We start from the raw sequence: 224,195 nt of genomic DNA, 5'->3' as shown, positions 1-224,195 counted from the left end.
CTGGAGGTCCGTCCACCCCACTCCTGGGCCCCTGCTTTGTCGTGACTCAGATGTTTCCCAAAGTGGCTGAGAAGTCTCTGCAGGGCCTCGCAGGACGGGCGAGTGCGGCTTGGAGAGGCCCGCGTCCCCCCAGGTCCCCGCCATGGGCAGAGGAGTTTTTCCTTCCACGGAGGAGCCCCGAGGAGCCAGCCTGCCTGGTGCCTGGGCCTGCAGAGGCTACCTTGCCTGGTGGGACGCCGGGGTCCCCAGTCACCCCACGGGGCCCAGACTAAATAAACTCCAGCCCCAGCCCACCCCCGCCAGCCTCAGTCAGAAAGCAGACGCTGGGTCTGGGGCCAAAAGGAAGGGGAGCAGGCAGGGCTGTGGGGGCTTTGTGGGGGCCAGAGCCACAGGAACGGGCCAGGTCGGAGGTCAGGGCCACACGCCATACTACAGCATCCAGAAAGCAAAGAAGATACTCAGACAGCGCGTCAGCTGCCGTCTCTGCTCCCAGAAACGAAGGTGGTTTCAAGGCTCGCATTCCTGCCCCCCTCCTGCATTTCAGGTGCAAAGTCCCAACTCGCCCCGTCTGACACAGGCAGGCACACTCGCAGGTCTGGGCAGGAGGCAGGCGGGTGGGCGGCCTGTCTCCAGAGCCCCACACAGACACGTTCACAACAAGGTGTGCAGAGAACTTTCGGGGGGGTGGGGCACAGGTGGGCCTTTCCGCTGCCCCCAGGAGCCTCCCTGCCCTGAGGCTGTGTCCCTGGAGGGGCTACTGCCTGGAGGAGGCCCCTTGAGGGAGGGCCCAGGCCGATGCAGACCCAGGCCCTGAGTGGAGGTGAGTGGAGGCGTCTCCAGCAGGGAGGCACACGTGGCCTGGCCAGTCAAGCACCTTCCCCAGCAAGCTCCGCCTGGAAGGAGACACAGGGTCTGGGGGGGCAGGCGTCACACCGCAGCTGCGAAGATCAAGGATGACAGGCCTGCGGCCCTTCAGGTCAGGTGGCAGCCCCACCATGACTGCAGGACTCCATGTGCCTCTGTTCTTCCACCCTCCCCCTTGTGTTTTGTGTGTTTTTTTTTAATATTTTAGTTTAGTTTTTTTGGGCCACACCGCGGAGCTTGCGGGATCTCAGCTCCCTAACCTGGGACTGAACCTGGGCCACAGCACTGAAAGCTCGAAATGCTAACCACTAGGCACCCAGGGAACGCCCTCCCTCGGCGGTTTTTGTGTAACAGCTCAGACTCCTGGGACAGCCACTGCCTGCCCTTTCCTTTGCACCCTTGGGAATCGCCACAGGGGCCCTGGTCTGAGCTCTGGTCAGCCAGACCTGTCCTGCCCAGTCTGGGATCCAAGAGCGGGCGGGGGGATGGGGCTCTGGCCCTGAAGGGTGAGACCCCAGGCCAGGCGGGACTGTGGAATTGATTTCTGCCACCAGGTTTATGAAGGGCCGAGCTGCGACAGGTGTGCGGCAGACAGAACAGAATTCCTGTTCTCAGGTGCTTACAGTTTCACGTGAAGCAATGAAAAGCGACATTTCCGTACGCTCTGCAGTAGGTGGGAGTACATGCTCTTAAGGATAGACCCGGGTGAGGGGGTGGGGCACCCAGCAGAGGGGTGCTCCCCATGAGGTCCACTCCAGCAGGGCCTTGAGATGGCTCAGAGGCGAGAGCTGCGGGCAGCGCAGAGCATGTCCAAAGGCCCTGAGGCCGGGGCACGCTCCGGTCCCAGGGGGGTCCGTGCAGAGGGGTGGAGCAGGCAGTGAGAGGAGGGCGGGCCTGGTGTTTACGCTCAGCTTTGCCCCCGGGGATGGGGGCTTAGGGGACCCTGCTGCGAGCCAGCCCGGGAGGCCCCCAGAGCCGCACCGCGCCGGCAGGTGGGGCGGGGAGCAGCTGCCGGGTGAGCAGGTGGGTGCCTCCCCGGAGGAGGAAGCACGTCCAGCAGCAGCCCCGTGCCTCCACTTCACTGCTGGGACGACTGAGGGCGAGACCGGGGCGCTGACTCAGAAGAGACGGGCTACTTCTCTGAGCATTTTGTTTCCAGTGCCCCCCAGCCTGGGCGGGGCAGGAGCCGCCAGCCGGGGGGACAGCCCTCTCCCAGGCCAGCCCAAGCCCCTCTCGGCCCCCGTGGGCGGCCCCTCCCCACCCCGCCCAGGGACCTGCTGCCCGCTGTCCAGCCAGCGCGGGGCGCAGCTCAGGGCTCAAGGAAACAGGCCACTTCAAAGGGCGGGGCAGAGGCCACGGGCTCCCGGCTGCCACCCAGCCCCACCCCCAGAACCCACAGACGCCTCAGGCCTGGCACTGGCCTCCGCCCAGCACCTTCCCCAGACCCGTCCGCCTCCAGGCCAGCGCTGCCCAGCAGGCTCTCATCTCTGTGAGTAATATTTAACTTGGAAGGGCCGGCGGACAACTGCAGGGGAGAAGTTCACAACAAGTTTGGATTGCCGTCTGCTTGCCAGGAAGGAGTGGGGGAGGGGGAGGGAGGGAGGGCAAAGTTGAGAGGAAGAAAGGAGAGCAGGAGGCGGGCCTGAGAGACCAGCACCCCAGGGAGGCTCGAAGGACCGGGCCCAGCACCGCCCCGCACACCGGGCAGCCCGTCCAGCCACGTCCTCCCTCCAGGCAGGAAACACCCTGCTCAGGAGCAGCCTCGGAATTCAGCTCCGGGGCAGAGAACACAAGACGTACAAACGCACACACAGATACGCACAACACACACACGCACATGCACACATGCACAGGACTCCTGGTGGTGAGCAGAAAGACCCGCCTGCGGCTCTGAGGCTTCAGCACAAGGATGGAAAAACCCTGGGGCAGGAGTAGGGCTGAGGTCCAGACGGGTGGGGAGGGCAGGACAGCCGGCAGGCCGGGGCCCTCCCAGAGGTCTGCACCCACAGGGTTGACCACCCAGTGCCCAGCTGGCCAGGGCCTTGGCCAGCGTGCCCTCCTTCTCCGCGAGAAGCGCGGCCACTTCCAGGCAGCGGCTGCCCCAGAGGGTTTGGGACCACGGAACCTCTGCCGCCTCCCGGCCTCTCCCGGCTCCAGGTAACCACCAGCCCACACCTGAGAAGGCTGAGGGGACCCTGGGAGGGCCCCGCTCCAGGGGCCCAAGGGGAGAGGCACCAGCTCCTCCTGCCTTGTGGACAGCTCACCCTGGGTCTCCACGCCACAGGAGCCCGCCCACCCCCACCAGGACAGGGCCTTGTCAGCAGCCCCCGAGCCTGGGGCCAGGGAATAAGCTGCACCCACCCTTCACCGACTCTATTCTGGAATGTAGCAAATCTAAGTTGTCAAACAATTGATTTTCCACAAGCGTGCATTTTCCCAGGGAAAAATGCACCCTCTCCAACCTTGTAGTTTGTCCTGATTTGCTCTCGGGCAAAAAACGTCTACCCCCGGTATTAAAAAACATCTACTCCGTCTCCAGCCCTCGAGGATGGGCCACCAAAGCTGGCTGGGTGGGCACCCTGGCACCAGGTGGAGTGGGGCGCCTCGCCCAGGGGAGGGGATACTCACCGAGTCACACCATCTGGTGGAAGAGCTCAGTGCGAACCACTTCTGGTATCTGCGCTCCGCCCTGCAACTTTTCTTTCACTAGTGAAACTGTTTCATTTTGAACTTCCTCTTGGGACTCAGAGCCCCAGCCCTGACAGCAGCCGGGACAGTGGCGTCTCTGTCGGAGCTTGTGGAGGGGCCTATCTTGCGGGCTTGGCAAAGAGCCTGGACAGAGTAAGGATCTTCCCTCCAGAGTGTGTGTCTGATTGAGTGTGACGTGCGGGGCTGCAGGGGGCCCCCTGCGACCACGTCCTTCCTCGTCCTTTGCTTCCCTGGAGATACACCCGCCTTCCATACACAGGCCAGCAAGTGAACCCACAGGGGCCCCTGCTCCTCCGACCCCAGAGGGGGCCTGTGATGGAAGCACCTGGACCTGGGGGCACCCTCCCCCACCTGGCGCCGTGGTAGCTGCAGCGCACCTGGGGGCCACACAGGTTCTGTGGCCTGAACACCTGTGGCCCGCAAATTCATATGTTGAAAACTAATCCCAATTAGGGAAGTGGGGCCTTTGGAGGTAATTGGGTCACAAGGGTGGTGCCCTCACGAATAGGATTAGTGCCCTCATAAAAGGGACAGCACAGAGCTGGGTCCCACCGTGTGAGGGCACAGAACCCAGACGTGAGCCCCCACCAGACCTGACCACACTGGCACCCTGATCTCAGACTTCCAGCCTCCAGAACCATGAGAAAGAAATTCCTGCTGTTTACAGCTGCCACCTGTGGTATTTTGTTACAGTGTCCCGAACGGACGAAGACCCCAGGGTCCCCATCCCTGCCGGCGGGCACCGGCTCTCAGGCCAGGCTGAAAAGAAGCAGGGTAACTGAGGCCGAGGTCACTCATCTTCCCTACAGGAGGGTGTTTCCAGGGCTCAGGACCCAGGCCAGTCCACAGGCAAGGTGCAGCTGGCCGACCCAGGGTGTCCTGCTGCCCTTCTCGGCGCCCCCAGCACCCTGATGTGGGATTTGAGGGGCGGTCCGCAGAGCCTCCTTGGAGCCTGCAGCCTCGATGCAGCAGAAAGAGCCAGAGCACGACCATGGGCTCCCGTGGGCATGTGGCGGGGGCTCCCTGTGCTCCCAGCCCCTCCCCCCGGACGCTGCCACGCTGCCACCGCGCCGCCACCTGTGGCCCCAAGCTTCTGGAACGTGGCCAGCGGGAGCTGTACTTGGCTGCGGGCGAAGGCCTAGCCCGCAGAGAAGAATGTGCAGAAACGTGCTAATAATTTACATACGATTCCACATTGAAACGTAATATTTTAGATACATCGGGTTACAATGAAATACATTTTTATGAGTCATTTCACCCGCCTCCTTTCGCCTCTCCAGGGGTGGCTACCATACATCCTGAATGACCCGAGCAGAAGGGCAGGCGGGTGGACAAAGGCTGGGAGGTGAGGGCAGGTCGGGGTGAGTCAGGGACAACTGACTGCAGACCCCAGGCCACCCTGGAGGGTGAAAGTCGGGGGGGCTGGCGAGGGCCCCCGCTCAGGTCGGTCCCCAGGACCCCGGACTGCAGGCACCCATCGCCCACTGTTGCCTGGAGCCCTGGGTGCCCCGGGTCTCAGCAGAGTCCTCCCCGCCCAGCGGGCCAGGTGCTCTCATTACATGGGGAAGAGAAGCTGCTATTCGGGGGACAGGCCATGCCAGGGCACCCAGCAGAGGGCGGTGGTCCAGCAGATCTGGGGTGGTCTTTACTCATCGAGGGGCAGGCAACGTGCCCAGGCCGGAGGACACCAGAGGGACACCGCCCACAGTCACCAACCAGCAGACCCGGGCAGTTGGGGGGGCTAGGCGTGAGCACAGAGTTGGGGAGATAACCCTCCCCCAAGGGTCTTGGGGGGCCCTTCCACAGCCCAGGAGCAGCCCATGGGGTACACGGGCACCCAGGATGGGTGGAGTTGGCCTCACCGTCCGCCCAGCCTGGACCAGGGTCTCCCAGGCCAGAGCAGCGGCCCCTCGCCCCCCCCCGCAGTGCTCGGAGCACCAGCCCCTTCACTCCCTGACCCCGACTCCCCCCACAAGGCCACGCGGCGCCCGTACGTCAGGAAGGCCGCCCGCCAGGCAAGCGGGGTTAGGTCCCTGCTCGGAGCTCACTGTCGCATGGCGGATGACGGGCTGGGCGGCCCACCTGTCAGTGCGGCAGGCACGGCACCTCTGACACGGGGCTGGGGCCCCGAAGTGAGCCCACGGGCCGGGCGCGGGCAGCAGCTCAGGGAGCCCAGCCCGGCAGCTCCTCCGCCCCTGCCCAGTGCGGTTCTGCGTCCTAAAGGCCCTGCCCCACCGCAGCCCTGGGGCTGCCCACCCTCCCCTCCTGAACCAGCGGACGGTCAACGCGGGGCTGAGCAGAGCGGAGGACGGTGGGGGCTCAGCTGCCCCAGCGAGGGTGACCCACGTGCGCGGGGGCTGCCAGGAAGGCCGGCTCAGCTGCGCCCGGCCCCGGGGGGGTGACCAGCAACGTGGTCGGGAGGCCTTGGCCACGGAGGGGTCCCGGGGCTCCCGAGGGAGAGGAAGGAGGCGGGGGGGGGGGCTGCACGCCTCCTCCAGGGCCCCCGCGGAGCCACCGGGAGGCCCTCTCCTCGGGGGCTCAGTCATGTCGTCGGAGGCGGGGTGCCGCTCTCTCGGCAGGCGGGAGGTAGCGGCTCTGGGAGGTGCCCACTGCCCAAGAACAACCCCCAAACAAGTCCCAAGTCCCTGACCCCTGGTGCTCTTCCCGCCCCTCCCTCACCCTGCAGGGGGTTCCTAAACTCCTGCACCTCCCCCACCCTTCTTCTGAGCAGCCAGATGGGCTGAAGTTGCCTCGGGGACTGTGAGAGGCCAGCTCTGTCCCTGGGCTGCAGCCCCAGCCGGGGCCCTCGCGCCCTCCCGCCAGCCTCCCAGCCCGGGGCCTGCGGAGTGACCCGCGGAGTGGCCCGGGGGATGGAGCCCCGAGGAGGAGGAGGGGAGACGGAGGTGGCAGGGGCAGAGGGCAGGCTGGTCTCAGTGGCCCGAGGGGGCTCGGGCAGCAGCGTGGCTGGATACCCACCGGCCACCTGGCCTGCTCGGTCCCACCTCGGGCTCCAGGCAGGAATGAGGGCCAGTTCAGGGAACTGATTCCACAGGGAGGCAGGCCCCAGCTCCCAGTGGCCAGACAGTTCCCTGCAGGCCTCGCAGGGGACACTCGGGACCCCGGGCTGCCCTCTGGCCCGGGGGGGTTGCCAGGCCCCGGTGAGCGGTGTGGCAGCCAGGCAGGAGCAGCCCCGCGCCCAGGGCAATGCCGTGGGTGGGGCCTGGGGGGGGTGGCCCTGCTGCTCCTGCCTCCTGGATGGTGAGGCCACGGGGGTCTCGGGTCAGAGAGCTGGCCTGGCCCCCTCTTGCCCCCCTGGGCCAGACAACAGACAGCTGTGCCCTGGCCAGCTGCTGCCCCAAACCTGGCAGCGGAAACAGGAGACACAAGCCGTCTGCCAGGGGCCTGGTGGCCCTCACGGGGTGACCGGTGACCCTTGGTTGCTGCTGGGACCTCTGGAGGCCAAAGGCCTGGGTCCCAGTGAGACTCAGGTAACACACCTCCGGCGGTGGGGTTGGAGGGAGGGGGCAGCGTCCTGCCTGCGCCCACCACCGCTGCCCCAACAGACCCCTACCGTCAGTGCAGGAGGTCAAACCACCGTCTGCTGACCCCTGACCGGGCCTGTGTGTCCATGTGGGGCGGGGCTCAAGCCTTTGTGCCCTGTGAAGAGAGGAGGGGGCTGAAGGCGGAGGGAAAGGAGGAGGCGGGAGAGCAGCGGGGGAGGGGGGGGAGCAGGGGGGGAGGGGAAGGGCCCAGCCGAGGCTCAGCAGCACCTCTGAGGGGGACACCTGCCCCACAAGCCACGCCAGGACACCCAGGCCAGCCCGAGGACGGCCCCGGCCGCGGGGGCCCCAGGGAGGGGGTCGGAGCTCTCAGGCCTCCCCCCCAGCAGAGGTCGGCGACGGCTCACGCGGAAATGGGGGTGACACGGCGGGGCCTCGAAGGCCAGGCTCCAGCCAGCAGATCTGCCAGAAGCAGGTGAGAGGCCACTGGCACGGGGAGCTGGCTGGGTGGAGCCGGCCCACCAGCGGGCACAGGCCCACCCGCCCCACCTGGAGGAGGGGAGGGGGAGGGGAAGGGGAGGGGAGGGGGAGGGGAAGGGGAGGGGAGGGGGAGGGAGGGGGAGGGGGAGGGGAGGGGGGAGATGGAGGGGGGCCATCCATCCCGGGTGCTTCCCAGGACACACATGCAGCTAGCTCTCCTCAGGGCCACGGTCTCAGGCATGGTGGCAGCGTCTCCCACCCTGGAGACGGTGACAGGACCTGGAGGCGAGCAGAGGACACCCCGCTGCTCCCAAGCTAAGCCTGCTTGGGGTCTTCAAGCCACAGGTGGTGCGGACAGCTCGGAGAGGCCCGAGGCCCTGTGTCAGTGTCCCGTGGCTACTGCACGAATGACCCTCCCGGGGGCTTCAGACAACGGGCTCCACTCTCTCACAGCCTGCAGCCCAGAAGTGCGTGCTCGCGGTGTCGCAGGGCCCTGCCCCTCGCCCTCGGAGGCGCCGAGGGAGGCTCCTTCCCGCCTCCTCCAGCCTCCGGGGGCTCCACGTGTTCTGGGGCTCGTGGCCGTATCCCTCCAGTGGCTGCCTCCACTGTCACGTGGCTTGTCTCTGTGGCTGTGTCCAAGCATCCCTCCTCGGGAGGACACCGGTCACGCCGGACTCAGGGCCCTCCCTGACCCAGTACGGCATCATCTGAATTTCATTCCAGCTGCAAACATCCTATTTCCAAACCAGGTGACATCCACAGGTTCCCGGGGGACACTGTTCAGCCGCCCCATATCCTCAGAGCTTGGTCTTAGGTTCCCCACAGGAGAGCCCGAGGTGGCGCCCCTCCCCAACCCCACTCATCCGTGGGGCCCAGCACCCCCAAGGCTCGGGGGACACGGTGGGGGCAGAGACCAGGCTCGTCCTCCTGGGAAGGCACACAGCACCCTAGCCCTACACGTCTCACTTGGGGGCGGGAAAACCCAGCTGGGCAGCGGGGCCAGGGAGGGTCAGGAGGGCTTCTCCAGAGAGGACACCGCAGAGGAGAGCCTGAGGGTCAGCAGGCGTGGAGACACGGGCGCGGGCAGGGCTGGTGTGGCTGAGAGCAGGGCAGCCGCAGAGGAGGGAGGGAGCCAGGGACGGGAGCTGTGGGGACCTCAAAGGAGTGACAAGGTCCACTATGCGTGCTGGGAGAGGGCGGCTGTCCAGGGGAGAGGTGGCGGCCAGGATGGGCGCTTGGCCGCAGGCTGCTGTCTCTGCCACGCTGCACCCCAGCTGCCCTGTGGCTTTCAGCCTCTTGAAGTGGGGGCTGGAGGCTGAGCCGGCCCTCGGCTTTAGCCCGCTGACCGTAGCAGGTCCTGGCCATGGACACCCGCCCCTCTGCAGTGGGACAGTGTGACGAGGGGCCTTGAGGAGGCCGAGGGTGCCCTGGCCTCCACGCCGGTGAGTGGGCCCCACATGCCCGCTCTGCCGCCTGCACCACTGTCAGTCCAGCCTGTCTGCCGGGCGCTCTGCACACCCCCTCTCCACGGCCTGGCTGAAGGTAGGCTTGCCCACTTGGCACCCACAGGCCAGCAGGTGTGGCCACATCAGAAGGCCAGGCTCTGGGGAGAGGGTGGCCCAGCCCTTGAGGCCGTCCTGCTTGGCGCGGGCACCAGCAGCGCACCCACAGGGAGCACACGCCCCCGGCCCCACATCCCATTGGGAACCTGGAGGCCGCGTTGCTCTTTGGGGCTGGCTGTGTCCGCCAGCCTCAGGCCCTGTTCTACCCGCCCGCGCCAGCTCGACCCCACTCGCCGGGTACCCTGATGGCAGACCCGGCTCCCCAAAAAATCAGAGGAGGGTGTGGAGAAGCCAAATGGGGCTTGGACCGCGCCAGCCGGCCCCGGGCCGGGGTCCAGCTGACAGGCCTCGCCCGGCCGGCTCGCCTTGGAGAAGAGGCATGGGCACTGTCGGGCAGCGGTGAACCCCGCGCCGTTGGGGGGGCAGGGAGCATAGCCACCCTGGCTTCGAGGACGCCAGGAGCTGGGCACCTGTCGGTCCTGGGCACTGGATGGTGCTGGGGAAGTCTGGGCCCCTGAGCAGCTGGCCGCAGACGTCACTCCGATTCTGGGAAGGGAGGGGGTCCCTGGTCGGTCATCATCACGGATGAAGCCAGAGACAGCACGCGGGGTGGGGGGGAGGCGGCCTCGCCCCTGGGCCTTGCCTGTGGCTGCAGGGTGGGGCCGACACCCCCGCCCACCGGAGCCCTTTCTGCTTTGCTGGAGGGGTGCCTCCTCCGAAACGCTGAAATAGTCTCTGTAAAAGTGAATTTGGGTCGTAAAAATCTCGTTTCCGCAGTGCCGGCGTCAGTCCTGATCAGGAGTCATTTCCCAGGAAAGCCCGCGGCCTGTCACGGCGGCAGGCGGCTCAGAACACGGGAGCCTTTTACTCAAGGTCAACTTTGAAACTTCCTCCAGCCCCCCACCGCCACTACGTCTTGCTGGTAACGCTGGGACAGCTGGGACAAGGTGGGTCCCCTCCCACCTCCGCAGGTCCGGGCGGGCGGCGCGCAGCTGTCGGGAAAGCGGCAGCCAAGGGGACGGGGCTCCCGCTGGCGCCAGCGCCCGCCGCGTGCCTGGCGTGGGGTCCCCCCGCTCCGTGCCGGGTGGCAGTGTTCCCCAGGCTGTGGGTCCCGGTGCTGGTGACGGGGGTTAGTCGGGTTAGTCCCCAGCAGCGGGATGAAACCAGAGAGGAGGAGCCCCCGGGGGACAGCTCTGACACCACCTCTGGCTCTGCCATCCCCGAGCGTGGACCCCGAGGGCCTCCGTCCTGCCCGTGGGCGCTGGCCTGGCCTGGGGTTTGGGTCCCCCCAGCCGGCGGCCAAGGGTAAGTGAGGCCCACTGGGGTGGGTAAGGCCAAAAGGGAGTGCGTGCCCCCACCCCCTGTGCTAAAAGCCGGAGCCAGGCTCAGCCGGGCCCTGACAGCCCCCAGGGCACCTGCCCTCAGGCCGCCCCATCGTCCTGGGTCCACCCGAGCACTCCCTGCTCCTGCCTGGCGCTGCCCTTCTTGGGTGGGGCGTTGTCGTGTGAGGTCTGTAGAGGGAGGGGCCGGGATGCTGAAGACCCCAGGGCTGGGTTCCCGGGGCTCTGCTGGGAGGGGCAGCCACTCACACAGATGTCCCCACGCGGCCTCCCAGCTTGGCCCGAGAGCCGGGCACACGCTGGCCGTCCGAGGCCTGCCGGGGCCCCGTCTGCCTTGAGGAGGCCTGGCGCTCCTCCCGGAAGTCCCTACGGTGGGCTCTCAGAAGCGCGGTGACACGTCCAGGAAAGCCTCTAGAGCAGTGAGGGCTGAAGTCAGAGCCAGTGGGCATGTCTGGGAACTGCAGACACAAGCCGTTTGGGGGTCCTCAGTCAGCCGCCCCTGTGACGTGCCAAGCCCGCGAGGCCCCACACCTGGGCTCCTCTCCCCTGGGAGCCAGCCCAGCTGCAGGTCACCTCCCCCGGGGTCCGGAGACCACTGCCACTGCAGCTCCCTTCGTTCACACACGTGCAGTCTGTCTCCCCGCAGCTGGCAGGCTCCAGGGGTGAGGACCCTGTCTCCTTTGCCTCCCCGGGGGTCTCCAGCATCTGGAACAGCCCCTGGCACACGGAAGGAGCCTGCCCCTGCTCTGGAGGTCTGCCGTGGCAGCCGGGTCAGGACCACCAGTCACCTGGGTGGCCTCGACGTGGGGCCTGGGGCCTGGGGTGTGCCACAAGGGGGTGCGGGGGGCCCGGGGTTGGAGGAAGCAGGACTGTGACGTGAAGGGGGCGGCCGAGGGGAGGCTGTGGGAGCCCTGGCGGAAGGGGGTGCAGGGCAGAGCCCCGAAGCTGTGGGGCTGGGGGGAGCCAGGCATCTGCTTGTGGTCTGGACAGGAGCTGCCCGCCACCCGGCACCCCCCAGGCCCACCCCGGAGCCCCAGGACCCCAGCTCCGCCCCGGCAGGAGCGGCCGAGGGTGCCTGGGCGTCTGCTGCCACCACGTGGCCGATTGCAAGGTCGCTGGGCGCGGGCGCCTGGCACCCAGGGTGTCAGGAAAGCCCCGTTGTCGGGGCCCCCGGCCTGGCCAGGACCCCCGGGCCTGGACGCCCTCGCCTCCCTTCCCGATGTCTTAATTAAGGAAGCGGAGCTCCCCCCTTTTGTAAGGAAGCAGGGACGGATGGCCCGGGTCCTCAGAGCTGGAAACCGAGGCTCGGGGCTGTCTCCGCAGCGGAAGGTGGCAGAGCCGGCACGGGCCCGGGGGCGGCGGGCGGGGACGCCAGGACCCCCGGCCGCCCGCCCAGTCCGCCCTCCTCGGAGGCCTGCGGGGGAGGGCGGGCTCCGCCGGCGCCGCGGGGAAGCGGCTCCCTCGGGGCCGGACAGCCTCCCGACCTCCGTCCCGCCTCCGCGGTGGGGGGAGGGGCCCCGGCCTCCGTCCCCCGGAAGGTCGGGGTCAGGACGCCTCCCTCCGCTAGTGCCACAAAGGGGAGGTCGCCCCCCGGCCCGGGGAGCAGGCCGCGGGGTCCCCGGGGTTGGGTCCGGCGCCCAGGTGGGGGTCCACAGCGCACGTCGGGCGGCGGGGGGCTTGAGGAGGGGCTTGAGGAGGGGCTCCTGGGTGGGGTCCTGTCCGCGCGCGCCGGGCGGGCCCTGGGCGGGGTCTGTGCCGGGCGGGTGGGTGGAGCGGGACCCGTGTCGTCGGGGCGGGGCCTGTGCCGGGGCCCGTGTCGTCGGGGCGGGGTCTGTGCCGGGGGCGGGACCCGTGTCGTCGGGGCGGGGCCTGTGGCGGGGGCGGGGCCTGTGCCGGGGGCGGCGCGCGGGCCGCTCACTTCCGCGGGACTCGCGGGCTCCGGGCGTATGGAGGCGGCGCAGAGGCCGCGGCCGAGCCTGAGTCGCCGGAGGCCGCCCTCGGGAGTCCGGTGAGGCCAGGGGCTGGGGGGGGGCTGGGGAGCGGCCGGCGGGGGCCCGGTGTCCCCGGACGAGCGGTGGCTGGGTGTCGGGCCCCCACGTGCCTCCCCGAAGCCGCCCCGCGCGCCCCCGCCCGCGGAGTTCTCACCTCCCCGCGCCAGGCTGCGCCCCGCGTGCGCCCCCAGCCCCGCTCCCCGCTCCCCCCCGCGCTGAGCTCTCACCGCCCCCTCCTCCGCCGCCCCAGGCCCCCGAGCACGGCCCGCGGGCCCCCCCCGGACGGCGGCGAGCGTGCGCAGCTGTGGGCGGAGCTGCTGCGCTTGGCGAGCGCGGACCTGAACGTGGCCGGCGAGCCGCCGCCTCTGCCCGCGTTCCCCGGCCGGGTGCGTGTGCCGCGGCCCCCGCGTGGCCCCGGGTCTCGGGGTGGGGCGGGGCGGGCGCGGTCCGACGACCCCGTCTTGCAGGAGCCCAGGCGCAGCCCCGAGCGCGCGCCCCCGGAAACCTTCACCGTGGGAACCGAGACCTTCTCCTGGACGCCCTTCCCGCCGGCCCCGAGGCGAGGCGGGGACCCGGGCAGCTCCGACCAGGTGCTCCGCGGGGCCGGGGGCCGCACGGGGCTTCCGGCACGGTCCCCTCAGCGACACCCCGCGCCCGAGCCCCGTGGGACCTCCAGCGCCGAGGGGCAGCCGTCCGTGGAGGGGGCGCCGACCCTACAGAGCTGCCCCATGTGCCAGGCTGACTTCGCCCCCGGGTGAGTGCTGTGTCCCCGTCCCCGTCCCCCTTCCGCCACCCCGGCGCCCCTGACCTGTTTGGGAAACCACAGGCAGTTTTTGAAAGCTTGGGTGTCTGAGCTCGACTTTGGCATTTTCAGATGATATTTTGTGCATAGAAAGTTGGCAAAACACAGAGACGGTGCTGGTCAGCCAGAGGGCACAGGGGTGCAGGTCTGGGGGTCCACCGGCCTGGGGCCCTGCCGACAGGCTGCAGTGTCCCAGACGCGGCCCTTGGGCCTCTGCAGCGGGATGGCAGGGAGGCTGTCGCTCTAACCAGGTCGGCTCTGATGTCTGGGACCCTGGTGGTGACTGACATCCCCTCTTCTGTCACAGCTCCTCTGGCACCTTCCCCGGGGGTGGGTTGCCCGTTTTAAAAACAGGCTTCGTTTCTGTGTCTAGAGATGCTTTTTTCTTTTTAAAAATCCAATGTATGTTTTTATACCTTTTTAAAAGTAAGGGTGATGGAATTCGACTTTGCTAAGAAGTCCCAATGACTTGTCTTGTGGGCCACGTGTCACACAGTTGAGGACACAGGTGTGGGGGTCATGGGGTCATGATGACCGGAAGGAGCTTGGCTGGGAGAAGGGGGTGGGTGGCAGGTTTTGGTAGCTGGGTGTGCTCTGCGTGTCCTGTGGCCTGGAGACTGTGTGAAGTTATGTGCTTTGTCTCTGGTTTTGCAGAAACAAAACCAGCCCCAGGTGGAGGGGGTGGTGGTGAAGGGAGTGGCTTGTAGAACTAGCAGCTGATGACAGACAAAAAGTCATCAATCCAGTTATCAAAATGTGCAGCACAAAACCATACAGAAGAGAAGAAACCCGGTCTGCAGGCAGATATCCAGGCTTCTCCGGTGGTGACATTTCACTGGAGTCAAGCTTTTGAGAGCTTCAATGGCTCACGGTGGGGGCAGTGAGGGCGAAGAGATGGCTTCCCCCAGGGGGGCCTGTGGGCAAAGCCCCCCGGCTGGCACAGGTCTGGCGTGGCAAGAGAGTGGGTGCAGTGGCTGCGCTGAGATGCCAGTGCTCCTCGCAGCGGGAGAATTTTCCCAGATCCAGCGTCACTGAACACGCCTCTTGCCTGCACTGATGCTCCGGGCCGTTGTGGGCTGCAAACTCCTAAAATACGAAGTCCTCTTGATTCACACTGGTCAAAAGACACCCAGGGGCAGAAATGCCGTCGGAAGCCCTGGAGGGAAGGTCATTTTCTTGGCTGAAGCAGCCGTGAAGCTTCCTGACTGTCAGGGCAGCCCAGCTCCTCCGCCCGTTCTAGGGATGGCTTTTGTTCTTGGATTGCTTGCTTTTTTACACAGTCTGAAAAAGGACTCCCAGAGATGTTAGAAAGTTCTTGTCTGAGCTCCGTAAGCACTTAGATTAAGGCTGGGCAGACGGCTTGGGGATTTCAGAGCAGGTGTCAACGCAGCTGGGCCCAGGTCTCCGCGGGTCTGGAATGCTTCTAGCACATTCTTCCTTTTGACTAAGAGAGAGGGCACGCCCTTGCCAGGCCACACCCCGAAGCTGCAGGGTGTGGGGGGAGGGGGAGGCCCACGGGAGGCACGGGCGGCCCGGCTGCTTCGGGCGGCAGTGGGACATGGCGCTCGTCTTTCTCGAGGCCTAGCGCTTTCCGGGTCACTCAGAACCGTTTGTCCTCTGAGCTTCTCTGACCTGAGGGCCGTCACGTGGTGGTTTCAGCAGACCGTGTGTGAAAGCCCCTCCGGGTCCCCATGCTGTGAGCGCGGGGCTGCCTGGGGAGACTGGCTCCCACCCACCACCTGTCGTGAAGATGCGCGCCGTGTCCACACTCGGATGACCAGACGCAGGCCGGCCCAGTGCCGGGCAGCCCCCGGACAAGGTGACCTGGTCTGGATCTTAGGGTCTTCTGGGCGCCTCAGAGAAGGCACGTAGAGGAGCTGCTTCCCGGGATGGGCTGAAGGGCCTCCAGGGACTCGAGGTGCTGACCAGGGGCCTGTGAATCCTGCCGAGGCAGCAGAAGGCCGCCTGGACCGGCAGGGGCCGCCGTGGGGGTGCGTCGGGTGAGAGGCCGTGGCCCTCGGGTCCGCCGAGCCTCGAGGTGAAAGGTGGTCGTTTCAGGCTCAGCGCCGGGACAGTGGTGCAGGGAGGAGCCTGTCCACTCTGGCCAGGTGACCGGCTCGGTCTGCTGAGCGCTGGGCTTTGCCGCCCTCTGGGCACCACAGCCGCGAGCTGACCACCCACGGGCCACAAGCACATGGGGGACGGTCATTCCTGGCCTTCCCTCCTCGGTGCCATCAGATGAGGTCAGGGACGGGAGGCGCCCGCGGTGACCGTCGTCACCTCTCCCCTGCCCCACCAGACACTGAGGGGCTGACCCGCAGGCCTCGGGGCTCCCAGAACCGTGGTTGGCGGCCCTCATCGGCTAAGTCCTCTCCGCAGGGGGCCGAGCCCCTGAGTGAAGAAGACGAACTCTCAGGCCTGAGGCGCACGCCCGCCTCCGTAGTGACTGCTCTCCTGGGCACCAGCCTTCATGCCTTTTCTTTCCCGGTTGTCAAGTGGGTGGTGTTCAAAGAAGGGAAGGGATGCCTAGGGCACGTGCTGGTGCGGACACACCTGGTGGGTCTGTCTGACTGATGAGCTCTGACAGAGCTCCGGCCTCCAGTTGGGGGGCCCGAGTGTGCCCACGCCCGTTCCCCGCAGGTGGGCTCTCGGGGCTTGCAGACACAGGGCCCCTCAGCCTCAGGCGCCAGGCGGGCCTGGGAACAGGTGTCTGACAAGCCTTCCGGGTGCTTTGGGGACCTTGGGCCCAGGAGCAGGGATTGGAAAGGTCCTTTCTGGTTGGGGGGCCCCTCCCCTTGGTCCTGCCGGCTGAGGGCACCGTCCCCGGTTTCTCCCCGGCTTTGGTACGTGGTCAGCACCCAGGAAGGGCGTGAAGGTGGGAGACACGTGCTCTGGCCGGGGCACCCTGCCTGCCCGTGACCCTCTCCTCTTCTTGCAGGCTGATGCAGCTGGACGTCGACAGCCACCTGGCTCAGTGCCTGGCAGAGAGCACGGACGACATGGCGTGGTGAGCAGCCCGGCCGCGGCTTCCCCTCCACCGGCCGGGCCGCCTCTCCTGTGCGCACCCGAAAGCTACATATTAAAGGGTGATGGTGTGAAGGGCTCATGTCCCATCTCTTTGTGTTGAGACCAAAACATCGGGTCCTTTCCTTTTTGTCTGACACTGAGCAGCGTGATGACAGGGACAGGGCCACTCAGCAGCAGACCGGCCCCAGGTGGGTGACAGGTGTGACCGGCAGTTCGGGTGTTTGTACCCAAGTTGGCACAAGAACGGGCGTTTTGCTGACTCCACAGACTCGGCTCACATTTCACAACTGGGTTTTAACCCCCAGGTGAACCTGCTCTCGCAGCCACAGGTTCCTGCCAGCGAGGACGACACTGTCACTGGTGCCCTGGGACCTGCCACCACCCACAGGGGTTCAGAGCAGCTCCCCTCGAGTCGGGAACCCACGGGAAGGGGCCAGGCCCGCCCGCCGACCCCCTGTGTGAGCCGCGTCTTATACAGGTTCTCAGTGCCGTGGGGAGCAGGGCCAGAGCGCGTGTGCTGGCAGTTTCCCTTCCAGTGCTGCCGGCCCACGGGTTCTGGACGCACCTGGTCTCCAGCACAGCCACGGTGGCTGCAACACCAGCACAGGGGCGGGGGCAGGTTGTGAAAGGCCAAGGTTAACTCCCAGGAGTTGGTATTTTCCTTTCAAAAATGGCTTCAGGGCTTCCCTGGTGGCGCAGTGGTTAAGAACCCACCTGCCAATGTAGGATACACGGGTTCGAGCCCTGGTCCAGGAAGTTCCCACATGCCTCGGAGCAACTAAGCCCGTGTGCCTCAACTACTGAGCCTGCGCTCTAGGGCCCGTGAGCCACAACTAGAGCCCATGTGCCTAGAGCCCGTGCTCCGCAAGAGAAGCCCTCACACTGCAGTGAAGAGTAGCCCCCCTCCACTCTCTGCAACTAGAGAAAGCCCGCACACAGCAATGAAGACCCATCACAGCCAATAAAAATAAATTTATATATATAAAAAAAGGCTTCAGATGAGCCATGAAAAGACACGGAGGAAACCTCACTGCACGTTTCTCAGTGAAAGACGCCAGTGTGAAAAGGCTACACGCAGTGTGATTCTGGAAAAGGCAGAAACCATGGAGACAGTAAAAAGATCAGTGGTGGCAGGCTTAGCGGGCAGGGGAGGAGGGGGATAAATAGCCAGAGCACAGAGGGTTTTTAGAGCAGGAAATACTCCATGAACTACAAGGGTGGATACACAATACATGTTTCAAACATTGGTCCAAACCCACGGAAGGTTCGGCTCCCAGGTGACGGGTCAGGGCAGGTTCACTTGTAACAAATGCACCTCTACAGACGCTGACAGTGGGGGAGGCTGTGGGGGGTATATAGGAGCTCTGTACCTTCCCCTCACTTTGGCTTCGAACATAAAACTGCTCTGAAAAACAAAATCTGTTAAAAAAATGGTTTCAAGAAGCCTCTGCTCCTGGAGACACCTACTCTTAACGAAAATGACGACAGCACACGTTGCCATTAAAGACTTTAATGATGTGCAAGACACAAGCGGGCGTGGCCTCAGTGGGCATCCCCTCCACAGAAGGAAAGCCAAGGCCACGGGCTCCACCATTCACTGTACAAAACCACAGGGATGCGCTTACCGCTTTACAGTTACGACGGCACCAGTTTCTAAGAACCGTGTCAAAAGGACACACCGTTTTGTGACTGGAGCCGCTGGAGAATATTAGGATTTCTTCCCAAACCCCACCTCAGCACATCCTTCACCTTCTTTAATTTATAAAAACAGTGACTCTGCATGAAATCTCTCTTCGCCAGGAGCACAGGTTACGCACATGTCTTGTACACAAGCAACCACACTGGTGACCGGGAAGCTATTTGGCAACACTGCAACCTTGACATAAATGCCTTAAGTTTGAACAAATCCACGGCCCCTGTACTGTCTGAGCAAAGATGTCACCATACCCGATGCAGCATGTGGCCCCGTTGGGAGGAAGGGGGCTCCCGAGGCCACCTGCGACCCTGTCCTGGGCTCACCGGAGACTCCCTCCCCAGGCAACCACACAGCCCTCACACTTGGCTCCAGGACCACGTCCCCGGCGGGGCTGCCATGCCCGCCAGGCCCAGGCGGCTCTGACTCTGCTCTGTGGTCCCTCATTTCCATCTCTGGAGGTAGGTCCTGCTGGTCACAACTGGGGGGCTGGCTGGAACGAGTCTCCACATTGCATGGACACTGCTGTGCCCCAGGGGCCGGGCTGGGGCAGGAGGGGCGGGGGTGGGGCGCCCGGGGAGGCTGGTGCATGGCAGAGGGTCACGGCTTCTCTGTTCTCCTTTTCTTACCATGATCCGCCCAAGGCCACAGCCACACAGGGAGGAGTGAGGCCTGGGGGCGCGTGGTGATGTGGGACGTCCGAGGACCGCTGTCCCAAGGGTGGACAGGGCCCCTCCCCCATGCTCTGCCCAGCCCTGAGCCACACCTGACATGTCAGGGACTTAAAAACCCACATGATTTACCTCTGTCTAGAAAACCTCGAGTTTGGCTTTCCACCTAAGAAAGAGGGTGGCCCAGGGACACGTGCCCCCTTCGCAGATTACGGGAAGCAGGAGCTGAGCCCTGCCGGGAGATGCATGTTTGAGGGTATTCCAGATTTATTGTTTCACTTTAAGGCTAGGACCTTACATATAGCTTTTTAAAATTTCTAATTCTGAGTATCATTATTCCTGATAAAAATATTTTCCAAAAAATCTGATACATAACACAAGACATCATGTAGGCACTGCTTAGTGTTTCCAGATATATATTTTGTGCGGGTTTAGTTTTCAATTTTCTTTCCTTTTTTTTTTTTTTTTTTGGTCTACGGGTGCTTTGGTGAGCCGTGTTTCCGAACCTCTACGATCCAATGTTCCTCGTCCGTCTAACGCCCTGTGGGGACCAGCGGCGCCCACCTGGTGAAGGTGTGCCCTGGGCGTCAGCCCACAGGGGCTGCCGACATGCTCGGTGTGGAAAGACTTGTTAAATGTTAACAAGGGGAACTTACCGGGATTTAGAAAACGTTCCGAACTTGTGAAACTCCTCCGTGGCAGTGGGTCCCCGCGGGCACTTACACTCCCGCCTGGGGCCGCGCCTGCGACGCCGGGCAGGTGCCGCCCGCGGAAAAAAGGCATCAGAGGGCAGCGCCAGCATCATCGGGACACTTTATTCCTCAGGACATTACAGGCTCGCTCTCCCGGCGGAGCAGGTCCGTTCCGTTTCTGCGGAAAGTGTGCACCTTCGAAGTCGGGGGCAGGTTCTCCCTCGGGCGCGGCCCCCGCGGCGCAGGCACGAGAAGCACGTTCCTCCGGCGCCGGCGGCCGCGCCCGGCCCCGCATGCATGCGCGGCGCTCGGGGCGGGCCTCACACGGACTCCTCGGTGGACAGCAGCAGCGGGTTGATGTACTCGAAGCCTTCAAACTCCGACTGGTCAATCCTCTTGATGACGTCCCTGCGGGCACCGGACAGAGCGGGCTGGGCGGGCCCGCGCGACACCCGCGCCCCCTCCGCGGCTCAGGACGCCCCGCCCCCGCCCCGCCCCCAGGGACTCCGCCCCCTGCCCGCGGCCCCGCCCCCCCGCGGAACCCCGCCCCGCAGCACAGGACGCCCCGCCCCGCGGCCCCGCCCCCGCCCGCGGCCTCACTCGTCGTCGGGGGTCAGCTGCACCGGCTCGCTGGTGAACTGCGTGTCGAAGTTGTCCAGGCCGTAGTCGTCCGTGATCTGCGGCTGGAAGGGCGGCAGCGCCTGCTTCTTCCCCAGCTGCAAGGAGACCCGCGTCAGACCCGCGCGCGCCGGCCCGGCGCCGCGCGTGGACTTCGGGCCCACTCGAACCACGGGCCCGAGCAGGAAGGGAGCGCGCTTCAGCGCGCCTCAGGTTCTTCTCTTCACGCAGTCCAGGCGGAACATGTGCTGAAGTTAGAAGAGCCCTGCTTGGGCTGAGCGGCGCCGCAGCGCAGGCCGCAAGGGGCGCGCCGTGAGGTCCAGCGGGGCGGGACCCCGCGCCATCGGGGGGCTGCGCCCCGGCGCCCCTGCCCCGCCAGCCCCCCCACTTGAGCCCGACGAGGCGGGTTCGGGGAGTTTTTCCACCCCTCCTCCAGAAAAACCATAAGCAGGTATTTCCATGTATTTCTAATCCCAAAGGGATGCACCGCAGTGAAACGCTTGTCCGGCGGGAAACGGGCGCCTCGGGGCCCAGACTCCGCTTCCCGCCGGCCGTGCGGGAGGCGGAGACGCGCGCGGTGGGCAGCGGACGGCGCGGCAGGAGAGCGAGGATGGAGCGGACCGAGATCACCCACTCGGATACCCGCGGCCCCCCCGCCCAGGGCTGTGCTGCCGTGCGCTGGGCCGCGTGCGCTCCCGAGGACTCCGGTGGAGCCGCAAGTGAGGGACACGGGCCCTGCCCCAAGGGCCGTCCTGTGGGGTCTGCTCCCGCTCACACCACACCGGCCCTTCCACCCGGACCTCTCAGCTTTCAGGGCCCGGAGGAGCTTGACTCAGCAGAGGGATGACCCAGGCCGTTGGGGACTGGCTGCCACCTTCCCCTGGAGGGTCTGAGGGGGCTGAGCCTGGAAACCTCCCCCTGGGTGGGGCCTCCACGGACCCCGTCCAAGATACGGAACTGTCCCGAGGCCCCACGTGATGGCGAGAGCAGCAGCGGCGTCAGAGCTGCGCCCCCAGCCCACCTCAGCTCACAGCCCCTCTTGGCACTGTGGGGCCCAGAGCCGGCAGGAACGCCAGTTACAGCAACAGAAAGAAGCTGGGCCTGGAATGCTGGGACACATCCCCTAAGTTCTGGGGACTTGGGAAGGATGAACACAGGTCCTGCTAGGGAAGTTGGTACAGGAAACGAGGGTGCCACAGAAGCAGACAAACTTTCCCGTAACGCCTGGCAAGCGTCAGGGCTGCAGCCAGCACCCCACCAGGGCATCTGTGGCCGGGCTGCCCGGCGGAGGCACGCCTGTCTCTCTCACCCAGAGGATGCAGGAGGGGGCGCAGGGGCAGAGGCAACGGGCAGCCCACAGGCAGAGTGGGGTCACCAGCGCGTGTGCGTGCGCAGGTCTGCACCCCCGTGTGCACACGGCAACACCGGGCACAGGGGCTGGTGGGCACGGGCCACACCCGGGGCACTGCTGTGGGGACACAAGGCCATCCCTCCTTCCCCTCTCTCACGTCCCACCTTCTTCTGTCTGTACGAGATACACTCTGGTGAAAAGTGAAAAAGGGTGCATTTCTTACACAATTTTCCCTAACTCAGGTCCCAGCCTGCTTGAAAATAGCAGGATTTAAATAGCAAGAGTCGGAACACACCAGGAGGCAAGTGCAGCTGCGTGCTGGCCTGCGGTCCTCCCAGCCCACTCCCCCACCCCATCCCTGCTCTAGGGGCCAAGCTGCCCCAGCACCCCCACGCCGGAGTGCCCCCCCTCCCCCCGTCACCTATGCTTCCCTCAGTCCAAAGCAATGGACGAGACGGTGATGTCCTGTGCATCCCCTGCTTAGCCCTGCGGCGGGCCGGGGAAGAGGAGACCTCAAGGGGGCGGGGGTGAGGGGGGCGGGGGGTCCGGCTCTGAGGAGGTGAGGTGAGGCGGTGGAGGTCGGGGAGGGGCACAGCTGTGCAAAGGCGGGAGCGGGCCTGGTGCATCGGGAGGCCCATGAAGCTCCCGTGGAGGAGGCCGCGGCTGGCAGGGGCCAGGCAGGAAGCCGGGGACTGGCCAGGATGAGAGTGGCTGAGCCCCAGGTGGCAGCAGTGGGGTGGAGAAGGCCCAGATCCTGGAGGTTGGGTCCCTCGAGGACTGAGTGGGTCAAGGGCCTCTGCAGCTGGGGGGGGGGGGGGCGGTGTGGCACGGTGCACCTGGATGTCCTACGGGAAGCGTCTGTGTGCGGGTTCAGGGCGTGGACGTGCGGGTGGCTGTGGTCACAGACCAGGCGTCCCCCCCATGGGACCCCTGGCATGGCTGCTCCCTGGACCTTCAAGAAGCAGCCCCCCCAGGGGCTTGTCACAGCCCCTCCACCTGTTCTTAGTGAACGTGAGTTTCCAGATGCCCCCCATTTCCATCCATCCCACCCCCCCAGGCCCGCCCAACACGAGGGTGGGGGGGTGCAGTGTCGGACTCCGCGCTGCTTTACCAGGTCCCAGTCTATACTGCGGAAGAAGGCGTGAGACTTGATGTCAGAAAATCCAGTCTGTGGCCGGCAGCCGAGCCTCTCCTTAGGGTCCTGGGGGTCAGAGTTCAAATAAGCACGCGTCAGCACAGAGCAGGCAGCCCCCTGGGACTTAGGGACGTTTAGCAACACCACCCCCTGCCAGCCCAGCCCCCAGGGGAAGGTCAGATGTTCCCTCCCAGCAGGTCAAGCCCTTCAGGAGCTCCTCTTTGGCACCATTTCTCAGTTACATTTTGTCACCTGTGAAGAAGCATCTAGGACGTTGAAGGAAGGACACAGAGTCACACCCACAGCCCACAGCCCACAGCCAACACTGAACATGCCGGCCGGGTGGTGGGGCTGTGGCCCCAGGAACTGAGAAAGGGCTGTGGCCACGCCGGCCTGGCTGCCACGGCAGCCATGCGCATACCTTGTTTAAAAATCCTTTCAGCACGTGGGAGGCCTTGACCGAGAGGAACCGGGGGATCCGGATGGGCTTCTCCAGGATGACTGCAGCGACCAGGACCGGGAGGTGAGAGCTGGTTCCTTCTCCGTGGCCCCCCGAGCCCCACATCCCCCGCTCCCAGCCCCCTCACACTCCGTGTGTCAGCTCCGCCCAGCGCCCGGGCAGTCGGCTGCCTGAAGAACGCTGGGAACCCTTTCTGACGGGGAGGGTCAGGGCGCTTGCGGTGCCTGGGCCCCTCCTACACCCAGCAGGGGCTTGAGGCCTCAGAGGGCCCTGGTGCCCACAGTCACGTGTGCTCCTGATCACGTATGAACCAACGGCGGCTCAGCTGGCCCTGCCTCCCCACATCCACGGGCGCCAGAGGGCACCGTGGGGAAAGCCTCAGTCCGGAGCTGCAGCATCCCGGGGCCTGAGTTCTGGCCCAGGGGCGTGGCCGGCACGGAGGCGCGGCTGCAAGGGGGCAGCGCTGCGGCTGCACACAGCCCCCCACCCAGGACTCGGAGGTGCACACCTGCGGCCGGGAGGACGGATCCGGGGCTAAACCAGGGCAGACTCTCTCTCCTGCGGACGTGAAACAGCCGTGCCCCCCTCTGGCCCGACCACAGCCATCGCACTCCCACGGCCCAGGCTGTGCTCCCTGAGAGCCCGTCGTGGACGGGCGGCCCCGCCTGGTCGGTGGCAGCCGCGGGAACCGACTGGCCTGGGGACCCTTCCACTCCCACCTCTGAGAGGGGAAACCCCGCAGGGCACGGCGGGAGCGGGACGCGCGGCGCACGCACCTTGGAAAAGGTAGTCCTCGGTGTTCATGTCGGGGTTGTCGGTGATGATGTCAAAGGGGGAGCGGCCGGCCATCATCTCGAACATCAGGACGCCCAGCGCCCACCAGTCCACGCTGAACCCTGGGGGAGGGCGCGGGCCTGTCAGCTCAGGCCTCTGTGGTTGTGCCGTCCACTCACTGGCGCCCGTCGTGCCAGTCTGCGTTTCCAGGACCACAGCTGAGGGTGGGTGTCCCCAGCGTCCCCCGGGCGGCCCCGCCTCCCCTCTGTCCTCTGTCCCGGGGGCGCTCGGCCCATCCTTAACGGGCCGCGAGGCTGTCTTCACAGCAGGGCAGCCCGCGGACAGCCTGCTGCCCCCAGGGCCTGGAGCTGTCCGCCTCCATCACACACAGGATCCCCGTCCCAGGCCACGTTCTAGACTCTGCTCTGGTCCACAGCTGCCGTCTCGCCTCCTCCTCTGGCCACTAAGTGACTTCAGTCGTATCGGCCTCCTGGGGACCAGGTACCTGAGGGGCGAGCACCTGCCTGCCCTGCCTGGCCCCCAGTTTTTACGGCAGAAAAAATACTCGGAAATGTTTGATGGCGTGTTTGTGACATGAACGTAGCAGAACCTCAGAGAGAGTGCGTGTGTACACACGTATGCACGCACATTCTAATCTCATCTTCCTTTCACGCCCAGAGAGGGACGGGGTGGACACCCTCAGCAGGATGGCCCAGGGGCTGCGGCTGGTTCTGGAGGTTCCGGGGGACCCACCCCCGCGGGCGGCACCCGCTGGCTCGGCACACCCGCCCAGGGCCTGTCTTTGCTTTGTCTTCTTCCCAAGCCCTTCGGGCTCCTCGACCAGAGGGACCCTGCTCAGTAACCTCAGCAGGGGACACTCAGGTGGACGCACGGGACAACAGCTGGGACTGAGGCCAGGTGGTGACGTGGGGCTGGGATGAAGCGAGGGTGTGCATTTTAGGGTAATCTGGTCAAGAAAACCCCACTCCCTGGCTCCTGGGCCAGGGCCCCGGAGCCCCTGGTGAGGACCCCGGCAGCATGGGCCCCAGGCAGGCCCGCATCCCTCCCTCCCTGCTCCGTGGCCAGTCCCCAGGGAGAGGACGCCCCTGGGGCTCCTCTAGCCTAGCGCCCCGCCGCCCCGCCCCCCCGCCCGCGCTCACCGTACTCCTCTCCCCGCAGGATTTCCGGGGCGATGTAGTTCGGGGTTCCACAGAAAGTGCTCGTTGTGTCACCAGGGCCTAGGCCTTCCTGTGGGGACACCGCCGGTTACCAGGAGGGAGGGGCACCTCCAGACACGACCCCGCCGGTGGGAGACCCGCCGAAGGGCCGGTCATGCGGGGGTGCCTGGAGCTGGGCAGCCCTCGGCCGGCATCTCGGCCCGAGACCAGGCCCAGCGAGCCGGTGCGGGAGCCGCGGGGCTGGGTGCTCGCCTTGCACATGCCGTAGTCCGTCAGCTTGATGTGGCCGTCGGCGTCGAGGAGGACGTTGTCCAGCTTCAGGTCCCGGTAGATGATCCCCCTCTCGTGCAGGAAGTTGAGCGCGATGCAGATCTCGGCGGCGTAGAACCTGGGGGCGCGGCCGCGCGTCAGCAGAGAGCCCGCCAGCAACCAGGCAGGGCCACGTGCGGACGTCCGCGCCCTCCGCTGACGGGCGTGTGGCCCAGCACGGCCGGGAGAGACACGCAGCGTCCTGGTGGTCGGCGAGACGCAAACCAGACCCTCCTGGGACACCACCTCACGCCCACCTGGACGGCCGCTACCCAAAGCCCCCAGAACGGAAAACAACAAGTGCTGGTGAGCGCATGGGGAAACTGCACGCCCCTGCACTGCCGGAGGGGGTGTCGGGGGCAGCTGCCGTGGAGACGGTATGAGGCTCCTCAAAACGTTACAACTTACAATTACCACGTGACCCAGCAATTCCACTTCTGGGTCTATGCCCCAAAAGAACTGAAAACAGGGACTTGAGCAGGTATCTGCGCCCCCACGTTCACAGCAGCTAAAACACAGAAGCAGCCCAAGTGTCCATCGTCAGACGACGGATAAGTGAAAAGTGGTCCATCCACGCAACAGAAGATGATTCAGCCTCGAAAAGGGAGGCGGTCCTGACACCTGTGCCCGCGTGAATGGACCTTGCGGCCACGATGCTGAGTGAAATAAACCAGACACAAAAGGACACATCCTACATGATCCCACTTCCGTGAGGTCCCTGGAGGAGCCAGATTCACAGAGACAGAAAGCAGGAGGGTGGGGGCTGGGGGAGGGGGTGGGAGTGAGTGTTTAATGGAGACAGAGTGTCTGTTTGGGAAGATAAGTTCTGGAGAGGATGGGGATGGCTGCATGACAGCGTGAATGTGCCTAACGCCACTGAGCTGTGCACTTAAAAATGGTTGAGATGGTAAATTCTATGTTATGTGCATTTTACCACAATTAAAGCAGAGAACATGAGCGCCATTCTGGATTTATCACCTGCCTCTCCCCAAAAAGGACCGACAGTGACTCACGAAGCCGCATGGAATTATTTTCAAGTGAGGAAATGAGGAAAAGGGGAAAGTATGGAAAACAGGAAAGAGCTACGGATGGGGTGGGAATAAATGCTCCACCACCCCTGAGGCCGAGGCCGAGGCGGGGCGGGGGAGGGAGGCGGCGATGGGGTCAGTGTCCCTGAGAGTCATTTACAGAGAAGCGGCGGAGACCATCTTCCTCCTGCTGCCAGGCGGCCCCCACGTGCATCCGTGCCGGGGCGGGGGAGCGGCCCGACATCCAGGCAGCTGGGTTACGGTCGGGACGTTCAGCCCGTTTCGGAAACAGGGAAGAGGCTGAGGCAGGCCAGCATCGTCGCACACGCCGGGGGCTCAGGACCCAGGCCACTCCCAGGCCCCCCTGGCGCTGGCCTGGCCCCCCCGCCCGTCCCTCCTCCCGGCCCCTCAGCCGCACCCACCTGGCGTGCTCCTCGGGCAGCTTCCTCTGCCTCTGCATGTGGAACATGAGGTCACCCCCGTTGACGTACTCGATGACCAGGAACAACCTGCAGAACACGCGGCGGGGAGGCCGGGGTCATACAAGCAGGAGGGACGCGGCCGTCCTGCTGCCGACCCCTCCTCCCTCGCCGGCTGGTCCCCCTCCTCCTGAGAGGCCCAGGGAAGGCGGTGATCGGGGCCGCCCACCCCGCTCTGGGGCTGGGGGGGAGCCGCTCAGCTCTGACCCTGACGCAGCAAAACGCGGGAGAGAAACTCATTCACCACACGTTTCATCCAACACAGATTTCTGCTCCCTCAATGACACCAGGGCTGCCTTTGGGTAAAAAAAGGTGAAAATAAGGCAGGGCCAGTGGCCAGAGGCCCCCTGGGGCGGGGAGGGCGCTATGTGGCCAGTGGCCGTGGAAGGCTGCCCCAGGGAGCAGAGCCCCGGGGGGTGGGGGCGGGGCAGGGGAGGGCACAGAGCTAAGGGACTTTGCTGCAGGCTGAGGCATCCGCCTTGACAGGAGAAGCCACAAGGGCAGGTGCACGACCTGGGCGATGCCGGTGGCCCTCTGGTCACTGTCTGGATGGACCCCGGGGTGGGGATGGCCAGGGGGAGGGGGAGGGGGGTGCCCGGGTGAGAACACAGGTGCCCTGGCCAGGAGGGCCCGAGGCAGAGCCCACAAGGTCGCCAGGGGGCTGGGCGGCCAGGAGGGGAAGGAGTGGGGGGGACCCTCCCTGAGCAGCCGCAGGCCCTGAGGGGGAGGGTCCGGCTCGCTGACCTGGCCACAGGGAGTCTGGGACGTCAGCGCCCTCCGGGGCGGTGGCAGGGCAGCAGGGCCACAGGCAGGAGGGACCCGGTGACGGACAGCTCTGTCCTCTGGATGTCCCCTTCAAGTCTCCAAACAATTTACCATTTACCGTGTGGTTTCTTTCCTGATAAGGTCCTTCTCGCATTTAATAAGGTTCCCTTTTCAACATTAAATTCACACACGATTTTCCAGAAATACCTGCTGCAGGTGGCCTGGGGGTTTCAGGTCAGCAGCTCCCCTGGGGTGCTCTCGGGGAGTCGGGAGTGCAGAGGGAGGGGAGCAAGCCCGCCGGCCCCCAGCCCCTCCGAGCGCCCGGCGGCCCGTCTGCCCCGTGGGCCTGGCGGAGACGCCCTCCGCACGGAGCCGGGGAACGAGCTGCAGAGCCTGCTCACGTGTCTACAGCAGCGACAGCCCCGACACACACAGAGCAGGCACGGGGACGGAAGCCTGACCCCGACGTGAGCGGCCAGAGCCTTCCCTGTCGTCCTGGGGGAGGCCCGGCTCGCCTGTGGGGGTGGGGCGCCTCCCCTGCCTCCAAAGGATGCCCTTGGAAAGGGTCCCGGAACCCTGACCCCGACGTGCATCCGTCTGTTTTACAGATAAATGTTACCCACACACACTTTGCCTGCGGCAGCTTTCTCGCTACAACGGAGGTGAGTGACGGAAAAGGCTTGCCAACTGGGCACAAACAGTAAGGAGGAAGGACAGCGGTGAGCCCTCGCTGACCGCTGGGCAGGACTCCAACACGTGCGCACGTCTAACCCCGGCAGCCACCCTGAGGGGAGTGCTGTGCAGGTCCTGGACCCCTGGGGAGAGGCCCACGACCTCACGATTTCAACAAAAAGCATTTACTGAAAACTCTGTGACATCAAAGCACAGGATGACATTTGCCGCAATGGGCCAGGAAACACACTGTCCCGGGAGGTGTGTTCAGCCCAACGCGGGTGCTCCCCAGGAGGAGGATGGGCACTGCCCACAGGGACAGAAAGCAATGCCATTCCGGAGAGAAGAAAGAAATACAGCAATGCTGGAGCCAGACACCAGCACGACGCCCTAGGGAGCAGAAGAAACCCTAAGACGACATCGAGAAACCTAGACACGTAGAAGCAATGGTGGTTTCCTTTCTGTATCCACAGGAAAGCCTGTCAGAAGAGTCTCAAGAGGAGCCACATGTCTGCGGGTGGACACGGGGGCACCCTGAGCTGCTCCATGGCTGTCCCCTGGGGCCCCGGGGCTCAGCTAACTTCACTAAGCACAGAATTCGTTTAATTTGTGACACTAATCAGCTACAAGAACAGAAAAGGATGCTTTCTTTTTCTTTGTTTAAAGAGTCTTTTTTTTTTTTTTTTGATGTGGACCATTTTAAAAGTCTCTACTGAATTTGTTACAGTACTGCTTCTGTTTTGTTTTTGGTTTGTGGGATCTTAGCTCCCGAAGAGGGATGGAACTCACACCCCCTGCATGGTAAGGGGAAGTCTTAACCACTGGACCACCAGGGAGGTCCCAGGATGCTCTTTTTAAAGCAACTGTATATCTAAAAAAAGTTTTTTTCATTCTACAAATAAACCTTAATACTACTTTAGACATCTCTTTCTTTTTTTTTTATTGGAGTATAGTTGTTTACAATGTTGTATTAGTTTCAGGCGTACTACTTGCAACATTTCTTTAGCGCAAAACCTCACCAGAGCTGCCAGGGCTGATTCACTCTGATGACGACACTTTGTGTGACTCGGCCGAGCTGGCTGCTGTGACAAAACGCCCCAATGTCCATGGCCAAGTGCAGCCGAGGGCCCGTCTCTGGGCTCCACACCTGGGGCTCCGCCACCTCAGGCCTCCCACTTCCCTGCACACGAGCCCCGGGTCGCACGGCACTGTCAGCAGGTGTGTGACACCAGGACAGAGGACGGGGAAGAAGCCACCCCTGGGGCCGAGACAGCAGGTGAAGTTTCCTCAGTACTAACTAAATGTGCAAAATAGAGTAAAAACTCGCAAAACAGGATTTATCAAGAGCCGGAGACAGAAAGGGGCATGAACAGCACGGTCAGCCCGGAGGCTGGGGACCAGGGCAGGAGCAGGGCTGCAGTGGAGGCCAGAGTCCAGCCCTACCTGCCCGACCCCCACCACCTGAAGAAAACCTGGGGATCAGGCTCCTCCGACAGCTGAGGGCGCCGGGGGCAGAGGGAGGAGGGGACCATGGCCCCACCAGCCTGGGAGATGCTCTCCCTCAGGTCAGGGATGAGTCAGGCCAGGCCCCCACCTCCCCACACCCCCATGGGATAAAACACCAGCCCCACACCTCACTCACAGGGGACACCGATGGCACAGGACAGTGTGCTGAGATCAAGAGGTAATGCCACACGGACACCAGCAGCTGGCCACGTCCGGCCCTCCACTCGTGTCTGTCAATAAAGCTTTATCGGAACACTGCCTGCGTCTCTCTGCACCCCAGTGAGTGGTTGTCACAGAGACCATGTGGCCCTCAGAGGTGAAAATACTCGCTGTCTGGTCTTTTGAGAAAAAGTGCTGACCCCCAGGGTAAGAAATAACAAGAACAGCAGCTTTTACAGCCCTCACGCAATGTCAGGCACTATTTCAAGCACATCTGTGTGTGAAATTTAACCTGATAACCATGTGGTAGGTTCTAGGAGTTTCCCTGTCTTACAGACGGGGACACTGAGGCACTGGGAGGTGAAATGACTTTCCCAGGATCACACAGTTCCTGTCTGATAAGATCTGATGCTAGGAGACTTGGCTGAATCCAGAACCCACGCCTGGAGCCCCACCTCCAGTTGCCGAACCCCCATCACAGGGGTGGCCGCCCCCCGCTTCCCCTCACCCAGCAGAGCTCGGGGCAGAAGAAAGGAAAAGAGGAAGCAGACCAGCCCCCGGGCTCCCAGCTACGAGAGACACAAGGAAAGGAGGCTGAGGGCCTAAGGGCGCATCTCAGGATGGACCACCCTCACCCCCAGTGACGACGCGAATCAGAAACGCACGGTGAGCCGCAGGACAGACGTGGTCAGAACCGAATCCCTGCCTCACGGAGATCGCAGTGAGCACACGGACCCGGCGGAGACCACAGCTCTGGGACAGAGAAACCTCCCCGCAGGCGGGAGGGTGCACAGCCTGCCTCCATCTCCCCATGGAGGACGAGTGCCAGATACACCATCAAACAGCCGTCTGCGTGCGAGGGCCAGTGCGACCTGGCTAACCCCAGCTCAAACGCAGGTGTTCTCACGTGTGGAGGACGCACGGAACGTGAACTCCAGCCCTTCCCCAACTCAGCATTCATGCCTGATGATGAAATCGAGCAGGGTCGGAGAGACAAAACAGCAGAGCAACTACAGAAGGACCTGTAGTGTGAGGACAGCACATCTACAAAATGTAAAAATAATAGCAAGCAAAACGGGGCAGCAGAGGGAGAGAAGCTGCCCTCTGATACACCCTAGGCCCCCAAATTCAGGGAATTCTGCCAAGAGATCATTTCAATGCGATTTAGAATGTTCTAGAGAATAAAAAAATAAGAATATGCAAAAATCCAATAAGAATCCTATAAGGGAAACTACAGCTGGATCAGACATCTATAAAAAATTCTAAATAAGATCAGAAAACTGAATTCAAAAGCACATTAACAGAATCGTACACTAAGACCAAGCATGGTTTTCCCCAGGAATTCAAGGAGAGTTCAACCCTGGGAAATATGTTATGATGATACAATTCATCATTTCAGGAGGCCTTGGGAAGTAAAAATCAAAACAATCACCTCCATAAATGGTGCGAAGACCTCTGGGAAAATTCCATGTTCTTTCTTTCTTTCCTTCCTTTCTTAATATTTATTTATTTGGTTGTGCTGGGTCTTAGTTGCAGCAGGTGGGCTCCTTAGTTGTGTCTCACAGGCTCCAGTTGCGGCAGGCGGGCTCCTTGGTTGCATCTCATGAGGTCCTTAGTTGCAGCATGTGAACTCTTAGTTGCGATGTGAGGGATCTAGTTCCCTGACCAGGGATCGAACCCGGGCCCCCTGCATTGGGATCATGGAGTCTTAACCGCTGTGCCACCAGGGAAGTCCCTCCATGTTCTTTCTTGACAATAAAATAGAAACCGATGTAAACTTCCTTCAGACAAAGTGTAACTCCGTGCTGGTTACTGGCACATCTGTAACCTCCTCCCCACTGCTGGGTCTGGAAGTCTTCAGACAAAGTGTAACTCCGTGCTGGTTACTGGCACATCTGTAACCTCCTCCCCACTGCTGGGTCTGGAAGTCTTTGAGCTGCGTTTCCGAGGCTCTGGGGAAGACGGGATGACGGAGTCCAGGAGCCTGGAGGGGTCGGTCCCGTTCCTAACAAGTCAAGCAGGGGCAGCACCTCTGTAGCCTCCAGCCCGGGCAGACGGGGCACCTGTGGACCCAGAACCCAGGGCGACGGCCGCAGGTGGAGACCCTGGTCCCTGCTGTTCCCTTTCTCCCCCAACGCCCCCCCGCCCCTCACCCCCCGCCTTGCCACAGTGAACGCCAATGCTCTCCTCTAGAATGCCAGCATGGTTTCGTTCTGCTTTCCTGACATCCCACTGGCCCAACGGCAGCCGGCGCTGGGCTCTCAGTCCCAACACCAGATGCCTCCCCTCGGGGTCAGGAAGGGGACAGGTTTGCCCACTGCCACCAGTCCCCAAATGCAGTAGGTACTGGCCAATTAGAGGAAGAAGTGAACAGAGGCACAAAGTGGAAAGGAGAGGGTAACAGCATCCTCTGTAGACGTTATCACTGCACATCCGGAAACCCAAGAAAACCATCTGAAAGTTACTGGAGAGAGAGACTTGTGAGGCAATGGGCCCGAAATCAACATGCAGAAACCACGTTATGGCGTCGCTTGTTGCTGTAATGGAAGAAAAGACCTCACATATAACAGAAACAAAAGAGAGAAACACTCAGGACAAAAATTAAGCAAGGACCTGAAAAATCTGCATGAAGAAAACTTTAAGATCTCCCGAAAGAGCAGACGAGAAGGGAACCCGCGTGACTGAGGGGGACGCGTCCGTATCGTAAGGATGCCCGTCTTCCTTGTGGGAGCTGGACAGGTTGATTTCAAAGTCCACACGGAGAAATAAACAGCAGAAAGGAAAACAAGCCGCAAAAAGTGCCGACAGGACCAGGGAGTGCACACAGAAGTTCCTTCCTTCTTTCACTTTCCTGCGTTTTAAAATTGTTTAAAATCTTTTTTTTTTTTTTAAAGAAGCTACCCTTTTATGTGGTTTCTGATGTCATTTAATCGTTGGCAAAAGCACAATTTCAGGTCTGGTCCTGACAGTTACTTCAACAAAACGCGCCCCCACACCCAGCCCGAGCGAGGCCCTATCCTGGGGAGGGACGCAGCTGGACAGGGAGTCATCTGAGACAGGCAGTGGCTGCGTGGGGCGCTGAGGTCACTGCATCCTAACGGGATGGTCCAAGGACACCAGCTCACGGAGAGCACATCCCACGCCCATGCATGTCCGTCCCTGAGCACACGAAAATAACACACACCCGCCCCCCACTTGCCCTGGACCAAAAGTGGCCAGTCACCTCCAGATTAGGAAGAAACAAGAATCCACCCTCACGAAGGCTGTGTGCGGTCACAGCAGCAGGAGGACTCAGGCCCTGGGCTGGGTGGACAGGCTGCCCCCCGAGGGTCCCTCCCTGTCTGGGGCTGTGGGTGACCTGCCACAGCGCCCGTGGTCCACCCACGGGACAGAAAGATGCAGCAGAACCCCGGGTCCTCCCGAGTGCTCCAGGGAGTCTTGACTCACTTCCAGTGGAGGGGCCCTTCTCCCCACGTGTGCCCTCAAGCCAGGAAGTCTAGCCCGAGGGGTCCTGCTCAGGAGCTGGGGGGTCGGGGCTGCGTTTGGACCATTCTAGGGGACGTGAGTGACCGGGGTGAACAGGAGCTCCGCCCACGCCGCTGTCACTCAGCGACGCGCTTTCTATTCTGGGTTTAAATTCTGACGGGAACAAATTCACCGTCTTTTGAAAGTACAGTGACTCACGTTCCCAAGGAGGGGGCACCTGCCCCGCAAGGTCGCGGGTGACTCCTGCCGCGTTCACGGCCCTCTGAGTGCATCCTCCCACCGCGGTCGCAGGCGGGTCCCGTGGACACCCCTCCATCGCCAGCGCCCCGGGGACGGGTTCTCCCCGACCCGCATCGGGAGAGGGTGGAGGTCAGACCGGGCCCGGGGTCTGCTCCCTGCAGGCCCACCTGCTTCTCACCACGGCAACAGCACACCAAGCTCTGCCACAAACAAGGCGCAGCTGCTTTGTTCTTCTTTAAAGAGTGAGACGCAGCCATGTCCACAGATGAGCGCACGTCAACCACTGCGCCTACGGTTAGCAGGTTTTATTGTAGAACAGCAAGTCGACTGTGAGTATCTTCCCAGTGGTTTGTTCATCTGTGATGTGAGATCACGCGGAAGTGAGAAAAAGGTCCCCAAACTACGACCTAACATGGGGGGTGGGGGGAGAAATAGATTCTCAGCTACAGTCTCTCTATCATCCATTTTCCCCACAACAGCTTAAACGGAAGCAGTTTCCCCTGTTTGGGTGATGGTGTAGCTGATTTTGGCTATTGCTGAGAAAAGACGGGCTCTGTGGATATGAACAATGGTTTTTCTAAAACACAGGTGTTTATTTCACACTGAACCCCTGTACATCTGCACACGCCGCACACCGTGGTGCTCCGCGCCCTGTGCGTCCACCTGGCGACATCAGTGACGGCTGGGACGTTCGGGAGGCCCCGTCCACCCGTGAACACGGCTGACCCGACGGCACTGCTGGGTTTGAGGAGAAAAAAGAAACACCGACTTCCTCTCCATCCAGAGGCCCCTTCTGACACCCGCTCGTGAGACACTGCATCTTATTTACCAGACTTTCCTGGTGGCGGCCCCCACGCACAGCTCTGGAGTCGGGCAGGTGTCCTGTTTGGTGGCGCTGCAGGGGCTCCGCGGGCTCCTGGCTCCACAGCAGGCGCTTGGGCGACGGCGCGGCGAGGAGCCCAGAGGAAGAGACGCGGGGCCCGCGCCCACCCCGGCCACGGCCCCGCAGCCACCCTGACCCCCCGGGGTGCCCCGCTGCCCCCCCACCCCCGCAGTCCCCGACTCTGGTCCGCGTGGGGGTCCTGGTGGCCGAGCTTGTCAGACACCGGCGGCGGGGGCGGCCAGCACCCCAACGTGGGGTGGGGGGGGGATTCCTACCCCCTCAGGGGCTCGGACACGAGGTTCCGTCTGTTTCCTCCACGACCCGGCGCCCCCAGAGGAAAGGCCCTTTCGGCGGAAGCTCACGTGGCTCACGGTTCACCGGGAGCAGGGCCCTCCCGGCTGCACACGTCTCACTGACGGGCCCCACGGCAAGCCCCTGGCTGGGCATCCCTGCCATCCCCTGTCCCAGGGTGGAGATGGGCCCAGAGAAGGTGCCCCGTGCAAGGTCGCCCAGGTAGTAGGCGGGGGGCTGGCATTTGAAGCCCAGCTGTCAGCGCTGAGCCTCTGGCTGGTACCACAGTCAGGGAAACCGGGAAAGGCTTTGAAGACCGAAACGAGGATGGGGTCTCCGGGGGAACCAGGCTCTGCTGGCACCCCCTCCCAGGGCACGGCTTCCAGGGTCTCCCCCGGCCTCTGAGTCACTTTCCAACCATGCCGTCCACAGACGCACAAAGGAAGTCAGCCCGGCGGGGCCCCTCCCGCCCCCCAGCCAGCTTGGCACCAGGCTTCCGTCCACCCCAGGGCTCTCGCCACCCGGTGTGTGCGGGATCTAGAACTCTGCTCTCACTCGGCCCTCGTTAGTCAGTCACATAAACTCTGACACACGCTGACTTCATATCACCCGTACCAGGGACATGACTGTGCCTTAAAAACATCACCTTTTCCCAGAGCGACCGCCTACGAGGCGCCAGGCTGCCAACCAGCCACCTGGAGCACGAAACGCCCCCGCCCTGCTCCTGGCCCTGCTCTCAAGGGAGTTCACACCTTGGGGCGCGGTGAGGGGCAGGCATATGTGTAAACCTGGGCTCAAAGCAGACACACGAAGACAGCCCAGGAGAGACACCCTGTCCTGACCAACCCGACGTCAGGTGCTTCTCGAGGTCCTGACGGAGTCTGTAAGGGAAAGAGAGGCAAAGGACGTCGACGCGGATGTGAAGTCTTCTCACAGCAGCCTGGAAAGGCGGTACGGTGCGTGCCTGCGACGTGGGGCTCACACAGAAACACCTGCGGGGTGGTTTTTTCCCACCTCTAACGTTAACGCACCTGGGACACGTGAGCTGGCAGATTTCCAGGGCGTGAGCGCAGGAAGCACTGTGCTCCCGGCAACAGAGCTGGAAGTGAGGCTGAAATATCTGACCCTTGTACATCCACACCCTACAAGTTCATATTCTAAAGTTGACCAAGAAGCACCGTGAAACTCGTTTCGGAATCCATTTAGGAAGCATGGGGTCGGGGGCGGGGCGGCGGGGGGGGGGGGGGCAGGCACCCTCTCTCGGGCGTGTCCCGTAATCCCAAGGGACCGGTCAGGGCCAAAGAGAGGCGTGGAAAGTGCACCAGACACAGCTGCCGGGCCGTCCCGGTGCCCAGGCGGGGGACGAGGAGGTGAGGAAAGGGGCCCGGCAGCAGCGTGGCGAAGAGGGACAGGGACCCGGGGGCAGCCTGGCTGCACGGGCCTCGTCCACACGGCCAGGAGCCTGGACGGTCCCCCAGAAGCAACCGGGAAAGTGTTGGGGCGGGGGGGGGGGGTTCTGAAGCAGGGGGTGGACACATCAGATCTGTGTTCTCCGCGTGGCTCGTGTCCAGCGTGGGTCACTGGCCATCTGGCATCCCAGGGACCGGACACCCCAAGGAGGCTGTGGCTGGGGTTCGGGGGATAGAAAGGGAGGCGTCTGAGACCCACTCAGGAGGCAGAGCCACTGAGCTCTGGGGAGGGGGCACCTGCAGACCCGGGGGAAGGCCAGTTCTGGTAGGAACAGGGGCCTGGAGATGGGGAGCGGTGAGGGCGGGCGCGGGGGGAGGGGCAAATTGCTGGTCTGATCACAGCGAAGCCCCGAGCAGAGACAGCACAGCAAGGACCGAGACCGCCACGCAGAAAGGCCTGCTTGCCCCTGGGCCCCTAGCGGAGTCGGGCCCTCTCCCGTCTACGGCTCCACGCGCTGATGGGAAACGTCCGCAGGTGGCAGGCGTGCCTCTCCGTGACCACACAGCACGCGCCGCACGGGCCACGCTGAGCGCGTGCTGGGGGGGGGGGGGGGGTGCCTCCATGACCCGCCCCCAGGGAAGCCCGAGTACACGACGGCTTGTGGAGGAATTCAGGGTGTCCTGTGAGACTCCCCAGGGAGGGACCCTGTGCATCCCTTCCGTTGGCCAATTTTGCTTTACACCCTTTCACAGCCTCGAGCTCGACGACGTGCCGTGTCCCGCACGTTCTCCTAAGCCCCCGAACCTGCGGGTGGCCCTGAGGACCCCAACCCAGAACACAGTAACCTTTCAAGTAAACAAACGGTGTACATTCAAGTCATCTGGGCAAAAAGAATTCCAAACTGAGTATATGTTGAATATCCTAGACCAGTAGTTCCAAACCTTTTAAAGCAGAACGCGTCTACATGAAGCTGTTAGTGTTTATTAATTTATTCCACTAGCCGGTGAGAGCCACAAGCAGAGACAGACCTCGCGTTCGCAGCGGTATCCCAATGCCGGATCTGTGCGGGTGTCAGTGGGATGCGTTCAATAATTTGTAAATAGAATTAAAGAATTCAGCTTCATGTGTATGAAATTTACTTAATACGACACCAGCCAAGGAGAACAACAAAGCTAGTGTGATGAACCAAAAAGCCCCCACACCTGCAAATGGGAGAACCCTACAGAGGACAGCAGGAAACTCTCGCCCACTCAGCTTCCACACGATTCAGATCAGAGAGCAGCAGCATCCCCCGAACACCCCCTTTCTCTTACCGACTTGTCGTCTGGAAGCAGGAGTGTAAGCCAACCAGGAAAGGGCTGCTGGATGCCTGCTCGAACACGTGCTTCTCCGTCTGCACCCAGTCAATGTCCTGAAATAGAAGCCAGGCAGTGTGAACACCTCACAGGGGTCCTGGAGAAGTGGGGGCGAGAGAGGGACGCCAGCTCTGCTTGAGGGAAGACAATGCAGAGAGGAGAAGGAGATGCCCACTAAGAAACTCTCCCCACCATCGTCCCCCTCCCCACTGTCCCCATCCCCACCATCACCCACCCCCACCATCCCCACCTGCCACCTGCACCACCATCACCACCACCATCAGCATCACTACCCGTCATCTGTTACCATCATCATTTATCACCATTTCTACCACCATCACCAAAGCCACCACCAGCAGCTGTGCGCTGGCCTCTGGGCTACGTGCTTTCACCCCACCCCCCCCCCACCACGTGCTGCCCGTGGCAGCCTTAGAAGGTTTGTATTATCATCTGCACCTAAGACAGGAGGAAACAGAGTGGAGGTCTCCACAACACCACACTCCCATCTCCCAGCACCAGCTCCCACGGCAGGGCTGTGTCTCCCTCCCAATCCACGCTGCAACTTGGGGAAAAGTCTCAGCTCTGGTTCCACTCCAGTCTAGAAGGGAGAGCTGGACAAGACTCCCCAGATTCCCCAGGTTAAACTTCTTGTCTCAGGGGTTGGGAAAGTGAGAGGGAACGGGATGTGTCCAAGGTAGCCGGCCTTCCCCCGAAGGTTTTTGGAAAAAAAAGCAAACTCTCAGTGAGCATCCCTTTGGTGGGCCAAAGGCCACCTGGGTTCCTCGTCCTGGAGCTGGGTCCTGACCCCACTGCTCCTCCCTCCTGGGGATGCCCTGGGTGGGATGGCTCTGTCTGACCCGCCCCACTCGCTCATACAATGCCACCTGGCGTCTCCACTCAGAGTCCTACGTGCAAAGCAGCCCCTAATGGGGCTCTTGACGGTCCCTGCCGTCTGTTCTCTGAGGCACCAGGCCACCCAGCTGCTCAGCAAGGAAAACCCAGAGGACGCACGCCGTCGCCTCCCCCAGGCGGAGGCCACGCCCTGGGTCTGCCCCCCTCCCGCCTGCTGGACTCTCCAGGCTGTTTTAACAAAGCGTCACAGACCATGGGGCTTAAATCCTCCAAACTGCGCCCTCCCGCTGCTCCTGGGCTCAGGGTGTGGGCAGGGCTGCGTCCCCCAGGGCCGTGCGGAGGGGCCTCCCTGTGCCTCCAGGGTGTCTCTGGCTCTTCTCCGCCTCCCTCTTCCCAGCGACGTCTCTGTGTATGTTTTTTCATCTTTCTGTCTCAAACCTTCCCCTGCTTTTCTCTAAAAGGACCCTTGTCACTGGATTTAGGGACCCCAGCTGATCCGGAAGGACTGCCCCAGGATCCGTAATTACATCTCCCCAAATAAGGTCCTGTTCACACGTCCCAGGGACCAGGACAGGGGCCACCATCCAGCCCATCGACCACGGCCCAGGCCCGGGGCCACGGGCGGGCAGGGCCTCTCACAGTCGGCGGGCCCGCCAGCTCCTATGGTCTCGCTCCCCTGGGACCACCTCAAAGTCCAGGTTCCGGTCCCGGTGCACAGTGGCCACGTGAAGATCCTGAGACCAAGCACAGCAGGAACTCTCTCTGGAGGCCTCTCCTCTCAGCACTCCACTCACCAGCCCTCACACACCATCAACCCCCCAGCCGGCCACGTGCTCAGATGGGGCTTGGAATCCTCCTGCAGGACTGCGACCGGCAGTGAAGACGTTGGCAGGGTCCCCCACCTCCCAGGGCCTCTGTTTCCTTAGCTGTGGGGCACGGACACCCCAACTCACTTGTGAGCTCAGCACCCTGGGCTGAGAGCCAGTTGGGCAGTGTGTGCACTGCACAAATGCACTTGCCGGGAGGACACGTGGGGACCCTCCAAACGGCGAGCCTGGGCTGGGGAGCCCTCCCGTGGCCCCCGCACCACGTGCGCAAAGTCGCTGCCCGTGTCAGCAGTGGCTTCACAGGGACAGCATGACGACTCCCTCTGAAAGTCCTCAGCTTCTCAGGGAAGCAACCCCCATCCAGGGGTCAAAGAAACAGATGAAAAGTACATGAAGCCAAGAAGCCCGTGAAAAGGCGCTCAACGCATTGTCACTACGGGAATGCCAAAGCCACTTCCGACCCGCGAGGATGGAGACGGTCAAAAAACAGAAAACAGCAAACATCGGCGAGAACGCCCAGAAACAGGGACCCCTGCGCGCCGCTGGTGGGGACGCACCGGTAACACGGCCCAGCTGCCGTGCAACACAGTGTCGCTGCTCCTCGAAGAGTCAAAGGCAGAGTTAGCCTGTGACTCGGGTCAACACCCAGGCGCGGAAACGGGGCCTCAAACAAATAACCGCACGGACACGGAGACGGAGGCGGCAGCGCGACCACAGCAGCAACCACGGAGACATGCCCGGCCCGGCGGACGGACGGAGGGGCCGGGCAGGGCCTATCAGTAAAACGGGACACGGCTGCAGCCTAAAACGGAGGGACGCGCGGACGCCCGCCACGACGTGGGCGGACCTGAGAACACGATGCTCGGCGAGAGAAGCCGGACGCAAAGGTCCCGTCACGCGCGGCTGCGTGTCCACAGAGCATCCAGGACAGGCGAAGCCACGGGTCCACGGACACAGACGCGGGTGGGGGGGGGGCGGTCTCCCGGGGGATAGGGAGGGGGCGGGGGGCGGGCGCCACGCACGTGCGGAGCCGACCCCAGCTCGCGGCCTCACCTCCTCGTCGTGCACCAGCTCCTTCTTCACCACCTTCATGGCGTACACCTGGCCGTCCTTCTTCAGCCGCACCAGCAGCACCTTGGCGTAGCTCCCGCGCCCGATCACCCTGATCAGGTCGAAGTCCTGTAGCCCGAGCCCCTGAGAGATCGTGATCCCGTCCATCCCATCGATGACCGGCTTGAGGTCCTGGGGGCGGCAGGACAACACGGGAGCGAGCGGGAAGGGGACGCGTGCGTGCCCCGAGCCCCGTCCCGCTCACGGGTCCTGACCCCCCGACGGCAAGCCCGGCCCACCCGGGAGCAAACCCCGAGAGTTGCTGATGAGAGCGGCTGGTACCCGAGAGCCGCACCAGCCACGGGGGGCCCTCTGCGAGCGAGGAGGGGGCTGGGGCCGGCCCCGCCTGGACGGGCCGAGGAGGTGGCCGCGGGCTCACACGCCCCAGGACCATCAGCACCGGGACCAGGAGGCCACCCTCCTCCCTGGGGGGTTACAAAGCATAAGTTGCTAATGCCTGGAAAGACCCGCCAAAGCAAGTACTGCAGGAAGTAGCACGTGACGCGAGAGAAAGGCGACGTGATTAAGAGCACGAGCTCCCCTCCTGAGAATTACCTCTGGCGAGGATTCCGTGCTGGAGGGAGGACAGCGGAGTGCTCCTGACTCCTTCCAGACACAGAACCACCAGGCAGAAAGATCTAGATGCCCGGGCGGGGGGGGGGTTGACCTTGGGGAAGGCGTGGCCTTGCAAGGTGCCGCTGTTCCCTGAGGTTCTGTGCATGGAGGCTGAGCGTCAGCTGGAACTGTCCTTGCTCAGGACCACAACTTCTCGAGCCTCACTTATCACCCAGAGTCCAACTATGATGCTGTAACTTGCAACACGGGGTTCCTACTTGTTCTAGGGAGCCGGCAAGATGCCTTCTGTCATTTTAACGAGGCAACTCTAGGGAAGCCTCCAGGTCACCTAAGGACGCGGCCGGTTGCCAGGGGAACCAACCCCGGGACCAGAAGGTCAGTCCCATCCCCTGATCTCCCCCGACAGGAGGGGGCTGGTGGTTGAATCCATCACCAGCGGCCAACGATTTAATCACCACGCCTGTGTAACGAAGCCTCCGTAAAACCCCCGAAAGGATGGGTTTCGAGAGCTTCTGGGTTGTTGAACACACAGAGATTTGGGCGTGGCTGCGCTCAGAGACCATGGGAGCCCCTTCCCCATGCCCGCCCTGTGTGCGCCCTCCAGCTGGCCGTTCCTGAGTTACTACCCGTTATGATAACCCGGTGACCCTCTGAGTAAAATGTCTGAGCCTTGTGGGCCACCCTAACAAATTAACTAAACCCAAGGAGGGTGTCAGGGGACCCTCCGATCCACAGCTGATGGGTCAGAAGTACAGGTGACAACCTGGACTTGAGCCTGGCATCGAAAGTGGGAGGAGGGACCTCCCTAGGGGCCCAGTGGTAAAGAATCCACCTCCCGATACAGGGACGCGCGTTTGACCCCTGGTCAGGGAGCGAAGATTCCACATGCCGCGGGGCCACTAAGCCCGTGCGCCACAACGGCTGAGCTCGTGCACCTCAACCACAGAGAAGCCCGTGTACCGCAAACGGCAGAGCCCACGTGCCCTGGAGCCTGCACGCCACAACTAGAGAGAAGCCCACACACACCGCAACTAGAGAGAAGCCCGCAACTAGAGAGAAGCCCGCACACTGCGATGAACGATCCCACGTGCCGCCACGAAGACCCGACACAGCCAAAAAGGTACATTTAAAGTAAATAAATAAATAAAGTGGAGGCATCCGTCTGGCGGGACGGAGCCCGGCCCGCGGGATCTGACACGGCCCCCCGGCCACGGCGCAGAGCTGGCTTAAACTGCAGGACACTCAGTGTCTGCTGGGCATTGGAGGGCTGCTCGGAGTGTGGACAGCACACACGGGAAAATAAAGCACGGCTTTCGTGCGAATAAAATCTGACAGAAACCGCTGCTCAGGAGCCGGCCCTGGCCCCGTGGGGCTGTCTGGGTGTGGGGTGCTGGGGAGACCTCGCCCGCAGCAGCAGACGGCGCCCGGGCTCCCCCGCGAGCCTCTGGGGCTCCACAGCGGAGCTCCCCTGTGAGACCCCGCGGTGAGGGCGGTTCTGCTCCCTCCTGGAGCCAGGCCCCGCGCCGCGCACCCCTCCCCACTGCCCCCGACAGGCCGCCTCTGCCGCACTGGACACCCAATCCCCCTCCACCACAGAGCCCCTGAGAGGAGCCTGGGGGCGCTGACGTCTCTGCCACACGGGCACTGGTTCCCAGAGACAGGGACACCCGCCATGGGGAGGGAAGACGCCGTGGGAACTGTGAAAACCTGGACGCCGGGGTGGGCGGGAGAGGCACGCACCAGCGAGTCTGGTGTGCCTCCACCAGCCCCAGGCCCCCCCAGCCACAGACACGCCAGGAGTAGGTCAAGGGCAAAGCCAGTCACGGGCCATCCCTACGCCTGGGTCGCAGGGCCAGCCACGCGGGAGGACTGGGAGTGAGCCCACCCCTAGGGGCCAGCCTTCCCGCCTTCTCTCAAAGCACAAGAGCGTAGGGTTTCCTTTGTGGGGGTCACGTGTGCCCCTCTGGTCCACCGTGATGGCCCGAGCCATCTGTACTAATGTGGAAATGGCCACACCAAAGGTCAGTGCCGTGGAAAGCTTCCTGTGCGCCAAGCACAGGGCTAAGCATTTATACAAATGCCCTGTTTACCCTCACAGAAAGGGGCAATCATTATCCACACTTGACAGAAGAGGATCCTGAGGTCAGAGTGGTCCTCTGATCAGGCTCAGACCAGGCCTGGCACTTGGGCTCACAGAGACCCAGCCCTCACTCCCGGTTCCCATGGGGGAAAGAATCATACAATAAGCCCCAAATCCTCCCCTCTGAGATTCAGCAACGGCTCACATTCTGCCACGTTCCCTTGCCCTCTGCCCATTCATCTGTCCAGAGAGCACGTCTGTGCTAAGCGTCTGAAAGACGGCACAGAGCTCCGAGCTGGACGCCTCGGCGTGGGCGACCTCCGCCGTCCACAGGGCTGTGTCCTCCCGGAACACTCCTAGTCCATATTTAAGTTTCCGCGACTGCCCCAGAAATGAGCTCACGAACTTCTCAACGGAACACAGAAAACACCGATGAGCCGTTTTCTACACTCACCTCAGAATCATCTTTAAGGTTGTCATGTTTCCGGGTTGAAGAAATATACGCAACTAGTGAAGAGAGGAAGAAAAAAGGGGTGTTACAGGCGTTGTCAGGGATGTGGCCCGAGACCCAGGGACCCCCACGACCCCCGCCGCTCTGCGGAGACGCAGTGGCCCAGGCCAGGCCAGCCAGTGCTCAGAGTGAAGGCCTGGGGCAGCCACTACTGACTCAACTAGAGACCTAAGAAAATGCAGCTTCTGGGGCCCCAGCCAGACCTGCTGACTCTGAACTTCTAGGGCTGCGACCTGGGAACCTGCATTTCTGACAAGCTTCCCTCGTGCTTCTTCTAGAAGTGACCAGTCATGAGATTTTGGTGTCTAGCTTTCCAGTCTTTGTTCTTACGGGGTGCAGGAGGGTGGGGGGTGGATGGGTCCTTGCTAGGGGTCTCCTGTGCATGAGGTGCTGTGCTAAGTGCTTTATCCCGGGGGATGAAACTCATTTAGCAAACGAGGGCCGGAGCCCTCACGCACCCTTGTAAAAGCGCGCAGAACCGCAGAAGCCCAGTGCTGGGCCATCAGCCCAACTCGTATTCAAGACTGCACTCAGCAGGCGTTCAAAAGCCTCCCCAACCAAAGAAAAAGAAAAAAGGAAAAAGGAAAGGAATCCACTAAGACCCAAGAACTACACGACAGCCTGCCGTGCGCAGAGCAGGCCTTTTCAGACGTGGGCCTCATGGTGGCCACCGTGCTGCCTGCCTCCTGGGACGCCCAGAGTCAGCACAGAGAGCGACCCCCTCCCCGGGCTCCCAAGGCAGCGGCTCACAGAGACCTGGGCGCCCAGGGAAAGCCACCCCGCCCACCCCGCCCCGGACGAGCCCCCCCCAGCCCCGCAGCGAGCGGCCACGCTCACAGGGACTGGCCCCTGGGGAGAGAAGAGAATCTAGAATGGATTCCTGGGGGGGAAGGGGAGGCAGGCAGGCGTTCCTGGGCGGGGGGAGAGCGGCCCCTACTTCCATCCGTCTCCTCGGAAGGAAGGTCCACGTCGTCACCCTTGTCGTCCACTGCAGGCTCCTGGGAAGGCATGACAGAATCCTGCAGAGAGACGGCGACACAGTGACCTGGCGGGCGCCATGACGCAGCTTCTGGGTGACTCTCTAAGTCACCCGTCACATCACACACACTGGAACACGCATCATGACGTGTCACTCCACTGTGACGTCAGCCCACTGAACACGGGAAGAGGAGCACTGAAGTCACCTGTGATGCTGCAGGCAGAGGTGACCGCTCAGCCCCGCGGGCTGCGACCTTTCCAGCAGCTGCTTTATGAAACGCCTGTTTCTACGTAGTACGGCTTAGTCCTCGCCCCCCACCCCCCGCCCGCCTCGCGCCTCGGCTGCAGCCGCCCCGGCTCCGGGTCCCACGGCTGGCGTCACCATCGAGGCGGCTCCCTGTGGGTGGACCCTGCAGCCCCCAAGAGCGCCGCGGGCTCCCGGGGCTCGAGCAGAGGGCCCGACTCAGACCGCCAGCCCGGGCCGCCGCTCTGCGGCCGACAGGCAGCCCTCCTCTGGCGTCGGGGGCGGCAGGGACGTGGTCCGGGGGAGGCGGGTCCCCGGGGCGGCGTGCACCCCAGGCAGGCGGCCCCACTCACCATATGCCTGCTGCAGGTCGGCGGCACGAGCACGTGGCAGCGCTTATGCACCAGCAGTCTGCAGCGGACGCACCTGTAGCCCTGCCTGGCGAGGCCCCATATCCTCTCGCTGCACTGGCCGCAGTACGCTCTCTGCGCAGGACGAGAAGAGCCGCCGTCAGCGGGGCCCGGTACCCCCGCAGCTCCCCCCACGCCTAGGGCACGTGCTGCCCCGGCACGACACGCGGCTCGTCACGTCCGGCACCGGGCCCCGCCTAGGCCCGGCACCCCCACTTGGGTCCGTCCCGGGGCTGGGGGACCCAAGGGCCCCAAAGAGGCAGCTGGGTCCCTGCTCCTTGTGAGGGAAAAGGGGAGGCCCCGGCAGGCGGGGGTGACGAGGCTCCACGGGCAGGGCCCCCCTTGCCTGCAGGGCCTGGGCGGGTGGGTCGCAGGTCCTGCCGGGCTGCGCTCAGAACTGCCGAGGGGCCCACCGGGTGGAGAGACCCAGCTGAGCAGAGGGTGGGGGGCCCCCAGCCCGACCGCGTCTGAACACCTCCTGCACGACGACCACAGCAGCGATCCCGCCTGGCGTCTGGGCGCGTCCAGACTCTGAACGGCTCTGGGGCTCCATGCAGTTATCTTGGTGTTTTTCTCAGCGTTTTACAAGATTTTAAACGGTCAGTCTTTATTCTCCTTGGTTCTAAACATTTGAAATTCATGATTGTTACTGGCTTGCTTGGTGACGTTTTTCTAATTTTGGAATGTCACAAAATGCATGGAGGTAAGTGTGTCCAAAAGTCTGGTCACCCGGCTACCCCTCGGAGCCCAAAGTCACCTTCACAGTTACATGGTGTCCACATGTCGACAGGTTCCTCATTTGTTTTTTTTCCAGACATAACTCGTGTTCACGTTTTACCGTCCTTTGCCATTTTTAACAAACTTCTTTCTTTTGAGAGAGTCTCAAGTTACTGCTGGAGAACAGAAAGGATACACGGTACCAGCCACTGAGCAGAGCCTGGGGTGCTGGTGGCCAGCAGGCACTGCGAAGCCGATTTCCCACCAGGAACGGGCTCCTCCCCATACACAGGGCGCGCACGTCTCGGTCACGGCCATGTGGTCAGCACCTGGGACAGTGCCCAGCCAGCCATGGGGACCAGCAAAGGTCTGCTGAAGACACGTCCACGCACCCGCACACACGCCCCACTGCTTTCAACTTCAGGAACAGGAAAGGGAAGACTACATCCACGTCCTCTGTGCTGCCGGAGCCATCCCTTCCACAAGGAGGCAAACACGGGCTGTGGGGCTCCCTCTGGGAATGACCTGAGACGCAGCGGACGGCAGGCAGGGCCAGACAGGCCGGCCACAGGGCCACCCCCCCAAGACCTCCGACTCCGGCCAGTCCAGTTCAGCGCCGGCCTGGCATCCCCGCCCGAGGAGGGCGACTGCTGGTGAGAGTTCAGGACCCGGGGGAGGAGCTCCGAGGACCCTTTCACTCTGCCCGTCCAGTCGGCACCCGCAGAACCAGTAAGAACGCATGTGTTTCATACAACGTGCGAAACATGTTTAGCTTTCCCTGAGACACCACTTAACAACGCATGGATCATATTTAGGGGCAAATTCACAGCCGCCGGGTATCTTCACAAATTAACAAAGCTCCCCTTCCCTACAGAGCCACCCTCGCCAGGGCCCAGGCCGAGCGGGCGACCAAGCGCAGCGAGAGTCTGCCAGGTTCTAGCACCCGTCGCATCGAGGCCACGTGCAGAGGCGCCCAGGAAAGGCAGCCACGATGCTGCCCACGGCGCTTTATTTCACACCTGGATTTGAATGAACACTTCAGGAAACGTGCCACTAAAAGATAAAACTTAAACCCAAGCTCCACTCCTCAAGGGCTCACAGGAATTAATACATCAGTGGGTGGAAGTACCTTTCAGTCTCTCTTACATGCTGCCACAGTGCTTCCTTGCTCATGTTTTTAATCATCGATGCTGATTGTTGTTTTTCATACATTTATTTATTTTTGGCTGCATTGGGTCTTTGTTGCTGCATGTGGGTTTTCTCTAGGTGTGGCGCGTGGGGGCTACTCTTCATTGCAGTGCGTGGGCTTCTCAGTGCGGTGGCTTCTCTTGTTTCAGAGCACAGGTTCTAGGCATGTGGGCTTCAGTAGTTTTGGCCCTCAGGCTCAGTCGTTGTGGCACACGGGCTTCGTTGCTCTGCAGCCTGTGGGATCTGCCTGGACCAGGGCTCAAACCTGTGTCCCCTGCATTGGCAGGCGGATTCTTAACCACTGCGCCACCAGGAAAGTTCCAATGCTGATTTTTTAATCACACTAAACACTTAACTTCACAGTCGGTGTGAGCACTCGGTCTGCGTCCCTGACGGTTCTGCTCAGGACCCAGCTCCCACCGCGATCTGCGAGCTCCCACATTCTGTTCCTGGCTCTGCGGGGATTCGTCCAGGCTGGGCTGAAGGGAAGCCGCTCTGCAGCCACCTGGAGGCACTGCCGGGCTGTGTGGGTGTGGGGGGCAGTCGCGTGGGGTCCAGCTCGAGGCTGCACGTTCCCTGGAAGCACGCTCCTCCCTCCTTCACACACGGCATGAGGAGCCGTCTGCTGTCCCTGGCAGGCAGCCTCCTATCTCCTCCATTCCCTGGGCCTGGGTTCACGCCCGCGGGGTGGGGAGGGGTCTCCTCCTAGGCCCCACATTTGCGCCTCTCACGGCCCCCACCATTTCACAAGTGGCAACTCCAATGTCCAGTCTGGCTTGGCCAAGCACAGCCCACCACCTGCCTTTATAAATAAAGCTTTATTGCAACACAGCTGCCCTCATTTGTTTCCCTCTTGTCTGGGCCGCTTTCACACGGTAACAGAGACTGCACGGCTCACAAGCCTGAAATATCTGCTCTCTGGCCACCTGCAGGGGATGCTTGCTCAGCCCTGCTCCTGCTGCTCAGACCAAAAAGCTCAGGACAAACCCTCATGTAGCATTGCCAGCCCTGGTGGCGTCTTCAGAGCCGGTCTCCCGGCCCCACCCTCGCTCCCTGCACTCCCTGCCCCCAGGGACCCTCTGCTCCACGTCTGCTCATAATAAAGGCCGATGTCCCTGGACCGTCCACCCGGCCGGCCCTGCAGGATGAGTGGCCCACGTGCCACCAGCAGAGGCCCCTCCAGCCGCACCGAGACGTGGCGCCTCTTCCTCTGTGCCAGCCTCGGGGCGCGACTGCTTCTCTTGCACAGACATGCTGCCAGGGACAGCAGGACAGGGGCACCTCAGAGCCACCGAGCTCTTCCCCAGTTGCTTTCCAGAAAGTAGGGGTCCGCGTCTGCACCCCCAGGAGCGCGTGACCATCACTGCGCACACAGCATCCGGGGCGCTGGCCACTCCCAGGGGCGTGTTTCCCGGGCGGTTACCCACGAGGTCAGGCCGCCGGCACCTGGGAACAGTTACGGTTCTTGGGAACAGTTACGGTTCTGTTCTAACGGCCATTTATATCCTCGCCCGACATCAGACTCCGGGCATTTACCAGAGACCAGAGCTCTTCAGTCCTAAACACACACGTTGATTTGATCTCTCACTCTCGGCTGTGCTGCGAACATCTTTCCTGTGCGTTTTCTGAGCTGAATTTGTTTGGAGGCTGCAGAGGCCTGGGGTGCGCCCTGGCTGAGTCTGAAGACCTACCTCCCCCGGGCCCCCCGCCAGGTTTCTTTGGAGACCTGCGCGCGTCTCAGTTTTGACGTTGGGTTTTTTCCCTTTTTTGGAGGTGCTGTGCGGTTGTGGAATAATCTCAGTTCCCCAACCCGGGACTGAACCCGGGTCACGGCAGTGAAAACCTGGAATCCTAACCACCGGACGGCCAGGAAACTCCCTCCTGATGCGTTTTAATGTCAACCCACCCTGACTTCTCTACTGAGAACTCAGGACCCGTGCGGCCCCCTCCCCACGGCGCCAGTTAACCAGCTGTCTCGCTAGGGTTCACCCCTGTACAGGAAACACTCACGCCCTGGGGCCCCAGGCCAGGCTCCGACGGTCAGTTCCGTCCCCCAGACCGGGGCTCCCCGTCGCCCGCGCGTGCCGCCCGGGTCTGAGGACCTCAGCGCCTCCCGCCGCCCCCGCCCCCGCCCCCGTGGGCCCCCACCGGAGCCTCTCCCCCACCACCCCGAGATCAGTCACGTCCAGGGCAGGCAGCTCAGGCCAGTGAGGCCGACGTCCTCGCGTCTGTCCTTCGGTCACCAGCAAAGGACGAGAGAAGCGGCCTCCTGTGGGCTTTGTCCCTGTGAGTCCGGCTGATCCCTCAGAGCCAGGCGTGCAGCTCCCGAGACACGCGTGCAGCTCCCGAGACACGCGTGCAGCTCCCGAGACACGCGTGTAGCTCCCGAGACATGCAGGGTGACCGCACAGCCCCGTAATTAACACCGGTGGATGGTGCGGCCTCAGACGTGGGGCCCACGGACCCAGGTGGGAACTCAGCCTCGTGACAAACGGCTACACGCCCACCTCCCTAAGGGCCGGGGGTCTCGGGGTCGGCCCCCTCCTCAGCCTCCTGTCTGTGAGAGCCCGCTCGGCACTTGGGGGAGAGCGGGCGGGGTCGGCGCTGGCGTGGGTCTCCCCTCAGTTCCCACTGCTCCTCCTCGAGGAGGAAAGGCCTTTGCCCACAGATTTTGGGGAGGGGGCGGCAGGAGGCATGGCAGGCTCTGCCCCTGCGGTCAGGGAGATGGGTTCCTCCTGGAACCCGCAGGGCAGGGAAAGCCAGGCCCCGCCGGGCACCTTGCCGGGTGGTGGGCTTCACTTGGGCCAGGGAGACAGTCCGTCATGAAGGAGATGAGCGGTTCTCTGATGTCCTGAAGGCGGCCCGCCCTGCCTGCCTGAGACCCTCTCTGGCCAGAACCAAGCCGGTGCCCAGATGCACAGGAAGAGAAGCCGCCCGGCCACAAGCTGGTCAGTCGTCCGTTTTTTAAATAAACATTGGAGAGTCGGCAGTGGTGCCTGGCGTCATGGGGGCTGGAAGTTTCCACTTCTCCAGGTTCCATCCTGTCCGTCTGGGTATCCACCGCAAAGCCTCACGTCCACACCCAGCTGGCCCGGCCCATCCCTCGTGCACCTCTGCCCTCTGTCCCTGCTCGGTGACGCCCAATGTCCCGAGGACCCTGTGCCCTCCCATCATCTCGGGGGCTCCCAGGGCCTGTCTCGCTCCCAACCGCCCCCCCCTTCCTTTCTCCTCCCAGCACAGCACCCCAGGGTGTCCCCAGCGGGCTCTTCTCCAACCGTTCATCACCATAAATGATAAACCACCGCGTCGTGTGCACCTACTGTGTGCCAGGGGCGGGGACACAGCTGTCGGGGCGAAGCGCTGTGCCTGGCGGGGAGATGCGGGGCCGTGAGGGGCACGGAGAAGGGGCGCCACACAGGGAGGGCGGGCAGGCAGGGCGCTCAGCTTGTGCAGGGCCCCCAGGTCAGCAGGTGCTCGGCTGCTGTACTGGACGCTGTGGTGCCCCCCAAATTCATGCCCACCCATAACCTTAACTGGAAAAAGCACCTTTGCAGGAGCAGTTAGTGAAGTTAAAACAAGGTCAGACTGGGTCCTGATCATGACGTGTCCTTGGGGAGAGAGGCAGCAGCGAGGAGGCGCCAGAGGCTGCCGGGCTGTGCTCCCAGCCCAGGAGCTCTGAGCACCGCCAGCAACCCCGGAAGCTACACAGAGGCAGGAAGGACCCTCCCCTGTTGCATCGGGAGGTGGGGCGGCCACGCCCCACCTTGGTTTGGACTCCAGACCCCAGACTGAGAGAAAACGAACATCTAAGCTCCCAGCTTGTGGCGCTTCGTGCCGGCAGCCCCAGGGCACGGCCCGTGGGGGCACCTGCGGGCGCCTCCCCTCCCACCTGGCAATGGGACCACCGCAAAGCCCCGCGAACCCCCTGGTTTCTACAGGACACAGGGCAGCACGAGGAGAAACACAGGCGCTCAGCGAACGTGCCTTCGCAGCCGGCCGGGCAGCGGTGCCAGCGGGCCAGGGGCTGGAGAGCCTCCTCGGGCTCTGGGTTTCACAGGACACCCTCGGGACCCGTCGGGGACACTGTGCGGAAACACACGCATCCTAGTCATGGGACAAACCCGCGGTCCCTTCTGAGCACAGGCAGGCGGGCGGGTCCACGGAGCCAGCACCTGGATGGGGCCACGTCACAGGCACACACAGCCCAGGCGCATCCGAGAGGACCCGGGCTGGCACCTCCTGGCCCAGGGAGCCTCGGAAAGGGCTCGTCATTGTTGTCCAGGGCAAAAAGCGACTCAGAGGCTGGCCTGGGCGCGGAGCAGAGCCCGGCATCTCCTGGGGGGCGGGGGGCAAGGGTGCAGTGTGGCAGCCTTGACAGCAACTCACCCTGTTAAAGCGCTTGGCCTGGAAGAGGTGGCCGTTGGCGCGGTACAGCTTCCGCCATCTTCTGGCTCCCCGGCGGTAGATGGATTCTACAGGAAACAGGAGGAAGGCGTGAAGAAACGGCCTAGGGCCCAGGCTCCCAGCTCCGCCACGCGGGACAGGCCGCCCACAGGGCGGAGACGCCAGCGCCCCCACCGCCACTCCTCACGGGGCCGTGTCGGCCGCCCGGCGGGGAGGACAGAGCCGGGCACGGTGGCCCTGGATGTCCCGCGAGGACGGCCGCCCACGGAGGATCAGGCTGTGAAGCCACCGGGGCTGTGCGTCCCCCACGCGTTTCTTTCCCGCCCCCTTCCCTCCGGGCATGGAAACCAGGCCCCATCCCACATGGACGGCTCCCTGGGGCCAGGAGCTCCCGGACCTTCACGCCCGGCCGGCCTCAGAGGGACCCTGGCCGCCGGGGGCCACGGACCGCCGGAGATGGGGGTCCGCTGGCACCGTCCCCCGCTGCACCCCACCCCGCCGGGTCCCGTTCAAAGAACAAATCTAGGGGCAGAGGCGAAGCAAAACCACCGCACGCTCCAGTTGAACTGAAAGTTACCAAAAGCGTCACGTCCACAGCCTGCGTTCAGCGACCTCCCGAGGAAGGAGGTGGCTCCTCAGCCAGGCTGAACTCAGGACCAGGACGGCTGGTCTTAGTCTCCCCAGAAATGTTTCCAACTTTGCTCCTAAAACGCTTTGAAACTAGTGAAAACAAAATGCTCAGGATACAACGGGAAGCTTTGTGCTTTGACTAAAAGCTCTGTAGTGAGAGTCAGCGAAGGGCCAGGAATATAGTGACGTGGAAAGGGTAACGGAATGTTTTTAAAACAAGCAAATTACCAGCTCTGGCTGGAACCTACCGAAACCAGGTCACAGTGACTGCAAAACCAGCTTCCCTCCCGTTAAACGGGAAACGGAGACGCCGACACCCAGACGGGACAGGGCCGGCCAGAGGCAGCGTCCCCACCCGGCCCATCTGTCCCGGGGGATGACGGGGTGCGGCCTCCCAGCTTGATCTGGGGGAAGCCTGGCCCCCCAAGGTCCCCGCTAACGTCCACAGGATTGACCGCGCCGCGTGTGGCAGTCACAACCCCCTCCTCCCCGCAGACGGACCTCGGGAGAGATGCAGAGGGAGCCGGGGCGCCAGCCGGGACGCAGCGGCACGAGGCTCTGGCTCCTTCCTGCTCAGCCCTCGGCCACGTGGACGCAGCCACTGGACCCCTTCCAATCTGAGTAAAGCCCCTGAAATAAGAAACTCAAAGATGTCCTAGAGGAGGCTAAGGGGTCTGAGGGAGTCCCCAGCGGGCCGGAAGCCCGGCAAGGGGATGAGACGGAGCCCTGCACGACCTCCGGTGTGAAGCGGGACCGAGGGAAGACAGGCGATGCCCCGTGGTCCACAGCGGGAAAAGCCTGGCCCTGCTGCTGTGTGTCCTCCCAGACCACACCCTGCAGCCCCCGTGGGGCTGTATTTGGAGGTGGGCCCCCCAGGAAGTACCTGAGGTTCATTCGTGGTCGGGGGGCCCCCCGATGGGCTCCGCATCCTCACAGGAAGAGGAGACACCCGCGTTCTGCGTCCACCACGTGCGGACACAGCAGAGGCAGCGTCCTCACCAGGCACCAGCCTGCCGAGCACCTGGACCTCAGCCGTGCAGCCTCCAGACCCTGAGAAGTAAGTTCCTGTGGTCTCCACCTCCATCCAGGGTATCATGACGGCGGCCCAAGCAGACTGGACGCCTGCCTCAGTGCACACACGCGCCGTCCCCGCGCAAGATAGAGACGAACATGAGACGCAAGACGACAAACTTCAGAAGGAAACGCAGACGGCCTTAATAATCCAAAGGGGAGAAAGATTCTGAAAACACAAAAGCAGCAGCAGGACGCGGAGAGGAACACAACTGAGTGCCGCAGGGGAGGACGCACGCCCATCCAGGGCCACCCGAGAGCCAAACAAGCCCCCGTCTACGCGGTCAGCCGCACAAGCGATGTCTTGGTGACGCGGGAGACACGTCCCACAAGTCAACGAGGAAAAAGCACAGAAACGGGAACAGAAGACAAGCCTCCCGCAACCTCACATACCGTCAAGGACCAGAGCAACCGGGCGTTGCCCGTCCTCGAGACAGGGGCTACCCCAGGGCCAAAATCGATTGTCCGGGGGGCGTGTACTTCCCCAGGACCCAGGAATCACGCTGCTCCCAGACCAAGGCCCGGGGGACAGTCGCACGTGGGCTCGCAGCCATCGAAGGGTGTCTGCGGACGCCCAGGTCCATTGGCAAGAGGACGCGTGACCTGAGGGCGAGGCTGCCCAGGAGGGCCCCTCGGCCGCAACCCGACTTGAGCCACGCTCAGTAGCACAGACGCATCTTCCAAAATCAAACCAAATCAAAAATCAATATAAAATGACATACATCAAACAGGCCCTTGTTATCAAACTAAAAAATAAGCAAAACTGGCAACATGCTGTGTCGGGCGCGCAGCCGCGAAATGAAATCGTTCTAGTAAGTGGGAGACCAGGGCAGTGGGTCAGCGCTGGGCAGGCCGGCTGCTAAGGGCACGCGTGTCCGCCCCATTGTACGTTTTATAACACACATGAGTCCTGTGTTCTTGGGGTGCCTCAAATGCTGCAGTAAACAATATACAATCAGAACTGTAAAAACACAGGGGGAGGGGCCGGAGGCGGCAACAACGACACGGCTGTAAACGAGTTTCAGATCTTAACACCATCATTCAAAAAGACACGTGCACCCCAATGTTCACTGCAGCACTGTTTACAACAGCCAGGACATGGAAGCAACCTGAATGTCCATCCACAGATGAATGGATAAAGAAGACGTGGTACATACATACAATGGAATATTACTCAGCTGTAAAAAGCAATGAAACTGGGACATTTGTAGAGACATGGATGGACCTAGAGACTGTCATACAGAGTGAAGTGAGTCAGAAAGAGAAAAACAAACATCGTATATTAACGCATATATGTGGACTATAGAAAAATGGTACAGATCGGCCAGTTTGCAAGGCAGAAATAGAGACACAGATGTAGAGAACAAACGTATGGACACCAAGTGGGGAACGCGGGGAGGGTTGGGGGGGGGAATGAATTGGGAGATTGGGATACCAAATAGTACACTCTAAATATATGCAGTTTATTGTAAAAAAAAAAAAAATCTCAGACACACAGTGCTCCAAGTCTGCACAGGGAGGCCCCGGCCCTGCTGTGACTCCCCCCGCCCGCCCCAGGCTGGCTTGCACCCTGACCCGCGGGGAGCAGCGTCTGTGGACACGCACTCTGCACCGATGCAGGACACCAGCCAGCAGGGTCGGCTCAGGGAGCCGTGGAACAGATGTGACACTGCTCCCGGGAGACAGACGTTGCAGACGGGAGTTAAGGGAAGCGCGGAGTAAAGTGCTGGAGAGACAGGAGGGGACCGTGTCCTCCAGGCCCCTCACGCCAACTCACCCCCCTGGGGGAGGGGTCAGTACGTGTCCAGAGCACGCAGGACCACTGTGTGACGTCAGGCAGAGATGTGACCGTGCCGTTGTCTTTAACTGGAGACTGAGCGTGGCTGCAGGAGGTGCCTCTTGGTGGAGGTGGGGGGTGCTGGTTAATTTCATGTGTCAGCTGGGCTGGGCCTCGGTGCCCAGATCTGTGGTCAGACATTATCCTGGATGTTTCTGTGAAGGTGTTTCTGGATGAGATGAACGTTTAAACCCGTGGCCTCTGAGGGACGCAATTGCCCTCCGTAGCGTGGTGGGCCTCGTCTCATCAGGCGAAGGCCTGGATAGACCCAAAGGCTGACGTCACCCCAGCGGGAGGGAGTCCTGCAGCAGATGCACTTGGGACCTGAACCTGGGCAGTGGCTCCTCCCCCATTTGGGACCTGAAGCCTCCGTGACCACGTGAACCAATCCTGCACAACGAACACTCTCTCTCCACGCACATCCTATCGGTTCTGCTTCTCCGGAGAACCCTGACCCACACGGGCTCTCAGGTGGTACTTTCCATCACCCGCCACCCTGAGCAGAGACAGGAAGGTGCTGTCAGAGCCCCTGGCATCACCTCCAGCAGAAGCAGTGGAGCCCCCAAGGTGTCCAACCTACGCCCATGTTGCCACCCGGAAAGCAGTGCCCCGATGACCTAGAGGGAAGCATAAGGGACAGAAAGGCATCCTACACTCTTTAAAAAATACATACTTTTTGTTTTAGGGTAATTTTAGATGTACAGAAAGCTGCAAAGGCAGTTCAGAGAGTCCCATATAACCTGCCTGCGTCAGCATCTGACTTACTCCAACACAGTGCGAAAAAGAAAAGGACATGTGTTCTCAGAGAACACACGTGTGCAGTGCGCTTCCAAGGGGCAGGTGATCTGGGGATGACCCGTCCCACCTCCCGCTGCACCGGCTGTGGGCCCTGAGTGTCCACCTTTCTGTTTGGCTGATCTCAGTGGTAAACAGTCCTGAAGACCTGCTGAAGGCGGGTGGCGGGGGGCGGGGTGGTGGTGGCAAGGCCTCCACGGGCCGCGGTCCTGGTGGACGGCTCCAGCCGACCCCGCAGCTGCTCCTCCCGGCACCCTGCTGGGGCAGGAGGCTCCATTGTGGTCACCGTGTCAAGGCCAAGCCCGGAGTCAGCGCTGCTCAGAGTCTGAGCCCGTGGGCATCTGGGGTGCATCCGCTCCCCTCCGCGGTGCCCGTGCCCCGGACGCAGAGTGGGAAGGACCGCGGGTCCTCGTGGCCGCATGTGCTCGGCCGCTCTCGCGCCTTCGCCCTCACAGGAGTGCTCTGCTGTCTCCGGGATTCTAGAACAAGGGCGGCTGCGGAGCTTTAATGAGCTTGGTTTCCATGGCGATCGAGCATCTTGAGGGCTCTGACAAGGCGAGGAAAATGCGCTTTAAAAAGGGAGCTTACAGCAACAGACCTTGAAGCAGGCCAGGCAGCCCCAGCTTTGAGGGGGAGCATGGGGAGCGTGCGCTTGCAGGGCAGATCACGGTGCTGCTGGCAGCCTCTCTGGCTGTTTGCTGGATGTGGGGGACCAGCCCGGCCCAGCGCAGCCCTGGACAGCCCTGCAGCGCCTTGAAACTGTGCGGGGAGCGCTCCTGTGATGGGGCACGTGGGTCAGCTGAACACCTTCCCGGTGGTTCCAGGTTGGGGGCCAGCCAGGGCACGGCCAGGGAGCCGGTGCGGTGCCCTCTCCCCAGGGCTGGGGGTGGGGTCCTCGGCAGAGCGTGGCTGCTGCCTCCAGGCGCAGCCTCCTCGCGGGGAGCGGCGTCCCCTGGGGTCCATGCCCAGGAGGGCAGGGCCCGTGCCTGGTGCTCAGTGCACTCACTCAGGTCGCCCTGTCCTCACCAACCACAGGTTCCACCAAAAGGCTCCTAAGACAGGCTGCCTGTGACGTCCGGGAGCAGGGGTCTGGGGTCTCGGTGGGAGCCGGCCTGGCCACCAGACACACACCCGGTGCTGCGGCAAAGCCTGGTGGCCGCACAGGCCGGGGGTCCTGAGGGATCGCAGCGTGGACAAACGGTCCCAGGAAGCCCATGGAGCCACACAGCTCGCCGGCACTTCCCAGCAGCCACAGATACAGCTGCCCGCCGCCACACACGCCTCAGGAGGGCCCGGGCGCTGCCCCCAGCCGTGTGACCCACACCCACATCCTCCTCCGGCTCTGCGAGTCACACGGGGGGCGGAGCAACGGCGAATGGGACGCGGCTGGGCCGGGGGGGCCACCCCCCTGGCGCCCTTTCCCGCATGGCTCCCTGTTCCTCACCCCGACCCGTGTCCCAGTGGAAGACATGACTTAAAATCTGCTGCTCTGTGAGGCAGGCAAAGGGGCTGAGGCTACAGACGCAGACCCGGGAAGGGTCTCAGAGCCGCCGTGGCAAGAAGCCGGCCACGTGGGGACAGTAGCAGGGGGTCCCATCAGCAGGCCCAGCTCCCCCAGGAGTCTGCCTTCCTCATGTGGCCCCAACATGGCCCCCAAGCCTTGGCATTGCTGGCTGGCAGCTGACCTCATCCAGGTCAAATGCAACCCAAGAAGAGTGACCCCCGCGATGTCACTGGTCCAGGGCCATCACGTGACCGAAACCACCCAATCAGGCTGCAGAGAAGGGCTTCCCTCCCAGGCCAGGTCGCCCCTCCCAGGTAGTGGAGTGGGCACACAGGACCCAGGCGTGGCTGGCTGTGTGGACAAGGCGGGGCCAGCCCCGGGGTATGGCCACAGGACGACGCAGTGACGAGGGCCGGGCTGGGCGGCACCCACCCCACGCCACCACCTCTGGACACACGCTGTGGGGACATCACTTGCCTGCCAGCTGTGGCCACAGGGGTCTGCGGAGCACCTGCCAGCGCCACGGCCCAGCAGCACCAGTGGGGCCCGTCCAGGCTAAGCCGAGGCTGCATGATGCAGCCTCCTGCAGAGGGGAAGCTGAGGACCAGGGCCAGCACTCGGTTCCGTCTCCCGGACCTCACGTGCGGCAGGGAGAAGGCACGAGGGCCCCCCCAGGCAACACGTGCAGAGCTGCGGGGCAGACACATGTGCCCCGAGGCTCAGTGATGCTCGTGGGTGTTCACCTGCTGGACACCCTCCCTGGTGGCCACAGCGGACGTCTGAGTCATGCCTGCGAGGAGACGGCAGCTGAAGGTCGGGGCACTAGGCTCCGTGGCCAGGCGAGTGGCCACAGGAACCACGAAGCAGCTGCAGTGGGGGAAGGGGTGGCTCTCACGGTGGGAAGCCTTCGTGTCTCCCCCGAGGAGAGGCTGCTGGGAGAGGTCGTGGGGCTGCTCCGAGGGACGGGGGCGGGCACGCAGAGGGCCAGCGAAGGGGCAGGCTCCTGACTGTTGTAAAGAGAAATGCTTTAGTGAAGAAAGGTCTTCCGCGTTCCAGGACGGAGCTGTGGGGACAGGACGGCATCCTCTGCATACAGCCGGACCCGGCCAGCACCCAGCACCGGGGTCCAGGGTGACCAAGCCATCCAGACCACAGCCGCTGGCTTCCCAGGAAGGGCAGGTCCCCCAGGGCCCCTCAGAGCTGTCCCTCTGCCACCAAACACTGTGAGTGACTGTTAAAAACCCAATCCTAAGAGGTGTTTTGAGAGGGAGGGGGATATTATAACAGTTTCACTTTCTAACAATTTTTACCACAAAGATACCAATTTGTCATGAAATGAGTTCAGTTTTGATGAAACGGCTGACTGACGTTTTCAGAAAGACTCTCTGGAAAAACAAGCACCAACACGCAAGTCACCTGCTGCAAGGGAGCTCATGGCGAATCACCTCCTGTCCGCGTGGGGCCTTCCTTCCCGGACTCACGTTTCATAACCCACGCCAGTCCTGGCGCTGCTCGCGGCCCCCAGCCCCGCGGCCCGCAGCCCAGAGCCCGGCCGACGGGAGGCCGTCAGCGCGCTGTGACGGGAGAGGCACCTCGGGCCGGGAACGCGTGCGCCCCGCGTGTGCCGGGAGAACGATGGGAGGGGACCGAGGACACAGCCCCCCCCGGGACAGCCAGTGACGGCTGGACCACAACACGGACGGCGCCAGCAGCACAGCCGGACGCGCGGGTCAGAACGGGAGACGAGGCTGGTTCCCAGGAGGCCAAGCGGAGAGCAAGGCCCGGAGCTCATGGGATACAACTGCAGATAAAAGCTGGGGTTCAGGGAGGCCGTCACAAGCCGGCCCCAGGGACCGCCGGGTCCTCCCGGGACACCTGACAGACCCACAGACGGGCTGCCGCAGAGTCTGGGGGCTGGAGGCCCGGGTTCTGGTGACGGCCTCTCCCGGCTCCCGCGGCAGAGGAGACTCCCTGGGCCCTCCTCTCCCGGGGCACCAGTCCATCTATCACCTCCCAGAGGCCTCACTGCCACACGCACCCGGGGTCAGGGCTTCCACGCAGGGATCTGGGGGACACATTCAGGCCAAAACACTCTGCCCCTGGCCCCCCAGATGTGTGCCCTTCCCACTGCAAAGCACACCCACTCCATTCGACAGCCCCAAGGCCTTCACCCCGGCAGCAGCGCTGGAGTCCAAAGTCTCACTGAAACATCATCTCATCCAGGGGAGGGACACCCAAGGTGCAATTTCTCCTAAAGAAAATCACCAGCCCCCCCAGCCTGGACCTGTGAAAACCAGACGACGTGTGTGTTTCCAAAGTGCGATGTCGGGGGACGTCCCCGGAGGTCCAGTGCTTAGGACTCAGGGCTCTCACTGCCAAGGGCGCGTCCGATCCCTGGTCGGGGATCTAAGATCCTGCAAGTCACGTGGAACGGCCAAAAACCCCCCCAAAACAAAAAACGGAACGCAGTGTTGGGACGGGTGTAGGATGGCTCGTCCTGCTCCAAGAGGAGAAAGGGAAGAGACGCGAGAGCGAGCGCGGGAGGCCCCCAGCAACCCCCAAACCAGCCGAGGCAGATGGGCTAGATCTTGGAGAATCTTTAAGAATCACCTCTCTGGTTTCACGCGCTGCTCTCCAGCCTCACGGGAGGGGCGGGGTGACCCCCACCACCAGGCTCGCTCAAAGTCCCAGAGGACAGGGGAACGTGGAGACAGGAACCCAAAATCCAGGCTTCCCTTCGAGGCGTTTGTTGAGTCCTGTGCTGCACGAGTCCAGGGCAAAAGGCCAAGAATCGAGCCGAAAGCAGCTGCTCCAAGGTTTAAAAAAGAAAAAAGAGAAAAGCTCAGTGGAGATTTTTGGCTGACTCACGGTACTGCGGAGACAAAAGCTGGAGATCGGGGTCCTGGTGACCCCCTAGACTTCTCCGCTGCGATTGCTAAAAGGCATTAAAAGGAAGACGAGAAACAGACCAGCCTCAACAGAATCAAGGTGACTCACCCACACTCCATCTGCCGGGATAAAATCAAACCCTTTCGTGAGGAAAAGTCACAGCCCTCAGAGCTCCTGCAGTTTTTCAAACACAGTATCTGATATTCAGTAAAAAGTGACCAGGCAGGCCAAGAAATAGCACTTGACCAAACAGCCAATAAAAATGGACTCCCAGGAGATTCAGATAGTCAACATATATTGAAAAAGACAAGTAAAATGAGAGATTTTCACTTGTGAACTGGGTCTACTAAAAAAGGAATCAAATGCTAGAAGCCCTAGGATTTTGGAAATTCTCTGAGTGAAAACATAGTGATTGAAATGAATAATTCAGGGGATAGATTTAAGAGCAGGTTAGACAAAGTAAGAGAGAGTCGTAGAAAGGATCCAGATTGCATTACGGGGGGGGGAGGGGCGGCGGGTAGAAAGTGCAGAAAAGAGCAAGAGGTCATATGGGAGGATGCGGTGAAAAGACAGGGATGTGGAGCCCAGGGGAGGAAGGGAGAGGGGACGGGGCACCGTCTGAAAGGACACGGCTGATATTTTGCAGCAGGGACAAAAGACACTGAGCCCCAGATCCAAAAAGCTCCACCAACCTCAGGATAAATTCAATATCCCCCCTCTTTTGCAAGGCTCCTGAAACAGAAGAACAAAGACTATTTTTAAGGCAGCCAGAGAAGAAAGAGAAGCATCCCCTCCAAGGGAGTAACGGGGGGACAGGTGAGTCTCCAACAGAAACGGCCGAGGCCAGAAGACCGTGCACCAGACATGCTGAAAGAGCATCACCACCCACCTGGGCTCCACAACCAAAGAAAACGGCCTCAGAATCGAAGGCAAGAGAAAGACGTCTGCACAGAAGCAAAAACCCGTGAGCTGGCAGTAAATCTCTGCTAGAAGAAACACCAAAGGGAGCATTTCAGGAAGGAAAATGGTCTCGGGGGAAGCACAACCCTGCTGGAAGGAATGGGCACACTGGAAGGGGAATCTGAAAGAATACTATTTAAAACGATGTTAATAATATGTGGGTTTAAAATGTAAGCAGAATTTACACACGATAACAACAGCATAAAAACTGACCAGAGGATAAATAAGCCTGAAGCATTGTAAGGTTCTTGCCTTACCCAGAAATAGTAAAAGTAGTAACTTAAGGTACATTCCAAGAATGTTTCGTATTATTCCTAAGGTAGCTAGAATATTTTTTTAAATATATTTTTAAAAAAAGTATTACTTAACAAAGGTAATAAAAGGTGGGGGGGGATAAAAAAATAACACTTGATTAAACCAAAAAGAAGGCAGGAAAGGAAGGCCAAAAGAAAGAACACGTAGGTCAATTATAAAATAAACAGTAAGATGATAGATTTAAAGTGTAATTTATCAGTATGACATTAAATGTAAATGAACTAAATGCTTCAGTTAGAAGACACAGATTTCACGCTAGGTCAAATACAGCAACAAACTTCTGCTTATAAAAGCCATTTCCAAAATATGCTACAGAGAAGTTGAGAGTATAAAGATAGGAAAATATACCACATGAACTCTAAGTTCCTCCCTGCCCCCAGCACACGCACATGGGCATATCATACTAATGTCAGACAAAGGAGACTTAAACGCTAATAATATTTTTCATCTAAAAGAGCAACATTTCACGATGATAAAAGTGTCAATTCGAAAGGAAGATGCAATGATCCTAAATCTGTATGCACCTAATAGAGCAAGAAACATAAAGGAAAACAAAAGGAAAATGACAAATCTCCAGCAATCTAATGTCTACAGACATTAAAGACACTTTAAAGTATAATAAAGACATGCACTGTGTCCATAAGTATGATTCAGACTTTGAAATATCCTTAAAAACATAACTTACTAAAGGTGACAAAAGTAGAAATACAAAATCTGAATAGTTAATTAGTATTTTAAAAATTAAACCTAGAATTTAAAACATTACCACGAAGGAAACTCCAGGCTCGTAGAGCTTTGCTGTGAATTCTTCCAAATAATTAACTTAGAAATAATATCAATCTTAACATAAATCTTCCCAAGAATTAAAAAAAAAAGAAAAGCTCAAGGACTTCCCTGGTGGTCCAGTAGTTAAGAATCTGCCTTCCAATGCAGGGGACATGAGTTCAATCCCTGCTCGGGGAACTAGATCTTGCATACATGCTGCAACTAGGAAGTCCACATGCTGCAAGTAAGAGCCCGCATGCCACAAAGAAGAGCCCATAAGCCACAACTAAGACCTGGTGCAGCCAAAATAAATAAAATCAACCAACACATATATATATATTTTTTTTTTTTTGGGCACACGGGCTTAGTTGCTCCGCGGCATGTGGGATCTTCCTGGAGCTGGGATCGAACCCGTGACCTCTGCATTGGCAGGCGGATTCTTAACCACTGCGCCACCTAGGAAGCCCCAATACATATATTTTTTAAAAAGCTCAGGACTTCCTAGTTAGCGCAGTGGGTAAGAATCTGCCGGCCAATGCAGGGGACACGGGTTTGAGCCCTGCCCCAGGAAGATACCACATGCCGCGGAGCAACTAAGCCCGTGCACCACAACTACTGAGCCTGCACTCTAGAGCCTGTGAGCCACAACTATTGAGCCCATGCGCCGCAACTACTGAAGCCCACGTGCCTAGAGCCCGTGCTCGGCAACAAGAGAGGCCACTGCAATGAGAAGCCCGCGCACCACAATGAAGAGTAGCCCCAACTTGCTGCAACTAGAGAAAGCCCATGTGCAGCAACAAAGACCCAACACAGCCAATAAAACAAACAAATAAATAAATTTATAAAAAAATAAAAATAAAAAAATAAAAAGCTCAATTAATTTCTTTACAGTATTTACTTATTTATTTATTTGCCTGCATTGGGTCTTCATTGCTGTGCTCTGGCTTCTCAGTGCAGTGGCTTCTCTGGTTGCAAAGCATGGGTTCTAGGTGCTCGGGCTTCAGTGGTTGCAGCATGTGGGCTCAGTAGTTGTGGCTCACAGGTTTAGTTGCTCTGCGGCATGTAGGATCTTCCTGGCCCAGGGATCAAACTTGTGTCTCCTGCATTGGCAGGTGGATTCTTAACCACTGAGCCACCAGGGAAGTCCCTCAATTAATTTTTAAGGGCAATATACCTCCATGTTTAACTCTGACAACGACACTACAAAACAAGAAAATTATAGGTCAATTTCTCTCATAAACACAGTTGCAAAAATACCAAAAAAATATTTGCAAATTGAATCCAGCAAAATATAGAAAGGATAACACATTATAGCCAAACAGGGTAAACTAAGGGAATGCAAAGTTGGTTTATTCAAAGTCAACTAGTATAATTCACCTTATTAGTAGAATAAAAGAGAAAAGCATGTCAACAGATGAAGGAAAAAAAGCCCATGTGATAAAATTCTATGTCATTCAGGATCAAAACCCTCAACCAGGAATAAAATAGAACCTCCTCAATTCCATAATGGGAATTTACACACGCAAGAAAAGTCACTCCACAAACAACATCCTTGATGATAAAATTCCGAAAACTTTCCACTGAAATCTAGAACGGGAGGATGCCTGTTGTTGGCACTTCTGTTCCACATTGTTTTGGGAAGATAAACAGTGCCAGGGCCTCAAGGCAACAGATGAAGGTTTGGAAAGAGAAATAAGCTCACTGGCAAAACGGCAGTGTGTACGGAAAACCCAAAGGGACCTGCAGGTGAAGTACTAGGATTAATATGTGAATTGACAAGGCTGCTGGACCAGAGTTCAATACCAACAGTCAACTGCATTTCTCAGTACATTTCTCTCTATGTTGCAAACAAATAGAAAACAAGAATACAAAAGGAACACCACTTAAAGCAGCATTAACAAGTAAACGGCAGTGAAGTGATCTAACAAAAAAACGTGCAGGACCGCTACACAGAAGACTACAAATGTTACTGAAAGAATTTAAAGAAGAGTTACATGTGTGTTCATGGGTTGGAAACCTCAAAGCTGTAAGTAAAGCTCTCAATTCTCCTGTGTTGACCTATGAACTCAAATGTAATCCAAATAAAAAATCTCACTGGGTTTTGGGAAACTTATAACCAACTGTAAAACTGATATACAAATGGAAAAAGCAAAGAAACAACCAAGACACTCTTGAAGAAAAACAAAATTGCAGGACTTAAAACCCAAGATATGAAGAGCTATCATATGGCTGAGTTAAAGCTGTGTAATATTGGCGTAAAAGGCCAACAGGACAGAAGTCCAGAAACAGCTCCCCCCACCCCCCATTTATAACCAGGATGTCACTGAATCGTGGTGAGAAAAAGATGAGCTTTCCTATAAGAGGGCCTGGATCAACCGGCTATCACCACGGCGGGCAGGTGACCTCGGCCGCTGCCTCACACCACACATAAAACTCACTCCCAGGTGATGTAGGACTAATGGAAGTTGCAATTTTGGCAGGAGAGAAAGTACTCAGGACCTGGGGTTAAGGGGATGCTTCTTTAACAGGATATAAAGAGCACTCCTTGTAAAGTGAGCGTCCATTTGTCGTTCGCGTGGAAAGGCAAGCCACCGAGTGAGGGGAGGTGTCGGCAGTGTCACATCCACAACACAAAGAGCTCCTGCCGATCAGTAAAGCAGACGCACAGACGAGTAAGTTGTTTTTAAACAACCTGATTCTGAAACTGAGCAGGACTTGGATGGGCACGCGACAGCAGAAGGTACTAAACAGCCTGTAGGTGAGAAGATGCTTGGCCTCGGGGATAAAGAGGAAATGCAGACCAAGGCCACAACGTGGGACCGGTCACATCCGCTCTGCTGGCTGAGAGCTTCTGACAACCCGTGTGCTGGAGGACGTGTGAGCAGGAACCCCACGGCCCAAGGAAGAGGGTGGAAACGCACTGTTATCACAGCTGGACCCCGGCACACGCCTCCTAAACCCTAGGAGTCTCCGAGTGCCTTCTGTAAGCTGATGAGATTTGCTTTAGGTTGGGGCTGGTCGCCAAAGTCCAGGGCATGATTACAGGGCTGGAACTTTCGGCCCCACACCTGCCCTCTGGGGAGGGGAGAGGGACAGGAGGTGGGCGCCCCCCCCCCCACTTCCCTCCCCTCTCCACCCATTTCCCTCCCCTCTCTCCACACTTCAACACCACCTCCCCCGTCCTTGAAGATTTGGGCCACAGGTCCCCATCTCTCTATCTCAACACCAATGACCTTGACCTTCCCGGTCCTTGTGGACACCGCAGACCTACGTCCCTCAGGATCACCCACTGATAGGCCTGCATCTGTGCTGGCACCCAACCTTCCCTCTGCCCGATGCCAGCCCACCTCCATGACATTCCTCATCCAATCTAACAGGCCATCGACTGTCAGAAACACCATGATTTTATGCACCAGAAAGAAAACAATATTGACAGCTAAATGGGGACTCCCAGGCCTGCAAGACGCACCCGATTTCAGCCACGGCAGGAAGCAGGGGGCCTGTCCTAAAACTGATGGAATGTGGCATGTGTGTGTGTGTGTGTCAGGGCAAGGGGAGCTCCTGGCTCCCCTGAAAGGAAGCCAGCCTGCCTTCGTCCTGTGCTGAGCTCTTCCACTTGGGTGGAAATTTGGGAACCTTAGTGGACAGATGGCTGGACAGGAGGCTGGACACACACACGTGCCAAATTTTTGTAAATCATGAGTTTGAGGATCAAACCATAAGCAACAAGGTCGGGGGAAAGACCTGGACCCTGAAGCAGGAGCTCAGAGATGGTTTGGGGAGGGTGGGCTTTTCCCAGGCAGAGCTGAGGTCCAAATGGTGAGCTGGGGGGGGGGGGGGGGGCGCGCAAGGGAGTCCTAATTTGAACGGACTCAGCAGACTGTGCTGCCTCTCCCCCCCAAGCCATCCTGCCCCATCACCCCTTCCCGCCCTGGACTCGGCACCGGTCCCATCTCATCTGCCCTAAACTCTCAGCCCCTTCCGGGCCCCAGACCCCAAGCTTCTCCACAGGCCCCTAGTGGCACGTACAGCCTCCAGGGTGCACCCCCCCACCCCCACTTCCCCCAGACCCCCACATCGCCACCCGTCTCCCCGGCTCTCCTCCCCACCCTGGCTTCTTGGCTGATGTGTGGTCCTCTCTTGGCCCCACCCAGGTGGTCCCCAAACACCTTCCCAATCTTGTCTTTTCCCATCAGACTGACCCCCTGTTATGGACTGAATATCTGTGTCCCCCCAGATTCCTGTGTTGAAGCCCTACCTACCTACCCACACCCCGTGTGATCCTAGTAGGAGGTGACTAAGCTTGGATGAGGTCAGGAGGGTGGGGCCCCCAACAGAGGGATTAGTGTCCTTATAGGAAGAGGAAGACGCCAGAGCAGAGGACACAGCAGGAGGGGGGTCCCTCTCCCTACACCCCCACCCTGCAGGGCTCCACTCCCACCAGAGCAGGCCAGGCCACGGGCAGGGTTTTCCACCAGGGATGGTCGAGGGTGGGCAAGTGACCAAGGACACAAGGCACTGGTATGGCCCGGCAGCCGGGGGGCCCTGACAAGGTGCCTGACGGAGGGCGACCCCCCGAGGAAGCCATCCCTGCAGAGAGAGAAGCAGGCCCAGCCACCCGAGGGTGAGCCGGGGTCAATCTCGGCCGCTGGGTCTCCTGCTTCAGTTTTAGAGAATCTGTTTTCAGCTTTCAGTCACTCACGGGAGCCCTGATGAAATGCTTCCCCTCCCCAGGGCCCTCCTGGCAGAAACCTGCCCTCCTTCAGTGCCCAGCTGGTGACCAAGTCCACTGATTCTGCCTCCGGATGGTCCTGGACTCTCCCCATGCCCCCCACACCGCCTGCCTGCTCCTGGCCACAGCCTCCCCGCCCCGTCCCCAGCCCAGGCCCTGGCTGACCACACCTTCCCCATGTGGCTCCCAGCACCTACACGACCACATCTCAGGGACACACATGACCCCCAGGCCCGTGACCTGGGCCCCCCCTGCCTCCTCGGGCACACCTGTAAGGTCTGTGAACGGGGCTGCGGGGAGGCAGAGCCTGGACGTGGCCCCGAGCCGGTATCAGCCACAGCTGCTGTCAGCGCCCTCTCCCTGCCCGTGCCTGGCCTCTCTGTGGGTGTCCTGATGAAGCTCCGTCCAGCAGCTGTAATGAGCTGTTTTCATGTCCATTACTACACTGACCATCAGAGAGGAGGGGGCAAGTACCATGGACTCCACTTCACAGGTGAGCACGCTGAGGCCACCCAAGGCCAGGGGTCCTGCAGAGAGCTGGAGGGGGCTCCCAGGCTGCCCCCGCCCCACCCCCAGGGCTCCCGCCAGTGCCCTCCGTCTGGCACTCACACCAGAAATCCCTCCAGCGGGGGCCAGAAACCGCCCACACCAGCAGGCCAGGAAGCACCTGCGGTTGGCTGCGTATCCACCCCCAGAGATGTCCCGTCCTACACAGGCCTGGGCCTGTGTCACCTTACGTGGCAACAGGGACTCTGCTGCCATGATTAAGGTAAGGGCCCTGGGAGGGATGATCCTGGATTATCTGGGGGCCAATGTCATCACAAGGTCCTCGAAAGGGGCAGGCGGGAGGGTCAGAGTCAGAGAAAAGATGTGAAGACTCTGGGGTGCCCCTCACTCAGCCCGGTCCCCAGCGGCTCGCCTGCCCCAACCACGTTCGGTCCAGCGAGGAACAAGAGGGAGGGCTCCGAAAGAGACAGAGACAGAGAGGTGACTAAGGTGGGGCCTCCCGCCCCTCACCCTGCTGTTACCCTGGGACCATGCTGCGGACCAGGCAGGGCCCTCCCCCTGCCCTGGACTCATCCCAGTCTGTGTGGACAGCCCGGCCCACCCCGGAGGAAGGATTCCTGTCCCCACACAAGGTATCAAAGCAGCCGGCCAGCTCCTCCTCACAGCTCTCTGCCATGCAACCACCTCGTCCCAAATCCGTTTTGCTCAGATGACCATTTAGCGAGACCTGCACGCAGCAGAACCACCCATCGCTGCACCTGGTTCGCTCCCAGCCGCAGGGGAAAAGCCCCGTCCTGGCAACTGCGAGATCCCGGCAAGCGCGTGCTACCCGCCCCACCGGGTCTGCAGGCCCCTTCTCCCCAGCCAGGGACAAGCCAGCTCGCAGTCATCTGTGGGCACGGGCCCGGGGCGCTGCCTCCTTTCTGCGATGGGAGCGCCAGGCCCAGAAGAAGGGGCAGCGAGGCCGCGACACACGACTACACGCCCTTTGCAGCCATGTGACAGGACACGGCCTCGGTGCCTGAGAGGCTGGCACCGTGATGAGACCGCCTCCCCACGAGTGCTGTGTCCTCCGTGTCCTCAGCATCCTTGCTGAAACAGGCCACGATGCTCGAATGCCTACAAGGCTGCTGGTGGACAGGAGTAAACCAGGAGCCAGTCAGTAGCTGTCGGGGACGAGGCCGGCACAGGGGCTGAACAGGTTCCTGGACGTGTCTGACCACAGACGGAGACGTGCGCAGAGTAAACACCTCCCATCCTGCAGGCTGCTCTCCTCACTCGGTAGATGGCGTCTGTGTGCCTGTCTGCCAACAGCTACCCACATGCACCTGCCCGCACGCACCTGCCCGCACGCACCTGTCCACACGCACCTGCCCGCACGCACCTGTCCACACACACCTGTCCACACACACCTGCCCACACGCACCTGCCCACGCTGACCCGCACAGCTCACAGGCAACCCAGCCTCTGGTCCTTCCTCTCCTGGTCCTCCCAGGTCCTGCTGATCTGCTCCCAGCACTGGACACCTGCCCCCTTTCCCCGACACTCTGCTGTCATGCAGTGGGCCCCACAGGCCTGCGGGCCCCGACTCACCCCACAGAGCACGCAGCACCTGCCTGGCCCACACTCTAACCACGCGGCTGCCACCTCACAATGGCTCCAGGACAGGCCCCGGCTTCCTTCCCCTCCAGCCACGCCAGGTCCCTCAGTGTCCACGCTCCGTCCACACCAGGGCCCAGTCCTCCCCCTCCCCCTGGGCAGAGCCGGTGAAAACAGAGCCTCCTCGTGGAAGCAGCCCTCCCACGGCCCCTCTGGCCGTCTCTGTCCATCCCTCCCTCTAAAGCACAAACTCCATGAGGACAGGTGGCACCATCCTGGTCCCTGAGCCGGACGTGGCCGCGGCCCTTGCACACAGGAGGTGCGAGGTGCGGGCCGTCTGTGGGCAGCGAGGCCCACCTCTTCTTGCTGCTCCGGGGGGACACCCGGCGTCCACCTGACCGCCCTGGCAGCCTCTCAGCTCCACAGGCCCCCAGGCTGGGTTTCAGCCAAAGAGAACATACCCATGTGACCCCAGATTTGGTGTTCAGCTGCCGACAGCCTTCGAGCACCCCCCCTCCCTTCCTCCACATCTGGGTGAGCTGAGGAGAAGCCCAGATGTCACCTCCTTTGGCGCCGGGGGAGGTTTACACCCTGAACACCCCCCCCCCCCCCACGGAAACCCAAGCTGCTCCCTCGAGTCACTGGGACCAGCTCAGGGGCCGACCTTGCTCTCCTGAGGGCCTCGTGATGCAAACGGGACAGGAGCCCCGCACAGTCCAGGTCACGGGGGCGTGCCAGGCCCCCACCACTGCCGCCGAACACAGACTCTGGGAAACACTGGCGCCCACGGCAAGGAGCAGGCATCACCCGAAGTTCCACGCAGCCCCATAACTCTCCTCCTGGACCGTGGGTTTTGAGAGGGCAGGAGCCGTATTCACATCTCTTCACGGCAGGTCTCAAGAAGCAAGGGCTAAAGAGACAAAACAGCGGCTGATGTTCAAGTACCCGTAGCCCACCTCCACCCCCCGCCCCATTCTAAGAGGGACTGAGAAGCACTAAAGCCCCATCCACTGGGGAAGCCTTCCCAGAGAACACGACTTACTCCACTACCACGATACTGAGGACTTGTCACGTTGATGTGAGTCGATTAGAGAAGGTTAGAAAGAGCGTGGGGGCTCGCGTGCTGGGGAGGAGCCAGTGTGTTCCCCTGCTGTCTCCCAGGCCCGGCAGGCACCCCCGCTTCTCCTCCACATCTTCTCGGCAGCCTACCCCACCGCCCCTTTAAGAGAAGCGCTGCCCCTTCCCCAGAGGGAGAGGCCCAATTATGAGAAAAACAGTAGAAGAAAAAGTGAGGGTGGGGTCGTTTGGCGCCATTCGCCCCACAATTGGCTGCAGGCCTTTGCTTTGGGACCCTTTAGCGAGGGAGGGAAGGGGCTGTATTTTCAGACTTCTTCTCTGCAAAGTTGTAATAAAGAAGAGAACAAAAGGCAAGAAGTTTCTAGGAATGTAGAAACAAACCAACAAAAACTTCTAAGCAGACCTCGAAAAGCCCACACCAAACTACCGGCAAAAAACATAAATTCAAAAGTCTCCTGGGGCAGAGCAGGGGTGGGGGGAGGACTGGCTCCGGGATCACCCCCCCCCCCCCCCCCCCCGCCAGCCCACCGCCGTCCTGACCTTAGGGCCCAACCCAGAAGGATGCTCCTGCACCCACCAGACAGGAAATGCTGCTCTGCTGTATCTGATAAAAACGAAAAGGGGGAGAGAGGGAAAGAAAACTGGACTGTTCTCAAACCCCATCACAGTCGTCCCTCGAAAAAAGGATCCCACAGACAGTGACGGGCGTGAACCCTGTGCAGGACACTCCTGGCATATCATTAGCATGTGGCGATCCTGCAGGCACCTACCACTCGTCCCTTACAGCTTGCTGCTGCCTAGCTGTCCTGTACCTACCACGTATCTACGATGTATCCATTGTGTATCTTCGATGTATCTATGTTGTATCTGTTCTATATCTACGAATGTACCTGTTCTATATCTACAATGTATCTATGATGTATCTACTGATGCACCCGTTCTGTGTCTCTGCTACACGCCTTCCGGGATCGTCCACCACATATCCACCCGAGTCCACTCTGTATCAGAGGCTGGTCCAGACCCAGGATGCACAGAATCCTGTCCCCTCACAGGCCTCCTGGGGGGCAGGCACTGACATCTCCGTTTCACAGGCAGGCCTACAAGGCAGTGTCTGGACTGTAGGTCAGCTCAGTATTTCCAAAGCCTTTTGATCCTGAACCTCCAAGTAACAGAGCAACAGAGGTGAGGGCCACACAGTGGACAGGAAAACACACACTCGTGGCAGGAGTCCCGTGGGCCCGGACGAGGCCAGCCGCCCCATGCACAGTGCTTGTCCTAGCGCCCCGTTCCAGTGGGTGAGGGACAAACGGGCAGGAGCTGCGACCACGGCTGGGGAAGAAGGGCACAGGGCAGGGGAGGGGCTCGTGAGTGCGGGTGGCAGGCGCTAGACCCACACACCAGCCCTGCCAGGCAGCCACTCCCACCCCCCCCGTTTTACAAGAAGGGAAACTGAGGATGGGGAGCCTCGTCCTGGGTCCTGCAGCCAATGGTGACACAGGCCCAGCTCCGCCCACGGCGCCTAGCTCATGATCTACACAGCTGAGCCGGAATGAATGAAAGAAACATACAAGCTGAAGACAGACAAGGAAATCAGCCTCGGACACCCCACCAGAGGCTGTCCCTGGGGTTTCACGACCAGGATGAAGGAGAGACAGGCAGATGCGGAGCCAGAAGTGCCCGGAGAATCCAGGGCCACCCCACAAAGGGGGAGGAGGGAGGATGCCTCCCGCCAGGCAGAGGACTCAGCTGGTGCGGTTTCCTAGATTTCTTAAACCATGTTTGAGATTCAAAACAGCTTTGATAATTAAACACACACAAGAGGCCTGCTTCTCCTTGAGATTAAGCATTTTGAAAGGCTTTAAGAATTTACTGGAGGGAAAGCCCCAAGTTGTCACAACTAAATTCTTTTTGGTTTTTTTAAATTTATTTATTCATTTATTGGCTGCGTTCGTGTGCGCAGGGTTTCTCTAGTTCAGCAAGCGGGGGTTACTCTTGATTCTGGTGCACGGGCTTCTCATTGCGGTGGCTTCTCTTGTTGCAGAGCATGGGCTCTAGGTGTGCGGGCTTCAGTAGTTGTGGCACGTGGGCTCAACAGTTGTGTCACAACTAAATTCTAATGTGGGATTTACACAGAGAGAAGGACTCGAAGGTTGGCGGGGGGGGGGGGGGGGGGGGGGGCGGGGGCAGGGTCAGCACCTTGGGATCCCTCCGCAACAGAGAATCTTTTAATGTCTTTTTACAAAATAACTATTTCCTCATTGTGCTGCTCATTTTGTTTTTTTATAAATTTATTTATTTATTTTATTAGCTGTGTTGGGTCTTCGTTGCTGCACACAGGCTTTCTCCAGTTGTGGCGAGCAGGGGCTACTCTTCATTGTGGTGCATGGGCTTCTCATTGCTGTGGCCTCTCTTGTTGCAAAGCACGGGCTCTAGGCACGTGGGCTTCAGTAGTTGCAGCACATGGGCTCAATAGTTGTGGCTCACAGGCTCTAGAGCACAGGCTCAACAGTTGTGGCGCATGGGCTTAGTTGCTCCGCGGCATGTGGTATCTTCCTGAGGCAGGGATCGAACCCGTGTCCTCTGCATTGGCAGGCGGATTCTTACCCACTGTGCCACCTAGGAAGTCCTGTCCTGCTCATTTTAGAAAGTCAGATGTAAGGGAGCCAAGAGCCCTGGGCCTCCAGGAGGCGGGGCGGCCTCACGGGGAAGCCCCCCCAGCAAAGCGTGCAGTAAAGATTACACATCAACCCAGGTACAGCCCGGAGATACTGTGGTTTGGTTGGCTTCTCAGTGCGTACAAGGTTACGTTTACACTGTACTGTACTGTGTTAAGTATGCAACACCATCATGTCTAAAAAACTGTATACACCTCAAGTAAGAAATACTTTATTGCTAAAAAACGCTAACCATCATTTGAGCCTTCGGCAAATCTTTTTTTCTTCTTTTGCTGGTGGAGGGTCCTGCCTTGATGTTGGTGGCTGCTGACGGGTCAGGGTGGTGGCTGCTGAGGGGGTGGGAGCTGTGGCGATGTCTTACAATGTGACAACAGTGAAGTCTGCCACACCGACTGACTCTTCTTTTCACAAACGACTGCTCTGAAGCAGTGATGCTGGTTAATGGCCTTTTACCCACAGCGGAACTTCTTCCAAAACCAGAGTCCGTGCTCTCAAATCCTGCCTCTGCCTTATCAGCGAAGCATGTGTCATATTCTAAATCCTGTTGTCAGTTTAACAGTCTTCACCAGGACTCAAGAAACCACTCTGTTCATCCAAAAGGAGCGACTCCCTACCCATCAAGTTTTACCCTGAGACGGCGCCACATCTAATCCCTGTCCTCCGTTTCCGCTGCATCTGCACTTCCTTCCTCCGCTGAAGTCCTGAACCCCTCACGGCCATCCGCGAGGGTTGGAATCAGCTTCTTCCAACTCCTGTCCGCGCCGATGTTCTGTTGATAGTCCCACGAATCACGGACATGCTTAGTGGCGTCTAGAATGGTGACTCCTTTCCAGGTGGTTTTCAACTGACTTTGCCCAGAAACATCAGCGGAGTCACTGTCCATGGCGGCTACAGCCTTACGAGATGTGCTCCTTAAATAGTAAGACCTGAAGGCTGAAACTCCCCCTTGACCCACAGGCTGCCACGTGGATGCCACGGACACACAAGCATCCCTCTCTGTCCGTCTCCACCAGAGCTCTAGGGGTGACCAGGTGCACTGCCAACGAGCAATTGTATTTGGAAAGGAACTTTTTTCCCCTGAGCAGATCTTAGTTCCTCAACCAGGGATCGAACCCAGGCCCTTGGCAATGAAGTTGCCGAGTCCTAACTACTGGACTGTCGGGGAAGTCCCCCTCGCAGGGTTAACTGGCCTAACTTCAATATTGTTGTGTCAGGGAATAGGGAGCCTGAGGAGGGAGAGGTGGATGAGGGGACGGCCGGGCAGGGGAGCAGTCAGAACACACAGGATCTCAGGAGCTGACCCTTGTGACAGTGACTGCACGAGGCTGTCTGCGGAGAGGACGGGACGCAGCCCTCAGAGCCACACGCAGAGTCCTCGGAGCAAAGCCCAGAGCTTGGCAACCAGGGAGGCAGCCGGCAGGACAGGGCAGCTTGGGGCCACGGGGGGTGGGGACAGAGGAGAGGTCCTGGCGGCAGCTGGTGACCTTCGGGGGAACATGGTGACAAAGTAAGATGCCAGCACAAAAGCTGCAGCCTCCGTGGAATCCTCGGCACCGCACATGGTTCCCCTGATGGACGTGTTTCTCCAGGTGGCAGACTTTGAAATAATTTTAGCAAACAGCCTCTATCACTGCAAAATAAAATTAAACCAAGGAAAAGCCTGCAGCCTGCAGTTGGGAGTGAAGGGTCAGCCTGGGGGCTGAGACGGGCTCCTCCTTTGCCTTTGGGCCATGACCACGGGCTGAGGAAGACCCTGGGAGCAGCTACGTGCTTTGCGAAGACAAGAAATAACAGGGTTTGAACCAGCTGGTTCAGAGCACTCAGTGCACACAGTCCACCCCCAGGCTGCGGAATCCGAGGGTTGTCTTTTCCCGCAGAAAGCATCCTTATCTCACTTTCATTACTTCAAAACTGCATTTCAAGGTTCTTCTGCTCCTTGCAAGTAATCCGATTTAGCTGGATGTGGACAACTTAACTGGAACAGCAAATAGGTCACACCCAGGATTCAGTTTTGTTGAACAAGCACCTTACAGGCTCACAACATGCACAACTAAGTGGGGACCGGAGACGCCCGTGCGGCCCACCCCCCCCACCCTCGCCTCTCTGGGCGGTTCCTCTGACCAACCACGGCCCCCGCGCCCCCAGGAACCCCCGCCCCACGGGTGAGTCCTCTGAGCTCTGCCTCAGGGGTCACCCCGCTACAGGCCTTCCTGGGCCCCTGGCAGCAGCCCCCTTCCCCACAGTGTTTCTGCCTTGGTGCCACTGACATTGGTTACAACCGGGGACGTTATCTGTTTTTGCTCATGAACCAGGCGAGACTGGGAGTGCATCCTCCGGGCCACTGGTTCTCCCAGTGTCTGCCCAGGGCTGCTGCTCAGGTATGTGGAAGGAAGGAGGGAGGGCTCCAGGAAGGAAAACTCAGGAGGCCACAGTGAAGCTCATCTTAGCGAAGTGATACTACAATTTCACGTCAATTTCCTAATTCACTCTCCCAGCTCCTGGGGAGGGGGTGTCACCGCCCATCCTGTGCTGGGGAGGAAGGAGCCTCCGGGTCCCCAGAACATACCTCGCCACAGACAGAGGCGGCGCCAAGTTGGGTTCAGGGCAGCAGGTCCCTTCTTATTTGGTGGATTTATGAGGCCACGCAGCCCGGGAACCGTGGCCTTGGCGGCCGGTGGGCACAGCTGTGGCTTCTGCCAGCAGCCTCAGCTCAGCGTGGGCAGGTTTCGCTGTGATGCTGCAGCGTTAAAAACCTGAGCTGGCAGCAAGTCGACCAGCAGCTCCAAGGGTAGCCACGGGGGGCTGTCTGGAAGCAGAATCGCTGCCCCCCCGGGCCGTCCCCACCCCCACCAGCCCAGACCAGCACTGCCACCAGGATGAAGGGATCGGGGCTGCTCTGGCCCGAGGCAGGGGCGCAGGCCCAGTGGAGACGGAACACGGCCATGCTTCCCAGAGTGTCTGTCCTTAAGAAAAGCATCTCCTAAGTTTGGAGAAATGGCCTAAAGACCCGGGTCCCCAGGCTGCTTCCAGGGAGAAGCTGCCAGAGACCCCAGGCCCAACCTGGCTGCAGCCACACCGCCCTCTCACCAGGGCCCCTGGGCAGGACCACCACCCCACCTGGGCAGACATGGGGAGTTTCACACCCAGGCGGCTGGCAAGTCCCCAGGATCCTGAGAAGCGTGAAACTCCACCCCCCCCCCCCCAGGGTGGACGGGAGCAGGAGCCCAGGGGGCACAGGCTTTCCCCAAGTCCACCCGCTCCTGAGTGGGGGCAGCCTGTGCCGGCCCTGCCCACACCCCCAGTACCCACCTGACAACCACACCCCAGGCAGCAGCAGCAGCACCAGATAGGGTCCAAGTCGACCCAGGGCCAGGGGCCAAGGCTGGCTGGGGCGCCAGGCTCCTTCCATACCAAAGGGTGAAGGTGGGTCCAGGACCCAGGCAGAGGAAGGGGGCGTCAGGGCAGCACGCGGGACCCTCTGCAGATGCCGGAGGAGAGGACTACTTCCTCCCCGGACGACACTGGGAGGGCAGAGCCCCAGCCCTGGCCACCGCGCCCTGCTCCACGGGCCCGGACCCCTCTCCCCGTGGTAGGTCTGCAGCATCTAGGGGACCCTCCGCTGCTGCCGGGCTGGGCCCCGAAGCCCCCCTTCGCCAGGTGTGCTGAGCAGCTGAAGCTCAGGCCTGCCTGAGCCTCCTCGGGCCTCACAGGTACCTGGTCTGTGGTGACATCAAAGGACACCCTCAGTGACAAGCCAACAGGACTCGCCCCTGCTGTGGTAACACACTCCCCAGCTATGCGTGCATGTGAGCCAATGGGCCTTTCTGACGGTCCTTTTCCCCAAACGTGGCAAAATGCAACACACGTGCAAGTAACAGCTTCCCTGTGCTGACAGCAGACAAGCCTGTCATGCGAGGATCCCAGGTCCTGGGTGTGTGTGTGTGAGAGTGTATGAAAGTGTGAGGGGGTGAGAGAGTGTGTGAGGGGGTGAGAGAGTGTGTGAGAGCGTGAGCGTGCACATGAGTGGTGTGTGTGCGTTAGTGTGTGCCAGTGTGTGCACACACACACACTCGCGCACTGACACTCGGGCTGAGGATTCAGCAGAGCCTGAGGTCAGAGTGGACCCCTGGGTCTCTGGGAAAGGAGAAGCCGGGGCTCAGGAGTCAGGTGCAAACCTGACGCCCGCAGGAGACGCTGCCCCACGTTTGCTGACTCATGACTTGCAGCCCAGGACCGTTTCTCATTCCCGTGGAACCACCACAGGAGCAGCACCCCGAAGCCACTGCCTCCAGAACTGCCACCCACCGCTCCGAAATGCAGCAACACTAAGACACTGTGCCGCCTGCGAGCCCTGCTGAAGGCAAGCTTGGTGCTGAGTCGCTGTTTAATCCTCACACAATCCACGTGATTCAGTGGTTTGTGTCCACATCTGCCATCTGAGGAACTGGAGGCCCACGGAAGAGGCGACTCGCCCAAGACCAGAGTGAGAAGCAGGGGCTGCCGGATGCCGGGGCCGTGTGCTGAGCCTGCTGGCGGTTGGGCCTCTGGAACTGCTCTGACCCTCGGGGTCTATGACCTAGGCGTGAGCACCCCAGGCACACAGAAACCCTGCCCATCGGAGGGACGAGGTCCAGGCTCGAAGGAACAAGGGAGCTGCTCCTTCACGGCTGCCACCAGGGAGTCAGACACGTCCCTGCCCCTGCTCGGTGGTGGCCTGGGGGGACCACACAAATGGGGTTGGGGGCCCAGGGGGATCCAGACAGGAGAGTGAAAGAGATCAAAACTGAGCTTTCAGAAAAATGAACGGAGAGCAAGAAATTAATTCCAGGCTGAGAAGAGGCGAGACGGGAGACGGGAGACAGGGACCACGGGTGGAAAGGAGGCCGGGGCAGTAGCCTCAGGAAAGACCAGATGACCCCCGTGACTGCTGTCCACGCCGTGCACCTGCAGCATCACACTCGAGAACAAGGCCACGTGGGAGGTTTTTAACAGTGGTATTTACAAGGTGTCTTTAACAATCTGCTTAGAAAAACAAGGTTCCTATCTCAGACACTTCAGCCGTGCGAGGTACAAAGAGCAAACCACATGCTGGGCACAGGAAACAGGGCGCGAGGCTCGTTCCTGCGTGTGCAAGGGTCTCTCTGGAGAAGCACTAGGTGTTTCTTCAAGACCACATGAGCTCGGGACTCTGCCCAGTGACCAGGGCCCCGTGTCCGGGAAGGGGCAGTCACCGGGGGGACATCACAGCCAAGCTGTGTCCTCTGGGTGGTGTGATGGACCCTGTGGGGACACTGGTCTTGGACCACAGCCCCTGGTCAGCGGGGTCCTCTATGGTTGGTCACCAACCATCCACTGTAAATTCTCAGGCAGTTTTCTGGTTCCCGACTAGGAGAGGACGCCAAGGGCAGCTGGCCACGAAGATGGCAGGCCTGCCAGGCCATAAGCCTGTGGGGGCCCCAGGATTCAACCTCTGAGGGCCCGGCTAGGGCCAAACTGTGTCCCCCCAAACCCAAATGCTAAGTCCTGAGCCCGAGCACCTGGGAATGTGCCCCTATTTGGAAACAGGGTGGTTGCAAATGCCTGAAGTTCGAATAAGGTCACACGGTGGCCCCTGATCCAAAACGACAGGGGTTTCACAAAAAGGGCAAATTCAGACACAGATGCGGGGGGGTTGCCGTGGGAGCACGAAGACACGTGTGTCTCCAAGCCCAGGAGGGGCCTGGACGGACCCGCCTCAACCTCAGGAGGAGGCAGCCTGCCCACACCTGCGTCTCTAGACTGAGAGGCACTGAACTTGGGTGGTTTAAGCCACCCGCCCACGCCACCTCGTTCCAGCAGCCCTGGCACAGGAACGCAGACCCTGACGGCGGGAGGGGCTGCAGGATGGGAGGCAGCCCCTGGAGTCCGGGGTCTCTACTGCCATCCTCAGGCTCCAGGCATCCCCACACTCACGCCCTCATCCCGACGGCGCCCGTCCTGGTGACCCCACTGCTCTCCGAGGCCCCACCGTCCTGTCCCCAGCCCTCGCAGACACACCGACCGGACCCTCCACACCCTCCCCGTGCCTTTGGGTCAGACGCCTGACATGAGAACAACGTCCGCGTTCCCCAAATCCGTGTGTGGGGGCCCTGACCCCCCGTGCGATGGTGTTGGGAGGTGGGGCCTGTGGGAGGCAACTGGGGTGAAATGAAGTCTTGAGGGTGGGGCCCCATGATGAGATTAGCGCCCTTAAATCGCGAGGAAGAGACAGCAGAGCCAGCCCCCTGTGAGGACACAGCAGGAAGGCCGCCCCTGCAGCCCAGGACCCGACCCTGATCTTGGACGTCCAGCCTCCGGAAACATGAGGGATTCCTGTTGTTTGAGCCGCCCAGCCCAGGGGATTTTTGTTACAGCAGCTGAGCTGATGGATACAGGCCCCACATCCCTAGGCTCGCGCGGCCCTCAGCCTCCTCAGCCCCTCTCCCCGCAAGGCTGAAGCAGGGTCTCACACGATGACCTCGGCGATGTGGGTCCTCTTCCCACCAGTGGCCCCTCGCCCCCTCCCACTCCACACACACCTGTGATTCCCAGGGTCCACACGCAGTTTACAGGAAGAAACCGCTTCTCAGAAAGGGCGAGACCAATTTGTGAAACTCCTCCCCTGGCCGGGGCGGGGCCGGGATAGAAGTGAGCACCGCCTCCCCGGCCTCCCCAGGCCAGTCTGCAGCCCAAAGGTCTAGCAACAGGATGGCCACGCAGGGGTTGGGTCCGATGACGGGCGGCCACACGGAGCCCAGCCCCTCCATCACGTGAGGACTCCACACGTGATGCCGCTGGGGGGGGTCAGTACTTCAACACGCCGGTGCAGGAAGCTCAGTAAGGGAATAAAGGCTGAGACGCCAGGACTTCCCTGGTGGCCCAGTGGTAAAGAATCTGCCCTGCAATGCAGGGGACATGGGTTCGATCCCTGGTCAGGAAACCAAGATCCCACACTCTGCGGGGCAACTAAGCCCACGTGCCGCAACTAAGACCCGACACAGCCAAAAATAAAAATAAGTTAAAAAACAACAACAAAAACAGATGGTAATAGGTGGGTGGGTGGGGGGGGCCCAGGGACCACCGTCACCGGGTTCCCTCCCCCCAGCTGAGAGGCGGGTGTCAGTACTCATGCGGCGGGTGTCAGTACGCGTGCACCGGACACGCCACCACGGGCGCCGGGGCTTCATGAGATTTTAAATGACAAAAATATATTTACGCTCTTGGACGGAGGGACTGCTCATCTGGGACTCTGCACCAGGGAGAGGAGGAGTGGACCAGAGGGGCAGTGCCCCCTGGGCCGGCAGGAGGTGCAGCCCAGGGTCCGGGCGGGTGCGGTGCTGGCCAGGACCCAGCACCTGGCGCCCACCCGCGGCTGAGCCCCGAACCGTTAGCTGAAGATGGGGAGGAATTTTAACTAACCTGCGGTCTCGTGTTGCCTTACTCTCAGCCGGCACGCGAGGCTGGAGTAGAATTAAAGCGGCAGGCTCGCCAGGCAGCCCGCGAGGGCAATTTAGACTTTTTCTTCCATTTCCTTGCACGTTTCAAATTTTCTGTGGTCCACATGTGCGACTTCTCAGCCAGAAGTGCTGTTTTAAATACAAAGTGGACAGCCCTGTCTTCCTGGCACTGCCTCCCCATCCACTCACGGTCGCCCGCGTCCCTCCCGAGGCGCCGGGCGGCCCACGTGACCCACCCCGGGCTGGCGCGAGGCCCCGGCGGGCAGACCCACACAGCAGGCCGGACAGGCCCCCTGGCAGCGGGCAGCGGCTGCGGCCCATCGCTGACCGGGCGCAGGGTCTGGGGACCTTCGGTGTAAGGAGGGGACGTCTTCACGGGCGCCCGTCCGGTAAATGCCCAGGGAGGACGCACCTGAGAGGGACGCAGGCGGGCCCCATCCTCGCGCACAAAGCCTGGGTGCTGGGGGGCAGGGCAAAAGGGGGGGGGCGAGGCCTGCAGCCCTCCTGACAGGAGCTGCCTTTGCAGGGGGAGGTGGGGGCTCTGGCCAGAGGGGGGCAGGGGGTCATGGGGGGCCACAGCCCAGTGAGACTCCATCTACAGGCTGCTCCGCCTGCAGGCGCCAGGGTCCTCAGGTGAGGGAGGCGGAGCCTGGGCCAGGTGGATGAGGAAAGGCCTCGACCTTCCTCGGGTCACAACGGAGAGAAGCAGGAGAACTGGACTCTGAACCGGGCGGCGTCTAAGGCAGAGCCCCCGCCGCCCGGGCCGCAGAGAAAGCCGCTATTCAGCTCTGGCTCGGCCCCATCGGAACAAAGGACGCCTTCAGGCCACGTGTCCGGGCGGCCAGCACGTGCCAGTCACCAGGCAGCCGGCCCCTCACGCTGTTCCCGCAGCCCCACCCGCAGCCCCACGCGAGGCCAGACCTCCCGCCGCTGCGGCCGCCCAGACGCTGCCCCGCCACCTTAACGCCAGGTGCCAGCTCCTCGGTGGCCAGACGGGACGGGCGTCCACCCTGTGAGGTCAGACGTTCTTCCTTAGTAGGCCGTGTCCAGCAGCCAAGCCCTCCCCACACGCAGGACAGAAAGATGGTACCCCAACCCCCAAAATGCTGCCTTTGGAAGAAAAGCCACCCCTGAATCCACTTACACTTCCCACAGTAAATCTTTTGGATGACATAACACACAAACTGTTCAGATATCTTCTCACAGTCCTTTGCTAAGGACACAAAAATTTTCTGGACAATGAGATAAGACCAAAAGGAAAAAAAAAACTATGCAAAATGAGGGAATCATTGAAATTCCTCAGAGCAAAAGTCTTATCAGTAACACGTAAGCTGCAAGGACCACCTGGCTTCGCAGGCCACTATCCAAACATGCTAACGTCACTGCTCTCTGGACGGTGGGACCCTTCCCAGCTGTGACAAAGCTGTGACAAAGCCTTAACCCTATAAGCTATGATGCTCCAAACCTATCTTTCATCTCCTGTTTCTCACAGAATCCTTCGTTTAAAAGCAGATGAGAAGATGAAAGAGTCCTCAAAATCTGTTACATAACATGAGAACATGGTTAACGTTTCTGAACCACACACTGAAAATGGTCAAATGCCCCCGTGAGAGCAGCCAGAATGCAGAACATGATGTCACCAAAGGCTGATGAGGACACAGAGTTGGGGGAACTCCCGTCACTGCGGGCGGGGGTGCAACACGGTGCAGCCGCTTGGGAAGAGAGTTTGGTGATTTCTTACAAAACTACACATCGTCTTACCAGACCGTCCAGGAATCACGCTCCTTGGCACTTACTCAGAGGAGATGAGAACTACGTCCTCCCCCAAACCTGCACAGAGACACTCACAGCAGCTGTATTCACAACTGTGAAAACCTGGAGCAACCAAGACGCCCTTCAGTAGGTGATGGGTAAATAAACTGTGCGCCATCCAGACAGTGGAGTGTTACTCAGCCCTGAGAGGAACTGAGCTGGCTTCCCTGGCGGCGCAGTGGTTAAGCCTCTGCCCGTGAATGCAGGGGACACGGGTTCGATCCCTGGTCTGGGAAGATCCCACATGTCGAGGAGCAACTAAGCCCATGAGCCACAACTACCAAACCCACATGCTGCAACTCCTGAAGCCCACGCGCCTAGGGTCCATGTTCCACAAGAGAAGCCGCCGCAATGAGAAGCTCGTGCACCACAACGGAGAGTAGCCCCTGCTCAACACAACTAGAGAAAGCCTGTGTGCAGCAACGAAGAACTAACGCAGCCAATAAATAAACAAAAAAAAATTTATAAAAATAAATAAAAATAAAAAGAAATGAGCTATCAAGTCATGAAAAGACATGTAGGAATCTTTTTTTTTTTTTAATTTTTATTTATTTACTTTGGCTGCACCACACAGCATGGGGGATCTTAGTTCCCCAACCGGGGATCAAACCCGTGCCCCCTGCATTGGAAGCACACTGTCTTAACCACTGGACCACCAGGGGAACCGAAAGACATGGAGGAATCTTGAATGCATGTTACTAAGGAAGACAGAGCCCATCTGAAAAGGCTAATACTATACGATCCCAATAATAAGAGTCCGGAAAAGGCAAAACTACGGAGACAGGGAAAGGATCAGTGGCCACCAGGGGCCGGGGAGGGAGGGGTGAGCAGGGGGTGGGGGAGCGCAGCAGATGTTCAGGGCAGTGAAGCCGCCCCGTGCGTCACTACGCCGTGACACTACAACACTGGGTGCACGTCGTCAAACGCTTGTCCAAACACGCGGGACGCCGACACCACGCGGGACCCCCAGTGTAAACCACGGGCTCTGGGCGATGACGCAGGCTCACGAACCGTAACAAGCACACCCTCTGGTGGGTGTGTCGGCAACAAGGAGGTTGTGCTTGGGGGGTGGCGGGGGGTGGGCATGGGAACGCTCTGTATCTTCCTCTCAATCTTGCTGTGAACCTAAAACTGCTCTAGAAAATAAAATCTTAATAAAGAGAATCATAGGGTTGAGATGGGGATGTTTACACCATGTGTTACGTGGCCACAGCTAATTGAAGAAGATGTATCAGGAATGCGGGTGGATGTGGGGTGTCTGACGCTCAGGAGTCTGCCTGGTCCCAGAAGCCCTGCAGGACCACGACCGGCACCTCCGTCACAGCTTTAAAGCACCATCGCGTCTGTGGGCGCAAACCTTTAGCAGGACTTGGGGCTGCTGGCACTGCTGGGCGACGTGCTGTGCTTCACGCGTTTACGAAAACACTGAGGCAGGTCACACATTTCAAGCATCTCCAAAAACTACAACATGAATGAAGACAACACAAAACTCACACAACGTATGTCTACAGGGATGGCCTGGACAGCGAAACGGTGAGTGCACGGCTAGCATCTGGAAGAACATGCAAGATGAGCCGCTGCACAAGGAAAGCTGAAATGACCTGAAGTCTTACACATCTTAAAGGAAAGAAGCTGAGTTTCTTCCCAAGTTTGAAAGCGACCCTAAAGACTGACGTGACATTTCCAACAATAATTTGTGAGGCCAGAACGAAGATTTTCCAAGTAGCCAAAAAGTAAAATTTTGTCAACTATATGACAAGAAAGACTGAGGTAATCATCTTTGAGGTTTTTCTATAGGAAATGTTGCAGAACTTTCATTTGAGAAGGCAAAGTGTTTGCAGCTAGAACACACTGGGAGAAATGTATTATAGAAGCACGCCAAGAAGATACTTAATGCTGAGTATAATTAATGTGATTTTTCTAGATTTGGGGATGCTGTCAGCATTTTAAAAGTTGTCATTTATTTTTATTTCTATTTTCATTCTAAATACACATACGCACATATGTACAAAGCAGACGAGTTTAAGAAAAGTACAAGCAGTGAAGGGTATGTGTACTAGACTACTCTTTTCTTTATTAAATAAATAAATAAATAAATAAATAAATTTATTGGGCTGCATTGGGTCTTCATTGCTGCATGCAGGCTTTCTCTAGTTGCGGCAAGCAGAGGCTACTCTTTGTTGTGGTGTGCAGGCTTCTCATTGTGGTGGCTTCTCTTGTTGCGGAGCATGGGCTCTAGGCACATGGGCTTCAGTAGTTGCAGCACACAGGCTCAGTAGTTATGGCACATGGGCTCTAGAGCTCAGACTCACTAGTTGTGGCGCATGGGCTTAGTTGCTCCACAGCACGTGGGATCTTCCCGGACCAGGGCTCGAACCCGTGTTCCCTGCATTGGCAGGTGGATTCATAACCACTGTGCCACCAGGGAAGTCCTTAGGCTACTCTTTATGCAACAAAAAAATGGGTAAATAGCACACATGCACACACCTGTTTTTACAAAAAGAAACACAGGAAAAATAAGCAGAAAAAATGAATGAACTTGGGTGCACGTGGGTCAAAGGTACATGAACAGGAATCTGTGAATCAAGTTCATGTGTTACGCAGCCCCTCAATAAAATAAGCAAACAAGGGTGCGGAACACACCCTAAAACTGAATGCAGAAAGAAATAAACAAACGCAGGGACTTCCCTGGTGACACAATAGTTAAGAATCCACTTGCCACTGCAGGGCACACGGGTTTGAGCCCTGTTCCAGGAAGAGCCCACATGCTGCAGCGCAACTAAGCCCAGTCCCCACAACCACTGAGACTGTGCTCTAGAGCCCTCAAGCCACAACTATTGAGCCCTCAAGCCACAACTACTGAAGCCCATGCGCCTAGAGCCCGTGCTCTGCAACAAGAGAAGCCACCTCACTGAGGAGCCTGCACACCGCAACCAAGAGTGACCCCCGCTCACTGCAACTAGAAAAAGCCCGTGTGCTGCAACGAAGACCCAACACAGCCAATAAATAAATAAATATATAAATAAATTTATTAAAAAAAAAAGAAATGAACAAACCTGACCTATTACTACATCGACAATGGCCACAGGAACAATGACAACGGGACCCAGGTGAACCCTGGGAGCCGCACCCGAACCGAACCGGTGTCATGGGAGCAGAGGCCAAGGACCAAGGCTGCAAGGGAACCCAGTCGGCGCTTGGGTGGGGGCCTTGCATCCTGATGCAGCAGCTCTGAGGTCCCCAAACCTGAGATGCATGGAGGCAGGCGGCGCCGGGGCAGCACCAGTCCCAGCGGGCGCCCAAGGGTCACGACACAAACGTGGGCCTCCCTCCCAGGAGTGAGGGCCACGCGGGGCCCGGACCTGCCTCTAAGCGCCCTTCTGCACCAGAGGAGGCCAGGTCCTCAGAGCAGCAGCAGCAGCTCTGGACTGGAAAGAGGACCGCGCCCGCAGGTCCCGGAGGCGGCCGTGCCAGAAGGTGGGGACACCCTCAAACGCTGGTGGGAACGCGTCCCACACGGGCGGGAGTCGCCTCCGCAGGGTCTGCCGGCCAAACTGAGCGAGTTTGAGTCTCAAAAGGGAGGACAGGAATGAATTTTAATAAACTCACAATCTAGAAAACCCCCAGTCCGTGCAGACGCAACACTGGTTTTAAACAGGGCGGGGAGCGGGACGGCTCTTCCTCCAGCATAAGATGCCACCTGACGTCGGTAAAGGGAGCGACGCGAGGAGAAGACGGCCACATGAGCTCCACGCCAGTAACCACCCTCCCACGAAGGCCGACACCATGCGGGGGGACACGAGGCCACAGCCTCCATCCCAGACCTCCCCTCGCTCCATGGACCTGAGGGGCGCCCGTGCTGGAAGCAGGACCGCTGGTGGGTGGCGCTGGCTCGAGAGGCAGCTCCGGATGACAAGGGATTTGGGAAAAATGTGACAGACGAGAGCACAGTTTTGAGAAAGGCGAGGGTGTACGTGGTCTGCACGGACCGTCCAGAGACCCAAGTGCCTTTAGGCGAAACATGAACCGCTAGCCCAGGAAGGAGGTGTTTAAGGCCAGTCTCCACAGTGTGACAGCCTCACCGCGGCTTCGTGGTCAGTCCTGTCACCACGGTGGGCGTGCTGTCCCTGCCCACCGTCCATGGGGCCCCTCCTGGGAGCCGCCCCGCTCCCCCGCTGACCCTCAAATGCCAGGCGTTCCGCTATGAAGGGGGCCGGCCCAGAGCCTGGGGAAGGTGGCACTTCCTGAGCTGCGGTCATTAACCATCTGGGACCCAGCGTCCGCATCACCCCCGACCTTCTCTGCCGACTGCGCATCTCCCCCAGTGCCGCCCGCAGTCAGGACGCTTTCACCACAGTCAAAGGAAGAAAGACACTGATAAACCCGTCACAGCAAAAAGGAGCAGGGCGTGGGGCACACCGTGGGACCCTGGGAGGCAGGTGGCAGGGGGTCACAGGAGACGGGCAGGGCTGAGTCCCCAAGGCCGCGACTGAGAGGCTCCCAGTCTCTGAGGAGGAGACCCCTGGCCTCACCCGGGCGGCGGGCAGAACGAGGGCCCAGCTGGCCAGATGGCAGCAGCCTGGTGTCCCAGCGCGAGACCGCGGCCTTCTGGGAGCAGCCCAGCCAGGACACCACACCAGGCATCCCCACGGGCAGAGGACCATGGGTCATGAGAGCCGAGGGAAACCTCCCGGCAAAACAAGCCGAGAAGAAGCGCCTGGAGGACCCGGAGCAGAGGGAAGGGCTGAAGGACACAGTTAGAATGAAGACACCAGCTCTGCCTGCGCCTGCCCCGCTCTGCTCAGACCTGGCCGCAGGCGCAGAGCCTCACTCCTGTAGCTGGTTCTCGAAGAGGCGGGGACGCACGCCACGATCACACTGCATTCATGAGGGTCTGAGTGGGGGTCTGACCCTCGGCAGAGGGCTTGGAGGCGGGCCCGGCCTGCGGGGCATGAACCCCAGCTCCACCAGGCACGGCTGTGTGATGTGAGGAAATGACCTGACCTCCCTGTGCCTTGGGTGATGTTCTCTCCACAGAACACAGACAACAACAGCAGGTACCCACAGGGCATCATGGGGAAGAAAGCATTCATGCGTGTGAAGCCTTAAAGCCACGAAAGTGCTCAGTGATTCACGTCTTCACTTTAAAGGATGGGGCCTCTCGCCAGAATTAACAACCTCAGAGAAACGCAGTAATCTTTCAGCTCTGAAGCAGGGCAGGACAGACGATTCTAAAAAAGGAAACGTCACAAAACAAAACAGAATCTCAGAAGTTAAAATACAAGGACAAGACAACACACTTAGTAGATGGTTTAAACAAGAAAAAATGAACGATGTTGTCTAGAAAATACAATGGAAGTGGAGAGTAGAAAATTAGCGGACTCGTCCAGGCGTTCCCACAAACCATCAGCAGGAGTTCTAGAAAAGGGCAACAGAAGGGAGTGAACTGTCCAAGAAATAACTAAACAGAAGCGTCTCATCATGAATATCTTGAGTTTTCATGTTGAAAGTTCCAGCACAAGAGACAAAAAAGGCCCACATCAAGGTACATCACTGTGATACTTGAGAACATAGAAGACAAAAGATCCTAGACGCTTTCAGCAGAAAAAAAATACACAACCGTCAACATGGGCTCCGACTTTGCGCTCAGACGGGAAATCGGTGGGCCACAGTCAGCCCCTTCAAGGTGCCGAGGGAGGCGCATCTAAAAGGCTTCCATACCCAGCCAGACGATCACCAGACGTTCCACTTGAGGAAAAGCACTCACTTCCACACCAGGTCTCAAAAGACGCACCCCCCCAGCCCCTTTCTCGGACCGTCTCTGGAGGATGTCCTAAGTGGAGATGAAGCCAAGAAAGGGGACGGGAGCCAGGGATGGAAGCCGCGGGCAGGGCAGAGCCGTGGGGATCGCAGGACGACGGCAAAGGGCAGCCCTGGGCACGCTGCTCAGGGCCCGGGGGGCCCCGGGAGGGCTGCCCCTGCCCTGGGAAGACTACGGCCAAAGAGGAGGCAGGACGTCTAGAAAACCCCAAGGACAAAAATCAAGACAAGCATCCACGGCAAGAGAAACGACGCGTTGTACGAGACAGGAACGGCAGCGCGGGTGACTCGCGACACATTTATGTGAACATTTATGTCGTCCGCAAGACCGTCAACGACGAGACAACCTCACTAGGGGCAGAGGGAGGGAGATCTGAGCGGACGTGTCCAGAGACAGAGCGGAAGAAGGGACGCCCCCCATGGAAAAGTGGGACTCCGAAACGTGGAAATGCATGCCAAGGGTGGGGTGGGGGTGGTGACACCCGTTCTCTCTCTTCAAACCACAAGGACGCTTCAACACCTTAAAATAGAAACATATGAAACTCAAAATTAAATTCAAGACATGAAAACAATATACAAGGCAAGCTGCACACACAAGCACCTCCCGACCAGGGCGGGATGCCCAGCCCCGCCATGCCCGACGCGACCTTGGTCCATCCTCCCGATGAGCCCACATCACAGATAAGGACACACAGGCGCAGGCAGGGGGCCAAGGGGCCACACGACCGGGGCAGCCCTGGGGCGCTGACCCCAACTCTCCTCCCCAGGCCCTTCCCTGCATCCGCACGCAGAGACCTCCCTGCTGTCGCAAATCAATTCTTCTTAAACTTCCCACAGAAGAGACATGAAAAAGACCAGGCACATGCAAACTACCAACTGAAACAATTAAATGCAAACTCAGGGTGCCCTCCCCCCTCCCCCACCCCCGGCATCGTGTGTACAATCTCTTGTTCACCCAGTAAGTGATCACGGACTAGAGTGACGCTGGATCGGCCTCCGCAGCTGTCAGACCAGCGAGCATCTTTGAAATAACTGCCAAGAAAGGTCCTCACCTCTCCTGACCTGGAACCTCTCTTGGAGGAAATGGGGACCCACCAGCTCATGGCTGGGCCACCTGGGAGGAATCAGAATCCGGCAGGGTCCAGGAGGAGGCCTCAGAGACACAGAGGAGAAGAAGCCAGGCGTGAACGTGGCGGCCTGCTCCACATTTTAAGGTGATCCTAAAAATAAACCACCACGTCCAGATACACGGCGGGGATTTTGCGGTGCCGCCTACTGAACGGGTGATAACAGCCCTGAGACAGACCGAGAGCCCTCTTGGTGCCCACCCCTGGGCTGGGAGGCAGACACCCCATGAGAGCATGAGATGCCCACCTGACCCTTGTGGAGCCGTGGCCCCCAGTGCCACTCGCCCGCAGGAGGGGAGGGAACACACCCACAGGCCTGGCAGCAGCAGGGACCCAACAAGAGGGGGCCAGACCCCCAGCCCCTGGCCCCGGCCCCCTGGAATGAGCCTTTCCCTGAGGGCGAGGCAGGGAAACACGGAAAGGAATCAGTCTCTGCTCTCAGATGTAAACAAACAGACACGACACCTGGAAAGAGGCCTGGGCATCACTGGGTCCTGGCTCTGGGGGCAGGGCTCAGGGCGTCCTCCCCCCCTCAGGGCAGCCCCGTGACAGTAAGGCTGAAACAACCGCTCCCCGGGCCTTCAGATGCTCCGTGGGGTTTGGGGCCTGAGCCAGGCACCCGCCAACGGGAGCTCCAAGGAGGATGGGCCTCTGTGGACTCTACTCTGTCCTGTGGGGCAGACACAGACCCCTCACCGCACAAACATTAAAGGGAACGAGACGAGAACACGGGGAGTTTCCAAAGTAGGACGTCTCTGCAGGGACCACAGATGACCCTGACAGGCCCCCAGGTCAGCGCCCGGGGAGGGAGGCCGAGAGTGGCATCCGCCCTGAGGGGCGCCCGGCTGCTCCGTGTGACCGACCGATTAATAGGCAGCCCTGGAAGTAGCATCTGGAAGGTTAGGGAGCTCACCCTGCTTACATAACCATCAGCGGCTCTGAACTTTGTGAAGGCGGCCCGTCGTGGCGGACGCAGGGGAGACAGGAGAGCGGGGAAGCCACACAGATGGGACCATGGATACAGGTGGGCCCTGCCCAGCAGCTGTGGTTCTGGGGGCGTTCACGTCTGCAACCTGTCCCCCGTTCTTGGCTTTGACCAAACCCAGGCAAGGCCCCGAGGCCCGGAAGCCGGGTCCTGGGGCTCCGGGCAGCGTGTCTGCACGGAGGGTCCCAACAGCCCTGCAGGGGCAGCGCGTGATGGCGTGAAAGGAAAGAGGCCAAGACGTCCCGAAGAAACTATGACACAGCTAATTTCTGCTCCTTGGCCGGTACACGTGTGAGCCAACACCCCGCTCCATCTCCCTTCCCCACGCACCCCACCAATGCATCCTACGTTCTGTGATTCTAGGATCCGAAACAAACGAGTCACCCCCGCGCCTTCCCGGGGCTGCAGAGCAGCTGGTATTTCAACGGTCCTTCTGCTCCTGGGGGAGGGGCAGCTCTACCAGAACGGCCTCCCCATCACCCCAGCGCCATCCACACGGGGGGTACCCAGCAACCCACCCGCCCTGCTCCCCGCCAGCCTTGGAGGGGGGCGCTGCCTGCTGTTGTTTTGGGCAGAAACACCTTGCAAAATGGACGTCAGAAAAGCACCCACATCCCCCACCTCCCCACCAGCGACGTGCAGCCCCGCCGTGCATCCGAGTCTACCTCCAACCATGTCAGAACGGAGACCAGCACCAGAGCCACGCTCCACTCGCCGCCGACCTCCCAGGCCCGGGTGCAGGAGCCGGCCGTGCCACCCAGACTCCAACCTCGACCTGCCGTCAACGCAGAGCAGGAGCCGGGACCGCCGGGGCCACGGAAGCGCAGCCGCTCTGTGGACGGGGCTCAGGGCGGGGAAACAGGTGCCGGCCGCAGGCAGTCTAGGCAGCCGGGGGCCCCGGGCGGCCCCATCGTGGTGCTGCCCACACGCGGGTGGCAGCAACACGGAGTGGAGAGCAGGCAACGCACACGCACGCTCGTTCCAGACCCTCCGCCGTGAAGCACCGGAGCACAACTCCTGGAGCGAGCGGGGGGCCCCCCGGCCAGGGTGTCAGATGCAAACGAGGCTGCTCCCCAGCCAACCAGCCGCGGGCCAGGCCTCGGTCACACACCGTCCCATCTCAGGGGCACGTCTCCTCCCCCACCCCCGCGTCAGCCGCATCCCTCACTGGGCACACTCCCCTGGGGCTTGTTTTTCTAAAACCTGTCACCCCTCAGTGCAGCACCGCCCGCGCTCGGAGCTTCTGCGGCCACATCCCCGCCCGGGGCCGGCGGCACCAGGCGCCCGTGTTTGGAGCATCCGTGCAGCAGGGAGACTGCGGGCCCGGCGCCCCACGGCCCAGACGCGGACCATCGTGGGCCTGCACAGGGCCTGCACCCCGCGGCCCCGCTGGGAGATGCACATTACTCACCGGGCTTTCTTCTCCTGCCTCCTCCGCCGGATTCTTTATGCTCTACGGAGCGGTGGGCGTGAAAGGAGGCATCCTCCTTCCCTGAACGCGCGTACGCTGCCCTCTGCTCCCCTTGGACCCGACAATAGGCGGGGGGGCTCACACGCCAGGGCAGATATTTAAAGGAAGGCTGGTCGGCCCGTCCCCCGCCTCTCACATCCCTGCCTCCTCATGTCTCCAGGCCCGGGTGGTACCCGGCTCCCCTGGGAAGCTGGAGCCGGCAGCTGAGGCACCAACTAAAACACGGCCTGGATGTCGAGGAGCTGACGTCACAGGACCACAAGCATCTCTGCATTGAGACGGACCTAAAGGGAGCCCGGGGCAGCGGCTAGGCCTCCCGGAGTCTCTCAAACGCAGTGTCTGTGGGGAACACAGCCCAGCGGGGCCTGGGGCTGCCAGATCAGGCTTGCCAGCCAGGATGCGGGGACACAACGGCCCCCGGAGAGCGTGTGACCTCTGACCTGCATCCAAGAGGCCAAGAATGGGTCCAGTGCAAATGCTCAAGGGTCCCGAGCCCTGGGCGCCGTGGCCCCGGGGGAGGGGAAGGAGGGGAGGCCTGGTTCTTGTCTGCGAGGCAGCCGAACGCGGGTCAGGAGGTGTCTGGGGGCTGCGGCTGTGGCTGCGGCTCTGGGTGGGAGCGGGGCGGGGGGGCAGCAGGAAGGGCAGAAATGGGGACGCCGAGCTCCTGGGGAGGTGGGCATCAGGGGGACCCGCCTGGAATCATACCTGCTCCAGCCTGAGGTGAGAGGTGGCCCCCGCCACGGCCTGTGTCGTGCCGGCTGTGGCGACAGTGGACCCCAGACCTCCGACCCCTGCCCTGGGCCCTGCCGCACCAGCACCGAGACCTTGCCGCTCCTCCCTCCAATTCCAAAATCACGAGGGAAGAGACGGCACCAGCGGCAGCCAACCTCCCTGGAGCCCTCGATGCCTGTGCGGACCCTGCGCGCCCGGGCTTCCGGCTGGGGGCACGGAAGGTTCTGGAAACTCCTCTCCCCCACCCTCCAGCCCGAACACGTGCTGGGGAGGTGAGCGGCCCGGGCTCAGGCCTCCCCCCACCAATCAGTTCTGGGCAGGCGGCCGGATCGGGAGTCCACGCTCACCCGTGTTCCTGCGCAGAACCCAGGCCAAAGCTCTGGGTTTAAACTCCGGCCCCTTCCCTGGCTCCTTGGAGCCACCTTGGAGCTTCTCTGATCTGGTGTCGGGCGGCCGGGCAAGGGCGTCTGCAGCTCAATCTGACTCCAGAGGTGCCGCTGGAGCGGGAGGTCCCCAGAAGGCACGTGAAGGTGTCATCCACGACCCCTCGGGGCAGCGCAGCCCGGTTCCCTGGGCCCGCGCGGGACTGCCTGCACACGACACGGCAGCCTTGCGCCCAGCACAGAGGCCACACGGCCCCGAGAGCCCCACACGTTTATTACTTGGCCTTCACAGGAAAAGTCCGCATAAACCTAGGAGTATAAAATCGTGGAAGCACAGAACCGTCCCATCTACAGTGGGCGTCAGTGGGAAATGCAAACGCATCCTGAGTCCAACGGGAAACCCATATAGGACGCGCCTGACGTCACAGCCGCTGCCCTCCAGCCGTCTGTCCTCCAGACCCTCCAAACACCAGCTTTGCAGGACACTAGAAAACCCAGGCTGAACTGGAGACTGTTCCTTCTATTGGAAGCCTATTTTAGGTGGAAAAGTAGCTGTTTCAGGTTGTTGCAAATGATTTGAGACAAAGCTGAATGAGACTTTGGATACTTTTTTCTTTTTTCTTTTTGGTCACACAGTGGGGCTTGCGGGATCTTAGTTCCCCAACCAGGGATCAAATCTGGGCCCTCGGCAGTGAAAGCGCAGACTCCTAACCACCGGACCGCCAGGGAATTTCCTGAAACTGGATTTTTAATAAAACAATACACACACCTATAAATACCAGGGAATAACAGCCGTCAGTTCTGGAAGGACTCCGTGGTAACCAGTCCACCCACGCCTGCTCGACCACCTGGTCCCCCCAAGCCCCCAACCCACGCCGGGCGTGGTTCTCGCCCTCTCACTCTGAGGACGAGGACGCCGGGTGGCCCTGAGCACACGACGGGGCAACCTCCGCGCCCTCGGTGCACCAGGGGGCAGGGGAGGTGGCGAGCTGGCCTCACTGGGCGCTCAGCCCTTTCCCAGAGCCCCCCCAGTCCTGTCAGTGCCCTCACAGCACCCAAGGGGGGGGTCACTCCAGACCTCTTTCACAGCAGGGAAACCAAGGCACGGGAAGCCGCCCCACCTGCCCCGAGCCGGGGCCGGGACCTGGCAGCACGGCGGCCACCTCCTGTGGTCTCACAACACACGCGTGTTCACGGAGCTGCCACCGCCACACGCAGCCAACCCCTGGTTTCCCCAGGTGGGTTGTGGCCGCGGGAGACGCACCCCAGCCAAGGCCCCTCCCCGCCCAGCTCTGCTTCTGGGTGGTCGTCCAGAGTGTGTCCGGGACACACATGAAGCTTCAGAGCCAGAGACCAGGCAGGACCACAGCTGCGGGCCCCCCGGGTGGGAGCGGGAGCAAGAGGGGCGGGCGGGCAGGGGGCCCAGTGAGCCCCTCCCCCACAGCCGCGGGCGGGGACGCCCCTGCCCCTGCAGCCCACCTCGGCCCTGCCGTCCGTGGTGTCCCCACGCTGCGTTCACCACTCCTCTGGGCTTCTGGATGCACGCGCCCAGGTGAGCGCCCAGGTGAGTCTCCCTTCAGCGCACGCCCCCCACAAGAGGCTGAATCGCAGGTATCCAGGTAACCGCCTTTAACGTCTCAGGCTGTGAACGCTTTCCTGCCCCAGAGTATCAGAGGCAGTGGCCTGGGACCCAGCTTCAGGGAGAGCAGGGGTGGGCCCTGTCCCCCCCACCCCACTGCCATCGACTGGGAGGAAGAGGGCTTCGAAAGCCCCCAAAGGCCTGGGGCTCCTGACAGGTGAGGAAGCACAGCCCGGCCCACAAGGGCTGGCAGGGGGCACAGCTGCAGACGAAGCCAGCGGTCAGGCGTCCTCTTGGCCACCTCTGGATTCCACCTGCAGACCTGAGGGGTGAGGCTGGACAGGGTCTCGACCCAGATACAACCTCCCTGACCCGGGAGGGTCCCGCCCTGCGTGCCAGGCTCGGCCCCAGAGCCTCACGGGGGCCCCCCGGGTGACAAGCAGGATCCCCTGCGGTGCTGCCTGCCCCCGGAACGTGGGACGCCTCTCCCCAGGGAGCAGGCGGGATGGGGTCCTACACCGGCCCGTCCACCCGACAGTCCAGGGACGCCGCTGTCCCTCCGGCATGGAGACAGGCCGGAACCAACGACACGAAGCGCCCAGGCTGCCGGCGCCAGGCCCCACGACCCCGCGGGACAGCACCGGCTTTTAGGACGGGATCCAGCACCAAACCCCCCAGGTTTGGATTTTCCCCGAAGCCTTTAAGGACTGAGAAGCCCAGCTGAGTCGACCTGCCGGCCCTGTGCCAGCTGGATCCTGGTGCAGACACTGCAGCCCTCCTTCCTGCACCCCTCCCGGAGGTCACCTGAGCGCCCGCAGTGTCCACAACTAACTCCGTGTGACAGGAGCTCTGGGGAGGCTCCTCCTCCAGGCAGCCCTCCTGGGGGCAACACTCCCCACCCACAGGGACACCCCCGAGCAACAGAGGGGGCTTCGTTTACTGCGTTCATCCTGCCCTGTAAGTGCCCCCGACTGTCCTTTAAGACACTGAATAACCACCTGCTCCACGGAGGTCTCAGCGCTTTTACAAACACCGCCCGACATCCAGTCCCATCAGCCCATCTCACAGGGAAGGAAAGCAGTGGCTAAACGCAGCCACGGCCGCCGCCGGGACACATGCCCGATCCTGCGCCAGGCACACGCGGTTGCTGCCCTCACCTGCCCAGGGAGGCCACCCGTCCCTCGGCCACCCTGCTGGGGGCTCACTCCAGCTGACCATCACCGCCCCCCAGCCCCCAGGCGGGAGTCGGGTCCCTGGGAAGAGCCCCTGCGGAGGAAGGGCCGGCAGGAGTGGCCGATGGGGGTCCGGTCACACGGGGGGCGCGTGGCCAGACATTAAGGACAGCGGCCGTCAGCGGGGCCGACGGGGCAGTGGCAGCAGGACCCCAGTGTCCCTGGGAGAAGGGCTGAAGCTCTCGGCCACACGTAGCCCTGCTGGGCCTGCCCCCTGTGGGAGGACCCACGGACGTGCGGCCCCAGGCGAAGCTCCTGACCGTCAGCCTGGCCGCAGCACAGACTACGGTGCACAGGGCCCCTCGCCCTGTCCCTGTCCCCCAAGCCCCTCCCAGCGACCCTGTGTCAGGAGGGCCCTGCACCCCTGAGTGGGGCCTGCTGGAGATCCACCTTCCACTGGCTGACGCAGGGTCCAATCCTCCGCACACGGGACCCCGGCCTGGACACTGAGGGCCTCAGGCTCCCCGAAAACCTGCACAGTGGCTGCCACAAAGCTCCACGCCAGAGGCCCACAGGGACCCTGTGCAGAGGGCACCTCCGGGGGCAGACCCCACCCGCAGGGTGCCGGGGGATCAGACCGCCCCACGAGGAGACTAGGCAATCAGACCTGAGTGCAGTCGACTGTGGGAGCTGGATGGTGGCCCCCGAGACATGTCCACGTCCTAGACCCCAGGACCTGCAGATGGGACCTTACCTGGAGCAGGGTCTCCTCAGACGTGAGGACGTAAGGGGCCCGAGGTTATCCTCGGCGACCTGGGTGGCCCTAAATCCAATGGTGCGTCCTTGCCAGAAGGGGAGGAAGGACTAGGCCCAGAGGGGAGGCGCCCGTGAAGCCGGAGGGAGGCGGCCGGAAGACCCGGACACTTTCTCCCCCGCAGCCCCCTCCGCAGGGTCCGTCTGCAGCGGCTCTGAGCTCGTGCGGCCCCGGGACCTGAGGCGCCCAGCAGCACGCAGGCCCCCCGCCCCGCCGCCCCGCCGCCCCGCCCAGGCCTCCCCCGACCCCGGGCCTCCGGGGCTGCGAGGACGAGCGGCCGGCAGAGCCGAGGGCGGCCGTCCAGGGGCGCTCCGTGCCCTGCCCGCAAGGCGCCCGGCTGCCCACTGGCCCCGCACGCCCCCTTCCTGATGGGGCAGGACAGCGAGGGGGCGAGGCGGGTCCCTGCTGGGATCCCCGCACGGCGCCCGGTGCTACCCTGACACGCAATGCAGCCCCCCCGTGGGACCCAGCCCGCCGCGCTCCCCGCGTGCCCACGGCCCGCCGGCCGGGTACCCCCGCGGCTGCACGGCGCAGGCTGCCCGAGGTCCCGCCCGCAGGGCAGAGCGGGGACCTGGGGTCTCTGCCTCTCGGGTCAGCGCTCCGGCCACTCACGTCTGAGCGGAGACGTGTCCAGACAGGCGCCCGGGCCGACGCCAGCCAGGACACAGCCACGCACTCTAGACGGAAACGAAATACTTCTACCATCTGGGGAGCCAGGAAGGAAAATGTTAAATAGGTGTGAACGTATGAGCACCAAACACGAACATTTCGTGTGAGCAGAGGCAGGACGAGGCTCGTGACAGGGGCCCCCCGCCTGGCCCCGGGATGGCACCGGCCAGCCCACCTCTCCGCGCAGCGCCCCGGAAGGCCCTGGAACCTCTCCGCGCAGCGCCCCGGGACGCCCTGGAACCTCTCCGCGCAGCGCCCCGGGACACCCTGGAAATGTACTTCCGGTTGCGGGGGGCACCTCCCGGGCCTGCTGAGAGCTTATTCTGATGATGCTTCAATGTACACAGACTTGAAGAGTCCTCTGTCTTGTGGCCACAGCAGTGACCAGTGCAGTATGTTACAAACACCGCACTCTGTGCATGACTGGTGACAACAGCCCAGGCGCAAGCACAGCCCGACGTCCCTCAACAGGGTGTGGGTGCACACGACGTGACAGAGCGCCCCGCAGAGTGCCCCGCAGCCGGCGGCAGCGACGGAGGGGCCACCGGCAGAGACAGACAAGGAGATCGAGGGCTTGAGCAGCGCGACAGGCCGAGGAGGTGGGACGGACACACACAGGACCATCCCCCCAACAAGAGAACATGTCCTGCTCGGGGGCAGGCAGGCCATTTTCCAGGACGGACCATGTGTCAGGCCACACAGTAAGTCACAACCAATTTTAAAGGATAGACAGCATACAAAATATCCTCTGCAACCACAGTGGGATCAAGCTGAGTTTTTCTCAACATGAGAAAAACTGGAAAATTCACAAATGTGTGGAAATTAAATAACACGCTCTTAAACAATGGATCAAAGAAGAAATCACAAGGGAAATTAGAAAATACTTAGAGACAAATGAAAAGAAAACACAACATACCAAAACCTAAGGGATGCAGAGAAAGTGAAGCTGAAGGGAAACTTCATGGCTATAAACACTTTCCCTAAAAAGCGAGAAAGATCTCAAATCGACAGCCTAGCTGTACAACTTAAGAATCTAGAAAAAGAACAAATTAAATCCAAAGCTAGCAGAAGGAAATAATAAAGACTGAAGCAGTGATAAATAAAACAGACTAGAAAAACAAAGAAAAATCAGTGTAACCACTTTTGATGAAAAGATCAAGAAAATGGACAAACTTTTAGCTAGATGGACTAAGAAAAAAAAGAGAGGCTCAAATTACTAAAATCCTAAATGAAAGTGGGAACATTACTACTGATTTCACAGAAATAAAAAAGATTGTAAGAGTACTAGAAACAACGTGTACCAGCAAACTGGGTGACGCGGATGGCGTGCACGACTTCCTAGAAGCACAGAACCTACCCAGACGAATCCCCTGAGAAACAGACAACCCGAACAGACCTGTAGCGAGCAAGGAGCCTGAATCGGTCATTAAAAAACAAAACAAAAAACAAAAAAAAACCCTGACAAAGAAGAGTCCTGGACCTGGCCCTACACTGGTGAATTCTACCAAACACTTAAAGAAGAACTAACACCAATCCTTCTCCAACCTTTCCAAAAAACTGAAGAGGAGGGAACGTTTCCTAAGTCATTCTAGGAGTTCAACTTACCCCAATACCAAAGCCAGGCAAAGACACAAGGAAAGACGAAGGACCACTGTCCCCTACGAATACTGACACGAAAATCCTCAACAAAACATTAGCAGCAGGTGAGAAGAGCTACACACCCAAGCAGGACGTGCTCCTGGAATAAAAAGATGACTTGGCACATAAGCAATCAGTGTGATAAACGCACTCACAGAACAGAGGAAAATCACACCATCACTTCAACTGTCAGAAAAGGCACCTGACAAGGTTGAAAATCCTTTCACCATGAAAATATTCAACAAACTAGGAACAGGAGGTACCTGGCGAGTTTTTTCTCGTACCACCAAGCCGGGAACCCAACTCTGACCCCATCTGCCTGGAGGCAGCGTGAGATTCCACAGGTTACTGAGGGCTCTGTCCCACGAGACTGCCCCCACCCCCACTGCCAGTCGGATGCCAACTGCCAGTGCCGGCTGACACCCTGCTTCTGACCACCAGCCACGGGCTGGAGGCTCACAACCCCTCCTCAATTCGGTTAGTTTGCTAGAGCAGCTCACAGAACTCGAGAAACCCTAACTTAGCAGATTACCCTAGGAACGGCGGGAAGGAAGACGCACAGGGCGAGGCGCGGGGAAGGGGCGCACAGCTTCCGAGCTCTGCAGGGGGCACTGCCCCCAAACCTCCACCTGCTCACCAACCTGAGAGCTCTCTGAACCCCGTCCTTCTGGGGCATCGTGGAGGCTTCGCTGCACAGGCAGGACTGACTCAGTCACTGACCACTGGACAGTAGTTCAACCTTCTGCCCTCACCCCTCCCTGGAGGTTCCAACCCTCTAATCTCTTGGTCTTGCCAGTGACCAGCCCCATCCTGAGGGTATCAGGGGCCCCACCCTAAATCATCTCCTAGTGAATGACAAGACACTCCTACCACTCAGGAAATCCCGAGGGTTTAGGAGCTCCTGGCCATAAACCAGGGACAAGGACCGTATACATTTCTTACAGATACAAAGAAATCACCTCAATACAAGAAAACCATACATGAAAAACCCAAAGCAGGACTTTCCCAGTGGCGCAGTGGTTAAGAATCCGCCTGCCAATGCAGAGGACACAGGTTCAATCCCTGGTCCAGGAAGATCCCACATGCCGCAGAGCATCTAAGCCCGTGTGCCACAACTACTGAGGCTGCATGACACAACTACTGAAGCCCTTGTGCCTACAGCCTGTGCTCCACAACAAGAGAAGTCACTGTACTGAGAAGACCACGCACCACAATGAAATGAAGAGTAGCCCCCGATCTTCACAGCTAGAGAAAGCCCATGCGCAGTAACCAAGACTCAACACGGCCAAAAATAAATAAATAATAAAATAAATCTTAAAAAAAAAAAAAAAAAAAAAGAATCCGCCTGCCAATACAGGGGACACACGCTGGATCCCTGGTGCGGGAAGATTCCACATGCCTCGGAGCAACTACGGCCCGTGCACCACAACTACCGAGCCTGCGCTCTAGAGCCCGAGAGCCACAGCTATTGAAGCCCAAGAGCCTAGAGCCTGTGCTCCACAACAAGAGAAGCCAGCACACTGAGAAGCCCGCACACCACAACTAAGAGTAGCCTCCACTTGCTGCAACTAGAGAAAGCCCACGTGCAGCAACAAAGACCCAACACAGCCAAAAATTTTTAAAATTTTAATTAAAATAAATAAATAAAATGGCAAACTCTGCAAAAAAAAAAGAGAGAGAGTCAATGCAATCGCTAATAAAATCTCATATGGAATCTCAAGGGACCCAGAAAAGCCAAAACAATCTTGAAAAAGAACAAAGACTTACACTCCCTGATTTCAAAACTTACTGCAGAGCTACAGTAATCAAAATTGCAGTACTGACATAAAGACAAACATATAGACCAATGGGACAGAATATAGAGCCCAGAAATAAACCCTCACATGTATGGTCAAATGATTTCCAACAAGGGTGCCAAGACCATTCAATGGGGAAAGCACTGTCTTTTCAACAGATGGTGCTGGGAAAACTGGATATTCACATACAAAAGAACAAAGTTGGACCCTTATCTAACACCATATGCAAAAGTTAACTCAAAATGCAGCAAAGGCCCTAAATGTAAGATCTAAAACTATAAAACTCTTCTCAGAAGACAAAGGACAAAAGCTTCCCAAAGTGGCATTTGGCCATGATTTCTTGGATATGACACCAAGGCACAGGCAACAAAAGAAACAGACAAACTGAACTTCATGAGGATTTTATAATTTTGTGCATCAAAAGACACCAAAAGCAAAGTAAAAAAAAAAAAAAAAAAAAAAAAGCTCACAGAATGGGGGAAAACATTTGTAAATCATATATCTGATGTGGGGTTAATATCAGAACATGCAGAGAATTCCTAAAACTCAACAACAAAACAACCCAATTCAAAATGGGCAAGTAGGGACGTCCTTGGTGGTCCAGTGGCTAAGACTCCACGCTCCCAATGCAGGGGGCCTGGCCTCCATCCCTGCTCCAGGGAACTTGGTCCCACATGCATGCCACAACTAAGGGTTCACGTGCTGCAACGAAGACCCCGTGTGCCGCAACCAGGACCCGAGGCAGCCAAATAAATATTCTTTTTCCGATGGACAAAGAACTTGCGTAGACACCTCTGCAAAGAAGACATACACGTGGCCAACAAGCACCTGAAAAGATGCTCAATGGCGCTGATCATCAGGGAAACAGACATCAAAACCACCACGAGATGTCACCTTACACCCACCAGGACAGCTACTATCAAAAAAACAGAAAACAAGCACTGGTGAAAATATGAGGAAATCAGAACCACTGTGCACTGTTGGTGGGAACGCAAAATGGTGCAGCCACCGTGGAAAACAGTACGGTGGCTCCTCAAAAAATTAAAAATAGAGCTACCATACGGCCCAGCAACTCCATTTGTGCACATATACCCAAAAGAATTGAAAGTAGGGTCTCAAAGAGATATTTGCACACACTGGTCACAGCCGCACTATTCACAACAGTTAAAACATGGAAGCAATCCACGTGTCCGCCGTCAGATGATGGGTGAACAAAACGGGGTCCATCCGTGCAATGGAACACTATTCAGACTTAAAAAGGAAGTCCTGACACCTGCTGCAGCGTGGACGGACCTACAGGGCGTGACGCTGAGTGAAATACACCAGTCACAGAAGGACAAACCCCACATTTCTGTGAGGTCCCTGAGGAGTCAGATTCACAGAGACAGAAAGCAGGAGAGTGATTTCTCCAAAGAAGGCATGCAGATGGCCAACAAACACGTGAAAAGCTGCTCAACATCACTCATTATTAGAGAAACGCAGATCAGAGCTACAATGAGGCATCACCTCACACCGGTCAGAATGGCCATCAACAAAAAAATCTGCAAACAGTAAATGCTGCAGAGGGTGTGGAGAAAAGGGAACCCTCTTGCACTGTTGGTGGGAATGTAAACTGGTACAGCTACTATGGAGAACAGTATGGGGGTTCCTTAAAAAAATAAAAATAGAGTTACCATACGACCCAGCAATCCCACTCCTGGGCATATACCCAGAGAACACCATCATTCAAAACGACACATGCACCCCAATGTTCACTGCAGCACTATTTACAATAGCCAAGACACGGAAGCAACCTAAATGCCCATCAACAGAGGAAAGGATAAAGATGTGGCACATATATACAGTGGAATATTACTCAGCCATAAATAGGAACGAAATAGTGCCATCTGCAGAGACGTGGATGGACCCAGACACTGTCATACAGAGTGAAGTGAGTCAGAAAGAGAAAAACAAATACCATATAATATGGCTTATGTGTGGAATCTAGAAAGACAGTACAGACGAACCTATCTGCAAAGCAGAAACAGAGACACAGATGTAGAGAACACCGAGGGGGGAAGTGGGGTGGGATGAACTGGGAGACTGGGACTGACAGATACACACTACTGTGTCTAGAACAGAGCACTGATGAGACCCTGCTGTACAGCACAGGGAACTCTACTCAGTGGTCTGTGGTGACCTAAATGGGAAAAGAATCTAAAAAAGAGCGGAGAGAGGTACAGGTACAGCTGATTCACTTTGCTGTACAGCAGAAACCAACACAACAATGTAAAGCAACTATACTCCAATACAAAGCAATTTTAAAAAAAAAGAAAGTAGGAGGGTAGGTGACGGGGGGTGGGTAGTGAGTGCTTAATGGGGACAGAGTTCAGTTCAGGAAGATGAGAAAGTCCTGTGAGTGGATGGTGGTGACGGCTGCACAACAGCATGAATTTAGTTAATAGCAACCACCTGTGCACTTACATGGTTAAGACGGTACGTCTGTGTTTCACCACGATAAAAAAAACTGGAGAAAAAAAAAGGAATGAAGTTCTGATACACATCACAACGTGGATGAGCTTCAAAAGCATCACACTAAGTGAACAAAGCCAGTTACAAAAGATCGTGTGTCACCAAAAACAGAAATATAGATCAATGGAACAGGATAGAAAGCCCGAGATAAACAATGGTCAACTAATCTATGACAAAGGAGGCAAAGACATACAATGGAGAAAAGGCAGCCTCTTCAATAAGTGGTGCTGGGAAAACTGAACAGCTACATGCAAAAGAATGAAATTAGAACATTCCCTTAACACCATATACAAAAATAAACTCAAAATGGATTAAAGACCTAAATGTAAGGCCAGACACTATAAAACTCCTAGAGGAAAACATAGGAAGAACACTCTTCGATGTAAATCACAGCAAGATCTTTTTTGATCCACCCCCTAGAGGAATGGAAATAAAAACAAAAATAAATGAGCGGGACCTAATGAAACTTCAAAGCTTCTGCACAGCAAAGAAAACTATAAGCAAGACGAAAAGACAACCCTCAGAATGGGAGAAAATATTTGCAAACGAATCAACAGACAAAGGATTAATCTCCAAAATATATAAACAGTTCATCCAGCTCAATATCAAAAAAACAAACAACCCAATCAAAAAGTGGGCAGAAGACCTAAATAGGCATTTCTCCAAAGAAGACATACAGATGGCCAAGAGGCACATGAAAAGCTGCTCAACATCACTCATTATGAGAGAAATGCAAATCAAAACTACAATGAGGTATCACCTCACACCAGTCAGAATGGGCATCATCAGAAAATCTACAAACAGTAAATGCTGGAGAGGGTGTGGAGAAAAGGGGACGCTCTTGCACTGTTGGTGGGAATGTAAATTGATACAGTCACTATAGAGAACAGTATGGAGGTTCCTTGCAAAACTAAAAATAGAACTACCATATGACCCAGCAACCCCACTACTGGGCACATACCCAGAGAACACCATCATTCAAAAAGACACATGCACTCCAATGTTCACTGCAGCACTATTTACAATAGCCAGGACATGGAAGCAACCTAAATGTCCATCAACAGATGAATGGATAAAAAAGATGTGGTACATATATACAATGGAATATTACTCAGCTGTAAAAAGCAATGAAACCAGGACATTTGTAGCGACATGGATGGACCCAGACTGTCATACAGAGTGAAGTGAGTCAGAAAGAAGAAAACAAATATCGTATATTAATGCATATATGTGGACTATAGAAAAATGGTACAAATCAATCGGTTTGCAAGGCAGAAATAGACACACAGATGTAGAGAACAAACATATGGGCACCAAGTGGGGAAAGCGGGGAGGGTTGGGGGGAAATGAATTGAGAGATTGGGATACCAAATTGTATGCTCTAAATATATGCAGTTTATTGTAAAAAAAAAAAAAATTAAAAAAAAAAAAAAAAGGTCGCGTGTCACATGTTCCATTTACACGAACTGTCTACACCAGGTAACTCCGCAGACACAGTGCTGCTTGGTGGCTGCCAGGCTTGAGCGGAGGAGGACAGGCCGTGACTGCTCGTGGGCATGAGTTTTCTTCCTGAACGTGTCTCAGAAGCGGGCAGAGGTGGAGAACGTACCAAATGCCACTGAACTGTTCGGTTTAAAGTGGTTAAAATAGTAAATTTTATGTTAGGCGTACTTCACAGAGTTTTTTAAAAACCCTATTTAAAAAAAAAAGGGGAATTCTGAAAATTTAAAAAAAAACAAAAAAACCCTATAGAACCAATTAAATTCAGGCCGACCATCTGCACAGAAGGTGCTGGGAGGGGCTTTGCTGCCACGAACCCAGGCCCGGCCGAGTGCCCAGGCGTGACCTGAGGCTGCATCTCTGCGCGTCCCGCTCTGGCCCCACCCGTCAGACCCGCCAGCACCCGTGCAGTCCTGACCCAGATCAAGGGTGCCGTTTAGCCCGCCAGCCTGTCCCTTCCCACCCTCCCGGCCTTGGCAGTGAACACGAACGCCCGTGCAGGTGCCAGGATCACACCTGCCCATGGGCCATCGGGGAACCAGCGCAGGACAGCCCTAACTGCCCAAGGTCAAGCGTCACGATCGAGCCGGAAGCGGTGAACCCGGGAGAAGACGCCACCCCCACTCTCCGTCCAGCCCCAACCCCGCACCCAGGCCCGACCAACCGACGCACTGCTGGAATGTTCCAACAAAACCGAGTGGCCTGGGGCCTCGGAGCCGCCACGACGAGCATCTCAAGGACCTGCTTGCGAGCAGAGACGGCGCCACATTCTCCGCATTCCCTCTCGGTGACGTGGCCCCTGCCCACACGTCACCCCACACCAACCTGCAGCAGAGACCCGTAACCCCAGGAGGGCACCGTCCCCCACATGAGGCCGTGGTGTCCAGGCAGGGATGAAGCCACAGGGGCTCCGAGCCAGGGACAGAAAGGGCAGACCCGAGCCCCTCGGGGCAGCACTGCCAGGGTCCTGGCCTGAGCTGACAGCCAGGCAGCCGGAGACCGAGGTGCAGAGATGCTCGGGCGTCCCCCGGGCCGCGGGGCAGCACGGGCTGCCGGCGACAGCTCTGGGCAGACAGACAGCCCGTCACTGTGGCTGGGTCATCGGGGGGGCCAAGAAACGAGGCGCACCTGTCCCACGGAGCACAGAGGAGGAGCCCTCCTCCCAGCAGCAAGGTCTACGCTATGCTACCCTCTTACATGTCTGAAAAGACACACCAACCGTCAAAAGTGTGACGCTGCCCCTTCCATGAGAAGTAGGCACCCCAGCGGGAGGTCACGGGCAGGGGCAGCCCCGTGGAGGATGAGGACCCGAAGCCCCAGGCAGCCCACCTGCCTCCAAGCCTCCCGCTGACGGGCTCCTCTCTGGCTGCCTGGGGCTCCTGCAGGTGGGCTTCTGGGTCTTCACGGGGTCTGCTCCCCGCCAGCCGCACGCCCCACCCCACACACGCCGCACCCCGAGTATCCTGCGCTTGACCTACAACCTCGCAGGCCTAAGTGCCACTCGCAGCACAACTACAGGCGCGCAGAAGCCTGCCGTCTTGGACTGGCCAGGCGGCCTCTCCCACCCTGGCTGGGCAGCGGCCGGAGAGTCTCACCCGCAGGACCAGCCTCCCTGCCCCCACCTTCTCAGGTGGCTTCCAGGACTCAGCATCTCCGGGTCACCCCTCCACCCGCCGACCTCTAGCTTTATTTACCTCCATCTGACACCAGCGCGTCACTGCCTCCCAGCCAGGACGCACCAGGGCTCCTCACTCTCCCGCCGGCCCCCCCACAACTGCCCTTCACCTCCACCCCCGCGTCCACCCACCGGGGCGGCACCTCCCGCAGGCCCCAGGCTGCTCCGGCCTCTGCAGGCTGCCCGCCCCACTCCCACCAGGTGCCCACAGCCAGGATGTCTCCACGGCTGGGCCGGCTGCCCCTCCTGGTCCCTGTTCTCTCTGGAGGACCCCGGGGCCTGGCCCTGGTCGCTGGCCACGCCCTCCCACAGCCCACAACCTCCCCCGTGCTAAGGGCTCCCACATCTCTCTTCAGCCCCGACTTCTCCCCAGAAGCCAAGACTCGAGCACCCAAGTGCCCAGTGAACAGCTTCACTGGGTCCGATGAACCACGAGGACTCAGCCCGGCCTCTGCTGGGATCTGCTCCCACCCGCCACGGGGCGCTGCCGGCACCCAGAGGCAGGGCCCAGGGACCCGAGCCAGAGCCCACCCCGGGAGCCAAGTCCCCCCAACTGGACACGCGGCCACCGTGCTCCAGAGCCCCTCGGCGCCAGGCCAGGGGCCGAGCAGGGTCTGGGGGTTGGTGTAAAGCTTCTCTGTGCCCCAGCCGGGGGGGTCCTGCCCTGAAGGACGAGGCTGGGGCCTCTGGGGCGTGGTCAGAAGCGCTCCTCTGACCCATGGCCCCTGGGACCCACCGTGGAGGAGAAAAGGATGCCCTCCCCACCCCGGAAGGGCCAGTGTGGACTGCGAGGGGCCGACAACCAGGTCTGGGGGTGGCTGTAGCGGGGCAGACACACAGGAGCAGCGTCCCGCCGTCCCAGCCAGGGCCCTCCCCGCCTGGGACGGATAGGGCGTTTCCTGGACTCTTCCTCACGGCACCGCTGACCGAGCCGGTGCCCCATCGGACGGCGGCGCTCACGCCTCAACACACACCCTCAGCCAAGGGCAAGGACACCTGTGAAAACCCCACACGAGGCCACGCCAGCCGCCCACTCTGCCTCCAGACTCTTCACGAGGAGCACCGAAGCCTCGGCCACCAAGCTCTGTCCCCTCTTCCTGACACAGCAGACGCGTCAACCCGTCACCACGACCCGCATCGTTGGGGCAGTACTTACTGTCTTCTCCTGGACAGGGCATGCCTGGCTCCTTGGGGAGGCTGGGGAAAACTGCGCGGAGAGAGAGAGCGAGAGAGAGCACGTGAGTGTCCACCGCGGCCTCGTGAGAGCCCCGCGGGAGTCAGGCTGCCCGCGAAGCCCCTGTCGCGACAAGAGCCTACGCCTGGGAGATGCTCGTTGAGGTAAAACCTTGGAAACCCAGCACATCAACGTGTGCCATCCGCCCTTTCATAACACTCAGAGCTACACAGGAAAATTCAGGGGAAAAGCAAACAAGGGGCTTAGAGAGCAGAGCCGCCCCAGGAGAACTCCTGATGTGTACTGAGAAGTCAACGTAGAAACGGGAAGGAACTGAAATTCCCTTGAAAACTGACTTTTGAAAGCACATCTCGTCCCATTTCTTTACACTCAAGATGGAGTTCAAAATTACGTATATTAGAACACACCCTGGGCTTCCACAATAAGTTACTAGAGCAGAAGCTTACATGTATTAAAACTTAGATGAAACAACCTCCTTCTTAATCTAGAAAATAGAGTGAATTTTGAAAGTTCCAAGACTTTCCCTGTTGAGTCAACCCAACTCAGCACCACCACACGCCGGATGAGGGTACGCGTGACATTTCACCCTCGTTCACACAAAGGGCTACAGAAACGGGATATTTTCACCAACCACCAGCCCAGCGTTAGAGAGGACGATGGTCCGACAGAACACCGCGGACGGTCTCACGCTCCGGTCCCGGCTCTTGGGCTCAGCCGTCCGCAGCCCCCCGGTGAGAATAAGCTGCACCAGAAGTGGGTGCAGCCCACCGCTGCCGGAACCATGCTCTCTGCAGACACCCTGCAGAGCCCCAACGTGCTGGGGGCACAGCCCGAAGGCCCGCGACTGAAAGGCGACACGGACGCTCCCCGCGGGGCGACTGCTCGCCCGAGCTGAGCCCGCACAGAGCCCCGCGGAGCGGCTCGTCCGCCCCAGAGCAGGGCCCCGGCCCGCAGGCCAGCAGTGCTGCCCCCGGGGAACGAGGGCAGCGGGGGCGTCTGTGTGCTGCGAGGACAAGGGGGGGCAATTTCTAACTGGGTTAATAAAATGTAAGAGAAGAAACCCAAACTGCATCCTACTCCACATCCCTCAACGCTTGGGCGTCCTAAGGTCTTAAACCCGATCCTCCGCGAGGCTCCCGGTCAGACAAAGCGCCCCGGCCCCGCCCCACCCCCCAGACCGCCCCCTGGTCGGCACTGACCGTGAAGGACGAGCCCTTCGTCCTTGCGCTGACAGGACAGGCGAAAGGCCTCCTCCAGCTCCATCTGGGAGGACACAGTGCAGGGGTCACCTAGGCGGGCAAGAGACACGGCTAAGGCCACCGCGGGCCCCAGGCAGAGGGGCTCACGGTGGCGGGCACCCGCGTTTGGGAGGATAGGGTCGCTGCTTGTCACCGGCTGCCCAGAGCAGAACTGACCGCCCCAGAGTGGTCAGCTTGACCGGCGAGTCACCCCACCCAGGGCCCCACATCAGAAGCAATCAAGCCAGGAGGGCAGTGAGCTCCCCCCGGCCCGAGAAGGCCACGCGGGGAGCTAGGCCGTCCTGGGTCTGCTGGCCGGGCGAGGGCAAGCACCCTTCTCAGCCCGTCCTAGAGCAGAGGGAAGGGTGGACGGAGCACAGGTCTGCACACCCGCCGGTGCCCCGCGTGGCCGACTCCAGCGGGAAGGGGCACGGCTAGAGGCCCGCCTGTCCCGGCATCCAGGCTGAGAGCTGCCGGGCACGGTCTGTCCTGGACGGTCTCCCAAACCCTCCGCTTTCTCGGAAGTGTGTCCAGCTTCAGGAGGGAAGGAGCGAGACAGACAGGGAGAGAGGGGACGGAGAGAGAGAGAAGGAGAGACGGACCCAGGGACCCCGGTCGCCCTTACCCTCCCCACTTCCCCGAGAAAATGAAGAGCTCGGGTTCCAAATCACCCATCAGAAAAACCCAGGAGATGAGGAAGGAAGGTCATGCCAGGAGGGTAAGGACCCGTGCAAGGTGTGGGGGGAGACCCCTGCAGCCTCTCCCCAGTGCCCAGACCAGAGCTGGCCTTGCGGGGGAACGGCTTCCCCCAAGAGGCAGCTCACCCACCACCCAGTCCCTCCACACACCTACCGCAGCCTCTTCCCAGGGAACGGTTTCCAACGACCCCACTGGGGAAGCTGGTTAAATGGAAGCAGTTTAACTCGGGGCTGCCCGTCTCCCCACGGAAGGGGCTGCGCACAGGTTTAGAGGCGACGCCCGACCAACGCGCGCCCAGGCGCTACCTTCACTGTCCACCCACTTGAGGGTGAGCGGGTGGCCCTGGTGCAGGCGGCACATCTCCCGCACCTCCTCGCAGAGCTCATCGAAGGTGGTGGCGGCGTCCAGGCTGGTGATCAGGATGTCCCTGGGGCAGAGAGGACGAACAGGTCTCACCCCGGAGCACGTTTAAGTCACATGAAACACTGACAATTGATGAACCAAGTTATCGATCAAATCAATGAAGCGATGTCGTCCCCAAAGAGACTATTACAGCCTCCCCCACCCCGAGCCACTGCCCACGGTCTACGAACGTTACCGCCATGAGTGCCCTCGTGCAGAAAGATCTCTGCGGGCGCCTGGACATGCCTCAGTGGAGCACAAGGACCGGGGGGTGGGCACGGCAGAAAGCACCCCCCGTGGAGGCCGGGCAGACCCGCTCAGACTCCAGGCCTGAGCTGCCGGAACGGTCACCCAGGAGGGGTGAGGCGACTGGACACAGCCTGGTCAGTTCAAGCCCTTACACCATCCTCCACCCTCAATGGTGCCAACAGGGCCACATCACATCTGAGGATGGGGACCTTCGGGAGGTGGGAACCGGGGTGGTTGGGGGAGGCAGAAGAAAGTAACTTATTAATCCAAGGCCACAGCCTCTTGAAACCCTGGGGGGACCATTCGACTGCCTTTGGGGCGGCCACGACATAATTCCAGGCTCGGATTTTTTGGAAAAGCAACTCCCAGAATGTTACTGCTTTTTATCTTTTCATCCAAAATAAGCATGCAGAAGCTGGATTGTTGGAGGGCTGGCCCTTCGGGGCTGAGGCAAGTCAGCAATGGGGTTGGGGGGGAGGTGCACCCTCCCCGGATAGGGAGGGAAGGGCATCCCCCCGTCACCCGCCACCCAAGGCAGGGACGGCGCGGATTCGGGTGAGCGTGTGTTTACTGCGACTCGGAGCAGGAGCCACACAGGACACACTGCAGCTTTGGGGAGATGTGCCAACATCTGACACCACAAGTGTGTGGAGAGCATGAGGAGAGACCCAAAACACCCCAAACAAGAGAAATGCGGGACCTGCTTGGCGGTAACGCTGCTGGCTTCCCAACTCTGCCAAACGCGTGTCTATAGAGAGTCTCTGTCCACCAGGTGACAACCCAGGGCGACAGGGTCCAGGACCCGTCTGCTGGATGGCACTGCAGTCCGGGTCGGCCCACGGGTCACTCACCTGAGCAGGTGGGGGGGACATGGACCCCAGCCGCCCACCCCTTCCCGCTGGAACTGGCCTCAGGTGCTCACAGACCCTCAGCACCTGCCCCTGGGGCCCCGAGCTCACCACAACCTGGAGCATCTTGGCAAACTGAGGCGCACAGGGGTCACGTGGCTCACCAGCAGGGGCCCCAGAGACCACGCCCCACCGCACCCGCCCCATCACCCTGGGGTCACCCAGATCTGGTACCGTGACTGCCCAGCTCACTCGACCCTGACCCAGTGTCCACCAGGCCCCCTGCCACGGAGCGCTGTGGAAGTCGGAGTCTGCCACCCCATCCCTTCACCTTTGACCTCTCCCTGCCCCACGATCCTCCCCCTCAGTCGTGTCCCCTGCCCCAGCCAGTGCTTCACGGCCTAGAGATCAGCTGGGCGGCTCCCCAGCGGTCTGGAGGCGGCCGACACCAGGCTGGACCCCTGGGCCCCAAGCTGACCATCCAGTCACAGCACTTCAGTTCTTCCCCCCACCCCCAGGTGAGCTCGGCACCCCCAGGCCAGACCCCTGACCACCACCCCTAACGTCACCCCAAACCTGATTCAAGCAGCCTCTCTGAGCAAACGGGGCTCCTGAGGCTGCCAGCTCAGGGCTCCAAGACAGAGCCCCGGGCAGGGGCAGCAGCCTGCTGGACGCCTCCCCCCGCCCCAGGACTCCCAGGTCCCCCAAGCCGGGCACCCAGCAGGCCCTCGGTGAGAGTCTGGGAAGACAGGCTTGAGCTGGAGAGCAGCTGTTCCTGTGATCTCAGAAAAGCGGCAGAGCAGGGCCTCCAAGGATGGCACGCATCACCTGGAACCCCTGAGAACACAGGAGCCGCCCTCCAGAGGCCCAGCAGGCTTGGGGAGAGCATGATCTCAAGCCCCTGGAGGGCTGGGGCGGGGAGGGGTTGGGAAAGGGTGACGGGAGAAGCCGTTCCCAGTGGGGGTGGCTAAAGACCGCCTATTTATCTATTTATGTGTTTGTTTATTTATTTACGGCTGCATTGGGTCTTCCTTGCTGCGCATGGGCTTTCTCTAGTTGTGGCAAGCGGGGGTTACTCTTCGTTCGGGTATGTGGCCTCTTCATTGCTGTGGCTTCTCTTGTTGCAAAGCACAGGCTCTAGGCACACAGGCTTCGGTAGCTGCGGCACGTGGGCTCTAGAGCACAGGGCTCAAGACCCCCTATTTTTAAGAACAGCATCCCCAAAGTATCTGACCCTCAGCTCCCTGCCCTTCTTCTTAAAAACAAGTTTAAAACTTCACTTGGACCCGAGGGGTTTGGATAAGTGAGCGCGGGTCTCGGTGGACACTGTCCGGAGCCAGCGTCAGGTCAACGCCCCCTGAGGACTAAGTCTCCCAACCCAGACTCTCACCCGGGAGAGGCGCCAGTACAGAGCACTCTAGGGAAAGTGCAGGCAGACAGCAGGAACCAGCGGCGGCTTTAGGAGCTAGCGTCAGAAGGAAGGAGCAGTCCGCCTAGGGCAGAGACGAGGAGGCTGGGAGGGAGAGAAGGAAGAGTGGGAGACGCAGCAGAGGAAACTGAAGCAGGGAGAGGAAGGGAGGAGGGGAGGGGACTGAGAAGGGGCAGAGGGAAGGGGAGGAGAGGGCGAAGGGAGGAGAGAGGAAGGAGGGAGATTGGCAAGGGAAAGAAGAGGGAAGAGTGCAGGGTGTGGCCTCATCGGCCGGGAAACCAGACTGAACAGGTCACATTTCCCCCGGTAACCCAAGCGCTCTCCAGGGGCCCAAGCCTGGGGGGGCGGGGGGAAGGGAAGGGCAGGCAGCTCAGCCAGAACTCCCAAGGGCTTCCGGAACGCTGCCCAGGACACCTGCCTGGCCCGCCTCCCCCCTGGCCGGCAGCAGTGCCTACTTGAACTCGTCCTGGGGGAGGGCTGGGGGTCTGGTTCCCACCAGCCCCCTGGCCTCTCCGGGTGTGGACATCCTCTCGCTGAGGATCAACTCTGATGTTCAGTTACTTGCTGCTCAAGTCCATGGTTCGGGGCAGGGAAAAGGACTCTCTCTCATGTGCTGACAGCTACTCACCCTCGGGGAGCCAAGACCCTCGCACCAGCCAAGGCCCAGCACCTGGCTGAGCAGTTTTAGTTCGCAGCCCACCCTGCCAGGCCAGAAGACAAGAACCTTCCACCTCTTCAGGTGGGCTGGCCCATCATCCCCCCACCAGAAATCCTTCTTCCCTAGGGCACTGCCACCGGTTCCTCTCACTGCCGCCTCCGCCCACCACGCTCCCAGGTGGTCAGCCTGAGGACAGCAGGGAGGGCAGGATACCCCAAACAAGGACACCCCAAACAAGGCGCGCTCACCAGGTCGAGAGCCGGAAGCCCCTCCTCGGGTGCCACTACAGCCGAGACCAAGTTCAACTGCGGGGCAGCCTTGCACCCCTCTTCCCCCTCCCCCGCAGAGGCGACCCTGGGAGCAGCCAGGTCCCATCTGGGGGCTCCCGCGGCCCAACACCAGCGGAAAACAGCAGCAGCAAAGGCGCACTGCGCGGCCCAGGCCTCCGGGCACGGCCCCCTCCGCCCCCACCAGGGCTGTCCCTCCGCGGCCGAGAATGCTCGCCGCCGCGCCCTCGCGGGGCCAGGCGCTCCGGTCACCGAGCCCCGCGGGCGCCGGCCCATTTCACAGGGCGGCAGGTGGAATCCTGGGCGCCGAGCGCGCACGCAGGGCCCCCGCCCTTCCGGGCGCCCCCCATTCGCGCGACCGCCCGCCGCCCCGCACCTGCCCTTCACCCGGCCCTGAAACGGTTCTTAAACTGAGACCTCTGGTCGGGTACCCAGGGGAAACTTTAGAAGAACCTCGATTCTTACAACCTGCCAGCAGTCTTCACAATCGGACCCAAACTTGCGTCCTCACAGGCGGCGGCCTTCACGGTTAGGCCAACTCTGCCGGCAGGAGGCCCACACGGAGGGCGCGGGGCGGCCGAGCGCGCCGGACGCCCGCCCGCCGCGGGGTCCCCCGGGCAAGTCCCAGCCCCGGAGAGTGTCGTCGGGGCGGGGAGAGGCCCGCGAGCCCGCCGCGCTGCGAGCCGGGCCCGGCGACCGCGAGCCGGGGCCCCGGCGGCCAGGTCGGCCCCGCGCTGCGCGCGCGCGAGCTCTCCCGCCGCAGCCCTTCGAGGGCGCCCGGGGCCGCCTCGCTGCCGCCGCCCTCCCTGCCTCCCGCGCCGCGGCCGGCTGCCCCCGGCCCCCGGGCTCACGCAGCGGCGGCGACGCGGTCCCCGACGGCCGGCGCGCCCGGCTCTGCCCTCGGCCCCGCCGCCCAGACGCGCGCGCCCCCGGCCCGGCCCGGCCCCGCCGTCGGGCGCCCGCGCTCACCCGCTGTAGTGCGCCTTCAGGCGTACGCGGCCGCCGCTCCCGTCCATCTTGGGGCCCGTCCTGCCGGGCATGGCGCGCGCCGCCGGCCGCCGTCAGCGCCGCGCCCCGGACGCGCGGGCCACGGCGCGGGGCCCCAGCGGCCGGGCCGGGGCGCGGGCGGGGCCGACGGCGGAACGCGGAAGGGCGCGCGCGGCGCAGCGCCCGGGCGCGCGGGTCCGGCCCCTCCGCGGAACTTGGCGGCGGGCGGGGCGCGTGCGCGCGGGGCGGGGGGGCGGGGTCCGGCGTCCGGCCACGCGCGGGGCGGGGGGGCCCGAACATGGCCGACCCGAGGCCCAGCCGGCGGCCAATCGGAGGGGCGGGCGGTGGTCCCGGGGCGGAGGCGGCGGCACCTGCGGCCAATGAGGTCGAGGCGGGGCCGCCACCTGGGCCAATCCCCGGGGGACCCCGCGGCCGCGGCCCAATGACGAGGCGCGGGGCGGACTACCTGTCGGGCGGGGCGCGGCCCACCTGCGGCCAATGGGAGCGCGCGCGGCCCGGCTCCGCCCGGCGCCCGGCGCCCCCCGCCCGCCCCGCGCGCGCGGGCCCCCGGGGGAGCGGGCTCCCGGGGCCGCGGTTCCCCGGTGGGGCCCCCGCGCGGCGCCCCGTGGACGTGTTGGACGTTCAGGCCTGCGGCCCGGCGCAGCCACGCTGAGTCGAAAACCCAGCAGTCCGCGCTGACCCGCCCGAGTAACTCGGGAGAGCGCGAGGCCGCGAGCCGCTGGGCTGGGGCACAGCGGGCACCGGTCGCCCGGGACGAGTGCGGCCGCCGCCCAGACCCTGCCTTCCCAACGGCGCTCGCACCGCGCGACCCGCGTCCGGCCGGCGCACGGCTGCGGAGACAGACTTCGAGGAGCAGAGAGCCCAGCGAAGGTCAAGGCAGGCAGGTCCGGGCTCAGGGGGTTCTCCCGGACGCAGGAGGTTTGTCTACAGTCGCCAGCCTGCTCCCTCTGCTCCAGGTCACTCCTCGGTTCGGGACAAGGAGGCTGCGTTTCTCCAGGTCGCCCGTGACCCTCACTTCTGAATCCACATCCTCGCTGGGTCGTACTAACGGTGCGTTTGTTCTGGGCCGTCGCCTTGGAATGCTATCCAGGCCCCCACCCCCCAGGTGCCTGCATCCCGGGCCCACTGCTCTTGACCTTGGGATAGGGTTTTCCCTAAGGAACCCATCCCTTACTGGTTGCACAGGGGCCCAGATCTGCAGTTTGCGGGACGTCAGCTGGGCACCAGCTGCGCACCCCGGGCTCAGAGGGCTGCAGACCCCTCATCCCTGCCGCCTGGGCCAAGCCCCGTCCTACCCTGGGCCACGCCCCTGTTGCCTCCCTCCCCTTCCCCTCCCCACCCTGATCCTGGCTAAGCCTTCACCACTCCTCACCCGGACAGCTGTAAGGAATTCTCATTCCATGGAGCTTCCTGGCGCCTCCTGGTACAGGGTGCTAGGTGTCCCTGGAGAACCACGTGGACACAGTCCCTACAGTCATAGAACCCATATTCTCCCTAGAGATGGACACAGAGAAACCTGTTGACAGCCCACCTCTCACCTGCTTAGGGTGTTGTGAACTCTCCGTCCTAGTGAAAAAGCTCTCTGCACCCCACAGCACTCCGCCCACCGCCCATTTCTCCGCTCTTCTTTACAACAGATGCCTGCCCAGAGCTGTCTGTGGCCCTCATCTCCGCTTCACCTGTCCTGCCACTTTCTCCGAGCCCCTTCCCTCCCCCACTGGCACCACCAGCACCTGTGTTTTAAATACATTGAGTAATTCTCAGACTTCTTCTGAATTGACCCTGGCAGTGAGCTTACCCGAGGACGCTGCAGCCTCCTCCATCTGCCTCTGCCGCTTCCTCCCGCAGCCTCTGACTGCGCCCCCCCCCCCCCCCCCCCGCCGCTGCCTTCTAAGGCCCGTGAGCTGCTCATGGCCACCTAGGGCTCCAGGTACCATCCCAAGCTCAGATGGCCCCACTGGACTGCCCCCCCCCACCTCTCATCCCACCAGACCTCCTTCAGACACGCCCTTCTCCATCCCAGGGCACCCATCCGCCCATCCGTGCTTTTCCTGTTCTCAGCTCTAAAGCCCTGGGGTTTCCTTTGCTGCCTCTCCCTCTCACACCCACCCCACCCGCATCTGCAGATTATGGCCTGGCGGCTCCAGATTCCTGCCACCTGGCCCAAGCCACACCCTCTGCAGCAGCCTCCAGTCTCCCTAACACCTGCATCCATCCATATCTATCTGGTGTTGAAGACCTGCAGTGGCTTCCATCGTCCTCAGGGACCCTAGGCCTTTCTGCCCTGTCTCCCGCCAGCCTCATTCGGGCTCTTTCCACACCAGCCCCCAGCTGCCCCCTGGCTCAGGGCCTTTGCTTGTGCTGTGGTGCCTTCTCCCAGACCACCCTTCCCTCGAGCCTCTACTCTATCCCTGACAGCCCAGTTAGTCTGCCTCGCCCCGCCCCGCGGGCGCTCCACGCCCTGGCAGGGCACCCAGCTCCCTGGCTGTCAGGTGCGTGCGGAGGGGGAGGGGCCGAGGGCTTGCCACGTGAGGGGAGCAGCACAGGGGAGGAGGAACCTGCCGCCCAGAGGCCAGCGAGTGTGTGGGACGCAGCCCCCGGGCCAGCCCTCACTGGGCCCCGTGGCCAGCACTGTGGCTGTGTCCCCTGGGCCACCAGGGGCCAGCCTGGCACACGGCCTTGGGCACATCCTGCCGGGAGGAGAAAAGCAAGGATGCCCCACAGCACCCCCCTCTGCGTTTGACTTCCTGCCTCAGAGCGTGGTAGGGGCAGAGGAGGAGGGGTCAGTGACTCCCGTCCTTGAGGCCCACTTCCCGCCACGGGCGGCACAGACCAGCGAGGGTCCCTTCCCCTGGGCACCATCTCCTGGACGTGCCCCACCCAAGGCCCCACCAGACGCAAGAGCCCTTTCTCACCAGGGAAGCCCTGGCCGGGGTAGGAGCTCTGGGCAGCCCGGGTGGCCCTGTGGGCCCTGGCGTCCATCCGCAGCCCTGAGTGCCACCTGGGAGCCTCCGTCCTGGAGGCTGGAAGCTCGGTCACCCAGTGGAGGAAGGAGAAGAAGTCCGGAGGGGGTGGGTTTGGAAGGTGGGCCCTCTGCTCTCCAAGGGGGTTAGGGGAGGGAAAAGGCAAATTTCAGAAGGCAGGGTCTCCGACCATGTCCAGTTCCAGGCCTGGGTGAGGGCACGTGGGCTGCCGGCAGTGCCCAGAACACTTCTCTGAAGGAGCGCACCCGCCCCACCCCCGCCACCACCAACAAGCGCTGCAAAGCAACCACCCGCTGCCCAGGCCAGTCTCCAGAGGGTAGGGCCACTGAGCCCCCCGCCTTAGGGCCTTGTAGGCAGAGGGCTTGGTCCCAAGTGAGCCACAGGAAGGTGTGCCTACCTGGCGCCCACCTCTCGCCCGCATCCTGGCCACAGGCACAGGGTGCTTGGGTGGCTGGCGGGGTTGGGACCGTGTCAGGCGTCTGACACACCTGGAACGAATGAAGGAAGGAAGGAACAAATGGGTGAAGACCCCTCGGGAATGCCGGCGGGTCGCCCGTCAGCAGGCTGCAGTGTAATGACGTCACCTGGGGGCGGGGTGGGAGGTGACCCTTGGATGGAGGCGCAGGCCGGATAGACCCGCAAGGGACCCGGAAGCTGAAGGCCAGGCCTTTTCACCTCCGGGCAGTGTCTCTGTTGCCCAGGTTTCCACAAAGATCTCATATACTTTCATCATCACAACCGTATGATTTCCAAAGTGAGAAGTACGAAGGTATGTGGTTTTCAGCTGATTATAACAGCGACAGAGCCCATTGTAGAGCTCCGGCAGCACGGCAGGTGCAGGGAGAGGAGACCCCCCCCAGCCCTGACCCCCACCCCCAGCCCAGCCGGGCCTTCTGCCCCCTCCTGTCACTCGTCACCTGGGACCCAGGGCGGGGCTGCCGCATGGGCGTCCCACCCGCTGTGGACCCGTGGGGAGGAGGTGGGCGGGGCCGGCGGAGGGCAGCGTGGGGTCCAGGAGCGGGCTGGCCCCCGGATTTTCTTTAATGTTCTCTAGGAGATACTTCCAACAACTTTGAGCTCCTTTGGGTGGGGTTTATGCTCGGTGAGCCTCCTCAGACAGAAGCAAAGGCCTCCTGTGGGGGGTCCGTGGTCCCTCCCTAGGGGTCCTTCTCAGACCCCCCCCAGGGGGACCCTTCATCAAAGTTCACGGGCAGCATCTGTGCCGACTCAGCTCTCGGGGCTGCCCAGGAAGGGGTGACGGAGAGCTGGCATCTCCCCGAGCCCGTGGGGTGCGGGTGTGGGTTTGGTCATCCCGCCAGGTGTGACATTGACCTGGGTGGGGCCTGGCGAGGACCATGCAGGTCACAGGAGAGCCCGGGACCCCCGCCCACAGGCGTTGGGCACACACAGCTGCTGGAGGTCCGGGCCGCGGGTGTTTCCTTTCTGTGTCTCGGTCTCAGGCTCTGGAGAAGCTGGTCCAATGACAGCATTCGCTTCGCCTTCTCCTTCATTCATTCTGGGGACGTGGGCCACCGGCGGACGGGGCTCCCGCACACTGCGGGGTCTGCTCTGCCCAGGGACCCGGAAGGGAGGCTGGCTGCGGGGCCCGAGGACGTGAGGAGTGGGGCGGGGCGGGGCGGGGTGAAGCTGTGGAAGGCCCTGGGGTCCCGGGGAGCAGGGTGGTCTGGGGCTGTGGGTGTCTGTGTGCAGGTGCCCGTGTCCGGCGGTGCCCGTGCAGACGTGTGTGTACATGTATGTCTGCACATCGCGTGCCTCTCAGCCCAGGGGCAGCGTTTCCTACCCGTGATTCCGGACAGGCTTCCTTCCGGGTGAGGGTGAGGGTTTCTCCCCCAGCACCGCCAGCATTTGGATCAGGCGGGTCCCCGTGGTGGGGCGTGGAGCGGAATCTGCCGCCCCCCACCCCCACCCCTGCCCCCGCCTGAGGGCTCCTTCCCGCGGGCGCAACGGCGAGGACACAGAGGCAGGGAGCAGCTCGCCATGTCTTGGGTGCAGGTGAGGGTGCTCTGCCCATCACAGCCTCGGACCGTGGGGCCCGAGTCCAGCCGGGGGAGGGGCCCCACCGAGGTCACCCCTCCGTGGGCCTCAGCCCGGTCTCCCCCTGCAGTGACGTGTCTCAGCTTAACCGGCAGGTGCATGGGTGGTCCCTGTTGAGAGACACCACGAGGCCCGTCTGCGGGTCGCACCCAGGCAGTCTGCGTGTGTGCGCGCTATGGTGCGTGTTTGTGTACCTGCGTGTGTGTCCGTGAGCGTGCACCGGAGGAGGTGGTGGGAGAGGCCGCGTCCGCAGAGGCAGGACAGCAGGGAGGGGGAGGGGCCGGCAGGACCCCAACAGCTTGGTGGGGAAGGCTGGATGCTCCGGGCCAGGCGCTCCCCGCACGCTCACGGCTGAGCCCCCAGGGTCAGACCCTGCGCCGGGCATCACTCGCTGGGACGTGCCTCTGGAGGAGGACACTGAGGGTCACGGTGGCCCAGTGCTTTGTCCAGGGTCTCAGGGCTGGGACCAGCCCTGCCCAGGCCAATGGGGACACGTGCACATCTCTCCCTTCAGGCTGGACGTGCCCACAGAACGGGGCCTAAGACAGAGCACCGTGGAGGGAGGGACGCTTCCCGTCCCGTGGCCGCTGGGAAACAGAGTCTGTCCTGCTCGCCCATCCCCTAGGCTGCCTGGGATTATATTTAAAACCCAAAGCTGCTGTGCTGGGGAGGCAGCCCCCAAAGCGCGGTCGCCATGGCAATGCCAGGCAGGTGCTATTTTAGCCACACGAGGCATCACAGGGAGACGCGGTGGCAGAGCCTCGACAGGGCTCCACGTCTCTGCCCTCGCCCCTCGCCCGTCCTCGCCCGTCCACGCTGGGTCACCTGTCAGGACCCACCTGGCTGCAGTGCCACCGCTTCCCTGAGCCCGCCCGTCGCAGCCTGAGGCCTCTTGCCCCAGGCAGGCGTGGCCCAAAGCCGGGCAGGCATTGCTTCTAAACTGTTTGTGCCTAACCCCGGCCCGGGGGGCGGGGGGGGAAGCAGGAGGCCCCCCGTCCAGCAGGGGAGGCGCAGCTGGGACCGCCTTCCAGAGGCAAGTGCACAAAACACGTCTGCATCGTCGAGTCCACAATCACTCCGCTTCTGGGTTCTGCTTTAAGGAAAGAACTGGAAATGCCAATGGTTGTGAAGCAGCTGTCCCCGTGTCAGCTGCGGGCACAAAGGTGGGAGGTGACCTGCCTGGCCGCAGGCTCCACGTGACCTTTAGATGGAGAGTTGCACGCTCACAGGCATACACGCACACGTGCAGCGCAACACACGTGCCCGTGCGTGTGCAGACACACGCAGACGCGTGCACACCCCTGGGCTCACGCTCACCGGGGCCAGGCAGGGGCAATTCTGCCAGGACCCGTGCAGGCTGGCCCCAGCTGACCAGCAGCTGGCCGAGCGGGCCACGTCCAGCACAGGCTGCAGCCTGGCTGTGTCCAGGCGCCTCTCTCCGGGGAAAGCGCCCCTGCTTCCCCACGCAGGGAGGACATCCCAGGGCCTTGTCACCCAGGGTCAGGAGCCCGCTGGGGGCAGGGCCCTGGCTGCTACCCCCAGGGGCAGCCCTCAGCCCCCAGGACCCCCGCCGGCCCCCACCGGACGGAGCCACTGGGCTGACAGCTGCTTTCAGGACGGACTTCATTTCATCTCTGCAGCTCCCGCCTGGGCAGGTGGGTGAGGCATGGCAGCTCTGAGACATGCAGAGCCTCCCAGGTCCAGCGCAGATCCCATGGCAGACCCCTCTGTGCCCACCTGCCCCACACCCGCACGATGCTGCAGAGGAGCCCCGAGGGGAAGCCACCCGGCCTGGCCTGACGGTTCCCCGGACTGCGCGAAGGCCGGGACTGGGGCGTGGGGCCCTTGTACCCGGGGGGCGGGGGGGCGGGGGGGGCTGCGGGCACCCCAGGCCAAGGACACGAAGCCCACAGCCACCATCCGGGTGCTCAGGCCCCTGGGCCCACCCAGGGAGGGACCACCCTGAGGGAGGCGGCCCAGATGGGCGCCGCACGCACTGTGGCTCCCGTTACAGGAGAGGAACCTGAGCCCTGGGCACCGAGTATTCACACCAGGCAGGAAACCGAGCCCCTTCCCCCGGGGATAAGTCCAAGCTGTGGGTGCGACAGGCCTCCTTGGAGAGACCGTGCTGGACGAAAGGCAGGGGGCGTCCTGCTCACAAGGTGTGCAGAGACACAGAGCCTGTGCGCAGCGGTTTCCCAGCAGGAAATTGGGACGCCGCTTCCTGACCCAGCAGGCCTCCCAGAAGGGTCCTGGGTCCTCCCCTCGGGGTCCCGGTTGGTGACCTTTCCAGGCCTCTGCCTGGTTGTTCTTCAGCTCCTTGGTCCCTGTGGAGCCCCAGCCTCTCTTGAGGGTCCTCTTACCCAGCCTCAGCAGAGCAGGGCCTGCAGCCCCGAGGCTCGGGGGGTGGGCTGGACCACCTGTCTGGTGTGACCCCACTGCCTGGCCCCGCCACTCCACCTCTAAGTTGTGTTGTGTCAGAATGGGGACAGGTGTGCCCCTTCTCCTGTGTGCCACATGCTGCCTGCCACGCGGGTGCACCAGCTCCCCAGGAATTGAAGCCCCAGGTGTGGCGTCTGCAGAGTTCCACGGCGTGAATTCCCTGAACTTGGAGATGGGGAGACATGTACATGGCAGCTCCCGTGAGCCTGGGGGAGCCCCCTTTCTCCTCCCCCATCTGCTTCTCCTTCCTGCAGCCCTCGGGCTGGGAGAGGGGGCTCTCCCATTTCTCAGGACTGATCCTCTTCCGCAGGGCACCACGCCCCCGCCCCGCACCCCCGCAAGGAATAAGTCAGCGTCTCCTAGAAGCGCCCTGGCTGTGCTCACTGGGACCTAAGAGACAGCAGGGAATTTTTAAGACACAGCGCAGATTGCAAGTCTACTGTCTTCTCTGCAAATCCTGTTTCGAGTATCTGAACCCAGACACTAAGCAGGCCCTCCTTTTGTGTGTCTCCTCCACCAGGCCCGTCGCCTCCCGACTCAGGCAGACGGGTGCCTCGGGCCAACCAGCAACCGTAAGTAGCACCTACCCAGTGGGACGAGGCGCAGGCACTGCTGTAGGTGCTCACGACAGCCGTACACCATCGTCTCCCCATTTAACAGGGGAAGGTCCCCAGGGCCAATGGGTCACTCCCCAAGGGCACGTGACAGGCATGTAACCCACAGGTCTGGAGCCCACACTCCAGCCACCGTGTCATGGGACTTCTCAACCAAGGAGTCACACTCAGGGAGTCAAAATGCTTTCATTTCCCCCCAAAAGGCCACCCTGTTACAGGGGAACCAGAGCCTCCTGGTTGTGGCGGCTCTTGGCGCCTGTGCCAGGCCCCATCGTCTCGCCTCTGACCTCAGAGCGGCCGGGTGGACCGTCCCGAGCACACGGCCCATCTCTACTGCTGACCCCCCAGGACTTTCTCTCACCTCCTCTGCCCGGGGCGAGGCAGCCTGCAAAGGTGGGGGGTTCACGTCCCCGGGGGCAGCCCTCGGCGCGGAGCAGAGGGACCCGGCTGATGCATCCTCAGAGGACCGGGTGAGGGGCCCCCCGGAGGGGCTCCGGGGATGCAGACCCCACCCCTGCCGTGATAGCGTGGTGACCACACGCTGCTGGCTTTTCCTCCTGTCTTCCCTCCCCCCACTGCTTGCTCCCGCCTCCTGGGATCTCTGCCCCAGGTCGCCACACCCACTGAGGTCCCTGCGTGGACCCTGCTTTTGGGTCCTGGAAGAGTCGCGGGGCTGCCACCTGCTGGTGTGATGACAGCAGCCTGGCTCCGCTGGTGGAACGTGGGAGGTGAGAAGAGGCCTGCACGCCTCCCGCTGCTGCGTCCGTAGCTGCCTGTGGCCTCACGGCGGGCGGGGGCACCGGAAAGGTCTCCAGGCTCCCCCGACTCCTGCAGCCCGAGGGCAGGGGGGTGACCGCCGGGCCCAGGTCCGATCCCAGATGAGGCGACGGACCCCCGAGGGCACTGCCCGGGAGGCCTTGCCAGGCCTCTCAAACTGAGACCAGGACCCTGAGGGGGAGGACGCGGGCCTGACGTTCGGGGTCCTCACGAGCGAATTCCCCTGAGCGTCTCATCCCCCCGAGTCGCATCCCACTCGTTTATGGAGAGGGGGCTTCCCTTGCCAGGAGTCCCTAAAGGTACACCTGAGATGGAAACCTTTGCCAAAGGGCACTCGCATCTGAGTTTCCTGTGGATGCTGAAACCAAGGACCACACACCGGGGGCGCAGAGCAGCAGAAATCTGTCCTCTCGGCCTGGAGGCCAGAAGCCCCCAGTGAGGGTGAGAGCAGGGCTGGTTCCTTCTGGCGGCTGCAGGGAGGGTGCTTGCCAGCCTCTCCCCCAGATTCCGTGCTTTGCCTACCACCTCGGGCTTCTTGGCTTGCGGACACGTCTCCGCCTCTGTCCCCACGCGGCGTCTCCGTCCCACTGTGTCCTCCTCGTACATGAGGGCACTAAGGGTTGGATCCGGGGCCCACCCTGACCGATGAGGACTTCGTCTAAACGCGCCTCTTAACTGCATCTTCAAACACCCGATTTCCAACATCACGCGCACCGTGACGACTGACATCTTCTGGGGGACACGATTCACCCCGTTATCCTTACGCTCTTTAGAATCTTGCCACCCATCCCCCCACCCTCCCGCTGCCCCTCACCGCAGCCAGACTGACAGCCGGGACCAGATCGCGACGGCCCGAGCGGGGGCGCGGAGAACCTGCAGCTCCCGGCTCACGCGTGCTCGGCTGTGCGGGCGCGGCTCTGGGGGCTGTCGGACTGGGGGGCGGGGGGACGTCAGGCTGGACGGGGGGCGGTTGGTTGACGTGGGAGCTCACCTACGACTGGGGTGGACCGTCCAGGCGAGGCAGTGCCGGGCCTCATACAGTTGGGGCAGCTCCCTGAAGCTGGGACGCCACGGTGGAGACACTGGACCGGCTTTGGAAGCGAGTGAAGAGGGGCCCGGAGACTCGAGGGTGGGGGGAGCGCTGTGGGCATGAGTGCAGGGAGCCACCAGCTGACTGGGTCCCCAGGAGGGCCCAGGAGACAGGCCTTTCACTAAAGCCACAAGAAAGGCGCAGGCGAGGGGGCCCAGTGTTGCCGAGGAGCCGGAGGAAGCGCCCCCGGGTCCCGAGACAGCAGAGGTGCCCGCAACCGCGGAGGAGGCGGGGCGGCCACGGTCCCGGGAAGGAAACCGGGGTGCGTCTCCCTGACCCGCTTTATGGAGGGGGTCGTGCTCACTGGACCTGGTGGGCGGGGAGTGGCGAGGACCCTGTGTGTCCCGGGAGGTACAGCACCTGCCGGCCAGAGGACACACAGACCCTGCCAGGTTCAGGGTTCTGCCTCACCGGGGAAGTTCTGATCGCGCCGGGAGCCCCCCCCCTCGCCTCAGGTGCCCCGTGCCCGACGGGCTTCTCCGAACAGCCGAGGCAGCAGACACCACGCTTGACACAGGTTTGGAGCGGGGCCGTGGCTCCTCGGCAGGTCCGGTCGGGGTGAGATCCTTCTGATCTGGAGGCCCAGTGGTGGGTGCAGAAGCCCCCGCTGGGGAGTGTTGTGGGGGCCCCTGGGACACGGGTGAGCAGAGCTGCCCGCACGGAGGACTGTGCACCGGGTGGAAGCAGCTGCCGGCAGGGGACGGGCCCCGCGGAGGCGGGATGCCTGACCTGGGCGCACTGTCCACCGCCGGCTGGGGTTGCCAAGCGGGTGCGGCGGCTGTCCAGCCGCAGTGGAAGTGGACATGGGACTTAGGACCAAGAGAGTCTCGGGGGCGAGGAAATGACAGGAAAGGTGCCCGGACGCCACGGCACGGTTGCCTCCCCTCGGCTCGAGTCTGCAGCCTTTTGGGGTGGGGCCCCGAATCAAGTGACAGAGACGGTGGGCTGGTCCACGGGTGCGCCAGCTTGGGGTCGGCCCAAGGTGACGGTGGACCGTGGTGCCACCCAGCCCCGCCCGAGCGTGCTATAAAAGAACAGTGGTGACAGCGGCCAGTGGAGAGCCCCGCAGGCGGGAATCTGAGAGGCACCCTTGACTCTCAAGGTTGTAGGACGCACCTCTCTGGCTCCCACAGCCCACGGGCAGAGTGGGCCACAGAGGCAGGCGCCCGGCGAGGGGACCGAGGCGTGCCCCTCGGAACCGGGGTCTGGTCACTGCGCCAGGAGGTGACCTAAGCGAGCAGAAGCGCTGGCCGGGGATGGTGTGGGGGGAGGGGGACTCTGATTACAGCCCCGGGCCGGCCGTGGCCGTGGCCCCACCTGCGGCTCCTTCCACTAAACCTCGTTGTCTTTTGTTGCTGCTGCTGCAACAGCCACCACCTTGACGTTCCAGCGCCGTCCTGGGCAGATGTGGGCACGGAGGGGGTGACGGCCGGCTGCTGCCCTGCTGTAAGCTCAGCCCCTCCAGCGCCCTCCGGGGTGCCGGGAGGGCCGCTCAGTTGGCAGGCAGGCAGCCCTCGGGGAGGGCGCTGGTGGTAAAGCCCCAGCCCCTCCTTCTTCAAAAGGACAACTCGAGGTCCACTCCCCAGGGCTCCGCAGGGGTCCCCACTGGGACTGGGACCTGGTGGCCCCAGGACAGTCCAGCTCCTTGTAGACTTTCCCTCCTTCCTCTGTGCCCCCACCCCCACTCCTGCGTCAGGGGTGTCACCCACTGCACTGGGTTAGACAGCGTCCCCCAGTTCATGTGCATCCAGGACCCCAGAATGTGACCTTCGTTGGAAATAGGGTCTTTGCAGCTGTAATTAGTTAAGATGAAGTCACACTGAGCCCCAAATCCAATGACAGACGCTCTTACAAGACGAGGAGGGGCCTGCAGAGAGAAGCCAGGTAATGACAGCGGCAGAGATGGGGCGAGGTGTCCACATACCAAGGGGCGCCGGGAATCACCAGCAGCGCCCGGGGCGGGCAGAGACCAGGGACAGGCTCGCCCCTCAGAGCCTCCAGGAGCCCAGCCGGCCCACACCTGGTTCTCGGACTCCTGGCCTCCAGAACGACCATAAAAGCACAGATTTTTCCTTTTCCTTCCTCCCTTCCTTCCTTCCTTCCTCCCTCCCTCCCTCCCTTCCTTCCTTCCTTCCTTCCTTCCTATCTTCCTTCCTTCCTTCCTTCCTCTCTCTCTCTTTCTCTCTCTCACCTTCTCTTTGGCTTGTGGGATCTTAGTTCCTTGACCAGGGATCAAATCCAGTCCCACGGCAGTGAAAGTGCAGCGTCCCAACCACAGGCGCAGGAAGGAAGTCCCCGAATTTCTGTTGTTTCAAGCCCCCCAGTCTGTGGTGCTTTGTTATAGCCGCCCCAGGGAACGAGTTCCCTCCAAATAAACTCCCTGCACCAGATCCTTGTCTCAAGCTCTGCTTTCAAGGGGACCTGAACAACACCCCCAGGCGTGGCTGCGCACAGCGGGCAGGCTGTCTGCCTCACTTGGGAGGGGGAGGGGAGGGTCAGTGCTGGTCCTCCCCTGGCTGCAGGGGACAGAGGCCCTGTCCCCTGACACTCCGGTCCCCTCGGCCTTGGGGAAGCTGTCCCAGCCTTAGCGAAGCACTTAGGAGTCTGCGTGGGCAACACACGCACCCCGGCCTCCGCAGGAGGCCACAGACAAGGAAGCCATCAGCCCCTAACGACCACCTCTGCTGGAATGAGGCACACCCAGGGCCCAGGTGCCCCAGCCGGCCACCCGGCCCAGGTGCCTCAGTGCAGGAATCACTGCCACCCCCTGCCCAGGCCGGCTCCTCTCAGCTGCAAACCTCCATCCGCCTCTGGCCTTCAATCTGCTCGTGTCATCAGCACCGGAATAGAACTCGCGTTTAAAGAGCATCAGCCCTTCCCGTCCCTCTTCCTGGCCCTGAAAACACGTGGGCAGAAATAGCAGCCTGCAGGCTAGAGGGAGTGATTGCTGGCTGCAGAATCAGGCGAAGGCTCCTGCCCGGGCGGGCCTCGCTGCGTGGGTGCCCGAGGCAGTCACAAAGCCCGGCTTTAAATAGCTCCTGTGGGTACGCGTGGCAGAAGGAGGGCAGCTTGCAGGCGGTGGGGACGGTGGGGAGGGGCGGGAGCCAGTGTGGGCAGGGCCCTGGCAGCACAGTGGGTTTGGGTTGCCAGCTTCTGGACCCAGGTGAGCACAGCAGTTCCGGGGACCTTGAACCCACCCGCGTGTCCGCCAGAGGCCTCGGCGGAAGGAGGCCTTGGGGCAGGACCCTAGGTGCCAGGGTGGGGGTGCTGTGGGCAGTCTCTGGCCCAGCCTGGAAGCTTCAGGGCACCCTCGGGGCCTGGACGTCCCACCCCTCGGGCCAATCTCCACGTTCCAAGAGGAGGGAGCAGTGTCCCTGCTGGGGACACACAGGCCAGAGGGCACCCACCTGGGAAAAAGAGAAAGAGGTGTCACTGTCCTCATCCTCGGGGCTGGCCAGGTATGGCCTCTGACCCCCGCTGTCCGGAGCTGGCCTGCAGCCCTGGCCGACCCAGGTTCAGGTTCCGCTGCCTGGCGGCCACTCACTTTCCGCGGCTCCCGCGTGGGTCACGCTGAGGCCTGGAGGCCCCGCTCCCTGGCCGGTCCCATCCCCCGGGACGAGGCTGCCCAGCCCTGCAGCCAGGCCTTTAGAGCAGGGCCCAGAGGGCCGCCCGTGGCACGCAGGCGTCTCAGGAGGTGCGGGGCCTTCGAGCTGGAGGTGTGAGCCCTGGGCGGGTGCAGGCCTCGGACACGGCAGCTCCTGTGGGGGCTGCTGGGCCCTGCAGCCCTGGCGGGACCACCTGGCCTCAAGGTACCTCTGCCAGCTAGGCCCTGCCCCTGGGCGAGTGTCCCTCCGCACCTGCTCTCTCGGCCTGGGGACAGTGCACACCCGGGCAGGTTTGCTGGCCGAGGGCAGGTGGCCCAGCAGGGCACACTTATTGATTCCCACAAGGTCACCGTCACATAGCCCTCGAGGTAGTGTGTGGGGGACTCCTCAGGGCCAGCAGGGTCCTGGCCTGGCTGCCGCCTGAGCACAGCAGGGCTCTGGGCCAACAGCGTGGCCGCACGGCTGCCCCTCTAGCCGCCTCTGTTCCCTCCGAGGGTGGCGACCTGCTCTGCTCTGGGGCAGGGGTGACCTGGGCCCCTTGCTAAGAGCTGCGACCCTGTCACCCCAAGTCCGTGGTGGCAGCAGAGGTGGGGAGGGGCTGGGGTGTTTGTGGAGACTCGGTGGCCTCCCATCATCACGTCCAGGAGGCACTGTGGTGGCACCCCCAGCCGTGGGCCCAAGGGACTGGGGGGTAGGACTCCGCCAGCCCCCGCACCCTGCCAAGCCCCTCTGTCCTCGAGTCTCAGTCCCCAAGCCGCTCTGTCCCGAGCCCATCGAGCCCGTGTGGGAGGAGAGCCTTCCAGGCTCTGGGAGAGGAGGCCACAGGGAAATTAAGCAGTGGCCAAAGGCTCTGTTTTATTTCATGCTGGGGCCAAAGACCACTAACGCCCTTCCCACCTCCTCACCGAGACGATGAGCACCGTCCACGTCCGGTCTCCTCCCCTTCCCTGGTCCAAACCCACAGAGCCAAGTCCAGAATCAGGATCCTTTTCCAAGTCAGATGCAAAGCTCCCCGGGGGCCCCGTGCCTGCCTGGCTCCTGGGTCAGGCGGCTGGAGAGGAGGCCGGGCCGTCTTCTGCAGACCAGGGGCCCGGGGGAGGGTGGGAACAGAGCCTGGGGATGCTGAGCGAGGCCAAGGCTTTCCTCTTCTTTCCTGTGGTCCGTGGTCCTCCCCACTCTGAAACACGCAGAGTCCCCCAGGGGTCCTTCTCCAGGGAGGTCCTGGGCGCAGGACCCGCGAGGCCCACCGTGGGCCTCACATGGTGTAGGCGGCCCAGTAGATGACGTTGACGGCGGCGAAGGCCGCAGGGAACACAGCGCGGGCGTAGATGTCAATGGTGTCCGCGTCGATGGGCTTGAAAAGCGCACGGAGCCCCCGCCGGCCCCCCTGCTTCTCCGTCTCCACCTCCACCGACCTGTAGGAGCCCATGAGGTTCCCAGGCACGCGGCACTGCCGGCGGGACACAGCCAGCTCCTGGGTGACGCCCGCGGCCGAGAGGGAGAAGAGCACGATGGCATTCTTCACGTCCATCTGCACGGAGGGTGGGGAGGGGGGGCGCTGAGCGGCCGGACAGCCAAGGGCAGGACCCGCATTCCGGGCCCGCGGCTCCGAGCTGAGAGCTGGCGGCAGAGGTCCCCGGGCTGAGCGCAGGAAAACGCCCCCTGCCCCGCCGCCAATGCCGCCCCTTCGTGGGGCTTGGGCCCCCACCCCCCCGCCCCGCTGTCCTGAGCACGAGAGGCCTGCCCCTCTCCCCACACCACCCTCACCTCAGCCTTCTGCTCCTTGACCTTGACCTTGGCCTTTTGCTTCTTCCGGTAGTCGGCGTTGAAGTGGGCGAAGGCGTACTCCACCAGGGCGGCGAACACAAAGACGTAGCAGATCCAGAAGTACACGTCCAGCGCCTTGATGGCCGAGGCCCGCGGCAGGGAGGAGCGGGCGCTCACCATCAGCGTGGTCATGGTCAGCACTGTGGTGATGCCTGGCGGGGACAGGCGGCGCCGTCACGCGGGCCTCCACCACCCCACCCCAACCTGGCTCAGGCTCAGGCCCCTCTCCCCAGGTCTGGCCGGGCCGGCACGGCCCCAGGACAGCGGGCCCTGCACTGAGGACACGTGGGGTCCGGGCCCTGCTCCCAGCCTCCCTCCCTTCCCAGCTCCCTGGGCGGCGAGGCCAGGCCCGCACCTAGAGACACCCTGGCGGGCACCGCTGCCTGACTGATCCAGAAGGAGACCCAGGACATGGCGACCAGGAGCACGGAGGGCATGTAGGACTGGATGATGTAGACGCCCCGGTTCCTCCGCAGGTGGAAGTGCAGGCTGAGCCGTGGGAACTGGCCGGCTGCCGGAGACGCCCGTGAGCCCCATGCCCACCGCCACGGCAGCGCTCGGGGAGAGGAGGGCTGGGCGGGCAGCTGGGGCCACTGCCAGCCTCTGAAGGAAGGAAGACCCTCATCCCCGTTCCTCCCCCCACAGGAGAGGGGCCGGCCCTGCGGCAGGGCCACCGGAGGAAGGAGGGGAGACGGATTCCAGCACTGCTGATGGCCCGGTGGGACCCTCCCAGAGTACCCCCACCCCCGCCCCGTGCACAGCCAAGCTCGAGGAGAGAGCCAGGCTGGGCTCACCGGCTCCGATGACCGGGCAGCAGGAGCAGGAAGGGGCGGAGGGGCCAGCAGACAATGTGGGCTTGACCTTGGAGCCCCCCACACCCCTCAGGCACCCTCCAGACCCCGGGAAGCAACGAGGGACGGAGGACTAACGCAGAGGAAACCCGACCCGGGCCCGCACCGCGGGTTGTCCCAAGTGGCTCGGCCGGGCACAGCCTGCACTGACCAGCGGTTTTCCAGCTGCGGCCTCGGGGGCCCTCAGAGCCCACTAGTGGCTCTGTGGAAAGCACTAGAAAACCACCAGCAGGGCTCACAAGGAAGAGGCCGCGTTACCCAATTTGAAGTTCGTCAGCTCCGTGGCGAAGTGGTAGCTGGTGATGGTGAACTGCGCCAGCTGCAGCTTGTCCAGCCCGTGGATCTGCTCCTGGTTTTCGGACCAGTAGTAGACGATGTCCTCGGACGAGTAGCCATCTGCAGCACAGCCCGCAGGTGGGCCGCAGGGCCCGGTGCCCCCCGCCAGCCCCTGGCAGCCCCCGCAGGGTTGCCCCGCCCATGCTGGGAGCCTGCTACACGGAGACAGGGAGCAAGGAGGCCCGCGGCCACGCCTGGCACCTTAGAAAGGTGGACGAGGCCAGAGGAGCCGGCAAAGGTGCAGATCCCCCCCGCCAGGTGACCCACACGGCCACCACGGCGGCCCAATGATGCAGAGACATGTCTTGTCCGGGCTCCGGGGCCCGCTGTCCCGGGCAGGCCGCTGACCTGCGGGAGGAGGGCCAGGCTGCTCGAGCCTTCCGGCCCCTCTCTCCCTCTCTCCCTCTGTTCCTGCCCCGCGTCCCCACCCCCGACAGCCCACACTCACAGCTCTCCAGGTGCAACATGCACTCCTGCTCATCCAGGGGGTACTTGGCCAGGTCCATGTCGCAGGCCACCGTGGAGGTGATGCTGCCCAGACAAGACACTGGTGAGGCCCCCGGGGCGGGCCCGGCCCCTGCAGCGGGCCCGGCCCCTGCAGCCACGGCTCCCCTGCCCCTCACAGCAGAGGCGCCCCTGCAGCCCATCAGGGGGGCCTCCTCGCGGCGGGGCGGGGGGCGGCCAGGCTGCCTCTGGTTTTGTCGGCAAGCTATGGGCATCTGGGCGGAAACTGGAAACTGTGGCCACTTGACAGATATTTGTGGGTCTGTAGGGGCCACAAGAACTGGATTTCATTCACTTTCCTCGACCTTCAGAACACCTGACTGTCTAAGAAGCCGGGAGCCAAGGCAGGTCCAGCTTGAGCCCTCGGCCTGCTCCCAGGGATGGCCGCTAGGCGTCCCCGCCCACCCTGCAGCCTGGGAAAAGGTTGACTTTCCAAGAGAACTTAGATCCTTGTGTAAACCACCTGATTTTTAAAATGTTGGCAATTAAGTCCACTTTTGAAAGGCTGTGTCAGAAAACACACATTCAAGCAAATACATGTACACGTGTGTTCACAGCAGCACAGCTCACAACAGCCAAATGTGGAACCAGCACGGCTGTCCATCGACGAAGGTGTGGAGACACAAACCCGTGTGTCCACGCGACGGAATGTCACTCGGCCACTAAACAGCAGGAAGTTCTGATAAATGTCACCACATGCATGAACCTTGAAAACACTACACGGAGTGAAAAAGGCAGACGCAGAAGAGCACGTAGCATGTGATTAATTTTCTGTGAAATGTGCAGAATCGGCAAATCCATGGAGATAGAAAGCAGATTGGCGGTTTCCGGAGCTGGGGAGGGGAGATGGGGAGTGACTACTAAAGGGGATGGGGTCTCCTTTTGGGGTGAAATGTACTGGAACTGGGTAGAGGTGATGTTTGCACAACATGGGGAGGACACGAAGTACCACAGAATTGTTCACTTTTAAACGCTTGATTGGATGTTATGTGAACCTCACCTCAATTTAGAAAGAAAAGGGCACGTGTCAGCCACAAAGCGGCCTCTGCTGGCTTCCGGCCAGCAACCTCTGCTTCCTGCGCAGCTGCTGGTTGCCGGGGATATAAATACCGCCGCCCCCATCCCCCGCCCCCCAGCTCCCCACCACCCCCCAGCTCCCAGCAGCGCGCTCCAGCCGGCTCACCGGATGCTGTAGAGAATCACCCCGTCCGGCTGCAGCCGGATGAGCTTGTTCTCCACGGTCACGTCGTGGAACCAAGCGGACTTGGCGTTCACAATGAAGGTGTCCGGGAGCCACAGCTTGTCCACGAAGCGGCTGTCCAGGCCCAGAGTCTCGTTGGTGTGGTTGTAGGACAGCCTGCTGTCGCGCCAGCTCTGGTGCAGAAACACCGTCATGGTGTACTCCTGCGGGGACGCGGGGGCCTGGCAGTCAGCCCTCCGCTCCTGGGGGCACCCGGACGCGGGCGGGGGTGAGGCCGGTGGGACCTACCATGTTCACCTCCGAGATGTGGTCGATGCTGGCCACCTCGATGGCGAGTGCCACGTTCACAGGGGGGCCTGCAAGGAAGGGGAAGGGCTCGAGGCGGGGGGGTTGAGGCCAGGCTGCAGCACCGCCGGCCACTCGGCCAGGCCAGCGGGCGGGACGGGCAACGGCCGGGACTTTGCAGGGGAGGCCGTCTTGGTGCAGCTCTGCCCGAGGCCTGAGCAGATCCACCCTCCTGGCCATCTCCCTGGTGGGCTGGCTTTGGAGCTCTGACGCGCCCCTCAGGGGAGCCAAGCTGGGCTCACACCCGCAGCCGGACCCAGGGTCTGCCTGAGCCCCGACGGCCACTCTCACCTCCAATGCCGGGCCGGAAGTTGCGGGCATAGCCCTCTATCAAGCCGTCCAGGTTGGGGAGCCAGGATATTTCCAGGTTGGAGCCGACATAGTCGCCAATGTCATTCATTGCTCTGGAAATGCAAAGCACGCTGGTCACAGGCAGCGTGCCAGGACCGGAGCCTGTCCCGGGCACCTAGGCCAGGGCTGGATGTGACCCGTCGCGGGAACTCACACTGGACACAGGGCGCCCCCGGGAGGCACAGGGCCCAGGACTCCTGGGCCTCTTCCGCTGGCCTTTCTGCTCAGCTTACACCCTGCCCGCTCAGCCTTGAGGGAGGGCGCCTGGCTCACAGAGGCCCCCGGCTCCCTCCATAACCACTCAGCGTCCCCACCCCTGGGGTCCCTCAACAAGTAGGCCTTGGGGGACCCCAACGAGAGCACACGGCCTCCCTTTCAGCTTCTGAGGGCAAAGTGTCCTGTAGGAGGAGACTTGGGAGAAAAGACGTGTGACCTGGGAAGAGGGAGGGAGCGCGTCCCAAACCTGGGACCCAGGGTCAGGCCAAGGGCCCATGGGGAGGCTGCAGTCTGGCCTCCTGCTCTCTGTCCCTTCCCAGGCAGGCCCCAGAGGTCCCCAAGTTGCCACGTGCCTCTGGGACTTGGCCTTGGAGCAGCAGGGGCCATGCCCACTGGTTTCAGGCCAAGCCCACGACAGCCCTGCTGGTTGAGTTTGTCACTGGCAGGGCCGCACGGGGACCCACACAGGCAGGCGTCTTATGACCTGCAGGCGCCAACTGCCGGAAGCCCCCCAGTGGCTCTGCCTGGCCCCCTCCTTCTGCTCACCCGTCCTCTGGGGAACGGTGACCCCCAGATTCATGTCCACCCAGAATCCCAGAAGGGAGCTTTATTGGGAAATAGGGGCTTTGCAGATGTAATTGGTTCAGATGAGATCCTGCTAGGCTAGGGAGGGCCCTAAAGACATGACTGGTGTCCTTAGAAGAAGAGGAAATGGACGCACAGGGAGAAGCCACGTGGCCACAGAGGGAGCGACTGGGGTGATGCAGGCACAAGCCGAGGGCACCAGGGACCCCAGCGGCAGCTCCAGAGGCTGGAGGGAGGCGCCAACCGTCTCCCAACCCAGCCGACACCTTGCCTTCAGACGTCTGGCCTCCAGAATTACGAGCCTATAAATCCCCGCTGTTGTAAGTCCCACAGCTGTGGTTGCTGTCTCGGCGGCCCCAGAACCTCACACACCCTTGCTCCTCCGGCCCATGGGGTGGGGGAGCGGATTTATCCTAAACCCGGGGACAGGGAACGAGAAGGGACGTTCAGGAGGAACCGTCTGGTTTTTCTCTGAATCACGTCTGTCCACAGTGGGCAGAGACGCCCTCCAGGTCACCGAGCCCAGCCAGAGCCCGGGGGGAGACATGACAGGCCAGGGTCTGGACGCAGAGCTGCTGGCAGCTCTGAGGCCATCCCTCCCTCCCCCCGGAGTCAGGCGTGGTCATGCGTCCAGGAGCCCCACTCTGGGCCCCTCTGGCTGCCGGGATGAGACTGCCCGCTCCTCCCCTCCCGACGCAGGACCGGCTCCTGCTGTGCCCGTCAGCCCAGCCTCTGTGCCCAGCCCCTCTGCCCAACTTGGGCCACCGCAGCCCGTGCCCCAGTCACCCGCCGCCCCCAGTGCTGCCAGTGTGCCCCGATTCCCACTCTCTGGCCTCTCTCCGCTTAGACGCCGGCTCGACCCTCCAGACCCTCTGCCATCGGGCCCCACCTCTTTCTCCAGCGCTGGCTCTGACCCCCCATGTCCTCAAGCTGATTCCCCCACCTCCACCGGACTCCCATCCCCTTCCTGGTCCTGCCCCGGCCCTGGCAGGAAGCTGTCCTGGTCACGCATTTACTCATCCACACGTCCATCAGGTGAGCGTGCGCCTTGTGCCGCCCTGTTCCAGGACGTGACTGAGCCAGGCAAGGACGGTCGCGGCCCAGGCTCATGCAGAGGTCAGTGTCTGTGAGGACTGACCAAAGGGGAGGTCAGGAACCCTCTGGCTGGGGAGGAAGGGACAGCCTCCCCGAGAAAGTGACATCAGAGCCCAAGAGAGAGAATGTGGGGGGGGGCAAGAGGTGGGAGGAGGCGAGGGCCCCAGGTGGGGCCTGGGAGGGGCCTGGAGGGTAGGGCATCAGGGCAGAGGGTGGGGGCGGGGGGACCTCAGGACTCATCCAGGGTCAAGGGGAAGTCTGCGCTCCAAGCAAGAGCTGCGCGATTAACTCGATTAAACCTGGATGCCGGCAAGGGGGGGCTCCTGGGGAAGAGAGGCAATAAACCGGGGGCCACTGAGGAGGTTGGTGGGGCTGGGCTGGGCTGGGCCAGATGGCCACGGAGACAGGAAGGGTCTGGTCGAGACTGGGGGGGTGGGGGGGGGAGGGAGGTGCCGGGAGTGAGTTCTGCCACGGAGTTGGTGGGGCTGGACATCTTGCTGGACCGGCCCGGCTGTCCTCTCAGGCAGGTGCGAGGAGCCCTGGGGGCTGCCAGGGCTTGGGCAGTACCAGCAAGGGCAGCTGCCTCCCCCCCCCACCGCCGTCTGCTCCACGTCCTGACCCGTGAGGAAGGCTGGACGTGACCCAGGAGGCCCTCAGGAGCGAGCCCTGAGAAGCCCACTCTCCCCCAGGCCCATAGGGTCCCTCCGGGGAAGCCTCAGGAGAGCAGCGTGTGGACAGGGCAGGCGCTTTGGTAACAAAGTAAAAGGAGGAATTAAATGAAGCCCCAAGTAAGGCACAATTACAAATGCAAATGAAGGTCACCCTGAAGGTCAGATGTGAAGGGATTCAAATGAGGCTTTATTTGTGGACCAGCCCAGCTGCCACCTTGCACAGCGGCTGTCCTGCCTGGAGCCAGGCCACCAGGAGACATCACCCTTCCTGGCCTCGGGCTGGTGGCACAGGTGAGCACACCTGCCCTCACCGGGACCCTCACCTGCTCAGGGGCACAGAGGCAAGGTCAGGGCAGCCCCCACTGTGACGTTTGCCTGAAAGTGTCAGGACCCCGCTGGATTCTCAGCCTCTGCCACCTCCAGGGATGAGAAGGGAACAGGCTCCCCCAGTGGCACCTCTCACCTGGGACGAGGTGGCCGTTTCTGCAGCTGTGAAGGGACATGGGGCCCAGAGCACCCAGCAGGCTGGACTACGTGCTCTGGGCCCTGAAGGGCCCTGTCTTCCTCCTCTGCTTCAGGCAGAGTCAGTGGGGGTGAGCGGGATACCCAGTGCACGGGGGGACCTCTGCATGGGGTTAGGATGCAGGGACTCTGACCCGCGTCTCGGGAGAGAGTGTCTGACTCGTCTGAAGGCCCTGGAAGCCTGCGGTGGCCTAGGGTTGGGGTTTCCTTAGAGGAACAGGAGCTCAGAGACACGCCAGGCCCCCGCTCGTGGGAGAAGCAGGTGCCGTGAGACCACAAGATGCTTCCTCCCAGTGTCGTCAGGCCTCCCGCCCTCTCCCGGCCCTGTCATTTGCCTGTGCCCCTGGGGGCAGAAAGGGAAGGTGGGTGTAACTAAGCGAGGCGGCGGGCTCCCCCCCCAGGATTCCTCCTCCCCCCGCACACACACAAGCCCACAGATCCTGACAGCTCTGCTTTTAGAGCAGCCGCCACTGCACTGACACCTCAGTTACCAAGGCGAACACCAGCGCGATCGCACGGGAGGTGAGGGAGGGGCAGCCGCTTCTCCAGGGAGACGAGGTGCCAGCAGCCGGCAGGGCCACCCACTCGGGCAGGCAGCCGGCAAGCTTGGGTGGCCGCTGCGTGAGCAGATCTTTAGACTCAGGGAAGCGTCGCCTTGACCTGACCCACCAACGCGGCGAGGCTGGCCGCCTTCTAACCCCACCAGGAACCCGGGGATCTGGGCTGAGGAGCGGCAGCAGAGAGGCCCTTCCTAGCTCCACCGCCCCCTACTGCCCCCCTCCCCCGCCCCGACACCGCCCCAGGGGTGGGATGAGGGGAGGGAAGGTGCTGTTCCCCTGGTTTCCGAGTGGAGGGATGCAGAGCAGGCGGGAAAGGAGGCCCTGAGTGGACGAAGGCCCCCAAAGCCCAGAGGCCCTCCACCCGCCCAGGCCGAAGCCTTGCTGCCCAGGCAGACAGGCCTACGCCTCACCCCACAACCCAGGAGCCAGGTGGGGTCGGAGTTCAGAACACCGCGGGTTTTAGAAAGGCAATGCGATGCACTCATGGACTTGGGGAGGGGGGTGTCTGGGGAATTTTCCAGCAGTAAATGTGTAAATATGCCCCACGAGTAGCGTGAATACAGACAAAACAAGGAGGGCAGGCTTTGCAGCCAAATGAGTTTTGGTGTCAAATTTGGACTGAGACGTGAGGTTCAGAGCAACTTGGATTCAGAATGGCAGCTACACAGTCAGCCAGCAGCTGACGCCTGCCCCCAGCACATCCCTCCACGGCCACACCTCAACGCTTGACCCTTCCTGGGACCGTGAAACAAGAAAAGGAGAGAACGTAACAAGAAAAGGAGAGAACGTCCCTTTGGGCTTGATAAAGAACAAGGCCCCAGGACAGGGGTCACATGGGCACTGCCTGTGACTTTGGCATGACAGCCACACCTACAGCCCAACCCAGGCCTTCCTGGCTCTGCCCCCCACCCACCAACACAGAAGCTGTGACCACACACACGGAGCTGTGTTCCAGGCTGTCTGAGTAACTACAGCCAAAACACAGGCCAGCGTTCAACCATTTCTGGCTTTTAACGTCTTCGACATCAGTTGGTTGACCACGAAGTCTAGAATGCTGGGGGAAGGGGTGGGGGGAGATGTTTTCGATCTGCTTTTTTTCTACAGCCCTTGCACTGAGGTGATTTTCAAAAAGGCCCCTCGCAGCTCCTAAGGCAGGTGGCCAGGCTCAGGGCTCAGGAAACTGGGCAGCCCGGGGCGCACGTCAGGTCCAGTCTGCAGAGACGCAGAAATCAAGCTGGGACCGTGGTGGCCCCTGGGAGCCTCGGCACAGGGACCGCTTCCTTCTCCTGGGAAGACAGGGCACCTCATCCCCTCTCCCTACAGTTAGAGAGAAATCTGGAGTCTCTCCCCCGCCAGGGGCGCCTGGCTGCCCCACTCCCATACTCTGGAATCGGATGGCACCTGAAATGGCCCTGCAAGGGACAAACACAACGACACCTGCCATGAGGAGGTGCCTTCGCGTCCACCCCAGGCCGCCGGCCGCAGCAGACGCGGGTGCCCCGGGCTCTGCTCTCGGGGAAGGGGAGCAGCCTCCCCCGCTGCTCTCCGGATCCCTCCTCTCTTCCCGCCCGCAGCCCAGCCCGCGCCCGGAACGGCCCCTGCCGGCCAGGGACCGGCCAAGTGCCGGCCGGGCCGAGAAGCCCGAGCTCGGCCAGCGAGCCCGGGCACCGGGGGAGCCGAGCGCGGCTGCGACGCCCTCGACCCGCCCCGCGGCGCGGGTTCAGCACCGGGACGGCGGACAGCACCGGGGCGCGGGGCGGCCGGAACCCAGAGCACCCGCGCTGCCCGCGCGCGAGGGCATCGCCGCGGCGCGTGTGCACCGGGGGGGGGGGGGGGGGGGGGGGCCCGCGAGGGGCGACGGGGCGCGGGAGGCTGGGGCGGGGGGTGGGGGACAGGCCGGCGGGCGGGGGGCGGACGCGCGCACGGGAGCGCGGGGGCTCGCGCGGGGCTGCATCCCCCGAGGGCGGCCCGGCGCTCGCTCACCTGGTGCCGCGGTGCTGCTGCGCGCAGAGCAGCAGGAGCGGGGGCAGCAGCCAGGCCGGCGCGTCCATGGCCGCGGGCGGCGCCGGGACCCGGCCGGCCGCGGGCGCTCGAGAAGTTGCTCCGCCGGCGGCCGCGGGGGAGGCACGGGCGGCGGGCGCGGGAGGGCGCGCGGCGCGGGCGCGGGGGAGGACGGCGCCCGGAGCCCGGAGCCCGGAGCCCGGAGCCGCCCCGCCCCGAACCGGGCCGCTCCCCCCGCCCCCGCGGCCGCCCCGCCCCGCGCCCCCCCCCCCCCCCCGGCTCCGGCCGCCCCGCCTGCCGCGCCCCTCCCCCCTCAGCGCCCTCCCCGCAGCAGCGCTCCCGGCCGGGGGTCTGGCGCGCCCCGTGGAGGGTCCCTCCGCGCCTCTGCCCGGAGGCCGCCCCGGCGCACAGCCCGCGTGGACGCGGACCGACGGGCGCGGCGGAGCCTCGCTCCTGGGGCGGAGTTGGCGGTGCGCCGCTGCAGGGTCCCCGGGGGGGAGGGTGCCGGTGTCCCTGCAGCCTTCGCCTTCCACGGGGCGCGGCACCTCTCCCCAGCACGGCAGCTCCTCCCCAGACCCTCGCGGGCGCCGGCCCCCCGCCGTTGGGTGGGCGGTGAGAGCAGCGCGGGCGGCCGCCGCTCGGTGCTCAGGACCCGCTGTGGTCGCGGAACGCCGTGCTTTCCCTGCCTGGCCACACCTGCCCCCACGCCCTCGGAGGGCACCGGGACGGCTGGGCTCTGACACGGTGACACCCCCGCCCCGCCCCACCCCACCCCCGCGGAACTGCTGAGAAAGCCCAGGCCTCCCGCATTCGCTGTTGTGACTCGACTCAAAGCTCTGCACAGTTTCCCCCAAAAAGCTGACCACAAATTCTAATCGTTCGGTCCTTTTCATTCACTTCTGGACTCGATATCAGCGGACAACCGGAAGTGAACGTCTCGTGAAAACGCTTAAAAATGTGCAAACTGGTGCCGGGGTGGGTTGGGTCCAGTGGGTGACTGTGGACACTGGCCCGAAAAGGGGTGGGGGAGGGGAGGAAATCCCAGAAAGGGCTCTGCTGCTGGGAATTTCTAGCCCCATCCTGAGGGCCACGGATCAAGGCGGCTGGGTCTCAGCCTTCTTTCCTAAAGCCAGCAGCCAGCTCTAAGACAGGCAGGCGGTCCCAGCACAAAGGCCTCCCCGGAGGGCCCCCCAGCCCCTCAGTGGGTCCTCTGAGTACTTGGAAGCCCTGCCCTGCTGTGCATGTGCTCTGGGCGTGTCTCCAGACACATTCCCATTTGTCCTCCCGCCAGGGCTTGATCGGAGGTTCAGGAGTTAACCTACGAGAAAGTGCGGAGAGCCTGGCCTGGCTGGGAGGAGGGCCCTGAGCCTCCCAGGGCCGTTTCCATCATTCCTCTGCTGCATGGGGATCTTGTCTGTGTGCTTCTTCACAGCGGCCCTGGGGTATGACAGGTGCTTAACAAACGTAGGGAAACGCAGGCTCAGAGTCACCAAAAGCCAGCACAGCGGGCGTGGCGGGCAACCCCCCCAACCCCCCGCCAAGCTCCGGGCCACGAACAGCCCTCACTGTCCCGGCTTTCAGGCCTGAGCCTTGGTCTCCACGCTGGTGCAGGCTGCTGGGTTCGCTGTCACACTCTTTTCTTGCATCTGAGAAGATCCAGGTGCTGGTAGCCTCCGAGGAATATTGCTCGCCTCGACTCCCTCGGTTCAGTTAGCTCAGGGGGAACCAGGTTACTGCTGTTTCCTACACTCTACTACCTGGGGCATGACGTGGTGCTGAGCTCCTGTACAGGCGTCTCCGCCGTGGCTCTGGGTGCTGGGGGCCATCCAGTCGCCTCTTCTTGCCCGAGCCCCGGAGGCAAGCACGTTTCAAAGCCAGGACAGAGAAAGAGGGAAAGCAGGGGCCTTACACGCTGTGGGGCCCGCGACCCGGCCCGTCACTCACAGCTCCCTCTGGGATGCCCGGCCGCTCACTGGCCTTCAGTCAAAATGCTCAGTTTCTTCCCCAGAGTCTGCATGTTTTATTTTAGTTCTGTTTTGTCGCTAATGGGCTCCAGTTTGGGTCTCAAGAACGGACATCTTCATTATTCCTTCCTCGAGTTTTTTGAGAATTATCCTGTCACACCCCCAAACCTCTGTCGCCTTCCAGGGACATGCGTCACCAGTGAGGCTGCCCGTCCTGACCTTCCGCTTCACCCGAACAAGCTCCAGCCTCCCCAGGCTGGATGGGGAAGCCTGTTCGGGGCAGCCCCGTCACAGGTCAGGAGGCCAGGACTTGGTGCTGTGCAGTCGGCCTGTGGCTGAGGTGAGCCCCGTGATGCGGCAGTGTCCACACCCGGAAAGTGCCAACAGTCCTCTTCTCCCCTCCCTTTCATAATTCAGGAAATGTCGCCAGAGTCAGAGGTCTGGGTACTAGTCCGGGTTCTGCTCCTACCTGGCCGTGTGGCCTCAGGGAAGTAATTTCTCCCAGCTTTGTCTTATTCATTTGCCAAAGGAGGGGCTGAGTAGTGACGGGTTTCCTGGTTACCAGAAACCCACAAGGCTGAACCCCATTGTGGAGAATCTCAAAAGGTTGTCTCTATTGAAAACAACCGTCTAACTTGTAGGTGCTCAGGCTCCCCGCCTCCTTCTCTAAAAAATAGTGTAGATTATTCCCCATCTTTATTCCACTCCTGTGATTTTTTGGGGGTGCATGGGGCAGCACCCCGCCCTCCAAATGTGACTTTGGTGGAACTTTCCAAATCGATCAGATGAAGGGCCTCTTTCCATTTCCGGTGAGGTCTGTGCTCTTCACCCAGATACCTGATGGCCCCACCTCCTCGTCCGGGCACTGAGAGCACAGGATGGGGACCTGGTGTCCGAGCCTGGGGACAGGGATGAACAGGAAGCTTGAATTTCCACCCAGAGGCGTTTGGTCCCCTTAGTCTAGTTAACGCGACCACTTCCTCCTGCTTCACGGGTAACAGGCTTCTCCGTCTGTTGGTCCAGGCTTAGCTCTCTGGTTACGGGCTCAGGGCAGGGGCTGCTGTCCCTTCCTCCTGTTTCGTGCAGGCTTTATGCTGTCCCCGTACGGCGCTGAGCAGGGCCGTCACGCATTTGGCCCTGGAAGGCATGGACACTCTGCTTCTGCGGTTGCCCCGGGAGTTACCATCTCAGCGCTTCTCAGGACAGCAATGCCCGGAGGTACACCTAGGCAGCTGCAACGTGTGGTCCGTGGGCCTGCTCGACTCTGCAGATCCTCAGCCTGCTGCCCTTTTTGCCTGATTTCTTTTGGGCACTGGCCTTGCCGCGCTCACGGGTGTGGGAAGGGATGGCACAGAGTCCAGAGCTTGGGCGGAGAGCTGGCCGGAATCCACCACAGCAGCAGGACGGGCCCCAGGAGGTAGAGGTGAGTCATAGGGGCCCGGGAGGAGAAACTGCACTGGCTAATTTTAAAATCCCTGCCTGATTTATTTGTGAGGCTGTTTTATTATTTTCCTGGGAAAATGCACCAAATAGAGAAAATGGCAGTGACACAGAAAAATTTTCTTGAGCTTAGAGTGTAATTATTAATCCCATGATTTCCAGATGGAATCCATTCATTTGGAGAAGCAGAGGCAACTTGGCAGAAAGAATCACATGCAAAATCCTTGCAGCGGCCTGAGATCAACCGTCTACTCAAACAAAGGATGCGCTGGAAACAGGGCTGCGTTTCGGGGCTGTTTTTAGTAATCAAGGCCCTGAGAAACAGTAAGCAATCAAACTTGGCTGCTTAGAGAATTTTTTCTCCATGAGATAAATAGACGTTCAAGTACAATTGCTCACGTTTAATGTGAAGGAGTCAGAATTCTTTTCTTGTATTTTATGTTTTTTAAAGTCGCAATTCTTTCATGTGATGGAAAACGCTAAACACAGATTAACACCCCTGACAAAGGGCTGCCCGTCCAGTGGGAAAGACCCTGCTCTAGGCGCCAGCATGACTGGATTGACGTGAAAGTCCTGAAGGGGCTGCTGGCAGAGGGTCCTGACGGTCGGGCGGCCCTGGTCCCCACACTCTGCGAGGAAGATGACCGCGGCTCCCTGAGCCTCTGTCTGGCCCGATGAGCTGATTCTCTGAGCAGGATGTTGGAGAAATAAAAGCAGGAGATCTGCTGTAATCTTTTTCATGCTTGATATTTGGATACTTCGGTCTGGAGACTTTGATTACTAAGAAAGGCCCCGACCCAGGTCGGTATTTGTTTAACCAGCATTTATGGAATTATTCATCCTACTCTGCGCCAAGCACTGGTCTAGATGTTGGGTGTGAATCAGATATTAAAGGTTCCCATCCCCAGTGGCTTCACCTTCTAGGAGGAAGAACCTGGACAATCAGTGGGTAAACAAACAAAAGAGACCATTGCAAGTGTCATGGCAGGAGGACAGAAATGATGGGCGTGACAGTGGCGGCGGGCGCCGCAGACGGGCTCGTCGGGGAGACCTTGCTGTAGGATCACGTCTGAGCTGAGGTTTGGATTCTAGTCTATCCCTTCTGGAGGAAAAGCTAGCCCCGTCAAGAGCCAGGTACGTGTCCGGCAGAGAACAGAATGTGCAAAGGCCCTGAGGCAGGAGTGACCTGGCCAGTCCAGACAGGAGCAGGGCCAGGCCGGCATGGCCGTGAGGGAGGGAGGGCTGCAGAAGCCAGGTCACACGTGGTCCGGTAGGTGCGGGCTGATGTCTAGGTTTGTTTTATTTTTAATCAGCTTCATTGAAATATAGTTCACAGACAATAAAATTCACTAATTTTAAGAATACAACTTGATACTTTGATATACATGGAGGTTTCTACAACCACCACCGTCATCACGACATCACACATTTGCTCCACCTTAAAAGTTCCCTCCTGCCCCTCTGTCGTCACCCGAGGAGGTGACTGCACCCCAGCCCTGGGCCCAGGTGACCACGGGTGTGTGCTCTGTGTCCCCACAGTGGTGCCTTTTCCGGAGCCTCACAGGATGACACGGGTGCAGACGCCTTTTCACGTTGCTCCCAGCGACCCCTGCCTCCTGCCACCGGGCAGGGCATCCCCTCCCCGGCACGGGCTCTGCCCCTGAGGACTTGTTCTAACACGCTCAGGTCGACAGGGTTTGGGTTTGTTTTCTCTTCTTTCCTTCCCTTATTTTTAAGTTCCTTGTCTCTGGTTTGCCTGGTTTCTCACGAGAACTTGTGGACATTTCTTCATGGCTCTGTATGAAATGTGTATCTTTTCTCTGAGTTTTAAAGACTTTTTCTTTATTTCTCAATTTGATTAGTATGTGTCTTGGTGTAAATTCCCTGTATTTACTCTGCTTGCGGTTTGCTGAGCATCTAGACGCCGTGGGCTTAGGGTTTTCATCAAGTTTGGAATGCGCATGCGTTTCCACATCCTCTGGGAACCTTAGGGCATTAAACCCCACCTCCCCTGAGAACGCCCCTCGTCAACTCTCCCTTTCACAGCCTTGTGTTTGGCTCTGTTGGTCAGCCAACCGCAAGACCCTGCCCCACAGCCGGGACGAGCTGCTCACTCCTGCAGCTCCTTGGCGTTTGGCCCCTTCCTCTCCCCGCGGCCACACAAGCACCTGATGAGGCTGCAACTTACCCCTGGTCACCAGCCTGGCAGCCAGGGGAGGGGTGGGGCAGACCCTGGTGGGGCTCTGTTGCCTTGCTGGGGAGACCTCTGCTGTGTCCCTCCCGACGGAGGGAGTGTGGGCTCTCCTTCGGGAGGTGTGAGCTACCCTGGCAGACTCTGACATTTCAGAACCGCCTGGGGAGCCAAAACCTCTGGGGCACCCACCCAGGTAGCCCATCCCACGTGTCAGTGTTTTCCCATCCAGGACCTGCGCTTGGCCCAGCAAAGCTACCTTGGCTTGGACTCCATCACCTCTGAATCTCAGCCTCTCTAGTCTGTCCTCGTCCTGCTTCCATTTCCTCCTTTTCTCCACAGGAGATAAAAGCCTCTTTTTAAACTACCAAGCAGCTCTGGCCTTCCCTCTTAGTTTCTTTTTTCTTTTTCTTTTGAATTTGAGAAGTTCTTTTCTGTCAAATAATACAATTATGGGATATAATCGTTATGGTTTAGATACCGTTTTGCTTTCATTTTGAAATTTTTTATGGAGGTATGGTTGACATACGTACCTTTTTCAGGTGTACAACGTAACGATTCCACGCTTGTATACACAGTAGACCCTTGAACAACGTGGGCACGGAAATCCCGAGTTAACTTACAGCTGCCGCACCTCAGCCGCGGTTCCAGGTCCGCAGATTCAACCAACCACGGAGCCTGTGTTACTGGAGGGCGTATTTACTGAAAACAAATCTGGGTATACGTGGGAGGAGCTCTTCAAACCCGCGTTGCTCACGAGTCGCCTGTATTGCAGAATGGTCACCACAACAACCTAGTTAACAGCCGTCACAACACAGTGACGGGAAAGTTTTTCTTATGATGAGAACTTTGAAGATCTACTCTCTTAGCAACTTTCAAATACGCAATATGGTATTAGTAACTATAGCCACCATGCTGTGCGTTACATCCTCATGACTTATTTACTTTATACCTGTAAGTCTGAACATTTTTTTTCTAAGATATTTTTGATGGGGACCATTTTCAAAGTCTTGATTGAATTTGTTACAATACTGCTTCTGTTGTTTTTATGGTTTGGATTTTTGGCCACGAGGCATGTGGGATCTTAGCTTCCTGATCAGGGGCTGAACCTGCATCCCCTGCATTGGAAGGCAAAGTCTTAACCCCTGGACACCAGGGACGTCCCTAGAAGTCTGTACCTTTGACTCTTTTCCTGCATTTCACCCACAGCCACCCTGCTGCCTCTGGCGACCACCAGTCTGTTCTCCATGTCGATGTGTTTGGGTTTTTTCTTTGCGTGTTTGTTTTTTGGGGGGTTTTGTTGTTGTTCCTTGTTTTTTTATTTGTTTTGTTTGGGGGGTTTGTGTTTTTAGCTGCCATGTATAACTGAGATTATACACTATTTGTCTTTGTCTGACTTATCTCACTTAGCATAATGCCCTCCAGACTCATCCATCTTGTCACAGATGGCAAGATCTCACTTTTTTACAGCTGAATAACATCCCATCACATCTTCTTTATCCACTCATCCACTGATGGACACTTAGGTGGCTTCCATATCTCGGCTATTGTGAATAGGGCTGCAGTGAACCTGGGGTGCAGACCTTTTTGAGTTAGTGCTTTCATTTTTTTAGGATAAATACCCAGAAGTGGAATTGCTGGATCACAGGGTAGTTTAGTTTTAATTTTTTGAGGAACCTCTATACTGTTTTCCACAGTGGCTGCTCCGATTTACACTCCCACCAGCAGCACACGAGGGGTCCCTTTTCTCCACATCCTGGCCAACACGTGTTATCTCTTGTCTTTTTGATGATAGTCATTCTAACAGGTGTGAGATGATATCTCGCTGTAGTTTTGATTTGCATTTCCCTGGTGATTAGTGGTGTCGAGCATCTTTTCATGTGCCTGGTGGCCATCTGTGTGTCTTCTTTGGAGAAATGTCTATTCAGATCCTTCACCTATTTTTTAATTGGATTGTTTGGGGTTTTTACTACTGAGTTGTATGAGTTCTTTACATATTTTGTGTTAATTAACCCCTTATCAAATGTATGATTTAGAAATATTTTCTCCCATGCTTTGGGTTGCCTTTCCATTTTGCTGACAGCTGCTGTGGCTTCGCGGAAGCTTTGAGTTTGCTGCGGCCCGGTGTGTTCCATTTTGCTTCTGTTGCCTTTGTTTTTGGTGTCAGGACACTGAGTTTCAATTGTTGGTGAACTGTTTCTGGCTTTTCCTACCCCCTAAATGCAACTCACTGTTCGCCCCACACACACACCCTCCTCAACCACTGCACCAGCCACCTCCTCCCAATTTGCTGCTGGGGGATGTCTGCCAGCAGGCTGCCACCTCGTTCTGGGCACCCACGTATCACCCAGGATGGGCTCCTCGTTGCCAGCTGGGCCGTTAGCCATCAGGTTACAAATCCCCATCTTGCCATCTGCTTTCTTTTATTACTTTACTTTACTTTTGTATAAATTTATTTATTTTTTTATTGGCTGTGTTGGGTCTTTGTTGCTGCACACGGGTTTTCTCTAGTTGCGGTGAGCGGGGGCTACTCTTCGTTGCGGTGTGTAGGCTTCTCATTGCGGTGGCTTCTCTTGTTGCAGAGCACAGGCTCTAGGTGTGTGGGCTTCAGTAGCTGCAGCACACGGGCTCAATAGTTGTGGCTCATGGGCTTAGTTGCTCCGTGGCATGTGGGATCTTCCCCGGCCAGGGTTTGAACCCGTGTCCCCTGCATTGGCAGACGGATTCTTCACCACTGCACCACCAGGGAGGCCTTGCCATCTGCTTTCGGAGGCCATCCCTGGTACCAGCTGTGCCAGTCTAGGTCCTCCAGTAAGCAGACCATGAGATGGAAGTAGGAATGCAAAAGACCTACTGGAGGCTCACGCCTACGAGACGTCGAGGGGAGGAAGCGGGATTGGGCGGAGAACACCTTCATTATGCAATCTTGATCTGACGCCTGTGGATGGAAAGGGGGGGAAGCAGGACGGGGCAGGAGACCCCACCTCTAATGTAAACCCAAAAAGGTTTTGGCTAACGCGGAGGGCGGTGGAGGGGCTCTGGAGCAGAGGCCGTGTGTTAGAGAGTCCAGGCTGGGGGAGGTGGTCGAGCCGGGACCAGCTGAGCAGAGGGCGGGAGCAGCTCAAACACCCTCCAGCACTGCAGCTGGAGGCAGCGGCCAGCCACAACTCCTTTCTGAAAGGAAGATCAGAGGGGTGCACCCCCATGGCTGCTACGAAGTTCTCAGAATAGCAACTTAGTACCCTAGCATCCTGCAAAGGTGACCAATGAGGATTTTATGTTTAGAATGAACTCATGGATATTAACATATTTGATGTGCTTCAATCCATTATAAATAGTTATTTTTCTTTTTCCTTTTTTTTTTTTTTTTTTTAATTTTTTGGCCTTGCCTTTCAGCTTCCAGGATCTTTGTTCCCCAACCAGGGATTGAACCCAGGTGATGGCAGTGAAAGCACCAAATCCTAACCACTACGCCACTGGGAAATTCCCCTACTTTTCTTTCTGATACTCAGAATTGTCTCTCCTTCGACCAGTAGCAGCCCCTGCAAGTTGCCTATTGAACCCTCTGACACAGCACTAGAGTCTTTGCTACTTTCCTTGCTTTCTGTTGGAAGATGCTCCAGGATCATCCTGTATGTTTTCTGTCTCAGATCTGAAATCAGTCATTTTTTTCTAAGAAGCTCTGTTTTCTTTTTTAGTGGGAAAAGGTGTGCAGGGGCAGTAGCCCGGGTGTGAAGAGTGCTCGTCACTGCTGGACCGGTGATTGTCCAAGACGGTGACAGGCACCTTCTACACCTGTGGCACCTAATACGGCAGCTATGAGCCGCACGGGGCTTCTGCCACTGAGGAATGGAATTTTAAATTTTACCTAGTTAAAATGTTTTTATTGTGGTCAAATATACAGAACCTAAAATTTACCATCATAATCATTTTTAAGTGTACAGCTCACCAACATTAAGTACATTCACATTGTCGTGCAAAGGTCACCACCATCCACCTCCAGAACTCCTCCCAGACGGAAGCTCGGTCCCCACTAAACACTCAGCCCACATTCCCCCACCCCCACCCCGGCCCCAGGCAACCACCAGTCCACTTCCTGTCTCTATACATTTGACAGCCAATCTCACAGGAATGAAATCAAACAATATTCGTCCTTTTGTGACTGCCTTAGCTCACTCAGTGTCACGTCTTCAAGGGCCACCACGTTGTGGCAGGTGTCAGAGCTTCACTCCTCCCAAAGGCTCAGCAGGAGTCCACCAGGTGTACACGGGTGTACAAATATTTGTTCAGGTATTTAATTTTAATTAGTTTAAATTTAAATAGCCACATGTGTCCAGTGGCTACCATATTGGATAGTTCTAGACCCTTTCAGTGGACAGAGCTAAGAAGTACATTTTAAAAGAAAAAAGTATATTAATCCATACTAATATTTCATATCCAAATTCAGTATTACAGGCTTTTCCACTTATTTTATATTACTTTCTCTCCTCTCAAATGATAAATATTGGTTCCTAATATTACCATACTACTTCTTTGCTTTACTCCACTTTGTATAATTCCAGAATAACAATATCAATATTATGACAAAGGCTACGATTACTGCAGCAATTGTGTAGTACATAGACTACTAGGTATGTACAACCAAATTGTTGGGTTTTAAAGTCACTTGAAATTATCCTTTTCTGTTGGTTAAGCCATCAAACTGACATAGAGTTAGGTTCTTTTTTGTTGTTGTTTTGTTTTCACCTCTTGGGAGTTTTTGGGTTTTTTTTCCTGTTCTGATTGATTTGGGGTTTTCTCATTACATAGCTCCACAGCGGAATGTACAACAAGCACATGTAGAGAAATCTAGTTTCCACCGCTGCCCCTGCCGCCCCTGGTTGGTAACCATTGGTTTTAATGTTACTTTATAATGTAAGAAAAGACGCAGTATGTTCTTTTTTTTTTTTAAGCAGGTATATTCTTATTGCCCCTCCCCTGTTTAGGTAAAATATGATCCCTGCGGTTCTGCATCTGGACGTTGTTTCCTTAACACCATGTTCTGGCGGCCGCTCCAGGGCAGGACGCAGAAACTGCGCAGCCTCCCCCAGCCCCGCGCTGCGCAGCTGGACCTCCGGCAGCTCCTACCTGCGGACGGAGCCATGTTTTCGGGCTGCCGCTGTCCTCCTTTTCTCCGGCGGAAAGTGCCCTGATCATTGATACGGACTGGCCCAGAGGAGCCAAGCTGACAAGGAAGAAGCCCATGATTTGGGTGGGGTGGGGAAGACAAGAAAAATTTCAGGAGACGTGTCCTGGGCCGACATGGGGACTCAGCTCCGTTCCTCGGTCCGGACGGGAAGAGGCCTGGACTCCGCGGCAGGGGGCGAAGGCAGCGGTGGCTGCTGTCACCTGATAAAGCGCGCAGTTCTCCGAGGGGTCTTGCCATCCCAGGATGGAAGAAGGGACTCCTGCTCCCCCCTCCCCCCCGCCCCGTGGCATCAGGAGCCACTGGCCAAAGCCAGCGGGTGGCCAGCAGGGCCAGCGGCCTTGCAAGTCGCACGCAGGCGGGGGGCTGGAGGGCGGGGGCACGCGAAGCCCCGGGCGGGAGGGGCCCCTCGGCACCCCCCGCGCACCCCCGGGGCCGGCCTGACGGCCACGCCGGACCGGGCCGCGCCGGGGGCTGGAGAACGCGCGGGGAAGCTCCGTTCGGCGCCAGCCCCGCGTGGCACGTGTGCCAGGTCTCCCGTCTCCAAAAGAGACGCGAGAAACCCCGATCTTAGGTGAAGGCCCCCCTTCTTTAAAACCGACACCCAATCCTCACGTCAACCGGCGTGGCCCGAACCAGGGGAGGTGCGGGCGCGCCGGCCGGGCCACCGAGCAGCGCTGGCCGCCCCCGCCTCGGCCCGGGGCCCCCGCCTGCCCCCCGCGCTCGGGGCGCATGTGGCCGCCCGCGCCGCCCTGCGCCTGTGCCTGCGCATGCGCCGGGCCCGAGCCATCGCCGGAGCGGGGGGCGCGCGGACACCCCCGCCCGCGATGGAGCCGTCCGTTGCTGTGGAGCCGTCCGTTGCCATGGAGCCGCCCGCGCCGAACCTCGCGGCCAGCCGCCGCCTCAGCAGCCGCGGAGCTTGTGCCCGGACCCCCGCGGGCCGGCCGAGAGCCTGGGGCTGGGCTCGGGGGCTTCGCTGCCCCCAGACAAGAGTCAGCGCCTCCGCCGTGGAGGTCCTGCCGGGGAGTCGCCGCCACGCCGTCCTCGCGCATCTGGGGAACCGCTGAGCAAAGCCGAGGGTGAGCCCGGCTGGTGGGAGGCGGGGCCGCGAGGGTCCGGGCGGAGGAGAGCAACTCCGAGGTCGTCTCCGTTTGGCTTTTAATGGTTACCCTGTTTCTGGAAACCCCTGTTACTTTGTTTCCCGTGAACGAGTACTCCTCTTGCTCGGGTACCCACAGTCCAGAGGGTTCCCCGAGGGGTTGCCTCTGCAGGCGGGTGGCGCGGACACTCACGGGTACAGCTGGTGCGCTGGTTACAGAGCCACATCGCAAGTCGCTGCCCAAGTCCAGAGACAGAACCTGGTCAGCGCCCCAAGTCAACCCACCCCTCCCTTGCCCCACGCAGACCCACCCCCCGTGACCACAGCCTGACTTTTTGATTCTAATTGCCTTGATTTTCTTTAGTTTCACCATTTCTACACAATATAATTGTTTCACCTGCTTTTAAACGTTGTATAAATGGAATAACGCTGTATATATTCTTTTTAATTTTTGAAACGATCCCAAATGTACGTAAAAGTTGCAAGTTCAGCATAAAAAAATTTGTTTTCCTGGAGCATTTGAGGATAAGTTGCCTACGGGAGGCTCCGTCACCTTCAGATACTCTAGTGTGCACTTCCTACACGTAGGGACATTCTCCAGCATAACCACACACCACCATCAAGGTGGGGAGAGTGACGTGGACGGGTCAGGACGTCTGCTCCTCGGCCCCAGGCAAGCACGTGCTGCCCACCGATCCCGTAAAGTCACAAACCCGAGAGGGTCCAGCCTGGGGTCCCCCGCTGGACTGAGCTGCCATCGTGTTTCTTTGGTCTCCTTCAGTCAGGCTTTCCTTGGCTTCATGACCCTGCCACCATTGAAGGTTACAGGCCCGTGACTTTGCAGAAAGCCCCTCCGTTTGGGTCTGTCTGTTGGTCCCTTGTGGTCAGATTCTCATTATGCGTCTTTGGCAGGAAAGTCACAGAAGTGACGCCACGTGTCACTCTCTGCTCGGTCCGTCCTGTCAGGTGGCTCGCCGTGGTCCACGTGTCGCGTTACTGACCAGTTGGCTCTGCTCACGTGATGAAGGTGGTGTCTGCAAGCATCTCCCCTGGGAAGTGACGCTGAGCTTCGTAACTGACGAGTATTTTGTTGGGAGGCACTTTGAGGCTCGGAAGCTATGTCACTCCTCCCAGGCTTGAGCCTGTGGCTCGTACAGTGGACACCTAACCCCACTCCCCACACGCACCCTCTGGCTTGGGCTCCCATACCCAGCTCTGGACTGACGGCCCCCTCCACTCAGGCTCTGTCACCCAGTCTGGGCCACCGTGGACCCTGTTTCACCTGCCTCCTCCCCCCCAGGGCGGAAAGGGAAGAAGAAAAGCAGCCTGTGCTTGTGTCTTCCTCCCCGTCGGTCGTGTGTACGAGCCTCGCCTGCGCTGCTGCCCGAGCTCTGGGTCATTCGTCTCCACCACCGCCCCGCTCGCGGAGTGCGGGTCTCGCCGTGTGTGTGCTGCCCGCGCCGGTGGGTCGCTTCTGGAGTTACTGCTCTTACCAGCACCGGCCGGTGACGTTATATATGTGTGCTGGGCGTGGAACCGTGTCTCCTCAAAAACAGAAAGATATGTTGACATCCTGAGCCCCAGTCTCTCAGAATATGACCTCATGTGGAAGTTGGGTCATTGTAGTTGGTTAAGATGATGTCATACTGGAGGAAGGTGGGCCCCCCCATCCAGGAGGACAGGTGTCTCTATAAATAGGGGAGTTTGGACGTAGACACGCTCACAGGGAGACTCTCACGTGGACTTAGACGCTGCTGCGAGCCTGGGAGCCAGCGCCTAGGAGAGGAGTCTGGAACAGACCCTTCCCTGGAGCCCGGGAGCCAGCGCCTAGGAGAGGAGTCTGGAACAGACCCTTCCCTGGAGCCCGGGAGCCAGCGCCTAGGAGAGGAGTCTGGAACAGACCCTTCCCTGGCACCTCAGATGGAGCTGGCAGCTTGATTTCAGGATTTTGGCCTCCAGAAGCATGAGAGAATACGTTCATGTTGTTCTAAGACAGCCAGGCTGTGATACTTGGTTACAGCAGCCCCGGGACACTAATACAACCCAAGGGTTGCTGTAGGGTAACCGCCTAGGAGAGGAGTTGCTGAGTCAGAGGGCGTGGTAGACAGAATAACGGCCCCCAGAGACGGCCGAGTCCTGACCCTTGGAAGCCACGAATGTGTTGGGTTACAGCCACAGGAGTGCAGGTTGTCGGTCAGCTGACTTATAGGTGGGAGATTGGGCTGGATTCACGGGTGGGCCCAGTGCAGCGAGAAGGGTCCTCCTCGTGGCGGAGGGAGGCGGGGGAGAGCCAGAGAGCGTGAGGAAGACCACCTTTGACGCTGGTAGGGTGGGGCCTTGGCCAAGGTACGTGGGTGACTCTAGAAAACAACCCTCTCCCGGAGCCCCTGGAAAGGACGGCAGCCCTGCTGACACCCTGATTTTAGCCCGGTGGGGCTCACTGCAGGCTTCTGACCTCCAGAACCGTAAGAGAATACATTTGTGTGAGGTCGCTGAGTGACTGGCCATTTCCTACAGCAGCCGTAGGGCCCCAGAGCAGGGGACGCATGTATTTTTAACTGTGCGAGACGGTGGCCAGCTCTTTCGGAAGCATCTGCCCCCGTCCCGCTCCTCCGTCAGTGTGTGCGCCTACCCCCGCCTTGCGTCCTTCTGCACCTGGTGTCCTCGGGCGTGTAATGTGTTGCCCAGTCTGGTGACTGTGACAACAGGTTCCTGTGGCTTTACTCTGCATTTCCCTAGTTACGGTTGAGGTTGAGCAACTTGTTTTGGTTTATTACCAAGAAATAGTTCATCATCCAGCCAGGACGCTGTTAAGAGTGAAAGGGGGACTTCCCTGGTGGCACAGTGGTTAGGAGTCTGCCTGGCAATGCAGAGGACACAGGTTCCAGCCCTGGTCCAGGAAGATCCCACATGCCGCGGAGCAACGACGCCCGTGTGCCACAACTACTGAGCCTGTGCAACTAGAGCCCAGCTCCGCAACAAGAGGAACCGCTGCAATGAGAAGCCCGCACACCACAACTAGAGAAAGCCTGCGCGCAGCAATAAACACCCAATGCAGCCAAATAAATAAATAAATAAATAAAAATCTTTAAAAAAAGAGAAAAGATATCCATTTAAAGAAAAAAAAAGAGTGAAAGGGGTCACTATTAATAACGCCAGGAAAACAGGCATGCGTAGGGGTAGCTGGGCTTGTCTGCTGGCCACGTGGACGCCTCGATCACAATCCGCCGGGCAGCGTCTGGCCGTCTTGCTGCCGGGCTGCCCGGCGTCTCCTCTGCAGCTCGGGGGTGTTCCTTTCCTGTCTTGGTGGTAAACCTGTTGGGAAGTGTTGCATTTATCTTCTGATTTGTAGCTTCTCTTGAGCTCTCCTTAGGGTGTCTTCTGAACCGAAGGTTTTAAGTGCACGGGGCTCTGCCAGCGCTTCCTCTTGGGGCTTTCTGCCTTTGGTGTGTCGCCTTGGAAACCCTGCAGGCGTGGAGCCCCGCGCCTTCACTGCAGGGTTTTACTCTTCACTTGTGAGCCTTTTGTCCACGAGGAGCTGAACTCCAGGGAGGACGCCCAACTTCTCAGCGTGTGGACTGAGATGTCGGTTCCCTGCCTGCTGTTTGCACACGCGTGCACACACACGCACGCACACGCTCACACAGGCACGCACACACATACGCATTCACACACAGCCCTGTCAGAGTTTGGAGATGGTTTTAGTGAGTCTGTGGAGCAATTTGGAGAGAATCGGCACCTTGGCAGCACTGAGTGTCCTGTTACTTAAACGTGCGCCTCTCCATTTGTTTGTTTATATTGGCATTGTTCTTTTTTAGGTTTTTGTTACGGACAATTTCAAACTCACCAGGTAGTGGTCCTGTGAATTCCCAGTGCCTGGCATCCCTGTCAGTGGTTAACTGGCATGGAATCACTCCCAGTGCTTCTACTGCTCCTCGCTCGCAGGGCTCGGCTGATGTGTTTTAGAGAAAACCTGAGGTACCATAGGTGACCTGTAAACACTGTAGTACACAATTCTAACCGATAAAGACTTATTTTTAAAATCTAATACCAGCTGGTGTTCATTTTCCCGCATCATCTCAAAAACGGCTCTTACAGTTTCTTGCTTGACTCAGGACCCAAGCAAGACCCCGCCTTGTGTGGCTGGCTTGTCTGTTGAGGCTTTTACCTTTCAAACAGCCCCCCTGCCTTCCCCCCACGACACCCATCTGTTGAGGAAGCTGGGTCATCTGCTCCACTTATTTGTTATGTGGGTCTCATGCAGTGTCACCTAACAGGCTTCATCGCTCTCTCATCAAGGTCTCCCCCTCTTTTGTCGTACTGATTCTCAAGTGCTGCGTGTTTGTTGGCCTAGCTGTAAGTGATACGTGTTCCAAATCTTGTTTCCCCTTGTTTGTGCTGGTGAGTGGGAACATCCGTGGTTTCAGGACTGAATTCATATCTCTCAGCATCACTAACTCGTCTCAAGAGTATCAACGGTCTATCTCTGTATTCCTTTGGATTTGCTGCGAATACAGTCATGTGCTCTGATGACGACTGTTCCGCCGTCCACTCCTCGCGCCCCGTGTTTCTTTCTTCTCTGCTTGTTCCTCGGGAGACCCAGGGGCTTCGGAGAGCACCCTTGTGTGTTCTCAGTCTTAACGGAAATGCTTTGAATGTTTATGATCTGGGGGGGCGGGGGCGGCACTCTGAGTGGCTTGGAGGCTCTCAGTTCCCTGACCAGGGACCGAACCCCGGCCCGCGGCAGTGAAAGGCGTCCTAACCACCGGGCCTCCAGGGGCATCCCACAGTGTCTGTGGTTAAGTCCCCCGTTTCCTGCGGATTATTGTTGGCAGACCTTCGATATCTGATGAAGAGTCACATTGTCACATTAAAGAAGTTCGTTTCTCAGGCCAGTTTGCTGCACTTTTAAAAGGTGTTAAGTGGGAGGCTGAGTTTCATCGGTGCTTCTTCCTGCGCTGGTTGAGTTGATGGGGTAACTCTCTTCTCCGGTCTGTTCGCAGGCTGAGTTGCCAGACTTCTGACGCTGGGCAGGCCCGTCTCCATGGTCCTGTGTCACCCTGTCTTTGTGTTGCTAGGTTTAGCCTGGTGGTATCCACCTCAAGAGTGAGGCAGGGCTGTGATTTTCCTTTCCCTGTTCTCACGGTCAGGCTCTGGTAACAAACATTAAGTGACTGCGCGAAACAAGCCGGAGAGTGGACCTTCTGGTCCCCTTTCCTGGAAGAAAGTGTGTGAAGCTGGAACATTTTGAACCTCAGATGTTTCATGGAACTTGACAGGGAAGCCTCAGAGCCTAGAGTTTTCTTGGTGGGAGCATATTTGACGGTTGATTTACTGTCTTTTACGCCTGTGGGAATTTTCGAGTGTTCTATTTTTTGTTCTCGAAACAATTTTGGTTTGTAACTTTTTATAATAATTTGTCCATTGTCTGAATTTTCAAATTTTCTGGTGTAAAGGGGCTCATGACATTTTTTCACATCTGTAGTATCTGCACGTATAGACCCTTTTCTTCTCCTGTGGGTGATGTGTTCTCACTCTTTTCATTTGTCAGTTTCGTCAGAGATTTGTCAATTTTATAAATCTTCTAAAAGTACAGACTTTTGGCTTTGAGGAACACCTCTATCACGTGTTTGTTTTGCGGCACTGATTGCAAATCTTTTTTGTTTTCTTCTATTTCCTTTGGGTTTATATTGCAGCTCTTTTTATAACCTCTTGAATTGGGCGTTTAGCATGTTAATATCTAGCCTGCCTTCTTTCCTGATGTGAGCGTTTAGGATTACAAATTTACCCTGTTCTGCCTTGGCTACACTCAGTTTGATATATGATATTTTCATTATAACTCGGTTAAAAATATTTTTTAATTAATTAATTAATGAGGTTGCGCCAGGTCTTAGTTGCAGCAGGCGAGCTCCTTCGTTGTGGCATGCATGACGCATGTGGGATCTGGTTCCCTGACCAGGAATCAATCCCGGGCCCCTGCATTGGGAGCGCGGAGTCTTATCTGCTGTGCCACCAGGGAAGTCCCTTAAAAACATTGTATAATTTCCATTATGTTTTTTTCTTTGGCCCATGGGTTATTTAGAAGTATGTTTTTTATTTTCAAAAAATAAGGTGACTTTATAGTTGTCTATGTTTATTTTTCTGCCAGTTTTATTGGAATGTAATTGACACAGAGCAGGGGACAAGTTTAAGGTGTACAGCATGCTTTCATTTACATACCTCATGAAATGACTCTCACAATAGGTTTAGGAACAGCTATCATCTCGTAAAGATACAAAGTTAAAGAAATAGAAAATAATGTTTTCCTTGTGATGAGAACTCAGGATTTACTTTCTTAACAACTTTCATATATGCTGTACAGCAGCACTGATTACATGTATCATGTTGTAAATTACGTCATTAGTACTTATGCCTTCATCCAGTTCCCACTTCCCCATTCCCTGCCCTGTGGTAGCCACAAATCTGACCTCTTTTTCCATGACTTTGTTTGTTTTTGAAATATAATTGACCTACAACACTTTGTTAGTTCTTGTTACACAACATCATAATTCAGGGTTCCTATACATTTCAAAATTATCACAGGATGTCTCCTTACAGTGCAGTGATACTGTCTGACTCCTTTATCTTGCAGCAGGAAGCTTGTACCTTCCAATCTCTCTCACCCGTTTCTCGACCCTCTCACCCCGCCCCCTCTAGCAGCCACCTGTTTGTTCTCTGTATCTATGACTGTGTCTCTTTTGTGATGTTTGTTCGTTTTGTTTTTTAGATTCTAAATATAAGTGAAATCATGCAGTATTTGTCTTTCTCTGTCTGACTTATTTCCCTTAGCATAACACCCTCGAGGTCCACCCATATTTTTGCAGATGATACGATTTCATTCTTTTTATTTATGGCTGAGTAGTCGTCCATTGTGTGTGTGTACCTCATCATCTTCATCCTTTCACCTGTTGATGGGCACTTACGTTGCTTATGTATCTTGGCTATTGTAAATAATACTGCAGTGAATATAAGCGTGCATATATCTTTTCTAATTAGTGTTTTGGGGTTTTTTTCTTAATAAATACCCAGGGGTAAAATATCTGGACCATATGGTAGTTCTATTTTTAATTTGCTGAATACTTTCCATACTGTTTTCCACAGTGGCTGCACCAATTTACATTCCCACCAACAGTGCAGGAGGGTTCCCTTTTCTCCACATTCTGCCAACATCTGTATGTCTTCTTTGCAAAGTGTCTGTTCAGATCCTCTGCCCATTTTCTAACCAGGTTGTTCAGCTTGTTGAAGTTGAGTTGTATGAGTTTGCATATACTTTGGATATTAACCCCTCATTTGCAGATATCGTCCGCCATTCAGTAGATGGCCTTTTTGTTTTGTTAATAGTTTCCATCGTTGTACATAAGCTTTTTAGTTTGATATCGTCCCATCTGTTTATTTTTGCTTTTGTTTCCCTTGCCTGAGGAGGCAAATGCAAAAATTATTACTAAGTCCAGTGCCAAAGAGCTTACTGCCTATATTTCCTTCTAGAATTTTTATGGTTTCAGGTCTGACATTTAAACCTTTAATCCATTTTGAATTTATTTTTATAGATGGTATGAGACAGCAGTCCAGGTTGATTCTTTTGCATGTAGCTGTTCAATTTTCCAAAAACTCTTTATGAAGATGTTGTCTTTTCCCCATTGTATATTCTTGCCTCATTTGTTGTAGATTAATTTCCCATATAAGTGTGGGTTTATTTTTGGGCACTCTATTCTGTTCCATTGATCTATGTGTCTGTTTTGTGCCAGTACCATACTGTTTTGATTACTGGAGGTTTGGAGTATAGTTTGAAATTAAAACTTGTGTTTCCTCCAACTTTGTTCTTTCTCAAGATTGCTTTGGGGTACTTGGGGTCTTTTTGTGTTTCCATACAAATTTTAAAATTATTTGTTCTAGTTCTGTGAAAAGTGCCTTTGATATTTTGATAGAGATTGCACTGAATCTGTAGATTGCCTTGGGTAGTGTGGTCATTTTAATATTAATTCTTCCAGTCCATGAACACAGTGTATCTTTCCATCTGTTTGTGTCACCTTTAATTTCTTTCTTCAGTGTCTTATAGTTTTCAGAGTACAGGTCTTTTAATTCCTTAGGTAGATATAGTCCTGGGTGTTTTAGTCTTTTTTGATGTGATTGTAAATGGGACTGTTTTCTTAATTTCTTGATTGATAGTTTGTTGTTCGTGTGTATAAGTGCAACAGATTTCTGTGTATTAGTTTTGTATCCTGCAATTTTACTGAATTCATTGATGAGTTCTAGTAGTTTTTTTGGTGGTGTCTTTAGGATTTAGTATCATGTCATCTGGAGTGAAGTTTTACTTCATCTTTTCCAATTTGATTTCTTTTTCTTTTTCTTCTCTGATTGCCGTGGCCAGGACTTCCAAAACTATGTTGTATAAGAGTGGTGAGAGTGGACATCCTTTTTTTTTTTTTTTTAATTTGGTAGCACTGGGTTTTAGTTGTGGCTCGCAGGCTACTTAGTTGCAGCTCTTCAGCTCCTTAGTTGTGGCATGCAGGCTTCTTAGTTGTAGCATTCAAACCCTTAGTTGTGGTATGCATGTGGGATCTAGTTCCCTGACCAGGGATTGAACTGGGCCCCCTGCATTAGGAGCTTGAAGTCTTAACCCCTGTGCCACCAGGAAAGTCCCAGGAGAGTGGGCATCCTTGTCTTGTTCCTGATCTTATAGGAAATGCTCTCAGCTTTTCACCATTGAGGATGATGTTAGCTGTGGGTTAGTCATAAATGGCCTTTATTATGTTTCCTCTATGCCTATTTTGTCAAGTGTCTTTATCATAAATGAAAGTAGAATTTTGTCAAAAGCTTTTCCTGCATCTGTTGAGAGGATCATATGATTTTTATTCTTCAGTTTGTTAATGTCATGTATCACATTGATTGATTTGTGGATATTGAAATATCTTTGCATCCCTGGGATAAATCCCACTTGATCATGGTGGGATTAATGTATTGTTGGGTTCAGTTTGCTAATGTTTTATTGAGGATTTTTGCGTCTATGTTCATCAGTGATATTGGCCTGTAATTTTCTCTTTTCATGTGATATCATTTTCTGGTTTTAGTACCAGGGTGATGCTGGCCTCGTAGAATGAGTTCAGAAGCATTCCTTTCTCTGTGAGTTTTTGGAATAGTTTGAGAAGGATAGGTGTTCACTCTTCTCTAAGTATTTGGTAGAATCACCTGTGAAGCCGTCTGGTTCAGGTATACATGTACATATGCCCATTCTTTTTCAGATTCTTTTCCCATATAGGTTATTACAGAATATTGAGTAGAGTTCCCTGTGCTGTACAGTAGGTCCTTTCTGGTTATCTGTGTTATACATAGTCGTGTGTATCTGTTAATCCCACCTCCTAGTTTATCCCTCCCCCCACCTTTCCCCTTTGGTAACCATGACTTTATTTTCAAAGTCTGTGAGTCTGTTTCTGTTTTATAAATAAGTTTATCTGTACAATTTTTTTTTTTAGATTCCACATATAAGTGATGTCATAGGATATTTGTCTTTGTCTGACTTACTTCACTTAGTATGATCATCTCTAGGTCCATCCATGTTTCTGCAAATAGCATTGTTTCATTCTTTTTTTATGGCTGAGTAATATTCCATTGTATACATGTGCCACATCTTCTTTCCCATTCACCTGTTGGTGGGCATTTAGGTTGCTTCCATGTCCTGGCTGTTGTGAATGGTGCTGCAGTGAACATTGAGGGGTGCATGTGTCTTTTCAAATTATGTTCTTCTTCAGTTATATGCCCAGGAGTGGGATCTCTGGATCATATGGTAGCTCTACTTTTAGTTTTTTAAGGAACCTCCATATTGTTCTCCACAGTGGTTGTACCAATTTACATTCCCGCCAACAGCGTAGGAGGGTTCTTTTTTTTCCATACCTCTCCAGCATTTATTGTTTGTAGACTTTTTGATCATGGCCATTCTGACTGGTATGAAGTGATAACCTCATTGTAGTTTTGATTTGGATTTCTCTAATAATTAGTGATGTTAAGCATCTTTTCATGTGCTTTTTGACCATCTGTATGTTTTCTTTGGAGAGGTGTCTATTTAGATCTGTCTGTTTTTTTATTAGGTTGTTCACATGAGCTGTTTGTATATTTTGGAGATTAATCCCTTGTCAGTTGCTTCACTTGCAGATATTTTCTCCTATTCTCTGAGGTTGTCTTTTTGTTTTGTTTATGGTTTCCTTTGTGTGCAAAAGCTTTTAAGTTTAATTAGGTCCCATTTGTTTATTTTTATTTTTATTTTCATTACCCTAGGAGGTGGATGCAAAAAGGTATTGCAATTTAGGTCAAAGAGTGTTCTGCCTATGTTTTCCTCTAAGAGTTTTATAGTATCCAGTCTGACATTTAAGTCTTTAATGCATTTTAAGTGTATTTTTCTGTTTGGTGTTAGAGAATGTTCTCATTTCATTCTTTAGCATGTAGCTGTCCAGTTTTCCCAGCACCACTTATTAAAGAGACTACCTTTTCTCCATTTTATATTCTTACCTCCTTTGTTGTAGATTAATTGACTGTAAGCGCATAGAATTATTTCTTGGCTTTCTTTCCATTTCCATTGATCTGTATTTCTGGTTGTGACTTCTTTTTTACTTCTGATTTTCTATATTTGGGCCCTCTCTTTTTCTCTTGATGAGTTGGACTAAAGGTTTATCAACTTTTATCTTTCCAAAGAACCAGCTCTTAGTTTCATTGATCTTTTTGATTGTTTTTTAAAGTCTCTATTTTATTTATTTCTGCTCTGATCTTTATGATTTCTTTCCTTCTACTAACTTGGGTTTTGTTTGTTCTTTCTCTAGTTAGGGTTAGGCTTTAAGTGTGTGGTTAGGTTGTTTATTTGAGATTTTTCTTGTTTCCCAAGGTATGCTTGTATTGCTATAAACTTCCCTCTTAGAACTGCTTTTGCTGCATCCCACAGATTGTGGGTTGTTTGGTTTTCATTTTCATTTGTGTCCAGGTATTTTTTTTTTCTTCTTTGATTTCTTCAGTGATCCATTGGTTGCTTAATGGCATATTGTTGAGCCTCTACATGTTTGTGTTTCTTGCAGTTTTCCCTGCACTTGGTTCTTAGTCTCACAGCATAGTAATCAGAAGAGACACCTGATATGATTTCCATTTCCTTAAATTTATTGAGACTTGTTTTGTGGCCTAGTATATGATCTTTCCTGGAGAATGTTTCATACACACTTGGAAAGAGTGTGTGTTTGCTGTTTTTGGATGGAATGTTCTAGATAGATCAATTAAGTTCATTTGGTCTAATGTGTCACTTAAGGCCATTGTTTCCTTATTGATTTGCTGTCTGGACCATCTGTCCATTGATGTAAGTGGGGTGTTAAAGTCTCCTACTACTATTGCATTCCTGTCAGTTTCTCCTTTTGTGTTTAATACTTGCTTTATGTATTGAGGTGCTCCTATGTTGGGTGCATATATGTTTACAATTGCTATATCTTCTTCTTGGCTTAATCCTTTGATCATTATGTAGTGTCCTTCTTTGTCTCTTATAACAGTCTTTGTTTTAGTCTGTTTTTTTCTGATATAAGTAATAATAACCCAGCTTTCTTTTCATTTCCATTTGCATGGAATACTTTCTTCCATCCCCTGACTTTCAGTCTGTATGTGTCTCTAGATCTGAAGTGAGTCTTTTGTAGGCAGCATATATACGGGTCTTGTTTTTTTGTCCATTTGGCCACTCTGTATCTTTTAATTGGAACGTTTAGTTCATTTACATTTAATTATTGGTAGGTATGTACTTTTTGCCATTTTGTTAATTCTTTTAGGGCTGTTTTTGTAGTTCCTTTGTGTTGTTTTCTTCTGATTTGATTACTGTCTTTAGTGTTATGTTCGGATTCCTTTCTCTTTTGTGTGTGTGTAGCTGTTATAGAGTTTTGGTTTGTAGTTACCATGAAGTCCATATATAGCAATGTGTGTATATATATACATATGTGTAGTGTGTATGTGTGTGTGTGTGTGTGTGTATACAGGCCACTGGTGGCTGGTGCTGAGGGGTCCAAGATGTCCCAAACTGGTATTAGCCTCCTGGTGAGTGGGGCCAGATCCTGGGGCAGCTGGCTGAAGGCTCCTAGGTGTCTTGGAGCTGATACTGGCTTGCTGATGGGCAGAGCTGGGGCTGGTGCCCGCCTGCTGTGTCCTGACATGGCAGGGTGTGGGGCTGTGGTGGCCCTGGGCTGGCATCTGCCTGCTGGAGGACAGGGCTAGGGCCCAGGGCTCCTGGAGCTGGTGCCCACCCACGGGTGGGTGAGGCTTTGTCCTGGGGTCTCTGCTTGCTGGGCCCAGGGGTCCTGGAACCGGTGTCAGCCCACTCGTGAGTGAAGCCAGGTGCTGGGGTGTCTTGTTGCAAGGCCTGGGGGTCCTGGAGTAGGAGTGTCTGCCCACTGGTGGGCAGGGCCAGGGCCCAGGGGGTCCTGTGGCTGGTGCCTGCCCACTAGTGGATGAGGCTGGTCCTGGGCCTGGTGCTGGGTAGTGGTGAGCAGGACCAGGTCCTGGACCCTCAGGTGGACAGAGCAAGGTCCTGGGGTGGCTGTGGGCTCAGGGGGTCTTCAGGCAGCTGGCCTACTGGTGGGTGGGGCTGTGCCCCCGCCCAGCTAGCTGCTTGGCCTGAGGCATCTCGGTACTTGTGCCGACAGGCTGGTGGGCAGGGCCGGGTTCAGCACTAATAAGCTAGAGGGAGGATTCTGAAATGGCACTTGCAGCACCAGTGTCCTTGTGTTAGAACCGGCTCCCCCCAGAATAGCTGCCGCCAGTGTCTGTGTCCCCAGGGTGAGCTGCCCTTGCCCCCCGGCCTCCCTGGGAGGCTCCCTAGGATCAGCAGGTGGGTCTGACCCAGGTTCCTTTCAGTTTCCTGAGCATGTGAGATTTTGTGCGTGTCCTTTAAGAGCGGCGTCTCTGTTTCCCCAGCCCTCTGGCTCCCCGAAAGGAAGCCCTGCTCACCTTCAAAGCCAGCTGTTCCTGGGGCTCGTCTCCTGGTGCAGGACCCCCAGGCTGGGGAGCCTGGTGTGGGGCTCGGGCCCCTCCCTGCTCAGGGAGAACCTCTGCTGTTGTGATGATCCTCCGGTTTGCAGGTTACCTGCCTGGGGGGTGGGGTCCTGACTGCGCTGCGACTCCACCCATCCTACCCACCCCGTCGTGGGTCCTCCTTTATATCTTCAGCTATAGGCGGTCATTTCTGCGGCGCTTCCGGCCTTTCCCATCACGGCTGCTCTGTGGATAGGGGGACCCTGGTGTGCCCGTGGGAGACCCAGCTCGGGGCCTTCCTGCTCCACCATCTTGGTCATTGTTCTCTATATGCTCTTGATTTGGGCAGATTAATTTGGTCAGAGAACAAGTTTTGTATGATTTTAGTGCTTTGAAATTTGTGGCGTCCCGTTTGGGGCAAGTAGATGGCTTTTGCAAATATTCTGTGTCATGGTTTAAGGGAGCACTTAAAATTCCACAGTTGTAGCTTCTGTGTATGTGTGTGGGGTTCAGTCTGTTAATGGTGTTAAATCGTGTCATCAGTGACTTACTGTATCTGGTTTTGCTGTCCCTTCCTGAGAGAGGTGTGGGAAACCTCTCCCTAGAGGTTGTGCTCTTGACTTTCTTCTTGTTCTGCTGAGACCTTTGCTTTGTTTACTTAGTGGCTGCACCCTAAACATACGAGCATCTACCACTGCTGTGTCTTCCTGGGGATGACCTGGCTGTCTTACTGCTGTTACCACTTTTTGCCTAAAGCATTTTTGTCTGTTTCTAGACAACGCCACCAGCTTCCTGTTACAGTTTCTATACAGGGCATCTTTGTCTGACTTTGAAAATGCAATGCTTCTGTATGTTATTGCTTTCAAATTCTCTTTTAAATAGTAAAAAGCTAGATTTTTGTTATTGGTGGTGGTGGTGATTTTTTAATCTAATTTGATAAGATACTTTTCTTTAATATGATACTTTTCTTTATCTGTATTCCTGTCTTCACTTAGATTTTGACCTGATAATTTCTTCTTGTCAATTCTTCAAGGTCCTTAAGACAATTAAAATACAATTTTTCCAGCATTTTTAGTTATTTGCACGCTGGCCAGCCAGTTCCCAAAACAGAAGGTTGAAGTGCTTCTTAAGCACATTTTAGCAAATCTCTGTGGTTGATCCCACTTCACCCTCAGGCCAGAGGCACCCGACTCCTGACCCCCAGGTTGTGCAATGCCCGCGGGGCCTCAGGGCCCCAAACCACACGTCCTTACGCGCCCAGCTCCTGTTTTGTTCACACTGTTTCTTCTCCCATCTGCCTCGTCCTTGTAGACTCATGTACTGGAAACACTGAATCCTGCCCCAGTTGTTCTAGTGAGGAATTAAGGGGGGTCAGGGCCCCTGGACATTCAGAGTGTGTGTGGTTGGATGTCTTCCTTGCAGGTGGTACTGTGTGAGCCCTTCTGCCTCATAGTCAAGTGTTACCCACAGGGGCATCTGTGTTTTATATGCGGCGTGGTGAGTGTGTGGAACTCACAGCCCAGGGCAGGACAGGCTGGACCACTTTGTATCCATCTTCTGAAAGCCCCGCCACCGTCCGCAGGCTGGTCAACTAATAAGTGTCTTCAGTTGGCAGGAATATTGTTGGTATTTTACAAGATGCCTCAAAATTCTGCCTCACAAGGCCTTAATGCACAACGGGTTTTTTGGTAACATTTAAAAAATAAATGACTGGGACTTCCCTGGTGGTCTAGTGGGTAAGAGTCTGCACTCCCAATGCAGGGGGCCCAGGTTCAATCCCTAGTCAGGGAACTAGATCCCACGTGCCACAATGAAGACCCTGTGCAGCCTAAATAAATAAATATTAAATAAATATTTTAAAATCACTGGCATTGATTTATTAATGATTTTTTAAACAGTTCATTTTATTGTTATTTTTTAAAATATTTTTTATTTATTTATTTATTTATTTGGTTGCACCAGGTCTTAGTTATGGCAGGTGGGCTCCTTAGTTGTGGCACATGGGCTCCTTACTTGTGGCACATGGGCTCCTTACTTGTGGCATGTAAACTCCTAGCTGCAGCATGCATGTGGGATCTAGTTCCCTGAACAAGGATCAAACCTGGGCCCCCTGCATTGGGAGCTCAGAGTCTTAACCACTGGACCACCAGGGAAGTCCTAATTTATTAATGATTTATCAAAGAAATATTATTAAGCTTTGAAAATATTTTTCAGTGACTTATTCTGGAGCAGTTGCTAAAGTCAGCAATGAAAACAAACTGGTCTACAATTTCAGCACCTCGTCCATTATATCAATGTTTAATATCAACATCTGTACCAAGTTCTACACAGGCAGCTCCCAGTGTTCCCAAAATGATTATCAACCTGTAGTGACTATTCTGAAATCCCTTGGGAGTTGTCTCTGGACTCTGTGTGTGTTCTATTGAGATAATTTATACATGCTGTAACACGCACACAAATTAAGTGTCCGCTAGGGTGAGTGTGACACTTGTGTACACCTGTGTAGCCACCCCCGCAAAACAAGACGCAGGGCGCGTCCATCCTCCCCCAAGTTCCCTGTGAACCCACCCCCACCCCCATCCCCTGCCTCCAACCCAGAATCTACATCTCCTCTCTGTCACGGCCCCTTAGTTCTGCCTGTTCTGGGGCGTCACACGTGCTCTTCTGCGTCTGGCTTCCTGCACTTACCACGGTGTTTCTGAGATTCGTGCGTGCTGCTTTGTGCCTCAGACTTCGTTCTCTGTGTGACTGTTAATTATTCCTTTGAAAGAATGTGCCGGAATCTGCTTATCCCTTCTCACAATGACGGACCCCGGGGTTGTTTCCAGTGTGAGGCTGTTGTGAACAGGGTTGCTCTGAGCAGTCTCCTACAAGCTGTTTTGTGGACATGCTTCTGTTTCTCTTGGGTAAATACCGCATAGTAGGATTTCTGGGTCCTACGGTAAGTGTATGTTGCTAGCATCTAGTGTTGTGGTTCCGTGTGTGGTGTTTTGGGTTTGGGGCGTGCTAGCAGGTGTGTAGAGGTGGCTCGCTGTGGTTTTGACTGGATGCCCTGGTGACGGATAAGGTTTACAGAGTCCCATGAGCTCAGTGGCCGTGTGTGCATCTTCTTTTGCTGTGTCTGTTCTAAAATGTTTGTCCCTTTCTAGTTGGGGTTTGGACTTTTTATTGCTGTTATTTAGGAGTTCTTTACGTATTCTGAGTACGAGACCTTTGTCAAATGTATGTGCTGCACATACTTTTTCATGTTCTGTGATCGCTCTTCATTTTCTTAATGTCTTTTTATAAGAGAAATTAATTCTTATGAAATCCAGTTTTTTCGTTTTTTGAAAATCTGTCACCTATATTTTGTAAATGTTTTTGTAGATAATTTCTGCCTCCCAAGATGGGGGAAGATGCCAGCCTGTTCCCTGAGGAGAAGCTTTTGAACGCCGCACCCCTTGTGGAGGATGGTAATTAAGAAAGGTCTTTGCACAGATTGCATGCGTTTCAGTAGCACAGAAGACAAATGATGTGCTCACTCATTGCCCTTTAATTTCCTTTTTTCAGAGAAACTACATCTTTTACTCTCATAGTTTTTCTCAAAAAGGTACTTATATTATTTCTGTCTTTAATCGGAAGAAAGATTCACGTGGCTGAGACTTTGAAGGCGGCTGACCGTGATTTCCCAGTTTCCAGCATCTCTGTTGAGAAATCAGACGCCGTTTTTATCCCTGTCCTTTGAATGTGACCTATTTTTGTTTTCTTTTCCTGGAAGCTTTGAGATTTAAAATAAAATCTGATGATCTGAAATTTCTCTAAGATATGCCTTGATTCAGGCACTAGTGCTGGACACCAGGTGGCAAGTCTAACCTGGGAGCTGACTTCCTGCCCCTCCAGGACCAGCCACCACTGGCTCACTGCCTCCTCCTCCCCTGTCTTGTGACTGTGGGTTGATGCCTTTTAGAATTTCTTTTCAGTCATTTTGCCATGTTTTGCTGGAAGTCTCCACTGAGTCTCAAAGACAATAATTCTCACACTTTTTTTTTGTCGGGAAACCCCTTTACAGTCCTAAAAAATTCCTGAAGACCCAAAGAGCTTTGGTATACGTTGGTTACATCTTTCAGTGTTTACTGTATTAAAAACTAAAGCTGAACAAAAATTTTATATTTATTTACTCACTTCAAATAGCAATAATGAGGGGCTTCCCTGGTGGCGCAGTGGTTAAGAATCCGCCTGCCAGTGCAGGGGACACGGGTTCGAGCCCTGCCCCAGGAAGATACCACGTGCCGCGGAGCACCTAAGCCTGTGCGCCACAACCACTGAGCCTGTGCTCTAGAGCCCCTGAGCCACAACTATTGAGCCTGTGTGCCACAACAACTGAAGCCCGTGTGCCTAGAGCCCGTGCTCCACAACAAGAGAAGCCACCACAGTGAGGAGCCCGTGCACCACAATGAAGAGTAGCCCCCACTCTCCGCAGCTAGAGAAAGCCCGTGCGCAGCAACAAAGACCCAACACAGCCAATAAATAAATTAATTAAAAAAACAAACAAACAAAAATAGCAATAATGAACCCGCTGTGTGTAACATGAAGAGCCTGGTTTAAGAGCAGCCAGCTGGATTTCACGTCTGCCTCTGACTAGTCTGCTGTGATATCACATGTTATGTGACCTTTGGAAAAATCCACTCTACACTCATGAAATAAGGGTGAAAAAGACAGTGTTTTGCTATTACTATGAAAACAGTGTTGACTCTGCAGACCCCTTGAAAGGGTTCCCTGGGCCATGCTTTGAGAACCGCTGCCCAGAGCCCCATGGTTGCCCCGTTTGTGCCTGTCGGGACCCACCCTGACCTTCAGGCTTGGGGCTCCCCTCTGCTTTCTGTTGTTTTAACTGTTGCTCGATTTCTAGAAACAGATGAACTGGAGGACCCGGAGTTTGTGCTGGACTCTCTCCCTGGGGAGGCTGAGAGCAGGGCGGCCCCAGGCAGCTCCTGGTAATTAACCCGGTGGCGGGGGGCTGCTCCCCGCTCCGTGCTTCGGCATCCTGGCCAGAAAGGCAGGGAGGATGCGCCCCCCCCCACACACAATGGCAGCCAGCATCCTTTCCATGTTAAGTCCAGGGAAAGAGCGGAGTGTGGACAAGAGGAAGCAGAGGTCAGCCGCCCGGGCCAGGATCCAGGCCTCTCTCCTGCGGAGGGACTTGAGCCACCTGGACCAGCTGCACGAGGAGAAAGACCTTTTCATTCAGAAAACTAGGTGAGCGGGGGTTCGCTGCCCTCCACGCCTGTCTGGCCGGCAGTGACACTGCGGTGTGTTCTCAGATGTCTGCAAAGAAATGTTTCAAACACAGAAAAGTTGAAACTTGAAAGCAAATTGCCACATCATGAAACTTTACTCCGAAATGCTTGAGATGCCTGCAGGAGAGGCTGTGCTGGCCGCCTGCCCAGGCCAGCCCCACCTCGACTCCCGCTGCAGGTCCAGGAGGTGGGGGGGCCTGGGAGGCAGGGAACCGTTTACCTGGCTTCTGGCTCCAACTTCCAGGGGGGAGCTGCGTGCTTGCCGCCAGAGGATGGAGCTCCTCACCAGGCAGCAGGAGGGCGTGCTGGCTGAGATGGCGGCGGAGAGAGCGGCCAACAACACGTAGGTCGGGGCGGGGCCCTGGGGCCCGTGGGCGCAGGGTGACTGGCTGCATCTGGGTGGCAAGGGGGCGGACCCACGTCCCACCCAGCTGGGAATCAGGCAACCCACGTGGACACCAGGAGGCAGGTGGCCACGAGTCAGGAGGGGCGGTCACTCTGAGGCAGGTGACCAGGGGAGGCCTCCCTGGGGAGGGGACCTCAGGCTGGGACCTGAGTGATAGAAGCAGCGGCCACGCGGTGATGGGGAAGGAGCACCCTGGGCGGGCTGGGGGTGGGGAGCTCCTGGTGCAGGGCCCGGGGCGGCAGGCGAGGACCCCAGGTCACGTGCCCGCAAGAGCCACGCCTGCAACGACCTCAAGGCCATTCTCATAGAGACGGCCCCGCTGGCTCCTGCCTGTCCCCTGCGCCCACCCCACCCACCCCTGTTCATCTGAGCGTCCCCACATTACACCTCAGAGCGTAACTGGGCTTGGGTGACCGGGAGGGCAGAGGGAGATGTCACAGTGGGCTCGGCCAAGAGGGTCTCGGTGGCTTTTTGGCCCCCGAGATGCTGCTGGTCGTCCGGCGGGTGTGCTGGGTCCTTCCTGAGGGGCTGGCAACCAGGGGGCGGCTCCCACCCCTGTTAGCATGACAGGCGGGTGGAGAGGGGGCCGGAGGGGGGTCAGATCAGCGAGGGTGGCCCCCGAGAAGCCTTCCTTGGGCCACCGTCCTGCCCTCCCAGTTGGCCAGCATAGACTGGCTCCTCTCTTGAAAATGAGAAGTCAAGCGGGGGGAATGAATTGGGAGATTGGGATTGCCATGTATACATTACTGATAAGAAAAAAATATCAAATTGTACACTTTAAATATATGCAGTTTATTGTATGTCAATTGTATCTCAATAAAAGTGCTTAAAGAAAAAAATAAGATAATCAACTAAAGAAAAGAAAAGAAAAAAAAAGAAAGGTCAGATGAAGGCTTGGCTGCGTGGAGGCCGCAGCCCCTGAGGCCCTGGCCCGCTCCTCCCCCCAGGGCAGCCGTGGGCCGCCTGGAGGCAGCATCCCTGCGCCTGTGCTTGGAGCTGGAGAACGAGAGGGACCTGCAGGCAAAGATGACAGCCGTGCTGCAGGAGAGCGAGTGAGTCCTAGGCCCTGGACGGGGGCGGGTTTGAAGGTGAAGAATGGCATTTTGTGCTTGACTTTCAAGCTGCCTAAAAATCGACGGGTAGCTAGGACCTCCCACTTTTCACTTTCTCAGTATTTGAATTCTTAGGAACTGAGAAATCAGCTTTTCCCCTTTTTCCTGCTCTTTGTGCCTCCGTAGAACGACTGGCACGATTTTTAAAAGAGCTTCACACCTTTTCTCCAAGCATCTCACACACACACACACACACACACACACACACACACACACACACACACACACCCTGGAGAGAGGCAGCTGCATCCTATCCTGTCGAATCCGTTACCCAGAGCTTGTCCTGGCGGCCTCCCCTCTGCACCGGCGCCCGGAAGCCCCCGGTGGCCCTGCCTTTGTCGGGTCACTGTATGGTCCATTTAGTTTTTTAAAAGCTTCTAAATTTTGAAACAATTTCAAGTTCACAGAAGAGCTGCAAAAATAGCACAAAGAACCCCTGGTGCCCCCTTGCTCACTGCTCAGACCCTGTCCCCCTGCGGCCAGCCCTGACCCCTCCGTGGCCCACCTGTCCCCCACCACATGGGGGGTGCTGCTGCCTGTGCACTTTCCTTTTATTTATTTATTTATTGGCTGAGTTGGGTCTTCGTTGCTGCGCACAGGCTCTTCTCTAGTTGCAGCGAGCAGGGCCTACTCTTCATTGCGGTGCATGGGCTTCTCATTGTGGTGGCTTCTCTTGTTGCGGAGCATGGGCTCTAGGTGTGTGGACTCTAGTTGTGGCTTGCGGACTCTACAGCCAGGCTCAGTGGTGCACAGGCTTGCTTGCTCCATGGCATGTGGGATCTTCCCAGACGAGGGATTGAACCCGTGTCCCCTGCATTGGCAGGCGGATTCTCAACCACTGCGCCACTGGGGAAGTCCCTTCCTTCCTTCCTTCCTTCCTTCCTTCCTGAGTTGGGTCTTCATTGCTGCTCACAGGCTTTCTCTAGTTGTAGCGAGCGGGGGCTACTCTTCATTGCAGTGGGTGGGCTTCTCATTGCGGTGGCTTCTCTTGTTGCAGAGCACGGGCTCTAGGCACACAGGTTTCAGTAGTTGTGGCTTGCAGGCTCTAGGGTGCAGGCTCAGTAGTCGTGGCGCACGGGCTTAGTTGTTCCGTGGCATGTGGGATCTTCCCGGAGCAGGGATGGAACCCGTGTCCCCTGCATTGGCAGGCAGATTCTTAACCACTGCGCCACCAGGGAAGTCCCCCACTTTCTTTTTAATCAGCTTGATTTAGGTCTAATTTACATGCAAGAAAATGCACATCGGATGTCTCCTTGTGAGTCGTGTCCGTCAGCAGTGCCGACCCCAGTACCGCGGGTGTCCCCTGCCCCTTTGTGTTAAGTGTGCAGACCCTGCAGTGTCTACTCCCTGCGCCTGCCTCCTCCGCGCCCCACAGCACCCACGAGAGGCATCTGTGTCCTCGTGTGCGGCCAGCAGCTCCCTTCAGGGCCACAGAGTCCACTGCCACGTGCGTTGCTGCTGCACAGGGCAGCGTGGGGTCTCGCCGGCTCCCACTGGAGGCCCACCTGGGCCCCTTCCTTGTCGGCGTCCCCTCGGACAACGTGGTGACCCCCTGAAACTGTTCCTGGGTGGGGGGAACGTGCCTGCAGGCCCTCCATGTTGCTGCCGGAGTCTGTGTACCCAGGTTCCAGGGCCACAGGGACCTCGACGAGCCCTCCACAGTGTGGGTGGGGGGGGGGGCACCAGCAGGCGTCCTCTGTCCCCGAGGGCCTCCTCCAGGGCCCTGTGGGCGCCGGTCCACCTCGAGCGCGGTGGGCGCCTGAACTTGGCGGTCAGTGGCTCAGACAGAGTCACGTGCCGTCACTGAGCACCCGCCACGTGCCTGACCCCATCCAAGCCCTCAGGGGCCATCCGTGAGTAAAACACACGAAATATCTGCCTCACGGAGCCTGTTTCGCAGGAATGAGAGGCAGGTAAGCAAAGCTCGAAGCTTGCAGGTGCCACGGGGCACAGTCACCGCGTCCTGGGCCCGGAGAGCAGGGCTGGAGGGGCAGAGCAGGGGCGGTGCTGCGGGCGACCGGGGGCCTGGGTGCTGGTCAGACCCAGGGCCGGACGCCTGGGGTGGACGCTGCTGGAGGCTGCGGCCTGGCTCCCAGCCCCTTTGCCGGCGTCAGCGAAAGCGCCTCCCGTTTGCAAGGAGCGCCATGTGGCACATCGAGATCCGGGAGGGGCAGCTGGAGGACGCCCGCGAGTCAGCCCGAGAGGAGGCCGAGGCTGCTGGGAGGTGTCTCCGGGAGCGGGCGGCCGAGCAGCTGCGCCGGGAGACGGGGGCCTCGGGGAAGGCAGAGTGGAGCCGGCTGCTGCGGGTCCGGTAGGTCCAGGCCTGGGGGCCCCCCCGCCCGCTGGTCCCACCTGTCCCGGCTCGGGCCACGCTCACTCGCTGACCTGATGGCCGCTTCCCTCCTGGACGCCCAGCCCCTTCCCTGCTCTGGCCGCTCCTCCTGGCCCGACCTCCCGGGGCCCAGCGCTGCCCGTTCCCTGGGGCCAGCGCTTCCGAGGGCAGGGCAGGGAGGCCCCGCCTCCCCACCCCAAGGGGCCCTCCCGCCCACAGCCCTGCACAGGGTCCTCACAGGCCCCCCTACTCTGCTCCCCACCTCGTCCAACCCAGGTCTCCCTGCTGCTTCCGTGAGATCCAAGCCCGTGGACGCCGGCAGGGTCCCCATTGCCCCACCTACCCCCAGGCACAGCGCAGGGCCCTCCCTCCTCACGCACTTGGCCCTGGTCCTCTCCGGGCCCTTGGCGGCCGAGCCGGCACAGGACACGCCCCTGTTGCCTCTTTCCCGCATCCCCGCAGGAGATCCGTGCGCCTGCAGAAGGAGCATGGGCTCAGGCACCAGAAGCTGGTGGAAGACGCCCAGAAGAACCACCGGAAGGCGGTGAAGTTCCTGAAGGCCTCCCTGGTGAGGTGCGTCTGCTCTCTTCTCTCTGAGTCTCTCCTCCTGTCCATTCCCCCCTCCCCCCAAGGCAAAACGCGAGAAAGTGGGTCACTTGCCTTTGTTTTGAAATTCTCCCATTTTTTCATTGAACTGCCACGTCATCATCGGAAAAGAGTAAATGTGTTTCCAGTTTTGAGCTGAAGCTGTTTTCAGACGAGGACTCCAGTCTAGAGACATGGGTTCAGGGCCTCCGCGTGCTTCACGCAGCCCGGCTCTGCTCTCATTTGCCTTGTCCCGCTCGGCTGTTTGCTCGGCCATGACCAGGTGCTCCCCGCAGGATCCGCGAGCGGGAGCGGAAGGAGGAGCTGGAGGCCCGCGAGCACACGCGCAGGCGCATGGACGCCGTGCTGGCCCTGAAGAACAGCATCTCCGCCAACCGGGTAGGGCTGGCCCCACCTCCCGCCACCCCCAGGAGCCTGTCCAGGCAGGACCCGCATGTGCTCAGCTGCCCTCGGGCAGGCTCCCGCGCTCCAGGGGGCCCAGGCTCGGGTGTGCTGGAGTCCGGGCCTTCCACCCTGCGGTCTTGGCAGGCAGGCAGGCCAGGGAAGCGGGAGGCGTCCGCAGGGAGCAGCCAGTCCTGTGGAGACGGCCGGACTCCGGCCTCAGGAAGCCCCGAGGATTTTCCGGAGGGGCGGCTGCAGGTGGGGGGCAGGGGGGAGCACAGGTGATTTCCGCAAACGTCAGCCTCTGGCATCTGCGGTGTGGTCTGAGGACTCCACCCCCAAGGAGAGCTCCAGTGCACACGTGCTCACCTGCGGGCGCTGGAGCCTCCGCATTCTCTATTCCCAAGGAAACGCTCAGGAAATTTCAAGCGTGGGGCCAGGCCAAGGCAGAGCTGGCAGAACGGAAGGCCCAGGCCGAGAAAGAGGCGATTCTGGCCCAAGGTGGGGACGCTTTCAAGCACCTTTGCCATCAGCGCCGGCGCCAAGAGCTGGAGGCCCAGACCCGGTGAGGGGGGATGGGGGGGCATCTGTCCCAATCTGTGATGCTGCCTCTCTCCCTGGGCCTCCCCCTCCGCCCCCACCCTGCCAGGCCCCTCCCTTCACCCCCTGCTCTCCAGCCCCTGCAGCTGGGACCTCTCCTGGGCCTCAGGCACAGCCCCTGCCGCCCCCGGGCGTCCCCCACCCACTGCCACCCTCCTCGCTGCGGGAGGCTGCGGGCAACCTGACCTCATTTTGTGGTCTCGCCCGAACCAGTGCTCAGTGCTGCCTCGGTCCATGCCGCACCCCGTCACCCCCGAGCCCCCCCTCGGCCTGCAGAGCCCCCGTATGCAGCTCCCAGGCTGCACCCGCCCTGAGAAATGAGGGCCCCCCAGGGGGCTTCCCAGGGTGCAGGAGTGAGGTGGCTGCCTCCCCCACCTCGCCCAGCCTTGCACACGAGGTTCTGTTGTTCCCTCCTCCTCCCGGAGGGCCTGTCCCTTCCCCCACTCCCAGCCCCCGCCATCGTGGTCACTGTTAGGACCTGCCCAGGTGTGGTCTCCTGGTCCTGTTGCAGGGGAGTCGCCGTGCCCTGAGTTGTGTCGTCGCCCGGCCCACAGGTGTCCGGGGGGGCCCTCCTCCCGCCTCCCGGCACGTGGGAGGCGCCCGCAAGGAGCCCCGAGAAGGAGGCTGCCCTGGTCGGAGCCCCCGCAGGCCCGGCAGCGCCTGGGAACCCGGAGCGGGGACGCGGCAGCTCACGGGCCGGGGCTGGTGGTGGGGACGGCCCTGCGCGCCCTGGGTCTCTGGCCCAGCTGCCCTCCGGGGCTCCCCCCTCCCTGTCTCTCCCAGTCCGGGGGCAGCTGGCTGTGCACCCAGACAGCGTTTCCCCGCAGCGCCTTCCAAGAGGAGCAGAAGCTCAGGAAGCATGAGATTGTGAGTCGGATCTTGAAGGAGGAGGCGGAGGAGGACCGGAGGAAGCGGCAGCCCGCGCCCCCGAGACCGCCGCCGGGCCGGCCGAGCCTGCGGGACCAGACCTGGAGCTACGTGGCCGCCGTCTGCGCGGGGAGGAGCACGGAGGCCCCGCCCTGCTGCCCCCCGGTGAGCCCGCGCCTCCCCCCCCTCCCCCCGGACTGACCGGCCAGCTCGGATCAGGACCACGGAGAGCGCTCGGCCCCTTCGCGCCTCCCTTCCCCGCGCGGCCCCACCCTGGCGCACGTCCCGAGCCCCCACCTGCGCGGCCCCCCCCAGGGACACGGCGGGACCCCGGCCTCTGGCTCCTTGCCCGCCGGGGGAGGCAGCCCGCCGCAGCACACATCCCCGGAGCCTGTCCCCAGACGCCGTAGCCGGGCCGCTTCCCTCCCACTCCCGCACTCGGTCCTCACACAGAGGGCCGGCCTGTGCCGGTGGCCCTGTAGGTGACCTGCTGCCCTGTCCCTGAGGGTGTGGCGGGGGGACGTCGGGTCCCCGTCCTGAGCCCAAGCGGCCCTTCTGCTGCTGCCCTTGTGCGCCCCCAACCTGAAGGCCCAGGTCATGGGCTCCGACAGTGCGCTGGCAGCCACGTCCCCCGGGGTTCTTCCTGTGTGGCCCCCGTGGGTCTCCACTCTGCTCACGGTGCCCCCCAGCGTGTAGGGCAGAGCCTGCTGCCCGTCCTCTCACCCCTGCCCCGTCCTCTCACCCCTGCCCCGTCCTCTCACCCCTGCCCGTGTAGGGTGAGCTGCCCCACCCCGGCCATGCTCCTGCTTTTCTCTGCGCGGGGCCTTTCTCACGCCTGCAGCAATGTCAACCCCATCCTCGTCCCTGTTCCAGCCTGACGTCCCCGTGGGGAGGCCCCTTCTGGCCCAAGAGCAGCTAAGAGTCCATGAAGGGGGTTCTGGGGTATCTGTAAGTCAGAATATTTTGTGGCTCTTTTGTGGGTGTTGGAGACCACGTTTTCGTGTGTAAAGACAGTCATGTTTTAAATAGAAGTTACAAAACCGTGTGCTCTGGTCTCCGAGTGCAGAGCGGGGCGGGTTGTCTGCCGGGGCCCTGGGGTCCTGAGGGTTTGTACTTTCTTCCTTCCTGTCGATATATTCTGTTTTCTAGAATAAGCTGTTGCATTTCTCTCCCTGACTCCAGGAGGACAGCTCTGCATTACCGCAGACCTCTCTGCTGGTGAAGGCCATGTCCAGCGAGTCCGTCCAGGGGCATGGGGGGAGCCTCGGCTGGGAGGAGACGCTGGCTCAGCCGGAGATCCCTGGGCTCTGGAAGGAGGACTACGAGCCGTACCAGGTAGCCCCTCGGACGCACAGCCACATCTCTCATCCTCTCCCCCGTCTCCTCCCCGCCCTGGCGACCGTGGGGGCCTCACTTACGCTCACGGGGGCTGCTCTGCAGCTCCTCCCAGCCACCTCCCTCCCCCACACCCCACAGGGCAGAGGGATGCAGGCAAGGCACTGGGAAGGGGCTTGAAAAAGGCACAGGTTCACGCTTCGACAGCCTGTTGTCAAGAAGCACGCACTGTCCAGAGCGCTGGACATGCTGGTTCTGAAAGGGGCAGACACAGCTCCGGGAGCCGAGAAGTCAGCAAGTGTCCACTGAACGTGGCAGGACACAGGCTCCAGCGCTGTCCCTGCATCGGCCACCTGGGACCGGCCTGTGTCTGTGTAGCAGTTGGTTCCCTTTGCTCTGAGGGCAAAGCCATTTTGGTTCTGCTGGTTCTGAGGAGGCCTGGCTGGCTGGGCCGGAGCCCACCGCTGCTCTACTCAGGCCCGGCCCTCCCCGGGGGCCACCGCTCAGCAGGCCGGCTCCCATCCGGGAGAGTGAGCTGGAGGACACCAGCCCCTGGGCTGGGGGGGGGGGGGGCGCTTGGAGCCAGGCCCCCAGAAGTCCCCTCTTCAAGTCACTGAAACGGTCAAGGACGCACCTGTATTTGTGCCACTTGAAAAAATGTTGCTTCCTATAGAACTTTTCAAGAACTTTTTCTTGGCCTGATTTAAAAATCTAGAACACTCCCCTCTGCCATTATTTCCTGGAAATCCGCGGGGTCCTAGACAGCTCTGCTTGTCCCCCGCCCCCCGTGCAGCCACGGTGGCCCTGGCCCTGGGCTGTTCCCATCCTGCGGGGAGGCCTGGGCGGGCTCCCGAGATGGCCGCTGTCCCTGCGACTCCCCAGGTGCCCAAGGAGGACGTGGATCGGAAGCCGGTGGGTGGCACGAAGATGGACAAGGACATCCTGGCGCACACGGTGCAGCGGCTGCGCAGCCGCGTGACATGCAGGCAGGTGGCTTCCGGGCGCGAGTTCCGAGGGTGTCCCTTCAACAGCAGGCCCAGGCTCATCCACTTCAAGGTGAGTCCTGCCCGAGGTGGGGGCCCCAGAGGACCGTCTCCTCAGTGTGGCTGTCAGGTGCCGAGGAGCAGCCACCACGGAGCTCTCGGCGAGATAGCTTTTTATCTGCTTTTCCTAGGACTTTGATATCGGCAAAGTGTACAAGAAGAAGATCACACTGATTAGCACCAGCTACACGATTAGCTACTGCAAGCTGGTGGGCGTGGAGCAGAGCCTCCGGGACTTCATCCACGTGGCGTAGGCAGTGGGCGCGGGCCGCCGGGGTGGGCGCGGCAGTCCCTGCAGCTGTTTTCAGAGCCTTTTTATTTGTTTTGGGGGGTTTTTTAAAATTATTTATTCACTTATTTATTTTTATTGGTTGCATTGGGTCTTCGTTGCTGTGCATGGGCTTTCTCTAGTTGCAGTGAGCAGGGGCTACTCTTCGTTGTGGTGCGTGGGCTTCTCATTGCCATGACTTCTCTTGTTGTAGCGTGTGGGCTCTAGGCACGCGCACTTCAGTAGCTGTGGCATGCGGGCTCAAGAGTTGTGGCTCATGGGCTCTAGAGCACAGGCTCAGTAGTTGTGGTGCATGGACTTAGTTGCTCTGCGGCACGTGGGATCTTCCCGGACCAGGGCTCGAACCCGTGTCCTCTGCATTGGCAGGCGGATTCTTAACCGTTGCGCCACCAGGGAAGTCCTCCTTGTACCTTTTCAAGGTGAAGAGAAAAGCCATCTTTTATTTCAGGACTGTGTACTTAAACTTTAAATTTTTACTCTGTTCCAGTGTTTCGTTTTTTCTTTTGAGACCCCACTGATGCCTGAGTTGGATCCTCTTTTGTGTCTATGATTTCCTTCCTTCTTTCCTGTTTTGTTTTTCCCTCATTTTTGTCGTAACAACCGTTGCTGTGTCTTCTGCAGGACTCTCTTCTCTTCTGCTCCTTAAGCATCTTGCCTTTGTTGCTGAGAGGTTTTTTTCCTCCACCTCCCGGTTTCTCCAGCTTTCTGTCATCAGTTGGAAGGTCCCGGGGCTCTCAGTTTCCAGTTCTGGACGGCTCCCGCTGTGTGAGAGCGCGGCCTCCGAGGCCCTGCCCTCTGCCCCCAGATGCCTTCCCGGGGCTGCGCCCCGCGTCCGCGTCACTGACCGGGGCTCTGGTCGGCCTCCCCATGTAGGACACGCTGTCCCGTCCTGCGCCAGTTGTGGGCCGGATGCAGCATCTGCAGAGGCTCACGTGTTTCTCGCCCGTGTGTGCTCCGTCTTCCAGGCACGCGGACGGCGGGGGGCTTCCCCTGTGTTGCTGGCTCTTCCTGTTGAGCTGTGGGTTTCTGGAGGAGTCGGCAAAGGCCAGAGTCGGGTGGTCACCATCACCTAGGCCACCCTCAGGCGCCCCTCCCCAAGCCTGGAGCAAGAATGTTTTCTTGGCTGCCTTTCCTCTCGACACTGAGGACCTCCCTCCCCGTCTGCTGGTTTCCACTGTGGCTGTTCCGTCCAGTCCTGCGTCTTCACAGGGTATCAAGCTTCTTCTCTGGTCCCCGCGAGCTTGCCTTGCCCTTGGGGTCCTGCATGTCCGCCACAGCGTGTCTGGTGTGGACTGAGCTTTCCTAGAGCTGCTCAGAGCTTCCCTGTGCTTTGCGACCCGAGGACTCAGTGCTTTGAACAGTGGTGGACGTTTCTCCGCCCGGTCCCTTCAGACGTCGCCTCCCTCCCCTCCTCACAGACCTGCCCCTGTGCTGCGATGTGAAGCCTGTCTATCCTGTGCCCCCCGCACCTCCTGACGCCTGTCTCACATCCCCCCGCCCGCACCGCCATCTCTCTGAGCAGGCTTCTCGGTGTTTCCCGGGGTCTGTCTCTCCGTTCACTGCTTCTCTTCTTGGCTGTACGTAGTCGGCTGTTGAAATTCCTCATTACGTTTCTAATCTCAGTTGCCATTTTTCTCATTTCTGAAAGTTCTAAGTTCTTCAGATCACTATTTCTTGCTCTTTTCTCACATGTGTAACTCTCTACGTCTTTAAAAGCCTCCGTTCAGTAGTTCCTGGAGTCCCCCGCCCTGTCCGTTCAGTAGTTCCTGGAGTCGGGCCCTGCTCCTGGCTGTGTTCCGTGCTGGTTTCCGCGCGGACTTTGAAACCTGGGCCCCGACCTCCCCGCTGGTGAGACTCCATCCCCGGGGACGCCCTTGGTCTGACATCAAAACACTTCCCTCCCAACCCGAGGAGCTGGGATTTGCTTCTGCCTGTGCCGCTGGGACGCTGTCAGCCAGGGACGGATTTTTATATTAAATTTTTAGCTTGTATATTTCTAAACAAAGTATGATAGATAAAATCTAACCTTGTGAAAATGGACCTTGTGTGAGGAATTCCATGGGGCGTGTCTCTCCCTCACCCAAATCCAGACCAAATCCCTCCAAGTGTCCCTGGGAAGGTGGGGCTGTTTTTCTGGGTCTTTTACTAAAGTGGGGCTCAGAGGGCTCCAGCTGAGAGCGGGGCCCATGGCCCTCACTCCCTGCCTGCCTCGCCCCCCACCTGGGCACGAAAATCCCAGATCCTTGATTCAGGCCTGGCCCCTGTCCCCAGGGGGACGGTGACCACTGCTCCCCTCACAGCCTCTGTTCCCTCTGGCGTGGGCCCCGGGGCCTTGCCTCCTCCCTCCGCCCCCCGCCGTCCCCCCCCCCCCATCCCTCAGCCCTTCACTGAGCAGCTGACGCTCAGATGTTCCTGTGCGCTGAGTCCCGGGGAGGCAGCAGGGCCGCAGCGCCCAGGACAGGCGCGAGGGAGGGGCCCGGAGGCGCTGCTGGGCACTGGCTGTCTGGGATGCTGGCTTCCGCCGTGCTGGGCCCACGAAGGCAGGCGGCTCACCTTCTGCCTCCACCCTTGTGCCTGCAGCTTTGAGCCCCCTGGTCCCATGTCAGCCGGCATGTCCTGCGAAGCGCTCGTCACCTTCAAGCCCATGGTGAGTGTGGAGATGGAGGGAGGGACGCACGGGCACCTCAGCGGGGGCGACGCACGGCCGCTGTTTGGCTGTTTTATTTCCAAAACATCCTGGAATGTTCCTCAAGGCGGACAGGATGACAGGGCAGCCCCTCTGCCTCGCTGGCCGGGAGGTGGGACCGCTCGTGCTGGAGGGTCCCAGTGGGGCACCCCCGGTGTGGGGGGAGCTCGGGCCGCGCAGGCAGCACACATCACTGCAGAATATGTGTGGGTGGTCGGGTGGTTTTATCTTTTAGATAAACAAAGATCTGGAAGGAAACATCTCATTTTTGGCTCAAACGGGCGAGTTTTCTGTTCCACTGAAGTGCTCAACGAAGAAATGCTCCGTGAGTTCTCACGAGGGGTGGGCGGCTGGGGCCTGGGGCGCCCCGTCTGGGGAGGTGGGCACCCACAGCAGCGCCGGGGACACCCAGGCGGGTCCTCCCTGGGTGGAGCCCTGATCGCGGGACCCCCAGCTCAGAGGGGACCCTGGTCCCCCCGAAGAGCTCCAAGGCGTCCCCCGGTTCGTCTCCTTTTTAAACCGTAGTTGCCACGCTGCGTCTCACACCCCACAGCTTACGACTGAAGGTTGCGCCTTTTGACCCCTTTCACCCGTTTTGCCCAACTCCACCCCTGCCTCTGGCAGCCAGTCTGTTTTTTGTGTCTGTGAGTTCCGTGTTTTTTAGATTCCGTGTATAAGTGCGATCATATAGTGTCTGTCTTTTCTGCCTGACCCATTTCATTCAGCATGATGCCAACCACGTGTCACAAATGGCAAGATTTCCTTTTTTATGGCTGAATAATATCCCATGTTGTGTGTACCACATCTTCTTTGTCCGTCCATCCATCAGTGGACATGTAGGTCGCTTCCATGTCTGGCTTTCGTGAACAGTGGCTGCAGTGAACACAGGAGTGCAGGCCACTCCTCTGATGACACCAATTTTATTCCTTTGGATAAACACCCAGGAGCGGCTGGGCCACTGTGCGGTCTTGAGGAACCTCCATACTGTTCTCCATGGTGGCTGCACCAATTACGTTCCCACCAGCAGTGCACAAGAGTTCCCTTTTGTCCACAGCCTGAGCAACACTTGTTATTCCTCTCTGATAACAGCTGTTCTAACCGTGTAGGGTGATGTCCCACTGTGGTTTTGGTTTGCACTTCCCTGATGATTAGTGACATTGAGCACCTTTCATGTACCTGGTGGCCATTTGTATGTCTTCTTTGGGAAAATGTCTATTCAGTTCCTCTGCCCATTTTTTTTTAAAGATTTATTTACTTATTTATTTATTTATTTAGGCTGCCTTAGGTCTTCATTGCTGCACGCAGGCTACTCCTTGTTGCGGTGCACAGGCTTCACATTGCAGTGGCTTCTCTTGTTGTGGAGCACGGGCTCTGGGCGCACAAGCTTCAGTAGTTGCGGCACATAGGCTCAGTAGTTGTGGTGCAGGGGCTTAGTTGCTCCGTGGCATGTGGGATCTTGCAGGACCAGGACTCAAACCCGTGTCCCCTGCATTGGCAGGCAGATTCTTAACCACTGCGCCACCAAGGAAGTCCCTCCTCTGCCTGTTTTTAAATCAGATTGTTTGGGAGTTTTTTTGCTAATCAGTTGTATGAGTTCTTTATATATTTTGTTTTTGACTTTGTTTTAATATTTCTTTATTCTATTTGTTTATTTTCATTTTTGGCTGCGTCAGGTCTTCGTTGTGGCCCGCGGTCTTCTCTCTAGTTGTTGCCTCGGGTTTTCTCTCTCTAGCTGTGGCGTGCAGGCTCCAGGGCACGTGGGCTCAGTAGTTGTGGCACGTGGGTTTAATTAGTTGCCCCATGGCATGTGGGATCTTAGTTCCCTGACCAGGGATCGAACTGGCGTCCCCTGCAAAGCGGAAAGGGTAACGCAGTGTGTACACAGGGACCCACCTCCAGGGCCCAGTCATTGTCAGCACTGGCCGCACCCGCCTCGCCCGCGGCCTGTTTGCAGGCCCCCTGCCGAGTGAGTGAGCAACACAGAGACACTCCACTCCCATCCTTACAAAGCACAGTGAGGGTCTGGAGTGGAAGCAGCCTTGCTCCTGGCGGTCGCCGCCCCCAGCCCACATCTGGATGTGCTGACCTGTCCCCAGACCACCTTTGGTCACTGCGTCTTTGGGCTGCGACGCAATCAGGCTCACACGGTGCACTTGATTACCGCGTCCTAAGCGTCTCTTCTCTTCAGGTTTTAATTGTGTGAAATACAGCGTGGAATATACCATCTTAACTACCTTTAAGTGCACAGCTCGGGGGTATCACATACACTCCCACCCTTCGCAGCCGTCACCACCATCCAGCTCGGAACTCTTCGTTTTGCAAAACTGAAGCTCCGTCCCCATCACACACTCGCTCCCCTGCCCGCCCCCAGCCCCCGGCGGCCTCCGTTCTGCTTTCTGTCTCTACAGATCTGACGGGTCTAAGTACCTTATATAAGTGGAGTCACACAGTGTCCTCCCTTTTGTGACCGGTGTATTTCACTGAGCACAGTGCCCTCCAGGTCCATCCTGTGTCGGAATTCCCTCCCACTCTCGGGCCGATGGCAACTGAGGGCCTCGCTTCTGCCGAGCTGTGTCTTCGCCTCCGAGCAGCTCTCCTGTCCCTCATTTCCCGCGCTGCTGTCTTCTTCGTGTGCAGTTGGTCTGTGCAGTGAAGTGTTTAAATTCCTTTCTCGGTTCCTGTTATGTATTTTCTCTGTGGTTACCATGGGCACCACATTTCACATCCTGAAGTTATAACAGCCTGATTAGGCTTGTGTCAGCCTGACGGCACCAGCTTGCGAAAACTCTGCTCCTCTACCGCTTTGCCCCACTCTGTTCAGTCACTGACGTCACAGAAGCACATTTGCGTAGCTTGTGTCCAAGAACATAAACTAAAATTCTTAAATGCGTCACTGTCCTGAGTTATATAGAAAACAAAATGTGGAGTTACCAACTGAAGTTACCATAACACTAGCTTTCAGACTAATTATTGCTTTTTTAAGACATGTATTTGTGTCTCGGGACTTCGCTGGTGGTGCAGTGGATAAGACTCCATGCTCCCAATGCAGGGGCCCGGGTTAGATCCCTGGTCAGGGAACTAGATCCCGAATGCATGCCACAACTAAGAGTTTACATGCCACAGCTAAGGAGGCTGCCTGCCACAACGGACACCCAGCACAACCAAACAAATTTTTTTGTTTTTTTAATAAATTTATTTATTTATTTATTTATTTATTGGATTTTTTTTTTATTGACTGTGTTGGGTCTTTGTTGCTGCACACGGGCTTTCTCTAGTTGTGGCGAGCAGGGGCTACTCTTCACTGCAGTGCGCGGGCTTCTCATTGCAGTGGCTTCTCTTACTGTGGAGCATGGGCTCTAGGCACACATGCTTCATTAGTTGCTGCATGAGGGCTCAAGTCCCTAAATTTTTTTTAATGTATTAGTGGACTTCCCTGGTGGTGCAGTGGTTGAGAATCCACCTGTCAGTGATTGACATGGGTTCGACCCCTGGTCTGGGAAGATCCCACGTGCCGCGGAGCAACTAAGCCCGTGTGCCACAATTACTGAGCCTGCGCTCTAGAGTCCGCAAGCCACAACTGTTGAGCCTGTGTGCCGCGCCTAGAGCCCATGCTCTACCACAAGAGAAGCCACCCCAGTGAGAAGCCCAGGCACTGCAATGAAAAGGAGCCCCCGCTCACCGCATCTAGAGAAAGCCCGTGTGCAGCAACGAAGACCCAATGCAGCCAATTAAAAACAAAAAGGATCAGTGTCTTACATCACACAGGAACTAGAAGTGCAGTCACAAACCATCGCAACAGCGACACCAGCTGTCACAGCTGCCCGTCGTTTCCCGCTCCTGAGCTGGGAGTTACTGTCTGGGGCCGTCCTCTCACCTGCAGTACTCGCGGGGCATTTCCCACAGGCAGGTCTGTGGTGAGGAGCTCCCGCAGCCTTTCTCTGTCTGGGACTGTATGGATTTCTTCCTCACTTTTGAAGGACAGTTTTGAAGGATGTAGGATTCTCGACGTTTTCCTTCCTGAGCACTTGGAATAAACGTGCTCCTGGCCTCAGGCCTCCCAAGCGTGTGACGAGAAGCTGCCCACGGTCTCTCTGGGGCCCCGTGCGGCGACGGTCGTGTGTCGTGCTGCTGTCGCGATGCTCTCTTTCTCTCTGGCCTTTAACAGTCTGATTACAAGCAGCCTCTGAGTTCATCCTCTTGGGGTTTGCTGAACTGCTTGGATGTTTATATTCATGTCTTTCATCGAACGTGGGACACTTTTGGCCATAATTTTTTTGAAATACTCTCTCTGCCCTTTTCTCTGCTCCTCCTAGGACCCCACGATGCACATAGTGGCCCCCTGATGGGTCCCACAGGCCCCCCCAGGCGCTGCTAACTTTTCTTGTCTTTTCTCTTCCTGCTCCTCAACCCTGATGGGCCCATCATCCCGTCTTCAGGTCCCCAGATTCTGTCTTCTGCCTGTTCGGACCCGCCTCTGAATCCTGCTACTGAGTTTTCACTTCATTTATGATAGTTTTCAGCTCCGGAATTTTTTTTTTTTTGGTTTGTTTCTTTTTAGGTTTTCTGTCTCTTTATTGATCTTTCCACTTTGTTCACACATCATCTTCTTGAGTTCCTTCACATCTTCCTTGATCTTCACAAGTCAAGTCGTGTGAGAGTCCTGGTCCTTTGCAGGGACAGTTTCTGTTGCTTTATTTTTCCTTTGAGTGAATCATGCTTTCCGTCTCTGTGTGTGATTGTGGAGCCCTGGACTTTGGAATCTAATGTTGTGGTGACTCTGCAAATCAGCCTGTCCCCTTCCCCACAGTTTACTGGGCTTTCGTATCGTTTCTGTTTGTTTGGTTTTTGATGGCTGTCGGCTCTCTGTGCTGAAGAGAGCCTGAGAGGCAGACTTACCGTCTTCCCAAGTCTTTTCTGAGCCTTTCCCTGGGCATGCGTGGTCACGTCCTGATTTTCCCTGTGTACATCCGAGTCTTTAATGTCTGGCTCACAGATGAGGGAAAAAGAGATAGATGAGGGAGGGGAGAAAAAGTGTGCTGGCCCTTTAAGTCCCCTGGAGTCACTTCGGGGAGGGGGGAGGCACAGTGACAATGGGGCAGGAGCAGCAACTATGGCAGCTCTATTGCTATTTTTTTGAGGAACCTCCACACTGTTTTCCACAGTAGCTGCACCATTTTACATTCCCACCGACAGTGCACAAGGGCTCCAGTTTCTCCACATCTTCACCAGCACTTGTTTTCTGGGTTTCTGGCAGGAGATGTCCTGCTGGGTGTGTGGTGGTACCTCGTTTCGATTTGCATCTCCCTGATGGTTCGTGATGTTGAGCATCTTTTCATGTGCCCGGTGGCCATCTGCATGTCTTCTTTGGAGAAATGTCTATTCAAGTCCTTTTCCCATTTTCAGTTTGGTTGTTGTTTTGTTGTTGTTGAGTTTCAGGACTTCTCTGTATTCTAGATATTAACCCCTCCTCAGATATAGGATTTGCAAATATTTTCTCCCATTCTGTGAATTGTCATTTTACTCTATAGGAAGTGTCTTCTAATGTAAACATTTTTTCAATTTTCACGAAGTCCAATTTGTCAACTTTTTCTTTTGTTGCCTGTGCCTGTGGTGTTGTATCTAAGAAATTACTGCCAAGTTCGGTGTTGTGAAGATTTTATCCTTTGCTTTCTTCTAAAGGTTTTATTGTTTTAGGTCTTACATTTAGGTCCTTGATCCATTTTAAGTTAATTTTTGTATATGGAATTAGGTAAGGGTCCAACTTCATTCTTTTGCATGTGGACATCCAGTTTTCCCAGCACCATTTGTTGAAAAGACTGTCTTTTCCCTCATTGAATGGTCTTGGCACCATTGTCAAAAGTTATTTGACCATAAATGTGAGGCTTTATTTTTGGACTCTCTGTTCTATTTCATTGGTCTACATGTCTGTCTTTATGCCAGTACCACACTGGGTTTTTGTTTGTTTGTTTGTTTTTTAGTACATCTTTATTGGAGTATAATTGCTTTACAATGTTGTGTTAGTTTCTGGTATACGACAAAGTTAATCAGCTGTATGTATACCTATATCCCCATATCCTCTCCCGCTTGAGCCTCCCTCCCTCCCTCCCTATCCCACCCCTTTAGGTCCTCACAAAGCACCGAGCTGAGCTCCCTGTGCTCTGCAGCAGCTTCCCACTAGCTGTCTGTTTTACATTTGGTCGTGTGTATGTGTCAGTGCTACTCTCACTTTCTCTACTTTGTTTATCTCTGCTCGCATCTTCATTGTTTTCTTTTGTCTGCTAGTTTTGGGCTTACTTTGTTCTTTTCCTAATTTCTTGAGTTGCAAATGTAAGTTGTTAATTTGAATTCTGTCTTGTTTTTGTTTTTTGGATTTTTTTTGGCTATACTGTGTGGCCTGCGGGATCCTAGTTCCCCGACCAGCTATTGAACCCGGGCCCTCCACAGTGAAAGCGCAGTCTCACCCAGTGGACCACCAGGGAATTCTCTGTCTTGTTTTTTTGTTTTTTTGTGACTTTTAATAAATATTTATTTATTTATTTGGCTGCACCAGGATCTTAGTTGCAGCACGTGAACTTTTAGTGGCGGCTTGTGGGATCTAGTTCCCTGACCGGAAATCAGACCTGGGCCCCCTGCCTTGGGAGCACAGAGTCTCAGCCATGGCCCACCAGCGAAGTCTCCCCCACCCCCATCTTGTTTTTAATGTAAACGTCTGTAGCTGTGCATTTCCCCTGTAGCACTGCTTTCAGTGCATCCCATAAGTTTTGGTGTGTTGTGGTTTTGTTTTCATTCATTTCTAATTATTGTGTAATTTTTCTTGTGATTTCTTCTTTGATCCATTCGTGGTTTAAAAGTGTGTTGTTTAATTTCCACAGTTTTGTGAATGTTCCAGTTTTCTCTATGTTATTGATTTGTACCTTCATCCTGTTTTGGTCCGAGAGGATGCTTTGTCTGATATCTAGCTTTTAAAACCTGTTGAAACCTAGTTTGTGGCCTAACATGTGGTCAGTCCCGGGAAACGTGCCGTGTGCACCTGAGCGTGGTGCGCGTGCTGCTGTCGGGTGGAGTGTTCTGTACACGTCTGTTAGATCGCGCTGGTTTCTTGGGCTGTGAGTCCTGGGTTCTCTTACTTACCTTCCACCTGCTTGTTCCGTTCACCACCACGAGAGGAGTGTTGTAGAACGTTGTTCCTTCCTCGAGTCCCCTCGCTAACTGATTGTAACTGCTGTATCGTCTCGCCGACTGAGTCTTCTGTGAACGTGTACCCATCGATCTTTTTATTACCTCCATGGTTTTGCCTTTCCCAGAAAGTCGTATGGTTGGGATGGCACAGCTTGCAGCCTTTTCAGACTGGCTTCTTTCACTTCGCAATACACACTTAAGGTTCCTCCACGTGTCTCTCCACGGCTGGATAGCTCGCTTGTTTTTAGCTGGCTTCATGCGTTAAACACTGCACTCAGGTGCCCCCCGGGTGTTGTGATCGGCACCCAAGTCTGTGGCTTCCGGGATGTGGTTGTGTTCCCGGGCTACGCGGCATCCCTGTCCCCCCGCCCCCCCCCCATGGAGCCAGATGTGGGCCTCAGCCCTCAGCATGAGGACGGGGCCAGAGCTCCCGTGTCCCCGAGGGCTGCGGTGACGGGGGGAGGAGGCCCTGCTGCCAGCCTGGCATCGCCGGTCACTCGGGGCCTTTGGGCAGCTGTCCCTCGACAAGGAGCTCATCGACTTCGGCAGCTGCGTGGTGGGCGAGACCACGTCCCGGACCGTCACGCTGACCAACGTCGGGGGCTTGGGCACCAAGTTCAAGTTTCTTCTGGCATCCGAGTCCTGTGAGATGGACACGTCCCCGTCACTCCTAAAAATAGTGAGTGTGCTGCTGCTCCTGGTCACCGCCGTGGCTCTCAGCCAAGGGCAGCGCGTGGCATCTCCCCCCGCCCAGACCCCCTCCAGACACAGTCCCACGCGTGCAAAGTGGGGCAGGATTCAAAGGAGCCTGTGGACGTGGGGGGAGGAGGGGCAGCGGGACAGCCTCGGTTAGTCTGGATGGAGGAGCTCGGTCTCTGTGAGGCACGCACCTGGGGCAGCAGGATGCTGTCCCCGGCCACGTGTGTTGGCCAAGCACTCCAGGCCCTCAAGTCCCAGCGTGGATACGGGTGGTCCAGCCCGACGCCCCAGGCTGAGAAGTGCAGCAAACCCTGCCCCACACCCACAACTGCCAAGGGCGCAAGGGGGGCCTTGGTCCTCTCACAGGAGGGCTGTGCACGCGTGCTGCTGAGGAAACGTAAACAGGTGGGACACATCCATGGAGACAACTTCCAGCACAGCCAGTAGACCCTGGGAGGGGGGCGTCATTTGAGAGTGAGAATGGGTGTGAGAAACTTTGCCTTTTTAAAATACAGGTGTCAGTTAGTTGAAACTTTCCTACAAGAAGCACTGAGTCTGTTCTCTCTGCTGCGTTAAGGGGTCTCAGCAAAGGCTCTGGAAGGGTCCCCCCAGTGAGGGACAAGGTGGAGGCCCCCTGGGCAACAGTGTGGGCCAGCTGCTGTGGCAGAGGTGGGGGGCCCGGGTGTGAACCCAGAGCAGGGCTGGCGGGATGGTGGATGAGGATGGGGCCTGGGGGCCAGGCTCGTGGGGGCAGACAAGTGTCTGGACCCTCAGGGCCCCCCACGGGCTCCGCGCATCTCCTGGACAGCAGCTCCATCCAGGAGGTGCCCTGTGTGTGCCCCCGTGGCCCCTGAGTCACACGTGGCAGGCACTTGGTCAGCTGTGAGCCCAGGGGACAGGACTGGGGGGTCAGCGGCCTCTGGGAAAGGAGCAGAGGCGAGGTTGGGCCGCTCTCAGCCTGCAGACATCTGGGCTGAAGCCAGGAGAGCTCGAGGCTGGAGCCTGGGGGGCCCAAGCCCACCCAGGGCGGAGAGTGGGCGTCCTGGAGAAACTTAGCTGCGTGCCCGCATGCAGTGGGCTCTGGGACAGGGCCAAGGAGGAGCCTGCCTGGGCTGGAGGAGGCCCCGAGCCCCCGGCGAGGCCAGCACGGGTTGACAGAGAGCTGTTGCAGGGGTCCTGCGGGAGCCCTCAGCCTCCCCGCCAGGATCACGTCCGGGCTCTCGACGTGGCCCTCCCAGGACGGCAGGTCTGGACAGCCGACGGGAAAGGCAAATGGAGACTGCCAGTAAAGGTGTCACGTTATCTTTTTCAGAGCAGTATCTACACGTACGAAGACACAGGTTTTTATGATAAAATCACCACCAGCTTTTCTGAGCAGCGGATGGCAGGCAATGAGTCCTCCCCGACAGACGTGCCAAGCCAGAAGGAGTCCGGAAAGCTGGACACGAAGGGGCAGGAGGAGGGGCGCCCCTCAGGTGAGCCGGGCCCGCGGCTGCCCTCGGCACGCGGCTCCGGGGCCCTCGGCGGCAGGGTCCCGCGTCCCAGGCCTTTGACAGGCAGAGGGGCTGGCGTGCCGGCTCCGAGGGCCCCAGGGGGACAGATTCCAGGAGCCACTCCGAGCACGGCTGCCCCCGGCCAGGGTCTGTTGTGCCCGCGAAGTGCCAGAGAGCTGGGCGCTGCGGAATGTTTCCGGGGCTCCAGCTTTAAGTAACTAAAATACGTATATTCATACAGTCCAACTGCGGACTGGTGATGGAGTGGATTACGATTTATATCCATATTTAAGCTAACAGAAGACTTAAAGGAAATCCGCAGCTTTGGACTGCCAGGCTGGCCACAGGGGGAGCTGCCCTCCCGCTGCCCTTGGTGTCCTTGTTGGGACATCTGAGGAGCCCCGCCTGCTGGAGGGAGGGGGAGAGGGAGGGCGGGGATGGGGAGGAGGCTCTGCTGATGGGAGCACGTTTAACGCGTGAGGGGAGTTGAAGGAAGAGCTGGGAGGGAGGCGGGCTGAGCCCAGGCTGAGCTTGAGAAGGAAGAGGATCTGTGCGGCGCCCTCGCCCGGCCGCCTTCCCCACCAGGACGTCCGTCTGCCACTGTCTTCAGCCTTTCCTCGCCTCCTTTACTTTCTCCATCCACGTCCACGTCGGCCTCTGCAGAAACGGAGCCCCGGAGAGGGCGCCCTGAGCTGCTTGGTAGTGCAACATCGAGCTTTGCAGGTCACGCACGTGGACTGGACAGGTGTCCTCCGCGACGTGGCGGCTGCTCTCACGAACACACCTCCGTCACAGACGGTCACAGGCTGCTCCCGCTGGCTCACACGGGGGGTGGGATTCACGGCGTGTGCCGTGTGCGCAGGGGCTCAGGACGGCGTCTCCGTGCCAGTGAGTTTCCCTGGGCCGCGTCACCGCCACATCGCGTGGGACACGAGCCTCACTCTTCCTGCTAATGTCCGTTCTTTCCCTGCGTGGCTGCAGCCGGGACTGTGCCACCCAGTGCAGCTGCCACTAGTCCCCTCTGGCTATCCAGATTTAAAGTAACCAAAATTAAGGAAATTAAGTAATAACAAGCGAGAATTTCGTTCCTCCTTCCCAGGAGCCGCACTTCACGTGCTCACAGCCACCCACGGCCCGTGGCTGGGTCCCCCTGGACGGCGCGGCGGGGTGGGTCTGGAGGCCTGGGAAGGGAGGCTCCTGTTTGTACTCCTCTCACCACCAGCAAGGTTGCCTGTCTTTCCGGGGGCCTGTTTACCATTTGTCACCCACTCCTGTGTGGGCTGATTTGTCTTTTCTTGTTTATTGGCAGGAGTTCCTTCCAGATCCTTGTTCTTGCCCTTTGCCCGTTAGAAAGGCTGCAGATATCGCCTCCAACGCGTGCCTTGTCTTTTTACTCCCTTTATGATCTCTTTTCTTAAGTCAAAGTTCTTAATTTTAATGTTTACAAATCTACCCATGATTTCTTTCGAGGTTTGTTTTTTATGCCTTTATAGCAAAATTTCCCCTGACCCAAGGTCATGAGGATGTAAGACCTGGCTCTTACGTTTGGGTTTGTGATTCAGCTCGTGTTAGTTTGTGTGTGTGGTGTGAGGTAGAGGTCGAGGCTCTTTTTCTCCCACATGGATGTCCCGTTGTTCCTGCAACATGTGTTGAAAAGACTCTCCTTTCCCTGATGGACTGATGTGTCATCTTTGTCACATATGGATTGGAAGTGTGTGCATATCTCTGGACTCTATATCCTGATTGGTTGACCTATTTACCTCTCCTGACCCAGCACGGGTCTTAGTTGCAGCAGGCAGGCTCCTTGGTTGCAGCTTGCCAGCTCCTTAGCTGTGGCACGTGAACTCTTAGTTGTGGCATGCATGTGGGATCTAGTTCCCTGACCAGGGATCGAACCTGGACCCCCTGCATTGGGAGCTTGAAGTCTTAACCGCTGTGCCACCAGGGAAGTCCCTCCGTGTGTATTTTAGAGACAGCTTCTTGATTTCTACAAAAAAGCCTAGTGTGGGGTTGGCATAGCGTTGAACCCATAGATCCACTTCAGGAGGACTGACATGTTAGCAGTATGCAGTGTTTGAACCCTCAGACACGGGCCCATCTCCCCATTTAGTCAGGCCTCAACTCAGTGTGTTCGGAAATGTTTCGGTTTGCGGTACAGGGGTCCCGCGTTCTGGCCTGTTTATCCAGCCTGACGAGCATGGACTTTTTCTGGAGAACTTGCCCCGTTTACATTTATTATGAATCTCAGTATATTTGGATTTGTTCCTCCCATCTTGTTTTGTGCTTTATTTTGGTCCTACTTTTTCTTTTCTTTTTTAACTCTTACTTCCTGGGCCCTTAGCCACTCTGCTTCTTTTCCTCTCCACTCATGAGACAGCCCTCTGGCCTTGGACATGGCCCTAAAACAGGGAGCCACACCCTTCCACGATCTTGGCTGCAGCCCTGCCAGAGGAGGGGCCACCCCCCCCGGGGGCTGTTGATAACTGTCGCCGTGAACGTGGGATGCGGGGGTACGCAGGGCCCCTGCCTCCGTATTTTTCTAATACTCCAGGAAACCATCTTTCAAAGCAAAAGACCGCTTTTGTAAACTCATACATGGCTTCGAGACCTACTCTAAAGCTATGGTAAGCAAGACAGTGTGGTCCAGATAAGCATACGTGGGTCAGCACATCACAAAACGTGGCGAGGGGGAGACCCTGGTGAGCACACAGGTGGGGACAGAGGGCGCGTGGGTGGAGCCCCCACCTCCTCTGACCCTGCGCTGCGTCAGGGGGTCCGTAGCCTTGAACCGCGGACTCCCCCGCCCCCAGCACCCCACGTCGGCAGGGGCCACCTTCTGAGTGGCGTTTGGGCCGCCCCCCACTGGAGGCCCGTGGGGGTCCCCGCCTGAGCCGGGCAGGAGCCCAGCGCCCAGTGTGGGCCCGAGACCTGCTGACCCAGAGTCCCCCCACGGGGCAGCGCGGGACAGGGGAGAGTGTCTGCCGCAGAGGGCTGGCTGCATGCATGGCGGACGGCACCTGACGGGCGGGAGCTGCCGCAGGGCAGGGCCGCAGGGAAGCAGCGGCGCGGGCCCCTCGCCCTTCACAGGTGGCGGGGTGGAGGACGTCACCGTGATGATTGAAAACCGTCAGCAGGCCGGTGTGGGTCTGCAGCCTGGACCCACGCCCCCTGCTGACTGTCCCCAGCAGAGACTTTAGGGGAAAGCGGTCCCAAGTTGGAAGAGCGTCGGCGCCCAGCCACACAAAGGCCAACTCTCTGCGGGAAAGTGCAGCTTCCGCTCAGAACTCAAGGAGTTCCACAGATAAAGTGCCAGGAAGCATGTGCTCACAGTCAGAAGTTGCTCTGTGTCTTCATTAAGATGCTACCAATGGATCCAACCGGACCTGAGGAAGGATAACACAACATGAGCCGCTAGGGTCTGTCCTCGGGACACGGGGCTGCTTCCGCATTCGGGAGTCGTGCAGCGTTATTCACCACGTCCATAGAAGAAAGAAGAAAAAACATTACGATTGTCTTAACAAATGCAGGAAAAGCTTTTGACGAAATTCAATATCCATTTGTGACGACAGCTCTCGGAGAACTAGGAGTAGAAGGAAATTTCCTCAACCTGATGATGGGCGTCTTAGAAAAATAAACAAAAAATAAACTTCCAGCGAACGTCATACTCACTGATGAAAGATTGGATGCTTCTCCTGAAGGCTGGGGGAACAGCAGAGACGTTCATTCACTCACAGCTATTCAGTGTGATAAGGCAGGAAAAGAAAAGGCATAAAGTTTGAAAAGAAAAAGATAAAATCAGCTTTATTCACAGACAACTATCTAGAATATCTCAAAGAATCCCCCCAGGGTTACAGAACAAGTGCATTTAGCAAGGTCACAGGATACAATGTACAAAAATCAATCATATTTCCAGGTAGTAGAAATTGACAACTGGAAATTAAATTTTTATAAGTATCATTTATAACAGCACCCAAAACATGAACTACTAAGTAATAAAGCTAAGAAAAAAATGTTCAGGGTCTCTATGCTGAAAAGTACAAAACTCCGATGAGAGCAGTTAAAGGCCTCAGTAAATGGGGAGAGCCACAGAGCTTGTGGATGGGAAGACTCACCACTGTTAAGAGGCAAGTTCTCCCAAAACTGACTGTAGATGATGCAATTCTAATCGAAATCCTAGCATGGCCTTTTATGGGAATTGACAAGCTGATTCTAAAATTTGTATGGAAATCTAAAGGACCCAAAATAACTAAAACAATTTTGAAAAAAAGCAAAGTTGGAATCAGACTACCTGATTTTAAGACTTACTCTAAAGCTGGAGTAACACGCAGTGTGTTATTGGCAGAGGGAGAGACACAGGGGCTCGTGGAACAGAATAAAGGATCCAAAACTAGACCCATGCAAATATGCAAAGGTAATTCCTTAGAGAAAGAAACTCTTGTCATCAAATGAGACCTTAACAATTAGATAAATGTATGGCCTCCAAATTAACCTCCATCCATTCCTCTCACTGCAAACAAAAACTACTCAAAATCATAGATCTAAGGGCTTCCTAGGTGGCACAGTGGCTAAGAATCCACCTGCCAGTGCAGGGGACACAGGTTCGATCCCTGCTCCAGGAAGATCCCACATGCCGCGGAGCAACTAAGCCCCTGTGCCACAGTTATTGAGCCTGCGCTCTAGAGCCTGTGAGCCACAACTATTGAGCCCATGTGCCGCAGCTACTGAAGCCCACTCACCTAGAGCCTGTGCTCTGCAACAAGAGAAGCCACGGCAATAAGGAGCCCGCACATCACAAAGAAGAGTAGCCCCTGCTCACCGCAGCTAGAGAAAGCCTTTGTGCAGCAATGAAGACCCAACACAGCCAATTAATTAATTAATTAATTTTAAAAAATCATAAATCTAAATGTAAAACCTAAAACTATAAAACTTCTAAAAGAAACAGGAGAAAATCTGTGCAAGCAAAGATTTCTTGGATATAACATCAAAAGTATGATCCATTTTTTAAAATTATAAACTGCACTTCCAGAAAAAAAAACCTGGACTTCATCAAAACTAAAGTGATCTGCTCTTCTAGACATACTATTAAGAGAATGAAAGATAAGTCACTGACTAGCAGAAAATATTAGTGAATCACAGACCTGATAAAGAACAGATCCAAAATATATAAAGAACTTTCAAACCTCAATTAGAAAACAAATAACCCAGTTTTCAAATGGGCAAAAGACTTGAACAGACGCTTCAGCAAAGAAGATGTGTGGATGGCAAGTAAGCACGTGAAAAGACACTCCACAACAGTAGACGAGAAGGAAAAACAGATTAAAGCCACGATGGGCCCCCACCACACACCTGTTAGAAGGAAGAGATTAAACCCCAGACCTGACGGCGGCAAGTGCTGGCCAGGAGCCCCCGGGACTCTCGTCCGTTGCTGCTAGGAGTGCACCGTGGTGCAGCCACTTTGGAAAACAGTTCAGCAGTTTCTTATAAAGTCAAACAAACATCATACAACCCAGCAACCCCAGTCCTAGGTACTTACCCAGAGAAATGAAAACTAAATTCAAACAGAAAACTGTATGTGAACGTTTGTGGAGGATTTCTTTGTCACTGCCAAAGACGAGCGACCCCAACGTCCACTGACTGGTGAGTGGATAAACAGACTGGCACGTCTCTACTCTGGGGCGCCATTCAGCAGTGAAAACAAATGGACGGGGGGCCCACGCACAACACGCAAGCATCTCAAGGCATCTGGCCAGTGAAAAGGTCAGATGTGGGAAACTGTAAACCATGCAATTCCCTGTTTGTATTGTTCTGGAAGAGGCACAGCTGCAGGGATAGAAACAGGTGGTTGCCGGGAGCAGGGGAGGGCGTGACCACGAAGGGGCACAGGGGGATATGGGGTGGGGCCTGATGGGACTGTCCTGTATCTGGATTGGGGGGGATACACCCTGTATGCATTTGTCAAAACTTGCAGAAGGGTACACTAAAAAAAAGATGGGAGAGAAATCCCTGAACACACACATGAACAATCTTGCATGTTTCAGGTATTATATTATCAGACATTGAAAATAAAATACGCGTGCTTAATACATTGAAAAACATCGCAAAGGAAAAGATCAAGGAAGTTTGAAAATGAACCGAATAAAACTTCTAGCAGTAAAAATGTGACCATTTAAAACAAAACCGCAGTCAATGGGTTACACTGTGGATTAGACATTGCTGAAGAGAGAATTAGTGAACCAGAAGATGGAGACGGAAACATGAAAGAAAGAGTGCAAAACATGGAGGATGAGTAAGCAGGGTCTTGTCCACCAGAGTCAGGAGGAGACAGTATGTAAAGAGTTACTTGCTGAGTGGTTAAGAATCTGCCTGCCAGTGCAGGGGACAGAGGTTCGATCCCTGGTCCAGGAAGATCACACGTGCCATGGAGTAGCTAAGCTCATGCGCCACAACTGCTGAGCCCTCACACCACAACTACCGAAGCCCAAGTGCCTAGGGCCCGTGCTCTGCAACAAGAGAAGCCACCGCAATGAGAAGCCTGTGCACTGCAACAAAGAGTAGCCCCTGCTCGCCGCACCTAGAAAAAGCCCATGCACAGCAATGAAGACCCAATGCAGCCAAAAATTTAAAAAATAAAAATTTTTTAAGAAGAGTTGCTTGCTGAGAATGTTCTAGAATGTTGAAATGGGGCTTCCTAGGTGGCGCAGTGGTTGAGAATCTGCCTGCCAATGCAGGGGACATGGGTTCGATCCCTGCTTCAGGAAGATCCCACATGCCGTGGAGCAACTAAGCCCGTGCGCCACAACTGTTGAGCCTGCGCTTTAGAGCCTGTGAGCCACAACTATTGAGCCCATGTGCTGCAACTACTGAAGCCCACGTGCCTAGAGCCCGTGCTCCGCAACAGGAGAAGCTACGGCAATGAGGAGCCCATGCAGCACAACGAAGAGTAGCCCTCACTCACTGCAACTAAAGAGAAAGCCCGTGCACAGCAAAAAAGACCCAACACAGCCAATTAAATAAATAAATAAATAAATTTAAAATGTTAAAATGCCTCTAACTTCAGGAAGTGAGTAAATATCCACTCTGTAACTGATAGAAGGGAAAGGACTCATGGAGCAGATACACTGCACACATAATTAAAGACAGTCTTCCTAGTCAAACGAGCCTGATTCTAGAACTAGTGGAAGCTCTCTGAGTTCCCAGCAAACTGACCGACACGACTCCACCCTGGGTCACCAAGTGGCCCAACCACCATCCATGCAAGATGAAGCAGCTGGCCCCAGGGTCAGACCCAGACCAAGGGCACAGAGAAGGACCCCCAGTCCCTGGTCTGGGCTCTCACGGAGGTAACTCCTGAAGCAGACAAGGACATAAACATCGGGCTGCTGGGAGCCAACGTGCCCCCTCCTCCCCCACCCTCAACTTGGTAGCAGTCGTAGCTGCTGGACAGGGTGACAAGTCCGCCAAAGTGGAGGCGCCCAGAATCGGGGGCCTCTGCCTTTACAACTCCAGGCCCCAGAAATGGTGCTTGCCCCACCGTGGTGGCCTGGCGCAGAGGCAGCAGTGCACCTGGGCTTTCCGTGAGGCCAGGCTGGCAGCCCGGCCGGAGAAGGACTCAGGAAGGACGCTGACCTCCACCTCTCCTGCCAGACTGGGTGTGTTCCCCGTGCAAAGCCGACAGGGAGGTTCTCAGACGAGAGGAAGCAGCATCAGCCCTTCCAGATGGACGGGCTGCCATTCTTGGGGTGCCCCCCCAAACCCCGAGGGGCGGGGCGGGGCCCACGGCCCACCAGTGGGCAAGGGATGTTCAAATCACGTGCACAGACGAGGCTAAACAAGTGTGAAAACCAGGCTGCGGACATTTTATCATCACCTGAAGGGGAATAGCTTTACGTTCCCAGAACTCAGCCGCCCCTGCCCCTCCGGCTGCAGCAGGTCCCTAGGAGGTGGCGGCCCCTCCCCCCACCCCATCCCCCGCCCAGCTCCCCCCCACCCCCCCGCCCAGCCCAGCCCTGACTCAGTATCCTGCCATCTTCTCATCTTAATAAAACTCCCTTGAGCCCAGTTTCCACTCCTGCTTTGAAGCGAAGCCCCGGATGGTCCACGTCACTTCACCGCCATCCCCTCTCCAACGTGCTGCTCTCAGGCCACTGCACCCGCCGGGCTGCCGGGGGCCCACGCCCTCACTCACCCCCTTTCCCGCGCTGAGGCTTTGGGCACCTCGGGACCCTCTCCCACCCCAGCCTTTTGCTTCAGAGGCTGCAGTGCACACCGTCCGAGTCCACCCGAGAAACCGCAGGCCTGGGACCGCCTGTGGCATTGAGCTGGGGGTCCCCGTGCTCCCCAGGCTGCTGACCACGAGATGGTCGTGAACCGGGGGCCACGGTGACAGCCCCCTGTGCCCTCAAGCCAGGCTGTCTGCACACGTTCACCCCCCACCTCCCTGTGACCCCTGTCCTGGCCCAGAGAAGTTAGGGTGCACTGCCCAGGCCTGGGGCGCTACCCCCCTCCACTCTGGCCCTCCTGTGCCAGTGTGTGGCACTTCTTTGCAGAGCCCGGCCAGAGGGAAAGGTGGAGGCCGCCACCTGGGCCTGGGTGTCCGCCTGTAAGAGCCTTTGCTAGCCCCAGTGAGGGGTGGGGAGGCAGGAGATGGTACTGTCGGGAGAGCTGTCTGCGCAGGAGGGCTGGGGTGGCCGCCATGAGCCCCAGAGCAGCACCTGGTCTGGGAGACGGAGGGGTCGGGTGGCGCCCTGCTGCCCCAGCTCCACGTCGGGCCTCACAGCCGCGGGAGGACAGGTTGGGGATGACCGGGCCTCTGGTGGGTCTGGCAGAGCTGCCCCGCCGTGCCTGGCCAGCCTCACACCTGGACCCCCTTCTCTTCCAGAATCAGAGGGAGTGGCCTTGACCACCACGGTGACTATGCTTCCCAACGAGGAACAGACGGAGTTCTCGCTGGGAGAGGTCAGCAGGAAGCCCCTTCCTCTGCCCCCGGGGTGGCCCATCCATTTGACCAGAGCCAGACCACACTCGTCTGGCCGCTGGACTCACGGCCTCTGGGCAGCCAGCTGTCTCAGCCAGTATCCGGCCGCCCCTGAGTGCAAGTGCCTGCGTGTGCAAGGCCTGTGTCGTCGGGAGAGCCGGTGCGCACGTGGGCAGCCGCCCCTCACCCCCCGCAGTGACCCAGCTGTGGGGGGGCCCCAGGAGGCGCCTGGACAGGAGTGTGAAGGCATAGCAGCCCTGCCGGCCTCTCTCCCTGCAGATAACAGAGGGGGAGATCAGACCCTTCAGCTCCATCAGAGTGCCTGTCGTCTTCACCCCGATGGTCCCGGGAACGGTCTCCACACGGTTCAAGGCTGTGTTTAAGGATCAGCAGTGCCAGACCGTGAGTACCCTGCTGCTCCTGCCCTCTGCGGCCGCGCCCCCGTGACCACGCGAGGCCGCGCCCCATGCCTCCCACGCGCACGTGGCGACACGCACACACCTGTGAACACACGCGCACACCTTGCACTCAATCACTAGGAATGTCTTTCGTAATTTCCCAGTAGTTAAAGTTTATCATCGTTGCTTTTTAATTTATTTATGAATTTATTAAATTATGCAGGCGATATAATCTGCAAAGTCTGTTTTTAAATTTGTTACAGTTTTCTTTGTGACCGAAGGCAAGGCTGATTTCATAAGGGTGACGCGTGCGTGTGAAGAAAGCGAATTTAATGGCTGTAAACATGTTTACCAGCCCGATGAGTCACAGTATTCATGCCCCTCTGCGGGGTTTTTTTTTTCCCCAAGTCATTTGCCAAATTTTCTATTGCGTTTTCTTTCTTATTGGGATTCTGAGTTTGGGGAGGTATTTTTTTTTAGTTACAGGTGTACAGCATAGTGATTTAAAAATTCTATAGATTATATTCCATGTAAAGTTATTATAGGGAATTCCCTGGCGGTCCAGTGGTTACTAATTGGTGCTTTCACTGCCAAGTGCCCCTGTTTGATCCCTGGTTGGGGAACTAAGATCCCCCAAGCCATGCAGTGCAGCCAAAAAATAAAAAGTTATTATAAAATATCACCTGTATGCCCTGTGCTGTGCAATATACCCATGTAGCTTATCCCTTTCCTTCTTTCTTTTTCCTTCTTTCTTTCTCTTTCTTCTTTCTTTTTCTTTCCTTCCTTCTTTCTTTTTCTTTCTTTCTTTCTTTCTCTTTCTTTCTTTCTTTCTTTCTTTCTTTCTTTCTTTCTTTCTTTCTTTCTTTCTTTCTTTCTTTCTTTTTCTTTCTTTCTTTCTTTCTTCCTTTCTTCTGTCTGTCTCTCTCTCTTTCTGTGTTTTGGCTGCATTGGGTCTTTGTTGCTGTGCACCTGCTTTCTCTAGTTGTGGTGAGCAGGAGATACTCTTTGTTGCAATTTGTGGGCTTCTCAGTGCGGTGGCTTCTCTTGTTGTGGAGCCCAGGCTCTAGGCACACAGGCTTCAGTAGTTGTGGCACACAGGCTTAGTTGCTCTGCAGCATGCGGGAGCTTCCCGGACCAGGGACCGAACCCGTGTCCCCTGCATTGGCAGGTGGATTCTTAACCACTGTGTCACCAGGGAAGTCCCCATCATTTTTTTTCTAATATTTATTTATGTACTTGGCTGCACCAGGTCTTAGTTGCGGCATGCAGGATCTTTAATTGCTGTATATGGGATCTAGTTCCCTGACCAAGAATCGAACCTGGGCCCCCTGCAGTGGAAGCACAGACTCTTAACCACTGGACCGCCAGGAAGGCCCTTCTGCTCACTTTTTAATTAGGTTGTTTATTTTTTGATATTGGGTTGTATGAGCTGTTATATATATGTTGGATATTAATCCTTTATCAGTCATATTATTTGCAAATATTTTCTCCCATTCAGTAGGTTGTCTTTTCAATTTTGACAACGGTTTCCTTTGCTGCACAAAAGCTTTTATGTTTAATTAGGTCCCATTTGTTTATTTTTGCTTCTGTTTCCTTTGCCTTGGGAGACAGATCCAAAAAAATATCACCACAATTTATGTCAGAGAGCGTTCTGCCTGTTTTCTTCTAGGAGTTTTATGGCTTCCGGTGTTACATTTAGGGCTTTAATCCATTGAGAGTGTATTTTTGTGTTTGGTGTTGGAGAATGTTCTAATTTCATTCTGTTACATGTAGCTGGCCAGTTTTCCCAGCACCATTTGTTGAAGAGACTGTCTTTTCTCCATTGTATGTTCTTTCCTCCTATGTTATAGATCAGGTGACCATAGTGCTTGGGTTTATTTCTGGTCTCTCTTTCCCATTTCATTGATCTGTGTGTCTGTTTTTGTGTCAGTACCATGCAGTTTTGATGACTGTAGCTTTGCAGTATAGTCTGGAGTCAGGGAGGGGGATTCCTCCAGCTCTGTTCTTCTTGGTCAAGATGCTTTGGCTTCCCTCCAGGTCCCTTCCATACATCTACCTTCCCTCGTGGCCCAATCTTTGACAAGTCCTCCTTACACTTCTAATAGAGGGCTCTGTTCAGCTGCTTTATTGTTTGGTGCATGAGGGTTTACAGTTGTTTTCTTATCATGAATTGTGCCTTCCTCCAGAACCAGACATCCCTCTTCACCCTGTGGCTTGAAGCTCACCCCTGCTTTTCTCTGCTTCACCTTCACCTCATGTCCCTTTGCTCCTCCCCACCAGCTTATTCATCCTTTTTTAAATGACTTTTATATTCATCCTTTTTCGTGTCTTTTAAGGAACCAGGTTTAGTCTGTGGACCCAGACTAATGTTGTCCTCCTTTGGGGGAGAATCCAGTGTGTTCACAGCATAATGTTAACACACCTGTTTCACCACTTCCACTAGTTTTGTCTACTGTTTGTTTTATGATATTGTTGCCTCTCTCTCAGTTTTCTCACTTTCATTACTTTGATCAGGTTGCTACTTATTCCTTTTTTCCCTGTTATTTGGAAATTCTACTTTCCATTCAGTGAACAGTCCCCTCCACTTTCCCAGCCCTCAAATCCCACATGACTTTCTGTTTCTTAAGTGGAAGAGGAAAATCCCCAGCAGATGGTACCCCAGCAGGACACACTGCCAGCACTTCCTTACAACCACAATAAAATGTGACATTGGGTCCCTTCTCTTCACCCTCTTCCTTGGCCCTCAGCATTGCGGCTTCACTCAGCCGTCACAAGCATCATTAGAATCTCCTCCAACCCTGCCCCCACTGCTGTAGGAGTTCTGACGTGACACCGTGGTCCCTGTGTCCAGGCAGGCGGCTGTCTCTGTCCAGCTGTGACCGTGCAATGGGTCTGTGCTCACCACCCTCTCCTCTCGCCATCGGGAGTCTCTGCTCTGGCATGTTTCCCGTGTAGGGATGAGTGTGTCAGGGGCCAGGGGTTTGAGACATGACACTCATTTGTTTGTAACAGAAACCCCAAGGAGTAGGCGATACCCGTCAGTACCCCACAGTGTGCCATAATACACTGCTCCAAAACGTCCAGAGTACCCGTGGAGTCCCACAGCTCCACGTGGTGCCCCCAGGACCCCACAGAGCCCCTGCTGTGGTGACAGGAAGGAACAAAGGCCAGACGTGGGTAACTGAGCACTTGGAGAGGACGGCTTGGCCAGGGCTGTGACCTCAGGTCAAGGACATGCCAGCCCACAGGGGCCCTGCTGGGCAAGCAGGGGCAGTGGACACCCTGACCACTCTCCCCCTACCCCAACCTCCCCTACCCAGGGGTGGGGCACACCCAGCCCCTGGGGTGAGCGGGGCTCTGGATTCCCTTCCCGCCTGCCTGTTTTCCTGAGACCGGCCCCTTGTGACAGGTTCTGGGTTCTGCCAGCCCCTTCCCTCCAGGGGTCTGAGGACGTGGCCCACTGTCTACCCCGGCAGGACAGCCCCAGTGCAGGCCGGCCCTTCCTTTCTGCGTCTGTGCCTTTCTCACCGCCCTGGCTGGCTCCTCTGTAGTTGGGGCTTCCTGTGCTGACACCCCGTCTGCTTCATGGACCCCTGTCCTCCAGGGCCTGGTTCTTTGTTCAGCCTCGATGACACGTGTCACCTCCTACGTCCTCCTGCTCGCCTGGCGCTGACTCTGGCCCCGGCAGGACCAGCCTCTTTCTGACCGGCCCGGCCGCGCCGTCGGCCCCCGTGGTGGTTCACCGTCCACCTGCTGGTCACCACTGCCTTTGGGTGAGGTGGGCGTGTTCTCCTTAAGTCCTCTCCTGATTCCCAGCGGCTCCGTGTCTCTGGACGTGCTCCTGTTCATCCTGTCCGTCTCGTCTCTGGCCCCAGAAACGGTTTGTGTGTTTCAGTGACCCTGCGGCCCCGGGGCCGGTGCTGGTGTGTTCTAAGGTCATGGTCCTGCCGCTGGTAGAAAGGGAGGTGTGGGCTGGTGGTCACTGTCTCTGCCTGAGGGGCTGCTGTGCGCAAGCTCTCCCTGCAGGATGCCCACAGATCCTGTGCTCCCGACACCAGGAAGCCTGGTCTGCCTGCGGGAAGCTGACGCCGGGGTCCGAGGTGGGGGAAAGCTCCTCTGTCTCCCGGCCCTTCAGGAGCCCCGAGCTTCCCTCAGTATCAAACATCTGCACTGCCGGTGTGATGCGTGTGTCTGTAGTGAAAGGGTTTTTTTTAAGCAGCTAAAAATGCTGACATTTATGAAGCTGCCTGTTGGGTACGTGACAGTCCATCGTACTGTTCTATCTTTGTACATTTAACAATTTTGAAGATGAAAAGGATTGTTTACATTGTATGATGTGGAAAGTGCATCGATCTCCAAAACATGGCCAGTTTAACTGTGAACCTTCCAGTCCTTGTAAGAGTCTCAGGACCCCACTGCGAGCTCTGCGTTCACACCCACGGGCACAGTGAGCTGATGGAAACACGTGTTGTCGGATTTTCATGTTCACATTCAGTTATATTTCAAAGTCGTGGGTGTTGCGATCGACCTGCCAGTCTGGGTGCCGAAGCCCAACGTGGACCTGAAGATCTGCATGTACGACCGGCTGTACCAGGACTCCGTCCTCATCCACACGCGGTGAGCCTGCGACGGGGTGGGGGGCCCCTGGGGCCGCCCCCGGGGCCCACCGGAATCCCAGGGCCATCCTAGGAGGGAGGCCGGAGGGTCAGAGTCACACAGAGGTTGGCAGACGCAGGGCTGCTGGCCTTGAAGATGAGAGAAGAGCCAGGAGCCGAGGGTCGCGGTGCCTCCAGAAGCCGGAAGGGCCCCCGGGGACCAGCCCTGCCCGCAGCTGGGCTTCAGCCCCGGGAGACCGTGCCCGGGTCTGACCTCCAGCACCGCGAGGCTCCGTGTGTGTTGCCGCCCTGCACGCCCAGGCCAGGCCCCTCGCGGACACAGGCAGGGCAGGAGGCGCGTCCTCTGAAGGAGCGGGCACGGAGCCCCGACACAAGACGCACGTTTCCTCCGCCGTGTTCTGCAAGGGTGTCCGGACACCACGGGTGTCATTTCTTTTTTACTCTCCTTTTAATTTTTACCAAATTTCAAGTACATGGAGAAAGGCAGGCAGATCCTACAGTTAGAGCTCAATGGAATTTCACGAAGTAAACACACCGGCGTCGCTGGCCGGCTGCTGACACCCAGGGCCCTGCTCCCGGCCCCCGGCGGGGGCGACGGGCGGCCTGGGTCCCCGGGGCCTCAGCACTGCGCACCGGGCGCCGGGGACTCGGGACGGGGCTCAGGAGGGTTTGTTCGGGACACGAGGACCTGCGGGGCTGCTCAGCTTATCTCAGGACGGCACGCAGCGTGTGTCCGCTCCTGGGGCGCAGGGGGGGCGGGGAGCAGGGGGGCTGTGCCTTCTCGGCCCCACCGCAAGGCACAGGCTCGACATCATACACTGGCTGAGTGAGCTTATTGTTTGTTTAAGATTTTTTTTTGATGTGAACCATTTTTGAAGCCGTTATTGAATTTGCGACAATATTGCTTCTGTTTTATGTTTTGGTTGTCGGCCGTGAGCCCTGTGGGATGCTCGCTCCCTGACCAGGGATCGAACCCGCACTCCCCGCACTGGAAGGCAAAGCCTTGACCGCTGGACCGCCAGGGAAGCCCCTGTCCAGTGATTTTAGAATTCCGCGTCGGTCACTTGTTTAATTCACCGGCTCTGTGGACGCAGGTGTAGCAGAGGCGTTGGTTCATGAAGACCCTGCCCCGCCAGCACGGGAACCTGGGCGGGGCTGCTGTCTGCCTAGGGCGGGAGGGCAGTCTGGGGACACTCAGTGCTGGGTGACACTGGGGGTCAGAGGTCAAAGTTGAGAAAGGAGAGCGACCTTCCTCCGTGTCCCCTTTTCATCCTCGGCCAAGATCCCCCACCTGGTGCGCGTTCTCCTTGCAGAGAGGCCCAACCCTCAGGGTGAGGCCCCGCAGCCACGAGGCAGGAGCGCCCATCCCAGGCAGTTAAGGAGGCACCAGGAGGACCGGGAGGCCCGACCACGGCCCAGGGCTCCCTCGCAGGCCCGGGGCAGCCCGCCCACCACCTTTCTTCCTGGAGACTGGAGGGCAGGAGGGGGGTGGGGGAGTGCCCTGGTGGGAGCTGTGGCCTGTGAGTGGCTAGGATGGGGTGCCCTGCATGGCTGGTTGGGGCACATCTGGCTTTCTCTGGCTGGTCCTGAGTTGAAAACGGACAAAAATTGGGGAAACTGTGTCACTGCCCAAGGCCTGGCTGACCGGGGGGCCTCCCAAGCCTCCTCAGGGCTCTTGCTGGCGTGTGGGGCCCGCCCCTGGGCAGGAGAGGGCAGAACTCCAGGAGGGCCGGGCCCCCCCAGGCCCCTGCACCCGGCACCTGCCCGAGGAGGCTTTTCCCAGGAAACACTCAGGTTTCTGAGAACCGACTAGGGCGCCTTTCAGTTGCCATGTTTTTATTTGTAAGAATTCAGGAAAGCCGGCCCCTGGCGAGCAGCGCTCTGAAGACGCTCCACAGTGGGGGGGGCGGGGCACCTGGGCGGGGGATACAGGCCAACCCACAGGGACTGAGCGCGTTGTCCCCGGCCCGGCCCCTCGGGTGCTGCAGGTCGAAGGCTGCCCTGCGCCTGAAGTTCGAGGTGTGCAAGGAGCTGCGGGGTCACATCAAGCTCCTGCCCAAGACTGGCTACATCCAGGCCCTGTCGTCCTACTCTGTGCAGCTCAAGTTCCTGCCCAGGTGCGGGCTGTGCTTCTGGGTGAGAGCAGGAAGCTGGCTTGATGCCCCCATCACGTCCTAGCTCCTGTGTTTCTTACCTTTTATGTAATTTCTGGCTCTCATGTGACTTAAAAGCACCCTCACCATTCAGCTCCTTGTCGTTCCGCAAATATAAAGACGAGAACGTTCGCGTGCCTCCTGTCTTTCAGACACTCCCTCCCTGAAGACGCGGGGAAGTATTTTGACAAGGAAAGCAGAGTCCTGGAGGCCCCGATGACTATCCGGGTGGCAGACCAGGTCTGCGTGGGGCGCTTCCGGGAGCACGGGCACCTGCGGGGGGCAGAGGGCTGCTCGGGGCTGCTCCTGGAGCCATCCTCGCTCGGCCCAGGGCCTGATGGCAGGTTTGTCTCCTGCCCGAGCAGCCCCTGCACAGGGGAGACAGAGGGCGGGTGTCTGTGGGTGGTAGAGGAGCCCCGTTGCTGTCCAGGGCGGGCGGGGCTGTCCCCGGGGCGTGTACAGTCCACCCCACACTCAGATCCAGGTGCCCAGGCGTGTGCCCGTCCTCCGTACACACGTCACACGTGAGCACACAGTGCACCGCGCACGTAGACACACAGGTGCACGTGTGTGTGTGCGTGTGTGCACTCCTGCACCGCCCATGCTGTCTGCCCCAGGCCGGGGGCCAGCAGGCGAACGGATGTGACCCTGAGAGGTGCACCGTTGGCCAGCAGCTCAGAGCAGGGCTGGGGCTGCCCTCGTTTCTGGAAACACCTGCGTAAGCTGAGTGCAGTGACCAGGATGCGTTTGCCCTCTGTGCTTCAGATCAAGCCGGTAGGGTTTACTGTCCACGCCGTAGTCACCACCTCGGACCTGGAGCTGAGGCCCCCGGGGCTGGACTTTGGCTACTGCACCGTCTACGAGGCCGTCAGGACCCACGTCAGCCTCTGCAACCACTCCCTCCTGCCCCAGGAGTTTGGGTTCGTCGGGCTTCCCAAGGTGCCACAGGTGGTCAGAGCGGAAGGTTCTGGGAGGCGGGCAGCTGCCCAGGGTCCCAGCGCCTCAGCCACCCCCGACCCCATGCTCACCCGCCGGCGGCTCAGCCAGATCTCTCTCTGGCCGTCCCTCTCCTCGTCCCCTGACCCCGGCCCCAGCTCGCCCTGCCTCTCCCACCCGCTCGGCGCCCGCTGCCCCCACAGGACCAGAGCTCCCCCGCTCTCTTCTGCGACTCCTGCCGGCCTGGCCCCGCAGGGCAGCCAAGACGAGGCCCAGGCCCGGCTCACCTCACTCCTCCGGGGCTGCCCCGCCGAGGACCCTGCTGGCCACGTGCATATGTGTGCCACGCCACCCTCTCACACACGTGATCACGTACACAGAGCCCTGGGCTCTGCTCACACCCACATAACACACGTACACGTAGCCAGACACCCACACACACTCACACGCTGCCCGCCCCGGCCGCATGCACACCCACGCCGGCTCCCCGTGGCGCTCCCCGCCGGGCTGTGTCTCACCTCGGCGTCCACGGTCTCCTGTTTGCCAGTTCGTGGACATCCAGCCCAACGATGGGTTCGGGACGATCCTGCCACTGGAAACTCTGCAACTGGACGTGATCTTCCAGCCCACCAAGGCCAGGGAGTACAACTTTGAGCTTATCTGCAAGTCGGAGATTAACCGGTGAGCTTGGCAGGAGGGGGCACGTGGAGGGCCTGGGCAGCCAGCTCGGGAAGGGCTGCCCCTGGCAGCCAGGCTGACCGCAGGGCTGGCAGCAGTGCCAGCCTCTGGAAGCTCAGACCCAGGTCCGCACTCCCGGGATACAGGCCGCCCTGCGGGCGTGAGTGAGTGTGCACCTGTGCGAGTGCACCTGCGGGCAAGTGTGAGTGTGCACGTGTGTGAGTGTGGGCGTGAGTGTGCACATGCGTGAGTGTGCACGTGTGTGAGTGTGGGCGTGAGTGTGGCGCATGCGTGAGTGTAGGTGTGTGAGAGTGTGGGCGTGTGTGAGTGCGCACGTGTGTGTGTGGGTGTGTGAGTGTGCGCATCTGTGAGTGCACACATATGTGAGTACGCGCGTGAGTGTGGGCATGTGGGGGGGCGTGTGTGAGTGCGTGCATGTGTGAGTGTGGGCGTGAGTGTGCCCATGTGTGAGTGTGGGCGTGTGTGAGAGTACCTGTGCACGTGTGTGAGTGCACCTGCGGGCATGTGTGTGTGCACATGTGTGTATGCATGTGTGAGTGTGCGCGTGAGTGTGCATGTGTGCGTGCGTGTGAGTGTGCACATGTGTGAGGGCACCTGTGCACGTGTGTGAGTGCACCTGCAGGCATGTGTGAGTGTGCACATGTGTGTATGCATGTGTGAGTGTGCACGTGTGAGGGCACCTGTGTGCGTGTGTGAGGGCACCTGTGGGCCGGCAGGAGTGTGCAGACCATTGCCTGGGCACCAGCCCCGTGTGCCCTCCCGTACCGTGTGACGCCCACTCCCTGGCCCGCCCCGGCCTCCGTGTCCACCCTGAGGGCTGGGGCAGAGCGAGAGGCAGACTGGATGTCAGGGGCTCCGGCACGAGGGCCGGCTGCCAGGGATCCTCCGCCTCCAGTGAGGAGGGTGCTGGGCGGCCCACCCGGCGTCAGGCCCACCCCCTCGCCCGTGGAGCCGGCCCCTGGCCCCTCTCCTCCCTTCCTCTCCTGTCCCCACCCGTGTTCCAGCGTGAGCTGCTGTTTGGTCCTGGCTGGGGGCCTGGGCAGCCCTGGGTAGGGTCGGGCTGGCACCCTCCTCCAGCCGGGCACGTGGCCATGCAGGACAGGCGGGCCCAGGCCCTGACGCGCCCGTGGGGAAGCAGGAAGGGGCTCACGGTGGTGATTTTAGGGAGCAAAGTGCAGAGCTAGAACCCGCCAGGGACACCCAGGCACCAGACTGCCCACCTGCTGTGTCCCGCCGCCCAGCCCACCTCTTGGATGTAGCGACCCGTGGGCTGGGACACGCCCAGGCTTGTTCACAGCTCTCTCAGCCTCTGGACAGCAAGCCCTAGGAGAAGAGAAGATTGTGAGGTAACCTCCGAGCGCAGGACAGACTCTGGCCGATGGCAGAGGCTCCTTAGATGTTTGTTCACTGAACATGCACTTACTTTTTTTCAAGAGCTACCTATGTATAAATTAAAACTGCCAAAAACTCAGCCACGATCCGTCTTGGAGAGGCGAGGAAGACTCACACGGTGAGGCCTCAGGAGTTAAAGCAGTGTGCACAGAGCCCAGAGGAGACAAATAAGTAAATAATAAACAAACAAGTAAACAAATATTTAGGCAAACAAATTTTAAATATATGACAAAAAAAGGAAACAAAAGTGAGCAATAAATATATTTTAAATGCAAAAATTAAAAATACAACAAAGTTTATGGACTTCCCTTGTGGCACAGTGGTTAAGAATACACCTGCCAATGCAGGGGACACAGGTTCGAGCCCTGGCCGGGGAAAATCCCACATGCCGCGGAGCAACTAAGCCCGTGCACCACAACTACTGAGCCTGTGCTCTAGAGCCCACGAGCCACAACTATTGAGCCCGAGTGCCACAAGTACTGAAGCCCACACGCCTAGAGCCCAAGCTCTGCAACAAGAGAAGCCACCGCAGTGAGAAGCCCGTGCACCCCAATGAAGAGTAGCCCCTGCTCGCTGCAACTAGAGAGAGCCTGTGCGCAGCAACGAAGACCCAATGCAGCCAATAAAAACAAATTAATTTTTTTAAAATGTGGAAAGTAAAAAAAATGTGGAAAGTAAGTTTTCCAGTGGGTGAAATACCAAATACCTGTGTTTTTTTTAATGGGTGGTGGCAGGAATCAATTCACTGAGGCATATAGCTTCCCCTGTTCATATTTAAAGAGTGACTTATCAGTTTTTTTAATGTCAGTGAATATTTAAGGAAATAACCCAGAAATTACCACCTTTGCAACTATTTAAACTTGTGATTAACATTTTAAGTATACAATTAAAATGTGCACAGGGGAACAAAGTATTTTCAAAACTTACTAAAATTCATTAATGGGGTAGGAAGCAAAGCTGTGGCCCCTGCTGTCGTGGTCCTGGGCGTCCCCACCTGGAGGCCACCTTGTGCAGCCCCAGGCTGAACCGCCCACACCGTCACTTCCAGGTGCTTCAAGCTGTCGTGCCAGGCTGTGGGTGTCCACCCACCCCTGGAGCTTTCCCACTACCAGATCAAGTTTGCGGCCACCTCCTTGTACGACACGTCGGTGGCCACCCTCTACATCATCAACTCCCACCTGAGCACGACCTCGCTGATGCACTCGGTGCCCCGCATCGGCTCCGGGGACACGCCCCCCGTGGGGCCCACGTCTTTCGAGTTCCTGCTGCCCCCAGGCTCCCCCGTCACCATCTCACCCTCGGTGGGCACCGTGTTGCCAGGCAAGGTGGGTGTGGGCCCCACAGCCAGGCTGGGGGCAGGGCCAGCGATTCAACCAGACAGCAGATGTGGAGACCACCCTGCACGCTCATCAGACCCAAGCAGCCCCCGGTGCCCTCCGCCCGCCCAGCGTGGCCCGAGGTGGGGCACCCACGGCCAGCTGACCCCACAGGCCCTGGCGGGGGACTCTGGCAGCTCAGACCCAGGGAGGGTGTACAGCCCTTGGGTCTCACAGCAGATGGGCTCAGAGGCCATACCACGCCTGGTCGCCAGGAGCACCGGGTCTTTGTCCACCGGTGGACTGGCGAAGGGTTTCCCCACCTCTGCTTTTCCTGGTAAAGCATGAAGAGCCCAGGCCTAGAGGCAGAGACTCCCTGGGGCCATCACAGCCTCTTTGAACTAAACTCCTTCCCTTCGGGGTCGGGGTGACAGCCACTGTAGGGGACTCAGTGGGGAGGGGCTCATGCAGGTCCTGGGCCTGGCAGAGCTTCAGTGAGTGACCATCGAAATGCATTTTACTAAACTCAGCAGTGGGCACTGGGCCGGATCCATCGTGGGGACCCCTGCCTCACATGGTCAGTGGGGCTCGGTGATCATGCCTGCAGCCTCCCCGACTTCCCGGGGCAGAGGCCAGGAAGGGCCTCCCAGGAGGCCCGTCTAAGCTAAGACCCCAAAGAAGAGATGGGGTGTCACCCCAGGATGTCCAAGAGCATGACCTCCAGGGGGTCCCGGCAGCGGGGTGCTGAGGCGGTACCCACAGGGGCCCCTCTGCCCTCCGGCCTCTCTCCTCCCAGAGGTGCCTGGTCCGGGTCGCCTTCCGGCCCGTGCTGCCCACCGAACTAATCCACCAGGAGGCCCTCCAGGCCCTGACCAAGGACGCTGAGGCCAGATCGGTGAGTGGTGGGGAGGGGCCCCTGCACAAAGGCTTGGGGACAGACACCACCGGCCTGGGGGTCAGCCAGGAGCCCTGGGCAGGCTTCTCTGGAGCCCCGTGTGTGTCAGGCTGTTGGACGAGGTTAACACTTTTTCTAGGCAAGGCCCCTCCCTCCCCTCCTGAAAGCATCGCTAGGCAGGGTGGGTCCCCAGACAGTGGTCCCGGAAGGGTGGGCCAGGCCCCTCTGCACTGGGTAGCAGGGGGCTTGCACTTACAATGGAGAGGGAGCAGATAAACCTCAGAGGGGCCAGTGAGTCTTAGCGAGTTCAGGCCTGGAGAGGCAGCTGGCCCTGGGCTCCTGCCGGGAAAGGGCATCCGACAGAGCTGGGCAGTGGTGGCCCAGGGCCTGTCTGCCGCTGCCGCTGGCAGGGCGGTGAGGCCTGGGGGCAGCGCACAGGCACCAGGACCCCGGGCTCAGCCAGCCCTCGGCCCCACCCCAGGCCTCAGTGTCCCTGATAGTGAAGACAGACAGTGGGGGCGGTGCACAGGCCCACGGGGTCTCAGCACCGGCCATGGGTCTCCCTGAGGGAGCTGCTTGGGTTCTAGGCCCCCAGGTTCCTGCCCTGGGTGGTCTGCCGGGCTGAGCAGAGCCCCCGGGGCAGACCAACAGCCGGCCTCCCCGCTCACAGTCCCGAAAGGACACGGCCACCCAGAGGAAGGACCAGCGGAGACAGTCCTTCTCCGTACTGAGGCTGCAGAACCAAGACCGGCTGCTCCGGGCCTCCACCTCCCAGCCCCCGGAGCTGCAGAAGGAGGACCTCACGTCCAGGTAGGCCTGAGAGAAGGCGGCCCCCCAAAGAGATTTTCCCCCACCTGGAGCAGAGCTGTTTAGAGCCTTGTGACTAGAAGTCTGAGGCAGGGCTGGCTTCAGGCGCAGCTGGAACCAGGAGCTGCCTTGAGGCCCCTCAGGCTCCGCCTTCCTGGGCACCCACTCACCTCATTCCCCGCTGGGTGCAGGGTTCCTGTGAATAACTTCCATCCAGGGGCTGATGCGACGCTGAGCCCCTGACTCCCATGCTCCCGGCTCAGCGACCGCAGCCTCCCCAGCTGCCAGATGAGCTCTGAAGAGCTTGAGCCACTTGCCAGCCCTGGGCCTTGCCTGTGGCTACTGGAGCGTGGCTCCCTGGTTAGGTGCCTGACCAGGACCCTGGGAGAGGAGGGAGGCCCCCACGGGAACCAGAGAAGAGGGGAGAAAACCAGCTCGTCAGACAGAACTGGGACAGCCACAGCCTGGGCCGTAGCATGGCCCCCAGGCTGCCACCCCATACCCTCTGGTCCAGGGCTGGGGAGCAGGGGGTGGCCTTACGGACCCCTCTGTAGGGGGCGGGGTGGGGGCTCCTGGGTCGCCGGGGGCAGCGTGGGGACCGGGCCGTGAGTGCACCTTGCAGGTTCCATTCCAGTTCCCAAGAGTACCAGGCTGCCCAGGCCGCCCTCACCAGATCTTTCCAGGGGAAGTTTGACAAGTTCGTGGTCCCCTGTGTCGTTGCCAGCGGTGACACCAAAGACAGGAAGGGGACAGAACCCCTGAGCTTCAGGTGCGGTGCTCCGGGCAGGGTGGGGCGTGGTCAGCAAAGACGTCACTGTCCCCGCTCTGTAACCACCCAGATCTGGGCGTCACCAGCGTGGGGTGAGCTTGGGAGGGTGGGGCACATGGCCCCCACTCTGTCCTCAGCACCTGCCTCCTGCCCCCAGTCCCCACAACACCCTGTACCTGGAGCTGTGGTGTCCAGCGGTGGCACCATCCATCGTGGTGGTGTCTGACAAAGGCAAGACCGTCGCTGACTTCGGTGACATCGCTGTAGGTGTGTCCTGTCGTGCCCAGCCCCCCACGCGTGCCCCCACCCACAGGGATGCGGGCGCCCCGTCACTGCCTGGGCTCCCACGCCCCACCCCCAGGCCTGGGGCAGTGACCCGACTCCCCCGTTTCAGGACATCGTGGCATAAAGAAGGTCTCCGTCCAGAACGTCTCGCCCGAGGACCTCGATGCACCCTTGTCCGTCCACGGCCCAGGCAGCCTGCTGCGGGGGGAGGGGGGCTGGTGCAGGGCTGCGGTCCCGTTCTTGCCGCCTCTCCTTGACACTGCGCCCTCAGCTGGAGTACTCTGTGCTGAACCCCCATGGCCCCTTTGTCCTGCTGAACCCCATCAGCAAGCTGCCGTCTGGCGAGACCCAGGTCCTCGAGCTGTCCTTCTCCCCTCGGGAGAGCATCCTGGTGAGTCCCAGGCCCACCTGAGGCGGGCTGCAGCCTTGAGGCTCCATGGCCCTGCTCTGCGATCTGCCCGTCATCACCCAGCCCGGCCCTGGGCCCCGCTGGTCCTCCTGCGCCCTGGCCTCCCGCTGGAAGGAGGAGGAGGAGGCCGGGAGCTCCAGGCCGTCTCAGGTCCCGCACACCCTGACCCAGCTGCTCCAGGACAGAGCTCCCACACCTGCCTCTGACATGTGCCTGCTCCACACTAAGGGACGTGGTCTCCACAGGCCCAGGAAACGCTGGACGTCATCACCAAGAGAGGCACGCTCTCCTTGGCCCTCGTGGGCACAGGCGTGGCGTCCGTGATCACGTGCTCCATTGAAGGGGGCATCCTCAACATGGGATATGTGATTGCCAGAGAATCCGTCTCCTCGGGCTTCAAGGTAAAGGCAGCACGGGACCAGTGTCTGCCCCGCCTCCTGGGGGGGGTCCCGCCCCCGCCCCCGCCCCCGCCCCCGCCCCCACCCCACGGAGGGGTCAGCACTGCCGTGGTCAGGGAGCCAGTGGGGGTGCAGACCGCTCCCACCCCGCCCCCAGCAGCTTCCAGCTCCGCTGCCCTTTCCAGCAGGGAAGGCTGCGGATGCTCCCTCTGCCGCCTGGGCCTCCTCACCGCCCCCGTCCTCCTGCCTCAGGGCCTTTGCACGGGCCTCCCCACCTGGGATGGGCGGAGCTCAGCGCAGGCACAGCTAGGGGAGGGGCCGTGTGCCCCTGACCCGGGCAGGAAGGCAGGCTGGCTCTTGCTGCCCCCCTGGCGTCTGCGGGACGTGCCAGCCTCGGGATGAAGCTGCCCACGAGACACCTGCTTCCTCGCCTGGCTTAGTCCGGGTCCTGGCAGCAGAGCCCAGCACAGGGATTCCAGGAACTGCTTTAGGCGGGGGATGGGGTGCTCTCAGGGGAAGAGGACGAGGGCAGGGAAGAACCGGGGCGGGGATGCTGGCTCCGCGGAAGGCTAGCCTGAGCACTCAGGGTGCAGCCCACGGGCAGCCGAGGGAGCTGAGCCCGGCCTGCAGCAGCCTGTCTGCCGGTTGGCCAGCCCGGCTGGTCCGGTGACCGGGCCCTGCTCCTTGCAGCTGCAGAACAACTCTCCGCTGCCCATCAAGTTCTCCGTGCAGCTGGACAGCCTCTCCACCAGGAGCAGAGACCAGAACCGGCTGCCGCAGTTCCTGGCCTCCCCAGCCCAGAGAACGGAAGTCGTGGGTGAGCTGGCCGACTGGGGGGGAGCCAGATGAGGCGGGGGGCTGTGCAGGGCATGGGGGCAGGCAGGGGCAGCTGGGCACCGTGGGGGGAGCCGGACCTGCCAGGCCACCCTGCCCCCAGGCACGCAGAACTACAGCGGCCAGAGCGTGTTCAGCGTGGTCCCAGTGGAGGGCGTCATGGAGCCGGGCAGGGCGCAGGACTTCACCGTGACCTTCAGCCCGGACCACGAGAGCCTGTACTTCTCTGACCGGCTGCAGGTCGTGCTCTTTGAAAAGGTGCGGCTCCGGGAGCCCACCCTGGACCCCTCTTTCCCACCCCTGCCTGCCCGCCCGCGCGTGTCCGTGTGTCCAAGCCCCTCGCCCTGCCCTGGGCGGCCCCATGTTGGAGGCCCAGTGCCTGGGGGCTCCGCATCAGGTTGGGGAGAGACCAGCGTCCTGGGTCCCACAGGCCCGCACCCCCACCCTGCCCACTCCTGGAGCCGCGTTCCCGGGGTCACGGACCCAGGCTGCTGTGCTCCTGCCCCCAGAAAATCTCCCACCAGATCCTCCTGAAGGGCGCAGCCCGTGAACACATGATGTTCGTGGAGGGCGGAGACCCCCTGGACGTGCCTGTGGAGTCCCTGACTGCGATCCCTGCCCTCGACCCCAAGCGCAGAGAGGGTGAGCCATGTGAGGGCTGGGAGCCCCCGCGGGGGCGAGGGTGGCAGTAAGAGGACCAGGCCTGCTCTCACCACATGCTTGGCCCTCGGGGCCTGCGGTAGGGCCGGCATTCCTGGCCCATCCCTGCCCCCGATCCTCGCCTGACCCGGCAGCTCTCACACTGCCTTGGCAGCGCCCCCTCTGCCCCAAGCCCCCAGCCAGGCCCTCCCTCTCCAGAAGCTGAGGAGCTGAAGCCCATCCTGGTGACCCTGGACTATGTCCAGTTGGACATGGACGTGCCGGCCCCACCTGCCACCCGAGAACTGCAGGTGGGCTGCATCCGGACCACCCAGCTGTCCCCAAAGAAGGTGACCACAGCACTTCCCCAGCCCACCTGGCACTGCCGCAACCTCCACTGTCTGGGCAACCCTCCTGGCCTTGTGCCTCGATAGGTGTCGGGGGGGGAGCAGCCTGCTGGTCAGGGCTGAGAGGGCAGGTGCTGGGCTCCCTCATCCCCAGTGCCACTGCCTCCTGGGACCCGTGCCCGCCCCCTGACAGCACCAATGCCCGCAGACCATCGAGTTCAGCCTCGACAGCATCGCGTCCCTGCAGCACAAGGGCTTCACCATCGAGCCCTCCAAGGGCATCGTGGAGCGCGGCCAGACCAAGACCATCAGCATCTCCTGGGTGCCGCCCGTCGACTTTGATGTAGGTGCCTTGGATGGCGGCCAGGGAGCCTGTGAAAGCCAAAGCCTGGGCAGGGTGACAGCCCTGCCCCACCCAGGGAGGGGGCTGGGGTGGGGGGAGCCTGGGCAGGTGAGGTGGGCAGTGCCGGGCGAGAAGGCGTCTGCCTGCTGTGCCAGCTGACTGAAGGTCCCCTCCTTCCCCACCGCGCCTTCCAGCCAGACCACCCACTCACGGTGTCAGCCCTGCTGCAGCTCAGGGGGGATGTAAAGGAGACATACACGGTCCTCTTCGTAGCCCAGGTGGTGACCGGCCCCTGAGGCCACAGGAGTCTCTCCAGCAAGCTCCCTCGGATCTTCCTGCCACACTCAAAGCCCTCCCCCGGTCTGCGGACCCAGCAGAACCATCCAGGGGCCTGGGACCTGGGCATTCCCTGCTGGGTGGCCCCCGCCCCACAGGCACAGCCACCTCCTGCTGCCCTGGGTCCCGTGAGTCCGGGCCCAAGAGCTCCCGCCCAGCTGCACACTCAGAACCAGCAGTGAGCCAGGCCTGACCACAGCCTACTCCCGGCCGGAGCTCCTCGCGGCCCCTCGCCCCACAAGCACCCGCCCAGCTTTTTGAGGTCCTGGTGGGGGGAAGAACTGCCCCCACAGACCTGTCAATAAACCCTGTATGAACGTGTGTCTCAGGCCTGCCGTGTGGGGCACGCTGAGCCCTGGGTGATCTGGGAAGGAGAGCCGGGCACAGAGCCCCGGGGGCAGCCCCTGCCGCCCACCCCACGCATGCCCGTCCTACAACAGGGAACGCGGCCTGGAAGACTGGGGGAGCTTCCTGAGCCCTGGGGGACGGGCGTGGGGAGGGCGGGTTGAGGGGCCGGAGCTGAGACCGGCCCACACCCAGAGAGGCCAGCGAAGAAGGCGGGGGCGGGAGCAGCCAGCTGCAAAGCCCAGGGGGCCCCTTAGGCCTCCCTGCACCTCCCAAGTTCCAGGGTCCCCGGCGCCCCCAAGCAAGGCGTGAGCAAACGTCGGGGACGCGCCCTTGCTGCGTCCTCCCTCACAGCCAAGCCAGGCTTGGGGGACACCCAGCCCATGAGTTTGGTTTTCCACGTTTCCAACGTGAGTCCTGGCTCAGCCTTCTGGGTTCTGACCAGCTCTTCAAGGGAGAAGCCCCCACCTCCCAGCCCATGAGACCCTGCTGGGCGCTCAGAATGGCGGCTGCACCCAGCCCCTGCCCTCTGGAGAGTGGCAGGTTAGACGCTGTCCCCACGGAGCCCACCCAGTCAAGCCCCCTGTGCACAGCCCAGCACGCCCTCCCTGCCCACGCCAACCCAGTGCCCGCCCCCAGGCGAGCACACGCAGCCCTCCCTGGCAGGAGTGGAGGGTGAGGTGTGTCTGCGGACTTTCCTGGGCATAGGCTTCAGGACACCAACCTAGAGCCTCGCCCCCCTTCCTCGGGACCCTTGGTGCCTGGAAGTCTGCCATGTCCCTAACTTTGAGCAGCATTTTGCAGGACTGCTGTCTGGTGGGCAGAGCCAGGTCCTTTCCTAGCCCTCACTGGGGCTGCTTTCTCACCAGGTGAGAAGAGAAGCCAGGATCCTGCAGCCCAGGCTAGGCCCCAGAAGGAGGTCCTCCCTGCAGGGCACTGCCCCTACCTCCTCAGGCAGGCCTGCAGGAGGGGCAGGCCACTCTTCTCTAAATCCTGGCCTGGCTCTCGGGGTTTAGAACCAGTGGGCTCGGTACTCACTGGCCAAGGCCCTGCCTGCACGCCTGCCCGTTGGCTGCATGTCTGCCCATCCTCCTCCCTCCCACTCCGGAGCAGGGTCTCCAAGGCAGGAGGGAGGAAGAGGGCGGCCAGGAGCCAAGCTCAGCCCGCCTGGTTGGAGCAGGGTGGGCAGGAGGGGCCCTGGGGGCCGTGGTACAGCCCCAAAGTGTAGGACCGCCTCGGGACAGAGCCGGGCAGAGCGCCTGGAGCAGGTACCTGGCAGGTCCAGGCATGAGACAGCCAAGCCGAGGAGGCCCTGCCCTCGAGGAGCCGCAGTCCCTTCCCCTCCAGTGGGGAGATGCTTGTGGAGGACATCCTGAGTTTATAGAAGAAAAACACCGCAGGGTGGCTGCTCCTCCCCGCTCCGCAGGCAAGGCAGACCGCCCTGCATCTTGCCGTGCTCACCGCCTCCCTCAGCCTGACCGCCAGGTGGTGGAGCGGAGGACAGAGGGCGGCGAGCGAGCACCACCAGCGTCGTCACACAGCCCCGCAGTGTGTGCGAGGCGTGCCCGCGTGCGACCCGGCCGCCACCCTCCGCGGCCACACCCTGTGCAGGCCCGGGGCGCCCCCGTCCACCCCGCGCCCGCCGGCAGGACGCCCGGAGGGCGAGACGGCCGCCCACCCCGCGACCCCTGGCTAGGGAAGCACGGGGGACACGCGCCCGCCGGCAGGGCCGAGGGGCGGGGACTTTGTGGGCGGGGCCCTGGGCGGGGCCGGGGGCGTGTCCGAGAGCGAGCCTGCGGGGCGGGGCCGCTCAGGGGCGCGGCTGCCCCCGGGCGGAGGGGCGGGGCGGGGCGCAGGGGCGGGGCTGCGGCCTGAGCCCGCACGTGGGTGCGGCCCCGGGGGGGCGGGGCCGGCGCCGGGCGCGGCCTGGGGGCAGGGCCCCCATAAAGCCGCGCAGCCCGCGGCGCGCGCTCCCGTCGGCGCCGAGCATGTCCGCCGGGGCGCGGGCCGCCCGCGGGCTCCTGCTGCTGCCACAGGTGGGTCGCGGGCGCTCGGCGCGGGGCGGGTCTGCGCTCGCCGCGCCCTGGCCCGGGCTCACCTCTGTCCCCACAGGCGGCGCTGGGCTTCGCGGAAGGCAGCTGCGACCCCTCGGACCAGTAAGTCGGGGGGCGGGAGGGAGCGGGGGCCCGGCCCCACCTGGGGGAGGAGGCTCGGGCGGGGCGGGCGGCCGGGTGCTGCCCGCCTGCTCCAGGTGCCCTCGTCCCCGCAGGTGCCCGCCTCAGGCCCGCTGGAGCAGCCTGTGGCACGTGGGGTAAGTGGAGGCCGTGGCGCGCAGCCGGATGCGGCGGTTCTCCCCCCGGGCCAGGCCCACCAGACCCCCACCCCACTGGGCTCCACGGCCGAGGGGTCGCCAGCACTGTCACCCTCCTGGGCTGCTGGCGGGAAGGCGCTGGGGCCCTCAGCAGCCTGGCATGCCGACCCGGCTTCCTCCCCCAGCACAGGCGGCGGCCTCCCACGTGGGTCCTGCCTGAGTCCCCCATGGCTGGGGACACCCCCGGGCCTTGGGCAGGACTTCCCTTGTAGCCTGCGTGCCCACCTCCCACCGCCTTGCTCCTCGCCCCTGTGGGAGGCCCCTGTGAACACGGTCATTGGTCTGGGCACAGGATTGTGCAGTCGGCCTGGGACAGTGTGTCCTGGGAGTGAGCCCAAGGCCACTTGTGACCAGCCCTGGAGAGACAGCCAGGCAGGCCCAGCAGCAGGAGGCCAGGCCAGGTCGGCTTCTCAGGCCCAGCTCTGGCCAGGAAGGAAGTCTCCGGCCTGGAGAGGCAGTCCCTGGTTTTCTTGTATCCTGTCCATTGCCTTGTCTTGGGCAACTGGGCTGCGACTGCCCCGGGAGCAGGTGCCCAGTGGCCAGGGGTCAGTCCAGCGGTAGGGTCTCGCTCCTCCCGGCCCAGGCTCATCCTGCTCACTGTCCTCCTGCTGCTGCTGTGTGGGGTCACGGCCAGCTGTGTCCGGTTCTGCTGCCTCCGGAAGCGGGCACATGCCCAGCCACGCCTGCCACCAGCACCTGAGCCTTGCGACCTGACAGCCATCCCCATGGACAGTGACAGCCCCGTGCACAGCACTGTGACGTGTGAGTGCCGGCAGACCTCACCAGGTGGCCCACCTGCCTGCAGGGGTGACAGGGGGCTGGTGAGGGCCAAACCCATCCCCACAAACTCATTCTGCTTCCCTGCAGCCTACAGCTCTGTGCAGTACCCGCTGGGCACGCGGCTGCCCCTGCCCTTTGGGGAGCTGGACCTCGACTCCATGACTCCTCCCGCCTACAGCCTGTGTGCCCCTGAGCTGCCACCCTCCTATGATGAGGCCGTCAAGATGGCTAAAACCAGACAGGAAGAGCCACCCCCTCCCAGTAGCCCAGCCCTCTCCCTGGGGCCTCATGTCTAGACACCCCTCCAGGGCCCCAGAAGTGGGGCCCCGATGCCCAACACCCCTGTCTGTAGCCCTGGTGCCCCTCAGAGGGGTCAGGAAAGCTCTCCCAAGCCTCCCGATGCCACCAGCCACTCTGTGCTCCCAGGGAACTGTGCAGGGGCACCCCAGCCCACCCCCACCATCCTTCCCCCCGCCTCGGGAAGGCCAGCCGTCCAGCACATTGCTGCAGCCCTGGTCTCGTTGCTATGTAACGCTGGGCAGCCAGGCGCAGGCCCTGTGTTGGCCACACACACACACACAGACACAGACACACACACACACACACACTGCTACATTCAGCCCCTGGCAGAGCCCAGAGGAGGCCCCACAGGCCTAAGCCTCAGGGCTCAGGGCCTGCTGTGATGTGAGCAGCTTTTTGGAGAGAGAATAAAGTTTGTATGTAAGTGATTTCCGCATGGAGGAAAGGGCTCCAGGAGGGGCCCTCCGGCAGTCGCCTCCCAGGGCGGGCAGGCAGGGTGAGTGCTGGTCCTCAACCTATGCCCAGCCTGGCCTTCCAGCTGGTGTCCAACACCCGGAGCTGGGCTGTGGGCAGTGTCAGGTGTCCCGCAGAAGTGACTGGCCAAATGTGATGGCCTGCTCGGGAGAACCCTCTCCCTTCTCCAGACCCGCAGCTTTGCAGCCCCTTTTTCCATCCTGGGGACAGTGAGGCACACACAAGTCTGGTTGAAGCGTTTACTGGCCAGGGAGCTGGTGCAGGGTGGACGGCAGGGTGGATGGTAGCGTGCAAGTGGCGGCTGCTCCTACTGGACCAGCTTGAACGACTCCCCCGTCATCATGGCCACAAACTCTGAGAGCAGAGGGACAGGTCAGCGGCCCGGCCCGGCCCGCCCGCCGGGCTCCGGGGGCCCGTCCCCCCGCTCACCCTCGTAGTCGATGGTCCCGTCCCCGTCCTTGTCGGGTTCCTTCACCATCTGCTCGGCCTCCGCCTCGTTGAGGGGCCCGCGCGCGTGCCTGCGGGAGGCGGCGCTGGGAGGCCGGCCCCTCCCCCGCCCGCCGGCCCCTGGCCCTCCTTGAGCGTGTCCCCGTCGATGTGGCCCTTGCCCTCCTTGTCGAAGACACGGAAGGCCACCCCCAGCCCGCTCTCCTGGTTCTGGGCCCGCTCCCGGTACACCCCCACCAGGGCCAGGGAGCCGTCGCCGCTGCGGAGCCCTTTCTCCGCAGGGAGCAAGCGGTGGGCGGGCCCCCCAATCCCTGCCCCGGAGGCCGCGCCCCGCCCCGCCGCCTCGCTGTCTCTGTCCACGCCCTTGGCCGTGGAGGCAGCGCGCTCCCGGTGGGGTTGAAGCCCAGCGGACTCCTGAGCCGCTCCAGCTTCTCCGTCTTCATCGCCCCGTTACCCTCCTCATCGAACATCTCAAAGACCCCCTTGCACTCCTTGATCTGCTCCGCGGTCAGGCGCTCCGTCTGCGGGGACACAACCCAGGCTCACCAGGGGCTCCTTCGCCTCTCAGTCCTGGGGAGGCTGCAGGCCCTGGGACACGAGGCCCAAAGCACCTGTCCCCAGCCCAGAGCAGGCTTCAGACAAGGCGGCGCGGGGATGGGTCCTGAGGGGAGAGCAGGTCGTCCCCGGGCCACTTAAAGGGGACCATGCTCAAAGTGCTCCGGCCAGCCACGGGAGAGCGCAGGAGGGGCCGCACGGGACCCCCAGTGAGACCAGGGGAGGAAGACCATGGATCCACGTGGGGAGCTGCCTGACCTGGGGGCCCAGGGGCAGGCCCCAGTCTGCTCTGCCATCCCAGAGGGAAAGCTCAGCACCTGGCCACCCCGCTGGCCACCGCCACGGAACTTTCTGAAAGGGCTGCTCCGGCCTGGCCCCCAGAGCAGGGGCTGCACCAGTGGCTGGAAGGGCCTGGCCTTGGGCCCCCACTCAGTGCTCTGCACCCAGGCTCACTGAACATCTTCCTCAGGTTCCCAGGGACCCTCCCACCTTTCCTCACGGCCCCAGCCGCCCCCTGTGCCTGGAGGCCTGCACGTCCTCTCTCCCTTGGACGCTGCCCCCAGCTCCTGCTGGACCTCCCAGCCAGCCCACCAGCCCTGCCGGGCGCCAGGAGCAGCCTCACCATGGTGTGGCCGGCTGAGAGGACACGCACGGTGGCGCTGGAGCTGCTGTGGGCAGAGAACAAGGGGCGGAGGGGCAGCTGAGTTTTAGCGGGACCTGGTGGCCTGGGGTCCAGATTCCAAGAGCCCTTTATGACCAGGAGGTCCTGTCAGCCCTGTTTGGGGACAGGCTGGCCCCTCCCCACGTGGCCCTTCCTGGCCTGTGCGGCCCCTCGCCCCGAAACTCCCTCTCTGACCCTGGGTCCCAGCCAAGGCCCTCCTGGGCCGCAGCAAGGATGGACACCATGGGCCGGGGCGGGAGAGGGGCTGTGCCCTTTGCCAGTCAGCCCCCTGCCCCACTCTGCAGCAGGAGTGCCCACAGGCTGTCATCACTTCTTGGTGGGGGTTCTCGTTGACGGCCCTCCCTGGCCAGGCGACCCCCTCACATCCCCAAGGACCCAGGGCCCAGCATGGTGCCAGCACTTTGCAGACACCCTCTAAAGACAGGTTCAATAAACAAATGCACTTGGGACCCCCTCTGGCCACCCTGTGCAGAAGGGGTTGGGGGTCCCTCAGTCCAAGGAGAAGACAGCTGGCCATGACCTGGGGGCAAGAGGAGGCAGGGTGGACAGGACCAGGGGGCCGGACTGGCCACGGGGAGGCCAAGCCAGGTTCCCTCCGGGCGGTCAAGGGCTATTCTCAGGGAAACCCGACCACCCGCTTCTGCTCAGAACAGCAGAGCTGGCTCCCTCAGGAGCCCCGGGGCCAGGCTGCTTAGTAACAAGGCGGCGCACGCACCCCTGCATGCACATGTGGGCTCGGCCCTCAGACATACCCCCACCCCCACCCAGACCTAGGCCGCGGCTGCAGCTCCGACGCACCAGGGCCCAGGTCCTGCCCTCCCCTCCAGGCCCCGCCCTCCCCTCCAGGCCATGACCTGTTGGCTTGGCCCCTGCACTCGGAGGTCTGTGCTTCCCAGTGGGGGCTGGGGGGGGGCTCCTTCCGTTCCTCCTCCAGCTCCTGCCCCCACTAGTTCCCTTCACCCCCGTGCGCGACCCCCAGAGTCACGCACCCCGACACACACCTGCCCTGGCCCCGTGACCACCTGACGAAGCTGAGCAGGTGAGGTATGCCCCGTCCCCAGCCGGCCTGGCTGGCCCTCAGCCTGCCAGAATATGGAAGCCACAAGGACACTTCCTGCCGAGGCCCAGGCAAGCTGCTGAGGCCGCAACATTTGTGCTGACGGGGATGGAATGGTCCCAGCGGGCACCAGGCTGGCAGCCCCAGGCCAGGGCAGAAGAAGCAGCCAGCTCCAGGCGTCCTACCTTCATCCTGGCTGCTCCTGGCCATGGCTTCAGGCTTTGTGATGGTGAGAAAAGACTCTCCTACCTCTTCCCTCAAAAATTCCCAAACCATTTCAAGAAAACTAGTCACATGTATACACCTGGACCACAGCCAGTGAAGAGGACAGCTGGGGGGGTTGTGGGGAGAAGGGCAAGGGCCTATGGAGAAGCAGGGCGTGAGGGTCAGTTTTGCATCCCGTTAGCGAGGCTACGAGCCCAAACACTAGTATAGGTGTTGCTGTGAAGGTGTGTTTTTTCACACGTGTATTAATTAGCATTAGTGGTGAAATTACCATAAAATATTACTCAGAAAAGGGAACTAACATATATTGAAGATGTGTTATGAAGCACAATCTTTTTTGTTCTTTCTTGTATTGTTTGTGGTACAAAGCACATAACATAATATTCACCACCTTAACGATTTTAAGTGTGCAGTTCGGTAGTGTAAGCTATACAAGCCTTGTTAGGCAGCACACCTCCAGAACTTTCTTATCTTCCCAAACCGAAACTCTGTCCCCACTAAACGCTCACTCCCACCCCCTCCCCCAGCCCGACACCCACGCTCCTGCTTTCTGTCTGCGGATCTGAGTCCTCCAGGGACCTCGTAGATGTGGCATCAGACACATTTGTCCTTCTGTGACTGGTGTATTTCACTCAGCATCATGTCCTCTAGGTCCATCTGTGTGGTGGCAGGTGGCAGAGTTTCTTTCTTAAGGTTGCATAACATTGCACTGGGTGGATAGAC

At 59.1% G+C, this 224,195-nt stretch overlaps 7 protein-coding genes across 9 annotated transcripts; 4 read left to right on the top strand and 3 right to left on the bottom strand.

Annotated features, from left to right (window-relative positions):
* The first annotated feature begins 12,342 nt into the window (after positions 1-12,342).
* On the top strand, positions 12,343-16,391 carry FAAP20 (FA core complex associated protein 20). Its single transcript, XM_057750209.1, has 4 exons — positions 12,343-12,463; positions 12,697-12,832; positions 12,914-13,200; positions 16,187-16,391. Exons 1-4 carry the CDS (start codon positions 12,402-12,404, stop codon positions 16,257-16,259), a joined length of 558 nt encoding a protein of 185 aa, XP_057606192.1. The 5' UTR covers positions 12,343-12,401; the 3' UTR covers positions 16,260-16,391.
* A 2,655-nt stretch (positions 16,392-19,046) lies between these two features.
* On the bottom strand, positions 19,047-113,973 carry PRKCZ (protein kinase C zeta). 3 transcript variants are annotated; one of them, XM_057750181.1, is made up of 18 exons: positions 113,817-113,973; positions 109,280-109,401; positions 108,237-108,326; positions 106,999-107,049; positions 51,310-51,395; positions 44,962-45,093; positions 44,324-44,405; positions 43,330-43,382; positions 40,163-40,351; positions 37,389-37,486; positions 26,607-26,693; positions 25,100-25,235; positions 24,830-24,917; positions 23,672-23,791; positions 22,857-22,936; positions 22,412-22,501; positions 19,932-20,047; positions 19,052-19,739 (listed from the first exon to the last, which is right to left on the bottom strand). In XM_057750181.1, the coding sequence occupies exons 1-18, from the start codon at positions 113,885-113,887 to the stop codon at positions 19,652-19,654; spliced, it is 1,779 nt and encodes a 592-aa protein (XP_057606164.1). In that variant the 5' UTR covers positions 113,888-113,973; the 3' UTR covers positions 19,052-19,651. The 3 variants fall into 3 exon arrangements, with proteins under 3 accessions (XP_057606182.1, XP_057606174.1, XP_057606164.1); XM_057750199.1 differs by lacking the exon at positions 40,163-40,351 and having other exon boundaries at positions 19,047-19,739; XM_057750191.1 differs by lacking the exon at positions 44,962-45,093 and having other exon boundaries at positions 19,051-19,739.
* On the top strand, positions 113,886-126,201 carry LOC130861391 (collagen alpha-2(I) chain-like). The gene is made up of 5 exons (XM_057750231.1): positions 113,886-114,171; positions 114,285-114,905; positions 121,857-121,908; positions 122,561-122,678; positions 123,015-126,201. The coding sequence occupies exons 1-4, from the start codon at positions 113,886-113,888 to the stop codon at positions 122,640-122,642; spliced, it is 1,041 nt and encodes a 346-aa protein (XP_057606214.1). The 3' UTR covers positions 122,643-122,678; positions 123,015-126,201.
* Positions 126,202-128,260: 2,059 nt separating this feature from the next.
* GABRD (gamma-aminobutyric acid type A receptor subunit delta) lies at positions 128,261-138,654 on the bottom strand. The gene is made up of 9 exons (XM_057713430.1): positions 138,470-138,654; positions 132,778-132,890; positions 132,430-132,497; positions 132,124-132,344; positions 130,885-130,967; positions 130,359-130,496; positions 129,605-129,760; positions 129,190-129,401; positions 128,261-128,953 (listed from the first exon to the last, which is right to left on the bottom strand). The coding sequence occupies exons 1-9, from the start codon at positions 138,535-138,537 to the stop codon at positions 128,678-128,680; spliced, it is 1,335 nt and encodes a 444-aa protein (XP_057569413.1). The 5' UTR covers positions 138,538-138,654; the 3' UTR covers positions 128,261-128,677.
* A 28,117-nt stretch (positions 138,655-166,771) lies between these two features.
* On the top strand, positions 166,772-216,481 carry CFAP74 (cilia and flagella associated protein 74). Its single transcript, XM_057749809.1, has 39 exons — positions 166,772-166,838; positions 168,275-168,359; positions 168,481-168,621; positions 168,907-169,005; positions 170,016-170,120; positions 172,318-172,491; positions 172,975-173,085; positions 173,394-173,496; positions 173,907-174,064; positions 174,927-175,115; positions 175,342-175,395; positions 176,181-176,301; positions 177,184-177,357; positions 177,476-177,594; positions 180,214-180,280; positions 180,555-180,644; positions 188,013-188,177; positions 189,510-189,672; positions 198,575-198,645; positions 198,944-199,066; positions 203,558-203,679; positions 205,667-205,795; positions 205,984-206,071; positions 206,597-206,770; positions 207,315-207,448; positions 209,907-210,183; positions 210,971-211,069; positions 211,740-211,879; positions 212,511-212,645; positions 212,803-212,912; positions 213,040-213,095; positions 213,202-213,321; positions 213,585-213,740; positions 214,428-214,554; positions 214,675-214,829; positions 215,081-215,217; positions 215,404-215,560; positions 215,766-215,900; positions 216,095-216,481. The coding sequence occupies exons 1-39, from the start codon at positions 166,772-166,774 to the stop codon at positions 216,194-216,196; spliced, it is 4,932 nt and encodes a 1,643-aa protein (XP_057605792.1). The 3' UTR covers positions 216,197-216,481.
* A 2,086-nt stretch (positions 216,482-218,567) lies between these two features.
* Positions 218,568-220,322, top strand: TMEM52 (transmembrane protein 52). The gene is made up of 5 exons (XM_057747636.1): positions 218,568-218,617; positions 218,694-218,737; positions 218,833-218,892; positions 219,536-219,714; positions 219,820-220,322. Exons 1-5 carry the CDS (start codon positions 218,570-218,572, stop codon positions 220,026-220,028), a joined length of 540 nt encoding a protein of 179 aa, XP_057603619.1. The 5' UTR covers positions 218,568-218,569; the 3' UTR covers positions 220,029-220,322.
* A 328-nt stretch (positions 220,323-220,650) lies between these two features.
* On the bottom strand, positions 220,651-222,414 carry CALML6 (calmodulin like 6). Its single transcript, XM_057749510.1, is given in 9 exon segments — positions 220,651-220,860; positions 220,936-221,024; positions 221,072-221,228; positions 221,301-221,342; positions 221,345-221,488; positions 221,491-221,532; positions 221,565-221,660; positions 222,100-222,176; positions 222,365-222,414. Coding segments are annotated over 9 exon segments (744 nt in total). The 3' UTR covers positions 220,651-220,813.
* Positions 222,415-224,195: the final 1,781 nt, after the last annotated feature.

The sequence above is a fragment of the Hippopotamus amphibius genome, chromosome 1, assembly GCF_030028045.1.
Source record: "Hippopotamus amphibius kiboko isolate mHipAmp2 chromosome 1, mHipAmp2.hap2, whole genome shotgun sequence".
NCBI classification, from domain to species: Eukaryota; Metazoa; Chordata; class Mammalia; order Artiodactyla; family Hippopotamidae; genus Hippopotamus; species Hippopotamus amphibius.
This window is presented reverse-complemented; position numbering and strand designations above follow the sequence as displayed.

Bases quoted from the DNA above. Each gene is read 5' to 3' on its own strand.
- FAAP20 (XM_057750209.1), top strand. From the start codon at position 12,402: ATGGAGGCGGCGCAGAGGCCGCGGCCGAGCCTGAGTCGCCGGAGGCCG. The intron at 12,833-12,913 runs GTGCGTGTGCCG...CCCGTCTTGCAG, and splicing joins TGCCCGCGTTCCCCGGCCGG to GAGCCCAGGCGCAGCCCCGA. The intron at 13,201-16,186 runs GTGAGTGCTGTG...CTCTTCTTGCAG, and splicing joins CAGGCTGACTTCGCCCCCGG to GCTGATGCAGCTGGACGTCG.
- LOC130861391 (XM_057750231.1), top strand. From the start codon at position 113,886: ATGGCGCGCGCCGCCGGCCGCCGTCAGCGCCGCGCCCCGGACGCGCGG. The intron at 114,172-114,284 runs GCGGGCGGTGGT...CCCAATGACGAG, and splicing joins GCCGGCGGCCAATCGGAGGG to GCGCGGGGCGGACTACCTGT. The intron at 114,906-121,856 runs GTGCGTTTGTTC...CTCCTCCACCAG, and splicing joins CTCGCTGGGTCGTACTAACG to GCCCGTCGCCTCCCGACTCA.
- PRKCZ (XM_057750181.1), bottom strand. From the start codon at position 113,887: ATGCCCGGCAGGACGGGCCCCAAGATGGACGGGAGCGGCGGCCGCGTA. The intron at 40,352-43,329 runs GTGAGTGTAGAA...TGCCGCCCCCAG, and splicing joins ACCTTAAAGATGATTCTGAG to GACCTCAAGCCGGTCATCGA. The intron at 25,236-26,606 runs GTGGGTGCGGCT...CCGCGCCCCCAG, and splicing joins CTGCCCGAGGAGCACGCCAG to GTTCTACGCCGCCGAGATCT.
- GABRD (XM_057713430.1), bottom strand. From the start codon at position 138,537: ATGGACGCGCCGGCCTGGCTGCTGCCCCCGCTCCTGCTGCTCTGCGCG. The intron at 130,497-130,884 runs GTGAGTGTGGGC...GCTGTGCTGCAG, and splicing joins CATGTTGCACCTGGAGAGCT to ATGGCTACTCGTCCGAGGAC. The intron at 128,954-129,189 runs GTGAGGGTGGTG...CCCTCCGTGCAG, and splicing joins TCAAGGAGCAGAAGGCTGAG to ATGGACGTGAAGAATGCCAT.
- CFAP74 (XM_057749809.1), top strand. From the start codon at position 166,772: ATGGGGGAAGATGCCAGCCTGTTCCCTGAGGAGAAGCTTTTGAACGCC. The intron at 177,358-177,475 runs GTGAGTCCTGCC...TGCTTTTCCTAG, and splicing joins CCAGGCTCATCCACTTCAAG to GACTTTGATATCGGCAAAGT. The intron at 214,830-215,080 runs GTGCGGCTCCGG...TCCTGCCCCCAG, and splicing joins AGGTCGTGCTCTTTGAAAAG to AAAATCTCCCACCAGATCCT.
- TMEM52 (XM_057747636.1), top strand. From the start codon at position 218,570: ATGTCCGCCGGGGCGCGGGCCGCCCGCGGGCTCCTGCTGCTGCCACAG. The intron at 218,738-218,832 runs GTAAGTCGGGGG...CGCCTGCTCCAG, and splicing joins AGCTGCGACCCCTCGGACCA to GTGCCCTCGTCCCCGCAGGT. The intron at 219,715-219,819 runs GTGAGTGCCGGC...GCTTCCCTGCAG, and splicing joins CGTGCACAGCACTGTGACGT to CCTACAGCTCTGTGCAGTAC.